Source organism: Podarcis filfolensis, assembly GCF_964270895.1.
Source record: "Podarcis filfolensis genome assembly, chromosome: 10".
NCBI classification, from domain to species: domain Eukaryota; kingdom Metazoa; phylum Chordata; class Lepidosauria; order Squamata; family Lacertidae; genus Podarcis; species Podarcis filfolensis.
Genome location: NC_139612.1, coordinates 18,616,875 through 18,868,328, shown reverse-complemented (window position 1 = coordinate 18,868,328; position 251,454 = coordinate 18,616,875). Strand labels below are relative to the sequence as shown.

The 251,454-nt window shown below is 43.6% G+C and overlaps 6 protein-coding genes across 11 annotated transcripts; 2 read left to right on the top strand and 4 right to left on the bottom strand.

Annotated features, from left to right (window-relative positions):
* Positions 1-8,737: 8,737 nt before the first annotated feature.
* SLC13A1 (solute carrier family 13 member 1) lies at positions 8,738-102,794 on the bottom strand. The gene is made up of 16 exons (XM_083574531.1): positions 102,509-102,794; positions 58,754-58,878; positions 50,234-50,362; positions 49,167-49,303; positions 39,643-39,830; positions 39,473-39,530; positions 39,327-39,384; positions 34,702-34,865; positions 25,857-25,976; positions 24,133-24,231; positions 23,933-24,034; positions 17,178-17,281; positions 15,577-15,686; positions 12,955-13,116; positions 12,015-12,152; positions 8,738-10,979 (listed from the first exon to the last, which is right to left on the bottom strand). The coding sequence occupies exons 2-16, from the start codon at positions 58,850-58,852 to the stop codon at positions 10,842-10,844; spliced, it is 1,806 nt and encodes a 601-aa protein (XP_083430657.1). The 5' UTR covers positions 58,853-58,878; positions 102,509-102,794; the 3' UTR covers positions 8,738-10,841.
* A 6,323-nt stretch (positions 102,795-109,117) lies between these two features.
* On the bottom strand, positions 109,118-157,180 carry LOC310743911 (V-type proton ATPase subunit S1-like). Its single transcript, XM_083574601.1, has 10 exons — positions 155,822-157,180; positions 141,957-142,086; positions 141,777-141,845; positions 139,235-139,428; positions 133,363-133,403; positions 132,340-132,425; positions 119,732-119,979; positions 116,893-116,946; positions 113,743-113,980; positions 109,118-110,167 (listed from the first exon to the last, which is right to left on the bottom strand). The coding sequence occupies exons 1-10, from the start codon at positions 155,932-155,934 to the stop codon at positions 109,958-109,960; spliced, it is 1,383 nt and encodes a 460-aa protein (XP_083430727.1). The 5' UTR covers positions 155,935-157,180; the 3' UTR covers positions 109,118-109,957.
* A 6,235-nt stretch (positions 157,181-163,415) lies between these two features.
* On the bottom strand, positions 163,416-196,362 carry IQUB (IQ motif and ubiquitin domain containing). The gene is made up of 13 exons (XM_083574440.1): positions 196,139-196,362; positions 194,348-195,153; positions 192,849-192,983; positions 192,267-192,434; positions 191,991-192,166; positions 191,620-191,775; positions 189,634-189,844; positions 182,210-182,385; positions 173,691-173,861; positions 172,207-172,383; positions 170,095-170,343; positions 165,037-165,222; positions 163,416-163,761 (listed from the first exon to the last, which is right to left on the bottom strand). The coding sequence occupies exons 1-13, from the start codon at positions 196,345-196,347 to the stop codon at positions 163,594-163,596; spliced, it is 2,988 nt and encodes a 995-aa protein (XP_083430566.1). The 5' UTR covers positions 196,348-196,362; the 3' UTR covers positions 163,416-163,593.
* A 3,242-nt stretch (positions 196,363-199,604) lies between these two features.
* Positions 199,605-204,241, bottom strand: NDUFA5 (NADH:ubiquinone oxidoreductase subunit A5). The gene is made up of 5 exons (XM_083574770.1): positions 203,915-204,241; positions 202,665-202,709; positions 202,111-202,227; positions 200,864-200,929; positions 199,605-199,792 (listed from the first exon to the last, which is right to left on the bottom strand). Exons 1-5 carry the CDS (start codon positions 203,933-203,935, stop codon positions 199,691-199,693), a joined length of 351 nt encoding a protein of 116 aa, XP_083430896.1. The 5' UTR covers positions 203,936-204,241; the 3' UTR covers positions 199,605-199,690.
* A 3,642-nt stretch (positions 204,242-207,883) lies between these two features.
* Positions 207,884-233,758, top strand: ASB15 (ankyrin repeat and SOCS box containing 15). Of its 6 annotated transcripts, XR_014539283.1 has the most exons (11): positions 208,211-208,351; positions 210,323-210,466; positions 211,026-211,078; positions 211,712-211,843; positions 213,396-213,554; positions 214,922-215,167; positions 218,093-218,264; positions 220,828-221,398; positions 223,099-223,252; positions 225,386-225,686; positions 231,479-233,758. XR_014539283.1 is itself a non-coding variant. In XM_083574533.1 (10 exons), the coding sequence occupies exons 2-10, from the start codon at positions 210,345-210,347 to the stop codon at positions 225,556-225,558; spliced, it is 1,782 nt and encodes a 593-aa protein (XP_083430659.1). In that variant the 5' UTR covers positions 208,126-208,220; positions 210,323-210,344; the 3' UTR covers positions 225,559-226,010. The 6 variants fall into 6 exon arrangements, 4 of the variants coding, with proteins under 4 accessions (XP_083430661.1, XP_083430659.1, XP_083430658.1 ...); XM_083574533.1 differs by lacking the exon at positions 231,479-233,758 and having other exon boundaries at positions 208,126-208,220; positions 225,386-226,010; XR_014539282.1 differs by lacking the exon at positions 223,099-223,252.
* A 1,934-nt stretch (positions 233,759-235,692) lies between these two features.
* Positions 235,693-251,125, top strand: LMOD2 (leiomodin 2). Its single transcript, XM_083574542.1, has 3 exons — positions 235,693-236,535; positions 246,202-247,635; positions 250,696-251,125. The coding sequence occupies exons 1-3, from the start codon at positions 236,263-236,265 to the stop codon at positions 250,720-250,722; spliced, it is 1,734 nt and encodes a 577-aa protein (XP_083430668.1). The 5' UTR covers positions 235,693-236,262; the 3' UTR covers positions 250,723-251,125.
* Positions 251,126-251,454: the final 329 nt, after the last annotated feature.

Sequence of the window (251,454 nt, the reverse complement as noted above, 5' to 3'; positions counted from 1 at the left end):
GCAAATCCACTTTAAAGGTCTACATTTCCTATGGACAATTTTAACAAGGTGGGCAATTAACAGAGCCTTGTTCATTTCACATTGATCTAACCTGAAATATTCCAGGGCTTTGAATTATTGAGATGCTGTTGAACCTGTCCCACTTGGGAATTTGCCATGTACAGCAAGATATTTTTCCTCATTTGAATTCTGCACAGCCGAAAACTTTGATATATTTCCCGTCATTGCTGCATCCAGTCTTTTAGATTTCTCTGGGCTACAAGTCGACTCCTTTTTCTACAGCAGGCAAAAGACTCGATCACATGAAAGCTTTTCTTCTTTCTGCATTATTAGCCATCGTGATGTTTTAATGCTTTATGGGTATTTGATCCATTTTGCCCTCTTGCTTTCTAATGTTCTGCCAACACTAACACCACGAAAACATTCCTTAAATTCCCTAGTGGTGTCAAAGTAGGGCTTGATGCTTGTAAATGTGGAATTGAAGCAGTTAAGTAAAAAAACCAAAAAAACACACCCCTGCACTTTTCATCATGACACAGATGGAACAACAAATTAATGGACAGAAAAAAGAGATGTCACTTTATTCCACTGACTGGGAATTTAATGTGCTGAGAGACTTGGTTCTAACAGCATTTTCTCGCTCTTGCAAGAAAGGAACGTGGCATGCAGCCTGATTCAGTGTGTGATGATTTGGAAGCAGACCCTCCAAGTGTCCCTATTTTCCAGGAACAGTCCCAGATTTACAGAAGCCATCCTGGTTTTAGATTTGATTCCGGAATGTCCTGGTTTTCCTTGTTGTTGTTTAGTCGTTTAGTCGTGTCCGACTCTTCGTGACCCCCTGGACCAGAACACGCCAGGCACTCCTGTCTTCCACTGCCTCCCACAGTTGGTCAAATTCATGCTGGTAGCTTGAGAACACTGTCCAACCATCTCATCCTCTGTCATCCCCTGCTCCTTGTGTCCTCAATCTTTCCCAACTTCAGGGTCTTTTCCAGGAAGTCTTCTCTTCCTAGGAGGTGGCCAAAGTATTGGAGCCTCAGCTTCAGGATCTGTCCTTCCAGTGAGCACTCAGGGTTGATTTCCTTCAGAATGGATAGGTTTGATCTTCTTGCAGTCCATGGGACTCTCAAGAGTCTTCTCCAGCACCATAATTCAAAAGCATCAATTCTTCGGCGATCAGCCTTCTTTATGGTCCAGCTCTCACTTCCATACATCACTACAGTGGTACCTCGGGTTACATACGCTTCAGGTTACATACACTTCAAGTTACAGACTCTGCTAACCCAGAAATATTACCTTGGGTTAAGAACTTTGCTTCAGGATGAGAACAGAAATCATGTTCCGGCAGCACGGCAGCAGCAGGAGGCCCCATTAGCTAAAGTGGTGCTTCAGGTTAAGAATAGTTTCAGGTTAAGAACGGACCTCTGGAATGAATTATGTACTTAACCCGAGGTACCACTGTACTGGGGAAACCATGGCTTTAACTATACGGACCTTTGTCGGCATGGTGATGTCTCTGCTTTTTAAGATAATGTCAAGGTTTGCCATCGCTTTTTTCCCAAGAAGCAGTCTTATTTTAATTTCATGACTGCTTTCACCATCTGCAGTGATCATGGAGCCCAAGAAAGTAAAATCTCTCACTGCCTCCATTTCTTCCCCTTCTATTTGCCAGGAGATGATGGGACCAGTAGGAGACCCCTACTTTCATTGGAGAAATGTTGGAGGGTATGCTTCCTTTCCTGTCAACATATAGCTCCCTGGTGAGTCTCTTCTACCAATTTGTCCATCACAGATCTGTCATAACACCATTTTGATCCACTAATGGATTGCTCATTTGAATAGTCAAGTTGAAGCAGCCATGTGTCCCTTGGGAAGTTCTCCTCTCCCCTAGGCCAGAATGGAGGGGGAGCGGTGGGCCAACTGGCATGAGCCTACAGTTTTGAAGGGGCCTATTCCAAGTCCCCCTGGCAGAGGCAAAGGGGGACCCTTTGGTAAATATTACTGAAATGTGGTTTACATTTCCCATCTGGCCTGGTCCTATTATCAGCTTTGCACAGTCCTGCCCTCTCTGCCTTTAAATGCTGCTGCTGCACCGTCAAACATGTATAAAAATACGGCAGGTGCCTTTGGTGTACCCTGGCATAGTTTCTCATTATGCTGCTGTAAGTCTGAATTGTGAAGGTGGAGGTGAACATTGCATGACAGCCCGAAGAAGAGATTCATAGATTCATAGAATCATAGAGTTGGAAGAGACCACAAGGGCCATCGAGTCCAACCTCCTGCCAAGCAGGAAACACCATCAGAGCACTCCTGACATATGGTTGTCAAGCCTCTGCTTAAAGACCTCCAAAGAAGGAGACTCCACCACACTCCTTGGCAGCAAATTCCAGATTCAGTTGTGTCTCCAACACAATTATGTGCAGAGTGCAACTAGCAACTTAAAATTCCTTGGATTATGCTGCCCCCGCTACTAAATTTCTTTCTCTTACCTTTCCAAAAATTTAACAGCTTGGCTTTTTTTCTTTTCTTTTTAAGCTGCAGTACAAATTGACTCATTAGAACTGGGCACTATATGTCAGCCATCGTTTCTGACAATTCTATGTTCCTCATATTCATCAGCCTAAACGTGAGCTGGTGTTTGGCTGCAAGTGTGATGGGTTTTCCGTGACTTCGGTTCTATGTTTGAATGTCCGTTTTCTTTGTGAAAGCATTGGGAGAGAAATAATAGCAGCAAGTGAAGGAAGAGGGGAGGATAGAAACAGAAGAAATGAAGGAAGGGGCAGAATTACAAAGATTATCAGCATTGTCCAGGGCAGGGCTTTTCTCAGCGGGAATTTGATTCTGTCCCCTCTCAGGTGGGTGCCCATTGCCATTATAAGAGAGCAAGGGAGATGTTCATGCTGAGTTCTGGCACCTCTTTTTCTAGAAAAAGACCACTGGTCCAGGGTATATTTCTTCTCATATGATATCATGGATTGCCCAAAGCCATTTCACACATGAGATCTTTTAGGTGCACCCATAAAATGTTTTGTTCCCTTATGCCAGGCATAGGCAAACTTGGCCCTCCAGATGTTTTGGGACTACAACTCCCATCATCCCTGACCACTGGTCGTGTTAGCTAGGGATGATGGGAGTTGTAGTCCCAAAACATCTGGAGGGTCAAGTTTGCCTATGCCTGCCTTATGCCATAGAATATATGGAAACACAATGCATGAACACCACCAATCTGTGTTTAAAACGTTGGGTATTATACAGCAGGGTCAGGGAACCTCTGGCCCTCCAGATGTTCTTGGACTCCAACTCTGTTCGTCCCATACCATTGCCCATGCTGGCTGAGGCTGGTGGGAGCCTGACAACATCTGAAAAGTCACAAATTCACTATCCCTGCTAGGTAGTACATTTACTGGAGAACTGGATTGGCAAACACAGCTTTTGATCAAGGGCAGGGCTGTCTTACCCATAGACGCTAGGGGTGCAGGGCACCCGGGTGCTGGGCACTCAGGGGCACCAGGTTGAGAGCCCAGGGCCTGAGAGTTGAGTCCGGGGAAGAGCCCACCCATTGGTCGGAGCGCTCTTCTGCTGCGGGCAACTCTATGCCGCGAGTTCGGGGGCGACCGAGCCAGCAAGACGCTGAGGTGGCCGGCCAGCTCTGCCCTCCTGCATGACTGGGACTGGGCAATCGGGGGGGGGGGGCGCCAGGCAGATCTTTGCACCCTGGCACCGCATATACTTAAGACAACCCTGATGAAGGGTCACAGCTGGTATAGTGGTCGGACCAGAAGCTGAGAATTGCCTTGTTCCAGTCATTAGGCTCGGCTCTTAGGCAAGACTCAATCTCTCAGCCTCATTCTACACTGTCCCCTGAATCTTTAGTATGGTGATCAAAATGAAACTGGGCTATCTTACAGAGCAATTTGAAGGATGGGCAAGATTACATCAGAAGTATTTATAATATTCCCTGGGGAACAACAGTGGGAGTGGGCTTTTGCACTCTTGCTAGCAGGCTTCTCAGAGGCATAGCATTCGTCACTGCGTGCTAGATGAGAAAGATTTTTGATCTGATCCAACAGGACTCTTACATAATATAATAATAATAATAATAATTTGTTATTTCCCCAGTTTCCCCAGCCACTCTGGGTGGCTTCCAGCAAAACACTAAAATACAATAACCTATTAAACATTAAAAGCTTCCCTAAACAGGGATGCCTTCAGATGTCTTCTAAAAGTTTGGTAGTTATTTTTCTCTTTGACATCTGGTGGGAGGGCGTTCCACAGGGCGGGTGCCACTACCGAGAAGGTCCTCTGCCTGGTTCTCTGCAACTTGGTTTCTCGCAGCGAGGGAACCGCCAGAAGGCCCTCAGCACTGGACCTCAGTGTCCGGGCAGAATGATGGAGGTGGAGACGCTCCTTCATGTATACTGGACAAGGCCATTTAGGGCTTTAATAGGTATGTATATATATTGATATAGGTCAATCTATCTATCGCTATCTCTACAAACACACATGGAGTATTGTTTTAATATTTCCATGACTGCTGAATCACAGGAAAATGACAAAGATTTCTGTAGCACATTAAAAATGGACAGAATATCGTGACATAATATAAATTGGTTTTACTGTTCATTAAGTGGCAGATGTGAGGGTAATTAGTGGTCCTTTTAAAAAAAGCAGCACATATTTATTTGCAATGGAGCCACAAATTGCATTTTTTACAAGAGATACACCACCACCCCTAGGGGAAATAAAATCTTCAGTGACAATTGGTTTCAACACCGAGTGACAGCACCAGGTTCAAGTAAAGGACAGGGATTCCTTTTTGCCAAAGGAATAAACTTCAAATTACACTTGATACTGAAAGACAGGAATGGTGGATATATTTTTACTAAAGGGAGAAGGAATGGTAATAAAAAATTAACTGTTGGACATGTATATGCCACAAACTAGGAGCAACTTGACTTTATTCAAAACGTATTATGTAGATTCAGTAAGGACTCAGTTATACAGCTGCAAAAAAAATGTTTTAAGTACATTATACAAAGTGACACTAGATGGGGATGGTGAGCTATGGCAAATTCAATGTTTTTCAAAAAGTTTTTTTGAAAAGCATTTTCACAGTGTTTCTTATATGTGTCTAGATTCCACCTAAATTTGTTGAGGAAAAACCCATACTAGGGGACAACTTCCACCTTAATGTACAAGGAGTCTCTTTATAAGACGTGAGAAAGGATCACTTTTTAGTGACCAAACAACTATTTACAGAAAAGATAGTAGAAACCCTACAATTCTATTTGAAGAGAAATGACAATGACGACACCAATTTTACCAACCATTGGGATGCTATTAAAGCAGTGCCAAGAGGTATCCATATTAAAGAAAAATCATGTATTAAAAAACAAACCTCTACAACATTTCCAGACTTGAAATGGAAATTACTGATCTACTAACTAAATCTAAAACTTCAGATTCAAAACACCTCCTCAGAGTGATTCCAAGCACAACTATGAGGGCTCCTGATTAGGCACTTAGCTATGCAATGGGTGGTGCTGTGGTCTAAACCACCGAGTCTTTTAGGCTTGCCAGTCAGAAGGTCAGCAGTTCAAATCCCCACGATGGGGTGAGCTCCCATTGTTCTGTCCCAGCTTCTGCCAACCTAGAAGTTCAAAAGCATGCCAGTGCAAGTAGATAAATAGGTACTGCTGTGGCAGGGAGGTAAATGACATTTCCGTGCACTCTGGCTTCCATCACGGTGTCTCGTTGTGCCAGAAGCGGTTTAGTCCTGCTGGCCATATGACCCAGAAAGCCGTCTGTGGACAAACGCCGGCTCCATTGGCCTGAAAAGCAAGATGAGTGTTGCAATCCCATAGTAGCCTTTGACCAATCGTCCAGGGGTCCTTTACCTTTACCTTTTTACCTTATCTGTTAACATTATTGTTCAGGGGGTCACATGAAGGGGGCAGCCAAGGCTGAACAAATCATGGGAGTATTTATTTATTTATTTATTCATGAATAAAATGAAAAGAAAAGAAAAGAAAAGGTGGCTATTGCACAGTTGATGCCCAGTGTGGAAGCAGCGCTGATTATTGCAATTTCAGTTCAAGCTTTGTTGACCTTTTCCTGAGTACCAAACTCCCTATCAATCTAAAATCTAGTCTTTGCTCAGTAAAGTTTACCGGCTTAGGGACTGAGTTGTGAAGTTAGGGAACTGAGTGGCTGATCATGGTGGTTTAATTTGTCCTTTCCCAATGAGATAGCATCAGAGCCTCAATTATTTCTCCCATATGGGTAAGCAATCAGAGGGATTATAAAGGAGCCTACAGATCTACTTTAAAGCCCTGCTTTCTGCTGAGGCCACACAATCAAATGTCAGAGACCGAGGGAAACATTAACAAATATATCATTTATGGACATATTTAAGTATGTCTCTGATCTTCTGGGGCATGTTAATAGTTCATCAGTTGGATTGAAAGAAGCCTCCAAATTAGTCAGATAGTAAACCTAAATGAGAAATCCACCGTACAAACGACTCCATCTTTCACAAGCTGCTTAAAAGCAATACGTGTTGAAATTCTCATTAAGGGTGTGAGCTGACAGACATTATCCACTTTTTACTGCATTTGTTTTGGGGAAGTAAAATACCTGGCTGCCCATGTATGTGGAAATATCTTCATGTGATGGAACACTGAAAATATATTGTATATCTTGCAAGACAGTATGTCAGCTGGGGACACTTTATTCCCCTGCCAGACAAATCTCATTTTTTAAAAAAAAATATCAAAAAAATTAGCAGTTATTTGTTTAAAATTCTGCTCACTGGGATTGCCTGTTGAGATAACGATTTCATTTGGGTGATGACTCAAGAGATGAGAGATGTGCTTATATTTTTCACTGCCAGGAACTATCTAGACAAACAACAACAATAATAAACATACAGCTGAATAATTTGCAGGAGGAAAAAAAATAACAGTTGACATTATACCATCCCACTGTGGGACTTTGAGGATCTGCTGTCTGCTTGCAGGCCCTTTCCACCTGGCCTGGGAAGGTGGAGCCCTGACCATAGGAGCCAACTCCTAGGGGCCGTGAGGGCATCAGTTCCCACAATAAAACATTTGAGGGGGCCACAAAGTTGATGGGCATTCCCCTTCAAACGGTGTGTGCACTGTGTCTTGTGATCAATTACCTAGCCCCCTACAATATTTTATTCAAGTTGGCACCCCTGCCATGATTGACTCCAGCTGCAAAAAGTTTAGGTGGCTGAACAGGCTCTTGGGTTGGGGTTCACAGGGCATTGTTGTTCGGGGGTTGCTGTTTTAATTGCCCTGTTTTAATTTAAAATGTTTCAAATGAGAGCCAGTGTGGTGTAGTGGTTAGGAGCAGTGGACTCGTAATCTGGTGAACCGGGTTCGTGTCCCCGCTCCTCCACATGCAGCTGCTGGGTGACTTTGGGCTAGTCACACTTCTCTGAAGTCTCTCAGCCCCACTCACCTCACAGAGTGTTTGTTGTGAGGGAGGAAGGGAAAGGAGATTGTTAACCGCTTTGAGACTCCTTAGGGTAGTGATAAAGCGGGATATCAAATCCAAACTCTTCTTCTTCTTCTTCTTCAAATTGTTTTTCAACTGCTTTTAACTTGTGTGTTTTTAAATTTGGGGTTTTAGTTGTTTTTACATTAAGGGATGTAGGATGTTCCTGGGAAGAGAGGAGATCAGAGGTAACCTTGACCGCAGTACTTCTGGGCAAGGGGAGGTATGGTGCGGGTAGGGGTGGGGCAGGCTGGGTAAGGCAGTGACTGTGCTGTGTGACAGCCCCTCTTCTAATCTGGGGAATTGCGGTTGTTCTATCAGCCAGCTCTCAGGTCTGCGGTTGTTGTTGCTGAGTGCCAGGTCAACTCAGAGTATGACCTCTCTCATCCATGATCTGATTATGGATTGCCAGTCTCCCCTTCTTGGGCAAGATGGTGGTGTAGTCATGGACCAGATCCAGCCACCCTTGCAGGAAACTGATTTTCTAGATCCATTTCAATTGGGGTTTAGGCATGGAAACTGCTTTGGTTGCCCTGTATGATGAGCTCTCTTGGGAAAGAGACAGGGGAAATGTGTCCTTGTTCATTCTCCTTGACCTCTCAGTGGCTTTTGATACCATCGATCACAATATCTTTCTGGAGCGGCTGTCCAAGTTACTGTGGTTCTAGTCTTACTTGGATGGCCATTTCAGGAGGGTGATGATTGAGGAGTGCTCTTCAGCTCCATAGAGCCTTCAGTGTGGTGTTCCTCAGGGTTCAATTTCATCCCCTATGCTGTTTACATCTACATGAAACTGCTGAGTGGGGTTATTTGGAGTTTTGGAGTACGTTGTCAGCAATATGCTGATGACACACAGCTCTTCTCTTCTACACCTACAGGTGTGGCAGTGGCTGTGCTGGACCATTTTTTTGCCTCAGTAATAGACTGGGCAAAAGCCCAAAAACTGAAGCTCATTCCAAAGAAGACTGTTAGTGGGTGGTTCCCTAGACCAAATGGATGGGAGGTTTCCTGCTCCTGATTGGGGTTACACTCATTGGTTTGTTTTTGCTTTGGTTCTTGTTTTTATTATGCATTTTGTGTCCCATTATGTATTTTTATGTTGTGAATTGCCCTGTGATTTTGGATGAAGGGCAGAATGCAAATTTAATAAAGAAGGAGAATACACAATAATAGTAATAATAATACACAACACCCTAATGACATGTACCAACACATCTCACTTGAATTTCCACTTTTATTGTCAATTATAATTTGCTCTGTTCATAAAGGTAAAATGGCACATAAAACACTATCATACCCAAACAAAACAGTGTGAAAATCCTCCCCATTGCAAGTTGCAAGTTTGGTCCATTATAAAAGCCCAAGTGATGCAACAGGACTTTCTGATATGACCTAAGATGACAATGATAAAGGGCTCCTGTTGTTTGTGAACTCTTTTACCTGGTGCAAATTAGCCTGGAGAGTTGCAAGATTAAAAACAGTTTGAGTCCACAGTATTCAAACCACTTCTTCTCAAACAGTGAGGTCAGGGTGTACACAGATGTAATAATAATAATATTAGCAATAACAATAATAAAAATAAAAATATTCACATGCATGCATTATTCCACACACCACATCTTTGTTGCAGAAAACACCAGTGTGATCTTGACATCAGTTGCAATATGAAGTTCTGCCTTGGCTGCCTTGCACAGATAGAGTCCTATGGGGACACAAAAGCTGGTCCTGATTCTGACTCTGATCCAGGTGAGCAGAGCCTCAAACCAGAGAAGCTTCACATCTGCTGCAATGCCAACACCCTCGTGTATTGAAAGCTACACTTCTCTTTGCTGCCTGCCCCATTTACAGTAGATCAATCTGGTCCACCAATCCCATTTCCCACGTCCCCCATACTACTATATGAATGCTATGCAGAACAGCCATCGCTGCTAAGGTGCCTTACACTAAATTGGACCAAGTCGATATTTTCTATACTCCAGGGTCTTAAACAGGTGCCTTTTCCAACCCTAGCTAAAGAGGGATGACCTTGGACTTTTTGTGAGTAATGTATGCCTTTGCCTCTGAGCAACAGCCCTTTCCCATCATTATGGAGGCAATAGAGGGGAACCAGTCTAAAAAATGATACCTGGGCAGGTGATGGATAGATACAGTATGTGTGCCCTACCCTACTTGGCTTTTGTGTGGCTGGAATGTAGTCTACAGTACAAGGGTAAGTGTCACATGAATTGCTCTGCCCAGTTTGGGCCCCCTCCCCCCCTTCACTGACATGTTACCCACAGCAGAATGTGCCCCTCAAGCTAAAAGAGGTCCCACACCCCTGGAATAATAGAAAAGGTGCTTAATATTTAGCTCAAGAAATACAGCAATAAGGATCCTATTGTCTCACACTTTGGCACATTTATTACTATGATTGATTCTGGCAGAACTAATCCAGACAGAATCAATACAATGTGGTAAGCTCTTCTGGTTTTAAAATAATAATATATAAACTTCCCATTGGATCATGATGGTTTCTCTCATCATCTCATGCCCACGACTGGCTGCTGTGTCTAGCTTCCAGTGCAGAACATGCTAGTTACCACACCTAGGTCTTTGTCGCTTAAAAGAGTTTTAAAAGTTTAAAATAGATTGCAATGAGCACACACGCGATTCCCAAACACACATAAGCCAGCATCCGTGAGTGGAATGGAGGCAGAGATGCAAGCTGCCTCTTCTCTGGCCGATGGGTAGTTCTTCCCACAGCATGATCATCTGAAATTTCAGTCATTCATTGATTATCTTGGAAAAGATCTTCCTATCAGATTCCAGCAGCAATCATCCTCGAGCAAGTAGGCTTACGTGGAACAAGTGTATGGCACAACATGCTCCATGTGAAGTGATCATGTAGCTCTGACTTATAAGGCACGCATAGAATGCTTCAGTGCACATGTTGGGACTGGAAGACACATTGGCCATAAGCTTGAAATAATGGCCTTCCAGCATTTTAAAATCTATTGATCCAGCTATCTGTCTACCCACCCACCACGCTCTTATCCCAGCACCCCTATAGTCATAAACCTACATTATTTGGTGACCCTAAAAACGGGGGCAAATCAGCATTCATAATGAATGTGCATAACCACCGTTGCAAACTTCCCAACCCTGATGAGTGAAATCCAAACTGATCGGACACTTGCACAGACTCGCTTGCCATTGCAGTATCGAGACTGCAAGAGTCTTGGTTTACCGTCTTCAGTGCAGATGTGTTGATCCTTGGGAAGAGTAAACAAGAAGCACAGCATGGGAAGGCGGATTGAGAAAAAGAAGCTGCTACTCCATTCTTAAAGTCCGGTTCTGTTAGCAATAGCAGGTGCCCAACTAGGATATGTATTGAGTTCAAACATGGGCACCCCCCATGTCATGACAGCAAGCATGACAACAGCAACTCCGATGATATTGATACCCAAACCGGCTTTTACCTAAAAGAAAAGGGGGAGGGTAAGGAGAGAATCTTTTTACCAATTGAAACAGAAAGCCCCAATTTGATCAAGAAATTTGGCAAAATCACAATTTGCACCACAGTTACGATCTGGAAACTAGAAAATTCCAGGTTCAAATCTCAGAGTGGTCACGAACCCATCAGGCGGTTTTAGACTAGGTCTCTCATGAGGCAAGGATGTGATACAGAGGATGTCCCACAGAGCCAAAAAGGTCCCTCACCCCTGGATCAGAGTGGTGGACTAGTATTACAGAGACACGAGTTTAAATTGTACCCAACCATGCAGCTTTACTGAGTGACCTTGGGCTGCCTAAACCGCAGCCTAACCTCCCTCACAGGGCTGTTGTGACAAGAGGACGAAAGAAACAGTGGCATGCAGTGAAATTTTTCGTAGGGGTGCCAGCTTGCAAGTGCAATTGTGGTGGTGGTGAGGAGACGTTGCATGTGAGCATCACACCTCCTTCCCAAAGCTGGACAGGCTTTGAGAAGGTGGCAGGAGGGCTTTTGGATCCCCTTGGAGCATCGCACCTCCTTCTCTACTCTGATTTACCGGGAACTTTTAGGGGACTAGCCTAGTCCACTGACCGCAAGCCACTGGGGAGAACTATGTATTCTGCCTAGAGTTGGTTGGAGGAAAGGTGGTATGTGTTAAGTAAATAAACATCCTAGATGGTTTTGAAAGAGCATTAGACAAATTCACAATAAATGGGTGTATGAGTGGCTGTAAGTCATGATGGCTGTGCGGAACTACTACTGTGCGGAACATACTAGTTTCCAGACAACAACAATACGAAAGGACTATTGTCTTCAGGTCTTCCTCATGGGCTTTCTAGAGCCACCTGGTTGGTGTCTGTGGAAAGCAAGACACTGAACAAGATAAGATTACTGGGCTCTTCTTACTTCCTTAAGAATAAGTGAGATGATGTATAATAAGGGTTCTGAGCACGCCAGAAAAGGATGCTATTATTATTACAAAAAAAGTCAGCATGGTGTGTGTTATTTGCCCTCGACTTACCATGTCGATAACTTTCAGGTGACCATATGCAAATACAATGGCATTGGGCGGATTTGCTACAGGTAGAAGGAACGCGAACGAAGTGCAGAGGGTGGAGGGGATCAATATATACAGGGGGTTCACATGGATGGCTTCAGCCTGTTAGAGGAGGAAACAGAAAGTCATGGTTCACATTCACGGAAAGAAGCACTTATCTGAGACAGAATTAAAATGCAAGCTAGAGCCAAAGGCTGTGATCACAAAAGCAGACATGGGGAACCAGGTGGCGCTAGACTACAACATCCACTGTTACCCCTGGCCATTGGTTATGGCTTCTGGGGCTGTCAGGAGCTGGATCTGCAGGTCCACAGATTCCCTGCATGAACACATAATGTTAACTGAAGTATTTAAAGGACCCTGAATACATTCCTCCACTTTACTAGGCTGAGGAGCAGAACACCTTACAAGAGCCCACAGCTAAAATAGCCACGGTGATCCTATGATCTGTGGGATTTAAAGTCTTTAAAAATAAAATTGGATTTATAGAGGCAAAGTGAATACAGGCACGCAGAAAAGAAACCCGCATCCCTGAACACATAAAGATCCATGCAGTATCACTGTTTGTGCATTGGGACACATGCTTCCTTGAAGGCAGTGGGACATAATTACTGATGCTTTATATTTGATGCATTGCTATCCCTTAAGATCCATAGGAAATATGGATCTTTTATTATTATTTCCTTGCTTCCATAGAATGCCTAGACACAACATCATACTCTTTAATCTAGAATTAACTAAACTACCACTCACTGGTTCGATATTCCCAGCTCACTAAGTCAAACACACAGACACCCAATTAGAGCACGCTTTGAAAGGGTGGAAACTCCATCTTTTTGCTCATCTTTAACCACTTTAATTGTGAATGGGCAAACCAAACCAGTTTCTTGGAAGGGTTACTCACCAGTGGGGCTAGGATAGGCAAAAATATTGTGATAGTGGCAGGATTGCTGGCTACTTCAGTTATTGTGGTGACAATCAGTGATGAAATGAGGATAGTCAGCCATATGGGCAGTGATCCCAAAGGAGTTAATTTACTTCCTATCCACTCTGAGAGTTTTGAGACCTGTGAAAAGGAACGTTAGCACAGTTATCCGCCAATGTAATTTAATGCATACATATTTTTTCACAAGTACGGCATTTGCAGAATCTGTTAGCCTATCAATACACAGGATCGATACCTGTAAGTAACTGAACTCTAATAGGATTCCAGGGCCCCTCAATGTGTTTTCCTCCATATTAAATGCATGCCAAGATGCTCAACTTCTGGCAGATAACACATTTTCACCATGTAAGTTGGGGCTAGCCGACATAGTGCCATCCAGCTGTTGTTGGATTCCCATCAGCCCCAGCCAACATGGCCAATGGGCATGGAAGATGGGAGTTATAGCCCAACAACATCTGACTACCCTTGATATAAATGGCTATGGGTGAAAGCCTATACACATTTACTATGGAGTAAATCCCATTGAACTAATTGAGGTTGGCTTCTGAGTAGCACAACCATGGGTATAAGTAAGCTGCATTCATGGTCAACCATGCTTTAGTCTTATGTCTGAACTTATTGTTGGTTTGTGAGGGGCTGCCAAACAGGATATCAAACTACCGGCTGAAGCTGGTGAGTTTGTGCCAACTTTGGTTTCCTGCTGTGTCTGAATTCACAAGCCATTGACAAAAGAGTTGAGGCGGGTGTTCAAAAGAGGGCCCTCCAAACTGGTATTTGTGTGTGTGTTGTTGTTGTTTTGTGTGTTTTTTTGCAGATGTATTCTGTAACATGCCTTTGACAGAATAATAGTGCATTAATGGTGGAGTCTTTTTTTATTAGTTCTGCAATGCTTTCTCAATGTTACCACATTATTTCCATCTGGATGGGCACTTTTGCACTACAGAACTATCAGGAAGTTTTTAATGTTTGATTATGTTTTTACATGTGTTTGAAGCTGCCCAGGGTGGCTGAGGCAACCCAGGCTGAGGCAACCCAGTCAGATAGGCGGGGTATAAATCATAAAATTATTATTATTATTATTATTATTATTATTATTATTATTATTATTATTACTACTACTACTACTACAGGTAAACAATGCTGGTGGACAACAACAGAGGTTTAAATACACTATCAAGGCTAATCTCAAAAAATGTAGTATAAACACAGACAACTGGGAAACACGGGCCTGTGAGCGCTCCAACTGGAGAACTGCCTTCACCAAAGGTGTCATGGACTTTGAAGAAACACGAATTCAGGACAAAAGGGAGAAATGAGCTAAGAGGAAGGAATGGAGGACAAATCCTCACTGTGATCAAGTCCCGCCCAGAAACCTATGTCCCCACTGTGGAAGGATGTGCGGATCCAGAATTGGCCTCCACAGTTACTTATGGACAAACTGTTAAGACCACATTCATGGAAGACAATCTTACTCAGCTACGAGTGATTGCCAAAGAAGAAGAAAAGTTAATGGATTTTAAAAGGAAACTACGGGACATGCACTACTGCAAAAAAAGCAGCAGTCACTGCCCCAAAACATTTTGCAGGAGCAGATGGTATTGCAAGTGTGTAACCACCCTGAAAACATCATAAGCACAAATCATATTAGCCATAGTTGCCATTTATAGTTATGGTTGACTATGACTTCATGGCCTATTTGGTTGGTTGCAAAAAGGGAGAAGTGAACTGGGAGCAGAGGGGCTACACATTTGTGCAAGAAGCTTGTCATCATCTTGGCTTAAGAAGCTAACTTTGTGCTGTGCTCATGATCCAAGCAAGAGGCCACAACAAAGTCCACGCTACATGCACTCATCTTGAGGAGAAGATGACATGTTGTAGGACCAAGGTACAAACCCTCCAGATGCTTGCTGAACTACAACTTCCATGAGCATTAGTCAGGCTAGTTGGGGCTGGTTGGGAGCTGGAATCCAACAACATCCAGAAGTTGAAACTTAGCCACCCTCGGTATAGGAGATGGTCCTCTAAGCAACAAACAGCCAAAGCTGTTTGCCCAAAGCAGTTGAGACTATTCTTTACTTCATTGAATAAGGCTTAGCACCCCACACTTCTGTGCATAATTTTTCTTTTATTAAATCCTGGCCCGCACCTGGGTAATTTTATGGTCATATTTAAGAACAGTTTTATTTTAATGCTGCCAATTGTTTTTACAGCTGTTTTAAATCTTGACGTGCTAATACTTTATTTTATGGATTTGTAGCAAGCAGCAACACACTCCAGAAGGTGGACTAGAAATCTATTTAATGACAACGGTGATAATAACAGTCAAAATGAAACCGTTTTCAGAGACATCATTTTACCAAGCAAAGGAACTAACCCTCCAAATTCCCCCTAACTTCTTGAACAACAATTCCCTTCCATTTCTCGCTTAACTGTTGTTCCATTATAAGATAAATATTACTAGTGGAATAACACCGGACAACTTTTCAGCTCGTCCTCTGCAATTTTCTTGCAAACCAGCTACAGCTTAAGAATATTGTTGTTATTATTATTGATTGAATATGTTGCAAAAATCTGTATTACCTCGCAGCCATCTGCCAGCGCAAACCCTCCACCAACGAGGATGGCAATTTCCCAGGGCATGCAGGCTTGAAATTCTTTCCAAGTTATCAGTGGAGTGTAATCAAAAACAACTAGAGGAGGGGAATAATAAAAAAAAGAATGTCTGTAAAGATCTGAGGAGGGAAAGCCCATTGCATTATATTTCTACTACTGTTTCACACAGAGCTATTCTGAGTCATCTGACTTTCTCATGCCTTTGCATTGCAGGAGCTGGTTCATATGGGAAGAGTGCTGTATTTGGGCTTCCCATAGGCATCTGGTCAGCCACTGTGAGAACAGGATGATGGAGCAGCTGAGCCATTGGCCTGATCCAGCAGGCTCTTCCTGTGTTGGAATTGGTAACCATCATGGAAAATGAATGAAGAACTCTCTTGTTAGAAAATGGAACTCTCTTATTAGAAAATGGGACGCGGGTGGTGCTGTGGTCTAAACCACAGATATGGAAAAGAGGAGGTTTTTGACCTCAAGCCAGTGTCAACTACAGCTATATTATGGGATGCAGGTGGCGCTGTGGTCTAAACCATTGAGCCTCTTGGGCGTGCCGATCAGAAGGTCGGCAGTTCGAATCCCCACGATGGGGTGAGCTCCCGTTGCTCGGTCCTGGCTCCTGCCAACCTAGCAGTTCGAAAGCACGTCAAGTGCAAGTAGATAAATAGGTACCGCTCCAGCGGAAAGGTAAACGGCATTTCCGTGCACTGCTCTGGTTCACCAGAAGCAGCTTAGTCATGCTGGCCACATGACCCGGAAGCTGTACGCCAGCTCCCTTGGCCAGTAAAGCGAGATGAGTGCCACAACCCCAGAGTCGTCCACGACTAGACCTAACGGTCAGGGGTCCCTTTACCTTTTACGTGATTATGAGAGCTCCACATCTGCTCTGCAATGTACGCAGAGCTTGGGATGCATCGGGATTCTGCCTGTAATTGTTTTCTGGAAGCTAATTCTTTTCTCCTGCTCTGGAAAGTAGGACTTGAACCAATGGCTTCAAGTTACAAGAACTAAACATTGGGAAGAACTTTCTGACAGTAAGAGCTGTTCAAGAGTGGAACTGACTCCCATAAGAGGTGGTGGACTCTCCTTCCTTGGAGGTTTTTAAGAAGAGGTTGGGTGGCCACTTGTCATGGATGCTTCCGCTGAAATTCCTGCATTGCAGAGAGTTGAACTAGATGACCCTCGGGGTCCCTCCAACTCTACAGTTCTATGATTCAAGTCCATCCACCCAACAGCAGAAGTCTGGATGACTTTGAAGAGAAGCTCAAAATATCGCCATGTTATAATCTGCTCTCAGTTACAATATTAACTTAGGGTTTATATCCACACTTCCTCTTGTCTCGCTACTTCCCCCCAGGGAAAACTGCTCTTTAGTGTTCAGTTGGAGCAAATGGCAATTCGGGTTTTCAGTTTGTTCCAATTTATCGCTAAAGAGCAGGTTTTTCCCTGGGAAAGGGAGAGAGGCCAGAGGGGAATTGCTCGTACCCATGCTTTCTAGGCACAGGATGAGAAGGAGTGTGGACGAGCCTTTATACCTGTGCGAAGGAGGAAAAAGTCATGGATGTATACTCAACTGTTTTCTCCATTTGAAGTTCTAGACAATGTTTTTGCTGGAATGATGAAGAAGAGGAGGCCAATCATTAAGGCAGCTGTTGAATCGGTAGCAAATCCTGGGTATCTGGGGAAAGAGCCAATGTTTCAGTTGGTCCACAAATATCACACTAGAAAATTCTGATTCTTTAGCAATAATATCAGACATTACCAGTGTTTGGAAAGATATTTTGAGGTGACGGTAAACACATTAAATTTCTATTTGGCAGGGATGGGAAACATCTGGCCCTGCAGATATTGTGGGACATGTTTCCCCATAATTCCTTGCCATTGGCAGTGCGAACTGATGAACTGCACTGTGACTCTCTGAGCCATGGTCTAGTAGGGTGGCACTGATCCAGCAGAAAGGCAGATTAAAGCTTCCCTTTAAAAATAACTATACAAACATTAATTTCAAATGATATGCCAATTTGCAATTATATTTTAAAATAGCAAAGATGAACAGAGCATGAATTAACCATGACCGTAGTTTAAATTCAACCAAAGTATGCTTAATCTATTTATTTTTGTTTTCCACATTTACAAATAATGCTCAATTTGACTAACAATAAATAACCCAGCAATAGCACAATAAAACCATATAAAAATAAATAATAGCAGGTTTTATTCTGAAAAAAGGCAGGCAATTAATACACAATAAAAGCAAAATAAATGAGACCAAAGCACAGAGCAGCTGAGAAAAGCAAGTCACCTCAGTGGCCAGAGGTTTATTTAAATAAATAAATAAATAAATAAATGAGGGGTCGCCTATGGGTGAAAGGTCATCATGAGCCTTCCTTGGTAGGGAATCCCTATCTGAGTAGCATTACTGTGAAGGGCGTTCCTTGAGATCAGATTGGGTGGGCCAGAGACAATAACCTCTCCAGAAGAACTCAACACCTGTGCAGGTAATATAGCTGTAAAGGTAAAAGGTAAAGGACCCCTGGACAGTTAAGTCCAGTCAAAGGTGAGTTGTGGTGCTCATCTCGCTTTCAGGCTGAGGGAGCCAGCGTTTGTCCACAGGCAGCTTTCCGGGTTATGTGGCCAGAAGACTAAACCACTTCTGGTGCAATGGGACATCGTGATAGAAACCAGAGTGCACGGAAATGCCGTTTACCTTCCTGCCGCAGCGGTACCTATTTATCTAGTTGCACTGGCATGCTTTCAAACTGCTAGGTTGGCAGGAGTTGGGACAGAGCAACGGGAGGTCACCCTGATCGGCAAGCCCAAGAGGCTCAGTGGTTTACACCACAGTGCCACCCACATCCCATAATATAGCTGTAGTTGACACTGGCTTGAGGTCAAAAACCTCCTCCTTTCCATTTCTGAGGCTCAACAGGAGACAGAAGTGATGAAATGTAACCTTCAAGAGGGTTAACAAACTGAAGGATACCGTCCTCTTTCTATGTTGCTCCCGATGGAAACATGCTGATGGGGAGAGATACACCCCTGCTTTAAGCCGTTTATATAATGTCTTCTGTTGTACAGTGGTACCTCCGGCTGCAGATGCTTCAGGTTACATATGCTTCAGGTTACAGACTCTGCTAACCCAGAAATAGTACCTCGGGTTAAGAACTTTGCTTCAGGATAAAAACAGAAATTGCCTGGTGGCTGCGCGCAGGTAGCGGGAGGCCCCATTAGCTAAAGTGGTACCTCAGGTTAAGAACAGTTTCAGGTTAAGAACGGATCTCCAGAACAAATTAAGTTCTTAACCTGAGGTACCACTGTATATTATTTACTACAAAGCTTGATGACTAAGACTTTTGGGGACGAAACGTCTGATTACTGGAGCGACGTCCGAACACTGAACAACTGATACATCACAAGTGGACTCTTTATTACTGCGTTTGCAATTATTTAAGGTAAAATCTATTTTGGAAAGAGAGAAAAACGAACACCGAACCACTGATATATTACCAGTGGGCTCTTTATTTACTGCATTTGCAATTATTTAAGATAAAACCTATTTTGGAAACAAATTAACTTTTGCCATCTTATGGGCGTTTATTGTTTGTTTACAGATAGTTGCCTTGGCAATATTATCTTGCGTCTATTGCAGTGACATAAAGTTAGCCGAAGCATTTGTTTTTAATGAGTTAATCTGAAATGCCCACAAGAAACGGGAGTCGTGGCAAGCCTCACGTGAACTATTCTGTTCAGGTTCTTACCATCTCAAGTGTTGCTATGGTAACTCTACACTTTACAGGAGTAAATGTAAATAATGTTTAAAAATGAAATCAGCAAACGATATGTTTGTGTGTGATGTTCTTAATCAGATTTAATAATACAGGGAAACGTGCCAAACACTTGAATGAACTTTCCATTTCCATGTGAAACTTTAGCTTGCAGACAAAATATAAAGGGTATCTACACAGTGAGGCTAATAAAACCTTCAAAAATGAAAAGCTCATTTAGATATTTTGAGGAAAATTAAAAATGTTAAGTGTAACCACGGGCATATGGATGCAAACAAAATCTAGACAGCAAAAAAGAAAAAGAAAGGAAATGTCCATTTGTTATATCTTGACATCATTTATTTATTCTTTTGCATTTATTCCCCATCTATAATGGATATCAAGGCTGCAAACATGTGCTTTCTGGGTGAATACCAACTCAAACACTGCCCAGGACCAGACTTCAGACTATGCCCTAGCAATATAATTAAGTGCTTCTGATTTTATCAGGTTAGGCTGGATATATTATGCTATAAAAATGGTTTCTTTTAAAGTAGAATGATACATGCTTACAATTAGTCCCAAATGAAAATGGACTTGGGGAAAACATTGGCGGAGAGTCAAAAGGATTGTATGTGTGTATATATATATATATATTATATATATATTATATATATTATATATATATATTATATTATATATATATATATATATATATATTATAATATATATATATATATATATATATATTACGGTAAAAATGGACAGAATGCAATAATAAATATCTGCTTTTTCATATTAGCAGCATCTGTTTTGTTAAAGCCCATTTACCATGAGAGCTTTTTGCATCCATAGTAGGCTACAAATGTTATGTGAGATGACCAAGTCAGTGACTTCTTCGATCTCAGAATAAATCACTAGGACTTCTCTCTAAAGGCTCTGCTTTATAAGAGGTGAGGATCGTACACCTCCCATACTGCTTTGCTAGAAGATAAAATAATTGCAATGCGCCAGTCTGTGTGGGTTTTTTTTATGGTCCCTAAATAATTCACTGATACTTAGAAATAAGATGGCAACAGGTGCTGAAATCCATTCTGTTAGGCCTGAGAATCAGCAATTGCAAACTGAAGAGAAGATGGGTTTGACCACTGAGAGAATGCGTAGCAATAAACGGCAACAAACAGAGACAATCTTCTATGCTTACAAGAAACAAGCCATAAAATACATTAATTTCTGTTTGTCCGTCCCTCTCCTTGTGCCCCCTTGCCCTCTGCTGCGGAAGGTTGGGGGGGAACCCAGAATGCATTTAGGGGGCATGGGGGAGGTACATGAGGAAAGAAGTATGAGAGGAAGTTCTATTCCGCAGACAGAAGTTCTTGAGGTGATGGAACTATTCATTGGCATCTGCCCTGACCGACAATATAGCAAATATCAAAATGCCCAGCTGGAGAAGAACAATTGGAGCTATTTCTCTGTCACCTCTTAGGCAAAGTGCTATATCCTGCCTCAGCCACTTTCCCCAGCCAATCATTTGACTCAGCTGAGAAAAATTTCACCCATGACGGAGCAGAAAAGGGGAAACTGTTGAATTCCCCTCTTATTCAAAGGTTAAAACTTTTTCAGGCCAGGTGCCTGGAAAGTTATGCTGAACAGCAAATATGTTTGAGCACTGTAGGGTCTGCCAACTCAAGGTGAATCTACACACGGGAGTCGGGGGGAACCTGCTATAAATACTGTAAGTCATAAATTAAATCGTTATAACAAAAGGTAAAAAAATGCTATGTAAAATCGCACAGAAAAGTTTTGTGCTGCGCAGCGCCACCTGGTGTTGCATGTTTGCATCTCATTCAGAACACTGTTTTTTGACAAACGTAGCTGAGTCCTCAGTAAGTGCAAGAAATACAGTCACACTACATATATAGTAATGACTGCTCCCCACATTAAATGGGGGGGTGCCCTTTGCGTGGTGGCGCGCAGCCCCCTGGACCCTATGCGGCACCATTAGCACAGGCTTGGCTTCACCTTCCCCGAGGTGGGATACCTGGAGGTCTCCGCCTACCTCAGCCAGTTGCCCAATCCCGCCTGGGGAGGCGTTGCCAAGGTGATCTGGCCAGGTAGGAGGAGGGACCACCTGCCCACATAATAGGGCGAGGATCTGACCTGGGAATCGTCAGTTGGCTCCAGAGCTTCTCCCACCCTACCCACCCTCAGTTAAGACTTCTTTTGCAGGTTAACCTTTTCTCCACAGGTACGCGGGCGCTGCTACATCAAGGTCGCTGTTGAAGGGCCGGAAAGGAATTTTCCTGCATTGGCAGGTTTGCCTTCCCCATAGCAAAACGTCACAACTTTGGCAGTTTCAGGCCTTGGGCAGGATCCTTTAGTCTATCTTCCCTAAATGGGGGTGGGCATGTAGCGGTGACTCATGCCCCCCTCCTCTTTGCGACGGCGATACCAGGGTTCCCCGTTAAAGGGGTTGTTTTGAGGGGAGGCTTTGACCGTACGCCTAGAGGTTGTCATTGCTCTCCCCTGCGATGGTGGCGAAACAGGGGCAGGCTCTCTCTGCTTGAACATATGATCTCCAGAGCCAGCCCATACTCCCCCCCCCCAACTGGATAACCCTGATGTCCCCCAGATTCCCGGCGGGGGACTAGAAGGGATAAATGCCCAATGCCTTAGGCAAGGTCTAACCACATCTGAAACACAATAAAGTTGTGGCCAATTTTAATCCCATATCACGTTGTCTTGAGTCGTTATTCCACACGGGGGCCGCCCAGGGTTTGGGGGACTCCACCTGTCCATGCAATGATAAATTTAGTACTGCAACTTCCTCACAGAAGCACTCGAAAACAGCCCTGCCCAATGATTGTAATATCTAAACAGCAGGTATTTGAAACAACTGAAGAAGTTATGTGTGCTATGCAAGAAAACATTACAAAGAGACAAGAACTGGGGATATTTGAAGGTGTGATTTATGGTCCAACCCCGAATAGGTTTAACTTGAAGTAGAACTGATTTCCACGTACAGAGTGGAGCCTTAGGCACACATCGCTGTTCATTATTTGAGGTACAGCTTCTTGGGTTTTCAAAAATGAAATATAATGGTGCTTCGGGTTCATTATGGATAAATAAAAATCTGTCCCCATGAGAAGCAGTGCACTAGTTGTGAGGCTGAGTGGGGATGGCATAGACTGAAACAGATATTAGATATAACCACCATGGCTGTGGCTGACTTCGGTAAAAATGGTAGGCACTATTTGTTATGTACTGAAGTTCTCACGCTGGGCCAGCAGGGGGATACTGTAGATAGTTTTCACTCAGTTCCACATATGCAAATAAGGGATTGAAAGTGACGTTCAGTGATTGGATAGCTACAGAAAATGGTTACTGTTGCATTCTAGTGGAGCTCTATATAAGCAGGCTGGCTGAACCCTTCAGTTCAGTTCTGTTCTGGCCTGTGAATAAACAAGAGCTGTTTGAAGAATCACTGTGTCGTCTGATATGTTCACCCACAACTTAACACTATTACTGATTGTGGTGGCCTAAAAAGGCCCACTAGGGGTTTTTTTCTTTGTGGGTGATACCTCTGTGTGGTGTTTGTGCTGTGTGCTATATGTGTATGTGAGCATGTACATGCATGTGTGGAATGTGGAGTAGCCAATGTCTAATTCGGGCCTGCCGCAAATTCCTCACTGCTCTGCAATTTTGCAGCTCTTCCTACTCTGTTACTCAGGAGAGTCTGTATGTGCGCATGCTGTATAAATGTGTGTATCTACAAGAGAGAATATGGGATAGCCCTCCCCCCACTCTGGCCCTGGCCATTTTTGTTGCAGTGCTGTTTCAGTGCATTGAATACCCTCCAACATTTATTCGATGAAAATAGGGATGTCCTATTCCACCACAACTTTATTATTTATACCCCACCCAACTGACTGGGTTGCCCCAGCCACTCTGGGGCGGCTTCCAATATATATAAAAACATAATAAAGCATTTTAACCTGAAGGAGCGTCTCCACCCACATCGTTCTGCCCGGACACTGAGGTCCAGCTCCGAGAGCCTTCTGGCGGTTCCCTCACTGTGAGAAGTGAGGTTACAGGGAACCAGGCAGAGGGCCTTCTCGGTGGTGGCATCAGCTCTCCCATCAGATGTCAAGGAAATAAACAACTATCTGACTTTTAGAAGACATCTGAAGGCAGCCCTATTTAAGGAAGTTTTTAATGTTTGATGTTTTGGCGTGTTTTTAATGTTCTGTTGGAAGCCATCCAGGGTGGCTGGGGAAACCCAGCCAGATGGGTGGGGTATAAATATGTTGTTGTTGTTGTTGTTGTTGTTGTTGTTGTTGTTGTTGTTGTTGTTTATTTTAAAAAACCCTTCCCTATACAAGGCTGCCTTCAGATGTCTTCTAAAGGTTGTATATTTACTTATCTCCTTGGCTCAAGAGTCAGATATTGTCAGCACATCCAGTACGATAGCTAAACAAATCTTCATTACCATCAACGCGGATTCATTTGCAAGCAAGAGATAATGCCAGCACCTCGAAACTGGACAATGATGCTTATAAACTTACGCTGAAAATAATGAAGCCCAGCCGGAGATGAATCCAGGGTCTCTAGTGAACCATAACAGGGCCATTAGAATGAAGAGGACAAGGGTGATGATTTCTGGGTAGCTGCAACAGAAGAACAGCGAGTGTCAACATTGCCCTTTCAGTATGTTTGCTTTGACATCATTGTAGCATTGTGCCTGTGGTTCAGCCGTCTGTCTTACCTCATCGGTCCAAGTTTATTGTATTCCTCTTTAATCACCTGTGCGGAGGCTTGTTCCCTGGGTGACTTTTCCTTGCCACACTTGAACATTTCTTTGAAACTAAAATGGAAATAAGAATAACCAGTAAAGGGGTTTTTACATTTAAAGTATGAGTTTCTCTTCCTGTGGCTTGGATCCAAAGGCCTGAGCTCAGTGGGATTTTTTTGGCTCCCTTCCTTTGACCAGGAGGCGACTCCCCTCCATTTTGTATCACAAATTGCTTTGGAGATTCTGTTTTGTTTCAAAAGAGGCTTGCTATGTGGGGATCTGTTTTGAAAATGCAGTTCAAAGCTCCTTTTTGGCAAGAGGAACTGGTTACACATCTCTCTGGATCCAAGCCACAGTCCTTGGAACAGAAATAACCAATGCGTTGTAATTCAGAAACGTAATGCTTTATGTCAAACTATAGTATCATGTATGGTATGTGTATTGTAATGTATTGGCAAATTTGGTGTTTTGGTGCACATACTTTATAGCAGAGACAGAAAATGACATGAAGTCAGGTGGGCTTCCTTTGTATAAATGAGAGTAGCTAGCTCCCATTACCCTCAGCCAAAATGGCCAATGAACAGGGATGATAGGAATGATAGTGGTGAAGGACACCATGTTGAATACCTCAAAAGCAAAATCCCTGCTGAAAATCTTGGAAAATATACTCTCTATTCTTGGGGAAATTATTTATACTGACATTTGTATGTGAAAAGGGAAAGCAATGTTATGCTGAAGGTCAAATCTGATGTGATATTAACTGTGCAACTCTCAGTTACATGGTTTTGTTTGTTTGTTTGTTTGTTTGTTTGTTTGTTTGTTTAGTAAATAGTAGCTGTGGGTTTGGGGTGGTGAGGTGGTCAAATCAGGATTGTGGTGTGATGGGCAGGGGATTTAAACCTATATTCTAATATGTTCCTCATTCAGATACCAATTCTCTCCGTATCTGCTATTTATTAAACAAAAGCAGTCATGCAACTTCCAGCTGTTAGGATGAATGTCACTTATTATAAATCATTTGTTGTGACTTATACCACATCTTTTTGGGGAATGGTATCTGGAATTATAATTCTTCTTTGGGGTCCAAGCTACCTCTGTCTTTATCCCTTTACTTGAGGGATAAACCTTATCAACCCAGAGCATTGAGAAGATTATTCACTGTAGCAGCTATACAATAGAACTTTTCCACCCAAAGGTTTCACCCTATAAGTGTGGGTTGCATATGTAGAAGTCCTGAATGATGAACACCATCAGTCCACATGCAAATATTATTTTGGACTGGGCTGGTTTTGAGTTTCCAAAATGCATGCCTATTTCTATACCACAGGGATGAGGAACCTGTGTCCTCCAAAAGTTGTTGGACTCCAGTTCCCATAATTGGCCATATTGGAGGGTCACAGCCAAATGTAGCCAATGTAATGCCATCCAGATGTTGCAGACTCCAACTTCTATCAGCCCCAGCTAGCATGGTCAATGATCAGAAAGATGGGAGTCGTAGTTCACAACATCTGAAGTTCACAACCACATAGGCTACCTTTGGCCTTCATGAGTGAAAGTGTGTCTCTAGTAATTGCTGGTGAATTTTCATGAATGAAACCACCCATTCTCATTCTAAAATATGAAATGATTGTCTACACTATACTATTCTCCCTACCTCAACTGTCACCACATGGATTGCACTGGGCATTTATACTTACTTGAAACCCAAGAAAAGCCACAGGAGCCAAACCCAGGAAAGGACCAGTATAATAAGAGTGATGGGGATGCAAAGAATAAACCAGGTTCCAAAATTGATGCACTGACAACTTGGGTACCGCCTGGGGGAAAAATGAGAAAGAAACTGAGGTTAAGACATCTCTATTGCATATGAAAAGCAAGATACCAGTTAAGACAGGATCCCTGGGATGGGCTGAAGTATTGATACACTTACACCCTGTCCAGTTTTAGATATGAAAACCAGCTCTATCAGGAAATGAAGATGGAATATGACTTCACCTCAAATGTAGATTTGAATGACAACGGCATCATTGCACATTTAACAACAATAGTGTGAACTCACTGGCCCTGTGTCACTGAGTTCCTGATCTCACTGCTTGACTTCCTATGGCTCCCCCCCTTTTTTTGGTCTCACTTATCTTTTTAAGAGAGGGAGACATATTAGTACCATAGGTATCTAGTGTGATTCAGGGTGGAGCTGGTGGTCTCCCCCATCTTTTGGAAGGTTTTGAAATCATGTCAAAATGTTCCCCGAGAGCTATTCATAATATGCTGCCTCAGCCTTCATCAACCTGGTGGTCTCCAGAAGTTTTGTGCTACAACTCCCATCTGCCCCAGCCAGATGGACAAAGGCTGTACTACATGATAGGATTTGAATGAGGTTCTCAATCATGAGATTTGCATGAGTACAGGAGCCCCCTTACTTCATAAGTCTGCCCTTCAACTTGTAAAGGGCCTGTACAGTTGGGGAATGTGAGGCACCAGTGAAGGGCTGGACTTGCCAGTTTTCCTCTCCTCTTTGCTACGTGATTATGATCACATAAAGGAAGTGAATGCTCAAATAGGGCTTATAATGACAGCAATTTTCTTTTGTTCCGTCATATGAGCAAAGTTACATGATAAATACACACAAGGAAGATGTACATATACACATAGATATATAAAGGAAAATATAAATATTGAAAAACCAGACATTGTTTCAAGGTTGGATATTTTCTCGAGTCTTAGTACACCAGAACATTCCAAAGCTCCACTATATGCTTCGTAACCCAGACACTGATGTTGGGTCACCATCTTTTCTTCAGCCATAGCATATGGCTATTTGTGTGGCAGTCAGCACATGAATTACCAGTTCCATATCCACTGATAAGATCACGTCTTTGACTTAACCAACTTATGCATCATATCCTGTTCTGAGTTTTACCTCCTTTACTGTGGCTATTAAAAATATTTTTATTTACAACAAGATCAGAAAATAGGATTACAATTATCAAATATTATAATGCAAATATACTGGTAGTTGATTGTATTATATTGTATTGTATTGTATTGTATTGTATTGTATTGGGGTCACACTGAAGTTTCTACCAGGTTCTGAAGAGCATTGTTCTTTAACAGTAATGAACTCTGAAGCTAAGGAGAAAATTGCCGTTTTACTGTGTTGTTTAATTGAAACTAAACAAGATATTCAATATTCCAATACTCTGCTAATTTATTTAGTATTTATTTATTGAGTACCGCACTCTTTGTAATATGGTCTAAGCTTTTTATTGTGTGAGGAACTTCAGCTTTACGGAGGCTGAACTGAGAGACTGAAGAGATGTTTACTCTCTTTGTGTAACCATACTGCTGGTCTAGAGCTCTTGTTTGCTACCAGCCAACTAGGATTGCATCTCCTTGCACTGACTTCTGCAGCCACCAAGTGGTGGGAATCAAATCAACTAGGGAGCATGAAGCGATCCATCATATCACAACCGCTATACCCCAAAATAATTGGGTAAGACTCTGTCACAAAGCCCTCACATAGCTCTTTTAGACATCAGTCAGTCCAGACGATGAAACGAATTCCTGATCCACCCTGGCTAAGGGAATTAGCTTTAGTCATCAGAAACTACCCAATGAATGCTGAATGTACTATGATAAATACAACCATGAAGCACTTCAATGGGCTTCATTCTAGCTCCATGTACATAATTGATTGAGCTCAGTTAATTGAGCAGTATAATGTTCAACTGATGGGATTTAATGTTACAGCATTTTACAAAAGGCCTCCTCCACCTTATCCATGTAACAGAACAAACCACTTAATAATTAAGTAATTGTTAATTAAGTAATCCATAAACCACAGTTTGAAGTTCAGAGGGCCTTCTCGGTAGCAGCACCCACCTTGTGGAGCGCCCTCCCATCAGATGTCAAGGAGATGAGTAACTATATAAACTTTAGAAGAACTCTAAAGGCAGCCCTGTATAGGGAAGCTTTCAAATGTGTAATATTTTGTTATGTTTTTATATATGTTAGAAGCCGCCCAGAGTGATTGGGGCAACCATGTCATATGGGCAGGGTACAAATAATAAAGTTATTATTAATATTATTATTATTAGATAGCTCTGTGGGGGGGAACAACTTCTTCTAACGTCTTCTAACAACTCCCAGCTCCCTTAACAAACTACTGTCCTCAGGATGATTGGGGGCCAACCATGTGGTATAAAAGTGCTTTAGATTTATAGTGTGGATGGGGCTCAAAGTAGAAAATATGTTGCTGACTGTCTTTTACAGTTCTCTTAACATCTGCAGTGTAACCTCCTGAGGCAGGGATGTATAAACAAGGACCTTGACACAAGTTACACATTGCAAGTTCCCTTGAGTGACAGAACCCTCTCCGCATAGCAATTGCCTGAACTCGCCACATGTCAAAGTCAGATACAGATGCGCAGCTTAACAAACATAAAGAGTTTCTATAATGAGGAAAGGTTTCATTAAGACAAGAGCTTTGTTTGATTTTATTAAGCTCTCTCTCGGACAAAGGTGTCAGATTTGACTTGAGGGCTGCAAAATAGGCAAGGCAATTTCTTTGATGGGATCCTGCTCCTTTGGAGAATCTGTGTGTGATTCTCCCAGGGCAGATAGCAAAAGTAATGTCATCCGGAATGCCAAAATTACCCAGCATACCAAGGTGAACTTGAAAGCATCCACCGTCGGGCTGCAGCTTCTATGGAATGGGCTGTGAGAATTGGCTGCAACAGAAAAAGTCTGGTCTGTGCTAATACTATTTCCACCTTCAATGAAACAAAAACTCATTTCACTGTCGTTAGTTGGCCTGGTAACAAGGGCCCATTGATCATGCCCAACCTTACTGTGTGAACGCATAGGTGGCCAAAGCAAGTGACATCTTCTTGGGTATGGGGGTGGGGAAATAATTTGCTTTCCTTCCTCATTGCTCACCGTTTCATGTTTGAAATGGTAAAGCTACTCCGATGTATGTGACTTCAAGCCAACACTCCTACTGCTTGACATTTCCTCTGAAATGTGCTTTCCCAGTGTGGGATCAGAGATTTACAGTGTCCTCCCGATCTAGCAAAAACTAAAGTCCTTTAGGGCACAGTAAAGGTATCAGCATTCGGAGAAAATATTCATCACGGTGTGAAAAACGAAGGCACAGCATGTTGTGGGGATGAATGCACCAGCCCAAAATCAGGAGGTTCACTGGCCCTGTGTACTTGAAAATACAGAGGCTGTGCTACCCAGTGAGGAATATGGTTTGCAGCTTAAGCTTATGTAACTATAATACCCAAACTAGGATTGTTCAGGCAGCCTCTTTGCCCAAGAAAAACACACTTTGAAGATGATCTGTTTGACCTTAGAGATTTGGACTATCACACTGATAGTAAAGGTAAAGGTACCCCTGACCGTTAGGTCCAGTCACAGACGATTCTGGGGTTGCGGCGCTCATCTCGCTCTATAGGCCGAGGGAGCCGGCGTTTGTCCACAGACAGCTTCCGGGTCATGTGGCCAGCATGACTAAGCCACTTCTGGCGAACCAGAGCAGCGCATGGAAACACCGTTTACCTTCCCGCCAGAGCGGTACCTATTTATCTACTTACACTTTGATGTGCTTTCGAACTGCTAGGTTGGCAGGAGCAGGGACCAAACAATGGGAGCTCACCCCATTGCGGGGATTCGAACCGCCGACCTTCTGATCAGCAAGCCCTAGGCTCTGTGGTTTAGACCACAGTGCCACCCGCGTCTCTTATCACACTGATAGGATCCTACAAAAACAAGACTGCATAACCTGTTTTAACAGCTCCCTTCTATCCCCACCTTCTTTCTCATGGCTGTTGCCATGCAATCTGCATTAATAAATGTTTGAATTTAAGTGATTTATACCTGCAGTACTGACCTTGACCAAGCTTATCAGGACAGACCTGGGGATAAGATTGTTGCTCTGCAACAGGGCTTTCATTATCTTAAGATCATTCTTAAGGTTTTGTATATTATGTTAGATTAACACACAAAACCACCATGGAGAGTGACTCTGAATCATAACCAAATGGAGCCTAGAGGAGCAGCTGTAACACGAAAAGCTGACGATATTAATGCCTTTTGCCTTTTGATAGTTCTTTACTCTGGGCACTGTCATGTTCCCTCTGTTGATTGGCTTGTGTTTATGTTTTATGTCCCTCCCTTTATTTATTTAGGGGATTTTTAGCTCACTCTTCATTAAAAAATAATCTCAGAGCAGGGTGCAGGATAAAACAGGAACATATAATGCATAATAAAATCCTGGTACATAAAACCAATAAAGCAGTACACTCATCATCACAATGAACAACAGTACAAGCCAGAGCGGGAAGCCTACCCAAATCCACATCCAGTTTGGTCAAAGGCTTGGATCAATGTGTGCTTTGGCACCCAAAGCCCTGCAAGGTCAGTTCTAGATGAATCTGTGAGGGGAGGGCATTCACATGCCCACCAAGTGTCCCCGTTTTTTCCAGGGGCAGTCCTGGATTTACAGAAGCTGTCCCAGTTTCTGATTTGATCCCAGAATGTCCCCTTTTCCTTAGGACATCCCCTGTGCTTTCCCCCCCTGGGGGAACGCATACCCCTAAACATTTTGTGAATCTAAGTTTGACCTCATTGAGGGGCAGAATTTCAATATGAATAGGAAAATGAGAGTACCCCTAAACATTTTTTTAAATTAAAAAAGCACTGGACATCCCTATTTTCATCAGAGAAATGTTGGAGGGTATGGAGTTGTGGAACCTCGAGCCAAGGGGATAAGTAACTATACAACCTTTATAATACATCTGAAGGCAGCCCTTTGTAGGGAAGTTTTTTTTTAATGTTTAATGTTTCGTTGTGTTTTTATATATGTTGGAAGCTGCCCAGAGTGGCTGGGGCAACGCAGTCAGGTGGGCAGGTTGTGGTTGTTGTTGTTGTTGTTATTGAATAGGACACCCCTATTTTCATCAGAGAAATATTGGAGAGTATGCATTCCATAGCCCTTTTCACATGTTGCTGTGTCATCTGGCTCCAATTCAGCTGCTTTCTATGCTTCCCTTTCTCCTTCCTTGCACATTTCATTTCACTTCACTCAAGTGGTTTATTAGATTCTGAAAGATACCATGGGCAGCCGGCTGCAACTAGGAAGACTCGGGGATTTAGTTCAGTCCACATTTTCTAAGTGAACTGACCTGACTCACACCTCCTAGACTATTATGCAGCTCAGAATGGAGTTATCCTTCAGCTTTCATGCAATTCTGAATTTTGTGAGATGGTCTCAAACTCAAAAAAAAAAAAATGTTACCATAGTGTATATAAAAATATACATTTTAGATTAGAATGCATGTTTTGGGAAAGGCGTATTTTGTGGAGGGAGAGGGAATAAAATGCATACAAATAGGCATATTTTTGTGGGGAGGGTTCTTTTTTTAAGAAGAATTAGAGATGGAAGCAGAAGCGGGAGGGCATAAACTTATGAATGAAAACATGTGAAACTGACGTTGATGCTGAAGTGGGAGGGCATGAATGAAACTCTGTGAAACTGACAGGAGTTGGAAATAGGCTGATCCACTCATCTCTAATTACAACCCAGAGAATGCACAACCACCTGAAAGTGAGAGGTGAGTAGTGGTGCAGTTAGGTAATTTTGGACCCTGAGATGACCCCATCTCTTCTCCAACCCTTGGGGATGGGAAATCTCAGGATCGTGGGTTGGAGCCCCACATTGGGCAAAAGATTGTGCTTGTGTGGGCAGGGTGGTCCCTCCCCCTACCTGGCCTGATCACCTTGGCAACGCCTCCCCAGGCGAGATTGGGCAACTAGCTGAGGTAGGTGGAGACCTCCAGTGAAAGCTGGATCATAAAGAAGGCTGATTGCCGAAGAATTGATGCTTTTGAATTATGGTGCTGGAGGAGACTCTTGAGAGTCCCATGGACTGCAAGAAGATCAAACCTGTCCATTCTGAAGGAAATCAGCCCTGAGTGCTCACTGGAAGGACAGATCGTGAAGCTGAGGCTCCAATACTTTGGCCACCTCATGAGAAGAGAAGACTCCCTGGAAAAGACCCTGATGTTGGCAAAGATGGAGGGCACAAGGAGAAGGGGACGACAGAGGACGAGAGGGCTGGACAGTGTTCTCGAAGCTACCAGCATGAGTTTGACCAAACTGCAGGAGGCAGTGGAAGACAGAAGTGCCTGGTGTGCTCTGGTCCATGGGGTCACGAAGAGTCGGACACGACTAAATGACTAAACAACAAAAAGGCTTTGGTCTGATCCAGCAAAGCAGCTGTTATGATCTCCAACAAAAACAATGGTGTTGCATATCAGTGCAAAAATGATCCTGGAGCTGTAATCAAACCAGGGATCGTAACAAAATGCCCATCTATAAACAAAAAAGAGTTTTGTAGCTCAATTCCAGGTATGCTTCCTCAGAAGAAAGCCTGCACTGTTAGTTGTTCAGGGTGGAATCACATAGGTAATTAGTTGGAGATGTGTTTTCCTCTGGTATGGTTATTATTCCCTTGCCTTGCATGTAATGAAGTTTGAAGGCTTTAATGTGTCCTTGCTTATTTGATTATATGTATGCTTTTATTTTATTTGCTTTAAAGTAACTATGATATATTCTCCTGTGTAAAATGCAGTTTAGGATGATGCAATTTTTAGCAAATTACAGGTGGCAGATAGACAATATTCCAGGCAACTAGAAATCGCTTTAACAGATTAGACATATTTGGGACGCAGAGTGAAACTGACAGAATGATCCTTGATACTGCGGTTGTTGTCAATTAGTATCAAGTGTAAAAATTGCAGTTGCCTCAGAAATAGCATGAAGTTAAACATCATATATCTTCAGCTGTGAGAAAAGTTTCTTGGGGCAAAACTGGCGCGCCATCGTTTATAATTATAAAACATTTCTAAGACAGCCTCGGTGATTTCAATGAGTTTGTTAAAAGGAGGGAGAGCAAACCTGCAGAATAATGTTTTTAGACATTATTTTCCTTTTTTTTTCATTCTGCATTTCTGGCCTGTGTGAAGTGTTCCAAATGTAATATTGTGTCTATTTGAATGCCGTATTGTCCTGTGAGTTCATGGCGGTTGGACAAGGATCTTTGAGTCTAAATTCCCTTCCCCTCAGCTTCAGTTTACTATTTCTACAATGGAAATAACAGTGCATAGTCCAGCAAAAGTTGAATACTTTAAGTTCCATTGATTACAGCAGGAGGAATTTAAGCGTGTGTTTATGTCTCCCATTGAAATAACGATGAGCCTTAAAATTTCTGGATAGATATTGACCATTGGGACATCAAGGACAAAGACAATGGAATTGCAAAGCTTGGAATTCTTTATAGAGCATGGATGGATAGATAGTGATTGTGGTTCAGAAATTCTCTGGCCTTCTGCTTCTTTGTTTACTGCACAGTTAAAATATCATTGATTTGTAAAGTGGAAGTTGTAGTGGAGTGTTGTTGGCAGCTAAACTGCAAGAGCATCATCATGTGACTCACCTGAATGTTTAGCTAATCTATGAGAGATTTATGTGACCCAGCAGTAATAAGGTCAACTAACCTACAATACCATCACATGGGTAGGCTCTTAAGTATATTTGGGGGACAGAGCTGGATTGGGATATAAAAACTTTATGTGGGATCATCTTAATAGATGGTCCTGGCTGTGGGCTGTTGCCCTCATGCCAGGGTGGCACCATGATTACCCAAGGCTATTGTCCAATCAATTAAAACCAGGTAATCGTGAGGGAAAGTATAAAAGCGGCAGCGCGAAGTCTGCCAAGCACCTTCTTGGTGCTGCCGAACACCTGCCCACCCTCCCTTTAATTTAGGTGTCCTCTGGCCTTGCTTTGGACTTCGGTTGGTGGGCCGTCTTGGGATGGGGACCAGGTAGGAATTTTTTCCATTTGGCAAATTGGCACTGGCCACTTGGTTTTTGCCTACCTCTTAGCAATTGTCACAACTTTGTAAGGTTTGGCTGTTAGGCATTGACTTATAGTTGAGTGGGGGAGGGGAGGTCGGCCATCGCCTGCCCCTCCATTTCAAGGGTATTCCGTTAAAGGAATCTGGGGCCTGGATCTTGTCCAAAGTCCGCTTGAAGGGCTAGGGCCATGCCAGGCCTCTGGGAACACCGGGGGAGATGCAGGCGGGTTCCCCCGAAGCAGCTCCCCTTTGGGTGGTTTACCCTTACAGACTTCCTGCAAAGGAGGCAGGAGTCCGATATAGTCTTTTGCCAATGCCTAAGCCAATACCGCTCACATTTCCTGTAATCAGTGAAGTTGTGGCCAAAAAATTGTGCCCAATAACCTTAAACAAAAAATCTGTGTCTGTGTGTATTACTTTATTCTAATGGGGGTTGGCCTGAGGGTCTTGACACGCAACCCAGTTGGTATCTGTCTTGGATCTGAACTGATTTTATGTATGTGTCGATCTTTTAAACTGTTTTTTATTATTCCCAGTTGTTGTCTGAAGTGCTTTTATAAAAGGAAGGAAGTAAAAACAGGTTTCAGATTTAGAGAAGCTTGTTTTGTCTCTTTTCTTACGTGTTGAAGTGCTCAGCAAAGATCAAGTTGGTTGAAGTTCCAGTGATGGTCGTCAGTCCACCAATAGTTGACGAATAGGCAATGCACAGGCACATGACTTTACAGATCATGTGGTCCCTTTTGTTTCGGTATTTTCTTCCGGTATCACTTGGTTCTGGAGTCTCCTTAAATAAGAAATGAAAAGAACAGTAAACATTTTCATTTTCACCTAGTGACATGAGAAACCTGCCCATCTTTGTTCAGAAATTGAAGGGGCTGAGATTTTTGCAAATCTTTTTGGAGGTTTTAGATAAAACACATTGTAGAGTGAAAACTCTTTGAAATAACCCTTGGTGTATTTCTGGCACGTGTAGGTTTTTCAAACTTGTTGTTATTGTTCCTGGTTGATGAATCAGGAAGAATAGCAAATAATACATCCTAGAGTTCAAGTTGGCAAGAACAGCTTGGCCTGCAGAAACAGAAGCAGCCTCAGCTGCTCTTTCCCCTCCTCCATATTCGCGACTTGGTAAGTTTGTGAAAATACGAGAGAGGACAGAAGAAGGGGAAGAGGCAGATGGAAGATGTTGACACTGAGCCATAATGAGCAGAGGCAAGATGGAAGGGGGCTTGGCTCAGAATGCCTTGGGGATTATTGAACTAGGAGAGAGCGAGAATTTCTAAACCGTGCCATTTTATAAAATTCTTCTTCATCCATACGAACAGTCTCACTGTGGTGGGCTCCAGCACAGGTAGTGGGAAAAAGCTCACAGGAGATGAAAATCTACATTCAGCATGGAAAAAGTATTCACCATAGAAGGCTTATTCTTCCCTCTCTGAGTGGTATGAGGCTGTCACCATGAGCATCTGCCATTATGTGCAGGATTTGGCTTGGGTGTAATGGTGGCATGCCAGGGCTGAATCCTACGCATGCCTGCAACTCCTCAAGATGGCCTTATTATGAACCCATGTAGCTGGAAGTCACAGTGAAATGGCTTCCCCACCACCCCATAGACCTCATGAGAACAGGTCCAACTTGGTTGACCTGTGGGCAGGAGGAGGGGATATGCTTTTTTTAAAAAAAAAGCCTTGAAACATACTTTTTATCAGTGAAGCATTGACATACCTCTGCTGCATCTCAAATATTTGGTGATGCATTCAAAAATAATAACTACATCACTCAAAATAAGACAGCTCAAATACATGCATGGTAATTGGAAGTTCTTGAGGCAAATTTTGCTCACTGTAGCTCAACATCTCTCTTGAGTCTGAGCTTTGGGGTCTGATATTGATATCCAACCCATTCTACCCCATTTTTGTTTGATTTGAACGATTTCACATGGGGACTGAATTATGGAGCATCTCAAAGGGATCAAATATTTGTTAAGCTCTGTTAAAAAGTCTGTCTGATGTACAGGTTTATCACACCAGAATACAGTGGTACCTCGGGTTAAGTACTTAATTAGTTCCGGAGGTCCGTTCTTAACCTGAAACTGTTCTTAACCTGAAACACTACTTTAGCTAATGGGGCCTCCCACTGCTGCTGCACCACCGGAGCACAATTTCTGTTGTCATCCTGAAGCAAAGTTCTAAACCTGAAGCACTATTTCTGGGTTAGCGGAGTCTGTAACCTGAAGCGTATGTAACCTGAAGCATATGTAACCTGAGGTACCACTGTACTGGTAAATAGAAAGAGAAGAGAGTCATGTTTGCAGGTGGTGGGACAGGTTTGGTTGTAGCAAAATGGCGACAGATGTGTACATTTAAAAGAAAAAATGCATTGATCTCTTAGGTAGGCACTCGTGGATACTGTACTTTTGGTCCCAGCAGCCTGGAGTGCATGGAGAAAAAGAGGAGGAGGAAAATGTGTGGACACACAATTTTAAGACCACCATCCCCAGACTTCAACTACCAATGTCCCAGGGCTCATGCACACTTTTGTTTGATCCGCATTTTGATCACATTGTGTGCCGATTAATTCATCTGGGTCCAAGAGGTTTTCTCGTCGTTCCACAGCTGTGACTTGTGAAAATCCCACCGAACCAGAACTTATCAGATGTGCAGAGAATTCAGGGAAGGATTTTCCTTTGCTGAGCTTCAATTCGGCAGGTAAGATTTTCGCAAAGCGCAACAGCGAGAAAAGCTCTCAGGCCAGGGGGAATTAATCAGGGCACAATACAATCAAAATATGGGCCCAGTGAAAAGTGGCTAAGAACTTCAACCAAACATGGATTTCTGAAAATGAATTGACATAATTAGTTGGGTTTAGTGCATTTCTCCTTCCCTGTCATGTCCGTTTACTGAAACGTGTCAGGGAACGACTTTTTCATCCGTGATGCACTTTAAAGACTCCAGTTACAGGGGGGTGGCTTAGAGCCAGGGGTTAATGAAGCTGATCCGAGTCTCGAGATAAGAATTCACAAGTAATCATTACAAAGCAGAGTTACAAATTGCACCACAATTCTTGTTCCAAGACTTGCCAGCAACTTCACAGTCAGACTAGGGCTAGGGGTGAACTGAGTCCAAAGAGGAAGATCTAGGGGAAGGATCTCAGTGGGAGGGAATTGGTTTGGCGTGCAGAAGATCGCAGATTCTACCCCCAGAAACTCCAGGAAGGGCGGGAGAGCTGCTTTCAGTCAGTGTGGACAATATTGAGCTAGATGGACTTAGGTTCTGGCTCAGTTTAAGGCAATATTCCCATAAGACAAGGAAGAACATGGACGCAGAAACCAGTGGAGAATATTGCAGCAGGAACCATTAGCGGGATGGATTAACAGCTGGAGATACAAGGGCAGCAGGCAGGGCTCAAGAAACCTGTCAAACCCAACAAAACCTATAGTATGACAACGCCTTTCTTAGGACCAGCTGAAAGGTCACAAAGTCATGAGCAAGTCCTAACATTTGCTCCTGACTTTTTGGCATTTTGTTTGTCCCTAATTACCACCATGTAGATTTTGGATTTTATCAACATGGCTATCTGCATCCTTTTCTTTAATTTGGAGACTTCAAAAGCTCACTCACAATTTTGTATTATACCATATTGCAGATTACCCGAAAGGCAGGATACTAATAATTTTAATAAAGAGATAATAAATGTGTAGACTTTGGGGTTTTTTTGTCCAGTGGACCAACAAGACCACCTACATTATTATTATTTTTTAGTTATTTGGAAAGCCAACAAAACATTTCTCATAGTTGGAATTCAACTAAATAAAAAGGGAGATGTCTAATCAGGATTTTATAAAGCGTGTTCTGCATTATGGAGAGCACGAGTTGCGGTAGGGGCTGCCAGGACACTCCAAAGTTGGGGATGGGCTAATTGATCGTTGGCCACTGATGCAATTGGGGCTTCCCTTGTTGCTGGGAAGAAGTTAATGTTGCCATTTGTTGACTGACAGCCAGAAATGCTAAAACTCCTTGCACGAGGCTAGGGCTTCCTCTTTTCGCCCGTGCAATGGATTGCCTGTCCCCCCCCTCCCTAGAATTAGGGTTGTTCACTTTGACCTTGCTATGCCTGTCATGGGGTCGTCTGCTCTTGGGGCAGGGGCCCGGTAGGAATTTTGTCCATCTGGCTGATTGGCTGGGGCCATTTGGTTTTTGCCTACTGCGTAGAAAATCGTCACAATTTGTAAGGTTGTGGCTCGTCATTGGTTTATGGTTTGGTTGGTTGAGGGGCATAGATTGGCTGTGCCTGCCTCTCTAATGCTGCTGCTGCAAGGGATTCCGTTAAAGGAATCAGGGGCTACCTATTGCTTGTCCACTCTGTCAAGGGGGCTCAGGCCATAGCAATGAGCTCCTGGTTGCATTTGGGGAGGGCTGAGGGCAGCTTCCCTGCTCCGTTGCTACCCCCAAGTGTATTCCCCTTTTCTGAATTTCGCATCGTGGGGAATGTCAGTCTGTCCCCCATGGGGGGGCAGATAGTCGCAACCAATGCCTAAGCAACCACTCACATTTTTGTATTTTAATAAAGTTGTGGCCAAAATTATGCCAAAAACCTTAAACAAAAATTCTGTGTGATGTGTGAGTTATTGGGGTGGCCTTGGGGACCTCGACACGTAACTAAGGAACATTTTGCAGCAGTGGAGACTGTAATAAGGGGCACCCATTACACTATGTTTTGAAAAGTTTCCACAATCTTCTATGAGACTCTGATTCCCTCTTGCAAGAGATTATTGTTTAAAATCATCTGGCAGCCCAACACGGGCAAAGGACATAAAACAATATAAAAACAAAAGAATGAGGATCTCAGCCGGAGTAATTAAAACAAGTTATGCATCTGAGTGGGCCAAAAGGGCAAACAACAATATAATATTTTGGCTGCTCAGTATGAAATGGATCTCTACAGGGACTCTTCTTCAGCTCATCCTTCTAAAGAGAATGACCTGAAGAGAAAACCAGTTGCTGTAACCCAAAAATTGGAAGGAAGAGTAGCACTCTTTCTTGTTTCCTCTTTCAGCTTTATGTGCTTTTCAAGGCTCAAATTAATTCTGTTGGACCTGAAAGAAGTGACCAGAGAGGGTTGTGCCCACAGCACTCTCTCAAAAACCCAAATGTGTCAATGGACCTAGAGAAATTAGTGACCCTGACCTACTAGGCTGATATCAAACCATAATTTCAAAATTAAAATGTCATGATTGCTTATGAAGTACCTTTTCCTTCTCAATCTTGCACACAGTGTGAACCGCATGAGCAGACCCGTTGCTGTATCTGGAAAAAAGAAACATGCAGAGTTTATAAGTGATCTGCTGTGCTTGAGCAAACTGATATAATATACGTGATCAAAAATAAATTTTACCCATTAAATTGCTTTGTTTTCTCTTTCCAGCCAACTGCTTTGCATTCATCAATATCTTCTATTTTAAAAGAGAGAGGGAGAGAGTTGAAAAGTTGAATTTGAGGGCTTCAGTTTAGCTGGTCTTTCCCCAGGGAAGGTAAAGGCGGAAAACACCCAACATCCCTGCGTACCATCGAGTTCCAACGCATGATTGGTGGCTCCATTTGCGTGAGTCATTTCCAAGCCATCCACTTCAGCTTCAGCACTGATGATTTGCTGAGCCACTGCCTCTACGATGGGCATCACCATAGCAGCAGCGGAGGTGTTGCTAAGCCACATAGACAGGAAGGCACAGCTGATCATGAAGCCAAGGGTGAGCCTGAAATGGGAAGCACCTCCATGTATTACTCTACAACCAGCCCTCAGCTTAAAACAAAGGAATGGTTCTTTGCCATCAAAATGAGACCGAGCTGTCATCATCATCTTCATGAAAGAGTTACCATGCTTTCTGATTTGCTACTAAATGAAGTTTTCCATAATGTGGAACCACTTGAGCTCAGACATGTGCCAACCACAGCTGGTGTTTTGGTGCCTTTCAAAGATTTAACTGTGTTCTCAGGCTTCCATTGATGCTTAGTCCCTGATTAATGTTAATTTGCCCCAGATTTCTGCTGTATTATTATTATTATTTGATAATAATAATAATAATAATTTATTATTTATACCCTGACCATCTGGCTGGGCCTCCCCAGCCACTCTGGGCGGCTTCCATAGAAACCAAAAATACAGTAAAATATCACACGTTAAAAACTTCCCTGAACAGGGCTGCCTTAAGATGTCTTCTGAATGTCAGGTAGTTGTTTATCGCTTTGACATCTGCTGGAAGGGCGTTCCACAGGGCGGGCGCCACTACCGAGAAGGCCCTCTGCCTGGTTCCCTGTAGCTTTGCTTCTCGCAATGAGGGAACTGCCAGAAGGCCCTCGGCGCTGGACCTCAGCGTCCGGGCAGAATGATGGGGGTGGAGACGCTCCTTCAGGTATACTGGACCGAGGCCGTTTAGGGCTTTAAAGGTCAGCACCAACACTTTGAATTGCGCTCGGAAGCGTACTGGGAGCCAATGTAGGTCTTTCAACTTTTTTGAAAAAAGTTATTACTGTTTAAATGTTTTAACTCCTTTAAAATATCTTCAGCTCTCTTCTGGTGTGCATTCCCTTGGATGCTATATGCAAGGTGGTGTAAAAATACATACACAAATAAATACTTCCCGGAAAATAAATCCAGACACAGCATACCTGTGCTACTTACTTTAGTCAACAGGCTATACTGAGCTGAAAGTTGATTCAAGGGTAAATAATATACTCCAGGCCCACCAGTTGCTGTGACACACACACACACACACACACACACACACACACACACACAAGGCAGATGAATGAGGCAGGGTTATCAAGTTCCTTGCAACATACATGTGTTAACACAGCATTTTCAGTCACTCCAGCGTCATAGGAGTCTTGTAAGGGAATGTTAGAGCAACTGTTTTATCTCAAGTCAGACTACTGGTCCATCTAAGTCAGTCTTGTGTTTATAGTAGCTAGTATTGGCTCTCTAGGGTTTCAGACAGAGTACTTTCCTGAACCTGGGAGCTTCCGCATCATGTGCTTCTCACTGAGCTACAACCCTTCCCTATGCTCACATGGTCAAGCTCCAGAATAACTTTCTTTGCCCTTCCGTACTCAGGAACCAGAGATTATGCACCCATCCAATTAAAATCAACAATGGGAGGAACAGCATAATAAGATGTAGGGCAGATATAGAGAACTTTGGCCCTTCAGATGTTATTGAACTGCAACTCTTATCTTCCTTAGCCATTGGCTGTTGGGAGTTTTAGCTTAGTAACATCAGCAGAGAGGCACCGTTACAAAGAAAATGGATGACAAGACCTCAAAGGACCAGGCCATGGAGCTCATCTTTAGGAGAGATGGTTCAATCTATTCAGACAATAACAAAAACGGCCTTGTAAACTTTCTCTGGTAAAAATGCCCTAGATCACACCCCAACTAACTGCATAGTTATGGAGTACATTCTGGTAAAGGCAATAATTAAAACAAATTATGAAAATTTACAAAAATTGTGCTTTCACCAATTGATGGTTTGTTTTTTGCAGTGAAAAAGCCTTTTCGAAGGATGGCAGGTTGTACAATGGACTCCTCTCATATATTTTGACACTCTGGGACCAGCGCTGTGTCTTCATGATTTATGATGTGTAAAATGCATGGCTACTTGGACAAGTCTCATTAGAACATCCTAAATTAGTTCAGTTCATCAGATTCCCAATTAGCTTGCTGGCCTAAAGTCTTTCCAGGTAAGCTGATGTTTTCTTACCTAACCAACAGTTTATCTCCACACAGGTAGGCACTGAAAAACAGTTGCACGGAACCTGCACTCTCAGTTTCCAATTGTATGTGTGAAAGCAGTACAATGCTAAATGGGGATCTACTTTACTCCCCAAACCAGTGCCCTGATTCATTCCTTTGCAATAGTCACCCCACATGTGCAACTTGGAACTATACTTTCATGTTCTTGCTGTGTAACAGGGTAGGGAATCTGTAGCCTTCATAAGATGCTGGAGTTCCATGATCGCTAACCAGCATGGCCAATGACTAGGGTTTATGGTTGTTGTAGCCCAGTGGCGCTGTGGGTTAAACCACAGAGCCTAGGACTTGCCGATCAGAAGGTCGGCGGTTCGAATCCCCGAGATGGGGTGAGCTCCTGTTGCTCCTGCCAACCTAGCAGTTTGAAAGTACGTCAAAGTGCAAGTAGATAAATAGATACCACTCCTGCAGGAAGGTAAACGGTGTTTCTGTGCGCTGCTCTGGTTCGCCAGAAGCAGCTTAGTCATGCTGGCCACATGACCCGGAAGCTGTACGCCGGCTCCCTCGGCCAATAAAGTGAGATGAACACCGCAACCCCAGAGTCGGTCACGACCGGACCTAATGGTCAGGGGTCCCTTTACCTTTTTAGCCCAGTATATGTTTCTCTTTCTATTTTGTTTTCCTCCTGCCTGCTCTCTGCTGCTTCAGCTTCTCTCCTCCTTGCACCCCCATCCAAGCAAGCCTTTTCTGGAAAGATTCTCCAGCCATTTCTATTTTATTTTTAGGCTGCTTCTCTGGGCAAACTTCCAAAACAACAAAAGAAAATGAGCATCATTTTAAAACTTTAAACAATCACTCCAGACACAGAGACACACACCCCTGGAAACAGCAAAACTCAGACCGGTACCCATCTAATAAACATCAATCTTGGAAGGGGTGTGGGGATGGTCTTCAGGGCCAGCCCAAAAGTCTGCAATGTAGAAATTTCACACTGGTCCAGTGGAAGAGAATTCCATCACCATGGCTCTCTACCTTATTATCTAGGGGGTGAACATACCAGGAGAGACTCAAGTGGATATTAAAGGGATCAGCTATCTTCAGCAATGCTATTAGGTCTTCTGGATAGATTAGTATCCGTTCCTATTTCCTCACCAAGATTTCACTGCCAATTCCATTCTGCTGCCATGTGCCCCAAACCATTCCAAATGGGATACTCATTTCTTTGACGCTGCCAACTTGGTAACCTTGCATACTTCGTTGAAGTTGCTCCCACAGCACAGTGGTGGAGATGGCGAAAAATGATTTGGTCAAACTTTAACTTGTGAAAGCACAACCTTGTCTACGTAAGAAACGACTACAAGGTACATGCATCACCTACACCATTTTTACTTCGTAACAAGTGGTCCCAGAATGGATAATTTTTACAAAGATTGCAGAGACCTTTGGAATCGGTGTGGATGGAAAGCACTGCATAAATGTTAATGATTACTTCAGGTAAGGGCAGGCTCCTTGAAAAATGCAAAATGACTTTACAAGTTATTTGGGTGGCACGACCCACATCCTGGCTGATGAAATCTCGTCTCCTCTGAAATAAAGCTGCTTGCTCCTACATTATAGGGGCACCAAATTGTGATCAGGTTACATTTCAGTTCTGGATAATTTCTGCCTATTATGCCTACCTCTTATTAAATGGATGGTAGTCATTATTGCAAAAGGCTCTAGATGAGCCCAATTGAACCAGTTTATTTACTTTAAGGTCAGACTAAACATAGACTATTAATGGTAATTCTGAAGTTCTGAATGTGATGGTCAAAATGTCCTGCAAATAAATTTGAGGCACTTTCAATCCTCCTACAAAAACTTTGGTCTGGAACAGAGCTCTCAGCCTTTTGCCAGTTTAGCAAAATCTTGCTTAGAGGCAACATCCTTGCTTCTTCCAGGAACGGGGGAGAAATACAACCTGTTCACTTCTCCAAATGATGTATTTATCCAACCAAAAAAAATTCATACTTCTTTGTTTTTTAGCAAAAATAAATTTTAAAAGCCACTTAGAAACCTAAATGACGTGAAAAGTGGGGTATATTATAAATAAGTAAAAATTTATATTATCAGGGGAAATGGCAAAATTGCAGAAATTAGGTAAAACTGCATACCAAAAAGTATGTATGGGGGGCATACAAAAAGCCATACTTTAAATATAATACAAACTCATTGTGTAAACTGAACTTAAGATTTGAAAATTGAGAAACACAAAGGAGCTGAAATTGGCAGATCAACCTGTCCCTGCTTCTTCCACTTTCAGAATAAGGTTATGAAATCCAGTCCCTTCTGGGATTTGTAATTTCTAAAACTAGGCAAAGGCAACTTCGCAAATTCTAGAAGGTATCTGGACATCACCGGATTTCATATTCAAGAATAGGGGATGTAAACATCTCGCAAGAAGGCAAATTCCGTACTTCTCCTCCCCCTCTCTTTTGAGGGGAGGAAATACACTACTGCTGTGTGTATGTAACAAAAGAATGAAGGCAGGGATGATTTACAGCAGTGGAATGTGATGCTGAGATGCTGAGTGGAGTCAGGGTGAGTAAGAGATGGAGAAAGTCATCTGAGAATGACAGTCGAAGAGGAGGAGTTTGGATTTGATATCCCACTTTATCACTACCCTAAGGAGTCTCAAAGCGGCTAACAATCTCCTTTCCCTTCCTCCCCTACAACAAACACTCTGTGAGGTTAGTGGGGCTGAGAGACTTCAGAGAAGTGTGACTGGCCCAAGGTCACCCAGCAGCTGCATGTGGAGGAGCGGGGACGCGAACCCAGCTCCCCAGATTACGAGACTACTGCTCTTAACCACTACACCACACTGGCTCCCCAGACTTTGCATAAAGAGAGGCGTGAGTGGATAGGAAGGAGAGAGGAGAAAAGACTGGTGGGTCAGGATAACTGCTGAAGAGGGAAGTCAGTGTGCTTTGTTTTGTCAGGGATGGGGAACCCGTGGCCCGCGAGGTGTTGCTGGACTCCAACTCCCATCAGCCCCATCCAGAATGGCCAAAGATCAGGGATGATGGGAGCTGTAGTTCAGCTACACCTGCATGCTCTGCATCCCTGGGCAAAGGTGTTAAATAGAAGCATTATTTTTTATTTTACATGCAGCAATGCCTTGTTCTGTGTTTTTCCCCCTATATACATAAAATGGGGGATTCTAGGAAGCTATTTCTCATCGCATATGCTGGTTTGGGCTTTTTGAAAGCAGAGTCCTGCTTGTCTCTGCCATTCAGTAGATGATGGTAGTAGGGCATTTGTGGGGAGGTTAGAAGCAGTCTGGCCTCTGTGGGAGAGTGACCTCAGTGACCTTTAGGGTCCAGGGCCTTGAACGGGAACCTGGGAACCTCACCGAATATATGAATGCACTTATTGGCTAGCCAGTCCTGTAGTGGAATGGGAGATTCTAATAAACTGATTTTTATTTTTTTTTAAAGGTGGGGAGGGAGAGGGACAGAAACTGCCTGCAGAGAAGAAAAAGAATTCTTCAGAAAAGAAGGGGAAATAAAGGAATTGCTTTATTGCAATCTCTTTTTGATAGCAAACAATTTATAAACCAGCATTCAAATGATCATTATGTACCCAGAGTGTAAAATTATTCCCAATAGATTTGTGGTTTGAAAACTGACTGATGATCCTTGTTCTAAAGTGGATTTCAAAAGACAATTCCACCTCAGTTTCCCCTCATCTACTCTGCCTACGACCATTTGAAATCCATGCAGATGGCTTCATTTATCACTAGGAAAGGTTTCAGTATTGTTGGCCCCGGTAAACTGGATGTAAATTCTGAGCAGAAATGGATAAGACACCTACATGATCTGAGATATTCTCCTCAAAATCTCTTGCTATCTCACAAATGAGAAGGAGGCTGCCCTCTTGGATCACATGCCATTATGATGTGACTCTGCAGGGAATTTTTGGGTGCACATCTCAGGTTACTTGCTGCTTCAATGACACTATGACATGAAATGACATAACCTGGCTGAACAGACACAGCAGCCTTCCTCTGCCTGCGATATTGCTGGGCAATAAAAACTGATGTGCACCAGCCAGCATAAACAATGCTTTGGAATTATGAGAGTTGGAGCCCCATAACAGAAAGAGCACCTGCTTTGGGACAGCAGCTATAAAGAGCGAAAAACAATCATCTCAGAAAGTGATAGAAAACTCTTATCTTATCTTAACTTGACATATTATCTGTCCAGATAATATTGCTGTATCAGTGCAACTGGGATAACACCCAGCTCAAAGAGTACTTTTGGAGGGTCAAAAATTACCTGTAGGAGGAATTTACATGGAGCCACCAGCCTATTTAACTTCAGCATTGCATATTTTGCATGCCATTAAACATCATGTAGATGTTAAATTAATGGAATTGCTGTTTGACTTGCTTCTTGGTTCAAGTCTGAGGCAACTCTTGAGTACCGTTGCTTATTTTAGGGTTCCAGTATTCTTAACATTAAGGGATGTGGGTGGTGCTGTGGGTTAAACCACAGAGCCTAGGGCTTGCCAATCAGAAGGTCAGCGGTTCGAATCCCCGCGACAGGGTGAGCTCCCGTTGCTCTGTCCCAGCTCCTGCCAACCTAGCAGTTCAAAAGCACAAAGTGCAAGTAGATAAATAAGTACCGCTCCAGCGGGAAGGTAAATGGCATTTCCATGCACTGCCTGTAAAGCGAGATGAGCGCCACAACCCCAGAGTTGTCCGTGACTGAACCTAACAGTCAGTGGTCCCTTTACCTTTACCTATTCTTAACATTGTGTCATAGGAGAATGTCACCAAGTGAAACTAACTGCACCACCATTTCAGGAAAAGCTTCACCTGCTAAACTTCTGTCTGCCACACAGGTGGCTTTGCAAGCGGTGAAGATAACACATTCTCAGTCTTCATTTTCCCTTTTAAACCAAATGGCATCAGTGGCCTGTCTGATGAAGTAGTAATAAGGATAATTAGTTTGCTGTTCTTGTTTTTTAAAAACAAAAACAGTGTTTGCATATTAAAGTACAATATATTATTACAGGAGGCCAGGTGACCACTGGGTGCAGTGGCGTAGCGTGGGGGTGCAGGGGGGGCGGGCCGCACCGGGCGCAACATCTGGGGTTAGGGCAAATCCATGGGTTAGGGGGCGCAAATCCACGGGTTAGGGGGCGCAAATCCATGGGTTAGGGGGCGCAAATTACTTGCCTTGCCCCGGGTGCTGACAACCCACGCTACGCCACTGACTGGGTGGCAGGCAGGCATGCTTACAAAATTCTCCCCACCCAAATTTCTTTCTGGTTTCTGGGTTTCTGAATCATCTGGTCTAGTTTGCAAGCCCCACCAATGCCTAAGGAAGCTGCCATCTTCTATTTTTATTTTCAGGCTCCATGGAGGCCACTGCAAATGCTTAGCCTGCCACAGTTTTAATTTCTTTCTGTTGGTTCTTTAATCTTCTTAATTCTCACCCCACCCACCACCTGTGCATATTGCTAAAACAGTGAAAAGGGGTGCTCATCCATTGGATTGCTTGCGCAGATCAGTAAGAAAGACAGAAAAGCGAGGCGGACAAATGAAAGGAAAATAAAGCTTCAGCAAACTATGCCCGTTCCGGAATTAATTTTAGAAAATGCCCATGTTAAATCAGAGGAAAGGATGAGCAAATCCATGAGAGAACAGGGTGGAACCAAGGTAATCCACTCATCATTTGATGGGCACGTTCAATTGCAGAGACAAAATCTGGAGCAACAGTCTACACCTTCCTCACAACACTGTAGACATCTTGCTGTGGGCTTAGAAAACACACACACACACTGTGAAATCAGCCTTGATCTGTTCATGTGCTGGGCTTTCCTCTGGCTTTCCTCTGCCCTCCCTGCATTTTGTGAAACCAGCCAGACTATCGATGAAGAGGTTAGGTAAAATATATTTGTGGATTCCATATTTACAGAATGGATGGCTTCATCATCTCTTTCTCATCTCCTATCTTAGCTTTCTAGTTACTCCTAATGGCCAGGTTTAGCTCTTTGGCACCTTACGATCATGATGAGATCTTATTAGGTGAAGAAATAATGATACTCCAAACCAAAACTGTGATCAGTCTTGCAGGCAGGGATGTACACACAAGCATGGTCCTCAGGGTCTTCAAGGTTCACTGAGGTTTCCCGTTTCACCCCCTCTGCTTTCCCTAACTGTGCTAATTTACCATCATCAAGTGAGAAACTGACAACTCCTTGCTTCCCCTATCACAGCAGCATCTGACAATTCAAGAACCAGAAAGCCTGCAATGCTGGCAAACTGCTTTTGGTCTTGCTGATTGGATTGACAGGGGCTACCTGACCCCTTACGAACAATAAAAAGGAGCACAACATGATATTTCATTTCTCCTGTCTTCTCGTTTGTAACAGCTGTCAGCAATATTTTGGGAGGTGGAAGGGGTGGGCTTAGTCTTCTTATCTGTCTGCAATAAAACTGCTTAGCACTACCTCAGCTTTGGATGGAATACTAACGATGAGATAATGTACAAAAGATCTCTCAGTTGCTTAATACCAGTCATTAAGAAGCATGAGTCAGAGCTGTTCACAAATTCATCTGCTATTTTGTTCTGAGCCGTGCGCCACTATTGCCAATAACAGAAGTGTTTCGTGTAAAACTCGTCTTCTCATCCCAACGATATGTATAATTCAATTTTGGCAAAAGGCTGGCCTTAGCAAATCTCTTTAGCAACCAAATAGAACTGTAATTATGGCTTCTAAATGGCAGTGGTGTAGCATGGGTTGCTAGTGCCTGGGGCAAGGGTTAGGGTTCCTGTGGTTCCTGTCAGGGCCGGGCAGCAGTGATGGAGGTGGGGAAGGGTCTTCCTAGCAGTGAGAAAAAAGCTAGGGATGGGAGACCAGTGGTGGCCATTTATTTTATTGTTATTGTTTAGTTCATGAAATTTTTACACTACTTGATTGGTTTAAAAAACACACCCTCAAAGCAGTTTATTTTTCTTTTGAAATTTTGCACACACACCCAAAATTTTGCACCTGGGGAAACAGCCCCTCTACTCCTCCCACACACACACCATATACTTTGTGATACTTTGCACACAAACCCACCCAACCTGCCCAAAAGTTGCGACTTGAATTGTTGTGCTCCAATCACAATTACATAACACTGAAAATTCCAACAGGTGAAGCTTCTATTATTGCCAGGGAGCTACAGTGCTGGGGAGAGTAGCTGCAGTTTTATAAAGGACAAGTGAAGAAAAAAGCTGGCAAGTCTACTTGCACAACAGAGTCAAAGGGCTTTTCAGTATATCAGTTTCTTTTGTCAGTATGCTACATACCATGCAGGGTTAACACCCACCAGCATCACCATTTTCAAGGCAATTCTCTTGTGCAAATTCCATTTCTCTATTGACGTTGCCAAACAAATCACTCCCGTTAATAGCAGATGAAAATCTTTGAAATAAGCAGATGCCACCTAAAAGCAAAATTCATTTTGTTTAGCTAAATGTGCGCTATTTAGCTACCATGATTCCATCTCAGGAAAATAATGAGCTGTACAATTTGTGGAGGAAAATCGAAACGAATGAAGCCACCTAGATGTATAAAGAGAAACAACAGGGACTTCAATCCTCACGATTGCTCTTGAAACCAGGAGTTGCTGTTACTAGAGGAATAAAATTAAACTAAAATTAAACATGGGGTGTGTTTCGGGGGGGGGCATAGACAGCACCATGCTGAGGAACACCTGGATTCTAGCACCATCTCTCTGTCCCAGCAGCAAACCCAAAATATGGAGTTCAACCACCTCTCCGTATTCTCCAGCTTTGCCCAGTCAAGATGTCTACAAATCTGGTGCAACAGTTGGACTTGGATGGGCCTAATGGGAGTTGGTGGAAGGCATGGGAGTTGGGAGCCAGCCTGGTGATGGGCCATAAGAAACTCAGAAGAATGAGAGGGGAATGAAACCAATTTCTCCAGTGCAGAAAGGGTTCTGCAAAGGAGCAGGCCATATCCATAAAGGGAGTGGTAGCCAGTGCTTGGAAGAAAGTTGGAAAAGCTGGACTTTTGGCCCAGATTGTATCAGGTTTCAGGGGCAAATGGGATGTGAAATCAAGTTTCAGGTTTCATCACTGCTGTCTCCTGTGTTTCGAAGTGGTATAGTGGTTGTGATTCCCTTGCTGTACTTCTAGACAGCACCAGTCTCCCCAGCCCACCAGAATGGGCTCAGTAGGGATGCTTTGAGTGTGTCCCAGGCCTCGAGGCATTAGGATTTGTATAAATTCACCCTTAAAGAAAGCAAATAAAGCAATCAAATGGTTTGATGTTTGGGCTATCAAATATATGGGCAGTTGGAGTAGTGGAAGGGAAAGGAAAGGAGGAACAACAACAACAACAGGAAATTTACCTGTTTGGAAGCCATAATTCCGAACAATGGGAACATTAAAGCAGGAAGTAACGCTGAAACGGCCAGGGGTAATGCTTCTGTGAGCCAAAAGATGGCCACCACAAATAACGTGTAGGCACATTCTGCTTCCTAGAATTGAAAAGAGAAAAGAGAATGAAAGAAAATCAGATTCAGATTTCTGTAGTACAACATGAGCAATCAGACAGAAAACAGTATAACCCCTGACTGGAAAGGACAATAAGATATAATGGGGAGACTCTCCTCTTCAACTAGAATCCAGAGATTTCCCTAGTCACATTCGCAATGTTGCTGATATAGCAGAAGCTTCTGTTCCTTAAGTCATGTTCCAAGAAGGATCACTAGAAGAACGAAATAATAGCTATCTGCCATGGCCATTTGCTTTCAAATTCTAAATATTATGTTTTCTTTATTTATTGCATTTATTCGTTGTTTTTCACAAACTGTCAATGGAACAGACATTTGGGGGGAGGCACTGCGCTGCAAAGGGGCTGCATCTCAGTGAAAGAGCAGGGTGCTTTGAATGAATAAGGTTCTGGTTTCGATGGTGGACACCGCCAGTTAAAAGGACCAGGTAGTGAAAGACCTCTGCTTGAAATCAGAGTAGACAATACTGAGCTAGATAGAGGAATGGAATAAAGTGGATTCCTTTGTCGGCCTCACGTGAGGTGGAAGACTGTGCTTTGTCCAAAGAGTCTTGGCACTTTGTCAAAAGCTATATTTCCATTTCCACTCTCCTTCCACCCAACTTTTATGGCCAAAAAACTGTTACTTCAGATTCCTCTGGAGGAACATGATGGGAAACACAACACCTGCCAACTACCTGAATACCTCAGAACAATAACAGCGAGAAACAGGATTGTTTCTCTGTGAGGAGACTGGTGATTCCGCTGGTGGGTGAATGTCACAATATTTTGTGAATACACTCATGCATAGCCTTATTTTGAATTAGCAATATTTTCACCCAAAATGAAACATCTACATTTAACTTTAAAACGATATGAAAAGATGTTAGGACATCCCTATTCTCATCAGAGAAATTTTGGGATGTCCCTCTTTTCATCAAAAAAATGTTGGAGGGTATGTTTCCAGTCCAGTTGCTGGTACAGCTGATACAGCTGGAAAAATAATTATTTCCTCCTTTCCCTCTGATGACAGCCCTTTAGAATAGGGATTTTCTACTGAGATTCAGGGACACTGGAACTCGATGATCCCATGCACAGAATTTCATCTAGTGAAAGCCACATCCATGCCAAACACACAAATCTAGAAAAATCTGTGCCAGGTATGAGTTTTCCATTAACATATATATTTCATTAATACCAAATCAGCACATCAATATGAAAGTTACTGATCCTGAACCATCTGTACTCGTTTATTTAAGGTGGGGTGTGGAGGTCAACCATACAGACTGTAATAGCCATCTCTGAATTAGCGGGACATTTCTCCACATTTTGCATCAAGATATTTACGTAAATGAAATGCAGGAGCCAACACAGAGTTAAGTTCAAAATTGATTTTGATCATCTGCCAGGGCGCGGGGGGGAGGGGAGGGCAAAATCTGGTAATGTGGATTGTTACAGGCCAAGGCTTTCAAAAAAAGAAAAGAAAAGGAAGTCAAGATATTTATTGACTGAAATTGAGACTTGGCCAAACTACGCACCACGCTGTGCTTAACGTGCAGTGTTTAGTTAAGTTTTGGTTGATTAAATAACAGGCATGGGGGAAGGTGATTCCACTGTAAACACTTATTTCTTCACTCTTCACCCAGAAAGGAAATTCCCCACAACAATGACTTAGAATGGAAGGCAAGAGGTGGGGAAGGCACCAAATTTTGGCGTCGTACAGGGCGCCACTGCAATTTGAAAGTCCGCCACTGTACATAGAAGCCCATCTGAGTTCCTTATGCGTGGGGAGTTTGGTGACACCCTTTGGGAACTTTCCCCTCAGGCTTCAATCCACACGTGGCGGGCAGATTTTCATTCCATTTGTGGCAGGAGAGTAAAGAGATAAGCCTTTGGTTGCCGTGGTCCAAGGGCCTCTCTACCTAGCCCTCAGCACTCTTTCCAGGCCACACTCTTCACAAATAACGCAAAGCAAAGCGTTATTTGTCGGGCTGGAATGGGCCCTTGGACTTGGGTCATGGCTCTTGCTTGCCTATTTGGAGGAAATGGTGTGTAAGTTTGTGTAGAAACTAGCCGATTGTAAGGCAAAATTAACATTCCTTGTTCCATACCCTCCAACATTTCTCTGGTGAAAATAGGGACATATCCTGGGCTTCCGACTCTGCCCACCACAGGGATGTGGCCCTGGACAGGTTACCCAGAAGGGAATGAACATCATTTCCCACCCCTAAACAGCAGCATTTTATTGTGTGGCTGCGTGGTCTGAGACTATTGCTACCCAAGCAATGCAGCAGGAAGAAGCTTGGGAAGGAGCTCTCAGGCTACCAAGAAGAAGAAGAAGAAGGGGAGGAGGAGGAGGAGTTTGGATTTGATATCCCGCTTTATCACTACCCTAAGGAGCCTCAAAGTGGTTAACATTCTCCTTTCCCTTCCTCCCCCACAACAAACACTCTGTGAGGTGAGTGGGGCTGAGAGACTTCAGAGAAGTGTGACTAGCCCAAGGTCACCCAGCAGCTGCATGTGGGGGAGCGGAGACATGAACCCGGTTCACCAGATTACAAGACTACCGCTCTTAACCACTACACCACACTGGCTCTCTCAAGGTCATGTAAGAAGGGTCTGAGGTGCACCGTGGCAGAGCAGCTTTCAAGAGGAGGAATAAAAAGCCACGCTATTTCAGCCAACTTGCTGTGCAGCTGACACATAATCATTGCACACTGTTTTCCCATTTGATTGCTCAACAGAAGTTTCAGACAAAACATCCAGCCTGCATATATATGGCAGGGACAATTTCAGGTTGGGTTTATTTTTACTCAAGCACTGGGGATGCTTAAACCCTACTGTGCTGGATTCATCACAATCTTAAGAACTCCTTAGGGATGCGATTACCTCCCCCAGACATGCTGTGCTCTTCTCGAGAATGTATAGCCTCCATGACTTGTCACAGGAAATATTTTGAGGGGCAAACTGTCTTTGTGTATTCCAAATCACTCCTTCTCTCCCCCATCTATTGCATCCGTTTCATTGGAGAAATCCCTCATTTGCATTGTAGGGCAAAGAAGATAGATAGATGATATAGATAGATAGATAGATAGATAGATAGATAGATAGATAGATAGATAGCTAGATAGATAGCTAGATAGATAGCTAGATAGATAGACAGATGATAGATGATAGATAGATAGATAGATAGATAGATAGATAGATAGATAGATGATAGATAGATAGATGATAGATAGATAGATAGATAGATGATAGATAGATATAGATAGATAGATAGATGATAGATAGATGATAGATAGATAGATGATAGATAGATAGATGATAGATAGATAGATAGATAGATAGATGATAGATATAGATAGATAGATAGATAGATAGATAGATAGATAGATAGATAGATGATAGATAGATAGATGATAGATCACATCAATTTCTCCACATACCTCAGTAATTGAAACATTATTAGGACCAACCATAATTGTCATATAATATTGATCAAGCTTTTCCCAGTACCTTTCAACAGGCTTGATGTTATGCAAAGCAGTGGTGCAGAAGGGAGGAGTAAGAAAGAAACAGCAACAACAAAAATGCAGATGGTAAACGTCTTTAAATGATGAACGTTTGATATTAAGATATATCTGCTATAGCTCTCTCTCTCTCTTAAGTAAAGGTTAAGAAAAATGCCTCTTCGTATGGTTGAAAAGTGCCCTTTTCAGTTCATTCCAATCTAGTGAAAATTATTTTGAAGAAGCTTTGACGTGTGGAAAACTTGCCATATCTTTAATCTTGCTCCTCCCTGCATTTTTCTGACTGTGAAACATTCTGAGTTGTTATTTTACTGATGCGGCAGGTGGAAAGAGGCCCAACAGATCCATCCGATATCAGAGTGCATGGAATGTCTATCACTTCCTCACATTTACAACCTGCATCAACTCTCTGATCATCATAAAAAAGTAATTCTGTGGACCATTGATGATCCATAATGAACCTTCCGGTGGTCCGCAGAACCACAGCAGAAATAATGGAGGAAAATTCTCAAGATCTTTTTGAACTTCTGGTGCAGCTTGAGTCTATGTGCAGGGCAGAAGCAAAGGAGATGCATTGCTATATAGTGTAAAAAAATTGCTAGGTGTATGCACACTCCACATCACAGGTACGTTTGTTGATGAGATACGACAGTTTGGGCCAATTCATTGGCCTTGAATCTTGATTGTGACAAACACAAGGGTAGCCAGCTTCATCACAACTCCAGCAGCCCTAGCCAGCATTTTCAGTGGTTAGGGATAACAAAGAGTAGCATTCCAACAACACCTGAAAGGTACCACATTGGCCATCCTTGCACAAATATCTCAAATGTCAGGGTCCTGTCTGCCTAGGACCTTGGAGAGACTTCCTCAGAGGAAGAGGCATGGAATCCCACAGAGAACCCCCAACTGGCAACCTGAAAGAACCTGCTCTTTTCCTATGACAACTCAAATAAGCTGGTCTCATAAACCTCTCACCTGGCCCCCAACAACCTCTCTGATCACCATTTGCACTCTACCTTGCCCCCACTATTTCTTGCTGTTCACCAGCTGGACCTCAAGAGCAAAAGCAGCAACAGGCCTGGTGGGTAGTGCAGAGTCAGTGTAGAACCATTCATGTTGCCAAGAGATGTTATCACCAAAGATCTCCTGAAGAAGAAGGGTCTACTTGGGAGAAGTCATAGAACAAGGATGGGGAACCTGTGGCCCTCCCAGATGTATCTGGACTACAACCACTCATGGTACCCCGCTGATATTGTAAACGCCAGCTCCCATCAGCCTCATGGCTAACGGTCAAAGATGGTGGAAGTTGCTGTCAAAACATGTGGAGGGCATCACAGTGGCTAGTCCTGCTCTGCAGTTTAAAAGATTACTGCGTGTTTCCAACTTCAGACTTTGGAAACCTCAAAGGTTCATTGATTTAAACCCAGTTGATATGTAGGCCTTCTTCATTTACACCAGGCTTTCCCAAACTTGGGTCTCCAGCTGTTTTTGGACTAAAAACATCCCATCATCCCTGACCGCTAGTCCTGCTAGCTAGGAGTGATGGGAGTTGTAGTCCAAAAACAGCTGGAGACCCACGTTTGGGAAACTATGATTTACACCCACAGTCACCTGGGAGCTTCTTCTTCAAGCTGGGTTCATAATTGGTTGTGGTCTGCAGCCTCATGGCTTGCAACATTTTCTATCTGATCATCGCCCTTCTAATGATGTATCTTTCCAATCCAATCATCACCTGGCTTCCAAGAGCTGTTTAACATCCTGGGAAACTGATTTATCTGCAGCTGTGTAGCATGAGTGTGATGGAGCAATAGCTTGGGACGGACAGCTCTGCCTACTTTTAAATGTTCTGAGTCATCCGGAATAGATTTTGCCATGGAGTAATAACCATGGAAGACGTTATTACCCAGCTCGAGCTATCATTAAAGTCATAAGCCAACTGCAAGCAAGGCAAAGCCGAGACACATTATATACATATTAAAGGTTCTGTAGCCAGTCTCTCTTCACCATTTGAAGGATGCCTCAAAGGATCATATTCCACATATCCTATGGTGGTGGGAAGTTTAGCACCGGGATTAGTCATTAAAATAACTGATTGAGCAGAGTTAGTTCTCTGTGCCTGAAACTATATTATCCATCTCTTAGGCAGGGCTATGTTTCAACAAGGCTGTAAACAAGAGAAATTTATTCACTTCTAACTTTTATTGCTTGCGATTTATTTCATCAAATCTTTTCATATTCAACCGCATTCTCACACAGTTACATAGCCAAAGAAGAAAAAGGAGAACACAGAAAGGCCATCTGTAAACTTATCTCAAATCTTGTCCTAGATGTGAAGTCAAAGTCAGCTATAGCCATGCTGTGAGGTGCTGGAGTCTCACAGGTTTCAAAATCATTCCCTTTCCTTTGTAATCATTCACACATAATTCTAGAGAGTGGCCAAACAGTGACCAGCCCTGAAATCTGCTACACACTTTCGTGTGTTGAGTTGTAAGGCAACAACACTGGGATTCTATGAACCAGAACTTTGCTGTACTGTAAAGTAATGCTAAGGGTGAATTTGCCTGAACGTCATCCATTTTACAAATCTCCTCATTCATTTCCCCTGCGCTCTGCCACAATCAGAAATAGAGTGGGGAAAACTTTCCAATGGACAAGAATGGCCAGTGTTCTGCTCATGGTAGACCCCTTTAATAGAAACTCGCTCTCTGGCTCTCTCTGTTCCTCCATCACATGGTGCAAGGATTAGAATATCCATCCCATTTCTCCTGTCGCATTCCTGGTTGTCCTCCATGACTTGGGAGGTGACCATCTGTAGCAGGGAGCTTGCACTACTTGTGTAGGTTCCCTTGTGCATTTAAGAACCCCGATTTTCATTCACCATATTGTACGTAAATGCCTGCCAATTTCCATCTTTTGGGTAACCTAAAAAGACCCAAACGTTTTAACTCCAGCCTAGGTGTGGCTGCCATTTGTAAGCATCTATGCTTAGCCTGTCAACAGCATCTAAGTCATATTTTCTTTCAACTTAAGATGATTTCAATCAGTGGCTGGAGACACAAACAACGTAACAACACCAGTTTTCCCCAAATATAGAATTGGATTCTCTGCTTCACACAGATTTAGATGTGCATTATCATGTTAAAGTGGGACGCGGGTGGCGCTGTGGGTAAAAGCCTCAGTGCCTAGGACTTGCCGATCGAAAGGTCGGCGGTTCGAATCCCCGTGGCGGGGTGCGCTCCCGTTGCTCAGTCCCAGCGCCTGCCAACCTAGCAGTTCAAAAGCACCCCCGGGTGCAAGTAGATAAATAGGGACCGCTTACTGGCGGGAAGGTAAACGGCGTTTCCGTGTGCTGCGCTGGCTCGCAGTGTCTCCGGACAGCGCTGGCCCTCGGCCTCTTAAGTGAGATGGGCGCACAACCCTAGAGTCAGACACGACTGGCCCATACGAGCAGGGGTACCTTTACCTATCATGTTAAAGCAGGATGTGTGTTGATTTTCGAAGTATGCTGGTCTGTGTATAGATCAGCATGTGTGCTGCTGGACAACTATCACATACCTTTAAAAATAAATATTGCTTTCCAGTGGTGTGTATCTTAGTGCCAGACAATACATATCACATACTGATGCTGGAGGACATGTATCTATCTATAAGTGGTGTGAGCTACAACAGAGGATGGAATCAATTGGATGTCATAGGTTCATCTTTGAATCTGCATAGATTCTATTATTCTCTGTTCTGAAAAGAAATACTTCCTTTGAACATGACCTTGAATGAGGACAAGAAACCACACAATAGTAACAAGAGTTTTGTTTCCTCCCTAAATGAGGGGCGGGGAGTGGGGGGGGATACAATTCTGTGTATTTGTAGGCAGAGTAGCTCCGTGAAAGTACACTGACATCAAAATTGGCACCATTTCTGAAGAAGATGAAAGGCGACAGATCCATTGAAATCAACGAGAGTTTTGCCTTTGCCTTTTGTGGAGTCAATACTTCACCCATTAATACCATTAACTTCTGACATATGTCTTGATGAGGCAGCAAGATAAAAGGCCATGTTTCTCCGGTGACAAAGAAATAATGAATTTCTGCTCACTTTGGCCTTCTGTGATTAGTCAACACGAAGGCCTTTAATGTAAAATACTGAATTTACGTGCAAGTACAGGATCTTTTATTAAAACGCACAAAAGATTCATGACTAGTTGCTGTGTGGAAGCTGCCACACACATTGATCTTAATCTGTTGGCAGCACAACTGTCATGTGCCCCTCACAATTTTTTTAACTGGTATGACACCGGTTTAAATGTATAATGCAGAGCAATGGAGCAAATGATAGCAAGAACATAACTGATTATCAGCCTATCAATTATTTCATTCCATTCAGCTGGGAATGTTGACATTCCCTCTCTTGTTCCAGTTCTCCAAATACTGCAGCAAGTAACTGTCATTACTGAAATTATATCTCCCATAAAGCTAGCCACAGATTCTCCCTCTCAAATTAAAAAAGGCAATTAAAAGATAGATCTTCTTGACACCTTGTACATATCTATAATGACAAAGCACACTAAAGCTATACTCCTGACAGTGCCCAGGGTTTGGTACGGAAGTGAAATGTTTAAAATATTTAAAACTGTCTGGGTGACAGCCTATCCATTTTATCTGCTAAGAACACACCAGGAAGACTTTGCGGAAGATTCTCTGTGATTTTTTTAATCACTTTCAATCTGTATCGTGTGGCAGAGTTTTGTGAAGAGACCAATCTGAGGGGGGAAAAAACTGAGAGGAAGATGAAACATTTCAGTGAGGCTTTGGAAACATAAAGATGTAGGGCAGCAGTTATTATTCACTTACTTTGGTTCTGATGACGAGAGGCAATGGGAGAAGCAGGAGGGGAGTGAAGAAGATGAGGAGAAAACGTCGGTAGACCAAGAGTGTTTTGATGACCTTCATTGCGGTGGGCTGCAGGCTCTTCTTTTCTGTGGAAACCATAAACCAAAAGGGAAAAGAGAGATTGAACCTTAAGTAGAAGTGTCTGATTAATATTTCTCCAAACTATCACCTTTAGCCTTTGCAACAGAGCCTTCAGTCAAGCCAAGTTAAAAATAAATATAGCTCTTGATTGTTTTAGTGTCTTACCATTAGATAAGAGGTGCCTTTCCCAGTGAAGATATGAAATACTTTCTATCCTGACTGCACTCTTTTTTATTCTTCCGTTCTGCCAGAAAGAGATCTAGGAACCCACCCAGGCCCTGTTGAGAAGCCTTCTTCTTCACCCTGCCCTTTCATGAAGCCTGAAGACAAGCTGGGTGGGGCGTGTGTTCTCTGAGTCCTGAGACTTCGTGAGGGGGTTGTTCAAGTTTCAAAGCTACTTTGGTTAAATTCAGAAGTACAGTGGAAAGTGAACTGAGTTCAGAACTCTTGCTTCGTACTCTGATAGCACCATGCCGGTGTTCCTCCTTACTTGTGAGCAGTGAGAAAGGGATAATGTAAGCACAGTGTTCTTGGATGCCTCTGAACCACAACAGTGTTGTGACCTGTGCCGGAGTGCAGTCACAGGACCTCTCAGGTGGGCGCCATTACAGGCCAGAGCTCCTCCTGCCCGCTTCTTGCCTTTATGTACTTCTGAGAAGCGCAAAATGAACATTTCAAATCAAAACAGAAACTGGCCGGTGTGTGCGATTCTGCACTTTTTTTATCTATGAAAAGTAATAATGTGGCAGTCTTTAGCTGCTTCCCATGTCTATATGTGTTTTCTCACCCTGCTGCCTGTTGACAGTTCCCATTTTTAACTGTAGCCTGGGGAGTGCAGAGTTCAGCTGTCTGAGTAATGTATGAAGCATGCTATGATGGCAGAAATGCTGAGTCAATCAAAATATCCCCATGATGTGCAGGAATCGTCTTGCTATGATGAAAGCATAGGACTGGCATCAGCACCCAGGGCCTCCTGGAGGTGCAGCCCCATTATTCTGCCCTCTTCCTGCAGCTGAACTGAGTCACCATTTCCCACAACACGCTCAAGCTCTTAGGAGTTGCCAGGAAATCAAATGGTGGCTAAACCCAGGTACCCAACACTGCTTGGAATACTGTCACTGCAGGCAGGAATGTTCCTGCTCACCACAGCCAAATGACAGAAGAGGAAGAGAGGGACACATTGCTTAAGACCCCCTCAGACCTGGAGCCAGCCTATGAAACTTGACCCGCTAACCCAGGGTTTCCCAAACTTGGGTCTCCAGCTGTTTTTGGACTACAACTCCCATCATCCCTAGCTTCCAGGACCCATAGTCAGGAGTGATGGGAGCTGTAGTCCACAAACAACTGGAGACCCAAGTTTGGAAAACCCTGGGCTAATCTGTGGTCCTCCAGATGTTGTTGTACTCAGCCAGTATGGCCAATGGTCAGAGATGATGAGAGTCATAGTTTAGGGACTCAGACAACACAAACTTGTGGCATGGGCCCCTTCCACACATATACAGTGGTACCTCGGGTTACATATGCTTCAGGTTACATACGCTTCAGGTTACAGACTCCGCTAACCCAGAAATAGTGCTTCAGGTTAAGAACTTTGCTTCAGGATGAGAACAGAAATCGTGCTCTGGTGGCGTGGCAGCAGCAGGAGGCCCCATTAGCTAAAGTGGTGCTTCAGGTTAAGAACAGTTTCAGGTTAAGTTCGGACCTCCGGAACGAATTAAGTACTTAACCCGAGGTGCTACTGTATCACAATCCCATCCCAATGCAGAAATTCTCTGGTGTCATGAAAGGGAACTTTCTGTTCTAATTCTGAAATGACATTTTCGACATTTCTGAAACAATGCCATGGCATGCTCTGAGGGGTTTTTTCCTACCATGCCCAAGAAACACACACATGCACTCTATTGCACTTGACCCAGAAGGCCACAGCCCACTTCGTATTTATGTTTGATCCAGCCTGAAGAAGAGTCTGACAAAGTTTTTGGACTCCTTAATAAGGAGTGGGGAACATTTGGTCCTGCAGATGCTGCTGAACTATAACTCTCATCAGTCCCATGAAGCATGCCCTCTGTACAATTAATTATTATATCGGGTTTCAATCCTTGACAGACTAAAGGCTGCTTCACGCTTTGCAGTTTTTAAATGTGGGAGTCACGTAGATTTGTTGCATATGTATCTTGTTCAACAACTAGAAAAAGAAAAAGAAACTGTACAAACCATCTCTGGCAAGTACCCCAAACTAATGGAGATGCCAGTCAGCTGATTTCAGTTTCCTCATCTTGCTAGTCCACTCTCCCCACCCTCAGTCATACATTGCAGAATCAGTTGTGCTTCAGTCATCAAACTTTGGATCGGCCTGCCAGTTGATCCAGATTTTAATTACCCAGCAAACATGCAACCTCACTGACCCACAACTATTTGCCAACTATAGCCGCTGATGTAATTTTCTTTTGTACTGCTGAACTTCTCATGCTCCTCTGAAGGAAATGTACTGCAGTGTGTACAAAAAGCAGTGGGAAGTGAAAAAGTTAATTAATCTGATTAAGTGCCCATTTCAGCCAGGGTAGCCATTTCCTTGTGCTGCAGTAGTTTGCAGTGACCCAGACAAGTGCGAGGCTAATAGGATTAGCATCTTAACCTGACTAGTCCTGCTCAGGACAGATCGTACGAGTGGTCTTTCAGATGATTTCGGATTTCAACGTAAGAACATAAGTGCCCGGACACTGAGGTCCAGTGCCAAGGGCCTTCTGGCGGTTCCCTCGCTACGAGAAGCCAAGTTACAGGGAACCAGGCAGAGGGCCTTCTCGGTATTGGCGTCCACCCTATGGAACGCCCTCCCACCAGATGTCAAAGAAATAAACAACTACCGGATTTTTAGAAGACATCTGAAGGCAGCCCTGTTTAGGGAAGCTTTTAATGTTTAATAGGTTATTGTATTTTAATATTCCGTTGGAAGCCGCCCAGAGTGGCTGGAGAACCAGCCAGATGGGCGGGGTGTAAATAATAAATTATTGTTATTGTTGTTGTTGTTGTTGTTGTTGTTGTTGTTGTTGTTGTTGTTGTTATCACCTGCTGGATCAGGCCAATGGTCCTTCTAGTCCAGTATCCTGCTCTCACAGTGACTATATGAAACCCACATGCAGGACCTGAGCACAAGAGAACTCTCCCAACAACTGATATTCAGACACATACTGCCAACTCCCGTGATCCCCAGCCAGAAAGGTCATGGGCCAAGGATGTTGCAAGTTTTAGTCTAACAATATTGGGGGTGGACAGGTTCTTTTATCCTGCAGTGTATTAAGGGCTCTGAACGATGCCACAAACATCAACCCAAAGTCCCTTCCTCATGTTGTACCATTCTGGGCGATTCTACGCTCACTGTTTTACACAGTCATGCAGTTCCTTCAGCATGTATCCAAGCCACAATGTTTTCACTGAATATATGGTGGGTCTACACTCATGGTTTTTAACGTTAAGGAGGGGTTAAGGAATGGTTTTGCTAATGTACATGGACACATGACGCCCTACTTTTTACATGCACAATGCGTTATTACCTTGCTTTTTATCGTTTAATGCTTAATAAATTTAATGCTTAATAACTGATATTTTAATGTATTTTTAATCTCCTGTTGGAAGCCGCCCAGAGTGGCTGGGGAAAGTAATACAGTGGTACCTCGGGTTACATACGCTTCAGGTTACGCACTCCGCTAACCCAGAAATAGTGCTTCAGGTTAAGAACTTTGCTTCAGGATAAGAACAGAAATCCTGCTCTGGCGGCGCGGCAGCAGCTGGAGGCCCCATTAGCTAAAGTGGTGCTTCAGGTTAAGAACAGTTTCAGGTTAAGAACGGACCTCTGGAACGAATTAAGTACTTAACCCGAGGTACCACCGTAAATTGTTGTTGTTAATTGTTTTATGCAGCTATACAGTGGTACCTCTGGTTGCGAACGGGATCTGTTCCGGAGCCCCATTTGCATCCTGAAGCAAAGGCAACCCGCATGTGCGCATGTGCAGGTCGCCGCATCTGCGCATGCACATGATGTCATTTTGAGCGTCTGCGCATGCATGAGCAGCGAAACCCGGAAGTAACGCGTTCCTTGGAAACGCTCAACCTGAAGCATATGTAACCCGAGGTATGACTGTAACGGTGAAACACTGCTCATATGTCCCTATGTAGTGTTTTACCTTTCTTTACTGCATTCAAACTCTGACACCCCTCCTATGGTATTCGAGCAGGGAGGGAGGGAGGATTAAAATGTAACACCAGAGGGTGGAGCAGAGCAAACAGCGACCAGCAGCAGGGAAAGAAACAGTGTTTTGGGAAATGGTGTGGCCAGGTATTACTTACCTTTGATGGGAGGGAAAAGGTAAAAAACGTTTTAATTAACCAGTATGCCCTGTGATGTTTTAGAACAACATATCTAATATTAGTCTAATAATGGGAATGACCACTCCCCACATTAAACGGGGGGCGCCCTTTGCATGTTCGTGCGCAGCCCCCTGGACCCTATGCGGCACCATTAGCACAGGCTTCGCTTCGCCTTCCCCAGGTGGGATACCTGGAGGTCTCAGCCAGTTGCCCAATCCCGCCTGGGGAGGCATTGCCAAGGTGATCAGGCCAGGTAGGGGGAGGGACCACCCAGCCCACACTATAGGGGGAGGATCTTACCTGAGTACATTTGACGGGAGGGAAAAGGTAAAAGACGTTTTAATTAACAAGTATGCCCTGTGATGTTTTAGAACAACATATCTAATAATATTCTAGTAATGGGAAATAACGTTAAACAGGTCAGCGTAGATCCAGCCATTGCTGGCAGTATTTAAACGCCATTCCCTCAGTTTTCGTGTGAACCGAAAAACACCTACAGTCACTTTTCATGTTACGCTCTCCCAACCCACAGCTGTAATGAATTTGCTTCCCCAAATTCTCTCTGCAAACCAGGATGTCAAACATTTGCCAGATGTTCTCTGCATCTTCAAACATTTGCAGGATATTCACTGAATATTTCATAGCAATAGCACATCCGATGATATTTCAGTTTGTTGTTTGACTTTGATACTTGACAATATTTAACATCCCCTGATCATATTGTAGCGGGTGAAGCTGGCACTCCAAGTTTTACATGTTTGCTGTAAATCGATCCGCTGCCAACACTTGCGTGGTAGTTTTGTCAATTTATCATCTACCCTTTTTCTGCCGGTGCAGCTAGCACTGAGCCATAAGAACATAGCCAGCAGGGTTAGTTGCCACTGCCTCCCATGAATTTGTCCAATCCTTTCTAAAGTCATCCAGGTTGATAGCCATCACTACTAGTTATATTTGCCTGAATTGGTCACTTGATTCCCAGATCTTTCATCTCTATGGATAAAGGCAAAAGTGTTTAAGATTCCTATCAAAATAAAATTAGTTATTTTATGTGAGAGATATTTAAGGCAGCTCCTCCAAGTGTCCCTACTTTCCAGGGACAGTCCTGGATTTACAGAAGCCGTCCCGGTTTCTGATTTGATCCCGGAATGTCCTGCTTGTCCTTAGAGTGTCCCTATTTTTGTCAGAGAAATGTTGGAGGGTATGGAATAGGGCATCCCTGTTTTCATTGGAGAAATGTCGGAGGGGAGGTCTCTATTTTCATTGGAGAAATACGGGAGGGTATGTCAACATTACTCCAGCACTGAACTTGAGTGGCCTGTGCCAGTCACTATGAGATGAAAGCCAGCGTCATACAAGGCACAACATACCAGGGAGAACCCTCAGTTATGAAGAAGTAGATAAAATTCAAGCCACCATAAGTGGCCAAACACACACACACAAGATAGAAAGTGACTGCCCTTGTAGAACTTTGGCTACCTGAGACCAGAGCAGATTCCGCAGCTCAGAGAATTATGGGAAAATCTTCCTTGCTGCCACCCAACCTCAAACACCCTTACAACATGGGGAGTCCATTCCCTGCTTTGTGAGGTTATCTGAACCTGGGCACTAGGTCAAGCAGATACTCCTGCTCTCTTACTGGCACAGAGGAAACTCTTGGAATCCTTCCTTGTTCAGAGGTACACTGCAACACTTTGTTACATGTCTTACTGGTATCTTCTGATTAATGTGGGTGGTGGTTGTGCCATCGGCAGCAAACATGTCTTTTGCCCAAGGCTTCTGTGGGATCTCTATGCAACATTTTGGCTCTTCCTATATTATCACTCATAGCTGTAACTCATAGCTTTGGCTACCATCAGAATATCTGAAGAAGGTGAAAGAAAAAGCATTTTGCAATGAGAATTTCCAATCTATGTTTTCTTAGTCATGATAATAGATGCATGTGTTTAGTGATTATCTGCATCCCTCCAAAGGAAATATCTCTAGTGTGCTGGTTGAAAAATTATATACTCATGTACATATGTGCATAGAATTACACTAAGAGAAATGGCTTTGCTTAACTAAGTTACTTTGGGAAATCACACTTAATTCAGACATAAAGACAATTTACTATTCCAAGAATGATTAGCAACAAGGCTTGAGCTCAAATAATTCCTTCTTCCTCTTTCCCTTCCTTCATGTTTTTGAGTGCTTAGTTCGCCCCCTAATTTGCCATTTCATCAGAATGCCGGAAACTGTGGTTTGTGCTAACCTTTGGTCACCCTCAAGCTAGGAGTCAAATCAGGATCAAACCATGTTTTGGAATCTGGTTTTGAAGGCAAACTATGGAAAAGTTAGTGGAAAGCATAGTTTGTCACTTTGAACAAAATAGCAGTCTATGGTTTACCAGAAACAAGAACCAAAAGCTTCTAAACTCCTCCCCTTATGTTCAAAGAAATGCAGAATGGAAGGAGGAAGTGTTTGTTCTTGTAACAGTATTTTTTTCCTTGTAACAATTTGTTGCTACATGGTTTGTTGTTGCATTAGTCTCCCAGTGCTAAACCTGTAATGTGCTTCTGGATGTGGGAATGAAAATCACAGCATATCATTCATAGAACATTTCCGTTCCTGGGATAGGCCAACCCAAGCAGCCAACTAGAGCAGAATGTAGGAAAAGAAAGAGATTGTTGCCTTCAAAATATTTTTTTAGAGGATCACAATTCTGTGGCTAGTATAAATTGTCAACAGGTAATGAAAATGTCTACACTAAACTATGCACTTCCCCATCCCCCAGATTATAAAATGGTTTCTAAAGTTAGATTCCTATTAGCCTGGTGATATGAAAAATCTAATGGGCTGTCTGTACCAATTTGAGCTATTGTGCAAACAAGTTGGCACCAAAGAGGGGAAAAATCTTGCTTATGCAAAGCAGAGACTGTAACCTAGATCACACTGCTCTTTTCTCTCTCCAGAGCTGTTTTACTTGCTGTCACAATGAATGAACTCAGCAATGTATTGTGTAACAGGTTTCTCTGTATAATTTTGATATAGCAGCATTAATTTTGGAGTGTCAAAACAGAATAGAAAATGAATGGGTTCCTTTTGCTATGGTTCAGTTCTTGGAAACCTAGAGAGGACTCTTTTATTAGATAGTAATTTGCAATCATGGGGAATGAAAACAAAGAATCTAAAGCAGGGGGTGTACAAAAAGCTTGTGCATGAAGATTTCAGGCATCTGCACTGAAATGCACAAACTTTTAGTGGCCTGGAAGTGCAGTGAAATTGTTCCTGGGTGAGCAGATAGACCTTCAGAGAATTCAGGAGAGATGGATTTGGACTGCAAGCCCTTTTCCTATTTCCAAGATATGAACCTGAGTCTTTTCAAATAAAACTATACAAGCAATGAGAGATACTGATTTTTCTATAGTCCCTGAACTATACACAGGAACTTGCATGCATGTAGCTCTGCTGAGACTTTCAGGCAAATGCTTGGGAGTCATTCCTGAGACATTCCTGGAATAGCATTCCCTATATCTCTGCACAATCTAGCGTTGTGCTTGCACATTAATGAAACTCACATTTGCTCAAGAGTAGCCTTGCACAATGCAGTTTCTCCCTCTGCAGAGATATACACAGAGATAGCTATAGATTCCTGGGCGACACCACAGAACAGACAGGGAATACAGGTTTTCTGGCTGACTTCCTGCTCATCTTCTTGAGCGAGTCATTATTAGGCTCAGCTTCCCCATGCTTTCAGAAGAATTATTTATACAGGTGCCTTGCACAGTTAATTCCACTGAAACGGTGAGGAACCCTATGGTAATAATAGTGATGAGCCAAACTGAAGCCCAGATGCACAAATATATTTTTGCCTTCTACCTTTTGCTCTTAGAAGGTGCAAAGAGCCACATTTCGTAGAATGGAAAACTTGTCTGAGCAAACTGGAATTTTATTGGACTCTCTAAGTGCAGGTCTCCCTGTGAACCTCACCTCTTATAAAGGTTTCCTCATATTCTGTGACTGGTCTGTACTTCTAAGCTGGCAGGATGACCCTAAATCACATGTGGAGGGGAGCAAAGTGCTTTAGCTCGCATTGGTTTATAGCAGTACAGACAGTTCACATCAAACATGGACAGGGTATGTGGACTAGTTCATTTTATATACCTGGAACCCCTATCGTGGCATCCATGAACCCCATGAGACCTTCAGGCACTCCCCTTGGTGGCATCAAGGACCCATGTCTATCTCATGTTTTAAAGTCTGTTCAATTGATTTCATCTTTGACTGTTTGGGGGCATTGGCTGAAACCCTGCAAAAATCCATAGAGGAGTCCCTAAGATGGTTGGATGGCACCTTGTATGTCTCCTTCCATCAGCTCCTGCAGCCAGTCTGGTGCCAAACATATTGGTCTGCTTCCTTTGGACCACATCAGCAAGGTTGGGGGTGGGGTCATGTTCTCTGGACAGCCCAAGACCTCCATACGAATTGCCCAGGCTTGCACTCTGGAGAGGTCACTTTGGTGCTGCTAGCACAGTGGTTTGACTTCATACCTGGAGGCGCACACCAGACAGATGCCAACGACAAGACTGAACTTGCCCGTAAACAGGTATATCAGTTGCGGGAAACCTTTGGCTTTCAAGGTTTCGCTGAACAGCAATTCCCATCAGCCTCAGCAGGCACAGCCAACTGCCAGGGGTGATGGGAGTTGTAGTTTGGCACCACCTGGAGAACCACACCTGAGGTACGTGAATCCATCCCACTGATTTATTGTGAAAGGTTTGGAAAGAAGCTGATCTGCTCATTTTCGTTTTCAACTCACATGAGGCACCAGATTTACATATAAACTAAACAAGCTATAGCTTAGGGCCCCACTCTCTTGGGGGCCCCCAAAAAATTTAAAGGAAAAAAACTGGATGCACTTTGATAAAATACATATTTTGTTATGTGTGAATGGCTTTAGATACCTATTAGGTACATAAATTACCATATAGCATATATTCAACACAAAAAACAGTGATAATTGGTTGTTTACAAGGACAGCTGGACATATAAAGGGCCCCATTATGTTTAGTAGCTTAGGGCCTCATCAAACCTAAATCTGGCCCTGCTCACATGCGTCATAAGCGGTGGTTATGAGCTACAGATAGGTTGTCTCTTCTGCCTATGTTCTAAAAAGATGCAGCCAGAAGATTTAAAACAAACAAACACAGCACATTTCAGGCTGGGTTAAAGTTGGCCAGATGGCAACTGCAGCTAGTTAGCCGCAGCTGGTTTGAATAGTAAATCATCCCACATGCAAAAATATTTGCATGGAGGGGAAGAGGCCCAAACAGATCTGATGAACGTGTTGGAAAGGAATCTTAAATCTTTTGGCTTGGCTTTTGGGGATTCTTAGGCAATAATTCCTGGCATATGTGGCATCCCTCTCAAATCCCCTGAAAATCATCTAGGGCTATGGAAATAATAATAATAGAAGTCTCCCAGCCACCTCTTTCTCCCAGAACAGCTGGCCATAGATAAGTTACCACATGGCAGCTCTGCTGTCTGGGGCAAAAGCCTTAAGAGGTCAGATATGAGCTGTCATAAGACTGGAAAGCCTTTTATGTTCCTCACCCCAACATAATTTGAGCAGGTCATCCATCTGGTGAGGTGAACAGTAATTCTGTGGCCTCTGAAACCACAAAAAAACTTTTCTACCAAGCCTTCTCAATATTGCTGCAGTTTTTTTAAAAAAATCTCTCTTTATACATCTTGGAAAACTGTAGTGATGCATGGAGCAAAATACATGGAAATATCCTCATGTTTGCTGTCTGAGCCTTTCAGAAATGCTGCTCTGATTTTCATTGAGGAAAGTTAACCTCTGCATGAACTGCACCACTTCAGACTGGGTATGTGTGCTCACATCTGGATACTTCTAGATGATAACAAATCCCCTCCATATGTAAGACTAGAGGAAAAGGGTCGTAGCCTAGCCGGACACGGGTGGCACAGTGGTCTAAACCACTGCTCCTCTTGAGCTTGCTGATCAGAAGGTCATGGTTCGAATCCCCATGATGGGGTGAGCTCCGGTTGCTCTGTCCCAGCTCCTGCCAACCTAGCAGTTAGAAAGCACGCCAGTGGAAGTAGATAAATAGGTACCTCTGTGGCAGGAAGGTAAATGGCGTTTCCGTGTGCTCTGGCTTCCATCACGGTGTTCCGTTGCACCAGAAGCAGTTTAGTCCTGCTGGCCACATGACCCGGAAAGCTGTCTGTGGACAAACGCCGGCTCCATTGGCCTGAAAAGCGAGCTGAGTGTCGCAATCCCATAGTAGCCTTTGACCAATCGTCCAGGGGTCCTTTACCTTTACCTTTTTTACCTTATCTGTTAACATTATTGTTCAGGGGTCACATGGAGGGGGCAGCCAAGGCTGAACAGAGAAATCATGGGTGTCAGGGGTTCAGGAGCAGAGGGAACGGATGGCGAGGAATCGGAAGGAGAGGTTAGCGATGATAGCCGTCCGAGATCTCTAAGTCTGTCCAGCGAATCGGAGGATTCACAGAAAGGGGCTCCCGTGGGCAGAGCTGGGGGGTTACCAAGAGGGGCACCCCAGGAAGAAGGGACCAGAGGGGATTCAGAGAGCAGCAGCTGGAAATCCGGACCAGCTACTCCACCAGAGAGCAGCAGGGGGGAGGAGTTCCAGGCACCAGCGACAGGCAGCTCTCCGGCAGCAGCCACGCCTGCGTCAGAGAGCGAGGAAACGGTAGAGAGGAGGGTCGGAGACAGCGCGCGCGCGCCAAGTTCAAATGTACCAGAGGGAGGCGCAATGAGCAGCCCGGAAAGGGAGCCAGGTCCTAAAGCCCGCCGAAGGGAGGGGGAGGAATCCGAAGGGTCCGCATCCGAGGCATCCAGGAAGGAAGGAACCCCGGGGGGTGGTAGGACCCAGAGGCGAAAGGAGAGACGCAAAAGGTGGAGCAAGGCTAGGGCCTTGAACTGGTGTACAGGAGGCGGAGATTCAGATGGGACTTCGCCGATCTAGGGAATAGACGTAGAGACGCACGCTAAGATGTGGAAATGGAAACTATACTTCAATAAAGACTTTATTCCGTTCTACCGGCTAGCGTTGGTCCTTTGTGAGCCGGGACCTAGAGGCAGTCTCTGACAGTAAGTCCCATCTCCCAGAAGTTTTCATCAGTTCTCTTTGACTCAAGCGGCGTGTGGGGAGCGAAGCAGGGAGGAAAGAGGACTGGTGCCTTTGGAGCTCACAAAAGTCAAGCGACATGTCTACTGAAGAGCAAATTGCTTCCCTGCGAGAAGCGGTAACGCAGCTCAGCGCAGAGATAATCGCCTCCAGGAAAAGAGAGGATGAAGCGGCTGCTGCATGCCGAGATCTCCAAGCCAGGTTGGAAGTGCTTACTAAGCAGGCACAAACGGGTTCCAGATCCGAGGGAATCGGGTTGGGAAGGACTGGAGGCAGCATTGTATCTCACTTTGATGGGAATTTGCAGCAGTACCCCAATTTCCGAGCAGACGTGCAGTTTGCGCTGAAACTGCTGGAGAAAGAGTTTAGAGATGAGCAAGAAAAAGTGGGGTTTATCTTGTCTCATTTGCATGGAGAAGCGAAAGCATGTCTGCGCAATCTGTGGAGAGATATGGACCCAGCGCTCCAGAGTTCAGCTGCATTCATTAAAGCGATGGATTCTTGCTTTCTATCGAAAATAGACATTGACATTGCCCGTAAGGACATATTTGAGCTGAGACAAGGGAAAGCCAGCGTGAGGCAGTATCACTCCCGCTTTTTTGCATTGGTCAATGCCTTGGGGTGGGACAAGGATTCCCCCCCCGTTAGAGATCTTTATTGGGAAGGATTGAACCCCCAAATCAAGGATGAGATAGCGCGGGGGGAGAGACCCAAAAGCACCCAGGAAGTGGTGGACAGATCGCTTGCAGTAGGGGTGAGGCTGGAGGACCGCCCTTGGGACAGAGGAGAAGGGCGTTGGGGACGTACACCAGCCAGAGTGCCCTCCCTCTTGCCCAGGGATGTCGCGCGTGCGCAATCAACGCCTCCGCAAGCAGGGGGGGAGGAGCCGATGGAGATCGGCGGTGCTAGAGCTCATTCAGCCACCAGAGCCTTAACACCGGGAGCAGTCAAAACAAAGCAGCCTAGAGGGAACAGGAAGTGTTACATCTGTGACAGTTCGAAGCACATGGCGAAAGAGTGTCCCCAGAGGCTCCACAAGCACACTGCAGCTTCAATGACAGTAATGGGAGCAACTCAGCAAAGTGAACCACGGCAGGGAAACGGAAGCACTGGGGGCCAGCCAGGCGAGTCAGTGAAGAAGTCCCCAGAGATTTTGAAGCCCACGGATCCCCTCCCGCCCAAACCAGTGGTGCAGCTCACCGCATCGCTCCAGCTGCCCAGTGGTCTCACTTTAGAAGTGCCGATTACGATTGACTCTGGCAGTAATGCGGACTTTATCGCACTGGAATTCCTTCAACAACACAACATAGCGCTACTGCCAGCCACACTGCCCCTGAACGTGGTCACAGTGGATGGCAGGGAACTGCTAGGGGGGCAGGTGGTGCAGCAGACACCACCTATGGTGATGCAAATTGGGAATCACCGAGAAGTCATCAGCTTCAACGTCACCCAATTGTCGGACACGCCCATAGTGTTGGGCATGAGTTGGCTGGATAGGCACAGCCCGGCATTAGCGTGGTACCAGCGGCAATTGACCTTCTGCTCTTCCTACTGCGCAGCGCACTGCATCCAGACCTGCCAGGAAGGAGAGGGGCGAGAGGATGCACCGCAGCTACACCTAGGCATGGTGCAAGCGGTGCCCAACAAGTACAAGGAGTTTTTGGAGGTCTTCTGCGAGAAGGAGGCGGACAAACTGCCCCCCCACAGACCCTATGACTGCAAGATTGATCTCCTGCCGGGGGCAACGCTGCCAACAGGGAAACTGTATTCCATGTCTGAGGACGAACTGCAGGAACTTAGGGAGTTCATAGACCACAATTTGAAGCGCGGGTTCATTCGGGAGTCGAAAGCTGTAGGGGGCAGTCCAGTATTCTTTGTGAAGAAGCGAGACACGCCCCAGAAGAGGCTTGTAGTTGACTTTCGAATTTTGAACTCGAAAACCAAGCCCTCGTCCTTCCCCATGCCCAAAATAGACGACCTGCTCGCGACGGTAAGGAAAGGACGCGTTTTCACCAAGTTGGATCTGCGAGGCGCGTACAACCTGATTCGTGTGCGGGAGGGCGACGAGTGGAAGACGGCCATGTTCACACCACTGGGCACCTACGAATACAGAGTTATGCCCTTCGGATTACAAAATGGCTCTCACTGTTTTCAAGCCTTTATGCATCACGTGTTGGCGGGACTCCTTTACAAGAAATGCGTATGCTTCCTGGACGACATCCTGATATTTTCTGAGTCGCGAGAAGCGCACGAGAGGGATGTCAGGGAAGTTCTGCGGAGACTAAAGGAGCACAGGCTGTACGCCAAGCTGGAGAAGTGCCAGTTCGACGTGACGGAGGTGGATTTCCTGGGCTATAAACTGTCGGACAAGGGGCTCGCCATGGACAGCGCCAAGGTTCGCTCAGTATTGGACTGGAAAAGCCCGCGCAATAGGAAGGAAGTCCAGCGGTTTGTCGGCTTTGCCAACTTTTATCGCAAGTTCATCAAGGGGTTCGCTATGCAAACGGCGGCCATCACTGACACGCTCAGCTCCAAGAAGAAGAAGTTTATCTGGACGGAGGAAGCGGAGCAGTCCTTTCAGAAACTCAAGCGTCTCTTCGCTTCCGAGGAGCAGCTGCTGCATGTGAATCCCAGCAGACCGATGAGGGTGGAGACGGACGCCTCAGACAGAGCCGTGGGAGCTGTACTGTTGCAACAAGACCAGCAGGGGGACTGGAGGCCGTGCGCCTTCTACTCAAGGAAGCTCAGCAAGTCGGAGCAGAATTACACCATCTGGGACAGGGAGTTGCTAGCCATCCATGCAGCGTTCAAAGCGTGGCGGCACTTCCTTATCGGAGCCAGACACACAGTGCAGGTACGCACGGACCACAAGAATCTAGAGTACTGGCGCACGGCGAGGTTCCTGAATCAGAGGCACATTAGATGGGCAGAGTTCTTCGCGGACTTCGACTTCAAGATAGAGTACATCCCGGGTGACAACAACATCATGGCGGATGCCTTGTCCAGAAAGCCGCAATACCTCGAGGAGGAGGCACCGTCGGCAGCCAAGCACATTTTCGCACCGGAAGCGTGGGCTTGCGCCTCGGCGACCGTGGATCTGGACGCCGTACGTCGAGCGTTGCAGGAGGACCCCTTCGCGCTAGCCAAGATGGAGGAGGTGCACAAGGGCACGGTGAAGGACGACGAGTTCCAGATCAGAGACGGTTTGCTCATCCGCAAGGGAGCACTCTACGTGCCGGGGAATGACCTCCGCGCAAGGGTGCTGCAGCAGCTACACGACGCCCCCACTGCCGGGCACTTTGGCAGAGAAAAGACTGTAGAACTAGTGACCAGAGACTTTTGGTGGCCCAAGATGCGGGGGGAAGTAGCGGATTACGTCTCGAGATGCGACACCTGCCAAAGGGCCAAGTCAGTGCACAAACCGCCGGCGGGATTGCTGGAACCGTTGCAGACGCCGTCTGAGCCGTGGGAACGGGTGGCCCTGGACTTTGTCACGGATCTGCCCAGTTCGAGGGGAAAGACGGCAGTGCTTGTGGTGGTGGACATGTTTACCAAGATGGCACACTTCATTCCGTGTGCGAAGGTGGCCACGGCAGAACAGACCGCCAAACTGTTCATAGACCACGTGTTTAAGGTCCACGGTCTGCCACGATCTATTCTATCCGACCGGGGGCGGCAGTTCATCTCGAACTTCTGGCAAAAGTTGATGGGCATCCTGAACGTCAAGATCAATCTAGCGTCGGCGAGACACCCGCAGACCAACGGACAAGCGGAGAGGGTCAACGCCATCATGCAGCAGTACCTGAGATGCTACGCCAATCAGCAGCCTAACACGTGGGTGGACTACCTGCCCCTCGCAGAGTTCGCTTACAACAATACGAAGCACGTGTCGACGGGGGTGACGCCGTTCTTCGCCAACAACGGGAGGCATCCCAGAACCTTCCCAGGTTTAGAGAGAGTGGGGGAGGGGGAGCCGCAGGCAGCGGAAGAATTAGCGTCAGAGTTGCAGGAAGTCCACGAACAGCTTAGGAGGCAGTTGGAACTGGCAAAGCACGCATACAAACTGCAGGCTGACAGACACAGGAGAGTAGGGGAAGACATACAGGTGGGAGACTGGGTTTGGTTAGCAGCGCAAGCAGTGCCGACCAGATCGTTGGCCAAGAAGAAGCTAGGGCATAAGCAGCTAGGGCCTTACCAAGTCCAGGCACAGGTCAATCCAGTGGCCTTCCGGTTAGCGCTTCCGGAGGGTTCCAGAATGCATCCGGTCTTCCATAGATCGGTGCTCACGCCCTACAAAGCACCGCATAGATTTCACGAGCCAGGCACAGCACCAGATCCGCCCAGAGAAGGACCCAGGGAAAGGGGGTCGCCAAGAGGGGAGCGCATCAACGAAGCCACAGAGATTTTAGACTCGAGATGGGGGGAAGAGGGAGTAGAATACCTTCTTGCCAGAGAGGATACCCCGGCCAGCGCCAACAGTTGGGTGCCGGGCTATGCCTTGGACGAGCCTCTTCTCAAGGAAGAGTTCCATGCCATTTTCCCACACAGGCCCATGCCAGCCGAGTATTTCGATGACTGGCTCTTCACACCCACACTTTCAGGCAGCACGTTCCAGGGGTTCGACTCGGACGAGGAGACGGCACCACACATACGCTCTCCGGAAGGTTCACCCTCGGGTTCTGCCTCAGACCGCTCCTATTGGTGGGATAATCAACCAGAGGAGCAGTGGCGCAGGAAGTGGCTGGGGGGTCCCTGGCAGGCATCACCCTCAGAGGGGAACGGGGGAGAGATGGACATGGACGTGTTGGGGGAGGACGTGGGATTTGAACACGAAGGCAGGGAGATGGAAGCAGAGGAGATCGACGTCGACGAGCGCACGGAGGACGAGCCAGACCTGCCCGATGTAATGTACGACACGAGGGAAGAACTGTATCCGGCACTCACCCCTGCCACGACGGAGCACCCAGAACCCACACCGGAAGGAGGGGAGGGGGGAAGGGGGGGCTTCGAGGGGGGGATGGATGTCAGGGGTTCAGGAGCAGAGGGAACGGATGGCGAGGAATCGGAAGGAGAGGTTAGCGATGATAGCCGTCCGAGATCTCTAAGTCTGTCCAGCGAATCGGAGGATTCACAGAAAGGGGCTCCCGTGGGCAGAGCTGGGGGGTTACCAAGAGGGGCACCCCAGGAAGAAGGGACCAGAGGGGATTCAGAGAGCAGCAGCTGGAAATCCGGACCAGCTACTCCACCAGAGAGCAGCAGGGGGGAGGAGTTCCAGGCACCAGCGACAGGCAGCTCTCCGGCAGCAGCCACGCCTGCGTCAGAGAGCGAGGAAACGGTAGAGAGGAGGGTCGGAGACAGCGCGCGCGCGCCAAGTTCAAATGTACCAGAGGGAGGCGCAATGAGCAGCCCGGAAAGGGAGCCAGGTCCTAAAGCCCGCCGAAGGGAGGGGGAGGAATCCGAAGGGTCCGCATCCGAGGCATCCAGGAAGGAAGGAACCCCGGGGGGTGGTAGGACCCAGAGGCGAAAGGAGAGACGCAAAAGGTGGAGCAAGGCTAGGGCCTTGAACTGGTGTACAGGAGGCGGAGATTCAGATGGGACTTCGCCGATCTAGGGAATAGACGTAGAGACGCACGCTAAGATGTGGAAATGGAAACTATACTTCAATAAAGACTTTATTCCGTTCTACCGGCTAGCGTTGGTCCTTTGTGAGCCGGGACCTAGAGGCAGTCTCTGACAATGGGAGTATTTATTTATTTATTCATTTCAACAAACTTTGAAGTGCAAGTAGATAAATAGGTACCACTGCAGCAGGAAGGTGAATGGCTGCTCTGGTTCCATTGCGCCAGAAGCGGCTTAGTCATGCTGGCCACACGACCCAGAAAAACTGTCTGCGGACAAAACGCTGGCTCCCTCGGCCTATAAAGCGAGATGAGCGCACAACCCCAGAGTCGTCTGCGACTGGACTTAACTGTCAGGAGTCCTTTACCTTTACATATTAAGTTTATACATACAGGGAGAATTCAGTCAGTGTGACACATTCTGAGCTATTTCTGACAAAATAGTCCTTGCAAAATCAATACCAAAATGCTTAAAGTGGGACAATGCTTCCCGCCCCTCAAAGCGAGACTAACTCCTAGGTCACATTCACACCATACATTTAAGACACTATGATAGCGTTTTAAACAATCATGGCTTCCCCCAAAGAATTCTGGGAGCTGTAGTTTGTTAAAGGTGCTGAGAGTCGTTCGGAGACCCCACTATTCCACTCACAGGGTGACAGTCCCCCCTTGTTCCTCAGGCAGAGGTATTGACTGTTAAACTGGAAATTGTAGCTCTGTAATTCTCAATTTCTTTTGGGAATTATAGGGACAGAGCTACCTAAATTGTATGGAAACTTATTCATGTATGCTACTACAGCAGCAAGAATGTTACTTGCCCCAAAATGGAAAGAAGCAGAAGTCCCAGCAAAGGAAGAATGGATACAAAAACTGATGCAATATGAAGAAATGGCAAAACTTACCAGAAGAATAAGAAATCAAGATAGGAAACTTTTTATAAAAGAATGGAAATGGCTTATTGAATATTTACAGATAAACTGTAAACAGATAAAAACATTGGCAGGATTATTGTAATAGCCTGCAGTTTCATAAGAGTATATATTTTAAGAAGATGAATAAATGAGCAAATTAGGTTAATTTGGATATGCAGAAGATATTAAATATAAATTTAAGGAACCTCAGAAAAAGGAGGAAGTCAAGTTTTGAAATGTCAAAATGATTGTAAAATTAATGAAATGTATAAAATGAGTGAATGTATAAACAAACCAGAACTCACAGAATTATTGGGGTGGAGAACCATAACTGTTTAAAGTGGTATCATAGCACTTTAAGTGTTTGTTGAGAATGTGACCAAAGCCTCTTCTGAACCCCAGTTCCCTCATATCTAAAGTGCTAATGAATGCCAATTCTGTGGCTTCATTCTGGAGCTCTCCTTTTAGATGCTGTTGTTGAATGATGGTGATGTCAAGGCTGGCAGCAAAATTCCATGTCACAGTTTTCTGAATATTATCTTTTTTAAAAATGTCTGGCCTGCGTACATTCATATTAGGATCGTGCATAAAGCCTGCCCTGTTGATCAACATAGACAGAGTAGACGGGTATTTCTGACAGATGATGGAGTATCACACTGACAGATGTGGAACTGAATGAGCCTTGATGGTATAGCTGAAGTTATCCAGTCTGGTTCTGTTTGGGGAGATGTGAGGACAAAGTTGCTACAGGGACTTGTTGCCAGTTTGTGCCTTGCTTTGCTAGTTTCCCAATCAAATCAGGCCATGAGAAAGAATGAGCTGAGCATGGACTCTGAGGGTAAGTTATTCATTTCCTGGTGAACATTTCCTTACCCCTACGATTATGATTTGTGGACTCCCACTTAATTTTATTCTGATTTTAAATGTGATTTAGAACTGTATTTTAACCAATTGTTTGATTTTGTGTTTTTAATGTACAGTGGTACCTCGGGTTACATACGCTTCAGGTTACATACACTTCAGGTTGCATACGCTTCAGGTTACAGACTCTGCTAACCCAGAAATATTACCTCAGGTTAAGAACTTCGCTTCAGGATGAGAACAGAAATCGTGCTCCGGCGGCATGGCAGCAGCAGGAGGCCCCATTAGCTAAAGTGGTGCTTCAGGTTAAGAACAGTTTCAGGTTAAGAACGGACCTCTGGAACGAATTAAGCACTTAACCTGAGGTACCACTGTACTGTATATTTGGTGTTAGCCACCCTGAGCCTGGTTTTGGCCAGGGAGGGTGGGCAACAAATAAAAGTCAAATTATTATTATTATTATTATTATTATTATTATTGAATCATAAAATCGTAGAGTTGGAAGGGACCCAAGAGTCATCTAGTCCAACGCGCTGTAATGCAGGAATCTCAGCTAACCCATCTATGGCAGATGGCCATCAAACTTCATTAGATGCACCTATGCTATGGATGGGGGAGATATATGGTTCCATTCAGAATTTAATGCAAACCTACCTGTTTCTCACTTTCAGAAGTAATGTGCAAGATGAAGTACAGCTATTCTTTGAAATTTGCACTCTGAATTTGGTGTTTGCAGTTCTCCAACCCAATCAAATGCATATAGTCATGAAAAACAACACCTAAAACGCATTGTGCTAGGGAAATTACTTGCAAAAATGTGTACACCAGGCAAAATTGCATTAACTAACGTGTATATTGGCCCACCACCCACTGCAAATTGCAAAAGGCAGATCAAAGCCTATTTATGTATGCAACGACTGCGGCAAGAAATTTATTAGCCCCAAAGTGGAAATTACAAGAGTTACCAACGTTGGAGGAGTGGCATACGAAGATGATGGATTATGCGGAACTGGCAAAACTGACCTGCAAGATCTGAAACCAGGAAGAATCAAAATTCTAAAGAGACTGGAGTAAATTCATTGACTACATAAGTAATAACTGTAGGAGTTTGAAGACATTAGCAGGACTGAAATAAATCTTACGACATGGATTTGTGGAAAGGAGAGGAAACTGTGAGATGTAGATTGAAAAAGAAAGCCTGTGGCCGGGTGGGAGGGAAGTCATTGCTCAGCAGACCTGTGGAAAATGAGCTGTGTAGATGAATATGGAAATTTATTGTTTGTTGTTTAAAGTGAAAATTTAATAAAAATGTATTTAAAAAACAACAACTAACGTGTATATTGGGGAAAATGTGCACTAAAATCTGGCAGATTTCCATGAGAATGTAAATTTCCCTTCCCCAAGACTGATGCAGAAATGTGAGGAACTTAATGTAAGGCTAGAACAAAATGAGAAACTGGGAGAAACTATCTTTTCACGTTCATGTGCTTGGTTTAAATCAATGCTTTAAAAACCTTGGCTGATGTGAGCTGGCAGGGCTTATGAACTGGCAGCTTCTCCACCAAGCAATCTTCACCCCTCCATAGGATCACTTCGTTAATTCTAATAAAGCTAGAGAGACTACAGTGTGATGTGTTAATGGCCCTGGCAGATATATACTGCCATTAAAAGGGGCCTTAGTGGCCAAAATAATCCACGTGTGTCCTCCTCTATTCCATAACAATAAAGATAACTGCACCTCAAGGAACTCTCAGCATGATTCATTGCTGGGAATCGCCAGCAACCTTAATATATATATTTTCCCCAGAAATGGGTTTTACATTAAGGACTGCATCTGCAGTAGGAATGGCAAGATTTCACAGATCCAGGAAGTGAGAGCAAGCGTATCTTGCCAACATCTCTCTGAAAAGATCAATGTCAAAAGATACGTGCACATCTGAGAGGGAGCTTTGCTTAGCAAGACTAACCTTTGGAACTATTTGTGAATATATTTGCATGCTCTTTTATCGACAAATTTCACACCCTCCAACATTCCAAAGTTGAAAATAGGGACATTTCTGTCCTCCCCAACTGACCTTCTCAACCCTGCATTTACTGCCCCCCACCTCCTGCAGAACATTTCCTGTCAGGGACACAGCACCCTTCACTCTTCTGAGAAAACCTCATAATCCCGATTATATTTTAATAATATAATTTTTATTATGTATACCCTTCCCATCTGGGCATAGCTGTCAACGTTTCCCTTTTTTTAAGGGAAATTCCTTTATTCCGAATAGGATTCCTCACAAGAAAAGGGAAAGGTTGACAGTTACAATCTGGGCAGCTCCCAAAAAAACACTAAACACAGAATAAAACTTCAAACATTAAAAGCTGCCTTCAGATGTCTTCTAAAGGCAAATAGTTGTTTGTTTCCTTGACATCTGACAGGAGGGCGTTCCACAGGGCAGACGCCACTACCGAGAAGGCCCTCTGCCTGGTTCCCTGTAACCTCACATCTCGCAGTGAGGAAACCACCAGAAGGCCCTCGGATCTGGACCCCGGTGTCTGGGGCTGAACATTGGGTGTGGAGACGCTCCTTCAGGTATACTGGGCTGAGGCCATTTAGGGTTCTAAAGGTCAGCACCAACACTTTGAATTGTGCTCCGAAATGTACTGGGAGCCTATGTAGGTCTTTAAGGACCGGTTTGGTCAAATTATAAAAAGAAAAATGCACACCAATGAATATATTTTAGAAAGGGGCAAGATTAGACATGGACTCACCAAACATTTTTAAAATAAATTATCAAGATTCCTCATGCTCCACTCTGCTCCCCCTTTGTCCCTGGCCAGAGTGACCCTGCCCTCTGCCTGCCCCTCAGAGCTGGTGCATCACATGGGGCTGTGGCAGCAGCCTTGTCTCCTCCTTGCCTGTGTGGTGTAGTGGTTAAGAGCGGTGGACTCGTAATCTGGTGAACCGGGTTCGCTTCCCCGCTCCTCCACATGCAGCTGCTGGGTGACCTTGGGCTAGTCACACTTCTCTGAAGTCTCTCAGCCCCACTCACCTCACAGAGTGTTTGTTGTGGGGGAGGAAGGGAAAGGAGATTGGTAGCCGCTTAGGGTAGTGATAAAGCGGGATATCAAATCCAAACTCTTCTTGCCTGTTCTCCAGAGGCTGGCATGAACTGCCCAAGGTTGTGGGGAGGCAGCAGCAGCAACCATGCAGAGGCAACAGGATGCTCCCTCACCGCCACCGTTCAGAATAAGCACCAGCTCATCGTCTTCTCTAATTGTGGCAGGAGTGGCACTGGCAGGGGAAATAAGGACATTCTGGGATCAAATCAGAAGCTGGGATGGCTTGCGTAATTCCGGGACTGTCCCTGGAAAATCAGGACACTTAGAGTGTACAAAATTTCAGATTATCAACTTATGTAGTGAGTGCTGGTCTTGAGGAATTCTCCAGACAGACCTGCCCTGATCTGCTTTCCTGTAATATTCGTTTAGCAGAGAGAGGTTGGTAGGCGAGCTGGACCTCATCAGAGGGTAGCAAAAAGGCACAAGAGCTGACTGTTTGTTTTTCAGATGGCCATCACGATTAGGCTGTTTTGTTCTGCAAGGTCTTAAAGTGAGATATAGCACTGATCAGCTTGTCACCCATTTCCAGAATGGCACACATTCCTACACTAGATGTTCCCCAGGTGTAGCAATGCAGAGGCCAAACAATAAATCCAGTTGGTTTTCGACTTTTACAAACGGCCAAAATCGTTCTGCATTTCTCATTCCCGAGTCCTCGCCTGCAATTTTCGCAACAGATGTGGATCAAATGGAGATGTAAAAGTTTTAAGCTTCCACATGGCAAAAGTGTCCCTGCCTAAAGTGTGATTTGAATTTTGAAGAAAACAAACGCTCGGCAACAGGGACAAAAAAATCTGCGAGAGATGTTAACGCATCCTGTTTATTCCAGGACTTGTTTGCTCAAAAAATGCTATGCTGCAGAAGCTAGACTTTACATCTTGTTTTCTGTTTTATTACTGCAGGTCCCCTTCTTCTCCAAAACCCATGAAAGTGCAGAGAGGAATGTTTGCCACACTTAGATGAACTTTAAACAAGCTTTACGGCCAAAGAGCCGCCTCTGGCAGTGGTCAAATTACTTTTTAACACCCAACACACCAGACAGCCTCCCCTGACAATGTCTGCTCCAACAGTCAAACCACATCTTCCCAGCAATAGATGCAATAGACTTACTGGGGGTGAGGGGAGGGTTGTGAAATAGCTGCTCTGTTTCACAGCATAAATGCTGCTTAAGTGCTGCAGTGCAAAGGTGACGCCAAAGCAGAATACGGCCAATAATACCTCAGCCTGCATACTGGCAGATCACCCCATAGACTAATCAAGACCAACCTGAATCTACCTACAGGGGTCGCCAACCATTTGGGACCAGTTGGCACAGCTGGAATTTTGAAGAAAATCACCATGGGCACCCATAGGAGCCAACTCCTAGGGGCCGAGGACCCTTTGTCCGTCCACCCCAATAAAATATTTGAGAGGGCTCCTATCAAGTAGTGGGTTGACAAAGCACACAGAGATTTCTCCAAGTAGTTCTTTATAAGTAAGCTGGAACTGAACTGAACTGAACAGCTCAGCCAGCCTGCTTTTATAGGCAGCCAGCTGTCAACATTGTAACAACAACACCCCAGGGTTTCCCGCCTAAATTAACTGACGTGAACCTGAGTGAAAACTATATACACAATACCCCTGGTGGCCAGGGTGAGCACTTCAATACATAACGCCCCCCCCCCCCGCCAGTTGATGGCCATTGCCATTCAATAGGTGTGTGCATGCCACATTATGCAGGGCAACATTTATCTGTCCCCCCCCCCCATTTTTATTCAAGTTGGCACCCCTGTGGGTGCCAGTCACAAAATGGCTGCCATGGAGTGTGTGTTGCATAACACAAAATGGCTGCCACATTGGGGGAATGGCTGCCACAGCAGGGAAAGAGACAGGACCACAAAATAGTGTGGGCATTCCTCCCACCTCATCCATCACGGGGGGGGGGAGCATCATCTGCCATGTTTTAAGGGTCATAATTCAATGTATGAGAGGCTGAGTCTGGTCAAACAGAAACCAAGCAGGAAGAGAAAGCAGGCTCTCGTGGAGTTTTGAGGGGATCGTTTCTTTTGTGGGTGCTGTTGGAGGTACTGGCAAACCTTGCCCTATAAAATCCAATCATCTAAGTTTGCTACTCCCCTCAGTCTCTTCAGGAGATGCTGCTGATCAGGCTTGGCTCTCTTTCCACCTGTGCTGGAATCAGGTTTTTGGTGTGGCCTGTCTCCGAGGCCTGACAAAAAATAACACAGTGGTACCTGGGGTTAAGAACTTAATTCGTTCTGGAGGTCCCTTCTTAACCTGAAACTGCTCTTAACCTGAAGCACCACTTTAGCTAATGGGGCCTCCCGCTGCCGCCGCGCTGCCACCTCACAATTTCTGTACTCATCCTGAAGCAAAGTTCTTAACCCGAGGTACTATTTCCGGGTTAGCAGAGTCTGTAACCTGAAGCGTCTGTAACCTGAAGTGTATGTAACCCAAGGTACCACTGTATATGAATCCATGCAGATGGCCAATCTAAAAGTACAGCTAAAAAACAATTCTTTAAAAATGGACTCGGGAATGAGAAATTGTCTACATATTTCACTCAACAGCCACATCCAAGCACATTTCAATACTAAACAGACAAAAGGAGAAAAAAATAGATTTGCGGCTGCCAGAGTTAAATCAACGACAGTTTGCACAGCCTCCTTTTTCTCATGGGTCAAGAGAAATGTTCCACGCACTTGAACAATGTTTGCGATCTTTCCAGATAAAATGCTCTTTCACTCCCTGTTTCATTCATTATCTGATATAGTACACTGAACCGTATCGTATGAGGAATGCCTTAAGCTAGGAAAATGAAACAAAACATGAGCTACAAGGGATGTTTTGATACTGCCCATCTTGATGCGCAGAGGGCAATTGGGAAATAATAAAATCACAGGGAAAGTTGAAATGTTTTTTTCAGTACTACTGCTGCTGAATGAGGGGGGAAAGAACATAAAATGTGAAAAACATATGAAGGCTGTTTGTGTCATTTTCGGGGGACAGCCTTTGGTATGGCTTTATTAGCACCTAGTTCCATTAACAAAAGCCTTTGACTGTGTCAACCACAGCAAACTATGGCAAGTTCTTAAAGAAATGGGAGTGCCTGATCACCTCATCTGTCTCCTGAGAAATCTCTATGAGGGACAAGAAGCTACAGTTAGAACTGGATATGGAACAACTGATTGGTTCAAAATTGGGAAAGGAGTAGGACAAGGCTGTATATCTCTGCTTATTTAACTTATATGCAGAATTCATCATGCGAAAGGCTGGGCTGGATGAATCCGTAGCTGGAATTAAGATTGCCGGAAGAAATATCAACAACCTCAGATATGCAGATGACACAACCTTGATGGCAGAAAGTGAGGAGGAATTAAAGAACCTTTTATTGAGGGTGAAAGAGGAGAGCGCAAAATATGGTCTGAAGCTCAACATCAAAAAAAAATATATCATGGCCACTGGTCTCATCACCTCCTGGCAAATAGAAGGGGAAGAAATGGAGGCAGTGAGAGATTTTACTTTCTTGGGCTCCATGATCACTGCAGTTAGTGACAGCAGCCACAAAATTAAAAGACACCTGCTTCTTGGGAGAAAAGCAATGACAAACCTAGACAGCATCTTAAAAAGCAGAGACATCACCTTGCCAAGAAAGGTCCGTATACTTAAAGCTATGGTTTTCCCAGTAGTGATGTCTGGAAGTGAGAGCTGGACCATAAAGAAGGCTGATCGCCAAAAAATTGATGCTTTTGAGTTATGGTGCTGGAGGAGACTCTTGAGAGTCCCATGGACTGCAAGAAGATCAAACTGATCCATTCTTAAGGAAATCAGCACTGAGTGCTCACTGGAAAGACAGATCCTGAAGCTGAGGCTCCAATACTTTGGCCACCTCATGAGAAGAGAAGACTCCCTGGAAAAGACCCTGATGTTGGGAAAGATGGAGGGCACAAGGAGAAGGGGACGACAGAGGACGAGATGGCTGGACAGTGTTCTCGAAGCTACCAGCATGAGTTTGACCAAACTGTGGAAGGCAGTGGAAGACAGGAGTGCCTGGCGTGCTCTGGTCCATGGGATCACGAAGAGTCGGACACGACTAAACGACTAAACAACAACAACACAAGTTCCATTAATGTGGAAGAGCGACAATATGAAACCTGATAGAAAGCTAGGTGATGCATGTCAGCCTGGATAGCTTAGTTGGTTAGAACGTGGCACTGATAATGAAGGTTGCAGGTTCGATCCCCGTACGGGGCAGCTGAGTAGTCCTGCATTGCAGGGGGCTGGACTAGATGACCATTGGGTTCCCTTCCAGCTCTAAAATTCTGTGATCTGGCCAGCCATACAGTCTCTGTTGGGAAAGAAGCAACGCACAGCAGTCCTTGGGTGGCTTTGACTGGGTTTTCACATCCATTGCCTGAAAAGCAGTGAACCATTTAACAAATTAAAGGGAATAAAGAGCACAAGCATATTAGAGGCTTTAGGTGTTGAGTAATCAGGAGTTCATGAGGGAAAAGGTAATAAAGAAGGATGAATAAACAGGAAACAGAACAATGTTCCCTTAATCACAGCAAAATTCAGAAAAGGTATAAACTTGATGGAACATTTTTCAGCCCTTAGTTTAATTGGATCTGCTGTCGGGGAGAGTCTGAGCCAAAACTTTTTTTGTTTCAGAGCTGGATTATAGCTGGGGACATGTCAGCTGCCATATTGGGTTAGATCAATGTTCCTGGTAGCTCAACTTAATTACGTCGACTGACAGTGGTCAGCAAAATGTCAAAATGGGAAGTTGACATACAGGTTTTATGATGGAGATATCTACTGCCGATACCAGGTAATAAGGTATCATATAGAGGTTGCACTTCCTAGCTGCTGTAACCAGAAGCCAGCAAAGACCATATCATCCATGCAGTTTGGCAATTGTTCTTTTTAAAGATAATGGCTTATCACAATATATCGGGACAATGACTTTGCTGATCAATTCCCTCTCGCAGAAATCTGCAATTCCTCTTCTTTGATTGGAAAGCACTTCCTTTTCTTTTTTTTTAAAAAAGTATTTATTGATACTGATTCAAAGATGTACAAAAACACATTCCCATCACAAAGGATCTTTTTTATGATATACTGAGAAAAAATAGCTACTTTAATAATAACAATAATTTATTATTTATTCCCCCTCCTATCTGGCTGGGTTTCCCCAGCCACTCTGGGTGGCTTCCAGCCGAATGTTAAAACCAATACCGTACCAAACATTAAAACCTTCCTTAAACAGGGCTGCCTTCACTTGTCTTTTAAAAGTAAAATAGTTGCTTATTGCCTTGACATCTGCTGGGAGGGCGTTCCACAGGGCAGGCGCCACTACCAAGAAGGCCCTCTGCCTCTAAGATGGAACAAAGTCAGAAGGAAGAAAAGACAAGGAAAGGAAAGAGAAGAAAGAGAAAGCAAGAGAAAAAGAACAGAAGGAAAGAAACATAAGATTAGAAGGTACTTTCCATACAGTTAACTCTAATAAGCAATTTGGATATGAAAGTAGCATATCTAGGCAGTGGCGTAGCGTGGGGGGTGCAGGGGGGGCGGGCCGCACCGGGCGCAACATCTGGGGTTAGGGCAAATCCATGGGTTAGGGGGCGCAAATCCACGGGTTAGGGGGCGCAAATCCACGGGTTAGGGGGCGCAAATTACTTGCCTTGCCCCGGGTGCTGACAACCCACGCTACGCCACTGTATCTAGGCACTTTCCTGCTTAAGCCAATAACACAATTTTAGCTCATCCTGGTCTAATAGCAGTGCAGCTTCTGGCTCAACTTCTTTTATCCCTGGCGTCTGATGCCTCTGTAACGCTCTCTGTCCTGGCTTCTTCTTGGGATTTTAAAATGCTTTCTTGAATTCCCAGGAAACCATCTCTGCTTGCTAGTTTCACTTATATACACTTTTTTACACACACACACACACACACACACACACCAACCTCTCAGCCTACCACATGGGCAATAAGAGTTTTTCTAAGTCTAAGTTCCCCATAATAGGCATGCTTTTACACCACCCCTTAAGTCTTCCTTGGCTGACCTTTTGAACCTCCCGACAAGAACAGAAAACAATGATTTTTCTACTAAAAACAAAACCCAAGATGGTTGTACCATTTCATTCCTACGTAAGATGTGAGTAGCATGATAGATGCTCTGTATGTTGCCCACACAGAAAACAAAAATGTGTGAACTTCCCCGTATGGGCTAGAGAAGGACCAACTGTCCGTTGGATTTAGATCTCAGAAACAGCAGATGTTATAGTGAAGCTCTATCTGGAACACACCACCTTTGACTGCAGTTGAAGGTTCTCATGATAGAAAGCTCACCCAAGGGCAAAAAACAATCCCCGCATATTAAAAAAACAGCAAGGAGGGGAGAGTTAGATTGGAAGCCTTTCCCTTTCATCAAGTGTTCTTGGCATAGCTGTCAACCTACAGATTTGAAAATAAGGGACCAGCAGCCTCGAAAATAAGGGATCAGCAGCCAAAATAAGGGATTTTCCCAGCACAGGTATGTTCAACTTCTGAGCCCCTCCGAGCCAAAGGCAGAAAGCCCAGCCAGCAGCCAAATGAAGCCTCAAGCGGTGGTTCCCACAGCGCAGCAACCCAGCAAAGGGGATGCAGCAAGGAAAACCACCGTCACCTCTCCACTGGGAAGGGCTGAGCAAAAGCGAGTCCCCAGGCAACGCAGCTGATTTGATCGACATAAGGCATGCAAGCTCCACCCCCAGTCGTTCTTAGACTCCTTATTGGGTGAGCAACACAGCCAAGCAACACAGTTGGAGCCTCCCTCCTCCCTGGCCAGCAGGGAGGGAGGGAGAGGAGCTGCTTCCTTTGAAACCCAGGAAATTTAAGGGACATCATCAATAAGGGACAGCAGCGGGACACAGCCACTGTGATAAGGGACTTTCCCGCCAAATAAGGGACAGTTGATAGCTATGGTTCTGAGTTCAGGGAATAATTTTCTTAAACTATAAAGAAAAATACTTAATCATGCAGACCCCACCTAAATTCTGAAGTAGTACAGCCCAGAAAGAGGTGAATAATTGCGGACCGAAACATTTGGACCCGTAGTTCCCAACCTTTTTTCGGCCATGCCCCACCTAAGCATCTCTAAAATCCTGGCACCCGCCCCCTGTGACATATAATTCTTATTATTCAAAAAGTGAACTATTCACATGGAGGAAGCCTAAAAGGCCATTAACTGTTAATAACTCATTCTCGAATTGTCCCCATTAAAATCTAATTGCCCCCCTGTGGGAACCACAGATTTGGACAGTCCCAGGTTGCTGAAAGCTGCCATAATCTATTCCCACTCAAGTTAGCGCTACGGCTTAAATTGACTAATTCACACAATAGTTGGGGGGGGGCTAAGAAGGAGAATCAGAATGGAGATGACCTAACTGCTCACTTTTTGGCATGTCTGCACATTTTGAGAACATTGTTGTGCTATCTGCCCATCTCAGTCACCAAGGATGTCAAGGAGAAAATGAAAATCGATTGCCATTACTCACTGACTTAGATATATTCAGTTAGTGCAGTTTTTCTAAATTTAACTAATATAAGAGAGAGAAGAAAACTGAAAGAAAGGAAACAGGAACAGCAGCAGCATAGTTGTTGTTGTTTAGTCGTTTAGTTGTGTCCAACTCTTTGTGACCCCATGGACCAGAGCACGCCAGGCACTCCTGTCTTCCACTGCCTCCTGCAATTTGGTCAAACTCATGTTTGTATCTTCGAGAACATTATCCAACCATCTCGTCCTCTGTCATCCCCTTCTCCTTGTGCCCTCCATCTTTCCCAACATCAGGGTCTTTTCCAGGGAGTCTTCTCTTCTCATAAGGTGGCCAAAGTATTGGAGCCTCAGCTTCAGGATCTCTCCTTCCAGGGGGCACTCAGGGCTGATTTCCTTCAGAATGGATAGGTTTGATCTTCTTGCAGTACATGGGACTCTCAAGAGTCTCCTCCAGCACCATAACTCAAAAGCATCAATTTTTCGGCGATCAGCCTTCTTTATGGTCCAGCTCTCACTTCCATACATCACTACTGGGAAAACCATGGCTTTAACTATACGGACCTTTGTTGGCAAGGTGATGTCTCTGCTTTTTAAGATGCTGTCTAGGTTTGTCATCGCCTTTCTCCCAAGAAGCAGGCGTCTTTTAATTGCAGCTGTAGTAGAAATAGTGTAAAAGTTGTTTCCACAAGGTGTTATGTCAGGAGGTTGGCTAACAAGTTGTAACTCCCCGTCCACAGCCATCTCAGTTTTGTCATGCTTCTTCTCTGCCATTGTAGAGATTAGATTATTTCCAGGTGACAATGGCTGAAGTAGGATCAATAAGTGATTTATGTTAAAAGTGAAAACAAACAAAAATACGGGGGAAGATAGGCAAAGACGTTGGAGGAAAATAGGTCTGGAGGAGTAAGTTACAAAAAGTTGCAGGCAGCATGTTCGGGGCTAAAGCTGACCCAACCTAGGAAGGTCTATTATGCCACACCTTCACCATTCAGAAGGCTGGATTGTCCCATCTAATGAGCTTCCACAACCTGGTGCCTTCCATATGTTTAGGAACAGAACTCCAAAGCAGCTCCACCTAGCATGGCCATTGGCGAAGGACGATAGGAGTTTTGTAGTCTAGAGGACCCCAGATTGGGGAAAGCTATCTTACAGGAAGAAAGTTGGTTTTGGCCAAACCCTCCAACATTTCTCGGATGAAAATAGGGATGTTCAGTGCAATTGTTCTAGAAAAAGAGGTGCAGGAACTCACCATGAAAGCTTCCCTTGTTCTCTTATAATGGCAATAGTGCCCACCTGAGAGGTGCCGGAACTGAGTTCCAGTGAGTTCTGGCTGGAAAAAAGCCATGGGGATGTCCTATTCCATACCCTCCACCATTTCTTCAATGAAAATAGGAGTGTTCTAAGGAAAAGCAGGACATTCTGGGATCAAATCAGAAACCGGGATGGCTTCTGTAAATCTGGGACTGTCGCTGGACCCATGGGCTGCAGGATTTAAGACTGAAGCCCAGATCTGGAACCCAAATGCTGCAACAATGAGCACATTCTTGAAAGAAGGACGTCATTACACTGCAAATGTGGGGATGGACCATTAATATTGTGTTTAAAATAATGCCTCAGTTTTGCATTCAGGCCCCGTTTGTTCGAGCCTGTTGCCATGGAAATGTCTGAAATAACACAACTTAAACTTTTTGACCTTTATTTCCCAAGCAACCAAGCAGCTTTATCCCTGTGTGAAGGGAGTATAAAGGGTACTTAGGCAGCTCTCCCGCCTGTTCTGTGTCCCCTGGTGACTTTGGAGCGACAGACTCTTAAGCTCTTAGGCCACTCTAAGCTCTTAGATCATCAAAAAGAGGAAAGGGAGGGTGAAGGAGCCAGAAATATTAACATAACTGTTTATGCTTCAGCTTCCAGTGGACTGCTGTTCTGCCACCTGATCTTGCATAAGGGAGAGGAGCAGGTGTTTGCTAAAGTCAATAGCAAGTGTTTTGCCATGTGTGGCAAAGAACCAGCGGCCTCATAGCCAAAGGATATATGAAAGCTCAGCTTTTAACACTATTCTCATTTTTAGCTCAGCTTTTAACACTATTCTCCCCCATAGACTGGTGTCCAAGCTAGAGGCGATTGGACTCTCCAACTCCACCTGTCTCTGGGTCTTGGATTTTTTGTCAGAACGTTCTCAGAGGGTTAGAGTAGGGTCACATATGTCCACAGCCCTTAGCCTTAACACCGGCTCACCACAGGGTTGTGTGTTGAGTCCCCTGCTCTATGCTCTCTATACGTATGACTGTACAGCCATCTATTCCAGCAACAAAATCATCAAGTTTGCTGATGACACTACGGTGGTAGGGCTCATTTCAGGAGGGGATGAGTCCGCCTATCGGGACGAGGTGGAGCGGCTCTGTGTTTGGTGTGGAGAGAACAATCTGGCTCTTAATACGGCTAAGACCAAGGAATTAGTGGTGGATTACAGGAAAAAAAAGGCGGACATTCAGCCCTTGCATATCAATGGGGAACGGGTGGAGAGGGTGGCGGAATTCAGGTTTTTGGGAGTAACTATCGATCAGGGCATGACTTGGAGCGCAAATACCACTGCTCTGGTGAAGAAGGCCCAGCAGAGAATTTATTTCCTCAGACTTTTAAAGAAGAACAATCTGAGTGAGAGACTGCTGGTGTCCTTCTACCGAGGCTCCATAGAGAGCATTCTTACATACTGTATTTGTGCTTGGTTCTCCAGTTGTACAGCTAGGGAGAGGAAGGTGCTCCAGAAGGTCATAACCACAGCACAAAGGATTATTGGTCAACCTCTCCCATCCTTGGAAGAATTGTACGGTTCCCGTTGTCTTAGGAAAGCAAACAACATCCTGCAGGATTCATCTCACCCGGGATACAGTCTGTTTGCACTACTGCCGTCTGGCAGGAGATATAGAAACATCAAGTCAAGGACAAATAGACTGAAAAACAGTTTCTACCCGAGAGCTGTGGCCCTTTTGAATGCTGTAACTCGATAGTGTGACTTGGGAGATTGATGGGTGTGGGTGTGGGTGTGGCTGGAATGTGGTTTGTGGGTTGTTGTTGTTGTTTTGCTTTTGTTGTTTTTAAGGGATGGCATCCAATTTCGTTGCACTTGTGCAATGTTGCACGTGTGTAATGACAATAAAGAATCTATCTATCTATCTATCTATCTAAAAACGTTTGATTCTAAATGCATTACTTAGAAGTAAGGATCACGGAGGGCAGTGGGGCAGAGGTGCCCCTGAGACATTGTTGTGGTACTGTAGGGACCATTACAGTGGTGTGGGAACAGGCATACTTATCTTATGGGGGTTGTGAATATTCAGGCGGGAGCATCCTCACATATGTTAGTCGCCCCCACTCAAATACTTGTGGGCAAGAGCAAGCACAATGTCGTCCTGCTCACAAACTGCTGTTGAATCCTCTGTCCCAATGCCCAGAACCTGTCAAGGGGCTGTCAGGAATGAAGGTTCATCCACAGGTCAAGAAGAGGACTCAAGACATGAAATGCAATCAGCTTTTATTAGCAAAAATAAAAACGCAACAGAGTTCATCTAGGCTAATCTGCCCTAGTTGAAGATGTTGCTGGGACTGGCGTCTGGCCCTTCCTTCCTTCCCTCTCTAGCCTTCTCCCTCGGGACTCCTCACAAGCAGCCAAAAACTCTGATGAGGGGAAAGGATCCTGTCTGACTCAGCAATGTGCAAGCTTCTTTATGATCTGGGTGTCAGTGAAGGAGGAGAGTTAGCTGAAGAGGAGCTGTGCAGCTGCTGAGCAACTGAAGCAGCATTTGACTCTTCCTTGTCGGAGTCTGTGCTCATACTGTGACCCTCAGCACCCAACCCTGTCCTGGAATGGCTTTCTTCTTCTGAAACTTCCTGCTTCTATCACCTCCCAGCTTGTCCCTTCCGCAGACCGGTCCTCAGTGTCCCACCACCACTGTCCTGGGTCTAAGTCTTCTTCCTCTGTGTCATCCCTGGGAGGGGGCGGTTCTTGGGCTGGCATCTCCCACTGCTCTTCATCATTCAGTCAGTCCTTGACAGAACCTTACTTAGGAGCACAGAGGGGAAGATGAAGTAGTGTACAGTCTCAGGGCTCAACCAGAGACTTGGACTAGGACAACCAGTTATAAAATTCCTGGTAGAAAATTTATGTGCATCCTTTCCTCCAGGGCTTTCTTCCTGGCATAAATGATGGATGGAGCAAGCAGTAGTCCTAATCTCAATCTCTGGTAGACAAAGGTGGTCCATTGAGGCCTGAGACTATGCCTTACCTCTTCTTCCAGGCAAAAAAAGGCCCAGTGAGAAAAAGATAGGAGATGTTGATGATGATGATGATGATGATGATGATTTAGGCTCCATTTATGAATTGTTTCCTATAAAACATCTGAAAGTGATTTCATAAGAGGAAACCTGCTAGATCAGACCTAAAGTCCATCTAGGAAAGTGTTCTGTTCCCCCAGTGGCCAAATGGAGGCCTATCCGAAACCCACAAGCAAGACAGGAGCTTGACAGCATTCTCCCGATCATGTACCCAAGCAAGTTATATTCAGAGACACGCTGGAGGTAATATGCCGCCATTGAAAGCTTTATCCTCCATGAATTTGACTAATCATTTAAAGTTGTCCAAGATGGTGGCCATCGCTACACCTTGAGGTAACAAATGTTATAGTTTAATTATGTGTTTTATGAAGAAGCTCTTCCTTTGAATCTGTCTTGAGTCTCCCACCATTCAGCTTCCTTAGATGATCCCAGATTCATGGATTGGCCTCCTCTTCTGCTACTTCTCGCTCTTCCTCCCAATCCGTCAGGATAAGTTTGGGTACTGAAAGCGGAAGGCGGTGGCAGAGGTAGGCAACCCAGATTGTGGTCAAAGTCCCCACCTTTGGAATGCCTTTGAAGCCTTCACTACTTTTCACCTGGAAAGCACTCAAAGGCTCCTTCACTTTGAGCAAGCATCTGAATTCTTGTGCATTCCCACCTTATCTTAGATGGATTAATTTGTACTACAAAGCTCAGTGAATAAGCTATTTCTACCCATTATTGTAACTATGTCTCATTATGTTCCCATACTGTTCCTGATGCTTTGATTTCAGACCAAAAGTTTCTAAGCCATCTAGAAGTACATGGTGCTACCTCTTCAGGAATGTATCTATGGTTGAGCTAACCTTCATGGGGTCACGAAGAGTTGGACACAACTAAACAACAACAACAATCTTCAGAAGAAGGCATCTTTTCCACAACAGGGAAAAGAAACAAGGCTGTTTTTGGCACCCAATCTCTCCAACGGCCTGGGTAGCCTGCACTGTCTATTTCCTGTCTTCTTTTTTTAAAATCATTTTTATTTGATTTTACAAATATAAATTTATAACAAAACCAAATACATATCCATATAAATATATTTCTCGAGACTTCCCCCATCCCCTCCATGGGTTCTAATGTCAACGTTTTCAACTGCATAGCCTATATTTTGTATCTATCCATATTGTCCATAGTATTTGTAACATTACAAGTGAGATTAAAATCCTGCTAATGTTTTCATTTGCTTATACTGGGTCTAATGTTCTGCTAATGTTTTCATCTGCTTATACTGGGTCTAATGTTCTGCTAATGTTTTCATCTGCTTACAGTAATAATTTAATTTTCCTCATTCTTTCTTGAAATTTTTGTATTCTGGGTCCCTGAGCTTTCCAGTCAGTTTTGCCATTTCGGTGTAGTCTTACAGCTTAATTTGCCATTCCTCTCTGGTAGAGACTTTGTCTTATTTCCATCTCTGGGCAAATAGCATCCATGCTGCTGTTGTCACATACATGAAAATCTTTCCTGACTTCTTGAATTGTGAAAGGCAGAAACTCTAAGAACGTAGGACGCAGCCTTAGAATCCTATAATTCTAAAATTGAGGAGTTGGGATCGATTGTGAGGGTCATTTAGTCCAACCCCCTGCAGTGCAGGAATTTTTTTGCCCAACATCGGGCTTGAACTCACGACCTGGAGACATGGAGTCAAACTGTTGGTTCAGTATTATTTACATCCAGACTGGCAACAGTTCTCCAGGGTTTCAATGGGGGGTCTACCTCAGCCATACCTGGATATGCCAGGAGTCAAACTGAGGAATCTTTGTGTGCAAGGAATACGCTCTACCATGGAGCCGCATTGGTACATTTGATCGCACCAGAATGGCAAACCAGTATATGGTAAGGTAATGGGACTTTCCCTGTGCAGTATTCAGGTGACTTTGCATTTTCCCAGAACTCGGAACACTGTTCAAAAACTCCTTTGACTCTTTTCGTGCTTCCTTTAATACATTGGATTTTCTGGCACATTCTTTAAACAGATTTGTTGAATTCAAAGCAAGGCACCTTCACCTTTAATGGTGGTGTAACTGTGACTGGTGCAATTTCTCCCATCACAGATTTACACTGGTGGGTGATTTCCTTCCCTGCTTTCTGATTCTGGCTGCTCGCGATGCCAGTTCAATGTTATCTTCCAATTCTTCCGTCTATACGAAGCCTCAGCTTCACATCGCTAAGAACCAAATTGCTTTTCTGGTTCATCTGTCTGAATCATCTGTGGACTGCACCAGACATCTCATCAAACCACATTTATAGCTTACTTGGACACTGACAGATGGCCTGAACTTCATGAAAAGAGAAGCAAGAGCTTTTGCAACCTCTTGATGTTTCAAGTACAGTGGTACCTCGGGTTACAAATGCTTCGGGTTACAAACGCTTCAGGCTACAGACTCAGCTAATTCGGAAGTAGTACCTCAGGTTAAGAACTTTACCTCAGGATGAGAACAGAAATCATGCAGTGGCGGCATGGTGGCAGCAGGAGGCCCCATTAGCTAAAGTGGTACCTCAGGTTAAGAACAGTTTCAGGTTAAGAATGGACCTCCGGAATGAATTAAGTTCTTAACCAGAAGTACCACTTTATCACCATAATTTCTCTCCTCTTTCTTCCCTTCCAGGAAGCATAATAATTATTTGCAACTTCTTTCCGTAATCTAATAAGGTAGCATAGAAGATCGGACGTGTATCTTGGCAGCACTCTCACTTCCCTCAACAAGGTTCGAATTACCTCAGCTTTCGTTCCAAGAGTTGGAGGTAGCCACAAAAATGTGGATTTACAAAAGGTGGCATTGTATTTGACCCCAATTTATTCTGTTGCTATGGGGGGTTATCAAAACTCTTTATTTATTTACACCAGCTATTGCAGGTTTTGCCAAGCAGGGCTGATAGGGCCTGTAGTCCAAACGATCTGGAACGCACCAGCTTGGACACTCCTGAGCTATTGGAACCAAAGGTCTAACAGGGATATAAGCAAGATCACTAGCACAGATGTGCAACTGTAGCCCAGTAATCAGCACCATCCCCAGACCAAATGGTACCCCAAGTTAGGCAAGAAGCATCGTCCTGTCTCTTTGTTGTCTTCCTCCCAGTAAATCGTGATTTTCCTAAATGCTATTTTTAATATTTGCTTTAATTTAAATAATATTTTCAACATGTACACACACACACACACCCATGTGCTTGTCTTTGTGCCTCCCATTTCATGCCTCTCCTGATTCTGGGAGTCAGGGGGGAAAGGAGCTTGTTGCAGCAAGATGAGGAGACATCCGTGACTCTTCACCAGCCTGACTCAACTCTGCCTCTTTACTTCCCTCCAACCTACCTCCTGCTTCAGCTTTTGCCTCTGATTCTAGGCTTCTCTCTGCCACAAACTCTCCCAGCTAACTAAACCATGTTACCTCTTCAGCTTCTGGCACTTCCTCTTCCCATCCTTCTCCCTCTTCTCCCTCTGACCACTTACCATTATCCCACCACCAATCCCTTCTTCCTTTGGTGGTTCAGCAGCTGGTTCCTCCCAGCAATCCTCTGCATCTAACCAGCTCCTGGCCCAGCAAGCAAGGCCAGGAGCTTGAAAAAGCTTTTTTGATTCTGGGGCTGCTTGGGTGACCTGGCACGAAAAGCCTTGTTTTGATGGGGCTAGATCTGATTGGTGCACAGTCTCTAGAAGGTGTGAGATCTCTGATGAACTCAAATTGTCCCGTGAGATCTCACAAGAGTCTTCCGGAGCCGGCAAGCAAGGCAGAAGACTTAAAAACTCCGTTTGTAGCAGGTAACCTCAAGTGGGCCCAGTGCAAAGGGCTTTGAAACTCCCGACTCACTTGCAACTTGACTTGTACAATTTCAACCAGCCAACCAGTGGCGGAGATTCATGTTCCAGCACCGGGGGCGGAGAGCAGGCGGGGGCAGGGCTGGCACGTGTCCCAGGGACGGGGGAACAGCCCTGATGGAACCCCACCAGGATCGCACTGCCCACCCCCCTTCTTCCTCTGCCAGTGAGCCCACCTTCAACCACGTATGGTTGAAATCCTGCAAGTCAAATGTGTGTAAGTGTGCTGGTCCCGTGGGTCCAGTCCAGTCCGTGGTCGAAGGTGCAATATGGAGGCAGTCCGTAAAAGCTGAAGCTGGGTGCAGGGCAGGTTTCAGGCAGGATCTGGCAACCAGCAATGTTGCTCCCGCAACTTGGGACTGGGGCTGGCTGGCTTTTATCTGCCCCGATGCATAGGGCGGCCCCGATCCTCAGGTGACTCGCCTCTCCTGGCTTGGAGGTGAGCACTCCTCCTGCGGGAACTTAGTTCCCTCCACCTCTCTGCCTTGAGCCTCTGCAGCTCAGGAGAGGCTGGAGGGTTACCGGACCCAGAGGCAGCCTCACCTTCCCCTGACAGGGCTGGGAGAGGAGCACCTGCAGGCAATGGGTCCTCGATCACCTCCAGAGCCAGAGCGGATTCAGCTGGTGTCTGCACCTGACGATCCAGCACAGGTGAGGACCCTTCAGTCTCATGCCCCAGCCCTGGCTCAGCTGGTTCTGGAGGTGGGGAATCCTGTGCAGGCTGGAATTCCTCAGGTTCAGCATCTGAATCTGAATCCCAGGCCACCACAGTAAGAGGAGGGGTTACTGTATTTCATAACCCGAAGGGGGTTTTCCGCTAAAGGATTTCATCTATAACTAAAGAGCCATTCATTACATTATCAACACTATTAAATCCAGTCCATTGTATTTTAACTAACATTCTATTTCAGGGTTTCCCGAACTTGGGTCTCCAGCTGTTGTCGGACTACAACTCCCATCATCCCTAGCTAGTAGAACCAGTGGTCAGTGATGATGGGAACTGTAGTCCCAAAACAGCTGGAGACCCAAGTTTGGGAAGCCCTGATGTACTTCAATTCAAAGCTTTTCCTATGAGTTATTTGAAAAGGATGCATTTCCAAAAAAAGGGACACCACTTTGACCCTCTCCCCAGTTGGTTTCCACTCCTTCCCTTTGTCAGCTTCTGTACTGAAGAACTCAGAAGTCTCAGTCCTACCAGAATCGTACAAATTCAATATCACTTTCATGGCCAAAGCATTTAACTGCCAAGGCGTGCTAAGCTTTAAAGCTGCCCTCCAACTTATTAACTGTGTAACTACAGTAAAAGGGGAACTAGGAGCTGTTCACTCTAAACCTCTAATGCTGGAGAAGAGAACGCTTAGTCCTCAATGAAAAATAGATTTAAAAGAAAGGAAAGGTTTGTGACACGATGGGTCGTTGATGTCGGAAAGCGGTAGTCTTGCTTATTATTTAGCTTGGAGGGTTACATGAGTATTGCTGCTAAAGCCACGCTTTCATCTTTTATTGAGCTGGCTGCTGGCTTTTCCCCGTTGAATTATTTTGCTCCTGTATTTCTAGTGGCGGCTTTTGGATACGCTGCATGGTTATAGTCGTATCAGAGCTGGAGAACCTTTTTCAGCCCTTCTGTGTAACCGTTTGGGGGCTGCGTGGCAGGGATGGGTGGGGGGCCAGGGGAACATGTGCGTGGAGCAATGGACATGCTAGTGGTATGTCCTATGGTTGCGAAGGGAGGGGAAATGTACAGAGTTGTTGAAATAGGAAATGTATCTGTGAAAGGTATCCCTGTATGCCCAAAGGAGCATCTCCACCCCCAGCGCTCAGCCCGGACACTAAGGTCCTCCTCCTTCTGGCAGTTCCCTCATTGCAAGAAGTGAAGTTAAGGGGAACCAGGCAGAGAGAGTTATTGGTAGTCGTGCCTGCCCTGTGGAACACCCTCCCATCAGATGTCAAAGAACCATACAACTTTTAGAAGACATATGAAGGCAGCTCTGTATAAGGAAGCCTTTAATGGTCGATGTTGTACTGTGTTGGGTGTTTTGATTTGTTAAAAACCGCCCAGGGTGGCTGGGGCAACCTAGTCAGATGGGCAGCAAGCAAGCAAGCAAATAGTGACATGCCACGTGGAGGTCTTAGCATCACCCTGAATTCCCTCTGCTACCCTGCCAAGTACCAGGTCTCTTAGTGTAAACCCAGGTCCTTGAGCCCGAACTTCCACAGCCACTGCCCACCACGAACCACCACTGGCAGCAGCAGCAGATATGTTCTGTGTTTAAGATAATCTGTTATTCTCCTGTTAATTATGCTGTTTAAAATGTGTATTTTATAGCTGACTTCCTTTCGTAATGTTTCATTTTGAAATATCTGATAAGTTTTTGGGGTGAACTATGTTGCATTTAATGTGTATTCTGTACTTGACCCCGGTCTCTACAGCCACAAATGGCACTGCAACTTTTCAACAGTTTTTCTTCACCCCAAAATGTGCACTCTCCCATTGTGTCCCAGGACAGATGGATGCCAACAAACAACAAATGTAAGTCTATTATTACTATTATTATTATTATTATTATTATTATTATTATTATTATTATTATTATTATTATTTTATTATTATTAATAATAATACCCTGCCCATCTGACTGGGTTTCTCCAACCATTCTGGGCAGCTTACAGCATATAAAAAACACAGTAAAACATCAAACATTAAAAAAAGTTAGTTGTGTTAACTTTGCTGTGTTAAATGTGTATTCTATGCTGGACCACCTTTGTTACGTCTTATTTTGAAATCTTTAAGTTAACATTTTAGTTTCCTGTTAATTATGTGGCTTTGAATTTATGCTCTGTATCTGATTTTCTTCTGTATTTTTTAAAATTTCAGATTGTTTGATTTGATGTTTTGATGTAGGCTGTAAACCTCTTTGGAATTTTTTTCTTAAAATAAAAAGGAACAAAATAGAAATGTATCTATTATTTTTTTAAATGAAATGATAGGAACAAGAACTCGACATACCTGGAAGGCCACAAGTTCCCTAACCTAACCACTAATTCTACCAAAAAAAAAAAAGCTGTTATCAGGTGCATTTGTTCCTCAGTAGCCACCGTTCACCATTCTCACAGTAATCTCTGACTTAAGGCTTGCTTAGTCCCATCTCCCCTTCATCTTAGTCATGGGCTTCCCCAGGTATTTTTTTCCATTGGAACTCACCAGAATTTAGTTCCGGCACCTCTCAGGTGGGCTCCTTTGCCATTATAAGAGAACAAGGGAGGCGTTCATAGCAAGTTCCGGCACCTCTTTTTCTAGAAAAACAGCACTGGGTTTGCCAAAGACACATGTATATCAAAATGATTTCAGGTCTTGTGGTTTTCTCTTTCGGAACTTCTTCCTGAATCCTCAGCTTTGAACTGTCAGATCCAATGTGGGCATATGCTCAGCCAAATTTTAATTGCCTTTCAGCATCCGTTTCCTGGTTTGTTTTTTTTAGCAAACATGTTGTTAAGGAATATGGGTGATAAGGAAAGGTTGTTCTTGCCTTGAGCTGGAGGGTTTCTGGCAGATTGCAGTGAAATTGCCATGTAAGTGTGTGTGCCTCATAATGATTGCACTGATGCGGTACTTGAAAATCTAATCCACCCTGCAGCTTGCCAGCCCAGTCGTTCCACGGAAGCTAATTCCAGAGTAATATTTATGTGGACATTTCCCAAAGGTGGCAGAGAGAACTTCTTCATTAATCAGAGTAGGTTCGTTGAAATTCATGGGCCTAAGTTAATCGTGCCAATGAATGTCATTGGGTCTACTTTGAGTAGCTAACTATTTAGTTCTATTCCCACTATATTTTATCTTTGTGCTATGGCAATTGGCTACTGCAAATAAAGTTTCTATCCATCCATCCATCCATCCATCTATTCTGAGTAGGATTAACATAGGCACGCGGGTGGCACTGTGGTCTAAACCACTGAGCCTCTTGGGCTTGCGGATTGGAAGGTCAGCAATTCGAATCTGCATGACAGGGTGAGCTCCTGTTGCTCTGTCCCAGCTCCTGCCAACCTAGCAGTTCAAAAGCACATCAGTGCAAGTAGATAAATAGGTATCACTGCGGCAGGAAGGTAAACGGCATTTTCATGCGCTCTGGTTTCCGTCATGGTGTTCTGTTGCTCCAGAAGCGGTTTAATCATGCTGGCCACATGACCCAGAAAGCTGTCTGTGGACAAACGCCGCTCCCTTAGCCTGAAAGCCAGATGATCACCACAACCCCCATAGTCGCCTTTGATTAAACTTAACCATCCAGGGGTCCTTTACCTTTTACCTTTACCTAACATTGGATATAAATTATCATGCTCTCCTTTAGCCCTTAGTTCAATTATGGATCTATGTGCATAAAAAGACATACATCTTTGGAATTATCTTTAGATTGCTCTGGGTGGGAGACCTTTTTCAGCCACAGACTAAACTGACCTCTCAGGGGATTGCAGGCCCATTGTAGCCGGGGCCTGAGGCAATTGTGTATGGAGGGAGGGGTTTGACCACAGACAACAGTGGGTGTAGCAATGGATGTGGCTCTTACTTTTGTATGGCAGGCTGCATGCTGGAGATTTCTACAGCTACAAACACCCCTACATTTTCATCCAGGAAAGTGACAAGCGTTACAATATTTCATGGACACATTTTAACATTCAAGGAAGAAAGCATTAAAGGAAGGTACAGATCAGGGGGGAGGAATGTTGTGACCTGAGGGAAGGAGTATGGCCTGTTGATGGCATGGCCTGAGGGTCCAGGCCTTTAGTTCCCCACTGCTGATGTGTGTGGCTTCCTCCATTGCAATATAGACAATGACTGATTAATGTGCGTCTGAATGACCCACACAGCTCCAAACCTGAGGTGACCTGAAAATGTCACTAAATGCATGACAAAAATGACAGGGTGGGGAGGAACAGGGTGGGGTCAGGTAAGGAACTCTCACACAAAATGCTTACCATTTTGATCTATGAGTTTGAAAAGGGCTCAACCCCTGTTTTAGAGGTAGTGGACAAAGATTTATAACCTCTGTCGACAGTTTCTGCTCACTCTTTCTCAATTAGAAATGGACAATCTCATACCCTCCAACATGTTGAGTTCCAAAACTGGGACATGCATCTTCCTGTCTGCAGAAGTCACATGACACACACAAAATCATGGAACCCCAAAGATGCGCTTTTTTCAGGGCCCCTGAAATGCCTGTTTTGGGGTGCCACACAAGTTCATGGCCCCCCCAAAAGTGCTTTTTCTGGGGCAAGTTCTCAGCGCAAAATGGCTGCCATGCTCTTGCAGGGGGGAAACAGGATGTCCCGCTTTTTCCGGGACTCTTGCAGGGTATTCATTCTGGAATGCAGCCATTTCCAGTTTGGAGAAACTTTTAAGATATGAGGCTTTTAAGATGTGAGGCAGTGCCTTCATCCTGCTCACGACAAATCTTTATGAATCCTTCAGCCTGTTTCAGAAGCAACTCTGTAGGGTTAAGCACCACTCATTAAGGAAAACAGGGTTCTTTTGTTCTTTTCCAACCACATGCATCCTCTTTGCGCTCAAGCTGAATGACCATTGATCTTAAAAGATGCTTCCCTTAGAGATCTTGAGTTTTAGTTGCAATCCTAATTCCCCTTACCTGGAAGTAAGCCCCATGACTTCTGTGTAAGCATGGTTCAGATTGCACAGTTGAACAGAAACACTTCGAAGTTGGAACAACTTTCTTGGCTCTTTCTCGGCCGCTTATAACTATTTTGCAGAAAATCAATATTTTAGATAAAGAGACTATAAAATGCAAAGCAAACTATCTTTCCTAGCTCATAAAAAACCGTAGATAGGAAAGCCATTGGGATTCAGATTACTGAAGCCACACAGGGCAGGGGAGAAAGTTCAGAAACTTACCAGCAAAGAAGTTGACCCAATCTGGAGCTAGATCCAAGAGGAAGGTTTATGAAATATCCACGGAAGCTTGTTCTGTGATGAAAAGAGCTTCACCAAGTAGTAAACCAAGAGCAGGTGCTTCTGCCTTGGCTGTCTTTGAGGGAAGTCTCCACCACGTAGGGAGAGAGATTAAATAGGAGGTTGGTTTATGTGTCAAGGGAGAAGCGTGGGAGAGGCAAACTAGGACAAGAGGGAACCACCTCTTGGTAAGTTGTTGCTCCATTTTCTTTCTCTTCCTCCAAAAGTCAACTTCTCTGAACAAGTACGTCTTTTGTTTCAGCTTCTGACTTCATAACAGGCAATGGCTTGTTGTACCCAATTTACTCTGATCACTGCAGAATGCAAGTGATCTGGACAATGAGGCAAAAGGGAACAGGGTGGTTTTTTCTTTTGTTTTTTGTTTTGGCTGTGATCCACATAGCAATTCAAGTTGATTACTTGGGTTTTAAAGATTATTTAGACCCACTGTAATTAAAGGGCCCTTAGTTTAATTCTGGGGACAGTACCTGATTTACAGAAGCTGTCCCAGTTTCTGGTTTGATTCTTGAATGCCCTGCTTTTCCTTACGACATACCAAGTTTCATTGGAGAAATGTTGGAGGGTATGGAGTTATGTGACCCTTGAGCCAAGGAAATAAGTAACTATACAACCTTTAGAAGACATCTGAAGGTAGCCCTGTGTAGGAAAGTTTTTTTAATGTTCTATTATGTTTTTATATGTTCTGGAAGCAGCCCAGAGTGGCTGGACCAACCTAGTCAGATGGGCAGGGTATAAATGCAACAACAACAACAACAACATTTACCTATTTTCATTGGAGAAACGTTGGAGGGTATGGTTTAAATGTTACCCTGAGCTTGTGGTTTTCTGTAAATGGATGGGGTCCGATACGTTTTCCTTTTCATTTTGCGCTCCCCCATCCTAGGGCCAACTAGAGATGGGAAAGGCTCTTAATTTCAGCCACCTAAATACAGTGGTACCTTGGGTTAAGTACTTAATTTGTTCCGGAGGTCCGTACTTAACCTGAAACTGTTCTTAACCTGAAGCACCACTTTAGCTAATGAGGCCTCCTGCTGCCGCTGCACCACCGGAGCACGATTTCTGTTCTCATCCTGAAGCAAAGTTCTTAACCTGAAGCACTATTTCTGGGCTAGCGGAATCTGTAACCTGAAGCTTATGTAACCTGAAGCGTATGTAACCCGAGGTACCACTGTAGATGCACAGACTCCTCCTACTGTACATCATGAAGAAGGGATGAGAGTAGTTACTCCTTGGTTGTTTTGGTCTTCAGCTTCTACAAGTGTTCTACTATTCGCAGACAACATTGCAGGAGAGAATAGGCTATCTTCTGAAGCAGATATTTTTTTTAAAAAAAAAAACCAAGATAAAAAATGCATCCTTATTCACCATACCAGCACTGAAGGTTGGCCAAGCAGGATGAGTTGGGTGCTGCCCCACCAAGAACAATCTGCTTTAAGCCAGCATCAACTTGCATGCCTCCTTACTTACAGACAGTCATGTAGGTGGCACCACCTGCCAGGTTCCTTCTTCTCAGTCTCAGTGTTGCCCTTCTAGAACTCAGCAGGGAGAAGGAAGGAGACAAGATGAGAATTTGTTGTGTCTGCTGTCATTGATTCTGGCACCACCTGCAGTTGGGCTCCATGCCTTTCATTCTACCAAGACCCAGCAGGCTCCAGTCACCACTGAGTCCCAGCTGCTACATTCCCCCCATTTTCTTGCCATCTTTGATTTTGAGATACATCTCAGGAAATGCTTTGCACAAGATCTGCCTCACCTTCCTCAGCAGAGGTTTCCACGTCAGAACGAGCTGGTTATCTGCAGGATTTCTTCTTCTGTCAAACCTGAGCTCATGAGACAAACGTTGGCAGGAGACATTGCATAATAAACTAGGTATCCATATCAGGTGTTATTTGTGTGCCACCTACTGGTCGGGATGTGGATAACCAAAGTCTAGATGGTTTGATGTTGCCTGAAGGAGCTTCTCCACCCCCATCATTCTGCCTGGACACTGAGGTCCAGCTTCGAGGGCCTTCTGGCAGTTCCCTCCCTGTGAGAAGTGAGGTTACAGGGAACCAGGCAGAGGGCCTTCTCAGTAGTGGCGCCCGCCCTGTGGAACACCCTCCCACCAGATGTCAAGGAAATAAACAACTATCTGACTTTTAGAAGACATCTGAAGGCAGCCTTGTTTCGGGAAGTTTTTAATGTTTGATGTTTTATTATGTTTTTAATATTCTGTTGGCAGCCGCCTAGAGTGCCTGGAGAAACCCAGCCAGATGGGCAGGGTATATTATTATTATTATTATTATTATTATTATTATTATTATTACTACTACTACTACTACTACTACTTCTCCCGCTGCTTTACCCCAGGGAAATCTGCTCTTTGGCATTCAGTCGGAACAAACAGCAACATGGGTTTTCTCCAGATTGACATTTGCCCCGATTTAGCACCAAAGAGTGGGTTTTCCCTGGGAAATGAGCAGGGCAAGCAGAAAATTGCTTGGACCTACACTTTCTAGACACGGAACAAGTGGAAGTGACCAACCAGGCTCTTCCAAATCTGCAGTGGTTAAGGCGCACTCTTAGGAGATCCCATTACACCACATGATATACTTTGCAGCCACTTGCACCAAGCCTAAACTCTGCAGGCCTCTCACAAACACAGCTCTGCTGATGCATAATAAATACAAGCATGGGCTGGCGAGTTTCCACTGAAGCTTTAATGACAGGTTGTGTGGGATGTGGAATTTTAATGGTCAGGTTAAAGAGCACACAACCCGCTCAAGCCACTCAGACATGTCGCCTGCCTCTTTCTCTCCCTGTCAGGTCAGATGAAAGAGAAACCTGAAGGGGAGAGCTGTCTTTCATTTTCGTAGACATCTGAAGGCAGCCCTGATTTGAGCAGCGTTTCATGCTCTCTGTCTTCTTCTTCTTCTTCTTCTTCTTCTTCTTCTTCTTCTTCTTCACCTGAGGTACTATTTCTGGGTTAGCGGAGTCTGTAACCTGAAGCCTCTGTAACCTGAAGCGTCTGTAACCCGAGGTACCACTGTATTATTATTATTATTATTATTATTATTATTATTATTATTATTATTACAGTTGTACCTTGGTTTCCAAACGCCATGGAACTTGTACGTTTTGGTTTCCAAACAATCATAAACCGGAAGTGAGTGTTCCAGTTTTTGAACAATTTTCAGAAGCCGGACATCCGGCGTGGTTTCCGCAGCTTCCGATTGGCTGCAGGAGCTTCCTACAGCCAATCAGAAGCTGCACTTTGGTTTCCAAATGTTGTAGGAGTCGAATGGATTCCGTTTGACTTCCAAAGTACGACTGTATTATGATTATGATTATTATGATTATGATTATTAATACTTTGCAATTCAGCCAGAAATCACTACTCCTTTCCTTTAAGCTGACCCTGCTTATTTGACTATAGTTTTGAGTATATACAGTATTGTTCCCTTTGGGTTTTATGCTACCTTTAATTGTTCTATGCTGATATTAGTTGTAGTTTCTTCTCGCTCTAACTGATTTTACCTAGCCTGGGGAGCTTAGAAACATAAATTGGTTTAATTCCATTCAACTTGCCCTTTATGCTTCCCCCAAAAGAATCCTGGCAGTTGTATTTTGGTGAGTCAGATGGGCTTCTCTTGTTCCAGATCATTCACACACCTCTCTCTCAGAACTACAGTTGTCAGGATCACCTGGGAAGAGGGAGCAACCATTAAAGAGGTTTACAACTGTGACATAGATTAACTCTTAGTGGGAATTGTACTTTGGGTTGTATCGGACAAAGTCATCCATTTGTGTAGTCATCAGTTCGCACAAGAACATCTGCAGCAGATATTCTCCTTCTCCTCTCCCTCATCTGCTCCAGATGCTTGGGGAAACCTTCAGAAAAGTTCTGAGGAACGCACATGTGGAGGAGAGGGAGGGAAAGTTATGTCGTGCAAACTGGGCAATTTCACTGGATTCAACCCTTTATATTTCTATCATTGGTGTAAACTGGTCAGAGAACTTGTTTGGGCTGCTGAAATTCATCATCATCAATTGGAAAGAAGCAGAAGTCCCAGCAAAGGAAGAATGGATACAAAAACTTGTGCAGAAATGGTGAAACTCACCAGAAGAATAAGAAATCAAGATAACAAACTTTTTAAAAAATAAAAGAATGGAAATGGTTTATTGAATATTTACAGATAAATTGCAAACAGATAAAAACATGGGCAGGATATTGTAATAACCTGCAGTTTCATGAGAGTATTTAAAGTAGATGAAGAAATGAGCAAATTAAATGAATTTGGATATGCAGAAGATATTTTAAAAATAACTTTAAGGAACGCAGAAAGAAGAGGAAGGAAGTCAAGTTTTGAAATGTTAAAATGACTGTAAAATTAATGAAATGTATAAACCTGAAAAGTATAAATAAAAATTAAAGAAAGAAAAGAAATTCATCATCATCATCTCTGTTCAGTCATTCAGAAGCACATTGAGAGAATGCACTTAGGAGAGTGGTGTGCTATAGATATGTATAGCAAAAGGCCAAATAGCTACTGAATTACTGAACAGAGATGATGATGATGAATTTCTCTTTTTTTTTCCCTTAAGGGTCTTGCTTAGCCAAATGTATGCATGGGGATGGAATGACCGAATAGCTGGGACATTATCTTCCATTGCAATGCTCCTCCGCCCCATTCACATTTATTTAACAAAAATCTGAACAACTGAACAGGGCTTGTTTCTACATTCACTTAAGAAACCCTGGTTCTCCGTGTAACTGGTGAGATGTGGTTTTTCCACCTGCACAATTCATTCATTTGAAACTCTTCTGTCCTCTCTTTCTACCGACAGTGTTTGCAGCAACTCACAATAAGGTGTGCAAAGCCATGAAAACACAATCAACTATGATGCTTATGACTTTATTTTTACACCAGAATTTTCAATATACATTAAGCACAGGTTCAGCATAGACCAAATATGCTAAAGAAAATCATTAAGGACAAAGCCCAGTCGTGGAAATCTCCATTCAAAAGTTACTTTTATTATGCAGCGAGCAACTAGGATTTGCTTTGTTTAATTACAGGCGCAGGGGACTTCCTCAGACCCACAGTATGCAAGAAGTACAGTTTCAACCGTTTCCTTCCCGGCAATAAAACCTCCCCCTGAAGGCCAATGGGAACTTCTTTTCTACTGTAAGCCTCATCATCACAGAAGAGAGCCAACTTTTGACAGGATCACAACTAGATAGAGAAGGTTTTAAACTCTCCTCCCCACATGCTGCTCCCTCTGAAAACCACATCTGTAATTAATTAAATTAAATTAAATTAAAAACACAGTCGCATGTGATGTATTTAGTGTAGTTTATTCTTTATAATAATTGAGTGGTGGGTGCAATGTATGACCAGCTTTCTCATGCACAAGCCATTTAGTAGATGCATAGCATGCACTAATTATATTCTCTTAGAGCCAAACTAGGCAATATTGTCCGTTCCTTTGTTTGTTTAATCTGAGAATCATTTCCCTGTACCTTATCTGATGGAGGTAATGCTTGATTTTTTTTTAATTTAAAAAAAGTCTTTCCTGTTTATCAAAACATTTTTATCCCACCTTTAAAAATGTCTCAAGGATATGGAATTTCTTAATGAAGCTTTATTTAACAAACTGTATCCAAAATAGTATTTTGTTTTCTTAATCATTTGTGAAGCTCCTGGCAGCACCTACCAGTCTTCTTAAAGGCTGGCAACATCTGCGACTGGTTTCTGCTTTACCTGAGGGCTTTCATTTAGGCAGTGATTTTTTAAAAAGTAATGAACAGCTGACAGAATAAACACTGCTGCCAAAGCCTCCTGTTTTCAGGAAAAGATTTCATTGCCACAAAAGCTTACACCTTTTATTGATTTTGTCAATGCTTCCTGCTGCATTAATACAGCTGAAGTTCACAGTTCTCCTAAGTACATGCACTATGCATTTTAAACAGTCTCATATCACATTAAGTTAAAGGCACCCTGGACGGTTAAGTCCAGTCAAAGGTGACTATGGGGTTGTGAAGCTCATCTCGCTTCCAGCCCGAGGGAGCCGGCGTTTGTCTGCAAACAGCTTTTCTGGGTCATGTGGCCAGCATGACTAAACCGCTTCTGGCGCAACGAGACAATGTGAGGGAAGCCAGAGCGCACGGAAATGCTGTTTACCTTCCGGCTGCAGCGGTACCTCTTTATCTACTTGCACTGGCGTGCTTTCAGACTGCTAGGTTGGCAGAAGCTGGGACAAAGCAATGGGAGCTCACCCCGTTGCGCAGATTCGAACCGCCAACCTTCCGATCGGCAAGCCCAAGAGGCTCGGTGGTTTAAACCACAGCACCACCTGTGTCTCTGTTAAACAGATTAGACCACATTAAACAGCCATGGCTTCCCCCACAGAGTCCTAGGAATTGTTATGGGTGCTGAAAATTGATTCGGGGATACAATTCCCAGAACGCCCTGGAAGACTGTTAAACCACTCTGAGAATTGTAGCCCTCTGAGGCAAATAGGGGTCACCTAACAACTCTCAGCACCCTTTACAAACTACAGTCGTACCTTGGTTCTCAAATGCCTTGGTACTCAACAGTTTTGGCCCCCGAACACCGCAAATCCAGATGTGTTCCGGTTTGTGAACGTTTTTTGGAAGCCAAACGTCCGACACGGCTTCTGACTGAGTGCAGGAAGCTCCTGCAGCGAATCGGAAGCCGTGCCTTGGTGTTTGAATGTTTTCAGAAATCGAACGGACTTCCGAAATGGATTCTGTTTGAGAACCAAGGTATGACTGTACACCTCTCAGTATTATTTAGCGGAAGCCATGACTGTTTAATGTGGTATGATACTGAGATGTTGCACATGGTTAGCCCCCGTGTGCAATTAGCTGGTGCAGGAGGGCTTAGCTGGGTTGCAGCGATGACAGAGCTCTCCTGAGGTGTAGAGGGTCAGTGCATCTGTTAACAAGAAGTTTGGTGGTTTGAGCTCACCCAGGAATGGGTGTGAGCAGGATTCCTGCATTGCAGAGGGTTGGACTAGATGACCCCGTGGGTCCCTTCCAACTCTACAGTTCTATGATTCGAAGAAGGGTAGGCCTTTAATCCTTTCCCTCTGCCCCATGCTGTGGTCTGATCAGATTTGGGGGCTCTCACCTGCTATTCACAATGGGAGAAAATCTCCAGTTTGATGCTACTGGAACTTTTCTCCCATGGGAAGGAGACGGAAAGGATGTCCATCAATACAATGAAGAGAAGGATTAGAGTAGCACCCCCATCATACCATGGACCTGATCCAGTTTGGATGCCCTGCAGCTGGCTATGATGATGATGGTGGTGATGAAGATGGCTTGCGCAGCAGGGCCCAACCATGTGACAAATGTCACATCTGCTATTCTCCTTGTGGGACTGACAGAGGTTGATCTTTGGGGTCATCAAACCTATTGTTGGTTGTGAGGTTCACAATCATGTGGATCCCAAAGGTCAGGATCAGTAATAAGATTAGCGAGGACACCAAACCCATCCAAATTCCAGGAGTGAAGAAGGTTGTGCAGTCACTGGCATAGGAAAATTTGTGGCCTTCAACGGTAAACGCTTGAATCTGCAAAAGAGAAGGGGGGGGAGAGGATTGAGCTGCCAGGAATCTGTACTTTATGTCCCATGTCCGCTCGCAATGTGTTCATTAACCACACACCCATCTTGTTTGTTGAAGCATAGGAAAGATGTAAGTTAAAACGATGGAAAATCGAGGGGTATTCTAAGGATACAGCCCTGGGGAGAACGGTAAAGCAACATCCATTAACTTCTGCACATAGACATTGTTAGGCCACCTTCACGTAGCTAAAAAACTTTTCTTCCACCAAAAACAAAACAAAACAAGCCCCACAGAGTGATAGTTCAAGCTGCCCTTTGAACCCAGCTCCGTTGATTTTCTAAAGGTCTTGTTATGTACTGAGTTGAATAGGATCCAAACTGCAGCAGTCTGATTGGTCCTAGAACAATAAGATCCAAAATACAGCAGTCTGATTGGTCCTAGAACAATAGGATTCAGAATGCAGCAGTCTGATTGGTCCTAGAACAATGCAGCAGTATGATTGGTTGGCAGGAACCACCCAATCATGCTCCAGATAGAAGTGAATCCACAACCTGATTGGCTTACAGTAGAATTCCGGAATTAGCCAATCATGTGCAGCCCATTGTGTAAATAATGTATATAAAGCAGATGCTTTGAGGGGACTTTCATTCATTCCTCCTCACCACTATGAGCTGAATAAAGAGCATGAAATCACTTTGCGACTCTGAGTATATTTCAGGTCTCATCTATCTGAGGAAGACTCCTTAGGAACTTGGCTGAACTTGGAATCTGACACAAAGTTGGGGGTCTCCCACTGAGCTAAGGCACCTCTCAAACAGGGGTAGGAAATAAGCAGGCTGAGTGTTTACTCACAGCTTGGCAACTTTATTTCCATTTTGTGTGTTGGGGGGGGGGAGCCTGTATATTTAGGCTGTGGTTACATTTGCACCATCATTTCATTTCGTTGCTTACTTTCTCTCATACCTTCCACATTTCTCCAGTGAAAATAGGGATGTCTAATTCAATAGTAATAGTAGGTAAATAAGTAAGTAAGTAAGTAAGTATGGGGGGGAGGTAAAGGACCCCTGGACAGTTAAGTCCAGTCGAAGGCGACCATGGGGTTGTGGCGCTCATCTGGCTTTCAGTCTGAGGGAGCTGTTGTTTGTCTACAGACAGCTTTCCGGGTCATGTGGCCAGCATGACTAAACCGCTTCTGGAGCAACAGGACACCATGACGGAAACCAGAGTGCATGGAAATGCTGTTTACCTTCCTGCCATGGCGGGTACCTATTCTCTACTCACACTGGTGTGCTTTCAAATTGCTAGGTTGGCAGAAGCTGAGAAAAAGCAATGTGAGCTCACTGGAGAGCCAGTGTGGTGTAGTGGTTAAGAGCAGTAGACTTGTAATCTGGGGAACCGGGTTCGCGTCTCCGCTCCTCCACATGCAGCTGCTGGGTGACCTTGGGCTAGTCACACTTCTTTGAAGTCTCTCAGCCTCACTCACCTCACAGAGTGTTTGTTGTGGGGGAGGAAGGGAAAGGAGAATGTTAGCCGCTTTGAGACTCCTTCGGGTAGTGATAAAGCGGGATATCAAATCCAAACTCTTCTTCTTCTTCTTCTTCCATCATATGGATTTGAACCGCTGACCTTCCAATCAGGAAGCTCAAGAGGCTCAGTGGTTTAGACCACAGCACCAACCACTCCCTTTATTCTAAAAACATAACAAAGCATTAAACATTTTTTAAAAGCTTCCCCATACAGGGCTGCCTTCAGATGTCTTCTAAAGGTTGTATCTCCTTGGCTCTGGAGTCGCATAACTCCATACCCTCCAGCATTTCTCAGATGAAAATAGGGGTGTCCTAAGGAAAAGTGGTGGGACGTGGGTGGCGCTGTGGGTTAAACTACAGAGCCTAGGACTTGCCAATCAGAAGGTCGGTGATTCAAATCCCCGCGACGGGGTGAGCTCCCGTTGCTCGGTCCCAGCTCCTGCCAACCTAACAGTACGAAAGCATGTCAAAGTGCAAGTAGATAAATAGGTACCACTCTGGCAGGAAGGTAAACGGCGTTTCCATGCACTGCTCTGGTTCGCCAGAAGCAGCTTAGTCATGCTGGCCACTTGACCTGGAAGCTGTACGCCGGCTCCCTCGGCCAATAAAGCGAGATGAGTGCCGCAACCCCAGAGTCGGCCACAACTGGACCTAATGGTCAGGGGTCCCTTTACCTTTAAGGAAAAGCAGGGCATTTTGGGATCTAATAAAAATCTGGGGCAGCTTCTGTAAATCCGGGACTGTCCATGGAAAATGGAGGGTCTGTTCTCCTCAGGCTTCAGGCGAAAGTTGCAAAGGGAAGACACATATTATCTGGCTGGCTGGATGGCTGACAAAATGGTGAGGTTGCATAATGTTGTTATGGCTCCCACAGAGCATTGAGTGGCTATGAAATAATACAGTCTCGATACCGTTCTCGGTGCCAAAGTGTTTGAAGCATGCAACAACGCTTTGATGTTGCAAAAGCACTTTAGCTGAAACAGACTGAGGTGGCTAAAGGGGGAAGACAATGTTTGCAGGGTACAGCAATATTGATCTTTTTTAAAGAATAAAATAAACCCGCAACACGCCAGTCTGAGATGTCTCTTCTGATGTTTCGGTCTAGAAGCTTGACTGTCTCAATGTGCCTTTCTAGTTTTTAAAAATACCTATTGTTATTTCTGCACTTGGCAATATCCTTGCTTATATTTTGTCACAGCAGTGGTAGGGGGCAGTTGTCTTCCACTCATAAAATAAAGATGTGCCACCTCACATCCTGTTGTTGACAAGCAAGAAAAGCCTATAAAACAATATTCTCTTTTTGTCTGTAACTCACTGAAGATTTTTCAAGGTCTTTATAAAAGAATTCCGGCTTGTGCCATCACCTTTCCAGAATCTCAAGCGGAGAGCTCACCCCAAGTACTTTTAAGTTGACAAAGATTATGGCTTTTCATGTATATTGGATATACTCTATTACTAAGCCATGATTCACACATCATTCCTTTGCAAAAATGACCCCATTCACTGAAGTGGCAAAATACCATCTTTTTCCATGTATAAGACAATCTTTTTTGCTTATTTTTTTTAGTCCTATACATGGAAAAATACGTTCCAGAGCTTCAGCTGCTCGTTCTGCAAATTTTTTGGGGGGGGGACTCAACAAGTTTGGGTGATATTGGGTGTTTAAAATATTCATTTCTTAATTTAGGGTTCAAAAATAGGGGTTGTCTTATACATGGGGAGGCCTTATACACGAAAAAATACAGTATAATTTGTTTAGCTGTTTGACTGGATAAAAAATGGATAATGATTGGTGTTGGTCTGTTGCTTTCTATGGATAGCTTTCTGGAGAATCTTCTTTTTTCCTTGTTCTCCCCATTTATAGGCTGCCCCAACCCTGTCAATCTTTCATCTTCACGTTACTGAAGAGCTCACTGGGGATCCAAAAAAGAGTGTTGGTTAAAACTTTCTCTTAGGGTTGAAGGGGAAAGTAAGTGGTGAGGCAGACCTTTCAGAAACTCCGACAGCAAACTAATAGCTCTTAGAATTGCCTCTGAAACTGCACTGTGTACTCACCTGGAACTCAGAGATGACAACCTGCCACTCTTTCGCTGCAGTATTGCTGGGAGTCAACGTTGCCCCATAATGGTCGCTTGTTCCCACCAGCTGGCAATGGAATGAATACTCCGCAGGACCAGAGATGGAAGGGGCAGTAAATATAGCCGTTTCCTTGTTGTCTTGTTGAATGTGAACAAAATCTAAAGTGAACCACTCTCGAGCAGAGCCTACGTACTTCTTGTTGGACATCAAAAAACTAGAGAAAGGAGAAACATAGAATGCATTGATTTGATTCTTTTCCTTTAGGAATTACCAGGTGGCCGTGAGATAGGATTAAGCAGGCACATTTGGGTTTAAGAGATGTCTCTTCAAACGTGCCATTCGGCTTAGCAGCGAAAATGAGACCCCCAAGGTTGTCTCGCGTGCTGCAGCAAATGAAGGATACAAGGGTGGAGTTCAGTGGTTCATACTGCGATATACTGGCAGAGAGGATTTCTGAGTTTGAGCCTTCTGCTGACGGGCAATGGAGAGAAGGGAACATGCTGATTCTCCTTGGGAAGAAGAAACGAGTCTTCTGTTCCTTAAGGGAAGGGGCCATGTGTGAATACGGATAAATTCATTGAAAAGCCATTGAGGCGAGCACAAAAAAGCATGTGCAAGAGGCGGGAGTGTGCCTCTAAACACTGAACCAAACATGAGAGGAAAATACTTATGCGCAGCCTTTATAAGCCTGCAAGAACTGAAACACAATTTGGGCCTTGCCATGTGATTCCCATTTCTTGTCTCCTATCCTGCAGCTTCCCAACAACAACAACAACAACAACAACAACAACAACAACAACAACTTTATTATTTGTACCCTGCCCATCTGGCTGGGTGGTGGTGGTAATGATGATTATGATGCAAAGGCCTCAGGTTCAGTTCTAGGCACCTCTAGTAAAAGGTTCAGGTAAGAGATGCTGGGAAAGCCCTCTGCCTTCAGATCCTGGATAGGCACTGCCATTCAGAACAGGCAATAGTAGGATAAATGAACAAATAGTCTGATTTACTGTAAGGCAACTTCCTTTGTTGCTGCTTGCATGATTCAGCTGGTGTTGCATTGCTCCCCTTCTCTGTTTTCTTTTGGGGGGGATTTTTCAACAGGCTTGATGTGATTGTGTGCAATAAAGCACAATCCACCAACTGTTTTGAAATTATCAAGGTCTATACCAAATCAATGGGACGCAGGTGGTACTGTGGGTTAAACCACAGAGCCTAGGACTTGCCGATCAGAAGGTCGGCGGTTCAAATCCCTGCAACGGGGTGAGCTCTCGTTGCTCTGTCCCAGCTCCTGCCAACCTAGCAGTTTGAAAGCACATCAAGGTGCAAGTAGATAAATAGATACTGCTCCGGCGGGAAGGTAAACGGCGTTTCCGTGCGCTGCTCTGGTTCGCCAGAAGCAGCTTAGTCATGCTGGCCTCATGACCCAGAAGCTGTACGCCGGCTCCCTTGGCCAGTAAAGCAAGATGAGCGCCGCAACCCCAGAGTCAGTCATGACTGGACCTAATGGTCAGGGGTCCCTTTACCTTTACCTATACCAAATCAAGAAATGGGATGATCTTAACAGGTTTATCTTAACAGAGGAGCATATACTATATGTTAAATATGAAGGGAATAACTTGATTGAGCACCTAGGGGCAGGTATTGCTTCCCCACCCCCACCCCGGCCAGCAGACTGGAAGCCTAGGTAGCTAGAGCGTATTTGTAATAAATAACACAATAATCATGTTTTCCAGCTTAGCGGGGCCTGTTTACAGCTCATGATACTTTTTGCAATGTGAGTTGTGCAATGGAGAAGCTCTCCTGTCTGTCAGCAGAGGGTTATTTTTTTACTTATTTTTCCCAGGATCGTATTGTGTTGATTACAAGTCTTTCATTTGGCCTGGTGCCTGAGGCTATTCTAGTGGAAGAGGCTGTGATACGGCATTGCTTACTTTGGTGAACCATTCGCTGCCCGGTTAATAGCACCCTGAACCGCAGTGAGGAAAGATTTAAGCTTTTTAATTTGAAATCATCTCCGTTTTATTCTATTTACTCATACCCGAGATGGTCTTTATTACTTGTTACAAATTTCCGGCCAGACATTCTAGCCTGACCTCAATCCCAAACTGTCTTTTCCCTGAAGTACCGTATAATCCATTTGCTAAGGCACCTTCTGAGGCAGGGTTGAAGACCCAGGACACGTAGCGGCACTAGCGTCAAGTGAACTACATCCTTATTCAGAGTGATTTAAGGAGAAATGCTGGCTTTAGGTAATAATAATATTTTTATTATTTATACCCCACCCATCTGGCTAGGTTGCTCCAGCCACTCTGGGCAGCTTCTAACACATATAAAAACATAAAAAAAATCAAACATTAAAAAATTTAAAATATGGGACTGCCTTCAGGTGTCTTCTAAAAGTTGTACAGTGGTACCTCGGGTTAAGAACTTAATTTGTTCTGGAGGTCCGTTCTTAACCTGAAACTGTTCTTAACCTGAGGTACCACTTTAGCTAATGGGGCCTCCAGCTGCCGCCGCACCGCCACCACGTGATTTCTGTTCTCATCCTGAGGTAAAATTCTTAACCTAAGGTACTATTTCTGGGTTAGCGTAGTCTGTAACCCTAGCATCTGTAACCTGAAGCGTCTGTAACCTGAGGTACCACTGTATACAGTTATTTATCTCCTTGACATCCAATGGGAGGGCGCCACTGACAAGAAGGCCCTCTGCCTGGTTTCCTGTAACTTCACTTCTCACAGTGAGTGAACTGCCAGAGGATCCTTAGTGCTGGACCTCAGTGTCCAGGCTGAATGATGGGGGTGGAAATGCTCCTTCAGGTATACAGGGCATTTGTTTGTACGCTACAACACCTGGCTCTGTTGCAGATATAATCACCCAGCAGGTCCTCCTCACAGCCCTGTTTCCATGTTTCCACAACTGGTACAATGATATTTGGACTAATCATTCACTAATCGTGAATAAAACTTGAATATAAGCAATAGTGGGTAGACTATCGCCATTAGTTTCTGTTTGCCTGGGATTTTGTAGACTTGTGGGGAGATAAGAGGATGTCCCATTCTGTAAGTGGAAAGCACCTCGACATTCATTTAAAAAAAAATGTATAAGTAAATTAATTCATAAACATACCTGATTTCCAGACTCTCAATGCCCTTCACTGGGTTGGTGTATTTTAACGACAACCTGACAAGGGGGTCGGGGAGGAGGGAGAGATGCAAGAAAATGTTACATCATATAATTTTCATATGAACCTTTTTCATTATTATTTTTTTAAAATAGGATCACATCTAAATTGGTAGGTAAAGACAAAGAGATGGCGGAACAGAAAATATTGCAGAGCAGAAAGCTGCTTCCTTATCTCCCTTTCAAACAAAAGGAGGAATATATTGAAGACCTTGATCTATGGAGTTATTTACAACTCACTTAAATTTAAGTGGTGGCAAGGATTCCCTGCAACAACACCTTACAATGAAATTATTGCCTCGCATAATGTTAATGGGAGTTTTGATCGTGGTGGTGGTTGTGGGGACCAAGACATTTGAATAAAATGAGGGCACAGGCAAGGAGAGAGTGTGGCCGTAAGAGAAGACATGTGGATGAACAGAAGTCATGCATAATTATTCTCTTGGAAAGGAACAATGAAAGGAAGACAAAAGAAGCAGCTATATGTTGGCACAATTCTCTTTTTTGCACCTCATGCATACATACAAGCTGAACTGCTTATTAACTTTCTTCTTCTTTTCCATGAAAATAATGGATCTGGACACAAATCTGGCTTGATGAGAAAGAGTTTGGAAATGGGGCACGAGAAGGTCCTACGGTGTTTTTCGCTGTGAAATAGCAGCTCTCTGGGAGGAGATACCGTATTTTTCGCTCCGTAAGATGCACTTTTTCCCTCCTAAAAAGCAAGGGGAAATGTGTGTGCGTCTTATGGAGCGAATGCAGGGGGGAGGCAGGCGGGAAAAGCCCCAAGAGCCGCACACAAGCTCCATGCGGCTCTTGTGGGCTTTTACCCAGGAGGGAGAAGGGACTGACTCGCAGCATGTCCCTTCTCCCACCTCGTAGAAAAGCCCACAGGAGTCACGCACCCTTTAAAGAGCACACACCACTGAATAAGGATCACAATTCACACAAAAGTTTAGGTGCGTATCAGAATGCATATGGAATTCTGGTTTCAGTTTCGAAAAGCTCAGAATATGAGGTGCCACATTTTAGAGGATGACGACGTTTGGGGTACCAAATCCAGATCAACAAAATGAAGCAACATTGACACAGGTGTTATTCCTGCAGTGTTATGATATATATGGACGGGAGTTATTGTTTCTGTTTGTTATTATGATATGCATTTTTGTGTTTTTATATTGTAAAGCGCCCTGTGATCTTTAGATGAAGGGTGGTATAGAAAATTAATAAATATTAATGATACATAGGAATGGCGTAGGAATACATAGGATACTGACATAGGTGAGTAATTGCATACAGCCTTTCCACACATATGCCAAGTGTGAGAATGATGGGAGAGGTACAGACAATGGCCTGAGCATCCCTGTTGCAGCATCCCATTAGGTCAGACCACCTGTGGTCAGGGGAGTTGGACAGATCTTGTCCCCATCAAAACCATGCCCATAGGGTAGTGGCACCCGCCCTGTGGAACGCCCTCCCATCAGATGTCAAAGCGATAAACAACTAGCTGACATTCAGAAGACATCTGAAGGCAGCCCTGTTCAGGGAAGTTTTTAATATGTGACATTTTAGTGTATTTTTCATCTTTGTTGGAAGCCGCCCAGAGTGGCTGGGGAAACCCAGCCAGATGGGCGGGGTACAAATAATAAATTATTATTATTATTATTATTATTATTATTATTATTATTATTATTATTATTGATTTGTTCCCATAGAGGTGAACAACAGCTCTTTACTACATAGAAATATTGCAAGCCAGGCCATTGGTCCATCGAGTTCAGTATTGTCTGCACTAACTGGCAGTTGCTCTCCAGGATTTCAGGCAGAAGTTGTTCCCAGCCCTGCTTGGAAACTAAACCAGGGACTTTCTGTACACAAACCAGGAGCTCCTCCCTTCTTTTTCCAGACCCTTTTTATGGAAATGAATGCTTTATGCCTGGTTTACACTGTGGAACACTGGAGGAGACATAATAAGTTTCTGAATATTTCAGAATTGTTTCCCCCCCCCCAATACATTGTTTCCTTTTCCAATAATGCTGATGGTTTCTCCTGCTTCTATTGTGCTTTGCGTGTTCCGCATGAACTGGTAAAACCAATGAGAGACTAGGTTCTTTCCAGTCCTACAGCTTGTTGTTCCATTTGTAACCAAAATGGAAAAGAATTAATTCAACTTGTAAATATTGTCCGAATAAACCGTGCTTTAAATGTAACAAAGATGGTCATTTAATGGCAAATCAAGTTATACATAATATATACTATGTTTCTAATGCAGGAAAGTGACTTTTGATCTGTAAAATATTGAAAAACTATCATCTCCTCCCAAAATTCTGTTTCTCTTGAAAACTGAACAGGGGAAAAAATCCATTAACTGCAAGTTTTATATCTTTAGGCTGTACCAAAAACGTCTACATCTTAATGAGCAAGGCTGGCTGTCAGTGGGTTGAAAAAGGTATTTGCTGGGGAAAGCTTGTCCGTCTCTAATTTTTAGCAAGTCGACAGCCTCAGTTCTCCAGCCGCAAAGTAGTTAATAGCCTACTTCGTAGAGTAAATTAATAAGAAGGCTTGTAAAGCATTTTGGACACTTAAAATGCATAAGAATAGAGATAACCAAAGCTATGCGAGCTATGCAATTTCATGACTGTACCTTAATCTGATCTTTCTGGGACTTTGATTTCAAGTCTTGGCTAAGCTAAATGGTAATGCTATCGGGGACAAAAAAAATATATCAGCTTCCTCAGTCAATATACCATGAAAGACAATTAGTAGTGAAAGTCGGGCTACTCACGTGGCATTGGTCCTCGAACAAGTGGAACTGCTGGTATCCACTTCGTGAGATTCAAATGTGCGATGGGTTAGATTCATGACAGTGCCATCGGCTGTAAAGTTTAAATCTGTGGCATAAAAAAGGATGCACGTAGCACTGGGGCCTGTTCCATTGGTTACATTTATTGGGGCATACAGATTAGCTTCCTGCTTTTCAACAGACATTAGGTGCCTTCTGTTCTGCCATGCTACATCAGGTCCCACTGGTACCTAAAAGAGAATTCTGCAGATTATTTCAACAGAAAACAAAACCTTGAGGTGAAACACAGATACTGAGTCAAAGCTGGCAGTTCACATGCTGAACGTATTGCTCTGCTTTTCTTTGGACCACATCAGCAAGGCTGAAAGGGGGGGTATTGTCATCTGGGCAGCCCAGGACCTCCATACGCACTGCCCAGACTTGTGCCCCAAGGAGGTCATTTTGGTGCTATTAACACAGCAGTTTTTCACCCCTGCAGGTGCACTCCATTGTCTCTCGAGACAGACGGGTGCCAACAACAACAGTTGCAACTATTATTGCCAGAATGTGGTATTTGAAGGAAGAAAACGTTCCCTTTAAGAAAGCAATATATCGCAAAGAAAAGCGTTAAGTATTTCACTTTTTAATTAAAAAAATTAATCTCTCTTCTTCCTCCCAAAGTGTAGCCGTTTTATTTCACACAAGGAAAAGGTTATGAAGACTAAATTATACTGTGTTTAATCAATTGTCTGTATGTTAAGGGACACTGGGGTTAGCACGTCGTCTGGGGAGAATTGTAACACTAATAACAGAAATAAGATTTTGTAGGAGGAACTGATGACTGAGCTATGGGGAATACTTTGATTTTGGAGAAAGAATGAAGTCAAGAACAGATTTTCAGGAATCCAAAAGCTGCACCACAACTCCTCTAGCAAAGTTTAGCCAGAAGTATCCCACCCTTCAATAAAACAATTAAACATAAAATATTTACATGAAACTTCTTATTGAATTACATGGTATGCAAAAGTGAAGTGAGTAGCCACGTAACCAGATTAAAATAAGATCCCTGGCAAATGTGTGAATGCATATGATAACACATTTAAATTTCTGCAATAGCTAGCACTGAGTAATCCTGGCTGAGCGGGACGAGTCTGGTTAAATAGCTACCCAGATAAGAGAATGAGAGCAAGTTTTAACACAACTTTTCCTTGAACACAGGTATAACCTAAGGGAACACATCGTTCGAAAAAGCGAAAGCTGTGCGGATTATGCAGGAAGTATCAATAAGCAGGAGATTAAATTCTTGGCTATTTCTGCTAAGGGCACTTTCCTGCCAAATCCAAGTGTTTTGCATCCCTACACAAACTTTTTCTCCTTAAATTTTCTGATTGGCTGCAGCAGAGAGGACGATAGAGGAATTCATCTTGTGAAAGTGATGTTCACAATACTTAGCACAATGTCCTATAGTGTGTGTGTGTGTGTGTGTGTTTGATTGGAAGTCAGGGAGAGTTTAGTGTTTATGTGGCCACTCCAACTGGATATGCAATACCGAGATGCCTGTTTCTTCCTATTTGAACCTATCCAGATAAAATAGTGCCCGCTCAAGGAATTTTGCTGCCTAAAGCAGAATGTACCTGGCACCTTTCTATGGGAAAAGTCTAGCTGCACCATTCAGACTCCAAGTCTTGTCTTTATTTATCCCCTTCCTTTCTAAGGCTGCAATCCTGCGTACATTTCCCAGTTGCACTTGGTGAGATTGACACCTGACTAAATCTATATAGGATTGCTCTGGGAATCTTTCGCTCATGCCCTGCCCTCATGTTTTTTCAGGGGGCAGGACCCCCTCAATGTTCAGTGGGTGTTCAGTTCTGCTCCTTGGCTCCTTGTGACATCACATGACATCACGAGCATGATGTCAGGATGTCATGTTGGGCCCCCTCAAGCAACTGGAGAAGATGGCAGCTCTGTTCAGGTCATTGCTGAATCGCTGTCAGTGCATGTGATGATTAGGTACCCAAACTAGAGGTTCCAGGCGCAGTTCTGCATGTTCTTCACTATGTCAAAATCATCATTTCGCAGGGTAACACGTAAGCCATCTTCTTTGCCATCTTCATTACTGCTGTGCTGGCAATCAGTAATTTTGATTTCACAAAAACAAGGCAGACAATGGTAGACTGAAACTTATTTTCAAAGCACAGTATGACAATAATCAGGGCTTAATCTTCTTTTTGATTTGTGCTATTTGATTACAAAGGGATAAATGCAGCCTCTTGGGCAAACTTTTGATTAACTAGCGGTGCTGGCTGGAATCCCACACACAAGCTGCTCACTGAAGTTAGCAGAATTTAAGCTGCACAACATAGCATGGCTGCAGTTTTCATCATGCTTCTTCAGAAGAGGAGGACACCAATGCACATAGATCTGGTAAACTTTATGATTACTCCCAAGAGGCCATTTTGGCCATGCCACAAACACCCGCCCTACACTTAACATCTAATAAATAAATAAATAATTTATTATTTATGCCCCGCCCATCTGGCTGGGTTTCCCCAGCCACTCTGGGCGGCTCCCAACAGAATATTAAAATACAATAGTCCATCAAACATTAATAGCTTCCCTAAACAGGGCTGCCTTCAGATATCTTCTAAAAGTCTGGTAGTTGTACATGTATCTGATCATATATGATCAACTATCAGCCGATCATCCGGACTTCTGTGCACAGTGCTATGCAAAAACAAATAGGTGTCATGGTGACCTCAGGTGATAGACAGGTGGGTAGGTCAAACCCGACTCAAGGGAGAGGAGGAGCGAAGGCTCTAGTCAGATTCGGTTCCCTGTAGCTGCAGTATACAATGGCTCTTCTAGAACAACCCGGCTGTTTCACAAAACTACTACCACCATTTGAAAGCCACAATATGCTGCTGCTGCTCAAACATGAGTTATTGTCAGCAAATTTAGGAGCAAACATTTCTGGGGGAAGGGAATAATAACTTTGTGAGGCAATCATTTTAGTCATTATGGTCACAGGGAAGGAAAGGCTTAACCCATACACTATGGTCGTGATGGAGCCTTCCTGTGGCTGCAATATACAGAAATGAAATGCAGTCAATTTGGGAAGGTTATTTTTCACTGCTGCCTGAGCTCCATATGCATCACTTCCTCAAAGAGTTTTGGGAGCAGGTAGAAAGAAAGAGAGAGAGAAAAGAAAAGCTAGGATTTACCTGCAGATCTGGGGCGGGTGCTCTCTCTGTCTATAAACCCACCTCTGCTTTCTTCATAGGCAGGTGAACCCAATGCATCTCAATACTGAAGCCCCATTTGAAAACTAGGATGATTAGCATTATTTTGCAAAAGTAAGAAAAAGAATTTGATTTCATGCAACCCTCTGAAATGCTACGAAGTAGGCATGGGTTACTTTGTCGACTTAAGTTTCTCTCGGCTTCTTTTTTCTAATCCTAAATTCACTTCCACATCTGTTTGCAATTTTTAAATTATTATTATTCCTCAGGAAAAAATGCCAGCATTATAGTGCACCCCCCCCCCGATATACACATTTTTACAAAACAAGTTCCCTAACTATATGCCTTTTTTATTAATATATACATGTTTATGTCAATATGCAGAGGGCTAGGAGGCCAGCTGGGCCATCTCCTTCTAGCCGTCCGCTGCGAAGACCCATCGGCCTCTGCTCCAATGTAAATCAGCGACCCGGGCTTCAAAGCCAGGGCACACTATCAGCAGATCGAACTGCGCACACAAAATAGGCGTGAGGCTTGTGAAAGCATACTATAACTACAGATTTATTAATCATAAATCAGGACAAAGAAACATGTCATCTCTCTCTTCATCTTCTCAGAAAGACCAGGAAAAGGAAAAGCTATACACACAATGGAAGTTCCCAGCAAGCTGTGCTGGAATGTAAACAGACATGTGACACGAAATCTCAACAGTTTACCCTAGTGGGATTTTGCACACATTACTAGGCTGGAAAAAGGAACTGCAAAGTTCATGGAAGCGAGAATGTTGAAGGATTGTGCTTTGTGTCTCGTTTCAGAAAGTGTGAATTTTGTAGGCTCACCTTTAAATGCAAATTGAACTGGATTTGTCTTCTACCCCTACTATGAAGCCTTCATTTTAAACGCTACATCCCTTTAGAGCATTTTGTCCTTTAAGACATGTGGAGGGAGATTCTTTTATTTCATCACATGTTAAATCAATGGCTATGCATTCTTGGTGCTATCTTTTTCTTTGCTGTTGAGATCAGATGAAATCATGATGATACAGGAATTGATGATACACTAATTTCTGGCTTCTATTCTGAGGGTTAATGAAGACACAATATTCACAGAGATGGCAATAAATGCAAAAATGAACAAGAGGGACCATTTTATGGCGTAGTTTATATCTTTCTTTCTTTTTAGTGGTTCCTTGAGTTTTGATAAAGGGCCAACAGTTATAACACCTTAAGTGGGATATTAAAATTGAGAGAGGGCATAGTTAAAGATGGCCAAATTATATGTAGCCTATCTTTCAAAGCACTGGAGATTGTCAGAATAAATGGAATGACAACTGGAGATTTATACGTTACAAAACCTTTCAAAACAGTTCACAAAAAGACATGTCTTTTCAGGCCTACTGGCAGCTCTGCACAAGAGTGAAAAATATGGGCAACAAAAGCGTGTGAGGAAAAAGGACTCTGACTTAGTTCCATGGAAACTCATCTCTCTGTATATAATTATTGGATGTTACTAGCTAGCTGAAAGCAAAAACTAGGGGATGGGAGTTAATGTCTTTGAAATATATGCAGAAAACTGAGAACTGCCATGCACTACTAGACATGTGCCCCCATGACATTGTCTGGGGGTTATAGGTGGATAGGTGAATTAATAGGTAACCAGAAAATGAAATATAGCACTAAATTTGTTAAAAGAATACCTCTGCCAAGCATTGTATTTGAAAGGACTTTTTTAAAAATCTCTGTAAAAAATAAACATTGCCAATACAAGAACAGCTTGGGAAATGAGAAAGGCTGGAAGTGGAAATGAGGAGGGATATTGGCTGAGAATTTATATATGGTGATTTCTGAACATGAGGGCATGTCAACACATTAGAGTTGGGGAAGAAATATTTAAAGGTAAACTTACCAAGTCTGCATTTTCTGAAACCATTTGCAATTCAAAACACACATATACCCTTCAAAATTATTATCCAAATGCGAAACACTTATCTGAATTTTGCAATGCTGTTCTCCAGCCAAGTAGTGTGTGGAAAAGCACATATGCTATGGTAAAGTGTGTACATAAACGCATGTAGTAGTTAAAAATAGCATACAAAAAGGCAATATGTATTTAGAGGAGATTGGTTTGCAAAAATGTGTATGGTCAGGAAAATCGCATGCAGATTCGAGTACAGTAGGAGAAATTCACACGAAAATGCTGGTGAATGTTCATGAGATCTTTTTCCTTCCAAAACAAAAACTGCAAGCTGATACAGAAACGTGGAGAAGTGAAAGTTAGAAAAAGGAGAAACTGGGAGATATTGACCTATTCACCAATCCCTACTGCATAAGCCAGTCATGTGCAACTGGCTCCTTCCCATTAGAGATGGGAAGAAACAAAGTGGCTTAGCATTGTGTCTGATTCAGGAATCATGGTTTGCTGTTCTCCCAACAAACCATGATCTGGAGCCAAGACTTGTTTTGGGCTTGTAACTGATTGTTGTTGGTTAAAGTGAAACAAATCAAAACCAGTGGTTTTGGATATAAGACTAATCCAGGGATCAGTTTTGTTTCCTCCTTGCACCAGTGGAAAGAAGCAAAATATTCCAGATAAGTTAACTGTGGCTTACTGTGGTGAGGGAACTGGGGACTGAACAGCTAAAACAGAGAGAGGTATATGTCTTCCAGGTAGTTACTTGCAATTTCCATTTGCTTAGCCAAACAGAATGCAAAGTTTGTCTTCTTATTCCTACAAGCTACCTCTTTGTACCATTAAAATCAACACGCTGAACCTGAAGAGCATTTGAAATATGAAAGAAAATAATAATTAAAGATTGATATCTCCCTTCAAAAAAATGTACGTATGGTCTTAAAGCTAACAATATGTAGCCTTAAAAACTCCAGATTCTGCAGAAGATACCCTTTTAGAAAAAGATTGCTGCATGGAAAGACATGATTGGCGTGGCAATGTATAGGAATCAGCATTTAGGTGAGAGCGCACATCCATAAAAGCAGAGGACTTGAGCCACAAGGAAATGAAATCGCAGCAGTCTGTATGGATCAACGAGCCAAGAGGATGCTGGCGAGCCTTAGATTAGAGCCTATTCACAAGAAGAAAGTAGAGAAAATTGAGGCAGTGGTTGCATTTACAAGTGCACAGCAGGCACCATATTTTCAAAACAGGATTCAGCTTAACTTGTTGAAACTGGAAGGGGCTCTTTGACTTTTCGCAAAGATGAAATGAAACTTTCAGGAAATGTGCTCCTTCTGAAAAATGCACTCTTTCACATTCATGGATGACTTTGAGCACAGCCGGTAACAAATCATTAGAGGCCTCTCTGGCTAACGCCATGGCTTGTACATGCTTTGCAACTGTGTAAAGCTGCAAAAAATAACTGCTGCAGTAATAAATGAGTGCGACTTTTCTCAGGTGGGGGATCTGGGAAGTACATCCTTTCACCCATGCCTACGCGTAGTGCCTCTCATCACTTCCTTGAAAACAGAGTTTTGTGTGGTATTGAGGGAAAGCTCATGCTTTTTTCCCTGGGGGTTTTTTGTGGGGGGAGCATGGTTTGTGTTAACAACTTTGGTGACCTGAGTCTAAGCTTGTTTACGCAGAAGGAAGTTCTGCTGCCTCCAACGAGGCCTATTCATGAGCCAGTGTGCTCGAGATTTTAATCTTGGCGTGCAGAAAGCATGATGACTTTTCCAAGCAATTTTGCATTGTGAGAATGTCATATTTGTCTACAGGTGATCAAATCGTTATTTGATATATGAAAACCTCACAATACTGATGCCCTTTCAGCGCCTGGCTGCAGCGCTTAATGTTTTGTTCCACCATGCGTCATGAGGCAATGCCATCATTTTTGGTCTGGGTTTTTCTTGTTCTGCATGTTTACTATGAGCTGGACCTGGCCAAACAACCACATACTATTCTTTCAGGAATACCTTGCAACCTAGTTCAGACAACCATGTACATTCAGTTGGAGTGGAATCACAGTGGCAGCCCCAGTCCACAATGGATTGAGGGTGAATTTGACAAGACAGAAATACTGTTTGGGTGGGGGCAGGTATGGGGGACTCCTTGGTTCTGATGGGGTAACTGTTCCCCTGAAGGACCAGGTGCGCAACCTGGGAGTCATTTTAGACCCAGAGCTGTCCAGAGAAGCAAAGGTCAATTCTGTGTCCACAGAAGCTGTCTACCAGTTCCATGGAAGCTTTCTACCAGCCTGCCCGCAGACTGTTTCATCAGAGTGGTGCGTGTTCTGGTTATCTCCCGCTTGCACTACTGCAACGTGCAAATGTCCTTTGAAGGTGGCCCGGAAACTACAACTAATCCAGAATGTGTCAGCTAGACTGATAACTAGGAGTGACTGCCAGGACCATATAACACTGGTCCTAAAGGATCTTCACTGGCTCCTAGTACGTTTCTGAGCACAATTCAAATAGTTCCTGCTGACCTTTTCAGCCCTCAGCCTAGTATACCTGAAGGCGTATCTCCACCACCATCATTTAGCTCGGACACTAAGGTCCAGCTCCAAGGGTCTTCTGGCAGTTCCCTCACTGTGAGAAGTGAAGTTACAGGGAACCAGGCAGAGGGCCTTCTCATCATTGGCATCCACCCTGTGGAACGCCCTCCCATCAGATGTCAAGGAGATAAAGAACTACACTACTTTTAGAAGACATCAGAAGGCAGCCCTGTATCAGGAAGTTTTTAATGTTGGACATTTTATTATGTTTTTATATGTGCTAGAAGCCGCCCACAGTGGCTGAAGAAACCCAGCCAGATGGGCGGGGTATAAATAATAAAATTATTATTAAATTCAGTAGATTCTGTGACCAAACTCTGCACCTGTATGACTGTATGTGTGTCAGGTGTAGATCAGGTGCGGGGAACTTTTGACCTTTCAGATGCTGCTGAATTACAACTCCCATCTGTGATGGGGTGTCAGAAAATGCCACCCACAGCAGCGACTATAGTGTGCTGAGTTTCAAAGCAACTAAGGCCACAGTCACACCACTCACTGAAAGCACTATGATACCACTATAATCAGTATTTAATCAGTCCCACAAAGAACCCTGGGTTTGTCATCTGTTAAGGGTGTGGAGAGGTCTTGGGACACCCTTCTCCCCCCCCCCACCAGCCAAGCTACAGTTCCTAGAGTGGCTCAGCAACCAATCCCTGTTCCCAGGGAACTCTGGGAAATGTGGCTCCATGAGGAGAATTGGGGTCTCCTAACAAGCCTCAGCACCCTTAACAAGCTACAGCTCTCATGGTTCTTTGAGCAAAGGCATGGCTGATTGAAGTGGTTTCATAGTGCTTTCAAAGAATACAGCCTAAATCACACCCATTGGTGTGGACGGAACATAGCGGGATGTACACCAGGGACTGGGAACCTCAAATCCAGGGGCCAAATGTGGCCCTCCAGCCCTCTGTGTCTGGACTTCTGGACTCTGGTCCCCAGGCCATACTCCTGTCTCTGCTACACTACTCACAAGCCCTGTTTTGCATCTCCCTGAGTGACTTTGCCTGCTTTGAATATATCCTTGAACTCTGACAAAGCTTCTTAAAGACCCTCCAAGTGTCCCTACTTTTCCAAGATTTACAGAAGCCGTCCCAGTTTCTGATTTGATCCCCGAATGTTCCAATTTTGCTAAGGACGTCCCTATTATCGTGGGAGAAATGTTGGAGCGTACGGACTTATGCGACCCCCGAGCCAAGGAGATAAGTACAGTCATACCTCTTGTAATGTCTGCTTCATGTTTTTTCGGGTTGCGTCCCGCGGCGACCTGGAAGTACCGGAAAGGGTTACTTCCAGGTTTCGCCACGTGCATGCGCAGACACGCAAAATGATGCCACGTGCATGTGCAGAAGCGGTGAATCGCGACCCGCGCGTGCACAGACGCGGGTTGCATTCCTTTCATGTTGTGAATGGGCCTCCGGAATGGATCCCGTTCGCAACCAGAGGTACCACTATAATTATACAACCTTTAGAAGACATCCGAAGGCAGCCCTGGACAGAGAGGGCTGTTTGAGTATGTGTAAAACTAGCTGGAAAAGTCCCTGATGTTGGGAAAGATTGAGGGCACAAGGAGAAGGGGACGACAGAGGACGAGATGGTTGGATAGTGTTCTCGAAGCTATGAACATGAGTTTGACCAAACTGTGGGAGGCAGTGGAAGACAGAAGTGCCTGGCGTGCTCTGGTCCATGGGGTCACGAAGAGTCGAACCTGACTAAATGACTAAACAACAACAACAAACTCGCCTACTGCTCCAATTTACATTCATTTTCCTGTCCACTTTTCCTGTCGCGGAACAGAATGTGGACCTCGAGCTGAAAAAGATTCCCCACTCCTGGAGAAAGTATTGAAAGTCAATTGCAATCCTGTGTGTAGCTTACAACTAAGAGCCCCTCATCTGGAAGCAGACCTTGTCTCTAACCTTCTCCTTGCTATAGTGACAAATTCCCCAATTTAGTATCCGCTCTGGATTTTTTTCAGGTGTCAAGCTAGGAAATGAGAACAAATGTCATCTCTGGCCTACCCATTTGTGTACACTTTGTCTCTAACCTTCATAAGAGTACGGTGGCATAATGGGTATAAAATCCCCCTTTATCACTGTAAGAAAACCAAGGTACTATCAAAATCAAAAGAGATGCTATTTCAGTTCCGGCAGAAAAACAAACAACAAAATTCCAGTTCAGAAACTAGGGCTCTTCCTTTTACCAAATATAGGACTATCGCACAGAATGAATAACAAGACACTACTAACAAGCATATTTCACAGTCTCTGCGCCGTTCCGTCTACTATCTAGTCAAACTGATGTTTGCTTTCCCCAGAGTAACGCACAGCTAGCTTCAGCCAGCTTGAAGCAGTTCTGCTGTAATTATTTTAAACTCTGCTTTGTTTTGCATGTAGGATTCTGGCTGACCCAGCTGGGAAATAATTAAGTATATTGTCTACAGCTACAAGTTAAAATTTAGTTTCTTAATGTAAAGCAGTGCTCAAATGGAGAGGAAAGCTGGGGGATGGATGGGATGCCTTGTTCCCTTCCGTCTGTCTCCTGTGCATTCGTTTCCCCCCTCCAGCACTTGTAATGCATTGAAAATGACAGTAGATGAGTTACCCTTGCATCTGTTGGAGCCAAACTAAGGCTGAAATCCTAACCCCAACTGTTTGGGCATTAGCCCCACTGAATTAAATAAGACTTACTTTTTAGCGGACATGGTTAGGATTGTAAGCACATAGTTCCCACTGAAATCAGTGGGGCTGAAGTCAGGATTCCCCACCACCTTGGATGGGAACTAAATTATACTGATCAGCAGAGAAAACCAATGGGGTACACAGGGAAAGGAAGTGGCAGATTGTGTGCCATGCTAACCGGGATGGGAGGTGTGGATTTTCTTATTTGCCCCTGCAGATCTCATTTTTAAAATTTCACACCCGCTAAACCTAATAAATTAACTGTGACAGCTACAAGCTGATCTAGGTGATAAGCCCAACCTTGGGGCCTGTTGGAGGGATGAGGAAGCTTTAAACCCCATGGATCCAAGGCCACTTCTGCCCTTCCTTCAATCAATCCTCAGAATGCTCTGTTTGGGTATCTCATATCACACTACTGGGGAAAATATCACCAGCAGCAGATATATGCCTGCAGAACTCTTTGCAGTCTATTCAAAGAGCCTACAGAGAGTCACCTCACCAGCTCTCCATGATGGCTCTGTTACTCTGGAATTAATCTATTATCTTTGACCCATGAATCAGATGATTCATGTCCATCTTGACCTCAGCTGCACGTAAAATTTGTGAGGTCAAGTTCTGTGATGCTCAGTAAAGATCACTTAACCAAAGACTCGAAGTTTAAGTTTGCGTTTCCAATTCTTCAGGCACTGAACAATGCCTTCATCACAGGGAGAAATAAAATATGTACATCAGTGATGGATTATGAATAAAGGTTCTGGTTTCTGTCCATTACAGTATCACTTAAATTAAGGACCACCAACCTCTTTTGAGAGAGTTCTGCTAAGAGACTACTAGGTCTCTGGAACCAGATACAGTGGTACCTCGGGTTAAGTACTTAATTCGTTCCGGAGGTCCGTTCTTAACCTGAAACTGTTCTTAACCTGAAGCACCACTTTAGCTAATGGGGCCTCCTGCTGCTGCTGTGCTGCCGGAGCACGATTTCTGTTCTCATCCTGAAGCAAAGTTCTTAATCTGAGGTACTATTTCTGGGTTAGCAGAGTCTGTAAACTGAAGCGTATGTAACCTGAAGCATATGTAACCCGAGGTACCACTGTACTGTGTGTTACTTTGGATTATCCATTGCAGGTTTTGAAGTTCACCAACCTGATGGACTCCAAAGTTTTATTGGACTCCAAATCCCATCATCCTTGACCCCTGGCCATGTTGGCTAGGGCTGATAGGAGTTGTAATCCAACATTTGGAGGGCACTGGGTTGGAGAATGCTGCTGTAGACAAATTGTTAATTCACTCTGAGTCTGTATCCTTATGTAGAAAAACAAAACAGCACCATCTATGTACAAAATGGAGGTACCAGCAGGCTTTGGGAAACCTTCAGGTTTGCAGAAGGCAGTGGCGTAGCGTGGGTTGTCAGCACCCGGGGCAAGGCAAGTAATTTGCGCCCCCTAACCCGTGGATTTGCGCCCCCTAACCCGTGGATTTGCGCCCCCTAACCCATGGATTTGCCCTAACCCCAGATGTTGCGCCCGGTGCGGCCGGCCCCCCCTGCACCCCCCACGCTACGCCACTGGCAGAAGGACAAGTGAAAAACAGGGGGTGAGAGAAAGTTGCTAAATCCATGAATTCTGCATATTACAATGAGCACAGGAAGCTCTGCAGGATCAGGGCCCAGCTCAAGGCTGAGGGATCTTTGGTCCTCTGAGTGTTGTTGAACTTCACCTCTCATCATCATCAATGGTAAAGAAGGATGGGAGGATATCCATCAGGGAGCCCAGCCTTGGCCTAACCAATTAACTTCATAAAATGTCGCATTACAATACGGCGATGAGTGAATGGTTGTCTCCACAATATTTAAATGAACGAGCAGCTCCTGTTTCCACACAGCTGTGTGCGCACATTAGAAGCCATCTGTTTTTCTGTCTGAGAGCACTCCAGGGGCCAATAACCCTACCAGTGTAAAAACATAACCCATCTTATTTCATTTTTCTTACCAAATCTTGTGTCTTGTTTGAAGTTACGACGTGGGGACTGTCCCTTCACCCAAAACATAACAGTTGCCTAATCCTTATGGCAGAACATTAGTAGTAATATACAGCGAACACAACACTTGTGAAATGGGGAAAATCAAACACTATATCTGCTTCTTACCACATGACAAACATTTGAGGACTCTAGGCTCTGGAAAGTACTCACCTTTGAAGGTCGCCTTGCTGTATAAATGGCCACAGACTCAATTCCTTGTTGCTGCAAAGACTTAGTATACTCTCCAATTATTTTGTCTGTAGACATAAAATTTATTATAACTGCTTAACAATGTCATTAAGTTCACCCAAAATTGCTACGATATCTCGGAAGGCAACAATTCCCAGGTAGTAAAGAAGTGTCTGTGCTCATTTATATTGAAATATTAACCGTTAAACAATGGACTTGACAAATCACAAAAGCAAAGTAAGACATCTAAGTTTCCCCGATCAAAACAATGTTTCAGAAAAGGTCCAGAGGGTTAGTGACTATTGAAAGTTATTAAAAAGTAAGTTGAAGTGAGGGAAAGATTAGATGAAGTAGGCAGACCACCAGCACTGCCCAAATACTATTCAGGCAACTCAATTTTTTGCTAAGATATGAATCTGGTTGACATGTGAACTGGGGTGATAACACATGAAGTGGTTAAAAAATTCCTTTACAATAAGAGGAGATCTGTATTCCTCCATATGTTGTCCTCCATATGTTGTTGGTCTACAACGTCTGACATCACTGACCATTGACCATGAATTTGGGGAAACTGTAATGTTTCATCCCTTGAGCTCTATGATGGAGATATTGATGTACTAATTAATTAAATAAAAGTATAATTGCTTATTATTGAACTCAACTGGCATATGACCCCAAGGAGAACTTAGTGGATTTTTATAAGAACCATGGTATCTGAGGACACATCATAGCTGTCAACTTTTCCCTTTTCCTGCATGGAATCCTATTCGGAATAAGGGAATTTCCCTGTAAAAAAGGGAAACATTGACAGCTATGGGACACATATCCACAGAGTAGGTGCGGATCACAGTGGATCCACTGCAACTAGATCTCTGTTCACTTTGTACACGTTATTCCTTCTCTAGCAAGGGAATATGCATGAAAGCCTCTTTTCCCCCTGAATGCTGATCTTTCATGATTAATTGTTAATAACAACCTGGATCACTTGTGGATTGTTTCACTTACCATTTTCCAGGAGCTCCTTTTGAGTGGATAGGTCATTCGTCCTACATGGGAAACATAGAAAGAAAGAAAATGAAAATGTTGGAAGGGGAAGAATACTGACATGGCCTACCACTTGCAGTTGAAACAACAACACTACTATGATTTGAATGAAAATGAAAACACAGGAAAGAAAAAAGAACAGCACAGAAATATAACAACTGGACAACTTACTGGTAGCTCTGGGGTTTTTTAAAAAAAAAAATTAAGGATTTTAGCTTTGCTAGACAGGGCATGTTCCAAACTGAAGCATCCAGGGGACTCAGTAAGGGAACAGTATTCCAGAAAGAGGAGCAGGCTGCAAAATCAGATCACATATAGAATGCAAGGATAACTCCAGGGCTGGAAATCTAATATTCAATCAGTGGTTTAATTTAATTCCGAAAGATGCCAGTTATCTTGGGTAGAGATTGCAAAATGGAGAATACAAAATGGGAATTGGACAGTGGCGAGAGATAAAGGGTTAATGATCCCCACCCCCCAACATCACGGTCCCAAGGCTATTTAGTGAGGGGAGGAGATTATCCAGATTGGGACCATGGCATTGGGAAGAGCGGCTAACCTTTTCCCTCATGCCACATTGTGACATAGAAGAGCTATGAAAGGTATGCCCCTCAACTGTCACACTTTGACATCCTGGAATTACAGAAGCCATCCTGGCTTCTGATTGGATCCTCGGATGTTTTGTTTTGTCTCCTGTTAAAGCACAGCTCTCCGAGATGCCTATTTTGGGGTGTGGGGCGTGCTCTCACACAAGTCACCTGGCTCCCGCGAGAACTCAGCCGCAAAATGTGAGCAATTATGGGAGGTGCGTTCTCAAAAAATCACAACTTACACAGGAGCACAGCCCCCAAAAAGGCGCACCCCGATTTTCCTTTGTTTTATGTTGGAGGGTATGAAAAGGGATAACAAAAAATGGCAATTTTGGCAACATATGGCTTCCCTTTTTTGCATATGTTAATAAGGGGGGTCTTTTTCTCCCCCCTTATCTCAATAAAGCCTGTGGAGAGGATATGTACATTGATAACTCTTATGGATAACATTGTAGAAAGAGTTGCACAACCCATAAATTATATAAACTGGATGTAAATGTTTATACCAGATTTCTTGTTTTTGATGAAATTGTTGCCTTGCAATTTTTGTTTTATTGTTTAAAAATTTAATAAAATTTTCCACGGGGAAAAACAATGAATGTGTTGTGTTTAGGCTGGCCCCTTAAAACTTAGATTTGTTATTAACAATGATTGCCTTCCTAAGAGACCTAATGTTTTCAGGGTAATTTGCTGTTGAGTAAGGAAAAGCTGATTAAAAAACAAATCCAACGATGGGTAAACTGACAGAAGAACAAGCTGGTATTGGATAAGACAGATAATCAGATCCTTGTCAGACTCAATAATTTATGCCTTCATTGAATGACTTTACGTAATGTGACTATTGACAACACCTATAGGACAGCCTATAATGAGAGATCATGTTTGAAGAGCAAGACAGCGATGCAGAAATGTCTGTATTAGATTAACGAGTCCATTCAGGGTAGTCCAACACAGCCATTCAATGAAATCTAGGTATCTTGCATTATACGTGATTTTAGTTTTTCTGCTTTTAGTTGTTTTTCATTTGGTTTTCTGTTATCTTATTAATCGTTTTGAGACCCATTTTTGGTCCAAAGTGACTACCAAACATAATAAATAATTATAAAACCACAAAGTACTATTCTTTCAGGATTTCTCAGAATGTGTGGTCAGTATAAGGTCTAGTGCAAATTGGTATGAGGGTCAGTGAAACTTTTAGGGGCAAATGATGAGAAAGGGGGCAGGGATAGGTGAACCCTTGTGCACCATCAAAAAGCAGGATAAGAGGATATAGAATTGCATAAAAATTTGCATACGCCGCTACACAGAGCGACACACGCACACACAAATAAATAATTGCTTTAATTAAAAGAGAAATACAGGGCATCTCACCATAGTGGAGAAAGCTGCCAGCTCTCTATTTGAAGGGCTATCTAGTCCAAGAAAAGTAGGGGCCATGATGTTGCCCTTGAACAGATAGGTGCAGGGGCGTAGCAAGGGGGTGCGGTAGGTGCGGCCTGCCCTGGGTGTCAACACTGAGGCGGGTGACAAAATCCAGACTCTTCTTCTTCTTCTGCTTCTATGGGTGCCACGCGCCCCATCCTTATGGGCAGTTCACCCTGCCCCTATGGGTGGTTTGCCCTGCCCCTGAGCACACCGCCCCAGGTGCCCAAGAGGCTTCCTCCACCGCTGGGTAGGTGTGCTGTTGATTAGTAACCTCAAGGCCCCTGCTGCTCTCCTGTCTTATAGTTCTTTACATTTAAACCATATTTGGACTTTAGGTAGAGGACCGCACTTCCCGACAATTCTTGCAATGGAAATGCTGTCCTCTGTAAAGGGGAGACTGGCGCTGACATGCCTCCCCACATGCCACCGAAACTACATGAGTTGTTCCGAAAGGGACAATGCAACTATCCCCAAGCATACCTCCCAAACTAGCCAGGTCTAGCCAAGCTGCTTGGGGGAGCAAAACTGCCAAACTTTAGCCAAGTTGACCTCATGCTAAAGATGCATTAAATTGCCACCTGGTTCTCTCAAGTTGTGCCGCCTTTTCTGGGAGCCAGAGGTGAGGATCCTGTGCTGTACGCTCACATGATTATTGTTGAATCCCAGCACGCATGTTAGATACACATGTGTCTCTGGAGGAAACCAACTGTATGGTATCTGCGTGTCGTGTGCATTGGGATATGCTAGAGGGCAATACCTGTGGAATTGCTTGCATAGGTGAGGTTTTTAAGCGATTGCTTTGCACTACAAGGTGGTGCATTTGGATAAAATTCACAAGAAACACTCTCAAACCATTCAGAGTTGTGTATATGCGTGCATACATGCATGTGTGTGGGAATTCTCAGGAGTCATTCCAAAAAGCCTTCTAAGAAAATGCGAGACATGAAATTGTCTTCTGAATATGATGCTACATGATAAGGCAATAATTTTACCCACCAGTTGGAGTGCATTCATTTTTCTGTGGTTGTCCCAGAGGATAAAATATTCAGAAGGCAGGTTCACCATATTACTATGAAGGTGAAAAATCGCTCTGTGCTGACTTTTAACATACAACAAATGATGGCGTAAGTCAGGTGAACAGAACCTTAGGAGGTTACGGATAATGAAAGAGACACAGCACATCTAAAACATTTTTATTATAGCAATATCTTTTTTTCTGTTTACTCAGACGATACTGGATTTCGCAGAACTGTTCAGGGTTCCTTTTTTAAAATAAATCCATTTATCATTTACAAATGCGTCACCTATTTTATTTTTGCCTGTTTCTTGGTGTCAGGCAATAGGAGTCAAGATGAATGACTCGCCTCCCAGCTTTATTCAAATGATGCACTTGGAAAATTTAATAATATGGAATGTGTTTGGCATGTTGTTTTTCCTAACATTGTTCCTCAGTGTTATGGGTTCTTCCCCTTAGGGAAAGGCCCATAGATCAATCATAGCACATACATTTCGCATGTGGAAGGACTCAGGTTCAATACCCGTCATCTCCAGGAAGCTTGGAAAGATGATTCTCAAAGGTCATGTCCACACCATAAATTTATAACACACACTGGGGGATCCTGAGACTCTCTGGAACTTGTTGGACTATGGTTCCCAAAATCCTTGATCAGCTTTCTTCAACTTATAGTCCAGATGCTTTGGACTACACCTCTAAACAGCCCCTGGCAGCATGGCCAATGGTCAAGAATGATGGGAGTTGTCTGGCTCAGAGGTCATGCTGGGTGATGGGAGTTGGAATCAAACCTCACCTGAAGGGCTACAGGTTTTCCACCGCAGGCTATAGAAACCAGAGTGCCTTAACATTAATTAAAGAAGTGATAACATAACGTGCGGCAGTCTTGGCCTTTTGGAACATCAGTATCTGGTGGTCAAAACCTTTCACCATCATAACAACTATTATTATTAGTAGTAGTAGTAGTACCCTGCCCATCTGGCTGGGTTGCCGCAGATGCTCTGGGCGGCTTCCAACATATATAAAAACTTAAAACATTACATATTAAAAAAAATTCCCTATACAGATAACAACAACAACAACAAATAATTATTTATACCCCACCCATCCGGCTGGGTTTCTCCAGCCACTCTGGGCGGCTTCGAACAAAAGAGTAAAAATACATTAAAACATCAATCATTAAAAACTTCCCTAAACAGGGCTGCCTTAAGATGTCTTCTAAAAGTCTGGTAGGTGTTGTTCTCTTTGACATCTGGTGGGAGGGCGTTCCACAGGGAGGGCACCACTACCAAAAAGGCCCTCTGCCTGGTTCCCTGTAACTTTGCTTCTCGCAGTGAGGGAACCGCAGAAGGCCCTCGGTGCTGGACCTCAAGATTCTGGGTTGAACGATGGGGGTGGAGACACTCCTTCAGGTATACTGGGCTTTTAGATGTCTTCTAAAGGTTGTATAGTTACTCATCTCCTTGACATCTGATGGGAGGGTGTTCCACAGGGCAGGTGTCACTACCAAGAAGACTCTCTGCCTGGTTCCCTGTCTTTCTTCTTCTTCTTTGGCGATCACTCATCACCGCGTAAGATTGTCTTCCATGAAGACGATCTTAACAGTGATTCCATAAGTGACTGTGGAGGCCACCTTCCACAGTGGTGACATAGGTTTCCAGGCAGGAGTTGATCACGGTGAGGGTTTGCCAAATGTGCGTTCCTCTTTGCTCATTTCTTCCTTTTGTCTTGAGTTTGAGCATCTTCGAAGTCCATGACACCTTTGGTAAAGGCTGTTCTCGAATCGGAGTGCTCACTTCTGGTTCCCTGTAGCTTCTCTTCTCTCCGTGAGGGAACCACCAGAAGACCCTCAGAGCTGGATCTCAGCATCCGGGCTGAATAATAGGGGGTGGAGATGCTGTATCTATGAGCTGTATCCAATGCAAGTCCTACACAGAAAACGCCTCTAAATGTGACTAACTTAGTTTCATTCATTTCAGTGAGTCTGCTACATGTATGATTCTTACATAAGGCCTGCGTAAAAAGCCACAAGAGTTTTGTACATGCATGCAAGAGTGCTGTGAACTTCCTGAGATTTCTGGATGAAGGGTGGTGTGGGGATGGTGGATGCAGCATGGGGACACACCCCCACCTGAGCATAAGACATGCCACAGCTTGTCTAGCCGCCATGCCCAGTCTCTGTCCTTTGCCACCTTCGCAGGAAGCTTTGCTTAATGTTCCAATTGGCTGGAGCATGACGAGTGAAGAAGAAGAAGAAGAGGAGGAGGAGTTTGGATTTGATATCCTGCTTTATCACTACCTGAAGGAGTCTCAAAGCAGCTAACATTCTCCTTTCCCTCTCTCCCCCACAACAAACACTCTGTGAGGTGAGTGGGGCTGAGAGACTTCAGAGAAGTGTGACTAGCCCAAGGTCACCCAGCAGCTGCATGTGGAGGAGCGGGGAAGCGAACCCGGTTCACCAGATTACGAGTCTACCACTCCTAAGCACTACACCACACTGGCTGAAGCAGCCGTTATCAAGTATCAGGGGAACATTTGGGGGAAGCACCTGGTTTGACATGTAAATTGCTAATGCTGGAAATGTGCCTTGCTGGAAATTTGTTAAGTTCAGAGTGGTTTCACTACCATTTCCAACTGTTGATTTCTGCTAATAAAAAGAGGCTATGCAAAGCTAGCCGGCAGCTTGCTTGCTTGGTTGCTCCTGCACAGCTCACATGCATTCAACTCCCGTGCCATCCGTCCTCATTTCTACAGGTGGCATACAAATTTAATAAATAACAATAATAGCCTTTACGGCACCTCATACCTGCTGGTCAGTGGTAGCTTTATCACAAACACATTGGGTTTGGATCCATTAACCATCAGCTGGGATGTTTCTTTGCCGTCTACATTTACCAAGGCCCAATTCAGCGTTTCTTGGAGGTACTCTGAAAGGTGACTCACGGCCTGGCAGTCCACAGCTGGCAAGACTAAAGAAGATGATGAAGTCCTCAGAAGTTCCTGTAGTAAGCACAAAGCACAGTTAATTATGAATTGGATGATTAAAGCAGGAATGATTGCTTTCTTTTTCTTTTTTACTCTGATAGGCTTGATTACAGTCTTTTAGAGCCTCCATTATGCAAAATAAACTCTGTTATCCTCAACAAGAATTTGACATGCAATTTCATTATATAAACAACCCGATAATCATCATCATCATCAAGCTGAACAAAAAAAATGTTCAAGTGTTTGCAATTTTCTGAATGTTTTTATTTGGGGGGGGGTTAATTAATCTCTGTGTGTACATGTGAAAATTGGCAGTTTTGCAAGCAGTTTATAGATTGATGAAAAAGTCAACCTTGTGTTTAAAATAGTGTGTGTGTGTGTGTGAACTACGAATGGTCCTATCCTATGATGCGGCATACTAGCAGTTTTAAGGAAGCCACACAAAGCCACTTCCGAGCCGGAGAGGAGGTGGGGTTGCGGGCTACATGCCCTCCCCACGTGTGCGGGGGCTGAATCACAGCCCCCGCGAGACTGGGGGAAACCTCGGACGCGTCATCTCCCTGGCCAGCCAATCGGCCCGGGCTATTTGGGGTCAGCGCGGCCAAGGATTTCCCTCTCTTCTTCGCTCCAGCTCCTCCAGTTTCCCACCCCGCCCGCCCTTAGCTTTGGCTCTCTGACCTTGCTATGGACCTCGGTTGGTCGCCATCAAGGGGCCTGGTAGGAATTTTTTCCACTTGGCAAATTGGCACCAGCCATTTGGTTTTTCGCCTACCTCGTAGCAAATCATTACAACTTCCTCGGCATTGGAGGTTAGGCATTGGTAAGGGTATTGTTATGCAGATGAATGGGGGGGAGGAAGCGCCATCACCTTCCCCCAAATCGAAGCGTAGTCCGGTAAAGGATTCCGGGGGGCGTTGCCCTGTCTGAAGCTATGGAGGTGTGGGCCTAAGGCACGCCCCCGAGCGGTGACCCCGGGGGAGCTCCTAGTTGATGTGCATCAGCAGGACTCGCCCTACTGGCGGTTAACCCTTCAAGCAATCTGGCTGAAGCCGGTTAGTCGATAGGACCAATCCCTAAGCCAATACTGCTCAATTCCTGCAATCAATAAAGCTGTGGCCTTTTTTCGCCCATTAACCTTAAATGTTGTGTCTTGTGTCTTTATTTTCCAAGGGAGGAGGCGAGTACTCGCCACGCAATTCTCTCACGATGATTATTAGTCGTCAGGCAGTGAAGTGACCTGCGGTTCAGGTGATAACACAGATCTCCACATCTCTCTGGACCCGGTCCTATTTTACTGTATTTAAAGCCTCATGCTTCAAGATGCAATTGCATCCCCAAAATTGCATGCACTTGCAAAGTGCACAGACTGCTTTTTCCACGTTTATAAGGAACACAAGACCTCTGAGACATTTATCGCAGCTGATCTTCTTACAGAGGAAGAAGCCACAATTGCTGGATAGCTCACTTGGTAGAGCATGAGACTCTTAATCTCACAGCCATGGGTTCAATCCCCATGTTGGGTGAAAGGTTCTTGCATTGCAGGGCATTGTGGTCCCATTTAACTCTACAATCCTATGATTCTACAACAGCAAAGTCCTTTCCTTTCTAATCTGCTCCCCACTGTACAACTGATGGCCAGGAGCTGATCCATACATCCCTAAGAAATCTGGCCGTGGCTTGGGGTTCCCCATTCCTGATTATAAGCATTTTAGTTACAGTACATTGTTCATTTTCCAAAACACAGACTCATTAGTACTTTTTGTTGAAAGGGGATCAAAGAGCCATCTGTTTCCTCTCAGGTAATGGCTATGTGAGCATCATCAAATCAATGGATAATTAGCATCACTACGTTCCTTAAAGCATTTAGATTGCTTATCATCCAGGTTTGTTTGTTTTTTTAACATATGCCCTATTGCTGGAATGAGAATTCATCTACCAATCATTCATTTAACTCCAGTGGAAACGTAGGTATTCAGCTCAGAGTAACTTCATTCATTTCAATGGGTCTACCGTGAGTAAAATTAAGTTGAATACGACCATAGGTTATCACCTATAATTTAGTTCACAAAATATTCCTCTGAACCTGACAGAATCTCCTTAACTGAACCACCCCTCAGAAGCTGAGAAACTCCCACATTGCCAAAGATCCACGCACAGAAGAAACAGCAAGTCTTTGGTAACTTCAAACACTTTCCTGAAAATTGCAGGTGCTTAAGTTTATTTTATGACTATTGCTTTCTCTAGCTGGAAAGAGCCTTCAGCCTGTTACCAGAATTGCAATGTCTCTGTCATTCCTTTCAGGCGTCGTTTTGTTTTGCTTTTGAAAACTGCTGGGAGACGCCATATGAGATAGTTATGCTTGCCTGAACATTGCGAAACGGTGTCTCATTTCCAGAGGAGCTGGCGTAACGTGTGAAGTCATCCACACTAAGCTGAAAAACAAAAACAAAAAGATAGCATAGGTCGTTGGGAGGGACATCTCGGCTCATTAGACACAAGCTGCACTCCTCGGCTATGAGACAAGACAAATTGCAGACACCTACCGCATCTTGAAGAAACAAGGCGACGTTTCTGGGGTCTGGAGAAGCCAGAGCTTGCTTCAGCAATGCATGCAGCTCCTGCTTTGAGATAACGTGCCCTTCATGAAAAGTGGTTGCCAAGTCTTGGAAGGATCTGAAAGAAATTAATTTTTCAAAGGGCTGTTTACTTTTATTTTAACGGGATCGAAAATTTCGCACAGCAGCTTGTACGTATGTGTGATGTTTGTGAAGTGCGTGTGTATGTATTCCTTTTCATAAAAGAGAGAGAGGTGCAGATGCTTGCATGTTGATAAATTAGAAAATGGCTTTCTTACCGCTGCCCCTTCCGCTTCTCTACTGAATTCTACACAATAAAAATATTATTTACAACATTTTAGAGATGATGTTTATCACTGTGAGCTATAGAGACTTAAAAAATGAGACCGGTGCCAAGGGTCCCAGTCACAAAATGGCCACCGTGAGGTGTGTGGCCTAGTACACAATGTCTGTCACAGGGGTAGAGCATTGCACCAAATGAGAGAGAGTCATTGGTGCTTGCCCCAGCTCCACTACCATGGGAAGTCAGTACTATGTCCTGCGGGCCTTCACAATTACAAAATACTGATGCTGTTGTCACCTATTAACAACAGGGAGCATTTCCTGGTACCAAAGAAAATATACAAGATGGCCAACCATCTTGGACTACTGCAATGCGCTCTACGTGGGGCTACCTTTGAAGGTGACCCGGAAACTACAATTAATCCAGAATGCGGCAGCTAGACTGGTGACTGGGAGTGGCCGACACCAGTCCTGAAAGACCTACATTGGCTACCAGTATGTTTCTCAGTACACCTCAAAGTGTTGGTGCTGACCTTTAAAGCCCTAAACGGCCTCGGTCCAGTATACCTGAAGGAGCGTCTCCACCCCCATTGTTCAGCTCGGACACTGAGGTCCAGCTCCGAGGGCCTTCTGGCAGTTCCCTCCCTGCGAGAAGTGAGTTTACAGGGAACCAGGCAGAGGGCCTTCTCGGTGGTGGCACCCGTCCTGAGGAATGCCCTCCCATCAGATGTCAAGGAAATAAACAACTATCTGGCTTCTGAAGGCAGCCCTGTTTCAGGAAGTTTTTAATATTTGATGTTTTATCGTGTTTTTAATATTCTGTTGGGAGCCACTCAGGGAAACCCAGCCAGATGGGTGGGGTATAAATAATAAATTATTATTCTTATATTTAATAATAATGATGATGATGATGATGATGATGAATGCCTACAGCCACAGATCTCAGGGCAGTTCACAAGGTTGGTGCTTTCCAAATAGAGCATCAACTGAATGCAGAAAACCACCTACCATGTTAAATTTCCCACAATTCTCAGGAGCACCCAGCATAACCCAGATGGGCGGGATATAAATAAATTATTATTATTATTATTATTATTATTATTATTATTATTATTTCCACACACTCTCCTGCACACACAGAGAGCACACACATGCACTCACCATACACACAGAGGCTGCAGACACACATACATGTCCCTATTTCTCATCACTTGTGCACAACCACACAATCCATGTCTCCATCTCTGCTCAGGAATGTCTCTCCCTCTCTCACACACAGCGTGCAACTTTAAAGTAGGCTAGTTTTGTGGCAGGATCCATGAAAACAAACGCATAAGCTGAGCACTATTTATATATTTGAAAAACTAATATTAAAAAAACGTGAATGCATATAATTTTGTAAATATTCTTTTGATTCTGTTGGTGAATGATTTCCGCCATTTAATGTGAGGGTGCAAGGGGAGTTACGTAACTCTATGTGAAGCTGTTTTCCCATGAGCTGCTTCCATAAGCATTTTAAAACATGTTCCATTTACTGTCTGCAAATTCATTTGTGTCTTGAAGGTGACATTAAATAGGCACATATATAGCCCATGAGATTAGAAATTACTTCAGAGCTATGTCTAGAACTTGCAGACAAAGAAACATCTACTATCACAGTGTTCAGAGCAGAAGATATAAATAAACCTGTAAAATCTCACCAGCGAAAGCCATCAGAATTCTGAATTGTTTGCTCTCTGTTCTTAACGGAAGGAACTGTTGAACATTATGCAACTGGTATTGCACAGCACATTTTGCTTAATCAATGTACAAACCATATATTAACTTTATTTGCATAAGGATGACCCCCCAGCCAGTGCACAGGAGAGTAAGGAGAAAATACACCAGGGCTTCGCTAGCAGAGAGCTATTGTGTGTTCTTCCTGACCCATCATTTCGAGGATGAAGGAAAACATTCCTTCATTGCACTCTTGAGGCAGCTTCAGATAGTTAAGAAGAGTTTGGATTTGATATCCCGCCTTTCACTCCTTTTTAAGGAGTCTCAAAGTGGCTAACATTCTCCTTTCCCTTCCTCCCCCACAACAAACACTCTGTGAGGTGAGTGGGGCTGAGAGACTTCAAAGAAGTGTGACTGGCCCAAGGTCACCCAGCGGCTGATGTGGAGGAGCGGAGATGCGAACCCAGTTCCCCAGATAACGAGACTACCGCTCTTAACCACTACACCACACTGGTGACAGAGGAAAATGCAAGGAATCTCTATGATGATGGTGATTTATTAAATTTGTATACCCTAACCCTAACCCTATACCAAAAGGTGTCAGGGCGGTTCACAGGATAAAATTAGAATATAAAGCCACAAAATACATAATCAAAACAAAAACAAACAACCCAATAAAACACACACACAAACATTTTCAAAGGGCATAGGATGTCAATCAAACAAAGGCCTGGTTGAAAAGGAATGTTTTTGCCTGGTGCCAGGCGAGTCTCCCTGGGGAGAGCATTCCACAGACAGGGAGCCACTGCAGAAAAGGTCTGTTCTTGTGTTGCCACCCTCTGGATGAGATTCCTGTCGACCTCAGCCAGCAGGTGGTGGCAAGAGCTGATGGGAATTGTAGTCCAAAGCATGTGGACGATACCAGGTTGACAAAGGCTAGGTTAATCTCTTGATCTTTGAAGCAAATCTGAGACTGAAGCAAGCTGATTTTTTAAATTAAGCTTTGTATAAAATGAAAGCCCGGGGAGCAATAACAACATATAACAAAACAAAATCCCCTATAACAGGTGCTCCTGTGGCTGCACCATTATTTCTGTGTATTAAAAATGTAAATTTGGTTAATACCGTATTTTTCGCCCTATAGGACGCACTTTTTCCCCTCCAAAAATGAAGGGGAAATGTGTGTGCGTCCTATGGGGCGAATGCAGGCTTGCGCTGAAGCCTGGAGAGTGAGAGGGGAGAGCCCCAGCCAGCCCCACAAGGTCAGGGGACAGAGGGAGGCGGAACGCCGCCATCCCGCTGTCTCCCGAAGTGGTTTGGAGGCTGATGGCGGGGAGACCCCGCCGCCAGCCCCGCAAGCTCCGGGGAGAGCGGGGAGGTGCAGCGCATCTCCCCGCTGTCCCCGGACCTGATCTGAAGGCAGGCGGCAGGGAGAAGAGCGCTTCTCCCCGCTGCCTGCCCTGCAAGCTCCGGGGACAGCTGGGAGGCAAAGCGCGTCTCCCCGCTGTCCCCGGACCTGATCTGAAGGCGGGCGGCAGGGAGAAGAGCGCTTCTCCCCGCTGCCTGCCCTGCAAGCCTCGGGGACAGCTGGGAGGCAAAGCGCGTCTCCCCGCTGTCCCCGGACCTGGTCTGAAGGCGGGCGGCGGGGAGTAGAGGGCTTCTCCCCGCTGCCTGTCCCGCAAGCTCCGGGGACAGCGGGGAGGCGCAGCGCGTCTCCCCGCTGCCTGTCCCCGGACCTGGTCTGAAGGCGGGCGGCGGGGAGAAGAGCGCTTCTCCCCGCTGCCGGCACCACAAGTGCCTGGGGGGGAAATAAAATTTTTTTCCTTTATTTCCCCCCCAAAAAAACTTGATGCATCCTATGGGCCGGTGCGTCCTATGGGGTGAAAAATACGGTATATTCTTGTTTTAACTCAGTCCCAAAAGAAGTTGACGGCTGACATTCAGTTGTCCCATCATCCTTACATGTGGTGAATGGGAACAGTTTAGCCATGAACTGATTTCTCTTCATTAACCTTCTGATCAAACTACCAAATGATGTTAATTTTTCAGCTAGTACAATCTGCCAAGCCCTCCTGATCTCACCATTTACTAAGCAGCCAGATGCTGACTTTGGGTTCTTAAACTATTGCATGGTGCCAGTGGAGGCTCCACCCCCAACTAAAATAGCAGCTTTGGGGTGTGTATGCACACAATTGGGGGGGGGTGCAACAGGGTCGAAAGAGTCAAACTTTCTCTCTCATTACAGTTATAACACAGTCTGGTCTCCTCTGCATATAGAAGCATGGCACACACCAAGTGAAACATGGACCACTTATAAATGCCATCTCCAACTCCTTGAAAGATTCCATCAACAGTATCTCCGAAAAAATTTCCACATCACTTAGGAAGACAGGAGAACAAATGCCAGTGTACTGGAAGAAGCAAAGATCACCAGTGTCAAAGCAATGATTCTTCAACATCAACTTCGTTGGACTGGTCATGTTGTGCGGATGCCTGATTATGATCTTCCAAAACAACTACTCTACTCCGAACTTAAAAATGGAAAGCGTAATGCTGGTGGTCAACAAAAGAGGTTTAAAGACTCTCTCAAGGGAAATCTTAAAAAATGTAGTATAAACACCAACAACTGGGAAACACTGGCCTGCGAGTGCTGCAATTAGAGAACAGCCTTTACCAAAGGTGTCATGGGCTTTGAAGACGCTCAAACTGAGGACAAAAGGGAGAAATGTGCTAAGAGGAAGGCACGTTTGGCAAACCCTCACCGTGATCAGATCGTGCCCGGAAACCAATGTCCCCACTGTGGAAGGATGTGTGGATCCAAAATTGGCCTCCACATTCACTTATAGACTCACTGTTAAAACCGTGTTCATGGAAGACAATCTTACGTGGCTACAAGTTGTCACAGAAGAAGAAGAAGAAACATACAGAAGCATGGGACCCACAAAGTCCTCTTCCTGTTATTCACAGACACCACTGAATGTCAGTACACTTGGGCTCATTTTGGAAATAATCCTCTTTACAATCTATTCAGCTTTCACATCTGTGCTTGCTCACATAAAGCCTTTGGATTTTAATAGTTTGCTGTTTTCCAGGGCTAGAGGAAGAAGGAGCCATGGCCTTCACTCAAAAATGGACTGTATGATAGACTTCCTTCAATATATCGTGTCAATGCAGTTCTGTTGTAGGTCGCCCTTTGGATCTTTGGTGGAAATTGTCACACCTAGGAAACTGACTCAGTACTTTAAAGAAAGAAGAAAGAAGAATTGATTCTCCATGCATTGTTCCTGGAAGAATTCAGCACATGAGTGGTCAAAGAGGGAGAAGACTAGGAAGAGGAGGTGTTGGAAGCTGAAGGGGTAACGGGGCTTAGTGAGCTGGGAGAGCCTGTGGCAGAGAGAAGTCAAGAATCAGAGGCAGAAGCTGAAGCTGAAGCAGGCGAGTGGAAGGAGGGAGGTTAAGAAGCAGAGAGGAGTCAGGCTGGTGAAGAGTCACGGGTGTCTCCCCGCACCCCACTGTGACAAGCTCCCCTCCTTGCCTGACTCCCAGAACCAGAAGAGGCATGAAATGCGAGGAGCAAAGACAAGCATGCAGGTGAACTCTCTGACTGCTTGTAAAGAAAGGAGGAGACATAGATGGCTGTGGAGAGGCAGGGACCTTTAATCTTGGCAACTGATTTCATGGCGTAGGACCTACACGGCATGAGGTGCTGTGCTTCTTAGGCCTGACACTCGGCCAAGTGTGTGGCAATCATTTTTCGCTAATAAAGAGTCAGCGCTAGTTTTGAACTGTGTGTACTGGCAAGCTTGCTTTGTGACATCCTATCTACCGGTAATTCACACTTTCTCCAAAAAGAAAGCAAATAAAATGCATCATATTGAGGGGAAACGCTTGAAAAAATCTGTAGATATAGGGAAATTGCAAATAGAGACATGTTTAATGGGAGAAATGTGCATGAAAATGTGTGGTTTCTTTTTAAAAATAAAATAAAATAAACAGATGTAAAAATGTGGCAAACAGCACTGAAGAACGAACAAATGAAAAAAAAGCTGAGGCAAACTGAAATTAGTTCAGCCATCCCTACTCCTAAATGTGTATATGATTTCAGGTTGAAGGAGCTAATTATATGTGGTTACATGGGATTATGTTTATCTGCATGTCTTACAAATATATAATTTAGAATAATATAATTATATTTTACAGGTTCTGTAAGTGGCTTTATAAATCTGATAAGCTCTCTAAATCGATGTAAGTTCTTCCTTTAATTTAATTAGTAGAATCTCTGAGGGCTCATTGGTGTTTTGGGTCCACGGTAGCATTTTTGGCTTTGTTAAATTATCTACGTGGTTCACATCAGAGCAGAGAAATAAATAAACACCATCCAAAATGATTCTGTAGAGAACAAACACCCATCTATTTTGTTTTAAATAATGTGTGAAAATAGCACAAGTTTGTGTGAAATAAATACTCACAGATGGATTTTTCCAAGGGTTTTTTATTTAATTAAAAAAATCTGCTATTAATTTAAAAATAATATGTGAAACATGAATCAGAATTAATTAGATGTAACAAAAATAATAAATGACATTACATTTGAAGGGATATGAGCACAGAAAACTTTTGGAAAACTAGGATTCATTGTTAAAATGCAGCTCATTTTACTTCTCATGGGTTCATGGCCTATTTAGAATCCTTCTCTTAGAACAACTGTTTTTCTTTCAGAACTGTTTTGCATTTTCGAGACGAATGGTGGAAGCCAATCTTCTACCAACCTCCTCCCCCCCCCCCATGTTGTTATTTCCAGGTCAACCTTTCTCAACTTGGTGCCCTCTAGATTTTGGGTGGTGCAGGTGATCTCCCCCCACAGGGTGCCAAGCCGAGAAGATGCAAAACTGAGAAGATGAAAAATTGAGAAGATCCATTTGTGGGCACCAGGTTTTTTGTCTTGCATGGCTCCCTATTATGAAAGATTACTAAAGTCCACCCCTGACAGATGCTGTGGACTACAATGCCCATGAGCCACTGCCAGCATGGGAATATGATGGTGAGGCTATTGAGAGCATAGCTTCACTGGCTGGGGTTGATGGGAGTTGTAGGCAGAGACACATGGAGAGCACCAGGATGAGGAAAGCTGATCTATGTGGTTGCAGACCTGCTTTAGATGAGAGAAAAGGAGAAGGAATACTATTCTTGGCATCTAGAAAACTGCTGAAAGGTAAGGACCATCACTATCCCACTCTGCAACTGTCCATAGTCACTTCCGGCCAAACAATTTGCCAACCAAACATTTAGAGCTTGCAAGTCCACAAGTTATCTATCAGCCCAAACAGTGGCAGATTTGTTGAGTTTTGGACATTTTTGGTATGGTTTTCAACCAGGAGAAGGCCAACAAACAAGAAGACTCCTCTCCTGCTCGGTCTCATGTAAACAGATGCCCCAATTAAAACAATTTCAGGATCTGCATTCGGCTGCTAGAAACCGACGGAAGATGCTCTGGTTGCCGACGGCGGCAGTTGGAGCTACATAATTAAAACCAGCGGCTGCTTCAGTGGAATTTCAAACAGGTACCGAAGCATCTCGCTGAGTGATATGACTGTGACAGCCCAATTCACTTCTAGCCGAGGGAATTTTATTTGGAGTGGCAACCCAACAATGGTCTGATATGAAATGTCATCTTCAAATTTAGCACGTCTGATTCCTCAAAGAAAAATCTCTTGCCCATGCAGTCAGATAGCTCACCTTGTTGGTATTCACCAGATCATTCCATATGCCAAATAAAACAGCCCGCATCTCTCTTTTAAGCAGGAAGGCGGAAATATTGGTCAGAGTGTATGTCTGTGACCAATATTTCCGCCTTCCTGCTTAAAAGAGAGATGCGGGCTGTTTTATTTGGCATATGGAATGATCTGGTGAATACCAACAAGGTGAGCTATCTGACTGCATGGGCAAGAGATTTTTCTTTGAGGAATCAGACGTGCTAAATTTGAAGATGACATTTCATATCAGACCATTGTTGGCAAAAAGACATATCTAAATTTGTCTGGCAGGGCAAGAGGCCCAGAATTAAATTTAAGATATTAACGGATTCAAAGGAAAGAGGGGGGTTTGCCCTGCCAGACTTTAAACTTTATTATGAAGCGGCAGCTTTCTGCTGGCTGAAAGAATGGCTACTTCTTGAAAACACAGACATTTTGGATTTGGAAGGTTTTAATAACATTTTTGGGTGGCATGCATATTTGTGGTATGACAAGGTTAAAGCACATAAAAGTTTTAAAAACCATATTGTCAGAAAAGCACTATTAAATGTTTGGATTAGATATAAAGATCTGCTGGAAAATAAAACTCCAAGGTGGCTGTCGCCAATGGAAGCTAAGGCAGTTAAAAAGTTAAACATGGAGTCGAAGTGGCCAAAATACTGGGAAATCTTGGAAAAGGAAGGGGATAAATTGAGATTGCAGAGTTTTGAGAAATTAAAAGGGAAGGTGAGAGATTGGCTGCACTATCATCAAATAAATGAAGCGTTTAAATTGGACAGTAAAATTGGCTTCCAGGTGGAAAAATCAAAATTGGAGACAGAATTGTTAGAACCCAGTACTAAGAATTTGTCAAAAATGTACAATTTGCTGCTGAAATGGAATACACAAGACGAAACGGTTAAATCAGCTATGATTAAATGGGCTCAGGACATTGGTCATAATATTTTGTTTGCTGATTGGGAGAAGTTGTGGACCACCGGGATGAAATTTACGGCATGTAATGCTCTGAGAGAAAACATTATGAAAATGATATATAGGTGGTACATAACCCCAGTCAAGCTTGCAAAGATTTACCACTTGCCTGATAATAAATGTTGGAAATGTAAAGAAAAGGAAGGTACATTTTTTCACCTTTGGTGGACGTGCCCGAAGATTAAGGCATTCTGGGAAATGATCTATAATGAACTTAAAAAGGTATTTAAATATACTTTCCCTAAGAAACCAGAGGCCTTTCTCTTGGGCATTGTCGGACAGGGGGTGTTAAAGACGGATATAACTTTCTTTTTGTACGCTACAACAGCAGCTAGAATACTTATTGCAAAGTACTGGAAGACACAAGAACTACTCACACTGGAAGAATGGCAGATGAAGGTGATAGACTACATGGGCCTGGCAGAAATGACGAGCAGAATCCGAAACCAGGGAAGAGAAGCAGCGCAAGAAGAATGGAAAAAGTTCAAGGACTATTTAAAGAAATACTACAAAATTAATGAAAGTTAGAATGATGTTGGACTGGAAAGTAAACGGTTACTATTAGTAAGGGTTAAGACAAGGAGAATAAGGAAAGATTAAATTTAAATTAAAATAAGGGAAGATTTGCTGAGTAATTGATAAGAATTTGGAATACAGAAAAGGGAAGCATGAGGAAGTCGGGGAAGAAAGGTATAAGAAATTAAGATATGAAATGGTACATGTTTTTTGTTTTGTTTTTGTTTATGTCTGTTTATGTATTTGTTATATGTTTGTTACTGTTATAAAAACCTTTAATAAAAAAATAATAATAATAAAAAAAGAAATATTGGTCAGAGTGGCACTGTCAAATCGAGGGAAATCATTTAGGAGCTTCTTTCACTCCCAATCTTGGCACAAAAGCAGGCCATCAGTCGGTGGTTCGAATCCCAAAGACAGGGTGAGCTCCTGTTGCTCGGTCCCTGCTCCTGCCAACCTAGCAGTTTGAAAGCACGTTGAAGTGCAAGTAGATAAATAGGTACCGCTCCGTCGGGAAGGTAAACGGCATTTCTGTGCGCTGCTCTGGGTCACCAGAAGCGGCTTAGTCATGCTGGCCACATGACCCGGAAGCTGTACACTGGCTCCCTCGGCCAATAAAGTGAGATGAGCACCGCAACTCCAGAATCGGTCACGACTGGGCCTAATGGTCAGGGGTCCCTTTACCTTTACTCTATGGCTAGCAAACAGCGGTGGAGGAAGCTGCTCGGGCACCTGGGGCGGCGCACCCAGGGGTGGGGTGAGCAATCCATAGGGCTGGGGGTGTCAGGAGTGCGTGCAGAAGCCAGGCCCCGTGACTGGTAGGACTTTGCAGGACTGGGGCTTTCCTAAGTTTGTTCTCAAGAGGCAAGGCGCAGCCGCACAGGTGAGGCCGATTGGTAACTCACAGCACCTGGTGGCAAGAGCCGGGAAGGGATATAAGGTCAGCATTTCCCTTTGGCTCTTTGACACAGCAACACGCTTCCTGCCTTGCCACGTTTGGCTTCTTGACTCCCTGCTTCCTGATCCTTGGCTTCTTGGCTTCTGGCTCTCGGACCCTTGGCTTCCTGACTCCTGTTTCTGCTCCTACTCCACTGTCTTGCCCCCAGTCCCGATGTCCTCTACCAGGATTTTGACTGCACGTAAACTGGACCGTGACAGGGGGAGAGGCAGCGGGCGGACTGCTTGGGCAGCGTGGAGCCTGCGCACGCGCAAGCCACCGCATCTATTCCAGGAGAGACACGTGGCTCGGGCATGCTGCAGGCCCCGCGATGAGTGCCACCCATCATTTTGTCACCCCCCTCAGTGGTGACACCCGTGGTGGGCCACACCCACCTCACCCCCCCCTTCCTCCACCCCTGCTAGCAAACTAGCATTTTTTAGAAATAAACAAACTGACCTTTTCTACGCTGAGCAAGAGGTGGTAGTGAGCAGTTCTTAGAGCTGCTATCTAACTGGGGTGGGGGGTACCTTAGTCAATGAACTGTATGAGTTTTAGCTTGATTGAATTTGCACACATTTGCCTCTGGAGATGCGTGCATTGTTGTGTTAGATGGCAGACCAGGTTTGTTTCACCATGTAAGATGATAATAAAGGCATTCCCTCTTCTCCCTCTTTTCAGGTGGTGCATGCTCTCTGCTGGTTTTGAAAGGTACTTGCAAAAAAGGAATTAAGGGTGCAACTGTGTGGTCCCTCAGGGGCCATGACATGTTGTGGATCTCTGTGGCCATGGCAGTAGAGGGAGAATTCCTCTGCCCAGGTAGCGTGAAAAGGACTACAGCTATTGCCACTCTGCTGCTAGTGCACCAACAGCAAAGGTGTGTGTGTGCTCTGAGGGAGGGATTGGTGTGGATTATTTAATTTCCCTGCCACATTCCCCAAACAGCTGGGGAGCTGGCATAATGATATCCCCTTCCATTGGTAGCATTGGAAAGCATTTTTTAAAAAAACAAACTGTATTGGAAGGAGAAGAAAGGAAAGATACATGAATTTGGCAGGTCTTCAACTGTTGATTTTCCCTTGCTTGACCCAAAAAGATTTCTCTGCCCCAGTCTGCTCCCTGACCAACTAGGGAACCAGATTTGGGACTGAATGGCCTTTCAAACAGAGCAGGGATGAGGAACATGTGGATCTCCAGATGTTTCATGGTGGCCAGGGATATTGAGAACTGGAGTCCGAAAGAATCTGGAGGACCACAGGCCACTTCTGAATAATGTCTTCAAGTAGAAATATGACATACGGGCATCCTATGTCCAGACCTGCTTTATGGGCACATCGAAACTATGCACGAAATGGTTGTGCAACCCACAATCACAGTTCAAACCACAGCAGTCATTTCCTATCTCAGCAGAGCTTCTTGACACCATAATAGAGGAGATACTTCAAGGACAACCACACCCTTCTTCACCCTCCCCCTTCCTGTTGTCAAACGTCTCCTAGGTCAGGCTGTTGGATTCTTGAAATTCAAAGTTCACGGATTCCTGATTGCATCACACTACAAACATAAACTGGCTTTAATATGGAATCGGGGAGAAAGAAACTGCACGGAGCAAGTTTCTGGCTGTTCTTCAGGGAGAAGCCTGGCTTTATTACCTGCATGAACTGAAGTTTTCTAATTCTAGGTCATCTTATTTCTACAGAGAAGAGCTCCTGTTTCACCTGTTTGTGGTGACAACAGGTGCAGCCATTATCAGATAAGGATAAAGGGCGAAGGGGACTTGAAAGCATTTTCATTTTTAATAAACAGTGTTATTTCAGAATACATTATTGTTTTTCCCAACTGACAATTTGTTTTCAAAATTACAGAACTTAGGTTTTTTTTTAAAAAAAAATGCACTTAGATCCCCCCCCCTCTCTCTCTCACACACACACAAGCTCTGGGCTGGCTCAATCAGGTAGCAAAGTAAGCCATTTTCCAGGGCCCCCAAACCAGCAGAGGGCACATTGCCATAAACAGTTGTTAATATTTCCATTTTGCAGAAAATTATCTAAGAAGATGTGATTCTGGTTAACAGCCAAACGTGCCACAGAAGGCAAGTCAATACAGCTTAATAAAACTATGTTGCCTCTGTGTTCCAGGTTTAGGGGGTCCCATGGAAGGTGCCAGACCCAAGCCCCTCACCACACAAATCTTGAGGAAGCATTGATTAGCTTTCTTCCAGAAAACATATCCTCCTGCAAGCACACACTGTGCTTGATCTCCCCACAGAGGAGAAGCGTCCTTCTTCAGAGGCAGAAAGAAGAAGCAATACACCCCTTTCCTCATGGCATTTTGTGCCCATCTAGTTATTTCTTACAGGCCTCAGAGCTCTGGCAGGCATCCAGAACCCCTTTTGCCCACATTGAAAGGAACTGTCCCTTTCATTTCAGAGCTGCAAGAATGGAGACTCTCCAGGGAATCACATGTTCAGTTCTTCCAGTTCCGTTGCATTTCTCCGATGAAAATATGGACATCCTACAGCTCAGCCCATTTCCTGGACTTGGCTCACAAATGGGGTCCAAGGCAATATATACATATAGTGGTACCTCGGGTTATAGACGCTTCAGGTTACAGACTCTGCTAACCCAGAAATAGTACCTCGGGTTAAGAACTTTGCTTCAGGATAAGAACAGAAATCGTGTGGTGGCAGCGGGAGGCCCCATTAGCTAAAGTGGTACCTCAGGTTAAGAACAGTTTCAGGTTAAGAACGGCCCTCCGGAACTAATTAAGTTCTTAACCCGAGGTACCACTGTATTCTTAACCCGAGGTACCCAACCTGATGCCTTACCAGTGCATATAGTGACTGAATAGTAGTGCCAAATTAAAATCAACACACACACACAAACATCATAATGGAGGTGGGAGCGGGACAGCCATCTGGCCAAAACAGATACTAAATTATCAGGGCTCAAGAATCAAACATGCCATAATAGAAATGTCTTAGAACAAGGCCATAAGGCACAAGGGGGACATACAGATTTCCCCTCAGCATAGTCTTAGAGACTGCATGCCATTGCAGAGCCCCTCTCCTGCATACCTACCAGCGAAACCTTTGACATGAAACAGTGCTAAGGATCTGAATGGTCAAGGTAGGCAGAAGCACAGAGGAAGGGATTTAAGACCTTCAAGTATCCTGGCCTTAAAACAGTTTAGGCTAGGGGTAAGGAACCTATGGTCTTCTACATCAGGGGTCAGCAACCTTTTTCAGCAGGGGGCCAGTCCACTGTCCCTCAGAACTTGTGGGGGGCCAGACTATTTTGGGGGGGGGGGATGAACTAATACCTATGCACCACAAATAACCCAGAGATGCATTTTAAATAAAAGCACACATTCTACTCATGTAAAAACACGCTGATTCCTGGACCATCCGCGGGCCAGATTGAGAAGGCGAATGGGCCGCATCCGGCCCCCAGGCCTTAGGTTGCCTACCTCTGCTCTACATGATGCTAACTCCTACCACTTGTGACCACTGAGCATGCCAGCTGAGGCTGCTGCGGGGTTGGAATCCAGCAACATCTAGAGGACCACAATTTCTCACCTCTTAGTTTTAGGCCTTTTTTAAAGGTAAGGAGCAGTTTCTAAAATGGACTGTACTGAGGCTAATCAGAAAGTCTCACCTGTGTGTCGACCAGAGCAGCATTGGTACATGATCCAAGGACAAAACTCCTTTGCAAAGCACGCTGGAGAAGCAGATGAGTTGTATCCACGAAACAGCGCTGCATCTTGCCATGATGCCGGCAGGGTTTGTGTGTGGCTTGCCGCTCGAACAGGAAACTATAGCCAGTCAGAGAAGGGGAAGGAAGGAAGAGAGATTTTGACACGGCTGGGTACTGAAGCTTCTGGCTTCCAGCAGGACTGTTTTGAGCCAACAAAGGTGGAATTGTTTTATGATAACAAGAGAAAGCAAACCAGGTCTAACATGGGTGTGAACTTTCAGATCACTTTGACGTCAAGGGAAAGCGTTAGTCTATCTGGCTTCACATACATTTTTTGGAGGCAGCAGTTACTAGTTTGCTTTGAGTTAGTAGGCTCATGCTTACCTCGTCTGAATTTCCCACAGCTATAACTTAAGCAGAGTTTGCTGGGAGCCACTGGCAAGGCTGGATTAACGACTGAGAAAAATAAGCACGTGCTTAGGGCCATCAAGGGAAAGGGGGACACCACAGAAATTCTCCATTGCTGGATTTTTAACATTCACTGTCACAAATCACTCAGCTGAGCAATCGTTTTCTTACTTGAAGTACACCCCCGCCCCAACATTTATCTGAAAATAGGGACGCCCTATTCCATACCCTGCAACATTTCTCCAATGAAAACAGGGACGTCCCTTTTGGTTCCAGAATTTAAACTCAACTCATTTCTAGTTTATTCTTGTATCTTTCACTTTTGTTCTCCTCCACACATCCTCCAAAAGCTCATATCACACATTTTGGATGTTGGCAAGTTGAAACTACGGCATATATTTGTACACCAACACCCTTCCTTGTGGGCGGCGATGAGAAGACAATAATGCAAGCTCTTATCAGCTGAAGACATAGAACTGATTTAAGTAACCTATTGTTTGTGAAGGAGGGTGAAGCCAGTTCTTATCTCATGTCTGTATGGGTACCAGAACATCCATAAAGGCAACCTTTATGGATAACCTTAATTATCCATAACCTTAATGGTAACCTTAATTTTGTCTGCTACTGTTTGGGTCACCATCCGAGAGTCCTATCTAATAAAGCTCATCCTATGTCCCACAATAGCCTATGTACAACAATACAGTTCAACAGCAGGAGTTTTCCAAAATTCTGTGCCTCAGGATAATCCCCTTGTAGTTTGTAGTTACAGGACAAAGACAACATACCAAATTCATTTCATATATTCGCAATTTTTGCCCAAGTGCCTTTTATTTCCTCTCCTAAATCCTGTTTTTTCTCTTTAAATTTGTAGTGCAAAACCACTCATTGGTGCAGTGGTGACTAAAAACCGTCCCCTAAGAGTCCATTGCTGGACCAGATCCTAGACAGCTGGACAGTTCTGGTCCTCTTTAGGGGTTCTTCCTGAACAGGAGGACTAAAAGTGGAGAAGGGGAAAGGGAAGCAACTGTTGATCTTCACCCTTTAGAAAACCCAACATGTGTGCTTACAGGTCACACGGCTATTCTCACAGCCTCTGCATACATTAGAGGCCAAAACTGTGGAAACCTTTTGGGGGAAATATATTTCCGAGGTTTAATGGTCATAACACCTGGCTGTCTTTGTCCACGGAGTTTTCTTAGCAGGATACTGGAGTGGCTTGCCGGTTCCTGCTCCAGGTGGATCACGTTTGGTCAAAACTCTCCACTATGACCTGTCCATCTTGGGTGGCCATGCACGGCATAGCTCATAGCTTCTCTGAGGTATTCAAGCCTCTTCGCCACAGCAAGGCAGTGATCCATGAAGGGGACCATAAAGAAGGCTGATCGCCAAAGAAATGATGCTTTTGAATTATGGTGCTGGAGGAGACTCTTGAGAGTCCCATGGACTGCAAAAAAATCAAATCTATCCATTCTTAAGGAAATCAGCCCTGAGTGCTCACTGGAAGGACAGATCGTGAAGCTGAGGCTCCAGTACTTTGACCACCTTATGAGAAGACTCCCTGGAAAAGACCCTGATGCTGGGCAAGATGGAGGGCACAAGGAGAAGGGGCGACAGAGGACGAGATGGTTGGATAATGTTCTCGAAGCTACAAACATGAGTCTGACCAAACTGCAGGAGGCAGTGGAAGACAGGAGTGCCTGGCGTGCTCTGGTCCATGGGGTCACGAAGAGTCGGACACGACTAAATGACTAAACAACAACAACAACACCTGGTTGGCTCTCTAAACACTCATGCTCATTGGCTACATTCAAATGAAGGAAAGCTGCTGCATATATCAACCTAAGCAAGGTTGACTATTTTTTCTGGTTATTGACAAAATACAGATAATTGAACAAACTTTGTTGCATTACATTCTCTTTCCACTGATAAATGGTATTACTCCAAGAAAAGTGGTGTTATGAGCCATCAAACCTTGGAAATGCACTTTCCCCCAAAGGTTTCCACCATTTTGCCCACTAGTGTACACACCATAAATTTAAAGCACACACATCCTCCAGGAATTATGGGAATTGTGACTTACCTTAGGCTGCAAAACTACAAATGGCCAGGAGCTGCCTGGGAATGGGGGCTGGTGCTCATGTTGGCAGAGAGTACCTTGGCCCTGAAGGATCCCCTACTATGGTTGAGGGAAGGTCTATGGTAGAAACCTTGTGGAAAAGGCCAACCCACGTGGGGAGTAACTATGGATGTGGGGCTTGACCTGCACCCCCCCCCCCGTGTCCAAAGTAGGGTCAAGAACTATGCAAGCCCTGTTGGCGCAGTCAATCTCCTTCCCATAGGTTGGATAGCTCCTTGGATAACTCCGTTGGTTAGAGGATGGTGCTGAGAACGCCAAGGTTGCAGGTTCAATCCTGGTATGGTACAGCTGCATATTCCTGCATCTGATTTGGTACAGCTGCATATTCCTGCGATTCTGATTTGTGTCAGTGGGAGAGGGGATGAGAGTAAAAAACTGTGGGGTAAAAAGAGAAAAAGTTGTTCTCTAATTACATAGGAAGTGGCAGTAATTCTACCACTGATTACTTTCCCCTCTTCCATAGGAATCTTTTGCTAATGATGATTTTATCTGCTCCTTAACCTCTAGTTTTGACCTTAGGGCCCTGCCCAGGTACCAGATTTTTGTCTTCCAGTAGCTGACAGCGCTAATCACAACCTTTCACTGTGGTACACAAGGCAGGTAATAGGTGAGGATGTTCAGAATTATTTGGTCTTCAGTTCTTTTACAGATATCCTTCCTGCATATTGAAATATATTCTCCAGCTGTATAAGTGTTTACTTCCTGATGTAAATTATTTTGACTGTGAACACATGTCAACACCATATTCGTGTGGTACAATGATAAATTTAGAGATCTAAAAGTGGTTACTGCTGTAAAAGAGACAATTTATGGGTATTTGCTAACTGCATTTCTGAAGAGGCATTTTTGAGATGCTGTGCAACAAAAAATACAGGCTCTTTGATGAAGAAATCAGCTTTTAGGGCAAAATGAAAGTGCATATTTGATTTAGAGAGTCACTTTAGATAAATTTTAAGGTGTTTTTTTATATATAATTTTTTTAATGGTGAAATGGATCCAGAATAACTTAACTATGCTTTAGTCCCACTGAGATCATTTAAATTTGACATGCCTGACCTATCCAGCTAATTTCAAAAGGATTGCAGTGTGACCCAATTAGCATAATATTAACACTATAGGAATCCTGTACTTAAAAAGGTATCTTCCTTCTTACTCGTCGGGGTAAGTTCATTAATTATAAGTCTTCAATTATAAATCTTCAATTAAAAGCCTTCCCAAGTTTTCAATTAGCAACAATCATGCACACCTCAGATTAATCTCACTGGCTAAGATATATCCTACACTGTATTTTATGCTAAAAGGCGATTGTAAAAACCATGTAGCTGTAACTGTGGCCCATTCAGTGCTCCTCTTAGGGCCAAATGCTCAGTTCTATGTTCAACATTTGATAATCAAAGTGCAGCCACGTACTTCCTATATATTTACTTCACAGCTGGTTTTATTTCCTTACTCAGCCTAAGATTTGAGGGGACTTCCGGTTTCCGTCGCGAGCAGAAAGGGAGCGCGGAAAACCTCTGGAGGAGTTTTCCGAGTAATACAGGGGCTTGGGGGTGTCGCAAAGGCACTGCGCCCCCCAAAAATCTCAAGGGGGAGACCCTTGGGGGAGAGATACCCAGCCGTGCGGAAGTGGTCCGCTGTTTTTTCGGGGGGTTTTTTCCCGAAAGATCTCGAGGCGGCGAGACCAAGAGCACAAAAGGGAAAGCAACGACCCTGTATTACGATGCCTCTGGCTCCCACTGAAGAATGCGACGAACCTCCAAAACTGCAAGAGCGGAACCCTTAGTGTGAGTAGACTCATTTAATGTTACAAAATCTGAAAATACACTAAGAGAACGTTGGATGTCAGTCGATTTGATTCAGGAATTCACCTCGGTAGAGGATTAAAATGGCGCAGGCTATAAAATCGCAAGGTGGAGGAAGGAAGGAACTCTTTGCCTGACTGAGTGAATACAAAGTAAACCGACTCCAACTCTTTCAGTAAAGTGAAGCACCTCCATAGACCTTTGCTGTGAGCAATTGCTATGCCTTAGCAGGTGCTCTTAGGAATTGTACATCCCCATGTACATCAAAAGACACATTCAGTCATTTCAAAAGGGCTCAAACATGCACACAAATCCACGCTGACGGTGCGCACACAAATCTTGTTTGCGGAAAACTGATGAAAATGTGAAATCCTGTCCTTGTCCACTTTGCTGTTGAAAACAACTCTTTTGACATTGCAAATATGCAGTACCTCCTTCCACGATGACTGGATATTACCCCTTTTCCTCTCTGAACAAGACTTAAGATTTGATTGTAACAAATGATTGACTGGAAGTGGGTGACATTGCTGTACACCATGGGTAGGCAAACTAAGGCCCAGGGGCCGGATCCAGCCCGTTCGCCTTCTCAATCTGGCCCACGGACAGTCTGGGAATCAGCGTGTTTTTACATAAGTAGAATGTGTGCTTTTATTTAAAATGCATCTCTGGGTTATTTGTGGGGCACAAGAATTTGTTCATTTCCCCCAAAAAAGTATAGTCTGGCCCCCCTACAAGGTCTGAGGGACAGTGGACCAGCCCCTGCTGAAAAAGTTTGCTGACCCCTGCTGTACACCAAAGCAGGGGAACTGGTCTGGAACAAAAATGGAAGAATCTCAAGCAGAAACCAACAACTCTTATGAAGTGTGTTTTGACGACAACATTCGTGTTTACGTTCTGTGCATGTGTTGTGCCTCAAAACCATAGCTTGCTGACAGTCAACATAGATATTTCTATAGCAACGCACCGTGGCCCACTGCAGAATCTTGCAATAGGCACGGCATTGCTTTTTTAAACATTTAATTTAGCCAAATTTAACTAATGTTAACTACTATTTTGCATAAATTTCTAACTCAAGATCTTTCAGGGGAAAAGATAGGTTTCAATTGCACTTTCTTATGCAATATGAATGAATAGCATGAATAAATTTTGTCCGATCAATGAGATAGGAAAAGATACTATGTATATAACTTAATTGTTTTCTGTAGCAGTTATCAAGTATTTGCTATAGTAAATGCACTGAACTGGCGCTTACTTCACTCTTTTCAGAGATTATTTCATTTCAGTGAGCCAAATTTTTAAAAGCAATATACAAGACACATTGAAACTTTGGTTCTTTGTATTCTCCTGTGCCTTCATTGGGTCTGAACGCCAACGGAAGACTGACTTTGGTTTGATTTTGCATAAACAAACACAGCTTTCCACTTGTGCATTGCCAAGCCAGATGTTTCTCTGAATACATCAGGCAGGAATCACCCCAATTAGCAGTTCAGTATAAATAGTATACAAAAGCTGACAGTCAGCATTTTTGAAGTCCTTGTTCTGTGACTGACCAAAAGGTTCATGATCACTCCCAAGTAGATGTCAAAGAACTTTTAAGCTCAACAGAACTACTCTGATGTTCAGAAGAATTTGTGCACACATCTGGGTGTGTGTGTGTTATTGCGTTGTTGTTTTTATTCTGATTATATATGTTGTGATCTTTTCTGTGAACTGCCCTGAGACCTCCGGGTATAGGGCGGTATGTAAACTCAATAACTAATAATAATACTCCCAGAATAAACTTCAAGCGCTGGAGGCTATTAAGGAGCTGATGCCAATTATATGAATAGAATTGAAGATGATGCTATTGACTTCCATAGTGTGGAGGCGGACTTGAAAAGGGCGTTGCTCTTGAGTTGCCCCCAAACGCAGCTCATATAATAAATATTGAGGTTTAATGAGATCACAAAGTACTGCTTGACAGCTCTGCAACAGGAAGCAGATATTAGCGATCAGGTTTCCTCTTCGCATGTGGCTTAGTTCAGTTAGCTGTAAAGGTAAAGGGACACTTGACCATTAGGTCCAGCCGTGGCCGACTCTGGGGTTGCGGCGCTCATCTCACTTTATTGGCCAAGGAAGCCGGCATATAGCTTCTGGGTCATGTGGCCAGCATGACTAAGCCGCTTCTGACGAGCCAGAGCAGCGCACGGAAACACCGTTTACCTTCCCGCCGGAGAGGTACCTATTTATCTACTTGCACTGTGACGTGCTTTCGGACTGCTAGGTTGGCAGGAGCAGGGACCGAGCAACGGGAGCTCACCCTGTCATGGGGATTCGAACCGCCGACCTTCTGATCGGCAAGTCCTAGGCTCTGTGGTTTAACCCACAGCGCCACCCGCGTCCCTTCATCAGTTAGCTGTAGTTTGCTCCTTAATACCCTGTTAGTACCTGCATGCTGGTCACTTTGATTCAGAAGAAAGTATGCCAAATAACTAGCATGTAACTAACTACTTGTACTTGGTTATGTGTAAAGGTGATGTAGCATTAGTTAGCTACCAAACAGGCCACAACAGCAAAGGCCCCTCTTCCTAACTCCAAATAAACTCTTTAGCCAGTTCTGGGGGTACCTTTGGGCTTGTTGTTTCCTGAACAGCAGTTCCATGCTGCCTTCTGAAAATGTGGAGAGTTTTAAAGACTCTTTGTAATATAGTATGAAGCCATTGAAAACCAGTCAAAATTCCACTAGGTGCAAGGAGGCCTATGTGTGCAATTAAAGTAGTTCATTCACTCTAACCAAATGCGTAGAAATAGTTCTTTATAGGGAGGTTTTTGAAAAGTATTTCCCCAAAGTAACCTGTTTCGTATCAGTATTTAATGCTGGGGAAGTGTTTTGAACAGAATTTGTGCACTTGCTAATAATATTGATCACTGCGCCTTGCACTGAAGGGCAGATTTAACATCCATTGCGGCTATCTCAATTCTGTTTTGATTTTAAATGATGCTTCCTTCAGCTGAAAGACTGGTAGTAAAGTAAAGCAAAGGCTGATCAAGGAACTAACTGATATTATTTCCCTAGCCCTAGGGGTTGCATAAGGAGGATAATACAGCCCTTTTCTGTTGAATAACAAGAATGTTTAACAAAAGGGTTTGCTTAGTTTTTGTAAAGACCAATGGGGCTACATATGAAGCAGAGTTAAATTTCCAAGAGATAAACGCAGCACAACAATAATTATTTGGAATCCATTTGTTAACACAGTTGCATGCTTGCCAAGGCACAATTAAGAAAAAGACAGAAAAAGTGTTTCTGCCTCTTGAGATTGCACTGGTTCTCCAAACAACAAATCAGTGCTGTGAATACTTGTATGTATATCCTTCAAGCAGAAGCAAGCTTGTAGATCCTTGGAGTGTTACTTGGATGGGCCAGCCGTTAAAGACCTTGTTACTAAAAGATCATCAGTGTTGGTCTGCTTGTCATCCCTATGCAAAGCTGCTGCCAGCTCTGGAAACTGGGAGAAATAGTTTCTTGCAAGGATATGCTTGTGCCTTATCTTATGGATAAACATCATCTCATAAGCCTGAAAGGAAGAAAAATATCCAAGATTATTAAATGAGCTAAAATAAAATGTTAATTAAATCTATTTTAATTAACCTTATTATTTTGATCACATGTCTGTATTGCAGGCGCAGAAGCCCAGAATTTAATAAGTCATAAACTTTTTTTAAAAAATACAAAGCACAATAATAATCTTGATTCGTTTGTTTCTGAACAGAATAGCCCTACAATGGAAGTTCATAACGACTGCAAATCAACTTGTGCAGTGTTTACAAAATACTGAGAAATGATTAATTTAAGCTGCAATTTCAAAACACCACACGAGAAAGTACATCCGACTCAACATAACGGAACTTGTTTTTGAGTAGGCATACAAAGGATTGAACTGTCAGTGAATACTTGTTAAAAAAATAAAATTTCCTGCAGCAACATGGGAAGCCCATGCTTATTGAAAGCTGCATGTGAGTGCTGGACACTGCTGTGGGACTCTGAACTAGGGGAACCAGCTTTTAAGTACAGTGCAACCTTAGTTCTCGAACAGCTTAGTTGACAAACAAATCAGCTCCCGAACACCGAAAACCCGGAAGTAAGTGTTCTGGTTTTTGAACACTTTTCGGAAGCTGAACATCCAACGAGGCTTCTGCTTGAGTGCAGGAAGCTCCTGCAGCCAATCGGAAGCCGCGCCTTGGTTTTCAAATGGTTTCAGGAATCGAATGGATTCCCGGAACGGATTAAGTTTGAGAACCAGGGTTCCACTGTAAGTAAAGTAAAAACCACAAAACCTTTCAAAAACCAACTTCCCAGAACAAGAATATAGTCAAGAAAACCTGGTGAAGAATGTATCAGAAATGACTAGGGCAAGAAGCGGCAGGATTTAAACAGAGATGAGTAAGGCATGGACAGATGTGAAAATCTTACAAATTAGATTTAGAGGTGAACATTCTCTTTTAAAACGACATGAAATGACTCAGTGTTTGCAATTAAAAGCAGCCCCAAAGACTTGAGAACTGAGGGGACCTTTTTCAGCTTGGGTGAAAAGCAATGAATACAAATTTTACCACAGGGTGTGAGGCTTGCGGCATCTCAAGAGCCAGACAATGAGGCCTGGATTTGGCCCCCAGGCCTGAGGTTCTCAATCTCTACATCAGAAGAATGGGAAAGCCAGCCAAAAACTAAGGAAAACTGAACCCTCATAAAGTATATGAAAGAGAGCTGTCCATTTCACTAGTCTGCAGAGGTGCAACGCGTACAGAATTTAGTCACTATAACACATTTTGAATTTTAACATTAACTATACCTTTTCGAGATCCTTCAGTCTGAGGTGAGCCTCTGCCTCGCTCTTTTTGATAAGGAGAGTGTTCCAGGGAGACCATTCTTGGTATTTATTCCACCTGACCATGACAAGATCATGCAGATCACCCCAGGCACTGATAGCTGACTGAGAACCCCAGAAATTTTCAACCATATAGCGCAGGTCTTGCAGCTGCAATGGAAAAGCAAGTAAGGAGAGGGGAAAGAAGAAATAAAGCTCACTACAAAACTGCCACATTCAAACAGCATTTAGACTCTTATTTGAATAAATAAGGCACAGTTTCTATTATTCTAATACATGCCTAAAATGCAAGTTTCTAAAAGCTTATTTTTGGATCCCTCTGCAGATGGAAATTCTGTATCCTCTCTTGTCAACTTACTTAACTATTAACTTGCTGTCAGAACTTTTTCTTACAGCTTGCCCCACACCAAGTCCATGCTTTTTAAAAAGAATAAACAATCCACATTGTCAATCCTTCAACTATATGCACATAATTAAATTCAAAGCTGTAGCAATATATTGGTGAATGAAATAAATCAAGGTACTCTGTGCTTCAAACATGTGAAAGCCTGGATGTTCAAGTTGGATTTGCCAAAGGCTGCTGACTTAATAACTGAAATTGCATATTTGTGCAACAAAATAATAACGGTAATCTATATACTGGATAAGGGACGCGGGTGGCGCTGTGGGTAAAACCTCAGCGCCTAGGACTTGCCGATTGCATGGTCGGCGGTTCGAATCCCCGCGGCGGGGTGCGCTCCCGTCGTTCAGTCCCAGCGCCTGCCAACCTAGCAGTTCGAAAGCACCCCTGGGTGCAAGTAGATAAATAGGGACCGCTTACCAGCGGGAAGGTAAACGGTGTTCCGTGTGCTGCGCTGGCTCGCCAGATGCAGCTTGTCACGCTGGCCACGTGACCCGGAAGTGTCTGCGGACAGCACTGGCTCCTGGCCTATAGAGTGAGATGAGCGCACAACCCTAGAGTCTGGCAAGACTGGCCCGTACGGGCAGGGGTACCTTTACCTTTACCTTATATACTGGATGATTCTGGAAAGGAAGATGATCTGCCCATAAATGTTTGGAAATTCACTACGATCAATCGGGAAATGTCCGTCAAAATCATTTGAAGACTTGTTTAAAATTACAGAGGGCAATTCATCTAAACATCAGGAAAAACTTTCTGACAGTAAGAGGTGTTCAACAGTGGAATGGTCTCCCTAGCGAGGTTGTGGACTCTCCTTCCTTGGAGGTTTTTAAGCAGAGGTTTGATGGCCATCTGTCATGGATGCTTTAGCTGAGATTCCTGCATTGCAGGGGGTTGGACTGGATAACGCTGAGGGGTCCCTTCCAACTCTACAATTCTGTGAATCTATGATTCTATTATCTAATAAGTTCTGTGGCTTGGGTAATGGGGTTTCCCCCGTCTCCTCAGCCCATGCCCTTCTGAAATGGGCTCAGGAGAACCCTCAGAACACCAACACAGGGAGAGGAGGGGGAATCAAAATGCTTGGCCCAATAAACTTAGGATAGCAGTCTATTTTTAAATCCGTGCCAATTAAAATAAATCACTCCCGAATTCTAAACAAAGTGACAACTAGGTGAGAGCAAGATGAAATCTAATCCAAGGGACATATCCTTCTCACTGAAACAAAATCTAGAATGTGAGCTGTTGCTAATATTTTCATCTCTATTACATTCTCCTTGAGTTGCCTGACCTCTGTGCATCATGGCTTAAGAATAACCTCACTGGGACTTTGCCAAACGAAAATGATAACCTGTTTATTGGCTGTCAGCAACAAGTGGGGTGGTCGGAGTAGTGGGGAAGAGCCAATGAATGAAGCCCAGTCTACCCATGTGGCAGGAAAAGGTGGCAGAAACCTGAGCCAGCAGAGTGGACTGAACCAATTCAACGCTCCAGGTAGGAGATCGTATTTTTGAATGTTTCCCTATGTGAAACTTCCTGCAAGGAGAAAACTAGCACAAAGAGAGCAACCTAGGTTGCAATGTAACTCTCTGACATACCAGATTTCTTACTGGAAGGTGTTCCCCCCCTCCCCCGTACAGTAAGGCAAAGGTAAAGGGACCCCTGACCAATTCTGGGGTTGCGGCGCGCATCTCGCTTTACTGGCCGAGAGAGCCGGCGTACAGCTTCCGGGTCATGTGGCCAGTATGACTAAGCCACTTCTGGCGAACCAGAGCAGCGCACGGAAATGCCGTTTACCTTCCCGCCAGAGTGGTACCTATTTATCTACTTGCACTTTGACATGCTTTCGAACTGCTAGGTTGGCAGGAGCTGGCACCGAGCAATGGGAGCTCACCCCGTCGCGGGGATTCGAACTGCTGACCTTCTGATCAGCAAGTCCTAGGCTCTGTGGTTTAACCCACAGCGCCACCCGCGTCCCGTACAGTAGAAGCATTAAAAAAAAAAAAGTGCCATTGACACTCAGTCTTATAATGTTCCATAAAGTCTGCTGCATTGTGTAAAGCTGGCCTCAGTGGTTTTGGGATCCAGAATTGCCAAGTAAAACTGAGATAATAGGAGAACAAGAAAGGGGAATGCAGAAAGTAAGGGAAAGCCTCATATTGGCCTGGTACTATGGTACTAATGCAAAGAGAGCCTAGAGATGTGAAGGCAAAGGGGGGGGGGATATCAGAATCCCTTCCTTTCCCCTCATTTTTCTCCTGAGGCCTGAAGTGGAGAAACTGAAAGCTTGGGAGTAAATTAAAAATTCATCTTAAGAAACATGCTCTCTTGCAGATTATGCTGAAATGCTTTTTAATTTTTTATTTCATTTATGAATCTGTTTCCCGTGAAACGTCTGCAAGCAATTTAACCATAAAAACATATATCGAAACAAAAATCAAGTCTAATACAGATGAGGACTGGGATAAAAATCTTCACTGAAAAGGCTTGTTGTAAAAGGAAACCTAAAAGACGAGCCTGATATGTACTGGGAGGCTGCTCCAAAATGTAGGTGCCACCACAATAAAGGTTTGGGGTGACAGGAAATTTAACTAGTTCTGTCAGTGCCTGTGCAAACAAGTTTCACTCTCAGACAGCAGCTGAGTGTGGCGTGGTAGAGGAACTGAGCAACTTGTCAGAGATGAGAGACAGGTTTTGGCAGTGGCAGAGTAAGAAGTAACACAGGCAAAATGAAGCATGTCTCATCCACTTCTATAAACCCCCTTTCCTTGCTTACTGTTCACTTTTCTTCTGAGTGGGTGACAGAATACAGTGGTACCTCAGAAGTAGAGTGGAATCCGTTCCGGAAGTCCGTTCAACTTCCAAAACGTTCGGAAACCAAGGCGCAGCTTCCGATTGGCTGCAGAAAGCTCCTGCAGCCAATCGGAAACTGTGGAAGCCGCTTGAGACATTCAGGTTCCAAAGAACTTCCGGGTTTGCAGCGTTGGGGAGCCAAAATGTTCGACTTGCAAGGCGTTCAGGAGCCAAGGTACGACTGTATCATATTGGATTAGGTAGAACATCATAATTAGGTAAGGTAGGATGCAGCTCAGATTCCAACAGTGGCACTAGATTGCATCCAATTGTGTCCCTCTGCTCATGGAAGGCTCTTTGGTCCAGCTGCTGCTTCTGTGAAGTGGGGGAAGAGTTATCCATCCCCCTGCTGCCCCCACCCATCCAAAATCTGCTCCAGAGGGTCGAGGGACCCTTTGGATCAGAATGGGACATGGCATGGGGAGCTGCAAGAGAAAGGAGGAATTTGTAAAAAAAAAAAATTGACCTCTCCCTTCCATGCATGGAAGCCTCCACTGGAAAAAAAGAACATTCTGTAAGGTAAGGGATACAACTGAACACAACCCTATATTTGTAGCTATTGTTTTAATAAAACAACAGCAGTTATGCTGTTTTATTTCAGAACTGTTGTTGCTGGCATCCGTCTGTCTCGAGATACAAGGGAGTGTGACCCCAGCGTGAAGTCAAACTGCTGTGTCGGCACCACCAAAGTGACCTCCCTGGGACACAAGCCCGGGCAGCATATATGGAGGTTCTGGGCTGCCCAGACGACAAGACACCCCCACCCCCACCCCTCAGCCAAAGGAAAGCAGAGCAATATGCTTGACACAAGCCTGGCTGTAGGAGTTGCCAGAAGGAAGTGTACAAGGTGCCATCCAATCATCTACGGGACTCTTCTCCAGATTTCTCCTGAAGATATCCCACAAGGCAGCGGAGGTTTAGGGTCAGCGGTTTCCTTCTCCTAGATGGGCTACCTTCCTAAGTTGACAAGTCCCATCTGCCCCCCACTTCCCTCTAAAGCATGTGCAGAAACCGTCTTCTTGACCGTTGGACCCACTCTTGGTCTTGTCCACTCAATCCACCGGAATCTGTCTTTGCAATGTAGAGGAAGTCCCTAACTCACAGTTTGAGACCCATTGGCTACCCTCACCTGGTTCAGCTGGCCAGTCAAAGCTGTTTCCTGGGGTGTGGCTGATGTTTCTAGGAGCCGCAGGTGAGAGCTGAGTGCAGGGTGAGGACCAAAGGTGGGCAAACTGCCCCAGAAGGAGCATGACATGTCCTCACCCAAAAAATCCCTGTTCTAGGACTACATAGAACAATACAATTTTATGTGCTGCTAAGCTGTCTTTCACGTTCTTAAAGTAGCAAAGTAAGATCATATTTGATGAGTATTTTTCTCCAAAATGCCTCTGGAAACAAAACACACACACACACACCATACAAAATCTCCATGACTCAAGATTTCCACAAATGTTCCATCTCTGTCTACTCTGATTGGGTTTAGACTTGGATTTGGTAGCATGCTCACGTGTGGAGGCAAAGGCAAGTCTATATGTGAAGCAGAAATAGCACGACTGGTGTCACAAAAGGGTTGGGAACTGCAAACAGGCCACTGGCAGGAATTGATTTATCATCAAGGCAAGAAACAAAACGAAAAGGAAAGTTTTGTGTAATGCAAAAGCCTCTGTGCTCTGCCACTACTTACAGCCAGCACAATATAAAACTCTGTTCCATTTTGTGCTGTCTGAAAATATTATCTTTAACATCACTATTCTCTGTCCTCTGCATACCTGTAATATGAAGGCAATCTTAGCACCGTCCTTATAATTCAATTCTGATTCTCGGAGATTTCGGAGCATACGTTTGTATTTCAAGAAGGCTTCCCTCTGGCGAGCCTCATTATCCAGCTTGCAGCACAGACGACAACGGCCAACAGTGTGGGAACTAGCAGATATGGCAAAATCCGTAGAGGGCAGGTACCTTTTGCAACCAAGGCAAAAGTGGATGTTGTGGTAAAGCCTCATTGGATCAGGTGGAACCTGCAATGAAAACAGATCAGCTAATGAACGATAACAGTATTTTCCACATTCAGTCATTAGCCTGGCCCACAGATCTCGTCCCAAAGTACAGTAGTTGCTGACAACTGTATGCATAGAAACCTTTGAAATTGAAGAAATATATATCTGCAAAACAATTATGCTGCAGCACAGCATGCGGCCTGTCAAATGCAATCTGTTTCCCCATTATATACAGTAAACCGAGTGATTATGAACATATTTTTGAAGTTTGATATGTGAGGATGGGTTTAAAGGGCTAAATATTCTGCTAAATTATATAAAAACACTTTGAGGAGAATGAAATTGTCCATATGGACTACTATGGTTGTGTTTTTGAGATGATGCAGAGGAAGAGATGAAGGCGGAAACGCTAAAGGCTTCAGAAACCATTGTTTAGTCATTTATTTTATTTTTATCTCTTTATTCCTTTATTGTCAATGCAACCTACTACAAAAATTATATAGAATGATCTCCTTTTAATTGCCATAACGATTTTGAAGAAGCAGTAAGTGCACATTTTAGTTATGGTCCTTCTCTATATTTGCCAGTAACAACAAGCGTTTGTTTTGAGGAAATATTTTTCATTTTTCAGTTTTATGTGTGTGCCCTTTCACTTTCAGTGCCTTCAACCTTTTACAAAACAGAGAATATCAGCTGCAAAGCTGATAAAACCCACCCTCCAGCTAGCATTCAGTTGCTTTGACAGAAACACTTGAAAATACTTTATTTAAAACAGTTTTTAACACACACAAATTATCAGATGGTTAGAACGCTATTCTCATGTGTGTTTTGTGCAATAAAGTTAAATAAGAAAGAGAAGCACCCATTTCTTTTCAATGTGGTTTCATGCACTCAAACCTGTCTGGCATTTTCAGTGCTAAATGAGCAGCTCTTCCAGCATACTAAGTAAGTAATTAGTTTGGTTTGTCTGGTTGCCACTAATGTTCTTAAAACTGCTTTAAATGTTATTTCTGAGACTGGCATTCCTGCCAAGGTGTACTAAATCCAAACATAGCTATCCTATAGCCTTGGTCTTCAGATGGAATGACTCAGAAGCCCAATTTTTTGGGGAGAAATAAAGCTGTAGCCAATAACCCTGTTCGACATTTCTCCATTCTAGTTTCATGATGCTGGCTGGGAAAAAATGCCTCTGGCCTAAAACCAAACTGCTTGTATCAGCAGAAAGTTACTTGTTCTTCTGACAGATGTCATAATCACCAGAGAATGGTGACATCTCCATCAAAATGACATATAAAAATGAGTGAATGATTTCAGCAAGGCACCTTAAATTTTGTAATCATGTTCATCTTACCTTTTTATGGAACCTGAGAACTCAAGCGAATTAAGGTAAGTTCAAGCTCAGTAACAATGGCAACACTAACATTTATAGCTCAACATGCTTGAACCATACAGCCTTGGCAGTATTATTATCCTCATATGGTAAAAGGAAGACAGAGACTGCGAAAATAATGACTTGACTAAGGCAATGTAATGACTATGTGTCTAAAGTGCAACTTGAGCTTGACTTCCCAGCTCATACTCTTAGCCACTGTTATCAGTTTGTTTTACCGCTTTCCATGTTGATCTCTTCCTATTAACTAGGGGCAAGTTAGCATCCGTTGTCCTGCTGTTTAGAAGCAATACCTGGGTTTCATTCATATACACAGCACAGCCTTCTCAAAACGTCTTCAGTTGAATAATTGAATAAGGAAAAAGAAACCATTCCTCTCTCCATTATGCAGAAATTCAACTGCCTCTGGGTAGACTATGGACTCTTTAGCGAGTAGTTTTACTTAGCTGCATGCCAAGGAACAACTGTAACAGAGAAGAAAAGGAACAAAATACCTTGAGATGTCGAGCAACCTCTGGATTAAAAAGTGGTGTTTTGATATACTGAAGAAATAATGTACATATTCTTTGTCTGAGCCCGTCTAAGTTACATTCCTTCACTCCCCTCATCATGAGGTCTGCTTCTCTGTCAATCAATTCCACTATCTCATGTGTGAGTTTAGAGTCATGTTCCTGCAAAGGCAAGCAAGATGTTTAGCAAATCACATGCACATCATTTCTTAATTCCTTACACCGATTGCCTGTCAATTTTGAGAGAGCAAATGCTCCAAGGCTTCTTAAAGCTTAGCTTTTTGGGGAATGGGAATCGTGTATCCACACACCTATCTGTCTTTAAATAACTGTCTGTCCAGATCAATTTTATGCTGTGTTTATATATATAAAGTGCTCACTGACTGGAGTGAAAAAGAGCTCTTTCCCCCAATGCAGTATCAAGTACAGTCCTGCCCAGACCAGACTGGTACTACAGTGTATGTGTGTGTTTGTGAGAGTGCATGTGTGTGCTTGCTAGCTCTGGGATGGCTCATTTGGTAGAGCACCGGTCCTGAGAGATCTGCATTGGCTCCCAGTACGTTTCCGAGCACAATTCAAAGTGTTGGTACCGACCTTTAAAGCCCTAAATGGCCTTGGTCCTGTATACCTGAAGGAGCGTCTCCACCCCCATCGCTCAGCCTGGACACTGAGATCCAGCACCGAGGGCCTTCTGGCGGTTCCCTCATTGCGAGAAGTGAGGTTACAGGGAACCAGACAGAGGGCCTTCCCGGTAGTGGCACCTGCCCTGTGGAACACCCTCCCTTCAGATGTGAAGGAAATAAGCAACTATCCTATCTTTAAAAGACATCTGAAGGCAGCCCTGTTTAGGGAAGTTTTTAATATTTAATGCTGCATTGTTTTTAACACTTGATTGGAAGCCGCCCAGACTGGCTGGGGAAACTCAGCCAGATGGGCGGGGTATAAATAATAAAATATTATTATTACTATATGACTTATTTAACACACCTGTGTTCTATGACTCTATGAGAGTGTGCATGAATAAGAGGGTTAAAGGTCCTTACACCACACCAGGCTCTTAATGTAAATTGGACAGACATGCGATATTTACTTGTAAATAGCTGAACAGTGTGTGGTACAGTTTGGCTCCGATGCTTCCTGAAATCAAAGGGATTTTCCTTCCTGGCTGTTTGGGATTGAGCTCAGGCATATTTTGAACTGTAAACTGCCTTGGCAAAAAGGGGATATATTAATGCAGCAAATAAATCCTCCTATACAGGTTTATTCAGAAGTCCCGCTACGTTCAAGTGTGCTTAGGACTTCGGTTTTACACTTCTTAGCTAATGTAAAAGTATCAGTATATAGTGGGCACCCTGGTGTTGAAAGATGAAAGCTGGGGCCCCTTAAGTCCTTGCAAACCGTCCGTAATTGACAGTGTACTGTGTGTGATCTCAGTAGGGCTTCTTTAAAAGCTTGAGAGAGAGAGATACCTTCACCGTGTGCTTCAGCGTTAGCAGCACATCCAGCCGTTCATCCTGCGGAAGGTCTTTCATACTAATGCTGCGGTAGATTTCGAGCAACTCCCTGGCCCTCAGCGTGAACTGCGTATCCATCTCGGTAACTTTGCCATCAAATGCTTTCCACTTTTTGGGGGCTGCACACTTGAGAAACATTTTGAATCGCCGCGTTAGAAAGGAGAAAGGAATCGAGGACAATGCTTTACAATGTGACCAAAGGAAGCTTATAGAGTCTACAGATCTGACGCCCTGCTAATAAGAACTGCCGCTGTCCCAAGAAATGTGCAACTATCTGAAACGAGACATTTTCCTGTCCATTTCAGTAGATTTGTTGCCAAATTGCGGTTTCCTAACGAACACAAAACCAGATAAACAATAATTAGAAGCGGGGGAAGGGGAGAGAGAGAGTGTGTTCATTCCATACACTATATCTTCCTTGGTAATTTACTAGTTGCTGTCAGAGTACAACTAAAAACCAGTATTATGCCATAATAAACTCTGCTAATGCATGGAGAGGAGCGAACATCAGGACTGCCACCAACATTCTCAAAATATGGAAACAATTCGTTCATCTTTGAACAATGTAACAACAATAACAACAGCAATTTTATTATTACAGTAACTTTATTATTTATAACAACAACAACAACAACTTTATTATTTATACCCCGCCCATCTGGCTAGGTTTCTCCAGCCACACTGGGAGTTTGGGAATTCTATGAGTGTGATGATAACTTTATACAGTACCTGCGAATTTCTGTCTGCCTTACTGCTGTTGAAGCCACAGCCCTTCTTTTAGCAGAAGGGGTTGTGATGCTAGATGAAAGATCCTTCATAAGATAACGGAAGTCAACGAAGAGCAAATAACCATAAGAACACCAGAGCATCCCTGCAGGTTCAGGCCAAAGGCACATCTAAGTCCAGCATCCTGTTCTCACAGTGACCAACCAGATGCCTGAAAGCAGAACCTCAGGACAGTAATGCTCCTGAGTGTGATTCCCAGAGACTGGTATACAGAGGGATGCTGCCTTCAACTAATAGCATTATTGTCCATAATTCCCTTTTAAAGCCATTCAAGTTGGTGGCCATCGCCACCTCTTGTGGGAGCCAACTCCACAGTTTAGCCATGTGCTGTGTGAAGAAAGAATTTTCTATCTGTCCCAAATATACAGCTTCATTGGATGCCCCCAAGTTTATTGGGTGTCCTAGTACTATGAGCGAGGGAGATAAACTTTCCCCCCATCACAGGGGAGTGAATTGCTCCATCCACCTGAATATATTGCCATTTTTCTAAACCTTTCTAAACCTTTTTCAGCTCTGCAATATCCTTTTTGATGATAGATTCCTTTTCAGCCAGAAGTTGGGTCCTTTTTCTGTCGCTGTGCAAGCTTGATGATGTCATGCACGGGAAAGGTTCGTTCTTGAGCCCTGCTGGCTTTGGATAAAAAGCCCTTTTCTCGCCCCTTGGACTGACAGTCAGCTCCCTCCAGATTTCAGAATCTGGCTGTCTAGAGTTTGACAAAAATGCCACAAATATTAGCCTCAGACCTATGGCCCAATTTTCATGCTCCTTTTCCAGTCAATGAGATGCATAGGAGCCCATCCACACTTACCTCTTGCCATGAGCTTTTTAGCTACAGGTCCATGCTTTCAAGCTCTATGCCAGAGTGCGTCCCCCCTGGCCCCGCTTTCCCCAAGAAAACCTGCTCTTTAACACTGAATCGGAACAAACAGCAATTCTGTGGATTGCCATTTGCTCCAATTCAGCGGCAAAGAGCAGGTTTTTGTGAGGAAAGCACTGCAGCAAAAAAAAAAAAGTGCTTGGACGCAGCGTAAAAATAGATATATTAAAACATATATTCACAAGTCACAGTACAGCTTTGTCCACTGCCCTGATATCACAGAATGATCATTCCAGTCCTGAATACCACATCACGGTCGTGTTGGCTCATCAAATATCCTCAATAGGAACCCAATTACTGATCTGGTTGGCTAGACATTGTCAATCAATATATCCCTTCCACAGACACCTCTGCGATGATGATGGCATTGAAATATCCTGTTCTTCTTCAATAAAAGAGCTTTAAAGCATGGACCTATGCCTAGAAATGAGCCCCTTGTCTGTGTGACTAAATCCTCAGCCCAGGGCTAGCCTTTACCTCCCAGCAAAGACCAAAGCTGGCATGAACAACTGAGCAAGGATGGGTAGGTAGGGGGAGATTTCCAATCCTAGCTTGTGGCAATATTCTCTCTCCCTTTCCTCTGCCCACTCAAAAAGCTTCAAATGATCCAGATTAGCTCAAGAGCTTGCTCCTTGTTCTCACACTCTTAGCAACACAAAGAGCTGTCAGATGGTTGGGTCTACCTAGCCAAATATTATCCACACTGACTTGCAGTGGGTCTTCAGGGTTTGGGGACAAGGGTCTTACCTGGCTCTACCTGTACATGCCAGGGACTGGACCAAAGACTTTCTGCATGAAATCAGGTGCTCTACCAACAAACTACATATACTCCCAAACAATCTCTCACCTGCCTTCAGCAGTCCACCCCTTCTTCCCTGACCATTCAGGTCCTTAAAAAAGGACCTTAAAAAAAAACACTCCAAAGCTGATTATGCTATGTGCTATTCCGAACCCAAGAAGTAATATTCTCAGTTAAGCTCTTCTCTGTACAAAACTCAAATGCTCAGCCAGTTTCCTCTTGGAAGTACAAATCTGTAGAGTGTTAGCATTCATCCATTTTTTCAAGTTATGTAAGCACAAAAAGAGGGAAATAAAAGAAAATAAGAGTTCATAAATGAGAATTTGACAGATTCTTAGCAGGCTTAGTTCTATAATTAAATGAGGGGCTGATAATTGGAACTGACGGGTTGCAGCCAAAACTGATTAAAAAATCCGACAGGAAACAGGCTTGTCTAAATTATGAAGTTCTAAATCTTTCAATTAGAGCTAGCAAACTCCAGCAAAATCGGAAACAGAGGATTGTTGCTCTAGCATAACTAAAGGTTTATTAATTTGTTTTCCCATGCATGCATGATAAAACAAATCCTTCATATAGGACCATAAAGCCTAAGTTCTAAGCCTGTATTTTAGTAAGTCGGGTTTTGGTTTTTTGAAAGCCAATGCTAACAGATGAGTTTTTTGTTTGAATACACAACTAGTTTTAGCTTATTCATCTAAGCAAGTGTCCTCTTGCTCTCCTGGCTTAAGATTTATTTATTTTTAAACAAACCATAGGCTTGCAACCAACTACATTCTGCTCAGAGTAAAAGGTAAAAAGGTAAAGGACCCCTGGACGGTTAAGTCCAGTCAAAGGCGACTATGGGGTTGCAGCGCTCATCTCGCTTCAAGCCAAGGGAGCTGGCGTTTGTCCACAGACAGCTTTCCAGGTCATGTGGCCAGCATGACTAAACCACTTCTGGCGCAACAGAACACCGTGACGGAAGCTAGAGTACACAGAAACGCCATTTACCTTCCTGCTACAGTGGTACCTATTTATCTACTTGCACTGGCATGCTTTTGAACTGCTAGGTTGGCAGAAGCTGGGACAGACCAACAGGAGCTCACCCCATTTCAGGGATTCGAACCGCCGCCCTTCCGATCGGCAAGCCCAAGAAGTTCGTTGGTTTAGACCACAGTACCACCTGCATCAGAGTAGACTCGCTTAAATTAATGGACTTAAGTTAGTTACGGCTACTAACCTCAATGGGTCTACTCTCAGTAATTCAAGCATTGGATAGAACCCACAAATAAGAACATAATGGTTTTGCTCAAAAGAGATCCTAGGGTAAGCAGTAGGTGCTTCTTCTCAGCTAAGTAAAGGTAAAGGTAAAGGGACCCCTGACCATTAAGTCCAGTCGTGGCCAACTCTGGGGTTGCAGCGCTCGTCTCGCTTTATTGGCTGAGGGAGCCTGCGTACAGCTTCTGGGTCATGTGGCCAGCATGACTAAGCCGCTTCTGGCGAACCAAAGCAGCGCACGGAAACACCACTTACCTTCCCGCTGGAGCGGTACCTATTTATCTACTTGCACCTTGACATGCTTTCGAACTGCTAGGTTGGCAGGAGCTGGGACCGAGCAACGGGAGCTCACCCTGTTGCAGGGATTCGAACCTCAGACCTTCTGATCGGCAAGTCCTAGGCTCTGTGGTTTAACCCACAGCGCCACCTGCGTCCCTTAAGCTAAGTAGAGACCTCCAATTTCTACTAGCTCCTCTGAGGTGAAGAGCCATATGCACTGAACAGCAGTGTGTGAAAAGGTTTCCTTGACCTTCAGAGACAGATTTTCAACAGAAAAGGATGGAATGGCGATGCATAGATGGAAAACCCCAACATGCAGCTGAACTCTGCCCAGAGTTCTTTGGAGACAAGCTACTATTCATTTTAGCTTCTGTTAAATTTAGATAAAAACCTGGAGGTGTAGCCATTTTAATTTATATAGTAAACTAAATGTATAATGTATAACGAAGGGTCTCACACTCCACATTTTCATAAGTTATGATAAGAACATATAATTTTCTAAATAAAATGTGTTCATTCTTTGCCAAAGAACTCAGTGTCCCCTCAAGGCCTTTTATCCATACCCAAATTCTGTTTTTGGGCTTTTTTAGATATATGCTCAAAACTGGTGCAAGAAATTCTGAATCTCCAGTTTTCTCCTGCCAGCTCTCTTCTGCTTTTTTAGTTGGCTGGCTGCAACATGGAAATTACAATAATCCTGTTATCTAAATTGCTTCAGAGAGCAGGTCTATTGTAAACTGCATTCCAGTTGCCACCACATGAAAGCTGCACAGAGTGTTGCCAGAGGGGTGGGGAATACAACTTGCGCTGGGAGAAGCAGGAGGAGATGCAATGAAGAATTGCAGAGAATAAAGACAAACAGGGAAGGAAACAGTAAAACACCTATGAACCAATATTTTGAGTAAATATCTGGTGCTATTAGCAAAGCTGACCATTTGTTCAGGCAAGTGAGGATGCAATTTAGGACAGGATCTCAATTGAATAGCTAGTGTAAGAAGGAAGATCAGTTCTCCTACTACTGCCCCAAAGCATTTCATTTCGAGAGTACATACATTTACTAGAGCAGCTATCAGGATTCTCTCAACTGTCATGGAGATTGAATAGCTTGTGGAGGTAGGGGATTTCTGTATATTAAATTGGCAGAAAGTGGATAACCTACTACCCCCCTTTTCCTCTATCCAATGACAGCCAAGAGCTCATTTTAAATCCCTTCACATGTAGCTACATTCCTACTATTTGGAGGTAAGGTAAAGGTAAAGGGACCCCTGACCATTAGGTCCAGTCGTGGCTGACTCTGGGGTTGTGGCGCTCATCTCTCTTTGTTGGCCGAGGGAGCCGGCGTACAACTTCCGGGTCATGTGGCCAGCATGACCAAGCCACTTCTGGCGAACCAGAGCAGCACACGGAAACGCCGTTTACCTTCCCGCCGGAGCGGTACCTATTTATCTACTTGCACCTTGACATGCTTTCGAACTGCTAGGTTGGCAGGAGCAGGGACCAAACAACGGGAGCTAGCCCTGTGACGGGGATTCAAACTACCAACCTTCTGATTGGCAAGCCCTAGGCTCTGTGGTTTAACCCACAGCGCCACCCGTGTCCCATTTGGAGGTAGGGTGGATATAAAATAAATAAATAAAATTGTAAATTATGATGTTGGCCTTAACGTCTACATCATGCATGCAGCATATCTATTCGACACATTCACATTTGATCCAAATTGGTGACTTCATTTGGTCTTAAAGACCACAATGGAAAAATTTGTCAACGAAGTCTCTTTGGTGCCTAAAGCCCAAGTCATGGTCAGAGGGGACATTTGATTCAAGGAGGTGGGGAGGTCAGAATTCTTTTCAGCAAATTTTATTTCTGCATTGAAACTGAAAATGGTTATCTAAACGCATCATTCCAAATCAAGTGGATTTTTTCAAGAAGGAGAAGATCCACAAAAATTTGAAACCAGTATCAGGGAAGTAATTCTGTGCTTAAGCCCAGAATACTATAGTACCAAGCAGAAAGAATAGAGCCATTTACCTCTTGGGCTTGCACAATTAGGATCATTTTGCTCTTTCCTCCAAACCAAGTAGCTGCCAATCCCTCCCCCTTCTTACTAGTCTTCATTTCCAAAAGCTACTTCCTCTGTCTGCTTCTCTTATCTCTACGAAATATCTCGCTGAATTCACTTCTATATTAAATGTGTACCAAGGTCCAGTTGCCAGCCTTGAAGCCTTGTTAAGCAGTTTGTTCGTCCCTAATCTCCTAGAAGCAGGCTAGGCCATCAGCTAGGAACATGCGGAAATGCCAGAATCATGAATCACCGCTAAAGCGTAGGGACTGTATATAATGCCCACCATGATTTGTGTGACTGTACATGCAGCCCTTTTTTGAGCAGCAGAAACTGTACAAATTTCAGTACATGAAGACACTAGTTCGTTCAGAGCCTCCATGATAATCCGTCCAGATTGAATGTCTGCTTTTCACCATATGCACTTCCAGTGGAGTTTGGAACAACAACAACAACACAACAGCTGAATGGTGGCTGAATTGTTATTATTCTTTACTCTAGTGCTCCACTCCTTCACATTGCTCTTCAATATCCATTTTCCTTCAAAAGGTATTTCCTGAGCCATCATACCTTCACCTACACCTGACATTAAAGGCGAGCAATGAAGTGTTGCTGTACATACTGAAATTTCAAAACCTCCACGTTTATTTCTACTATAGTGGCCGCTAGTGACATCTGGTGGTGGGTAAGTAAACTTAGCATATTTATTCTGGGCGGGGGGGCGGGGGGGACCATTCTGACATACGATAAATTTGCCAACTTTGCTTATCCACTACACTATTCTCATGGTTATCTTATTTTATTCAAAAGGAGAGATGAATTAGATATTGCCTACCTTTGAAGTCCTATTCTTATTATGTCTAAAATGTATGGTGAAGTATGGTGAAACTAACCTTCTGGTTTGCAAAGCCAGAATTATAAGAACAGAGTAGAAATTAAACCCTCCTGTTTTCAGGCCATATTTTGAGTGATGCAGCTGTTCTTTGAAGGATACAACTGCTGGATGAGGCTTGCATCAGTAGAGCACTATGGAGGATAACAACGTAAAACTTGAAATCCAGCTATAAAGTCAGTAGTTTGATTGAAAGAGGTTTATGGCCATCTAATTTTTACAGAAACTGACCAGTCTACTAAGCCACTGCTCTAAGCTTAAGCCACTACAAGGACTACTTGCACAACACCTTGAAAGGGGCAGGATGGGGGTTGCTCGCTTCTGATGATCAGGGTACCCATAGCGAAGCGGCCCTCCAACTGCTGTTCCATGCACTTATATCACAGCTTATCATATCACTGCTCAAGCCACTTTAGACAGTCTGCAGTCATATGGCAATCTTGGACGCACATCCAAACAATCAGATGGATTCTGGTAGAAGCTTTTGCATACCAAATACAGCAGAACAGATCAAGGGGGAAGACGGGTTGCTATTCTTCTCTCTCAGGGTGCAGATAGCAAGATCCACTGAAGGAACTGCAGCACAGCTTTTCTATTCCACACGCTGCTGATACTACTCTGGGCATGCCAATACCACTGCCAAGCTGTTCATGGCAAGTTAAAACCTTCCAATGCCTCACCCTGAAGTATCCAACATATTCTCCCTGAGACTCAGGCTTGCAGGCTTCTCTCCTCACCAAGGCATGCGAGCACGGAGAAAAGAGTGGACTACGGGATGCTTAAAAAGTGAGGCCTAGGAAGGCTATGCCATCAATTGCCTGGCATGTTGCTGTGCCCAGCACAGCCATACACCCTGCATGGGAGCATCATCAGAAGACTGAGGGACTTGGCATAAGGTGCCACTCTACTCTTCCGTCCATATGAGAGAGCAAGATTGTGACCATAATTAATGAGGGAGGACCTGGCATCACTCAACAGATTTCAAGTCTTTCAAAAAACCCCAAACAACCACTCTTAATAGCTACTCTTCACAAAATCTGGAATACCACATATCTCCCTGTGATGGCATCAAACTGCTGGATCTTCCAAGACTCTAAGAATGGCCCATCCATGCAAATCTTCTTACAATGTACATTCAGGGAAGTATGAATGAGACTACCGTAATACACTGAGTTCCTTGTGCTTCTAATGTAGCATTAATTGAGGGTTGCACAGGGCACGGTAGTCATCATCTCCAATGAGACGGCACAATTAAGTAAATTAAGATGTAAGTGGTGGTTTTTCTGTGCTTAGGTGAAAAGAAGCACTCATCAAGTTTTATAGGCGTATATAAAAAGGCTTTTAATAACTGTACCTAATGAGCCAATTTTACTGCCAGACATGCATGAAACCCACAAATCATATCTTCAACTGGTCAAGTTAATTACTGTGCTTTTCTTCAGTCTGCTGCTACTTTGTAAATGTTAATTCAGGTTTTTGAACTCTGGGTGCGTTCAGTGTTCAGACAGAAATTATCTCACTGACCTTTTCCAAGAAGGACAGGATTGCTTGGTGCGCGTTCTCTTCATATGCGTTTATTTTGTGTCTCCCGATGGTAGCAATCAGCTGGGCCTCTTTTTCTAACAGTCCACAGAGAGCTGCCTTCCGTTCGGCTCCAGTGAGAGTGCTGTTGATATTCTCAAGCTCCTCTTGCCTCCATACTACATCAACAAAAAGATAATATTATTGATTTTTTTTTTCAACTCTTGTTTTCTTGATTTAGCCTTCACATGCTATGAATAGGAAATGTGCCAGCCAGGTGTTTAAATCAGGTGCTTAAATCAGCGGTGAAAGGGGATTGTGCTTTGTTATTTTGGTACTCTGTTTTTAGGAGCATAGGTAGCATGCCTTAGTTGCTGTTTTCCTGCAACTCTCCAATACCAGCTGGTGTTTTGTACCTATGCATTTGTGCCCACTTTGCTTCTGTCTTTAACATACAGTACAGTGGTACCTTGGAAGCCAAATGCCTTGCCTCCTGAACAAATTGGCTCCCGAACGATTGAAACCCGGAAGTGAGTGTTCCAGTTTTCAAACGATTTTCGGAAGCCAAACAGTCAGCGCGGCTTCCACAGCCGCACTTTGGTTTTTGAATGGTTCCGGGAGTCGAACGGACTCCTGGAACACATTCTGTTCGAAAACCAAGGTACCACTGTACTAGAGATCAGCAAGGATGGAGAAACTATGCAAAAAGGGCATCTGCACAAAGCTTGCTACAGGGTTTGTGTGTGCTTATGAAGCACACTAATTCCTGCAGTTCTTTCACCTGTGGGTTTCATGTCCTCGTATAGGATATGGCAGTGGAAATACACCACAAGTGAAGTCCAATGTCTCAGTCACTGCCAGTACAAGTTGTGTGATATACCCATGCTAAGATCTAGAGAGCAGTTGTCCTTTGCATTTCAGAATTTATTTTATTTCTTGCACTGAAATGCAAGAAGAGAAGGTCTGATGTACGTACGCACATTTATTCAACAAAAACAGACAAAACCCCCTAAAGTTTTTAAGGTCTCAAGATTCCTACTCAACATTAGAATTAAGCATATTACATCTTGTATCATTGCATACTGGCATATTGACTGCCATTCACTGAATATATTACACAAACAGCTATTTAAAATACATCAAGTGAGTAAGCTGAAATTTATAAATACTGTATTGTTAAAATAATATGGGCATTCAGTTACAATGTTGTAACTAAAAACCTGCATCTGTTGAACGCCATCCTATACAACATTCCAATGCCTGCTATTACTATATAATAGTATTTTCAATGTGCATTAAAATGAGAACACAGCATTCTATTATGGGAGCATTAGCAAAGGAGATAAATACTTCAAGCAAAACCATAAATTATCCAATTAGGCTTCCGTGCCAAGGTTAATAATCTCCTTAGGAACCGAAGATGTTATTATTCTACATAAGAAACTGCAGCAGTGGGAGACAGAAACACGGGATGTGCATATTTTTAATAGCTCCTAAAGTAGGAACAAGAATGTAATAGTCTCAGTTCTGCAATGATGTTCTGTATGATAAACTCTAGCTAAATTCAAGCTACTCAGGTGAAACTGAGTTTTTTTTGGATCAGAAGACTAGATTGTATTTTACTCCTGGCAGTACAGTTCTGCTCTAGCAACAAGAACTAATTTTGGTACTTATATAGACAGCTATATGCATAGCTATCCAAATTGAAATCAGTGAGCCTCCTGGTGCTACAAGTGCTTGAGAGATTTATTGGAGCCCTTTTCCCCCTCCCCAATCAGCATAACAAGATAAAAAGAAGAAAATATGGAAATTCACATAGGTGCATAACAAATATATATATGCACGCACCTAAAAGAATATGGAATAAAGTATGGTGATCCCAATGTTTCTCGAGTATTGCTCTTCTTCAGATCAGCTATAGCTATTTTATTATAATACAAAATGAAGGAGATGAACTTTCCTCTCTCCCTTCATTTTGTATTTTCACAGGCTAATAGTTATAGTTGATCCCCGAAGAAGGCATTCTAACAATAAGGCAGGGCAAGTGGGAAGATCATATTTCTTCCATCTTGAAGCAATGAAGAAAGCTCTCCATCAGTCTTATAGGCATGTGGGTTATCCAAAAGTTCAGTATTCATTACCCTCAACTTACTCTTTCAGGATGTGACCAGAAATGTAAAGCTACTGCCATCTGAGAGGAATACTAAGCATGCATCTTTTATTTCTGTCTCTTTGGGGAAAAGTCTTTAAATGGGGTGCTGAAGTGTACTGGGTTTACAGTGTTCCTCTGATTTTCACTTTGAGCAGAAGGCTCTTGATTTACCATGGACCATTCAGAACCATTTACAACCAAGTAGCCTTGATGCTAATTACGTTAAAAGGTAAAGGTAAAGGTACCCCTGCCCGTACGGGCCAGTCGTGTCCGACTCTAGGGTTGTGCGCTCATCTCGCTCAAGAGGCCGTGAGCCGGCGCCGTCCGAAGACACTTCCGGGTCACGTGGCCAGCGTGACGAAGCTGCAGCTGGCGAGCCAGCACCAGCGCAGCACACGGAAACGCCGTTTACCTTCCCGCTATAAAGCGGTACCTATTTATCTACTTGCACTTAAGGGTGCTTTCGAACTGCTAGGTGGGCAGAAGCTGGGACCGAAAGACGGGAGCTCACCCCGCCGCAGGGATTCGAACCGTCGACCATACGATCAGCAAGTCCTAGGCACTGAGGTTTTACCCACAGCGCCACCCGCGCCCCTAATTACGTTACAACACACATAATCCATATAATGTGGTTATTGGTGTATAAAACTCACAAACCTTTCTTTTTTAAATTACAGGATCTTTTACTTTGCTCTGTAAATGCTTGAGAAGCCTTATGGATCTAGTTCAGTGACTTCTTTATATCATAGCATTACAGAATTTGAAGGGATCTCAAAGGTCATGTAATCCAACTTCCTGATGATTCAGGAAATCTACTACGCTCTGCATAAAAAACCCTAATGAAGGAGAGTCCACCACCTTCTAAGGCCATGGTCTGTTCCACTCATATTGTCAGTAACCTCTTCCTTACATTAAGCCCCTGTGCTTTTTCTTGTAATTTGAACCAACAGAGCCCTTCCCCATGTAGCAGAAGAAAACAAATCTGCTCCATTTTCTATATAACAGCCCTTTTCATATTTGAAGCTGGCTAGATTGCCTAATAGCTGTCTCTTCTCCAGGCTAGACATGCCCAACACATTTAATCTTTCATCATAGGACTTGGTCTTCAGGCCCATCACCATTTCTGGTTTTCTGTTGCCCATCTCTGGACGTGTTCTAGTTTGTTGATATCCTCTGCAAACTCTTGTTCCCAGAACTGCACACAGTACTTTGTGTGATATCTGACCAAAGCAGAACAGAGTGGTACAATTATTTTTCACAATCTGAGCATTATACTTCTGTTCACACAGCCTAGAAATCCAGTGGCCTCTTTAGCTGCTGCACTGAACTACTGACTCTTGTTTAGCTTGTGAGCTGCTAAGGCCCTAAGGTCCTTTTCACATGTACCGATGGATGTCAAGCCAGGTGCTTCTGATCCTTCCCACCTAAATGCAGAACTTTATACTTATCTCTGTTGAAATTTATTTTCTCAGTTTTTGCCTAGTGCTGTCAATTTGCAGACAAAGTCATCTGCAAATTGGATAAACATCTCCATCAAGTCATTTATATTTTTATCTAGGGATCCTTACGGCTTACCTATGTGGGTTACTACATCTGCCCAGTTATTCACAACCGTTGTCGTGATTAGAATGACTGATGCCTTATTTACTGGAAGGAATGGAAGTGATTTAGATGGGGTCATGGAGCACTTATTCTCCCAGGCAAATCCCCTGCCCAGCTGAAGCTGCTATTAGCATGGAGGGGGAAAAATCAAACAGGCATCTACAAGTGTTTTCTCCTTAGGGGACAGTAACTGCTTCAGGGGGGTGATTTGCATTGGGGGATCATTCCCTTCCCCCGTCTCCATTGGCTAGACAAAAATCACACATCTCACCTGCGCTTGCTTTTTGAAAAAGATTTGAAGAGCTCCAATTATGGAACTCCCATGCAAGGTCTACTTTGACCTTAACTCACTGCTATCACCATTAGTTATCTTTCCAATGATATAGGTCATGGGTAGGCAAACTAAGGCCGGATCCGGCCCAATCGCCTTCTAAATCCAGCCCGCAGACAGTCCAGGAATCAGAGTGTTTTTACATGAGTGGAAAGTGTCCTTTTATTTAACATGCATCTCTGGGTTATTTGTGGGGACTACCTGGTGTTTTTACATGAGCAGAATGTGTGCTTTTATTTAAAATGCATCTCTGGGTTATTTGTGGGGCATAGGAATTCGTTCTTCTTCTTTTTTCCAAAATATAGTCCAGCCCCTGACAAGGTCTGAGGGTCAGTGGACCGGCCCCCTGCAGAAAAAGTTTGCTGATCCCTGATATAGGTAGATTCTCGCTGTTATATAGTGTATTAGTGGCTCTGTTGTAATGGCCACTTGCTCCCAGTGGGCAGCAGACTTGCCATGTTCTTCTGCTTCAATGCACTGAATCCAGCTTTTGACACACTGCACGGTGGTTGAGGGATACACGAAGGCAGAAGTCAGTGTGTGGTGGCAAAGCCCTATTACAAGAAAACCTATGAAGAAGCCTTTAGTTAGGCATTTTTTTCTTTAGATATTGCTTTACAAGGTACATGGCACGTAACCTGTGCAAAGTTCCTGATAAATCCTTTTCTTATTTGTCTTCACTGAGCCCTGTGAAGTAGGTTATTACTCCCATTTAACAGATGAGGAACCAAGAGGAATAAGCAATTTTTCCAAGACCGCCCAAGTGAATCCATGACAAAGCCAAAATGTGAACAAATGTACCAGTTGAACGCAACGTCCTCTGGATCACAGCACCAGATCATCAAGATCGTGCTCTCTACATATTTCTGAAAAGCTCAGGGAAAATACTAATTCAAACACTGTTATAGAATATTCTCTCAAACATTTTCATTCTAATGAGTAACAACCATTAGTGTATCTCAATCGAATGAGAGGAAGAAAACATCCAGGATATAAAAAAGCAGCAGAGAGGAGAGGACTATCAAGATCATGTTTTTATCACTGAATATTTCAGCTTTACTCTTTTTTATTTGGTCAGCTGCCACCGCTGTTCAAATCAATGCAGCAAAGTCTACACAGCTTTCGAGGACCCACGAGGGGGCAGCCAATGCAAAGAAAAGAAACCGTTCCCTGCTTCCGGAAAACGATTTTTCAAAACAGATTTCTTGGAGCTGGTTTAATTTGCAGCTCTATATGCAAACCAGTTTTCACTTGTTTTGAGAACTGGCTTGGCATAGTGGCTGTGTAAGCTATAAATCATTTGTCTGAATTGTACTTCTGCCATGAAATTAGATATTTTTAAACCAACACAGGAAGCTGCCTTTTTCAGAGTCAAGCAATTGGCCCATTCAGATCAGTATTATTCATGCTTACTGGCTCTCCAGGATTTGATGAGTTTCCTGGTCCTGGAAATGTTGGGGATGGAACCTGCGACCACCCTTATACAAATGCGGTCTTCCACTGAGCTAATGCCCTCCTGCAACTTTCTGTCCTCAACCTCTGGTCCGCAACACGGGAATAATAATCAGAGTGACACACATTCTAGGTAGCTCTGGTAGCCACTCAACATTTGTGTCTACCATTGCCTCAGCATTGGTCCAGTATGGCTACAGGACTTCATCTCTCCCTGTGCTCCAGCTCTTAGCTTGGAAAGGTAAAGTGTGAGATGAGTAAGATTTTCCCCAACCTTCTCTCAAGCACAGAGATGGGAAGGAAATCTTTCAATCACAGCACCAGGTTCAGAAAGGATGAGGAAGCTGCAGAACGTCTTGGGTTGTAGCCAACACTAGTCCTACTCAAGAGAAGACCTATTCAAATTAATAAATATTACTAACTTAGGTGCATTAACTTTAACGGGTCTACTCTGAGTAGGACAACCCCTTGTTAACCATGTACAGTGGTACCTCGGGTTACATACGCTTCAGGTTACAGACTCCGCTAACTCAGAAATAGTACCTCGGGTTAAGAACTTTGCTTCAGGATGAGAACAGAAATCGTGCTCCGGCGGCGCGGCGGCAGCGGGAGGCCACATTAGCTAAAGTAGTGCTTCAGGTTAAGAACTGTTTCAGGTTAAGAACGGACCTCCGGAACGAATTAAGTACTTAACCCAAGGTACCACTGTAGTATTATTTAATGCCTTTTTTGTTTTTAATAGAACGACTCATTTTTGATCAAACCATACATTTCGCAAGCTGCACCATGTCACCTAAGTAAAAAGCTCCCATCACTGTAATCAATATGCATGCCCTTCGCAAACCTCCGAAGGACAGTAAACTCAGTGGATCGCTGTCTCAGCAATTCAGTGCAACAGTGGAAGAATGTGAAAGCAGTTCTACCAGCAAGTTAAACAACACTTCCTAGAATCACTAAGCTCCCATATGAAGATGAAAAGCAGCCACTGCAGGGAAGCAACCAGTCAACAACAAACAGAAATAGAAGCAAACAACAGGGCAGGACTACACTATTGGCAGACAAGGCAGCGATATGAGGCAACACAATCTGAAGCTGTTCCATCTAAAGCCAGAAGCAGCATATGAGTCAATCAAGGCTTACGCTCAACTTCTTCAGGCAAGGTGTTCTCCTAGCACAAAGTGAGCATTCCAAGAGCTTCTGCAACATGACAGTCTAGCTCAGTTCACATGGGAATTAAAGACACGCCCCATCTTCAGCAGCAAACAAACTCTGACTCCTGGAAACCAGCCCACAATTTACATGAAACCTGATGTCTATGCAGCCAATGAGTGTCTTGAGTTCATTTCATTAGTTAACATCGGACTCTGCTACATTGGCAAAGAAAAAACGCTTTACAGTCAAACCTCGGTTGTTGAACGTAATCCGTTCCGGAAGCCCATTCGGCTTCTGAAAAGTTTGAAAACCGAAGCATTTCCTTCTGGGTTTTTGGCATTTGGGAGCCGAAACATTCCAAAATGGAGGCGTTCGGGAGCTGAAGTTTGATTGTACAGTCATACCTTGGATCCCGAACACCTTGGCTCCCAAACGATTAAAACCTAGAAGTGAGTGTTCTGGTTTTTGAACATTCTTTTGGAAGCCGAACATCCGACAGGGCTGCATTTTAGTTTCCAAACATTTTGGAAGTTGAACGGACTTTTGGAATGGTTTTATTGAAAAACTGCATGAGCTATCCCATTTCAACAGTGATTTCATGACAGCCAGTGTGGTTTGGTGTAAAACCTCCCAGAAAATATTCCAATGGTTATATCCTGTTTTCGACCAAGCAAATTTCAGAATTTCCAAAAATATGCATCTCTTAAATACAAAAACAAAAAACACACCATCTCTTACATTCTAAAGCATGATAGAGTAATTCAAAATCATCCTTTGTTCTAGGATTCAGCCTTCGATTATACTCCCTTAGCAGTTTTTCTTCCCTCTCTCTCTGCCTCCTTAGTTCTTCTTGTTCTTCCCATTCCAGTCTCAAACGCAATTCTTCTTTTAGTTTATTTACTAAAGTCTTAGCTAGCCATCGCCGGAAATATGTTTGTATCACAATTACCTGTAGACAGGAATAGGAGATAGCAGGAAAGAAAAAAGCAATATTCTGCTGCATCTGTTATATGTTTTGGCAATTATGAGAAAAATACGTTTCAAATTCACTAGCTTTCTTAGTAAGTAATTTACAAACCAGAATGTCACATCTTTAAATGAAGCAATAGATGAATTGACCCTTATTATAAAGAGTTATTTAAAATGTGTAATGCATACATGGTTGTTTAAATTGTGACTATGGGCAGAAATTAAGCTTTGAAATGCAACGGCAGACATACCCTTAGAAACTAATGCTAAACATGTTTAAACACAAGCTCCACTGTGTTCAGCAGAGATCCCTTTCAGAACAGCTGAGCAGCTCTTACAGTTTGTTGCATTATTCTGATTTGTTTGTTCCACAATTTAAGGTGGAAGCAATTCAAGTATAGAGGCCACTTAGAATGCTTCTAGATTTAGAACAGATGGTTTCTGCAATCTAATGCAGCTCTAGCAGAGCTGAGGAACCTGTGGCATTCTAGAAGTTGTTGGACTCCAATTCCCATCAGGCCCAGCAAAAGTGGCCTAGTGGTCTGGGATGATGGAAACTGTAGTTCAGCAACATCTGGAGTGTCACAGATTCCTCATCCCTGAGCTATACAGTGAACGCTAACTAAAATAATGAATGTGCGGAGTGAGAGGGACGGATGGGGGACTTGCTGGGAAGTCCATATATGCATTGTTGATTTGGGTTTGTTCCTTGTTACTGAGGCTAATGACTGCAATGCAAGAAGAGGCCCTGAGCGATAGCGACTTGACAGACAAATAGCGATAGCGACTTGACAGATTGTGGACAAATCCCACATATTCAACACAACCATATCAGAGCGCAAAAAATGATAAATATGAAAAGAAAAAGGTGGGTTTTCATTTCATATGCATCATTATTTGCCCAGGAAAAGTCATAGATTGTTTTATTCTGATTGCTGTGGTCTTCTGGAAGGTCTACTGGTGATTTACAGACCACAATTTAAGAATCACTGAAGTGGGGAGAAATGAGCAAGCTTTCTTCATTTTTAAACTTTTGACAATTTACAGAATTAACACTTGCCTTAAACAAGCCTTTATCATATACTTGCATAGCTGTCAACGTTTCCCTTTTTTTAAGGGAAATTCCCTTATTCCGAATAGGATTCCTCACCAGAAAAGGAGAAAGTTGACAGCTACGGACTTGCCTTTATAAGAATTCACTTCTGAGACACACACTATTATGCTGTTTGACTATCAAATCCAAAGCTAGTGAAGAATGGCTTCAGATACTATTTATACTGAATATGCATTTTAAAAAAGAAACAAACAGTTATGTGCCTTCTCCATACCAGGATATTGTGAAGAAAGATTATAAATTTGGATCCAGTGCTGCTTTTCTGTTCACGGAGCAGACTTCCACTTGCATAACCAATTTCCCCTTCCACTCCTGACTGGTGCAAGCTTCTTACGCACCCTGAAAATCTGCTCCACAGGCCGGGGGGACCCTCCAAAGAAGATTTGTGCAAGGAAGGAGATGAAGAGAAAGTCCTGTTGTATGAGTGGAACTCCACTTGAAGCACTGTGTGTGACTCGTAATGTATTAAGATGAATGTGAGTCCCCTTTAAATGTAAATTTCACTTATCACATTTGTGATTTGCAGTTTAATGTTATAGGTGTCTATCAATAGGACTTCTCTCCAGGTAAGTGGATATAGGATTGCAGGGTCTTTTAATCTGCTGGGTTAAAGATGATAATTCAATGGATTGAGTACTTACTGCCTGAAGTCTTCTTGCATGGTATTCATCAGCTGTCACATACCCTTTTGGTTCTATCAATCTGTCAGTGACATTTGAAATATAGACACCAATTTTGGTCATCTGAGTGGAAGTTGAATTTCTCGTATTTTGCAGCTTTTTCCTCTCAACAACTGTCTAGAAATAAAATTATTCATTTTAATGATCACATAATAAAGAGAGGCTGTGCTAGAAACACTGGACAAATTAAAATGACTACAAAGCACATTTACAAATGGATGAAGAAATAACTCGTATAATTATAGGATTCTAATTTGTTAGAATTAGCTTTCCAATTACTTTATACGATTATTTTCATATTAGTGCTTTATTTTGTACTCTGGCAAACATACCTGTGTTGACCTACAGAACTCTTCATAGCCTTTGTCTGGACGTTTTTTGGGGTCTGTCTGTGATCCTGCATTATGATATTCTGTGCCTGTTTCTTTATGTCTATATCCACCCAAAAACGGTTTCTGAAAATTTGGTCTTTTAATTGACACATTTACTTCCTTAAATGTTTCTGCATCTGTTCAGATTAAACAGTATTATTAAATTATACAGAGGATGTTACAGAGTAATACCTCACCAGAATGAGCTAGAGTGCATGTTGCAACATTGCTGTCTACCTGTTTGCACTTTAAAAGTTATAACATCAGGCATGTAGTATTCCTCTAGGAGTTTAGATGCTTTAAGGGGAAAGTTTTCTTCATCAAGGGAGAACATATCAACTTGTATGGTCCCATAAGGTTTAGCATCAAGATTCCATAGTGTTTCACTATTGTCAGTTATTCGCCCTAAAAGTAAAAAGTGATTATTAATATTTCACATCAAATAAAAAGATCAACATTTTCTTTTTTTAGAAAAGAAAATTAAGGATGGTTTTGGAAATGCAACCAAACTTAGGGGAAGCCTGTGGCAATGCTGTCCCAACTGATATCCCAGTCAAAGCTTTTTTTTTCCACGTCCATCTTCTATCTAGTTCGTCTATTATAAAGCAAGAGTTTAACAAAGGAACTACTTATCTTTATGAGAATGACTCAAATTAACATCAAGACAAATTGACATAGACCAAACAAAAATTGAAAACTAAATAAGATAACAGCAAAATACGAACTCTCTCTAGCAAATTACAACTTTTCTGTTGCTGTTGTTCATAAGCAAACCTTGGTCAATACTCACTCTAATTCTCACTAGTGCTTTATACATACCTAGCAACATAATTTGTAAAATATCCAGTGGTATTTTTAAGCGTCCTGCGAAGTACTTCTTCATTTGCTCCACGGTTTGGTTAATGTTAAAAGACTTAGTGAAAACCTGGATAGCAGGATGTAGCATGAATCGAACTGAAAAAACAAAACATCTGTTATTGTATTTCATCAACAACAGATTCTAAAAACTGTACTGTTTAGTTAGATGAATTAAGTCAAGTTACTGCTGAATTTACCTTTCCTTCTCTTCTGGCCTTGGTAGAATTTTTTTTTTTAATGTAACAGATTATGTGACATGTTATAATCTACTTCTTTTAAATGTAATTATTTCAAGATCTGCTATTATAGAATAATAACTATGACACCATTTAAAATAAAAACATACAGAAAAGAGACAATGATATATAATCCTTTAGCTGTTATAACGATCAGAAGCAGCAACAATTTACTCTATGCACACACCAGCAATATATACCTTGTACCCAGAGTGGTGTCTCTAGATATGAACAAAACTTAATTCCACTTGCACGGGGTGTGCGGGACCCAGACCACTGTAATCAATTGGGAAGCTTTTGCTCATATGGACAGCTTTTGTACAAATGCTGGAGTACATGTATACAAAAAATAATTATTTCTCCCACATACAAATCTGACAGTGCAATTCTAGGCATGCTTACTGAATATCAAAAGCCACATTTAGGAATGAGCCTAACTGGGTTGAGGCCACCATGTAAGTATTTGTTGCCAAACCCATGGAGGCTTGGCAAGCTCCTGAAACTGACCCTTTTCAGTTGAGGGACCCAAATGGTAGCATTCATTCTCCTACTCTATAGCTTCAGCAAACTGCATCGCAGTGATTTTGCAAGACATGACTCTTCCATGCAGCTTTCGGCATTTTTTTTTCTTGTCACTTTTCTGTAAATTGGTGGTTGCTATTACAATGTTTAGTTTTTGTTTTTAGATTTATTTGCTGATATATTTTACTATCCTCCTTGTACACTGCATTGGGCTCAATTTGTGGGAAAGAAGCATATAAACTGAGGTCCAGTGCCAAGGGCCTTCTGGCAGTTCCCTCACTGTGAGAAGTGAGGTTACAGGGAACCAGGCTGTGGCGCCTGCCCTGTGGCATGCTCTCCCACCAGATGTCAAGGAAATAAACAACCATCTGACTTTTAGAAGACATCTGAAGGCATCCCTGTTTAGGCAAGTTTTTAATGTTTGATGTTTTACGGTGTTTTTAATATACTGTTGGAAGCCACCCAGAGTAGCTGGGGAGGCCCGGCCAGATGGGCGGGGTACAAGTAATAAATTATTATTATTAAATATTATTATTTTATTATTATTATTATTATTTACTAAGGAGCCACTAGCTGGAAGTGATTTTAGTGGACCTAAGAAAGTGACGCATTTCAGTCATCAACATTATTAACATCATCTAATCAGTAACAGTTCTTAGTCGTAAAGGCAGCAGCAATATATGGTATCTGATAACTGCCCACCTGTTACAGTAGCTTCTTCGATACTTGCTTCAGACTCTTCTCTTTCAGATGCTAACGCTTCTGTTAACAAAGCACTTGCAGCATGCATATGTGCTGCAAAATCAGCCGCCCTTTCAGAAAAACTTTCAGCAGCACCAACAGAAGCAGCATCAGCAGCAACTGTGATATTAGATGCATCTGTGTCAACTATAAGTGGTTCGATTTTGACACCAAGATCTTGGACCTCTAGAATAGCTTCCTGAAACCCTGGGACCACATCCTGGGATTTTGGATGAGCTTCCTCTTCTTTTTCTATCACGTCCAAACCCTTTGTCAGTCCGTCTGCAGTAGCTGGCTCCTGAACCCCTTCTGCAGCAGCGACAGGTTCCTCAGCTGCAGGAAGATTCTGGTCCTGTTCCCCAGCAATGCTTGGCCCCTCCACTAATTCCTCCAAAGCAGCTAGTTCCTCAGTGGCAGCCGGTACCATAACAGCGGCTAGTTCCTCAGTAGCAGCCGGTTCCTCAGCAGTGGCTACTTCCACCATGGCAGCCGGTTCCTCTGCAGCGGCTGGTTCCTCAGTAGCTGTCAGCTCCTGTAGTGGTTCCCCAGCATCACCCAATTCACGTGTTGCTAATTCTGGGCCTTGTTCCTGCTCCGTAGGCAGGTTTGTTTCATTCTGCTGTGTTGCACCTGTCTGCTCTTGCGTAGTTCCTACAGTCTCGGCACTTTCTTCTGCTTGTTTTGTTTCAGAAGTGTCCTCTAAAACTTGAGTTTCAGCCTCTGCTTCAGCCAGGCCACCTTCCTTTTCTTCTGGATCAGCCATTTTCCTGAAAGGAGAAGTACACCTTTTTAACCTTCACATCAGCTGAAAGCATAATTTACAGGGAAATGTGAACTAAAAAGTACATTTAGTCCTTTGTCTCGAATAACTGGTTGTGCTTTGTACCCCACAACTGCTGGGCGGATGGACCTCATCCTACTAAGCATACACAAACTATAAAATTTTGCTGTGCTGTGGGACCGACTACTTTTACATTCCAGAATGCAACTTTAGAGACTAGTTAAGAGCATATCTCATGGACACTAAATGAACAGCATGCTTTTCTTCTTTGTCCAGTTACAATTCCTAATTTTCCATCCTGAAGGACTTAAGAATAAGAAATCTACATTTCAAAACTTGTCATTGAAATTAGGTTTCTTAACTAATGAATCTTCTCCCATCTATCAACATCGGTACATTCTGAGGGGGCACATGCAAACTATTTGGACTACACAGAAATGATGGCATTTGGAAAGTTAATCCTGAATACAGGAGAAAAAATGTTGTTTAAGGAGCAGCAGCAAGCAGGAAATCAGCAAGCAGCACCTTTATTTTTTAATTATAATTTTAAATTATTTTTTTTATTTTATCATCATCATTTATTAAATCAAATGGCATCACATGTACCACAGCATCTGTAGTGCCCGGCGCGCACAGGAACTACAGCTCCCAGAATGCAACACGAGCTATCCATCATTATTTATGTGAGGCGAGGGAGGGGACAGGAAAAACCCGCTGCTCAATTAACCCGCTCAAAACCAACCGACTACTTGTCCCGAGGTGCTTTGCGCCGCCGCCATGACGGCTTTTAAACGTAGCCCTCGCGCACAGCATGTCGGGAACCGTAGTAAAGCGCTCAGCCAGCCGTTCACGTCATGGCGGCTTCGCCTCAGCTCCTTTCCAGCTTCTCTGCGTTATTCTCACGCCGGGTGGTTAATAATGATAATAATAATGATATTAATGACGCCATTAATAAAGGCGGAGGAGTTTACCGTAGCGCTAGGTCCTCGCGTAAGTTCCCCGAAGCGGCCGCTGCATCAGCCCGACCCGCTCCGCCTCCAAGCGGGAACGGAGAGTCGCTGTATCCATAGCAACCGCGGCGCCGCCAACTCTCGCGAGAGGAAGGACAAAGTGTGCCAATCAATGTGTAGCTGAAGGGGACGCATGCGCGACACACTCTTGCATGCCAGGAGTTTTCCATACAGCGGGGCTGGCGAGGTGGAGGGTGCAGGCGCTTGACTGCTGTGCGGTGCAAGCGGGGCTGTCAGTACCAGCCAGGCTGTTATTTTGTGCGCTAGGCAAGGCTCACTACTTGCACACAACTCCAAAAAGAATCGCTAACTTTGATCTTCAAAAATAGATGCCTTGCAGAAAAAAACACAAAACCTGAAACTGTTCCATTTATTCTAACTTGCAAGAATAATACTGATGAATTGGAAAGATAAAAATGCAGCTCCCTTCTACGATTGAAGACTTACACAAACTCGCAACATATGAACAAGTTGCATATAAACACAGCCTTGGCACGGGCAAATTCAATGGTTTTTGGAATCCATTCTTACAAATACTGTTAATAGGTTAAGATCTGGTGACGTACAATCACAACTTTGTAAAGTATACAATTTTGGCGTTTTCCCCCTTTCCTTTCCCTTCTACAGGTGCTGTTTCTCTTTTATTCTCTCACAATGTTTAGTGCACATATGGTTATGTACTTTTTAACTTTCAACAAAGATGTTTGGGGGGGGATAAGTTATACCACAACCTTTGATTATCTTCCTCAAATACAAAAGAAAATGTTTTAGCACAAAAACATCTTCTAAATTGTGATGTAAAAATTTAAGTCTCTTCAGAGTGTCAAGTTTCAGGCGCACAAAAATCTTGCTTTGCTTGCTGCTGAGCTTTCCCTGCCTTTCAGAGGGTTGGACTAGATGACCCTCATTTTGTGAAAAACTAATTCTAATGTATGAATTGCTTTTAAAATGATAAAATGCTTCAACATGTAAAAGTAAAATATCAGAATTTTTTAAGATATAACAAAAACTAATGGGTATAAAGCTGCCCTCTGAGATCTGCATCCCAGACAGTTGCCTAGCTGATCTAATGATAGCACTAGCCCAATAAGAGAGTTGTTTTTGCAGCTGCGCCTCTTGAAAATCCCTCTCCACACTAAAGGCATCACTGTCCTCTTTGACACCTGTGTATTTTGTACCTTGGACTAGGTACATAAAGCTGCATTCTAAACTTTAAAGCACACTAAATTGGAAGTAAAAGCTTTACAGGTTTGAATGATTGGCTGCCTTTATAAATGCTCATTTTGTTTTAAAAGGGGCATAGAAGTGCAGTGTCACACTATGGCAGAGTATGAGTTCACCACAATACAACTTCCGGGAAAGCTACATGGCATTTATTCCCTCTATGTCAGGGCTTGCCAAATTGTGGTCCGTGGACCACCAACCGTCCAGTAGCATCACTCAGGTGGTCCCACGCCACGGTGAGCCTGTGAATTTGTGATTGACATATGATGGAACATTAACGATCCAGATTTAACTGTATTTTCATTGTTTCTTTCTTATATTGCCTTTCTTTTCTTTTATTAGTTGGAATTCTATGGAATTCAGTTTAGACTGCTATGGAGAACATGGTAACTGTATAATATTTGATAAGCGAAACAATGTTCAAACATACCAGAAATTAACACAAGAAGTTAGCCACCTTCACAAAAAGTGAGGAAAGGAGCTTGAAGCCAATAAGAAAATTCAAATTTTAGTCACAAGGATACAGGCTTTTCATCTTGGTGAAACTTGCAAGAGCATTGTGTTGCACTGATTTTATGTTTCTTTTTACCATAGTCATCTTCATCCAGCTGTGACCCTTCTTTCTGTATTTAACGTTTACCACACTGTTACACTTGATGCCCTCTAGTAGCTTTTCTTCTAAAACACAGTATTTTTTTACAAGATGGTAAATAATTGTGTTTACAGGTGCCATCTAACACCAAGCATTCTTCAGTCACAGTGATTTGAAGAATTACAATACTTTAAAATATATTTCCAAGCGAGCAGCAATCAGCTTTAAATGTAAGTAAAGCATAAAACCAGGGATGGCTCCTCCATATGTTGTTGGGACTCCAGTTTCTTTCAGTCTCAGCATGACCAATGATAGGAACTGATGGGACTTGAAGAACATTTAATGAGCACAGGCTCCCTACCCCTGTCATACAGAGTAAAAGTTTTATTGTTGCATGCACAGGTTTTTGCTATCCCCAGACTCATCTGTAGCAGCCTCTTGCCCTGATGGCATCACTTTGGCTGGTAAGATAGGAAGGAGGAAATCTTTGCTGTTTGGGAAGCTGCCAGTTCCCATGCCACAAAATGAACTCACCAAGTCACTTCTGAAAGCTTCCCTTTCTCATTCTACCCAAGCTAGAAAAGAGAACAAGGTCAACTATTACTTTGAAAAAAGGCTAATTAGCCAGTGTGGTGTAGTGGTTAAGAGCGGTAGCCTCGTAATCTGGGGAACCGGGTTTGCGTCTCCGCTCCTCCACATGCAGCTGCTGGGTGACCTTGGGCTAGTCACACTTCTCTGAGGTCTCTCAGCCCCACTCACCTCACAGAGTGTTTGTTGTGGGGGAGGAAGGGAAAGGACAATGTTAGCCGCTTTGAGACTCCTTTGGGTAGTGATAAAGCGGGATATAAAATCCAAACTCCTCAGAGAAAGCAGGCAGCCCTGTTCTGTCAACTGAAACAGCATGGAAACTGAGAACTGTTCCTTCCTCCACAGGGATACAAATATTGGATAGCTCTAGCACATAGGAAGCTGCCTCATAGAGAGTCAAGGCATTGGTAATCTCGCTCAATGTTGTCCACACCAACAGGCAGCAGATGCTTTACCACTAAGCCCTTCTCCTCTTCCTCTGAGAGTGGAGGTAATCTATGGATGGCCTCCTCCTCCAATACAGCCTATGTTATTAGCAGCTTGTTCTAGAACCTAATAGTCTTTCTCCTGTGCACATAAGTCCAGTAGGGAAAAAGAGAGTTCTGGGGGGGTTTTTGCACTCCCTCTCATTCCACAAGCATGGAGACTCAAACAGGTACTACACCAAAGCAGTCCAAGGAACAGGAAGCCTGTTCATTTCTTCCAAATGCTCATCTAGCCCATCTGCTTGTTCAAGAATGCACAGGGTTATTGGTGGCAGAGTGGAGGAAGAAGGTTCTTATATGCCCTATACAGATTCCCATACATGCAAGTGTCTATAGAATTTAAGATTATAACAGTTAAATTGTCGAGAACCATTCGCACCTGGTGGTAAGTTCACAGTCATCTTCCAACTAATGGGTTGTAATCAATGCTAGTCATATTCAGGGAAGATGCACTGAACTAACATGCCATTAATTTCAACAGGTCTGCTTTGAGTATAGCTTACTTGGATATATAACCAATAATTATAGCAAACAAATCTTATGAGTAGAATTAAGATATTTTTCATTCATGTCCAGCGTACATTTGATTACATATTTTTCACTTCCAAAAGCTACAAATAACATTTATATTGGCCATTTCCACTGATCAGATGGAGGTTCTTCAACCAAGGGCTCCCAGGGTCGCCACTGCACCATTTTCCTGGCTAAGCTGAGCTCACTTTCAGCCTGTTAAAAAAAGAAAGAAAAGAAATTAAAAACCAGCCTTCCCAAAGTTGCTGCATCTAAGCTAGACAATGATCCACTAGTTAGATCCACTAATTACATACTAAAATACAGATTTTTTGTTGACACTGATTTTTATTAAACAATTTAATTGGTACAGCACTGAAATACATAAACGCTGTATATCTTCTGACCAGGTCTTTTGACTGTCAATGCATGAAACAGCAGTGCACCCAGTAGATAGTCTGGTAAAGCCTGCTTAGAGCTCCATTATGGGGTAACAGAGAAAACAAAGGGGGGAAGTCAGCACTGTGCTCTTTCAATAGTCCCATCCTCCCAAATATTTCAGTTAGCCCAATGGAATGGTCTCTCCTCCCCCCACATGCTGTTTTGGGGGTTTTCCAGGCACCCCCTCCCCAAGCCTATTTGGGGGGTATGCAGGGTGGGGAGATTATTCCCGGTTGTGCTAAAAGTCCTTGCACTGACTCCTGATTGCATGCCTAGTTAGTTGTATGCAGCCCTCAACATTTTTGTAATAAGGGTTTTTGCTACCAATATTTCAAAGAGTACCATAGTTTCAAGGGGCAGTATAGACAAGGTTATGTTAGAAAAGGTTCCATCAGTATAGCAAATGCTGTAACACTCGTCTTTATGTCTGCCTTATTAGGACGTAAGAGGTTAAGTGATTGGCTACATTGTAGGAAATTCTTTTTTCTATTCAGCAGCAAAATTTAGTTTGCCATGTATAATAACACCATATTTGGTGAGATTCAGTGAGACTTACTTATAAGTAATCAAAGGATTGCATTGTGATTTTTTTTATAGTGACAGTTAACATTTCATATTTTGCTGCAGTAAAGGCTGGTCTCCATATTGACAACAAACTGACTAAATTTTCTCTACAGAGAACCCCCCTCCCCCCCCAAAATAATGTCTCACTTTTAGAATTCAGCATCTTAAACAGATAATTGGATTCCTTTCATTTTTTTCCCAGAAGAGCCTATAAGAAACAGTTGCATATTTGGCAAGTCCTATATTTACTAAATAATTAGATATTTGTGAAGAAGATATTACCTGCAAAATCACTTCTTCTATCTGTCCACCATTGATTTTACTTTCCAGTTTTTGCACATCAGGTTCCTGCAAGTTCAAGAACAAGTGAAAGGCTCAGATGTGCTCTGATGTATGTTCAAACAGTATCTTTCTATATCTCACTCAGAGTGAAAAATAACCCAATGAGTCTTTTCCAAAAGTGGCATATAGTCTAGAATAGTAGTTCTTTCTCAGAATGTCAAAAGGAACAAGAAGCCATAGGTTGCCAGCTGCATATGTCCACACCCTTTCAATTAAACAAGCAATAAGTAGTTCAGATTACCCTTGTGGAAAAGTTAAGGCTTTTCAAACATCAGATATGATGGGGAAAACCAGCCAGATGGGCGGGGTATAATAAATAAAAAAATAAATATTGTTGTTGTTGGTATTTTAACCATTCAAGAGGGGGCAGAAATTAAGTTATCATGGAGGACTAAAATGTATATCTTGATCTGATATTGACAAACTTACTAAAAGACATTAGGTTAGTAGACTATTCCTATTCTGGTCTCCAGAGAACACACAGACAATACAAACCCATACAATACAAAACAGATGCACTGTATAACCTATAATAGTTCTTCTGGGATGAGTGCAAGATGAAACTAAAACCAAGGCTGCAATCCTGTAAGCCCTGCTGAATTCACTGGAAACATTTGAATGAACGATCCTCAAGGCATCTTAAAACAGATTGTAAAAACATATACACTAAACCCACACACCCAGTAGCCCTTAGTTCCTGGCCCAGTGTTTGTGGAAGGGGGGTGGGGTTAATGTTTTGTTGCTTCTGTTATAACTATTTATTTGTGCTTTTCTCTTGCATTTTTATTTCGTGAATCACCCTAATATATTTTGATGAAGGGTGGTATATAAATCTAATAATGATGATGATGATGCCAAAGTGTGTTTTCCTTCAGATCTGCAGTCTTAAGAGAAGCAAACTTGCTACAGCTCCTTCACAGGTCAATGGATGATCACCTTGCCTTAATACCCTACTTGGAAGGGGGGGTGTATGTGCGCAGCCTCCCAGCAGCCCTAGATTTTACAGCTGATAGGAGAGGCCAGAGTGGCCTTTCTGTTCAGCTCTCCAGTCCCATGGCAACTAGTGCCAGTTTATGATGCATCTCTATTTGACAGCAATCAAAAAGCAAATCTGGTAAGTGAAGCAAGGGACAGCAGGCCACTTGAACAATGTAATTTGAGATGCTTAAAATGTATGACATACTTACTGTTTTTACTATATCAAGCCGCTCATTTACAATGTTCTCCGTATACTTCCTATATGATGCATCTTTGGGCATACTATCCAGAGCAGCAAGGATTTTCGAGTAGAGTACCCGGAGTCGCTGAAAAGATCAGATAGCAAACATTAATTTAATGTGAACCATAAAAGTCTATACAGTGAACTAAGAATTGTAATAAAAAGTTCACAGCCTTCTTCAGTAGCAAAGGGAACAATTCTGCAAAACTCTATTAGAATCTTAACCACCTCAAATTCAAGATACTGGAGAAATTGCATGTTAAGGTAGTTAGAACATTAAGATTAATTACTTAAATAAATCTAATGCAACATATAAAATGAGCCTACTTAACATTCAGAAGCATGGAAAACTCTAGTTATTGGAAGACTGCTGATTTACTTCTTGGCTCACACAAAAGGGGCTGTGTGGACAGTCAAAAGAGTTCTTCATATCTCAACTTATTAAGATGAAATATGCTCCTGATAAGCCATACTTTCCTCATGTTTTCTTCAATTTCAAATGAGCAAATGCTTTATACTTACCTCATGTGGTGCCTCACATACAGCTAGCCCAACTAGTCCAGTGGTCTGCAGAGATTTAAAAATAGATAAGTTTAATAAGTATCCTTAATTAAGGATCGTTTTAAGATGAGTTTTACATTTGCGTGTGTATAAAAATATTGTTTCTGAAGCTCAAAAGATGCTTTTGTTGTTTGAATGCTGCACCAAGCAACACATCTACCACATCATAGAATCACAGAACTGTAGATTCTATGGGTCATCTAGTCCAACCCACTACAATGCAGGAATCTCAATCCATGACACTTGCTTAAAACTCTAACGAGAAAAGTCCACAACCTCCCAGAGTCTGTTCCATCGTCAAAGAAGCTCTTACTGTCAGAAAGTTCTCCTCTTTCCCATGCTAAACACACCCACCTCCCTCAACCATTCCTCATGAGGCTGGGATCCCAAGCTGGAAGGTCACAGAACTGTAGAGCTGGAAGGGACCACGAGGGTCATCTAATCCAAAACCCACTGCAATGCACGGGTTTCCAGACCCTTGATCATCTTGATCCTTGACACACCCAGGACATTACCCCAAAGCTACTGGAAACTTGAGGCAAGCAGCTTCACTTGCATGGACCAGAGTTTTAAAAAGGATAACTACAGTGCTTTTTTTCTGGGGACACAGGGGTACACATACCCCTAAACATTTTGTGAATCTAACGGGAGAAGAAATTAATTTTTTTTTTTAAAAAAAAGGTTATTCTCTAGCACGGTGAGTCATCAGTTCTGTTGCGGTGGATCGTCAGTTCCATTGCTACCTCCAATGGCAGCCTTTCGTCCATTTACTGTATTTATTTTTCCCGATTTGAACTATAAAATGGTGATTTTCTCGAGTCAAAATGAGAGTACCCCTAAAAAATTTTTTAGGAAAAAAAGCACTGGATAACTACATCAACCCAGCCCTTTTGCCAGGGGAGCTGCCACAAGACACCAAGTGATGAGTCTCTGGTGACATTTATGTCCCTCACACTGGGAAACCCAGGTAGATAGGCGGGGTATAAATAATAAGTTATTATTAACGCGCTCAAGGCAGCACGCATAGGGTTCGCCCCATCCTTGGTATCTTCGCAGCCAAGGGGTCAGGCTGCGTCCCCACTGAGGAGCCACAGGCAGCCTCCCCTCGTCCTATGAAGCGAGCTTTCGCCCTTGCTTAAGCAACCCGTACGAAGGGACCCGCCAGCTGCCGCACCACGCCCGCCCCCGCGACCGACCTCAACCCTTCTCACCTTCTTCAGGACTCCGGCCATAGCTACTATATGTCAGCTGCCGCGTGCAAGGGATTCTGGGGCAACAAAAAAAACAACAGACCAATCCTGAGAACCTACGGAAGCCGGCGAGCCAGCGAAGGCGACGCGCGTGCGCAAGCCGCCGGCTGTAGGGCAAGGCAATGCCTCCGAGGGCGGAGGAGCGCGCGCCAGCGCTTCTATCACATGACAGGGTGAGCAACCTCCGCGTGAGCATGCGCAAAAGGGCTCTGCGTCGGAGACGTCGCGTAAGGTCGCTTCCGTGTCAGAGACTTAAGATGTACAGCTCTATATGCCCGTACGACCAAGCCAGGGTGCGCATGCGCAGAGCGAGGATTTTTAAACGGGAAGCGCTTAGCCTGTGTCGCTCCGAGCGGCTATTGGTTGGTTTCCTCCCGCTGATCTCCAGATTTCTCCAAGAGGGCGGGGCGTGTTGCAGGAGAGGTTGTTTTGCACCCGAGTGGCTCGTGCTCGGAAAGAGGGTCAATGGTCGCGCGCGCGCGCGCAGTTTAAACGATATATTCAGGGCAATTTTCAGGTCGGAACCCGGCGGAACTCAGTTCCGGCTCCCATCAAGTGGGCGCCATTGGCATTATAAAAGAACGAGGGAGGCGTTCATGTTGAGTTCCGGCACCTCTTTTTCTAGGAAAATAGCACTCTATATATTTATACATATTTTATATTTATACATATGCATATATATATTTATAAATATTTTATATTTGGTTGGGGTTGCTAGGGTAAATTCTAGGTAGGTTTAAACCAAAAATTCCCACCTAAAATACGGAGCTGGTGCTACCGCCCTACCTTTTCATAGCGGTGGTAGACGGCTGAGGTAGTTTTGAGAAGTGCCTTTGCTGCACAAATTCCTAATTTCTGTTGCTCTCCCTCAGGTTGCTCACACATATTTGGTTCTTCGCTCCCTTTTTTTGCCTCCAGCGTGGTTCCCTCAAAGGACCATTGCATTACTTAACTCGTTGCTTTTGTAGGCTGCCTTTCTGCCAAGGTGTCCAAGGCGGTTTGCGATTGCAAAATACTGAAGTAATCAAGTAAAATGAAATAAAAGCTGGTTGTGCAAGTGGTCCAGCTGGAGCAGACCTAGAGGTTGCTTTTAACTCCACTCTCTTCTTCCTTCCCACAGGGATTGATGGCTGCTAAGGAAACGTTGCCCTTGACAGAAAGAAGATTGACCCCTCCGTACACAAACTACCATCACTACCCCAGTTTAAAGCATACTGCACCTGTTGTACCTCATGGCTTGCAATAAACTTAATTTTCTGCATGTGAAGGTGCCGCGTGGGTTGGCAATAAGGTGAACACGGTTTATGGTCACCTGATAGCCCGTTGGCCCGCTGAATATTGATCCAACATAATAAAAGTGGCTAAAGAAAAGGGTTGAAATTATGAGTTCTATACCTGTTAAAATCCAAGTTTAGTATAAGGAGCTCACACTAAATTTCATTTCATGATTAGTGTTTCCACCTTGCCCCATTCATGTTGTCACCAGCTCAATAATCAAGTGCTTTTACTGGAATGTGGCCTAAAATTGCAATCGAAGGTACAGTTATTTGGAAATAAGTCCCACTGGACTCAGTAAGATGCTTCCAATAAAAACTTCAGATGATTGTGTTTAATCTCCTGTGTTCTATGTGCACACATGTACAAGTAACGCACATCTTACGCTTATTTACTTAGAATGATAGAATTGTAGAGTTGGAAGGGACCACAGCTCTGAGATTGTGTCTCATGTTCTACCAACAGAGTTATCCCAGCTATCCTGTGATCCCAGCTTTACATGGGTAACATGCATACATAAGTAGGAGAGTGAGAAATTCTGCCCTCCTAGGGCTGTCTGAAGTGTTTGAAACTCCCATTGTTCTAGGCGCATATTACGACAGGGAATTTCATTAGCGTGAGCAGTTTCTGAGCTCTGGGTGCAGTACTGCACCTGAGATTTCAGATTAAAACTGCAGAATGGAAGGAAAGGAGGACCTTTTTCTGCCTCCCCACTTCCATCTATTCGCTGAGGACTGGAGAAGAGAACTTAAGAATATTAGGGGAAGGACTAGAGCATGTGAAAAATGAACACAATATTTCAGCTGCAGTTCATTCATTTTCAGCTTTGCATTCTTGTTATAAAAACAAGCGTGCCTAGACGTTCCATTGTTGCGCCCATAACCTAGGTTCAAGGTGCCATTTAGCTGCTAGCTTTCATATCTCAGTTTCTAACACTGGCTTTCTGAGATCTTGTGGGAGCCCCCTTGCAACCTTCTCAGAGCCTTGGGGATTTAAAAGCTTTCCACATTGCATGACAAGGACCGTTGGGCACCGGCTTTAAGCAGGTAGAGCTGTTGCAAGGGTTCTTTTGGCTTTGCAGGATTTTGCTTAACCGTGATAGCCAGGAGCATAACCCTTGTGTGAGAGGAGAACTACCTGTTTGTAGACATCTGCCTTCCTACCAAATGAATGAATAATTACCATCCTGTACTGAACTAAACAAGGACATCTTCCCAACTATTTTGTAGCCAGCAACCATAGAAGTATTTTCCTAGCTGCTTTCCAATCTATTTTTTAAAAATTAGCCTAGCAGTTTAAAGGTAATGGTAAAGAACCCTTGACAGTTAAGTCCAGTCACGAACGACTCTGCAGTCACGGTGCTCATCTTGTTTTACTGGCCGAGGGAAGCCAACGTTTATCCGCAGACAGTTTTTCCAGGTCATGTGGCCAACATGTCTAAGCCGCTTCTGGAGAAGCCAGAGCAGTGCACAGAAACGCCGTTTACCTTCCCGCCACCTATTTATCTACTTGCACTTTGAAGTGCTTTCGAACTGCCAGGTTGGCAGGAGCTGGGACCGAGCAACGGGTGCTCATCCCTTCGCAGGGATTTGAACTGCTGACCTTCTGATCGGCAAGTCCAAGGCTCAGTGGTTTAGACCACAGCACCCCCCACATCCCTAGCCTAGCAGTTAGTGGATTGTATTTGCAGCATGTTTGGCATTATAGTGCACCCTTTGGATACAAATTTAATTCATTCCAGGGGTCTGTGCGCACCCCACAAAATCTGTATCCAGAGGTGCGGCTTCTGCACACACGTGCAGCACATTAGAGAGTTTCTCTGCATGCGGCAGAGCACTTCTGCGCATAGACGAGTGGCAAAACTCGGAAAAATTCTTCGGGGTTTACCGCTTTCACAACCCACAGTTTACGTTACTTGAGAGTACAGTGGTACCTCGGGTTAAGTAATTAATTCGTTCCGGAGGTCTGTTCTTAACCTGAAACTGTTCCTAACCTGAAGCACCACTTTAGCTAATGGGGCCTCCTGCTGCCACCGCGCTGCCGGAGCAGGATTTCTGTTCTCATCCTGAAGCAAAGTTCTTAACCCAAGGTACTATTTCTGGGTTAGTGGAGTCTGTAACCTGAAGCATATGTAACCTGAAGCGTATGTAACCCGAGGGTCTACTGTACTGAAAACAGTATAGCCCTCCCGCATTTTGAAAATCCCACTAATTAGAAGGGGAGGAAGCAATATGAATAGCTATAATATCACAGGAAGAACAGGCATAGAGGCCAAAGGAAATTTAGATTCAGGTGCACAGAAAAGATATGTCAACGACTGTAAAGAAGCACTGAGCTATCTTTTAAACTTCATTGGCCTTTAATTTTGAAGCATGATGCATCACGTTCTATTAAATGTCACTCCCTAACTTACCAGAATCAACATCACCTTGACCCATGTTTTTGGCAGAAAGTCAAGATAGCTTAGAAGCTGCCTTCCTGTTCAGAATGGAAGCAGTACTTCTAGTAACGAACAGATGCTGAGAGGGGAAATGAAATAAACAGATAACAGTAGCTGTCACCATTATGAACTGGTGAGCTTCGTTTGGGCATCTTGCCAAGCAGTGCTGCCAGTAGAATTGATGTATTTTCTGTATGCCTCATAGGCATATGTTAAGATGCTTTCAGATCAAAAGTATACCAGCTCATGGTTGAGGCTATCATAGTTCAGTTCTCTCAAATTCACTGGAGCAGTGCTTTTAGAATCTGATATCTAGGTGCGATCTTTGACTACACTTAATGGGAATGTTAATGATCAGTTTCATTGGGATTACAATGCTAATGTAAGATGACAGCTCATTTGTTTTCTTAAAGTGGTCTGGCTGAGCCAATCAGGTTGCAGATAATCTTATTATACCAGTCAGCCCTCGGATTACTTTTGATGAGCTTTTGGAGCTATCATGTGTCATACTTTCCTGCAGGCTGGAGACCGCTTGTGTTTCAGCTGGATAAGGTCAGATCTTAATTTAACTACCAACTGTGTACTTAATTTTAGAAATGCCACATGACCTAGCCATTTGCAAGGCCTATACTTGCATGCTTGAAATTCAGGGCCCAATGAAACAATGGCAAGATTTTGAAAAGGTGAGAAGCTCCCTTTGTCTATAGATTGTCAATTAACCTTATAGTGGTATCTTAAAACTAGGAATAAATCCAAATATAGATTGCGATTAATTATCTTGCTTTGAATAATCCGAGCCTGCATGCTTATTGTCCTTTTCTTCAGTTTTTGGGAGGAAAGCTAATGGCACTTAGATTGTTTATGTGTTAATCAACTCCAATTTACAGTTTTTATCCACATAATATTAAACACCTGTCCCGTGTGCTTAATATTAATAAAACTATGGTTGCTAGGGATGTTTGTGAGCATGAAAAATCATTATGGAAAAACACTACTCTTGGAGAACAAAAATATTTAAACATCTTAAAAACTACTGACTTTGAAGTGCTTAGCTTTTAGCTGAATCATAACTTGAGAATGCACAAGGGAATTATGCTGCTTATTTCTTTATTTAAAAAGCTTGAAACAAAACAGCAGGTTTTCTATCAGTTTTCTGTGAGTAGGGCTATCGGTGTGGGTTGCCCTAAAGCACTTTGTACCACTTTGTAAACTGCTTTGCAAACTTTCTGATGGAAAGCAATATATAAATATTTCAAATAAATAAATAAAAATATGGACATGACATAGTGTTGATAGCCAATTATATTCTGGTGACGTGATTCAGTGGGAGCCAAAGAAGCTAGGGGATGGTCAGAAGAGATGATTCATCTGAATATTCTCCTTCCCCCATTCTCTGTATGAAAATTCATATCTGTGTATGAAAAAAAAAAACCACACAGTTTGAGTGTGACAGAGGAGACACAAAGCAGAGTCTGGGCTCTGCAAGCATCTTAGGGTGTTGGCTGTCTCCCTGAAGATCTGGTGTGTAAGCAAGTGAGCTTTGTCTGTCTGTTGGAATGTTTCAGCTGCGCTTTCAACCTGTATATTTGTAAATAAATGCAAATGTTACAAAGCACTAATAAGCTTCCATTGACTTCCTTCCAAAGGAAACTGCCAGTGCTATGCCACTGGAACTTTATTAATTTCTTAGAAGGCAGAACTTTAAAAATATGCTTTAATTTATGAACTGTTAACACAATCCATTATGATACCAATTCAGATCATTTTACCAGTATATCACCAAGAAGATAAAATTGAATATAACATTAACATAACACCGTCTTCCACCCTGCTGTGTTTCCTTGAATGTCTAGCACTTTGTCGCAGGTGAGCTTAACCTAATGTGTCTAATTCATGGGATTTTTGAATGTGATCTCTTTTCTCATTGCTTATATTAACAGGTCATTCTACAATTGCCTGTGTGTGAAGGGAGGATCTCTCAATTGTTTTCTCTCTCTTTTATATATTGAATAAAGCAATACAAGATTTCAGCAAAATCATCAGTCTGTGTGTCTATTCTGTGCTTACATCTGTCATGCTAGCCTTTTGTAGCCAAAAGTGTGGTGTCAAGTTATTAGCAGTTTTTCAGTTTGGGGCCACCACCTAGCAAACAGCCACCAATAAGAAAGCCATCAAGTCCTTTTACAATAAATTGTGATGTTTTTCCACATATGGAGTTAGAAGAGCTAGCTTAGAATCTCACATACGTAATCACTTTAGAATAAAGAACCGAGAAAATTATCAATTCATATTTTGTGCAAATCTTGAACATGAATGCTGAACAGGGAAGCTTTGTGTCTTGCTAGAGAGCCACAGTTGATCAGTTTGGTTGCATAAAATCATTCATTTGGGTGGCCATATGAGTGTTACCGGTAGTTAAATGTGGAGGTACATTCTAGTGATGACTGGAAAGTGAAGCCTAAGAGCACTTTGGCATAGGAGCTAGTCATTCTTTAACTTTGTTTTTCCCCTACTACTGTGTAGAGTTATGACACTATATTTTCTTATATACCTCTGCTTAACCATTAACCCCACTGTACTTAAACAATTAGAGTGCTTTTCAGCACAAGTCATGCAAGATATGACCTCTCGTTTATTTTGTGGATTGAGAACAGCTCATAAACCCATGCCAAGAAGATGGAAGGAAATGAGGGCACTGATGAAGATCATCTCACTGGCTATGCTCTTCAATTTAGCATCCAGGAGTCCCTTGAAAGTGCAAGGAGCCAGCAAACTTCTTCCCCTGATCATGAAGCAAGGTATGTCAGCAATCTTTCAGCCCAGGTCTGAATGTCTGGCGCCTGAATGTCAATATTTCACCCCCATATCTCTCCTAATTGGTTTGAACCTCTGACCATTGGGTTACAATCTCTAGTTATTCTGGAAGAGTAAGCTGTAGGATCCTATGGAGTTGTTTATAATTTAAATTTATGGCCTGTTTTCGATGGTTTGACATGGATACTAATAAACCTAAAAGAATATGCAGTCTATTGAAGAGTGATAGCATTCAGTCAGTTCTTACAGAGGCAATCCTTATTTGGCCCAACCAAAACCAACTGCATCTGGCAGGTCTTACAACACTTTTGAAATATGGGAGGACTAGGAAACATGCTGAGCCCAAGTGCTGAGAAATTAGCAACTCCTTTGCATGCTTCTGTCCTTTTGTGTTGCTCAACATAGATGTACCTCTAACCAGAACCACTGGTACAATGATTTAGGCTAGGGAAGTAGCAGATATATTCAGTGAGATAGCAGCAAAGACTCCCAAAGCTTGAGATATTATTTATACCATGTCTCTCCTATCATTTTTTCCACTAGGTTTCTACCAGTCAGCGATCAAAACAGGAAGCTTGTAGCTGCTATAAGAGAAGGTATGAGTACTAAACGACATCACTGTTAAGATGGTTGTATTACCATCAGTTATTGTTGTGAATGGTGGTGCAGTTGGGTAATTGTAGACTCAGAACTTAATAGTCTAATGGGAGGGAGCTCCTTCAATGGTTATATGTATTACTTCAAACTGTGGTAAAGCTATGCTGCATCTGGGCACTGTTATGTATTGAAGTTCTCACCCTGGGCCAGCAGGGGGATACTGTAGATAGTTTTCACTCAGGTCCACATATGCAAATAAGGGATTGAAAGTGACGTTCAGTGATTGGATAGTTACAGAAAGTGGTTACAGTTGCGTTGTAGTGGAGCTCTATATAAACAGGCTGGCTGAACCCTTCAGTTCAGTTCTGTTCTGGCCTGTGAATAAACAAGAGCTGTTTGAAGAATTGCTGTGTCGTCTGATATGTTCACCCACAACTTAACAGGCACTCTCCTACTCTACTGAGTGGGGCTGTAGACTTCTACCCCCAAAACAGCATCACTGTATTTTTTGCCAATTAACCCTGACCAAATTATTTAGCTTAAAGATGTTCTGGTTTTGAAGGATGACCGTTGCTCTTCATGGAGTTAGCCTTTGGGTTTATTTCACACTGGCTTATTATTTTTCTTTTGAGGTCGAGTATCTGAGCTTCAAGACTATGTGAAATACAAATATGCTTTGGATGAGGCTGATGAGAGAGGTTGGTTTCCGTTACATGAAGCTGCTGCTCAGCCAATTCAGCAGATACTTGAAGTAATCTTGGATGGTAAGTTGGCACAGGTTAGCAGAGATGGAAAATATTGTTGTGGAGGTGAAATAGGTGTGTGTGTAATTAACCAAAAGAATTGACTGTGTGCCTAGATTCAAAACATGGAGTTTTGCACACTCTCCAGCGGGAGAGAGCTCCCAGCAGGGTTTAAAACACTCTGAGAGTTAATGGACTATGCAGAATTGGACAAAATGACAGGAAGGATTCGAAACCTGCAGGACCAGAGATTTACAGAAGATTGGAAGAAGTATATGAATTACTTGAAGAGCAACTATAATCAACAAATTACGCTAGTAGGATTATAATAAGTTTTGTAAGGAGATATATGCGAAGTGTTACAAAGTAGAAAAAGATAGAGATATTGGTTATGAGTTTGAAATGTAATAGGGAAGATAAGAAATGCATACTAAGAGATTAGATTGGAAAATTTTCAGGCAGGATTGATGGAAGTCAAAAAAATTGAATAGGATGTAAAAGTATGTTTAATTACTGTTGAAAATGATATGTTAAAAAACTAATAAAAATTTATATACAAAAAATAAAATAAAATACTCAGAGTTAACCAGCAGTATAGTGTGGAATATAAGTTGTTAAACCCTTTTGCATATTCCATTTCATCTGCCTTGAAATGTGTGCCTCCTCTTTCTATGCCTCTAGCAATTAACAGACCACACACTTTTAAATAAGTTTAAGATGCTTTCCTTACTAAATTCAAAGGTCTGGTTCATGCATTATTCCATGCAGCATCAGGGAGAACACAGGCAGATGCTGTATTTATGATGTTCCATTATGTTCTATCATGTTGTCGTTATTGCTTGTAAGCCACTTTGGGATTCATTTGAATGAAAAGTGGCATAGAAATAAGTCAAATCAAATTTTCTTTTACTCTATTTCGCAAAGTTGCCTATGGGACGCTCACAAGCAGGATGTGAGAGCAAAAGCTGCCTCCCCATGTTTTCCCCCAGCAACTGGCATTTGGAAGAATGTGGCCTTTAATTCTAGAGTCAGCATATATAGTCATCATGATTAGCAGCCATTGATAGCCAATGCGTATTCATTCACAGTTCTGGATTTATACTCTCTAGCGCCCTTCCCTTCATGCAGCATTCTGCTACTCAGGCAAGATCTCATCCAGAAGTTGTACAGAGGAGCCTGCTTGGGTTAAGATGAAAGCATGTATTAAATACATGCATGTTTTCATAAGACACAAATTAATAAGCAAGCTACAGTGGTACCTCGCTTCAGGTTACATACGCATCAGGTTACAGACTCCGCTAACCCAGAAATAGTACCTCGGGTTAAGAACTTTGCTTTGGGATGAGAACAGAAATCGTGCTCCGGCGGCACGACAGCAGCAGGAGGCCCCATTAGCTAAAGTGGTGCTTCAGGTTAAGAACAGTTTCAGGTTAAGAACGGACCTCCGGAACGAATTAGGTTCTTAACCCGAGGTACCACTGTATTGTTTAATTTTAAAAAATATATGTGCATTTTTACAAATGTGGCATTGATACAGGTGTTTGCTTGTTTTTTTAAAAAATAATAAATCTAGCGTCTTATAAAGCAATGTGGGAATATAAAACATGCGATGGAGAGACACCGTTGACATTGGCGGCCAAATCTCGCCATGCAGGAAATGTCAGGACACTGTTGGAAAAGGGGGTCTGGCCCAATACCACTAACCGGAAAGGAGAGACTCCTCTTCTGATTGGTAATTGCTTCATTAATGGCTTGCAGTGTTTGGGCTTGCTGCTAGTTCATGTAGAATCAAAGGCTGGTCACCCTGGAAACTGGACATGCAGCTGGAGAATGCCCTCCCCCCAGCTTAATGACATAGCTGTCAAGTGTCCCTTATTTGAAGGGACAGTCCCTTATTCCAGCGCCATGTCCCGCTGCTGTCCCTTATTGATGGATGTCCCTTAAATGTCCCTTAAATGATGTCCCTTAAATTTCAAAGGAAGCAGCTCCTCTCCCTCCCTCCCTGCTGGCCAGGGAGGAGGGAGGCTCCAACTGTGTTGCTTGGCTGTGTTGCTCACCCAGTAAGAAGTCTAAGAACGACTGGGGGGTGGAGCTTGCATGCCTTGTGTGTGTGGCTAGTTAATGCAAGCTGAGGGGTTTTTTGAATGCTGGACGCCATTTTGTTGCACGTGCTGCTGCAAACTTTGCTAGGCCGGGGAGCCATCTTAAGTTGAGGCTGCATAGGCCTTGTGGTGCATGTGATTCAGATTCTATTCAGTTGAACCTCTGGTTACAAAGTTGGTTGGACAGTGTTCTCGAAGCTACGCAGCATGAATTTGACCAGACGGCAGGAGGACAGGAAGACTGGAGTGCCTGGGACAGGTGAGGCTGCAGGTCCCTTATTTTGGCTGCTGGTCCCTTATTTTCAAGGCTGCTGGTCCCTTATTTTCAAATCAATAAGTTGACAGCTATATTAATGAACACATTTTATGCCACACAATATGAACACTAAAACCAATTACAATAAACACTACCAATAAAAACCTAAAAAATGAACAAACCATCTATACAGAAAAAAAGACAGGTCTTGCCCCTCTGGAAGAGGCCACAAGTACTTTAAACCCTTCAAATTAACATCAAAAAGCCCAGGTAAGAAGCAGCAGAAAGCTGTTGTTTCTAAGGATGTACATTCCTGCCCCGTATCCCATATCCTGTCTCAGAAGTGGTACAGAAAGGAAGAGGAAGCCCTACTCTGCCAATATTAATTTTGAATATATTTTATAAAGGGTTTGGGGGAAGGGTTAGAAGATCACGAGGGAACTTTTGCAAACATGGATGAATGGTGTGCATGCTTTTTGGAACTGTTGCGTGTGCATATGTATCATTGGCCATAAAGTTTACTTTTTTTGTTGCTCTGCTGCAGCCATCATTGGAATACTGCTCCCATGAGGTTGGCTGGGATCAGATTTTGCCCTCTGACCAAAAGTGATTTCCTGCCTCTGCTATACTCACCTACGTTAGAATAAGTCTCATTGAACTTAGTAGGGTTGCGAGGAGTGCAGAATAAGGACAATATCTAAATTGTTTCATCTCTTCTTTCTGTCTGTTTCAATTTGTAAGCAACAAAACAGGGCTCGTATGAAATGGCTTCCGTTCTGATTGAATTCAATTGCACCGTCAATCAGCCATGTGTAAAACGATGGTCGGCAATGCACGAAGCGGCGAAACAGGGTCGCAATGACATCATTGCTCTGCTGCTGAAGAATGGCGGCAATGTGCACCTAAGAGATGGATTTGGAGTAACTCCTTTAGGTGTAGCTGCTGAATACGGCCACTGTGATGTGCTGGAGCATCTCATTCATAAAGGTGTGCTTGTACTTCAACAGGTAGCAGTTTATGCCGCAGCAAGGCTCTCTGTTTCCGAGCACAACTCAAGTGTTGATGCTGACCTTTAAAGCCCTAAATGGCCTTGGCCCTGCATACCTGAAGGAGCGTCTCCAGCCCCATTGTTCAGCCCAGACACTGAGATCCAGCTCCGAGGGCCTTCTGACGGTTCCCTCACTGTGAGAATTGAAGCTACGGGGAACCAGGCAGAGGGCCTTCTCGGCAGTGGCGCCTGCCCTGTGGAAGGCCCTCCCATCAGATGTCAAGGAGATTAGTAACTTTATAACCTTTAGAAGACATCTGAAGGCAGCCCTTTATAGGCAAGCCTTTTAATGTTTTATGTTTTAATTATGTTTATATATGTTGGAAGCTACCGAGAATGGCTGGGGCAACCAAGTCAGATGGGTGGGGTACTATTGTTATCGTCACCATCATCATCATCATCATCTCCTTCAAGGCCTTTAAGGGTTCCTTTCAGGCCACATCTGTCCAGGGAACAGAAACCTAGGATGGTATCTAGGTCATGATTAACTTGCATTCATTGATTTCAATGGGTCTGACTTGGGCTGCCCCTAGTATCACTATACCTCAAATGAACCCTAATAGAAGAAGATTCCTGCTGGATCAGGCCAGCAGCCCATCTAGTTCAGGATCTTGTTCTCACAGTGGCCAACCAGATGCCCATGGGAAGTCCACAAGCAGAACCTAGCCAGGATCTCTGAGTGCATAGCCGAAATCTATTCAAGTCCACTTCTGTGCTTACCCATCCTAAACTCTATTTAGGAACATAGGTAGCTGCCTTAGATGAGTCAAACTGTCATTCTAAGTAAAGGTAAAGGGACCCCTGACCATTAGGTCCAGTCGTGGCTGACTCTGGGGTTGTGACGCTCATCTCGCTTTATTGGCCGAGGGAGGCGGCGTACAGCTTCCGGGTCATGTGGCCAGCATGACAAAGCCGCTTCTGGCGAACCAGAGCAGCGCACGTAAACACCGTTTACCTTCCCGCCAGAGCGGTACCTATTTATCTACTTGCACTTTGACGTGCTTTTGAACTACTAGGTTGGCAGGAGCAGGGACCGAGCAACAGGAGCTCACCCCGTCGTGGGGATTCGAACCGCCAACCTTCTGATCGGCAAGTCCTAGGCTCTGTAGTTTAACCCACAGCGCCACCCGCATCCCTGTCATTCTATTTAGCCAGGAAAAAAACTAGTTTGGTGTAATGAGATAGAGTGTTGGACAGACTGGGAAGACCTGGGTTCAGTTATTGGCTCAGCCTTGAACATCTTTGTCTTTGGGCATGTCACTGAATTTCCCTCACAGGCTTGTGTCTGAGTTTATAATGGTATAATCTATCTATCTATAATGCATTGACTTTCTTCAAGTAAGAGCAGTGTACAAAAAGAATTGGAAAAACTCAACTGTAGATGTCTCCTCTCTGTACCACATTAACTGTTCATAAAATGTCGAGGAGAGAGAAAAGTAATAGTGCTTTGACAATTTGTGACACTGAGATTAAGATGTGGCATTGCACAGGTATTTAAATATTGTGTTGTATAAGGAAGTACAAGGTCACATAGGCACAAAACCTCATTTCTTTGGTTTTGCTCTCTATACCCGAATCCTCATTATACTCAGAAGCAGTGGATTCTTTCAAGTATTTTGTATTGAAGAACTGTCCCCAACCAACTGTTCCTCAATTAATTTTGATTCGTAGCCTTTCTCATCTGAAAAGACTCCTTGGGGTATTTTAAAAGCAAGCAAGATATAAAATATCTATCGTCTTCCTCTGCTCTCAACCTTTAGCTCAGCCCCTAAAGTACACCTCAAATTAAAGCTGATTACATTGCTTCTGGTAAAGTTTTAGGACTGGTCCCGCCAACCCCCAAGCCTATAAAAAGCTCATCATGCCTGTCATGAACCAGTATGCTGTAGTGGTTAGAATGATGGACTAGGACCTGGGAGACTAGGATTCAAATCTTCTCAGAGCCGTGAAGCTCACTGGGTGACCTTGACCATATGACTGTCTCAACTTCCTTTCTTCTCAGCACTGTTATAAGGATAAAATGGGGAAGGTGAGAACCTTGCATGCCACTATGAACTCTCTGTAGGAAAGGTGGTATATAAATAAAAATGTAATTTAAAAATGTAATTTTAATGCAACTCTTAGGCCAAAATGAAAACATAACCCAAACATCATTGATGAACCATTTCCTATTCTCTAAAACCTAGTTGCATGACAGTTTCTCCCTTGATTAAATATGACATACTATTCTTTTTGCAACTGTCTGGTTTTAACCTGGGCTGGCTTGCATGTTTTCCTTTTTGATTCCCAGTGTCGCTGAGTTTAAATTCAGTTTCAGTCCTAATAATTGCTGTAATTGTAAATCATCTAGACACATGTAGTGAAATAGTAAACTAGAAGACACAAATGAGCAATTGCCAAGTTTGATGTGACAATTCTATCACAGAGCACCTTGATAACGAACATTTATTTTTGTTTATGGTTGATTTTTGTGCCTGCAACAGAGTATCACAACAATATTTTTATTTCCCTGGCTCACCACAAAGGCGTTTAAGTTTTTAGCTTATATAAAATTGGAAGAGTTGCAGTCATTCCATTCCACGCATACCAATAACAATTGCAAATAAATCAGTCTCTGAGATGTATGGGTCAGCACAGAAGTGGTGGTCAAATCCTGCAAAAAAAATATGCTCACCTTAAAACACAAGTCACTTAAAGAAGAACATATCTCTTTAAGCTCTTCAAATGTTCTGTTCTACTCTGAGGCCGTTTTGGAATTCAGAAAATAATAAACAGGAGAAGAAATTGCTGCCCTTTTTAATGTGAGTATTTACTTACCGTAATATTGTTTTGAATTAAATGGTGGGTTTGTCTTCCTCCGCTAGGTGGCGATGTTTATGCTACAGCTGATGATGGCTCATCGATACTGTTTGAAGCAGCTGGAGGTGGCAATCCAGACTGCATAACTTTGCTGTTGGAATATGGGGGAGATGGTAATTTGCCTAATAAGGCAGGGCAGCTCCCTATACACAGAGCAGCGTACGAGGGGCATTATTTGTGAGTATTCTTCCATTCGCTCTCCTGGCTCACATATATTTCTGTGGAAAAGAATAGAAATGTTTTCGTTTTGGATTTTAGTTGTACAGTACTTTGGTACGTATGTGCCACTACCAATGTACGTGACACCATAGCAATATAATATAAGCCAAAGAAGGTGTCAGGGTCCTGCCCAAATGAGCTTAAAGTCTGCGGCTGCATCCCTATGCACATTTACCTGGGAAATAAGAACCAGTGAACAGGGGGCTTCTATTCTAAGAAAACTATTCTACGTAAAGAGATGCGGGGGGCACTTTGGGTTAAACCACAGAGCCTAGGACTTGCCAATCAGAAGGTCTGCTATTCGAATCCCCACGACGGGGTGCGCTCCTGTTGTTCGGTCCCTGCTCCTGCCAACCTAGGAGTTCAAAAGCACGTCAAAAGTGCAAGAAGATAAATAGGTACCACTCTGGCGGGAAGGTAAACGGTATTTCCGTGCACTGCTCTGGTTCACCAGAAGTGCCTTAGTCATGCTGGCCACATGACCCGGAAGCTGTACGCCGGCTCCCTCGGTCAATAAAGTGAGATGAGCGCCGCAACCCCAGAGTTGGCCACGACTGGACCTAATGGTCAGGGGTCCCTTTACCTTATTCTAAGTAAACATGCATAGAAACAAGACTTTCTTCAGCTGGAGCTCACTGGAGCTCAGTTCTGGCACCTCTCAGGTGGGCACCATTGCCATTTTAAGAGAACAAGGGAGACAGTCATGGTGGGTTCTAGCACTTGCATAGAACTCACTGAAAATCACTTGCTTTTCTTTAATAAGATATATTTCCTGGACTATCTCAGGTTGGTTACAGTGTACTCCTATTGTACTTTATTCCCACCGCTTTGCAAAATAGGCTTAGACTGAGAGACACTGTGCTAACTTTCTCAACGCCACCGGATACAAGTAGATATAGTACACAACAAGCTATGAACTTGGTGTGCCTCAACGCTTTTGAGAATTATTGTGCTCTCTTTATAAATTTACCTCCCCATTTAAAAAAAAACAAATTTGCTAGAGGAGCCTTGGTCACAAGCTGCCCAACCTTGCTTACCTTCCATTATTTCTCCAATGAAAATAGGGACATCCTAAGGAAAAGTTGGGACGCGGGTGGCGCTGTGGGTTAAACCACAGAGCCTAGGACTTGCCGATCAGAAGGTCAGCGGTTTGAATCCCCACAACAGAGTGAGCTCCCGTTGTTTGGTCCTTGCTCCTGCCAACCTAGCAGTTCAAAAGCACGTCAAAGTGCAAGTAGATAAATAGATACCGCTCCAGCGGGAAGGTAAACGGCGTTTCCGTGCGCTGCTCTGGTTCGCCAGAAGCGGCTTAGTCATGCTGGCCACATGACCTGGAAGCTGTACGCTGGCTGCCTCAGCCAATAAAGCGAGATGAGCGCCGCAATGACAGAGTCAGTCACGACTGGACCTAATGGTCAGGGGTCCCTTTACCTTTAAGGAAAAGTTGGACATTCTGGGATCAAATCAGAAATCGGGACGGCTTCTGTAAGTCCAGGACTGTCCCTTTAAAATAGGGACACTTGGAGGGTCTGACCTTTAACTAATATATCATGTAGAAATTCACAGTGCTGTTGGAAAGGTGTGGGCACAACTATCTCCAGTCACAGATGACTAGCACTACCACATCAGTCATACATTGGTATTGTTATCTACACAGAGTTTCCAAATGCAGGAAAGGCCTCTTTTCAGACCAGAGCACTTTTTCAGTACAACAACAGTGAACCTCTGCCGCAGTGAAGATTATGTAGGCTAGACACCCATTTCATAGATCAGGGGGTCAGCAAACTTCTTCAGCAGGGGGCCGGTCCACTGTCCCTCAGACTTTATGGTGGGCCGGACTATATTTGGGGGAGGGGGGGAATGAATGCATTCCTATGCCCCACAAATAACTCAGAGATGCATTTTAAATAAAAGCACACATTCTATTCATATAAAAACACCAGGCAGGCTCCACAAATAACCCAGAGATGCATTTTAAATAAAAGGACACATTCTACTCATGTAAAATCATGCTGATTCCTGGACCGTCCGCTGGCCGGATTTAGAAGGCGACTTAGCCGAATCTGGCCCCTGGGCCTTAGTTTGCCTACCCATGTCATAGATTAAGTGGAAAACAACAATTTGTGTGTGTGTGTGTGGTAGACCCCTGGGTCCGTCCAGTCTTGTTCTGTTTGCTCCAGGTAGCAGCAGAAGTCCAAACCTCAGGTAAATGCGTTTTCCTACCTTGAGACCTTTTCAAGTGGAAATGCTAGAACTGAACTTTACGACCTCAGTGAGCTAAAGGTCCTTCCATAAAGAATCAAATGTTAAGCTGTACGTATAATTATATCTTTAACACGGATAGTGGACTTTAGTTCTCAGAACATACTATAAAGCCCGCAACTTAAAAAGTAGCAAAATAACAGTGTACACAACACCTCATTCCAGCACTGAAACAACAGTTGCTTTTCTGATGGCAGAAAAAGTGTGGCAGCCTGTTGTGTTTTTCAGATTCCACGTTAAATTCATTTTCTCCCCTTAGGGCCCTGAAATTCCTAATTCCCGTGACATCCCAAACTGCAATCCGGAAAAGCGGGCAGAGTCCCATGCACTCGGCGGCAGATGGCCAAAATCCACAGTGCCTGGAACTCCTCATCGAAAATGGTTTTGATGTCAACGCCACCCTGGCAGAGCACATTTCTAAAAGTTACGACGACGAAAGGAAAACGGCGCTTTACTTTGCCGTTTCCAACAACGACATTCTGTCCACCGAAGTATTACTGCAAGCTGGCGCAGACCCAAATAAAGACCCTCTCAACTGCCTCCTCGTGGCCGTGAGAGCTGGCAACCACGAAATCGTCAGGTTGCTTCTTTCTTACGGAGCAAATGTCAACTGCTACTTTAACCTTGTGAATGACACCCATTTCCCCAGCGCTATTCAGTACGCCTTGAATGACGAGGTGATGCTAAGGCTGCTGCTGAATCATGGATACCTTGTGGATCTGTGTTTTGACTGCATGCATGGGGACATCTTTGGAAATTCTTTCGTATGGTCAACTCCGGAGGAAGAGGTGTTACCAGGATGGACATCTTGTGTCATTAAAGATAATCCAGTAAGCACCTTCCAGGATTTTCCATTCTGCTCTGTACTACTCTTAATTGAAGGGACGCGGGTGGCGCTGTGGGTTAAACCACAGAGCCTAGGACTTGCCGATCAGAAGGTAGGCAGTTCGAATCCCCGCGACGGGGTGAGCTCCCATTGCTCGGTCCCTGCTCCTGCCAACCTAGCAGTTCTAAAGCACATCAAAGTGCAAGTAGATAAATAGGTACCGCTCCGGCGGGAAGGTAAACGGCATTTCCGTGCGCTGCTCTGGTTTGCCAGAAGCGGCTTAGTCATGCTGGCCACATGACCCGGAAGCTGTACGCCGGCCTCCTCGCCAATAAAGTGAGATGAGTGCTGCAACCCCAGAGTCAGTCACGACTGGACCTAATGGTCAGGGGTCCCTTTACCTTTACCTTACTCTTAATTAACATTTTAAATCTAGGGTTTTATATTGGCTACTGTTATAGTTAAAATTGTAAGCATTTCACTATTACTAGAGTGCCTGCTTCCAATGGAAAATGCAGCAAAGGGGATAGATTTTTATGAATAATCACCCCTTCCTCTATTTTTAGCCATGATAACAAAGTCCAAGTATAGAGTGAGGCTGATGCTGCTAGCTAAGGGCTATTGTAGGAAGAAAATGTTGGCACATGTTTTGTGTTCTTTCCTCAGCTGATAAGGATGCTTAGGGATGCGTACATAACACGGGCCCATTGGTCTAGCTTTCTAAAATCACTTAGGCCAGAGTATGTAAATTCAAGCCAGCTGATTTAGTGACGCTGACTTCATAGGAACCTGATCTTATCACCCATTGGTAAAAGGAATACTCCATGAACAAATGATATACATTCAAATGGCGCATGGGGCTAGGAAGAACTTCTGCTGGAACATCACCAATATTATGTGCAATGCTATGTGGGCAACAAAGCTATCCCAGACACAAAATAGCTCAAATGAAAAATAATATTAAGGTGGTACCAGTGGAAGCCGGAAGAGACCACTGGTCGTTCCAGTACTTGGTATCCTAGTTGCCTCTTGGGTGCTAGGTGCAAAGAGGTCTGTCCTATGTTTGGCTGACCTTATATTAGTTCCTAGATTAAGGGAAAGATATATGAACAAGTGATAGATCTGTTTACCTCTGCCATCTTTTCTTGTCATAAGAAATCAACATTACTGCAACAGTGCTGTGCAGCTAAAGAAAATCTTCTTAATCAGTATGAAAGGCAATACTAGTTTCACAGCTTTGTGGATTGGGTTGCTCACAGGGCAAACACAAACAGATGTCAAATAATGTATCTGTTTTCATTTCAGAATGTAGCATCCCAATATCTCTCAAAGACACACAGAATAGTAGAAGTTAAAGATGGCATTTTTATCTTTTAAGAATTCTCTGTGTATCTGAAGAAGTGTGCGTGCACACAGAAGCTCATACCCAGAACAAACTTAGTTGGCATCTAAGGTGCTACTGGATATTTTATTTTATTTTATTTTATTTTATTTTATTTATTTATTTATTTTGACTGCTTCAGACCAACACGGCTACCTACCTGAATCTAGAATTCTCTTCAGTCTCTTAAAGCAAAGTGCCATAGTTCTTGGATTATTGCATTGTATTTTATTATGATATATTTGTGAATTCTGCACAGTTTTATTGCAAGGACATATACCTTGGGAGATTTAAAAAATAACACTGGATATATTTCGTTTCAGTTCTGTGACTTTATCACCGTTCCTTGGATGAAACATTTAGTAGGACCCATCGTTCGTATTTTGATAGATTACATGGATTATGTTCCCCTTTGCACAAAACTTAAGTTTGTCCTGGAGACCCAGAAAGAATGGGCAGAGATCCAGCAGATATTAGGTAAATGTGCAGTCCTGGCTTGGAAATATGCACGTTGTTGAATTCTGTACATAATAGCTGGACCACATTTTTCGTAGATCCAAAAGTGTGTATCTCGGGCACTTGAATATGTTCTGTCATTAGTCCCATTTATTTCCAAGGGATTATATATCCCCTGATTTTAAGCATTTTTACTTAGAATAAAGAGGATTTACTTCCATATAAATGTGTTAAGAATCAGGAGACTAGCAGGGTCCGGCGTGGTTTCAGATTGGATGGGAGACTGCGTGTTCATATATATCTGCATTGCAGAGGGTTGAACTAGGTGACCCACCCCCTTTTCCGGCTCTATGCTTCACCTGACCTACATAATCATTAGTTTTTATAGTATCATGCATGAATGGGCAAGGTATTAAGCAGAGTCGCTAAGCCATATGCCATAAGCCATTATGTCACAGCAGCACATAATGTATTCTAAGAAATGGGTATTCGTGGCAAAAACAGCAGTATTTATTAATTTTATTTATTTAGAGAATTTGCACCCCACTCTTCAGCCAAAAAAGGGCTCCCAGAGTGGCTTACATTTCTTTTTTTTTTTTTAAAGAAATTTTTATTAAAGTTTTACAAAAAAAAGTAAAGATTCTCAAAATAAAAAAAAACATAAGTTACAGAAAAAAAAGAAATACACAAAGATACAAGAAAAAAAATCACAACTAATTAAGAAAAATTAAATTTAAACAAAAAACAAAAGATAAAAACAAATCCATTATTCCCAATAACCTCAAATTCACATGCTTATGTTCTTGACCTCCTCGCGCCTCCCCCCTTTTGTATTCCCGTTTAGATATTTAGTTCAGCAAATTCTTACCCTTTTTCAAATATTTAAACTTTATACCATAACACATTCTATATCAATATTTTCAGCCAATCATCAATGCCTTTTTTTTTGCATGATCTTATTAACTTTTATAACTAATTACCACTTATAACCAATCCAAGCACAGTTTTAGCATTCATTAATTTTGTAGTATTTCTGAAGATAGTCTTTAAATTTCTTCCAGTCTTCTTCCACCAACTCTTCTCCCAGGTCTCGGATTCTGCCAGTCATTTCTGCCAATTCCATATAGTCCATCACCTTCATCTGCCACTCTTCCAGGGTGGGTAGCTCTTGTGTCTTCCAATACTTTGCGATAAGAATTCTTGCTGCTGTTGTTGCGTACATAAAGAAAATTCTGTCCTTCTTTGGCAGCAATTGGCCCACCATGCCCAGGAGAAAAGCCTCTGGCTTCTTAAGAAATGTATATTTAAATATTTTTTTCATTTCGTTGTATATCATCTCCCAGAAAGCCTTAATCTTTGGGCATGTCCACCAAAGGTGAAAGAATGTTCCTTCATTTTCTTTACACTTCCAACATTTATTGTCGGGCAGATGGTAGATTTTTGCAAGCTTGACTGGGGTCATGTACCACCTGTATATCATTTTCATAATATTCTCTCTTAAGGCATTACATGCCGTAAATTTCATACCTGTGGTCCACAACTGTTCCCAGTCAGCAAACATAATGTTATGACCAACATCTTGTGCCCATTTAATCATAGCAGATTTAACCGTTTCATCCTGCGTATTCCATTTTAGCAGCAAGTTATACATTCTTGAAAGTATTTTAGTTTTGGGTTCTAACAACTCAGTTTCCAATTTTGATTTTTCCACCTGGAAACCTATTTTTTAATCCATGTTATAGGCTTCTCTTATTTGAAAATAGTGCAGCCAATCTCGCACCTTATCTTTTAATTTCTCAAAACTCTGCAATTTCAATTTATCTCCTTCTTGTTCCAATATTTCCCAATATTTCGGCAGAGTGGCTTACATTTCAATCAGTTAAAACAAGACAGTCCCTGCCTGCATTGCTCATTGTCTTAAAGAAAAACAACACACAAGGGGAAAGGGACAGGGCGGGCAGAGGAAAAATATAGTGTACATATTGTTAAATAGATATATTTTTAAGGTTGTGCTGGCATCGTATTTGCTATGTGCTATGCTAGTTGTTTGTAGTGTGAACTGATCACCCTCCCCATGCCTCTTAGTTAGTCACTAAGTTAATGGGACATATTTTCCATTGCATTTCCCTCTTTTGTTTCATTTTTGTCTTCCAGAGAATCCTCGCCCGCTAAAGCATTTGTGCCGCCTGAAAATACGTAAATGTATGGGACTGGAGGGGACACAGAAGCCGCGGTCCATGAACAGGCTTCCCGTTCCACCAGTTCTTAAAGCCTATATCCTCTACAAAGAGTATGATCTTTATGGAAGGGACCTACATTTGCCGTGATTTGCAGAATCCAGACATTAACACATTTACTTGGAAGTTAAACTTGGAGTAACCATAAGGGTGCCAGAATGGTGAACTATGGCTTTGGATCCAGAAGAGACCTTCTGCTTTCTTGCATGTTGTGTGAGGCAAGTGAAACTAAATTCAAATATGTTCTTCAAAAATATGAGAGCTGCTGTCACGTGTTAATCCCTTATAGCACTGTGTGAACTCTTGCACAAACTCCACAAACTTAGTTTCACTCGTGGTTCCTTGGCACCAACATTCCTTCCCTCCCCCCCCCCCCCAGTATTTCTACGAAGCCATATAAATTTGTGCTCTTCCCGTGATACAAATAACTGCCTCTCTCAATACATATTGCAGTTAAATTCTGTATATTTTCACATATCCATCCTACAACGCAGTTATATTTTCTTTCCTTTTTAAAAAATAAAAATAAAAATTGAACCTGATCTTTGGACTCCACTGAAGCTCTAAGCATTAATACATCTAACACTTGGTACCCAAACCAGAAATGAAACAGAAAAGAAAACACCAACATTCAGGCATGATCTGTACCCATGATTCTTGGGTCTAGCAGGATACTGGAAGTCTCCCTTCTTACGATCTTCACGTGGAATCCCTTTGGACCTAGCTTTGCCACTTCTGTGAACACCTCACTATAAAATGTTCAGTTCTTAAACAAGGCAATTACAGCATCCAAAGGAAAAAGGGAGCAACACGGCATTTAATGTAGAAAACTAAATTGCGATCCAACTATTTGATTAATAACAGTTCACTATTTTTATGTGAACGCACAATGATTCGCTATTGACGGGCGAGATGCAAATAATTTGCTGTTAAATGTCATTTGAGTCCTTTATCGACAAAGATCCAAGGCAGCTTATAAGAAAAGAGGGTATACAAAATGCAAGAAAAACAGCAAGTTCTCCATATAATACGAAAGCTGATCACCCCATAAAAATTGACAGAACTGGCCCTGGTACAAAAACCAACAACTGGGAATTAATAAAGTAGCCCATTTCAATCTAGATGTTGGATATATCTGGAGTATCTGTGTTGGGGCATACAAAGCATGCCTGATGTGTTTTATTTTAGTCCCCTCCAATTTGTATGTGCTTAAATTATCCCTGTTGACAGCACCAGTAGCAACCTAGCTGAATGATACGCCTATGAGGCATGTGGCCATAATCTCTTGCTGACTTGTGCCTATTTTGGAGGAAGAGAGACACGGTATGGCTATGGTACAAGACCAAAGTACTAGGCCCCAAGGTTGTTGGAGGCAAACACTGAATTATTTGTGTGTTGCGGGGTGGGGGTAAACTTAAGGGAAACTGAGAGTGTCAAACGAGAAGTTAGAAGAGATGAAGGACAGGCACACATTACCACATAGTTCCCTGGCTGGAATAAGTGAAAGCATACCCTCCAACATTTCTCCAATGAAAATAGGGACATCCTATTCAATAATAACAACAACAACAACAACAATAATAACAATAAATTATTATTATTATTATTATTATTATTATTATTATTATTATTATTTTATTTCTGCACTGTACATCTGACTAGATTGTCCCAGCCACTCTGGGCGGCTTTCAACATACGTAAAAACATAATAAAGTTATACAGGGCTGCCTTCGGATGTTTCCTAAAGGTTATATGGTTACTTATATCCTTGGCTCAGGGTGTCGCATAACTCCATACCCTCCCAACATTTCTCCAATGAAAATAAGGACGTCCTCAGGAAAACAGGGGTGGGTGGCACTGTGGTCTAAACCACAGAGCCTAGGTCTTGCTGATCAGAAGGTCGGCAGGTCGAATCCCCGTGACGGGGTGAGCTCCCGTTGTTCGGTCCCTGCTCCTGCCAACTTAGCAGTTCGAAAGCCATTAAAATGCAAGTAGATGAATAGATGAATACCTTCTGGTGGGAAGGTAAACGGCGTTTCCGTGCGCTGCTCTGGTTTGCCAGAAGTGGCTTAGTCATGCTGGTCACATGACCCAGAAGCTGTCTGCGGACAAACGTCGGCTCCCTTGGCCAGTAAAGCGAGATGAGCGCCGCAACCCCAGAGTCATCCGCGACTGGACCTAACGATCAGGGGTACCTTTACCTTTAAGGAAAACAGGGACATTCCAGGATCAAATCAGAAACCGGGGCAGCTTCTGTAAATCCGGGACTGTCCCCGGAAAGTAAGGTAAAGGTCAAGGGACCCCTGACCATTAGGTCCAGTCGTGGCCGACTCTGGGGTTGCGGCGCTCATCTCGCTTTATAGGGACACTTAAAAGGTCTGATTGTTTTTACTTTATGCAAAGCCTCCTTTCTGACTAAGGATCTGCCATGCTGCTTTTGGCCATCTCCTTCAGTTGCCAAAATTGCAAAGGAAGGGAGTCCCCGCAGACTCTCAGGATCAGCCTCTCTTAGTGCACAACTGTATTTCTGGGGTTGTGAGTGAAAGATTGCACCACTAAGTGCCTTGGCATGAAAAGTCATATAATTACAGCATCCTACTTCCACACCCAAAAGTTACATTACAGAAACGAGTAATTAGTGTTTGCCAAGGAAAATAGGTCAGTAGGAGGGGGCTGTGTGAATGTGAACAATACACATTCAAGTCAAGTGAGAATTATTTGGGTATTTCTTCTTTAAATAACACCCTAGCATGTTCTTAGGGTGGGAATTTTGGTAGCACGCAGAAGTATTCAGCAATAATACAGGGTACCGTACCACCCACTAGGCTTCTTCTGCTGTGCATTATCAGGCAAGAGCCTTTAAAATGAATTGTGATTTCACAGTAACAGAGTCATGATACAGAGATGGAGGATGTAGCCTATCAGATATTGTTGGGCTCCTGCCCCCATCACTGCGGTCCATTGGCCACGCTGGTTGGGGCTGATGGGTATGGGAATCCAACAACGTAAGACCCATCTCTGCTTTAATAGATTACTCCCATCATGTCCATTTTAGAGCATTATACGTAAAACCACGTAAAATATCAGAAAGTGTTTAGGGCAAAAATAAATAGATGGATAAAATCTCAGTGGCCATAGTTTAAAAATGTTAAATCAATCTGCAGATAGTACTATACACTTCTTTGCATAAAGTTTTTATATCGTGTGCCTATTTAAATACTGTCTTTTAGAAATTAGCATTTAAATTTGTTCTAATTACAAGGAGGATTAAAAATTAAGCATGGGGACAAAATAGTGCCTGGCCAAAAAAGCAGTAATTAAGGTATGCTGGTAAAGATAGGTTCACTGGCATAAAATATCACTGCACTCAACAAAGCCACACCTTTTTTTAAAAAAAAAGAATACAGTATTAAGGTGATCTACAGCTGTAGAAATAATTGCTATTGTTCTGTTATTTTCAAAACATTGGATTTTATGCAATCCAAGATAAGTTGAAAGGAACAAAAAATAAAGGAGGGCAATGATTTGAAAACAACATCATGTAGATGCCCTATAAAAAGTGAGTGAGCAAAGCGAACTGAGTTTAGGGAGAAAGACAATATAGTGAGAGTGTTTGATCAAGGCATTTTGATACCTGAGGCAGAGAATCCAAATTGTGACCCTCTTCCGCGAGGGTAAATATATACAGTGGGTACCTTGGTTCTCAAACTTAATCTGCTCCGAGAGTCCGTTCGACTCCCGAAACTGTTCAGAAACCAAGGTGCAGCTTCCAATTGGCTGCAGAAGCTTCCTGCAGCCACGGAAGTTGTGTCACACATTCAGCTTCTGAAAAACGTTCGCAAACCCAGAACACTAACTTCCGGGTTTGCGGCATTCGGGAGCTGATTTGTTCAGGAGCCAAGCCGTTCGAGTACCAAGGTACCACTGTACATGAAAATACAGTGGTACCTCGGGTTACAGACGCTTCCGGTTACAGACTCTGCTAACCCAGAAATAGTACCTTGGGTTAAGAACTTTGCTTCAGGATGAGAACAGAAATCACACGATGGTGGTGCGGCGGCAGCGGGAGGCCCCATTAGCTAAAGTGGCACCTCAGGTTAAGAAGTTTCAGGTTAAGAACGGACCTCCAATACGAATTACGTTCTTAACCTAAGGTACCACTGTATACATAACATTGAATAAACCAATTTGCTGCCCTGTCATGGTATTTTGACATCTGCTGCTTGAATTAGCCCATGTCAAATGGTGGGCTTGCCCTAGCTTGAACTTTGCATCCAGTGCTAGACACTTTGAAGAGGCAAAGTCTGCACAGGAAATATTTCACTCATGTCTTACTGTAGAATCACAGAATTGTAGAGTTGGGAGAGTCATCTAGGAATCTCAACTATAGCATCCATGACAGATGGCCATCCAATCTCTGTCTTAAAAACCTCCAAGGAAGGAGAACCCACAACCTACTGAGAGAGACTGTTCCACTGTCAAACAGTTTCTGCCTTGCTCTATCACCCACTGATAGAATGAAAAAGAACATGATTTCCACCTTGACTTCATGTTTACAATACCATCAGGGCAGATAACCTGAACAACAGGGCCATTTGGCAAAAACACTCAGCTGAAAAATTATTCCTTCACATGCCTTCAGCAATATGTTTTGCCTGGCGTTGCTGCACTGATACCACTGTTAAATGTAGGGGATGACTCATCGTTCTCAAGGACAATACAGTATGCCCAGTTTTCAAATGGTCTCATCTGTCTGTCCGTCAGCCACGCTTAGATGTCTGAAAGTCTCGACCTCTCTCACCCTTTTCAGCCTCCCCACCCCCCCATTAAAGAAACAGCTTTGTAAGACAGGTTTACATGCAGCGACGTTAGGGAGGCTTCGTTTCCCAAAAACGGATCGCCGTAGTACCTGTGTGATAACACACAAGGTGTTTACATAGCTGCACAAGTCAAGCTGACACAAGTTGAATGTGAGAGACACGAGGAACCTTTCACACCTTCCCCCGTGGCACTATTTGTCACTGCAGTGGCTTATCTGGGGACTCAGGTGGCAGCACACAACTGTTAGGGCTTCAGGGATTGCGTGTCGAGACCCCGCAGCCACCCCCTCATTGGAAATAACTCACACAAGGACACAGATATTAGGTTTATGTTACTGGGCAAATTTTGGCCACAACTTTATTGAATTACAGAATGTGAGTGGTATTGGCTTAGGCATTGATTGGACCTGACTATATCTGACTCCTGCCCATTGTACAGGTAGTCCAGTAAGGGTAAACCACCGGTAGGGGGAGCCCTGTCGATGCGAACCAACTCAAGCTCCCCCTGGTGTTCCCATCGGGGTTGTGTCAAGGCCTTAGCCCCCCAGCCAGGCTTTGGATTAGATCAACACCCCCAGATTCCTTTAACGGAATACCCTTAAGCATGAAGGGGCAGGTGATGGCCACACCTCCCCTCCTCCACACAAGGTCAAACAATGCCTAACTGCAACCCTAACAAAGTTGTGACGATTGCTAAGGGGGTAGGCGAAAACCAAGTGGCCAGTGCCAATTTGCCAAGTGGAAAAATTCCTACCAGGCCCCTCAGACAACCAAGGCGACCAACCAAAGTCCATAGCAAGGCCATTGCCTAACCTGCAAAATAGGGAGGGAGGGCGGGTGATTGAGGAAGCGAGCCAAGAGGAAGTCCTCTGGCTCACTCCTCCATTTAAACAGCCCCAGCCACGACCCCCCCCCCAGCCAGCGGGTTGGCTGGCCAGGCTCTGACGTGGCCGGGATCCCCCGGGCAACGGGGGACAAACTGGGAAGTGGAGCGGATTTGTGGGATGTGAGATACGGTTTTGGGGATTTGCAGGAAAAAATGAAGGATGAGCAAGGTGTGCTGGGAGAGGCAGAAAGCTGTGTCCCTTTGCATACTTTCCAACATTCCTCAGATGAAAATAGGGACATTTCTCAGTTCCCCGTAACTGACCTTCCTTGACCCTCCCCGTTTTTGCCCCTCTCCTTTGCAGAGCATTTCCTATCAGAAGAAGTGCAAGTATCACTACCCTTCACCAATGAGACAGCACAGTTAAGTCCAGTCGAAGGCGACTCTGGGGTTGTGGCGCTCATCTCGCTTTCAGGCCAAGGGAGCCGGCGTTTATCCACAGATAGCTTTCCAGGTCATGTGGCCAGCATGACTAAACTGCTTCTGGAGCAACGGGACACCGTGACAGAAACCAGAGCGCACGGAAATGCCGTTTACCTTCCCGCCATATTTGTCTACTTGCACTGGCATGCTTTCGAACTGCTAGGTTGGCAGGAGCTGGGACAGAACAATGGGAGCTCACCCCATCGCGGGGATTCGAACTGCCAACCTTCCGATCGGCAAGCCAAGAGGCTCGGTGGTTTAGACCACAGCACCACCCGTGTCCCTACCAATGAAGCACAGCACAGACACCCTCCACCGTCCTGAGAAAAAAACCCTAATCCCAATTTAATTTATTTCTTGGTAGATTTACAAAAAGAGCACACAATGAATTTTAGAAAGGAGCAGAATTAGATGCAGATGCACGAATCATGCTTTTTTAATTAAAAAAAAATCAAGACTCCTTGCGCTCCACTCTGCTGCCCCTTCCTTCCCTCCTAGGGCAGCCCTTAGCCTGCCTGTCCCTCAGACCTGGCAATTCACACAGGGCTGGGCCTCAGTGGCAGCAGCCTCTCCCCCTGTCACAGTCCAGTCTACAGGCATTCAAAGTCCCGGCTGAGGATGTCGGGACCAGGGGCAAGGTGGCGGGGTGGGAGCAGGAACGAGAGTCCAGAAGCCAGGGGTCCGAGGGTCAGGAAGCAGGGAGTCACGAAGTCTAGGGTCCGAGGGTCGAGAAGCAAGGAGTCATGAAGTTGAGGGTTGAGAAGTAAGGAGTCAAGAAGCCAAGGTCCGAGGATCAGGAAGCAAGAAGCCAAACGCAGCAAGGCAGAAAACGAGTTGCTGTGGCAAAGAGCCGAAGGGAAATGCTGACGGAAATGCTGACCTTATATCCCTTCCCGGCTCTTGCCACCACGTGCAGTGAGTTACCAAGCGGCCTCACCTGTGCGGCCGCGCCTTGCCTCTCCAGAACAAACTTAGGAAGGCCCCAGTCCTGCAAAGCCCTACTGGTCACAGGGCCCAGCTCCTGCACACCCAGCTGACACCTCGCCCACTCTCCAGCAGCTGCTATGAGATGCCCAAGGGAAGAGGCCAGCAGCAGCAGCCATGGAGAGGCAACAGGGTGCTCCCTCGCAGCCCTCACTGCTGCTTCCGCTGCCCAGGATGAGCACTGACTCATCCTCCACCCCGAGCTCAGCACTAGCGGCAATAGCGGGGGAAATAGGGACATTCCGAGATCAAATCAGATACTGGGGTAGATTTTTAATTCTGGGACCGTCCTTGGAAAATCGGGACACTTGGGGAGTATGCCTTTGTACCTTAGACTGGAAAGCTAGGCTGTTGTGAATGGAGAGCAGATTTTTTGAAACGTACTCATCGCTTGGCATCCTTTATCAGCAGCTGCAGAGGCTGCTTCCGACTGAGTTGAATTATCTGCAGTTCCCTGACCACGGTGGCACGGAGAATAAGAACCAGAGCCTATTTACTCCTTAGGGCCCAGGGTCTGAGTTCAATGGTAAAAGAAAAGAACACAGACAAGGGTGTGTAACTGTCAGGGCTTCAGGAATTCTACTCCTTCCCATTGGCAGGAAGAAGCAGAGAAACAAGATAAGTCCTTTTTAATGAGTTTATTCATTCATAACAGAGAGAGACAAAAGAACACTGTCTACCCTAATCATGGCGTTGCTCCAAACTGGGCTCCTCCTCCTTCCTTCCTAGCAGCAGCATCTGCCCTTACGGTGACTACTCATGGTCAAATGTCTGATTCCGTTGTCCCTGCGCTCTTAACGAAAGCCGAGTTCTGGGAGAAGGGGGATCAGAAAGACTCTCCAGTGGCAACACATCAACTGGCTGGACTGCCATAGTTCCCCTCCTCTTCTAACACTTCCCAATTCTTCTGTTCGCCTATCTATGAGCTTTGACTTCCCTCAAACCCCTGCTGTAAAGCAACACTGCGTTCCTCTTCTCCTGCAGCGTCAGGAGATGGGGTGGTGATCTTCACCATTCACCCTCCTCTTTCTCATGCTCTTGAGTACAATCGTTGACAGTAGCACTCTGATCAACTAAATCCAGGCATTCTGAAGGTGGAAAACACAAGCAGCTGCTCCAGAAATCTATCCCGCTGCATTGATATAATCGGTGAAATTAAATGGCAAGTGTGAGATCACCTACAAGAGTGGAATTTTGTGTTTGCGCGAAGCTAGGGCTGTGTTCTGGGACTTCTACAGAGTTCCTGGGGTAAGGAAATGCACAATGCCCTGCTCCTTTCCGCATCCAGAGGCAGACAGTGACTCCTTATGTTTATATTAGGTCTGCCCAATCCAGAAGCTTCAAGGCAGAATGCAATATATTTTAATATATTAAGAATATATGTGTGCTACCCTGGCAACTCACCTCTAGGATTGTAGTATCTCTTGAGATGCTCAATAGAATTCATTTGAAAAGATACTGCGTACAAAGTAATTTTCTTGATTTATAGTGCATAGCTTTTCTCAGGTACCATACCAAAGAGAAATGTTTTTACTTGAGGAACTGTATTGAGAATCCATGCTAACTAGCTTTTCCAGCCTAAAACCTGCCATTTCAAAAACACCATCTGTGAAAGACATAGTGTCAATGAGTGTCATTTCCTAAACCTTTGGCTTAGCCAACATGGTTGTCTTCAGATGTTGAATCTCAACTCCCAGCAACCCCTGCTGGCAGGACTGATAGGAACTGTAGTCCAGCAACTTCTGGTTGGTCGGTCTCTGTCTCTGTCTCTCTCTCTCTCTCTCTCTCTCTCTCTCTCTCTCTCTCTCTCACACACACACACACACACACACACACATGGTGAATTATTTTGATAATAGAACATGGTGTCAATACTTAACAGTTGCTAACACAAAGTAGCTGAAAGTTGCAAAACGGTAGATGACATGACAAATCTATTTACAGTGGTACCTCGGGTTACATACGCTTCAGGTTACATATGCTTCAGGTTACAGACTCCGCTAACCCAGAAATAGTACCTCGGGTTAAGAACTTTGCTTCAGGATGAGAACAGAAATTGTGCTCTGGCGGCGCGGTGGCAGCAGGAGGCCCCGTTAGCTAAAGTGGTGCTTCAGGGTAAGAATAGTTTCAGGTTAAGAACGGACCTCCGGAACGAATTAAGTACTTAACCCGAGGTACCACTGTACTTTCACATGCATCTATTCACAGTCCAGTTCCATTTCTGCATTAGGGAGTAACCGAACCCCAGCTTCCAATCGGCAGGGCTTTACAAAGCAGTGGTGCTATTGCCAATTTTTGCTGCCCTGCTATACATGGAGATGACACAGCAATTTGGTCTGGATTGGCCTTGATGCTGCTGTAGGGCTGGTTACGGATCAAATGGATCCCGGGTTGACTCAGCCCATGCCCACCATGAAACATGGTCTTTTGCTCTGGCAGCACTTCCACCTGACCACATGTTTAATAGGTGGAATAGGAAGTTCTGCACCTGCGGATTGAAGCCACAATTCATTAATGTGGGCCTGCAGGAGAATGGCTTAGCTGGTGGAGACACATTCACCCAACACACAGACACCTACCTCTACCAATCTGTGATTTATTTATTTGTTGGTCCTCTCAAAATACATATTTAAATACTCATTTAAATGTGTTCTTCCTCTCAAAATATGTATTTAATGATGCTTTGGTATGCATAAATGGCTGAAAACCACCTCAGAACATCAAGACAATGTGGATAGGTAGATATTAGTTCAAGAGGAACGGATCGGATTATTTTGAATAGGAATTCGCAAAGACCAAGTTCCTCAAACATCCCCACAAAATGGCCTATGTAATTATGGCACTTTTTGCTCTCTGGGATATTGGGGGGGCAAAATCAAAATCTGAGACTAATAGGGTTTTGGTTTCGCCCTCATACCTTGAGAAATCCTTGGGATAATAAAGCTACTATTATAGCTTAGGTTCAAGGTTTTGTTTTGTTTTTAATTGCAAGGGTTTCATTTTTGTCCTCCTTATCTAATTATTTAAAACATGAAGAACATAAGCTGAGCAGCACAGTCCACAATCTTGGGAATGTGTATCCTGGCTTTGTTACATTCCTGGAGATAACAAATCTCCAGCCCGACAAAGTTACAGCTCCTTCTCCTGCCAACCTCCCTCCTAAAAACCATGAAAATAAGGGGTGCTTTTCTGAACAGCTGTGAAAATATTTTGTGCCCCTTTGGAAGGACACTAATCCTACAGAAGTCAAATGTTCTTTATTCATCCACTCTCTGTTGTGGAGTCAACACAAGGTCTATGCAAGCGTCCCTGTTTATTCCCTACCATCCTCCTGGCCACAAAGTATGTCGATGAATATACATTTCCCTTGTATCATGCTACGCTAAATATGGTCATGGTCAGTATGTCAATAATCCCTGTGTTTAAGAGACGACCAGACACTGGTTGGGACATTCTTTCTGTTCGACTCTCTTGCTGTCTGACGTCTGATGCTTAAAACAGAACATGCTTTCATCCTTCCGCACATTGTCGCAATCCCCTAGGAACACTTTTTAAAGGGTGCCGCAGCCACTCGGGGGAAACAGTTGCTGGCCAAATCAGATACAGACGCCTCGATTCAAGCTTTTCGTGAATGCCGCATTGCAGTTTCAGATTTGCACCAGCCTAACGACAGAAGGGACCATGTCTACCTTTGGCTACAGGCGAGAGCTTAGTAAATACGAGGAGCTAGATGAAGATGAGCTGCTGGCTTCTCTGACCGATGAGGAGCTGAAGGAGTTGGAGAGAGAGCTGGAGGACATTGAGCCTGACCGAAACCTTCCGGTGGGACACAGGCAAAAAAGTCTCACGGAGAAAACGCCAACGGGAACTTTCAGCCGGGAGGCACTAATGGCCTATTGGGAAAGGGAGACCAGGAAACTACTGGAAAGAGAGAGAATGGGGGCGTGTGAAAAGGTAGGCTCTAAAATGCTTTGAACTGTGTCCCAGAAATACTTCTTCTCATTTTCTATTCTTCTTCAAACTGTATTTCTCCCACAATGCTTGCTTAACTCATTGATGAACGGGGGCAGTATTTATTGGAGAAATGTAGAACTCCTATCTTCTCCAGCCAGCATCAGGGCAGGTAGCAGGAGACAGCCAGGTTGGGCACCGGCCAAAGGCTCCTCATTGATCCAACCTGCCTCACTGCTAGGCCCAGGCGGTGGTGCTGCGGGCAACGCTTGGGAACCAAGATGAGCTCCCATCCACAGTGGCTAGAAAGCCATCTACCATCACTCTCCACCTCCACGTTGTGACTGAGCAAGGGCTAAGAGTGCCCTTCTACTGAGTACCAGACATTCTGGGTGTGAATGCACCACCACCAGTTTGCCGTAGTGGTTAAAAGAACTTTATAAATAATAATAATAATAATAATAATAATAATAATAATAATAATAATTTATTATTTATACCCCGTCCATCTGGCTGAGTTTCCCCAGCCAGTCTGGGCGGCTTCCAATCAAGTGTTAAAAACAATACAGCATCAAATATTAAAAACTTCCCTAAACAGGGCTGCCTTCAGATGTCTTCTAAAAATAAGATAGCTGCTTATTTCCTTCACATCTGAAGGGAGGGCATTCCACAGGCCGGGCGCTACTACCGAGAAAGTTCTCTGTCTGGTTCCCTGTAACCTCACTTCTCGCAATGAGGGAACCGCCAGAAGGCCTTCGGCGCTGGATCTCAGTGTCTGGGCTGAATGATGGGGGTGAAGACGCTCCTTCAGGTATATAGGACCGAGGCCGTTTAGGGCTTTAAAGGTCAGCACCAACACTTTGAATTGTGCTCGGAAACGTACTGGGAGCCAATGCAGATCTCTCAGGACCGGTGTTATGTGGTCCCGGCGGCCACTCCCAGTCACCAGTCTAGCTGCCGCATTCTGGACTTAGCATTTTATCTATTTTTTAGAAGTAATAGTGGTAGACATTCTTCTAGCCTGAATTGCAGGCTCAGAGAAGGACCTTTGGGGTGGTATAGGGCAGTATACAAGTGTATTAAATAAATATAATAATAACCCAGGTGCTGAGGAGGTGGCAGAAAATCTGCCGGTGTCACCACCACTGTCACAGGTGAACAAGAGGAAAGGGAGGTGACAGGATAGAGCAGAGGAGGAAGGTGAAGCTGCCCCCACAAAAGGAATTGGGAGGTCCAGCGGCAACATGAGGGGTGGTGGTGGTGGAGGCACTGATAGTGGCCGAACTGTGCTGAGGGCCTCCTGAAGTCTGGCCAGCATAGTCAAGATGATGGGAGTTGTGTTCCAACAATACCTGGAAGGTCGTCAGTTCCTCATAGCTGTAGAATGTCACTGAAAATTCACTTTTGTTGAAGGAGAGTCAATTGATGTACATACTAACAATGGTTGAGGGCTTCTGAGATGCTATATCTTAATACCATAAACAGGAACACGATTTTTAAAATGTTTTCCAGCTTTTCACAATACAGACTTGTAGAAAACGAGCAGAACAAAGTGAGGGCTAACCTAAAAAAACACACGGCATGATATGCTACTTTGTTGTTTGCAAGGTGTGTGTTTTTTGTACATCATTGTTCTCAGCTGCATTGCCTTCAGTTGGAGGAAAGATAACTTTTTATTAAAAAAAACCTTCAGTCGATTCAAAAACATCTTAAAACCTAGGCTTCTTCAACCTCAGCCCTCCAGATATTCTTTGGCCTACAACTCCCATGATCCCTAGCTAGCCAGACCAATGGTCAGGGGTGATGGGAATTGTAGTCTCAAAACATCTAGAGGGCCAAGGTTGAGGAAGCCTGTTAAAACCAGTAACTTTTTTTTTAGTATTTGCATTCAACAGGACCTAAGTTACAATGAGCGATCATTTTAAAATGTGACCAGTCTATATATGAGGAAGGGATGGCAGAATCCCAGGAGGAATTGACTCTTTCATTGGGCTTAAATGTATAGCTCAAACGGTAGGTTTCAATAGCACATTTCAGGTACAAAATTCTTTATAGTCATTGGCCATTGTCTTGAACTCCCCACCTAGTTCCATTCCTATAGTGGGCCTCTTCCCTTCGTTCTATTCAACAGAAAGTCCATCACAAACAGATTTAAAATCTCAAGGGACTTTCAAGGACATTTTGCTGTAGAGAGCGAAGGGTGGAGCCTGTGGTTGGGCGGAAAATAATGGGAATGATTGAGACAGACTTGAGTACTTTTATGTTCCTTTGATTGCAGTAGGGGAGGGGAATAAGCAAATGCAAAACACTTCCACTGACACATGAAAAACTTGAAAGTGCCTAACAGTGACAGGATTGTGCTGATATAGATTTCTGAAGGATGCACAGCAGCCTTTGTTGTATACACATTACAATTTACTCTGGCTCCAGTGCACTCCCACTCCTGGCATTTGAAGCTGTATATACATGACATTAGCCACGATCCTTACATGTCCTGCAATTTCTTGAGAAATGCTGTGGTTTGATGCGTTTTCCTGCTAACCCACTTCCATCCGATTTGAAAATGCGAGCCACATTGACTTCACAGTTAAACTGAGGCATGTGTATCTGAGACAGGCATGACAGTGTGTCATGTAGAGTGTTGGACTAGGATCTGGGAAGGTAAAGTTAAAGGGTAAAGGGTAAAGGGACCCCTGACCATTAGGTCCATTCGTGGCAGACTCTGGGGTTGCGATGCCCATCTTGCTTTACTGGCCGAGGGAGCCGGCATACAGCTTCCAGGTCATGTGGCCAGCATGACTAAGGCACTTCTGGCGAACCAGAGCAGCACACGGAAATGCCGTTTACCTTCCCACCGCAGTGGTACCTATTTATCTACTTGCACTTTGACGTGCTTTTGAACTGCTAGGTTGGCAGGAGCAGGGACCGAGCAACGGGAGCTCACTCCGTCGCGGGGATTCGAACCGCTGACCTTCTGATCGGCAAGTCCTAGGCTCTGTGGTTTCCCATAGGACGTGGGAAACCAGGGTTTAAATCCCTCTTCAACCATGAAACTTGCTAGGTGACCTTGAGCCAGCTCTCAGCCTAGCCTAGCTCATTTGCGACAGCCATTGCGCACACGCAAATTACAGCTTCAGGAATAGGAGTTGCTGATGTAACTTGGAATGCAAAGGGGGAGGTAACCTTGCCGTATTTTAAGCTGCTAATGTGTACATAACCCCAGAGCGGATAATTTGCATTGCTATCAATAGACAGGATCCCAAGATCAGTGTGCATTGTAATAATAACAATAACAATAATTTATTATTTATTCCCTGCTCATCTGGCTGGGTTTCCCCAGCTACTCTGGGCGGCTTCCAACTGCACATTAAAAACAATACAGCGTCAGACATTAAAAACTTCCCTAAACAGGGCCACCTTCAGTTGTCTTTTAAAAGTAAAATAGTTGTTTATTTCCTTGACATCTGATGGGAGGGCGTTCCACAGGGCAGGCGCCACTACCGAGAAGGCCCTCTGCCTGGTTGCCTGTAACCTCACTTCTCGCAGCGAGGGAACCGCCAGAAGGCCCTCAGTGCTGGACCTCAGTGTCCAGGCTGAACGATGGAGGTGGAGACGCTCCTTCAGGTATACAGGTATAGTGAGATTTCTGGGGCTCCCCTCTGAAAGCAGCCACAACACCAATGTGCTTCCCAAACTCCAGAGAATTTCAGGACACTCAGAGCTCTTTGGCCTTTATTGTGTTGGTCTTTAGAGCAACCACTCATTATTGAAGGGTATAGATGCCCCATCCTTCATGTGAAGTCGTCCTGTCCATCTCTCCATGGTCATCTTTGCCATGGTTAATGCCAACCAGTTTCTGTCTTATCCAGGCTAGTTATCTTAACCTGACTCATGTTACATAACGGTTAAGGTTATTCAGGATGAGGTATGGTGGTGAATTCGATTCAGTTCACATTTCAAGCTATCTTTTATCAAATCTGCCCTTTCTAAAATACCATGAGAACTGAAACAGCCATCCTTCCAAATTTGTACTTCAAACTATGCAATGTAGTTCTCCAATCAACCATGGTTTACAAAAAATGTATATATTAGGTAAAAAATGTGCATAAGGGTTAATATATTTGTGAAAATGACATTCATTATATCAGGAGAAATCACTTGCGAGAATGTCTGCATTCATCAAAACTGCATTCAAAAATATGTTTATTAGGAGAAGTTCGCATTAAAATGCTGAATAATTTTCATGAGAATATTTTTTAAAATAAAATTTATTAACTTCTGCAAACAGGTGAAGGACTGAATTTAAGATTGGAAAACTGAGAAGCAGAAAGAACCAAAACTGTTCAGGATAAGAGTGTAATTTGTGCATGAAGCATTGGGGAAAAGACTACATAATCCAATGGTTCATTTTTGCAGGGCAATCCTATACATGTACACTAAAATCTAAGTCCTACTGAGTTCAGTGGGGCTTGCTCCCAGGAATTAATATAGAATCACAGCCTTAATCCTTTAACTGTAGTTTATGATTTGAAGCATTATGTATTTACTGGATCCCAGTCACCATACATTAGCAGGCAATAATGGTCTTTAAAGGATTATCCTAGTCACAAAATGAAAATATAGTTTCCAAATTAAAAATACCCTGCGTTGCTTGAAAAACAAATTCAAGTTTGGGCTATCAGTCTCATTTTACACAATTAAAGCTAAGAATTAGTTTAATTGCCAGTCTGTTCAGGGCTGAGGAGAGTTTTAAATCCGCCCTTCTCATATAGTGAAGGCTTATTTATAAAAGAATAAATCATTGTCACAACATTTACAAAGAATTTGTCAAACACACACAAATGTATCACAATCAAAACATCACAGAGCAAACAGCAAGTAACTGTTTGATCTATATTTGCTTTTAATTTATTGAAAAGGATGTGTATTGGGCCCATATTCTATCTACCAAATTATTCTGGCTGTTATGAATAGTTACGTGGGGGAAAGTCCTTCTTGGATAGGCAAAGTAACTTATTATTTCTTTATCTGAGTTTTTGTTGAAAGTTTTCAACATAGAATACAATAAAGACCAAACTAATCTAAATAAAAACAGAGAAGAAAAGAAAACCAAGGAAGGAAGGAAGGAAGGAAGGAAGGAAGGAAGGAAGGAAGGAAGGAAGGAAGGAAGGAAGGAAGGAAAATAGGAGGGAGGGAGAGAAATAAAAAACAGAGCCTTCTATGAAGGATATATCTTAACCCTTATTTCACACAAAAAAGAGTGGACCTTCCCATCTCTCAGCTGGGAACTTCCATTTCTTCTCTCAGCAACCCACCTGAGAGTTCCTTCCTTCCTGGTAGGCAAAGTAATTTACAAAGACCAGACTAAATGAAAGGTATTTCACAAAATTATATATGAGAGTGTTTCGACAACTGCCGAGCTACACAGTTCCTTTGAGGTAGTCATTTTTCTCATACGTGCCTCTGCTTCTTTTGAAACATAATCACTTGTTTTTGTAGAGCAGCGCGGTGAAAAACAAACCAAGGAGGGGAATAAAATTCCTAGCAGTATACAGATTATAGGGCTATATTTACCACTGAACTGATACAGCCACATTCTCCACCAGTGCAAAGAAGCATCATTCGGTTGGCTGCCATGGAATTATCTCACTCCTTGATTGGCGCTTATCAGAACCCAGCTAGAGGAATGTATCCAAACTCTGCAGCCCAGGGTGCTGGTATGCAGTCAAGGGATTACTATAGTTTTGCCATGCAGTTTCTCTGAAGGTAACAAATAGCGAATGAATAATAATGTAACCTAAAGTAAAGATGGGGATGCAACAAGGATTCAGAGCTCTGTAGCGCAGTATATTATACCCAAATAGCAACGATCATTATGTTTAGATCTGGGAAGGTACAAGCACAGTTAATGCTATACTTAATTTCAGCCCACACTTGAGGCTGATTGGCACTTCTCTCTGAAACCGCTCTCTGTTTCAAGCACAATTATCTTATTGTAATTTTAGCTGCAAACGTTTATGGCACAATCCACTTGCACAGTAGGCAATGGCCCCACGTGCAGAAGATTCCAGAAGGACTGAGCAGAGCTCTGGTTTCTCCCCAACTCAGCCAAGCATCGAAAGAAGTACAGTGGTACCTCGGGTTACATACGCTTCAGGTTAAAGACTCCACTAACCCAGAAATAGTGCTTCAGGTTAAGAACTTTGCTTCAGGATGAGAACAGAAATCGTGCTCTGGCGGCACGGCGGCAGCGGGAGGACCCATTAGCTAAAGTGGTGCTTCAGGTTAAGAACAGTTTCAGGTTAAGAACAGACATCTGGAACGAATTAAGTACTTAACCTGAGGTACCATTGTAGTGGAATGGATGCTAGGAGGGATGAAGGGGGTCTGTATGAAACTGCCATATCTCATCCAGTCCTTCCTCTCTCTGTTTCTGACTGTTGTCATGTTTGCAACAGGCATAACCTGCATCAAGCAAAGAGGGAGGGATGACTTAGGACTCCTGTTCCTCCAAAATGCACCGCCAACAGGTCAGAAATGATGATGATGATAAAAAATTATTTATACCCCGCCCTCCCTGGCCAGAGCTGGGCTCAGGGCAGCTAACACCAGTAAAATTACAATAAAAAATAAAATAAACCAATTTTAAATACAGGTTAAAATATATTTTAAAATGCAGCCTCATTTTAATAGTAGCCCATAGATCAAAAAATAAAATAAACCAATTTAAAACACAGGTTAAAATATAATTTAAAATGCAGCCTCATTTTAATAGTAGCCCATAGATCAAAACCATAAGGGGAGGGAAACATAAGGGTCAGACTGAGAGTCCAAACCAAAGGCCAGGCGGAACAGCTCTGTCTTGCAGGCCCTGAGGAAGGATGTCAAGTCCTGCAGGGCCCTAGTCTCTTGTGACAGAGCGTTCCACTAAGTCGGGGCCAGTCCTGAAAAGGCCCTGGCCCTAGTTGAGACCAATCTAACCACCTTGCGACATGGGACATTGTCATTTGTGGACCTTAAGGTCCTCCACGGGGCATACCAGCAATGGAGCAATGGAGTCCTCTGTGTGCAGTCCAAATGGGTCAAGGTTCCCACAATTCTTTCTAGCGTTTGTTAGGATTTTTACTTGTGATTTCAGTCCCAGTCACTGATTGCAATGCAGCTATTGCTGGCAACTGTAGTACGGGCCACAAAGTTTAGAAAATACGGAATGAGGCTAAGTAACATAGCACTGGCCACTTCTTTGTGGTGATTCAGAACAGCAAAAAAATATATGGGCGTGTTCTTAATTTTTCCTCCTTGTGATGTTTCCTAACCAAACAATGATCTCCCTGAGCTGGTGTTTTTCTCGGCGGTGCTGTTTACTGCAAATAGCAGCTTTGTGGGGCAAATAGCATAAAAATAGTGTGATGCTGAAGAGGTTAAAAACCTCTACTTGCATGCTACAGTCTCAAGAAAGATTGCAGACCCATGCAGCTGCCCAGTTTTAAGCACACTTTCAACAAATGTTTGCTTAGCCTAGTTTGACCCTGAGATGGTCATACTTTCATTTTGTTTTTTGCAGGGTGGGGTGAATATTTGAGGGGTTTTTTAACAGGCCAAGAAATATTTGTTCTTAGCTTGCGGTCCGTCATACTATAGCGTGACCAGGATTTAAAACAAAGCCCCGCAAGCCAATACTTGTCTTTTGGTGAATCGTCTTTATTTCTTTGTCTTAACACGAGCACTTCTTGCCAAAGTTTGGGGTTTATTCATCTCATATTAATTCTAACATAAACATAATGTTAAGAGACGCGGGTGGCGCTGTGGGTTAAACCACAGAGCCTAGACTTGCCGATCAGAAGGTTGGTGGTTCAAATCCCCGCAACGGGGTGAGCTCCCATTGCTCGGTCCCTGCTCCTGCCAACCTAGCAGTTCAAAAGCACGTCAAGGTGCAAGTAGATAAATAGGTACTGCTCCAGCGGGAAGGTAAACGGCATTTCCGTGCACTGCTCTGGTTCGCCAGAAGTGGCTTAGTTATGCTGGCCACATGAGCTGTACGCCGGCTCCCTCGGCCAATAAAGCAAAATGAGCGCCGCAACCCCAGATTCGTCCACGACTGGACCTAATGGTCAGGGGTCCCTTTACCTTTTAAACATAATGTTGCATGGGTACAATACACAGATGCACATGCCTGCTCATGGGAACACAATCATGGCAACAGGAAGGATCAGTGCCTCCCTTCATGGACCACCTCCCTTTTCTTCTTTACTTCCTTCCTCCTTTCCCATTTTTGTGTTAGTCCTCTATACTCTCCTGAGTCTTGCATGCACTGTAATTTACCAGCCGATACACCCCACGTTAAGCCGGTGTTGTCCGTGTATCTGTCCCTCCATCCCCAAGACCAGAACTTGTATGTTATTGTTGGGTTTTTGACTACGTGCAATTCTGTGCAGCTTCACACAGAATCAATTAAGAGTTGGCCTACAGCCAAAGATGACTGAACAGAAAGGAGTAATTTCTGCCTGGAGATATAGAGGCCTGGAAACAGCTCTACCATTGGTCAAGGTCTCACACAGGCATAATGATTGATGACCTACTGACTGGTATGTTTGTGGTTTGGTCAGTGTGGAGTCGAAGAGTCATTTGGTTTTGTGAGAGAGAGTTAGTTAAGATCCGCGTACAGTGGTACCTCGGGTTACATATGCTTCAGGTTACATACACTTCAGGTTACAGACTCCGCTAACCCAAAAATAGTGCTTTAGATTAAGAACTTTGCTTCAGGATGAGAACAGAAATCGGGCTCCGGCGGCGCAGCAACAGCAGGAGGCCCCATTAGCTAAAGTGGTGTTTCAGGTTACGAACAGTTTCAGGTTAAGTACGGACCTCTGGAACGAATTAAGTACTTAACCTGAGGTACCACTGTATCTGTTCTGTTCTTGTACATAGTAACCTGTAGAGTCTGCTGTAAATAATAAACACACCTATAAGTAACAAGTTACTGGTTCCTGCTTCATCCGTCCTGCCTGCAACTGATTGCTTTCGAGAACTCTGCATATGCTCTGCTAAGGTCTGGCTAAGGTCCTGCAACAGGTCAAAGTTGCAAAACACCAACAGTTATTTCTACTCGGAAAAGTGCCCTGAGTTTTATTTTGACCAGAAAAACCAGTTCGGCCTTCCTGGTGTATGCCAGTTTTTCATGTATGCCCATTTCCCCCAACATTACTGTTCCCCTACTTCAGGCATTGCCAAACATGGCCCTCCAGCTGTTTTGGGACTACAACTCCCATCATCCCTAGCTTGCAGGACCAGTGGTCAGGGATGATGCGAAGTTTGGCCATGCCTGCCCTACTTGAACACAGGGGAACAATAATATCAGATCATGCATTTCTTGCCCATTGTGATGCTGTGGACATTCTCAAATGGGTGTCCATAGCCATAACTTTCCCAATCGAGACAGTCCACAATGTACTGAGATATTACATGAGATTTTTTTGATGAAAAAACCGCTTTTTTGAGGAATGATGCCTTGGTCTCATGAAATGAATGAAAAATAATGGTGCATTATGTTTAGTTGACAAACTGAGCATCTGGGAAAGCCCCAGGGTTGTCTCCCTAGAAAACTCTGAGAACCCTTATGATAAGGTTTGTTTTTATTTTGACAGTCATTGAACCTACGTTCTTTTTTAGGATTCTAAACAAGAAGACGATGAAGACGGATCGGAAGAAATTAATGAAGAATATTTCACGGAAAGTAACAGCGAAGTTTCCGAAGAGGCATTCACTGAAGAAGATGAAGAAGAGGAGGACAAGGAGGAAGAGGAGGAGGAGGAAGAAGATGATGACACTGGAGAAGAAAGTGGTGCAGAAGATGACGAAGAAAAGAAACCTGCTGAAGCGTGTAAAAATGTTGCAACCGAAAAAAGAAGAAGTTCGCTCAGCATTAAGCTAAAAAAAAGTAGCAAGAATGCAAATGAAATTGTTACCAATGGCCATAGTGAAAAGAATACTGAAGATTTGGGCTGGAGGGCGGGCGCCATGCACCCATGTGGAAATCCGACGGTGATTGAAGATGCCCTGGAAAAAGTCAGGAACAATGATCCCGACACCACGGAAGTCAACTTAAACAACATTGAAAACATCACACCACAGATGCTGACGCATTTTGCGCAGGCCCTCAAGAACAACACTGTGGTCAAGACCTTTAGCTTGGCCAACACTCACGCGGACGACAACGCCGCGATGGCTATTGCCGGCATGTTAAAAGTGAACCAGCACATCTCCAATCTGAATCTGGATTCCAATTTCATCACGGGCAAAGGAATCCTCGCTATCATGAGGGCTTTGCAGAACAACAAGGTTTTGACGGAATTGCGGTTCCACAACCAAAGGCATATAATGGGCAGCCAGGTTGAAATGGACATTGTCAAACTCCTGAAGGACAATATGACTATTGTGAAACTGGGGTATCACTTTGAGCTTGCAGGACCAAGAATAAGCATGACCAGCATCCTGACAAGAAACATGGATAAGCAAAGGCAGAAACGGATACAGGAGCAAAGACAGCTAGAGGCCAGCGGGGATGGAGCCATCAATCCAAAGACCAAAGCTTTGCAAAAAGCAACTCCTGGTTCTTCGCCTTATTCATCTCCCCGAAGTTCACCTTGGTCCTCTCCGAAGGTGGCTAGGAAAGTCTCATCTATTCAAATCCACCCTTCTTCTCCAAGAAATTCACCATGTTCCTCTCCAAAGGTTCCTAAGAAGGTTCCCCCTGTTAAAAACCAGCCTCCATCTCCTCCTCCCCCACCACCCCCTCCCCCACCTCCCCCACCTCAAATAACTCCCGAAAAGAAGGCACCAACCAGGAATATTGCAGAGGTTATCAAACAACAGGAAAGTGCCAAGAAGGCCCCACAAAATAAGCAGAAAAAGAAGAAAGGCAAGAAGAGCAAAAAATACGAGAACGAGATCTTGAAGGAAATCAAAAATTCATTAAAATCAGTCCCAGACAAGAAGGCAGAGGAAGGCTCGCGTCCCTCCACACGACCTTCTACTCCAGTGAGATCCATTCATAGCGATCTAATGGATGCAATTCGTGCAAGTAGCATGAAACAGCTGAGGCGGGTAAGTGTCTTCATTCTGAAAGCTGATGCAGATTTAGAAACACATCTCACAGGTACAAGATAGGACTAATCTACGCTGGTGAGTTATAACATTAAAAATGCATTATAAAAATGTGACCCCAGAGGGAGCTGTAGTGTAAGGCAATGAACTTCACCAATGAGAAATTGTGTTGAGAGCTATATTTTTATAGCGTTTTCAATAGTGTTTTTCAGATCAGTGTAGATTCAGCCATAGATTTTGGTTAGAAAGTAGCATGAGGTTTTCTTTATTCGCCCTGCCCCACCTTTATAGTTAAACTATAAAGTAAGGGGATCACCACATAATATTCAAGAAAAAATTCTAACTGCATTAAAAGAAATAAAACACATTAATTTGTGTCAATTTGTATCATACACACACACACACACACACACACACACACACACATAGTGTCTCAGTTAAAACCATTCCCAGTTATCTATTCAAACAACATGCACATGAGAATTAAGATGTGAGGCATGGATATTGTTTTTGCCTGACCAAGCTCTGAAAAAAAACCATCCCTTTCAGTAATATCCTTTTTGCCTGAGGGTCCCCGGAAACTTGGAACTTGCTCTGTTGGGCATCACAAGTAACTAGAGTGCTGCAGCAAATAAATAACATTTTCTTCAGCACTTTTTAACGTTTGCTTCTTTGCAGTGCTATTTTTCTAGAAAAAAGAGGTGCTGGAACTCAACGTGAACTCACCTCCCTTATTCTCTTAGAATGGTAATGGCGCCCAGCTGAGAGGTGCCAGAACTGAGCTCTGGCGAGCTTTGGCTGGGGAAAAAAATGCCCTGCTTCATTGTTTTAACCAATTTCAATTCCTAAGTGAGTCTGAGGGGTAGAAGGAACTTCATGACAGGTAATCTGGTTGAAAACGTGTAGTGTAGTATAGTGGTAGCGGTATGAGCAGACCCCTGAAAAGCAAACACAGGAAACAATTGTGCGAAGACCAGTCTTCTCATAAGAACAACACAGGAAGTTGCAAGTCAGGCCATCTAAATCTGTATTATGGACTCTGACTGACAGTGGCTACTCCAGCATTTCAGACAAGGTTCTCTACTTACCTACTATCTGGAGATGCCAGGGATTGAACCTTCAAAATAAAAAACAGAGTGGAAGCAAATCAGGTGTCTAGGGTCAGCAGTGAAGAAAAGAAAGCAGGCTGTTTTCTGACCAGTAGAGAGAAGATTAAATCTTACAGTTGGGTTTTGGGTGGGGGTCTCCTTCCTTCACAAGGTGACCACTTGTGCATCACAAAAGGGGAATAAAGAAGGATAGGGCTTTGTGTAAAAATACATGTACTGATGCACACACACATATTATTTGTATATTTTAAGAGGAATGTAAGCTGGGCAGCTAATGTGCATAACAGCTGGCCATTGTGCAGAATGTGTTCATAATCCTTCCACGAAGAGGGAATTGTGCACATTTCCTGGTCAATAGACATAATGCCTAACATGCTTTGGGGAATCTGCATATCTCTGCTGAATTTTGTACATTCTCCAGTCATTATGCGTAATCCCCAAGAGGGGAATTATGAGCCAACGGTGACTCAATTTACATTCCATTTAACACTGAGAGGTAAATTTAGAAATAATTTCTGTAAGACTGTGGCCAGTTGATCTGCGTGTCCACCCAATCTGCTTTCCATGAGCTGTTTGTGGGCAATTTCAATGCCCCTCTCCTCCTTTCTTAGGGTTTCTTTAAATCTTTGAACTGGGCAGCCCTTCAAATAGAAGTCTCCTTCAAATAGAGAACCGCGTCTTGTAAAGTAGGAAACAAGGCCACCCAACTCAGAGCTTGAGAACTGTGCATTGGTAGCGTGAGCTGCTGTTACAGTTTCAGAAATGCTATTGGCCCTCAGTCCCAGAGGTCTACATAACATCTCAAGCTGTATGATAGGAAGAGTTTACTCAGCTCATGCCTCTCTTGTGCTTTGTTTCCACAATAGGCTTTTAGACTAACGAGCGAGTTTGTAGGAGAATCCTGTAAGTGGACATGGGAATATGCCCGTTATGTCATCTGTGGCCACCTGCTGTATAAGTGGCACTCAGAGGCTCCACCCACTGGCCTGAGAGCAAGAGCAAACCCTTCCCATAGATGCTCAGGTTCCATAAAGTTGGTCATCACTTATTGGTAGGGCAAGGATGGGAAACTATTGTCCTCCAGATGTCAGAATCATAGAACCATAGTTGTTGGACTCCAACTCCCATCAGCTCCAACCAGCAAATGACCTAGGACAAGGTTTCCCAAACTTCGATCTCCAGATATTTTTGGACTACACTTCACATCATCCCTGGCCATTGCTCTTTCTGGCTAGTGATTATGGGAGTTGTAGTCCAAAAACACCTGGAGACCCAAGTTTGGGAAACGCTGGTCTAGGATGATGGGGGCTGGAATCCAAGAACATCTGGAAGGCCATAGGCTCCCCACCCATGCCCTAAGCTTCAGAGAATAGTGTACGTGCACTCAGGCCATTGACAGCCTGGCTGAAATGTGCTTCTGGAAAGTTGCCCTCAATAGAAAGATGTGCGGTACGCTTTTGTCTCATAAGAATGCATGTGGCAAAGAGATCCAACATGCGTATGAAATTTACAAAATATTTTAAGAATTCCTTACAAATCTGTCTGGAATGATTTTTCAAAACCAAATCCTGGTAAATATCTGGTAGGTATAGTAGGTACCAGATAAAGTAGCTTCGTAGGCCACCTGGTTAGCCTCCTTATGTGTTCCAACAACAACAACAACAATAACAACAACAACAACAATAACGTTATTTATAGCCCACCCATCTGTCCTGATTGCCCCAGCCACTCTGAGTGACTTCCAACACATATAAAGACATAATAAAATGTCAAACATTGAAAGCAATAACCAATAACAGTGCTCCAGTATGACGGATAATATTTTTACTACCTCATAACCATTCAATATATTAGATATTGACTCTTTTCCTAGTTAGACCACCTGATTCTTTTCCTTCCAGTTAATATTTCTAAATCAGAAAAACAAAACTTTTCCCCCTCTTTTTTTTAGGTGGAAATCCCAGAAGCACTGCGATGAAAAACAAAGAAACAGGAATGGAAATGACCGAGATGAGAGTTTAATGATGGTTAAGAGAAAGGTACCAAGTTGTTCTGCAGCTGTTCTATAGACTAATGTAAATGGCTTCAAGAGTGCACTCTTATATTTGAGTATGAACAGAGACCGATTAAACCATCAAGCAACACTTCGAAGGATGCGCCAGCATTTTCATTTGTAAATATTGGAACGTACATTTTTTTTTATCTGATGAGATTTCTAAGAAGAAATAGTTTCTTTAGATGTTCTTGTTGATACCAAGTACCACTTCACAGAACATGTTCTTTATACAAAGAAGGAATTGTTCAGTGACTTGTGCATTTTAATTTTGATGTCTGCCTCGTGAATTTACAATAAAGGTGGTTTGGGTTTTCATGTGACAAAACAGTCTTTGTCCCAGAGTGCCATGAATTTATCACCTAAGTTATGTTGGGATATGGGATATGGAGATGATTCTTGATATACCTGAGATTTTGGATGGACTCATTTGACATGATCACCCTGTGAAAAAAAGCTAGAAATTCTCTTCTTGTGGTGGCAGATATATGCAGAAGTGATACAACTGAAGAGAGCTGCCTACCCCATGGAGCTAGATGTCCAGGCTGAATGATGGGGGTGGAGACGTTCCTTCAGGTATACTGGGCTGAGGCCATTTAGGGCTTTAAAGGTCAGCACCAACACTTTGAATTGTGCTCAGAAATGTACTGGGAGCCA

Bases quoted from the DNA above. Each gene is read 5' to 3' on its own strand.
- ASB15 (XM_083574533.1), top strand. From the start codon at position 210,345: ATGGAAGGAAATGAGGGCACTGATGAAGATCATCTCACTGGCTATGCT. The intron at 210,467-211,025 runs GTATGTCAGCAA...TTTTTCCACTAG, and splicing joins TCCCCTGATCATGAAGCAAG to GTTTCTACCAGTCAGCGATC. The intron at 213,555-214,921 runs GTAATTGCTTCA...TCAATTTGTAAG, and splicing joins AGAGACTCCTCTTCTGATTG to CAACAAAACAGGGCTCGTAT.
- SLC13A1 (XM_083574531.1), bottom strand. From the start codon at position 58,852: ATGAAGGTCATCAAAACACTCTTGGTCTACCGACGTTTTCTCCTCATC. The intron at 39,831-49,166 runs GTATGTAGCATA...TTCCCATTTCAG, and splicing joins GTGGGTGTTAACCCTGCATG to GCTCACCCTTGGCTTCATGA. The intron at 24,035-24,132 runs GTAAGACAGACG...CTTCTGTTGCAG, and splicing joins AATAAACTTGGACCGATGAG to CTACCCAGAAATCATCACCC.
- NDUFA5 (XM_083574770.1), bottom strand. From the start codon at position 203,935: ATGGCCGGAGTCCTGAAGAAG. The intron at 202,710-203,914 runs GTGAGAAGGGTT...AAATCTCTGCAG, and splicing joins TGGCCGGAGTCCTGAAGAAG to ACCACTGGACTAGTTGGGCT. The intron at 202,228-202,664 runs GTAAGTATAAAG...TGATCTTTTCAG, and splicing joins TATGTGAGGCACCACATGAG to CGACTCCGGGTACTCTACTC.
- LMOD2 (XM_083574542.1), top strand. From the start codon at position 236,263: ATGTCTACCTTTGGCTACAGGCGAGAGCTTAGTAAATACGAGGAGCTA. The intron at 236,536-246,201 runs GTAGGCTCTAAA...GTTCTTTTTTAG, and splicing joins GAATGGGGGCGTGTGAAAAG to GATTCTAAACAAGAAGACGA. The intron at 247,636-250,695 runs GTAAGTGTCTTC...TCTTTTTTTTAG, and splicing joins GCATGAAACAGCTGAGGCGG to GTGGAAATCCCAGAAGCACT.
- LOC310743911 (XM_083574601.1), bottom strand. From the start codon at position 155,934: ATGGCAAGATGCAGCGCTGTTTCGTGGATACAACTCATCTGCTTCTCC. The intron at 132,426-133,362 runs GTAAGTGAAACA...TTATGTCTACAG, and splicing joins AAAGGAGCTCCTGGAAAATG to ACAAAATAATTGGAGAGTAT. The intron at 116,947-119,731 runs GTGAGTAGCCCG...CCCCCTTGTCAG, and splicing joins TGTTCGAGGACCAATGCCAC to GTTGTCGTTAAAATACACCA.
- IQUB (XM_083574440.1), bottom strand. From the start codon at position 196,347: ATGGAAAACTCCTGGCATGCAAGAGTGTGTCGCGCATGCGTCCCCTTC. The intron at 192,984-194,347 runs GTGGGCAGTTAT...TTGTTTTTTCAG, and splicing joins CGAAGAAGCTACTGTAACAG to TTCGATTCATGCTACATCCT. The intron at 172,384-173,690 runs GTATCTCTCTCT...TTGCCTTTGCAG, and splicing joins CGCTGAAGCACACGGTGAAG to GAACATGACTCTAAACTCAC.